This window comes from Pagrus major, chromosome 23 (assembly GCF_040436345.1).
Source record: "Pagrus major chromosome 23, Pma_NU_1.0".
Classification (NCBI taxonomy): Eukaryota; Metazoa; Chordata; class Actinopteri; order Spariformes; family Sparidae; genus Pagrus; species Pagrus major.
The window spans coordinates 1429103-1717460 of NC_133237.1; the positions used below are offsets into that span (position 1 = coordinate 1429103).

The following is a 288358-nucleotide window of genomic DNA, read 5'->3' on the forward strand; positions in this document are numbered from 1 at the left end:
GGCTCACCTCCACGCACAGCACCGGTTCTGGAACCAAACTCCTTGAGTTTGGTTCAGGGTCGATCTAAAATATGCAGAGGGTCCAGGACCCCAAAAAGGTTGAGAACCACTGATCTAGATACACTGCAATGCTAAGTTGCCAAAACAACCCGATTCATTAGCCGTTGAAATATTGCAGGAGCATTCCTCAAACCAAATGGCATTACAGTGTACGAATACAAGCCAGAAGGAGTTATGAAGGCTGAAATTTCCCTTGCCCTTTTGGTGAGCGGGACTTGCCAGTACCCTTTGAGAAGATCAAATTTGCTCACAAATGTGGCTGAACCTACTAGATCAATGCAATCTTCCATACGAGGAAGTGGATACAGTTCAGGTTTAGTGAGACTGGAAACTGGAGACTGTTCACCTTACGATAGTCAGTGCAGGGCCTCAAACTGGCATCTGCCTTTTTGACTAGGAGGCATGGGGAGCTCCAGTTGGATGAACAAGGCTCTTCAATGCCATTATCCAGCATGTACTGTACTTCAGCCTCCAACTGTCTCTTCTCATCTGACACTCGATAAAAGCGCTGCTTGACGGGCTCAGCAACTCCAACATCTATGTTGTGCTCAATTAAGGGTGTTTGGGTTGGGGTATCAGAAAACAGTGATACATAGCTGTTAATTAGTTTAATCAACTCATCACGTTTAGCCACATCTAAGTGCCCGACAAGGATATCCAGATCTTTTAGTGTCTCTGAATTTCGCAACCGGCCCTGCAACAACCCATCACCAGGATGTCCACCCCTTCCCCCTCAACTACCACTGGTTCAGACATGGGGGACATCAAAACAGGGCCAGAGACCAAAATTGACTTGGCTGGGGAGCTCTGCTGCAGTGGAAACACAGACTCGTGAGTGTGATATGGCTTCAGGAGGTTAACATGACACAGCTTTGTAGATTTTCTACAGCCAGGAGTTTCAATCAGATAGTTTAGATCAGAGACTTGACCCACCACAGAGAAAGGACCACTGTAAAGGTTGGAAAGGTGAATCTACAAGAGGCAGAAGAGTAAGCACATAGTCACTTGGGTTAAACTGGCGAGCCTCAGCCCGTTGGTCCGGTTTTTTCATCTTGCCCTGTGACTTCTGCAGCTTTTGCTTAGCCAGCTCACCTGCCCTGTACAGTTTTAATCTGAAGCCGTTGACATAATCTATAAGATTTTGAGGTGGATCCTCTGGCAAACATCCATCTTGCAAAACGAGTGGGCCATGCACTTTATGGCCAAACAACAGCTCATTCGGACTGAATCTAGTACTTTCCTGGACAACTTCGCAAGCTGCTAACAGCAACCAGAGCGACCCATCCTCCCAGTCACCTGACAGTTCTGTACAATAAGCACGCAACAGTGATTTCAACGTTTGGTGGAAACGTTCAAGTGTACCATGACTTTATGCATGGTATGCTGTTGATTTGTTATGCTTTACCTGAGCAAACAGATGGGATGTGAAGTTGGAACCTTGGTCAGACTGTATTACTTTGGGGATGCCAAATACTGAAAGGAACTGGGTCAAAGCTCTAACCACTGCCTTTGCTGTAATACTGCGTAGATAAGCAGCAGGATACCTGGTAACCTGACAGATTACAGTCAGCAAAAATGTGTGCCCAGATTTGGACCGAGGCAGGGGACCCACACAATCAATGATCAAATGCTCGAATGGCTGTCCAATGGCGGGGATTGGCTGTAGAGGAGCAGGTTTAACAACCTGATTCAGCTTGGCAGTGAGCTGACAGGTATGACATGTCTTGATGAAAAGAGCAATGTCTCTCTTTAAGCGTGGCCAGAAGAAATATTGCAATATGCCCCTAACCCTAGGTCAGCCTGAGAACCTGCTAACTGGTCAACCAGCAAAGAATCTGGCAACTCCAAACACTCTGGCTCCAGCACACTCTGCATCACGGCTGGCAGCACGGGTGATGGCACAGGCTGGGAAAATGTTACCCGAGTGCAGTGGTGTCACAGAGGGCGCTACCAGTGGAGAACGTAGGTGGCTTCACTACATTAGGCTCACCATCGGCCCACACTTTCTCACCAGCCAAATCATTACCTAAAATCATACGCACACCCTCAACAAGCAACTGGGGACGAACACCCACTGACACCTCCCCCTGAACAAGACCACAGTTGAGAACCACTCGATGCAATGGGACAAAGAATGGAACTATACCCACCCCGAGTGTGATTACACATACACCAGTGTCAGTTTTGGATGAAAATGGTAACACAGACTCAAGAATGAAGGAATCTAGTGTTCCAGTGTCTCTTAGGATTTTAATGGGAACCTGCACACCACCTCCTACCGAAGAGACCCACCCATCTGATATAAAAGCAGAGTAGTCAGCCTGAGGAGCTACCAGCTCAGTACAGGCCTGCACCTGACCTAGCTCCCTGTTCTCAGATGTTATGACTGGAGCAGACAGAACAGCAGGTTTCACCTGACCTGACCTTTTTCCAGTGCCCCCTAGCCTGACAGTACCTACAGGTGTCAGAATTGACTGATGAACTCCGCCCACCCTGACTAAACCTTTTGCGGAGCTGCCTCATGAGCTGTTTTTACCTTACCTGGCCTTTTTACGTCATGTTCATTAATGTATGTAGCTACACGCTCAGGCACAGAGTTTTTAAGTTGTTCCAGAACCACCAGGTTGCAGAGATCATCAAATGTATCAACTTCAGATGCTGCACACAAGCGGTTAAACTGGGAAATTAAGTCACGGGTAAATTCAGTGTAAGTCTGATTATCCAGCTTCTTCCTAGATCTAAAACGCTGGCGATATGCCTCTGGCACAAGTTCATGCACCTTCAACACTGCTGCCTTCACTGTGTCGTAAACCTTACTGTCAGCTACACTTAAAGCTGAGTAGGCCTTACCAGTCAGAACACACTGTAGCAACATGGTTCTGTCTGAATCTGGCCATTCTCGAGCATCTGCTATCCTCTCAAACAGAGAAAAGAATGAGTCTGGATCAGACTCGCTGAACCTGGGAAGCAAGCATAGATTATTAACCAGGTCAAACTGAGAAGACTTGCCCTCTGAGGCCTCAAAACTATCAGCTCTGCACACATCGGAGTTTTATGCTTTATCGTTTCCAGTTCTACTTCCTTTTCAAATTTCATCCTCTCCAACTCTAACTGCTGCTTTAATTGCAACTGCAGCAACTCCTTCTGTTGGTCAAATGTTAGAGTTCCAGGATTAGGCACCACACTGCTAACTGGCTGCCAGCACAAGACTCCAGCCTCAAACAGACCGTCCTTTAAGTTTATTATGTTTTTATGTTTTAACACTCTCCTTTAACTTCTTATCTGGAATGTCAACTTCATAGTGCTCTGCAATCCAAGGATCCTGGATGAAACTCTCCACAAGGGAAGCCATCTTCAAAACCAATCAACCAAACAAGTTACCAACCTTGACTGGGACACACAGAAAACCCAAACCTGGGGTAACAGGTGAACAGGAGCCTCACCCCTATCGTGATGCTAACTACAACCATTAAAGCTAGCTAACTAACTCATCCCTAGTCTTCGTGCAGTTAATGTTGGGGGATAATTATGCATGCTAAACTAGCGGTGTGAAGAAAGCAACCAGAAGACTGGCAACTCTCTCACAACCATGGAGATGCTCCCGAGATAAAAGCTCTACCCACCTTCGCCGCCGCCTTAAGTAGTCACCACGAGTCCCCTAGAGCATAGTTCACTAACAGGCGGACCGCGGTCCGAGTCCAGACCCAGACGCCGTCCTATACGGACCTGGACTTATAGTCAATAAATTATTTAAGTATTTAAAATTTTGACGGGTCGCTTCTATTTTGACTTTGCGGTACTGGTTTAGCGAATGAGGAAATCCACTGACCAATTGCATGCGAGTTAAGCCATCCCACATGATGCTACTCAGCCAATCAAATCTGTGCATTCCAGGCAATAAACATTGCGACTCTGAATACAGACAGATGGAAGAGGTGAGGAGCGAGTGACAGACGGAAAGACGATTGAGCGATACAGGGAGAGAAGACAGAGAGACGATTGAGCGATACAGGGAGAGAAGACAGAGAGATGAGTGAGCCGGAGACAACAGAGAAAAATAACTACACATGGCGCTCTCTGAGAGAAAATAGAGCTTTCAACCCAGAATGGATAGACTCATTCATTCTCCACAATGAACATTTTTAAAACTATCATTCCAGGCTCACCTCCACATGTGTATGAGAATGGCCCTGACACCATTCCAGCCCAGATTTAAAATCCTGGCAGGACAAGATAGAGCTCAATTCTCTCACTGAACAACAGAAAGTGGGGGAGTGGGATATTAGAGGGAAAGAAACAGAAACTGTTCAATTGTTAAGGTGTGTTGAGATCTATCTGTTGTAAAATTGATTGAGACTGTTAAGATGTGAAACATTAACAAAGAAAAAGGGAAACTCAAGCTACTGCTACACTTTATTTTATTTTTCAAAAATGAAGTACTTTATTTTAAGATGCACAATTTTTAAAAAGTTATTTTATTTATTTTCACTATTTTATTTTTAAATGCAGCCCTTCTTTTCCTTAAAGAGAGAAGAAAATAATACATATCTACAGTATTATATATCTGTATAATTAAATGTTAAGTGACAATAAATATTGTCAAAATGTTTTTGAATTGTTCTTTCTTTATTTGATTTGACAGTCAGTTGTTGATTACATGCAGACGTTGATACAACTAGGCTACTTCAATATATATCACACTAAATCATAATGGAAGTTAGACATTATGATGTTCCGGACCTTTGCTTGAGGAAATTTTCTCTAACTGGACCTATTTGAATTTTAGTTGAATACCCCTGCCCTAGAGGAACCCGCTGCCAAGCCTAACAGGGGAGAAGGAACTCCTGCTCAAACAGACACCAAAATACCCCAGATATGGCCCACCACAAAACCCCAGTCAAGTCCAATCAAGCTCACAACAAACAAACAGAAAGGGACCAAATACCTCTCCAGAATCTCCTACTACCTACAATCCCGGACAAGCCCCCACTTGTCACAAACTGGCTCAATGTATGTGACAAAGAAGGGAGACAAGTCAGGATTTAAGTGCCAATGAAAATGTTTTATTGTAACTTAAACAACATAACTATCTACAAAAAGCATGAGGGGTGGAGAGTAGTGGCATCAGTAGTGAATGTAGTGTGTGGATGAATGAGGTGTGTGTGTGCTGCTGTTGAATGCAAAAGAAAACACCAAAACGAACTCAGAACCTGTAGCAGAGTGGAGCCTAGAAGAGAGAGAGAGAGAGAGAGAGAGGGACAATGAGACCAAGCTGGCATTTATAACCTTGGTAGAGGCCTAGCCAGGTGTCAGCACCTTGCCCTAATGACCCACCCTGACTCCCAGCTCCTGCAGGAAGTGATCAACTGCATCATGGCGAACATAAAGGGAGGGGTCGTAACAGTGGCCAAACTGTGTGATCAAAACATTTCATGACGCACACTGTCGCACAAACCTTAAACTTAAATTGTTAAAGAAGCGGGTGTAAAATGGTGGCTACAGTTTTTTGAGTGTCACAACTCCATCAGTATTCTATCCATTCATTCTGAAAACATTTTGAAAATTTTCAAGTGGCACACAATTCAATCATTTGATCCTCATTCAAATCCAAGAGGAGGACTAAACCAGAAGTTTGCCAGCTCGAAGGGTAGTGGCTTATGCTCTATGGACTGCACAATGCAAAAGATCCAGGAAATTTCATACCCCAGAGTCAAACTTCTATGGCTTCATGTGCCACTGAGCAGCTTTCATTTCCTGAGGATGCTTCATTTTTTACATGTACTCCTTGAATAAAGCAGATTGATATGAATTAGGTTTTTACTTTTCCACCAAATATTGCCCATTGATTCATGAGTGAGATCAATTTCAATCTCAGCTACGGTGTCCTCAAGACGTGACTGAACTGATGAAATCTGTGTTCTTCAATAACAGAGTAGGTATTAGCCATTGATGAATTAAGGAGAAACTTGATACAGCATCGGAGGTCAGGCCCTGTTCATTCCTGTGAAAGTTTTTCAGTGGCCCATGAAGCCAAGTTAGACATCATGGGTCTAAAATTAGGTGCATCTTGGCATAGCTCCTGCAAACTTTCACCTTATAAGCAAATTCAGCTGGTCCCCCCCCCCCCCACAAAAAAAAAAAGCACAGGTCCAAAAAATAGCACAACTACTCCAACGGAATCAACTAGACCATCTTGTAATGGGATCACAACAGCCGCCGTACCCAACAACATATATTCCAACCCAAGACTACTCAGCAGCAATTACTACTTTATTACATAAGACTACTACAATCTTCCAACCTGACCTTAATCGTTACACACCTACCTACCTGTACTGTAAGTTTCATGACTGCATCTTAAGCGGTTGTGATGCTATTGACAAAATCTGTCCACAGACAGACAGACAGATAGACTAAACACCTAGCAAACTACTCAAAACTGCTCCTGTGGCAGTTCCCCAACAACAGGTCGTCTCAAGGAGGAAGAATGTTGACCAGGGCTGTAAAGTGGAAGGGTGACATGCCCCTTCTTCTCTTTATATTTCCATGTATATTTCATTATTGATTATTTTATTTATTTCTCTTATTTATGCCTCTTTCTCTCAGAGAGATGAGAGAGAAAGAAAGTGCAGTACTGGTGTATCGATACTGCAGAAAATGAGTATTAAAACTGTTTCAAATATTCAGAATTGAAAAGTATTGAACTGTTTGTTTTCGATTGTTGAAAAAAACATTTTTCACAACACTATGACATTATATCTTGACATTAATACATCAATATGTTGACAGTACCATATTACTCTTACATATACTTTCCTGACTTTGCTGCTACTTGTCATAACACAATGTCACTTAGCTTGAGGGGATATTGTCCTATTAACCTGTAATCTTATTTTATACACATTCAATTATTTATTTACTTGAAGTTTACCTGTTGTTGTGGTTTTACGCAATATTAATAGGGACTTTAGGTTAAATTTGGCTAGCAATAATAATTAATGATTATGGAGGTAACTAGAATTTTGTGCTCTAAGGAGTTCTACCTCCGTTTCTAGGGTTGTTTTGCTCTGAACAGCAAGGCTGGTTTGCCTGTGGACGATCAGAAGCAAATATCTTATGTTACGCCCCTGGTCTAGGGGAACCAGAGACATGACATGATGTGCTCTCCCCCATTCTTCCCACTCCCAAGAAGGCCAGTGTCACAGGTTATATATATTTTATATATATATATATATGTATATATATATATATATATATATATATATATATATATATATATATATATATGTATATATATATATATATATATATATATATATATATATATATGTATATATATATATATATATATATATGTATATATATATGTATATATATATATATATACCTTATATATATAAGGTAGCATTTATTTTCTCTTCAGAGGGAGACAAAGCCAAAACAATTAACAAAAAGAGTCTAACCCCCCTACCTTCCTAACACAAAACCAAAATAGTAACAAAAAGACAAATTCTTACCTAACTCCTAAATAAGGAAAAACAGGAGAAAAGGGGTTAAATAAAAGGCCTCTCCCTCCTACTGGGCTACCACACACAGTTCTCTATGTACAACATTTTCAACAGTCAGATGATTGACTTATACTGGATCTCACAATAAACTAACAGGCAAGCTAGACACCAGTCCAAGTTGGATGTGGGCGAATAGGTGGAGAGAGGGAAGACTGCAGTCAGCCGGTGCTTCAAAAAGGCTCCTCTCCTGCCTCTGACCAATCCTGGGTCGGCAATCAGCCAGATCTAGCCAATCAACTGGTCCAACCTGCTATCAATCACACACACCCACACACACACACGCTCAGAGGAGACAGCTCACACCTTAGGAGGAGGAGGGACATATCAGTATACACACAGTATAAACAAAATAATGACCCAGGGTCATAACACTTAACAATGGGCCTGTGGATGCGGTCTGTGCATCCCACCTGTCATTAAGTAGGGACTATATCTCTTCATTGCGCTCACTGAAATTTAACCTGCTAATGATTTCAGGGCAGCCAGGCTGTACACTCTGTGCCAGGGAAGAAATAAATCGCTCTACACAAGGGTTCTTTATTGTTGAGCAAGTTGTCAACAACCAATGGGGTTGGCTCAAGGACATTTAATTATATCTGGACACAGCCAGACGGAGCCCGTTCATTCCTATGAAAGCTGCTCAGTGGCTCATGAAGCCAGAAAGGCTCAATAAAAATACTCCACTGTTGTGAGGCACACTAGATACTTCCGCCGAAAGAGCCGGCTAGCTTCCGGTGTAGTGCCCGGCTAACTTAATAATTTAATTGTGCAGCTGTTTTAGACTTTCCAAATTTATTGGACTTAATGGCTCAAATTATTATTGTCATTTAGCGGGGGGACGCTCAAAAAAATGTATCCACCGTTTAACCGACACTTCTTTCTCAATGCAAGCTTAAGGGAAAAAGTCTTTTTGGGCCCTAGTGCATCACGTGACAATGTAATTACATGGTTTGGCCACTACGAAAACTGGCTTCAGGGCCTGGTGTTCATCCTGGGTTGGCTATGGTGTTGCTTTGGCAGACAGTCTGTAGTGTAGCTTAGGGAGTAATCTAAGCTAACCAAACAATGTCCTGGCCTACACTATAGGGGGTAGCTTCCTGTGGAGGATGGGTGGCTAATGCACAATCTAGTGAACTGTACCCAGACTTAGTCATAAGCCCATGAGACCGACATACCATATGACTGCATGAAGGCCAATGTTGTCCATTTTCTCAGACAGTACTGACTTTAAATTTACCCGAAACAGAAATACCACAACTTCAAACTTTCTGCATAATCACTAAAAAAATGAACTGCACATGCATGGAATGAGAGCTGTATAACTCTTCTCCTTCTACCTTAGGCCATGAACTTATCAATCATCCCTTGGATGTCAAGAGCCCCATGGCAGAGCCAAAAGATGTCTTTTGTCGCACAAAGCAGTGTGCCTTCAATATGTCGAAGGGCTTGCAGTTTTCCCCACGATGTGGAATGACTGTAAGTAGTGGGAACTTGAATATATTTTTATTGGTGCAAATCAATGGTAATGTTATTGTTTCTTTGGGAAATGCTTATTATAATCCTCCGTTTTCTTTTCCCAGGTGATGGCTCAAAACTCTGTCCTTGAAAAGAGAGCAAAGCAAAGGGTTTTTGGTGGTTCCAGATTTCATTCCAAGTAAGTTTATCATGTGTTATATCATTAATGCCTTTATAAAGGCTACTTGAACTGACGAGTTCCTCACTGGAAGCAAATAAGGACAAGGAGACACAGGATAAAGCACATCCTTCACGTGGGAAAGTGACATCTAGATGTTTTTATGCCATTGTGATTCTGATATACTGTATAGGTGTATACACTGATGTGATGTGTTTATTTAGCAGTCTACAGTTTAACAAGCTGAAAATCTACCTTGAGAAGCAATCGCAAGAAATTTCATAGAATTGCAAACCCATCTGTATGGCCTCGGCCGTACCATTGAGTCCCCTGTTCGAGATTGTAACAGAACAATCTGGCCACCATGGACTCACCGGCTTCAGACTCCTCCCCCACAGACCCTGGAACCTATCACTCAGATTCAGACTCCTTTCGTCATGCCCTCGCCTCCCAGGGCAATTTGGTGGGCCAGCATGCACAATGTCTCCAGGAACTCATTGGGAATCTGAACACGCTTTCTCGCCATGTGGTCAGGATTGGTGAACAAGTTGACTGTGTCGTCGCCCAGTTAGCAGCTCTTGCCCCAACTTCCCAGTCAGCCACTTCCGGTAGCCCTTCCAGCCACCCCTCCCCGTGAGCCACACGTGCCAGCTCCTGAGCGTTATTCTGGAGATCTAGGTTTGTGCAAAGCTTTTCTTTTGCAGTGTTCACTAGTCTTTGAGCACCGGCCATCTACTTACTCAACTGATAGAGCTAAGATAGCATACATCATGGGGCTTTTGCGGGATAAGGCTTTAGCCTGAGCTGCTGCTATTTGGGAAAATCAGCCCCCTGTGATGTCTTCCTAACCCACGTTCATTTCCAAATTCCAAAAAGTGTTTGATCACCCAGTATGAGGCAGGGATGCAGCTAATCGTCTCCTCCGTTTAACACAGGGCTCCCATAGTGTAGCTGAATATTCGGTGGAGTTCAGGATCATTGCTGCTGAGTCAGGGTGGAATGATAGCTCCCTGCAGGGGGTTTTGCTCAATGGGCTTAATGATAATGAATATTAAGTATGAGTTGGCCACTAGGGACGAGACTGACACTTTAGAAGCCCTTATTTCACTGTCAATTAGGTTAGACAACCGTCTCCGTGAAAGTCACAGGGAAAGAGTTAGCTGACCCTCTCCATCACCATCAGTCTGGATGGCTCCTATTGGTCAATTTTCCCATCCATTCCCCTCGCTCACTCTCCTGCTCCTGGTCACGCCTCGTCCCGACCCACTTCCGCATTTGAAACTACAAGTGGACAAGAGGTTTGTTTTGCCCTGAGCAGTTCAGGTATGGAGGAAAAACAGAGCGACAGTAGCAAGCGGCCTCTCAACGCCAACTCACTGGATGGGAGACTCCTGGCACGCATCACTCAGCAAACCTGTCCTGTGCAGCTGATCATCTTCGGAAATCATCAGGAACAGATCTACTTTCACTTAATTTCCTCACCTCATGGAGAGAGAGGCCATGGAGACTTACATTAATGATTCCCTAGCTGCAGGTATAATTCGACCGTCCTCCTCCCCCATGGGAGCTGGCTTTTTCTTTGTGGCCAAGAAAGATCGCACCCTTCGCCCCTGTATTGATTTCCACGGTCTTAACGACATAACTATTAAGAATAAGTACTCCCTGCCATTAATTACCTCTGCCTTTGAGTCGCTCCATGGCGCCACCATTTTCACAAAACTGGATCTGAGAAATGCTTATCATCTTCTCCACATCAAAGAGGGTGATTGGAAGACAGCCTTCAACACATCCCTTGGACATTTCAAATATTGTGTGATGCCCTTTGGTTTTACTAACGCCCCTGCTTACTTCCAGGCCCTAGTAAATGATCTGCTCCAGGGTTTCCTCAACCAGACTGTGTTTGTTTATCTGGATGATATCTTGATCTTTCCTCGCTCCAAGGAGGAACATGTCCTACATGTCAGGGAGGTGCTACAGAGACTGCTGGACAACAAGCTGTTGGGGAAGGCTGAGAAATGTGAGTTTCATGTCCATTCTGTGTGTTTCCTGGAATACATTATTGAAGGTGGGCAGGTGAAGATGGACCCTGAAAAGATTCAGGCAGTGGCAAATTGGCCAAGACCCACCACCGTCAAGGAGCTGCAGAGGTTTTTGGGGTGCGCTAATTTTTACCGGCATTTCATTCGGGACTACAGCAGAGTGGCAGCCCCCCTTACCTGACTAACCTCCTCTTCTGTCCCCTTCTTCTGGTCCCCTGAGGTGGAGGAGGTGTGTTTGGGGAGCTGAAGAGATGTTTCACCTCAGCTCCTATATTGTCTCGGTGGGCCCTGTTCTTCGGTCAGTTCAGGTTCACCCTCACCTACAGACCCGGTTCACACAACACTAAACCTTTCTCGCCAGTTTGTCTCTGAGGGGGGGAGGGGGGGGGGGGGGTCTTCAGTCCGGATACCATCCTTCCACCCTGGACCAGTAATGGACCAGCACACTGGTTATTTGTACCAAATTCTGTCCGCTCTCAGGTCCTTCAGTGGGGGCATACTTCCTGGTTTGCTTGCCATCCAGGAATTGGTCGCACTCTATCCCTCCTGAAGAGGCACTCTCTGGTGGCCTTCCATTGATGTGGAAGCTTTCATCTTGGCATGCACAGTGTGTGCACGAGGAAAGGCCTCCCACAGGCCAGCTGCTGGGCTGCTATGTCCTCTGCCAGTTCCCACTCATCCCTGGTCCCACATTTCCTTGGATTTCAAGTTCAAGTTACTTTATTAGTACCAAGAGGTAGATTTTGTTTGCAGTAGAGTCCTCATACAAACATATAGGAAAAACATAGAGGCACATATCACACATCATCCAACTTAGGACAGTGTCACTGGACTACCACCATCTAAAGGTAGCACTATCATTTTGTTGCTCTGGCTAAATTACCCACTGCCCACTAAACAGCAGAGTTAATGGCGCAGCATGTGTTTCGCCTCCATGGTATGGACATCGTCGACATCGTCTCAACCGGGGCCCTCAGTTCATCTCACACGTCTGGAAAGCCCTCTGCCTAGCCCTTTTGAGGCTGCCCTTGGACCACAACCGTCGTGTTGCCGACAAACATCGGACCCCCGTTCCAGTCTACGTGCCAGGTCAGAGTGTTTGGTTGTCTTCCAGAAATATCCCCCTGAAAACTGATTCCAAGAAACTGTCACCTCGTTTCTAAGTGGCTGTCATTATTAATCCTACAGTTGTTAAATTAAAGTTACCCCAGACCATGAAGATACATCCCACTTTCCATGTTTCTCAGCTCATGTTCCCCAGTCTCTACTAGTTCTCTGTGCCCTCCAGCCGTTGCCCCGCCACCCACCCAGATCATCAATGACCACCCAGCTTACACAGTGCCGTCGAGGCCAGGGGTTCCAATATCTGGTGGACTGGGAGGGTTATGGTCCTGAGGAACGGACCTGAATCCCTTGCCACCTGATCCTGGACCCCACTCTCATCCGGGACTTCCATCAGGCCCATCCAGGGAGGCCAAGGGGTTCGCCAGGAGGCTCCTGTTGAGGGGGGTACTGTTACCCTTACTGTACCCTTGATTTCTTTTCTCCCCCCTCGTTCTTTCTTCTGTGTGTGTGTGTCTGTGTCTGTGTGGTGGGTGTGGCATCACTCTATTCCTGCTCCCTGAGATCATCTGCACACCTGCTCCAAGCCGCTCACCTGCAACCCATCCAGCAATCAACTCTACTAGTATACTACTCTAGTATATCTACTCCGGTTCTTCACTTCATCCTCACCACATTGTTAATCGCCCTCCGTGGTATTTGTGACTCGGGCTCCTTGTGTTTTTCTAGAGTTTTTTGCTCTGCTTTCTAAACGTTGCTTTTTTGTGCCTAGGATTCATTCTCAGTCTGCCTGCCTGCCTGCCTTTCTGCCCGCCTGCCTTCCTGCCTGCCACACCACCACCTGCCCCTTTAGTTTCCACCCGGACCTCTCCTGCCTTGCCCAGCCTGGACTTCTCTCCCTTCCATTCCCCTCACCCTCTGAAACAGTTTTTGGACAATACAAACTTTCAATCTACCCTTGAGTGTGCGGCTGCTTTTGAGTCCCCTGTTTGAGATTGTGACACCATCACCACCCACACGTCAGTCATAGGGGACATTGATAAATTTTATCCTGTTGTGGTCATGTTCATTTCTTAACATAAAGATGTACATTATCTCAGCATGCCTGAGAAAAAACTGAAAATCTGATTTCCCACAAAGCACAAATTGTTAATACTTGGCCTATATGGACCTTTACCTGACTCTTAAAGCCAAAGTTGTACAGTTCATACAAACTCTTTAAAGTTTGGACCAAGTTCAATTTTAACTGTTATGTTTTCAAGGTTAGGAATAGGCTTGAATTCAAATATACCCATTTTCAACCTAATCTGGTCCTTTTATATATTTGAAATTAAATGACCCTGTGGGCTTTCTTTTGTCAAAATTGCAGAACATTAAATAACCATGATGAAATACAACATAAAATCAAAGTTAGTATGAACATAATAAATATAAAAAAATATAATACATACAATACATAAAATATATAAACCATTTACAACTGGCAGAAATGTAATCTAGATGAGGTCAGGGTACTGGTTTATCTAATTCCTTTGAGTTGCTATGAATAAACAGATAATGAGCTTTTTTTTCTCTCTCATATTTGGCAGCGATGATTTCTTCATTGCTGAAGCAGGATCCTCCTTTAATCCTGCCGATGTCAAGATGTGCATTAAACGCCTAGAAACAATTACATATTTGCACATTTTCTTGAAGTGGTTTCCATTTTTGAACAGAATATGCATTTCCTGCTGACAATGCAGTGTGGATGCTGAAATGCCTATGTCTTACCAAAAAGTAAGTACAAAAGTACTTATAAAAAAGTGATAAAGTGTATGGATATGAGTCCCCCACTCAAACTTCTTGGCCACTGCACCACACAGCAATCTTTACATTTATGTCAGTTTGTGTGTATAAAAGTTAAAGCTATGGTCTACGATTTGAAAGATTGATCATTATTATTAACATTATTTAGATGGTGGTTATGGCCCAATAGTACGACCTACACAATGTGAACCAAATAAATCCATTCTCTCTAGCGCCTGCAAAACTGCAAAGAAATTGACCAATAGGAGCCATCCGGCCCGGATGGCTCCGGATGGCTCCTATTGGATGGCTCCGGTCTGGATGGCTCCTATTGGTCAATTTTCCCATACATTCCCCTCGCTCACTCTCCTGCTCCTGGTCACGCCTCGTCCCGACCCACTTCCGCATTTGAAACTACAAGTGGACAAGAGGTTTGTTTTGCCCTGAGCAGTTCAGGTATGGAGGAAAAACAGAGCGACAGTAGCAAGCGGCCTCTGCTTGCCCCACCGGCAAAGGCTGAAAGAACAGTGGCTAACTTAGCTGTTGATAAATAGTAACTTATTACCTAGCTGTAACGTAGCTGTAACGTAGCTGTAACATGCTAATGACGTTACACTAGCTTGGCTGTGGAGCTTAGCTGTGGACATTGTAATGACTTACAAGATTTACGTTAGTTTCAACGTGCATTGTAGTAACTTTACCTGTGACATCGTTACTAAAGCTGGCGCTGTATTTGGTTTCTGCCGGCTTGTCGCTCTTGTTGCTTGTTGCGGGAGAGGGGGTGTGTCGCGGGAGGCGCCGAGGGGAGGGATTAAGGAGCACAGAGGGGAGGGGTGTGTGTTGGGGGGGGGGTGCTTTTTTCAAATCTTTCTCAGATCGTAGACCAGAGCTGTGGAGTATTTTTTTTTTTTTTATGTTTTGGCTGTTTCATGGCTTTATTGTGATAGGAAACAAGAAAGAGTGAAGGAAATGGCGAGAGATTGAGTGGGGACAACATGTAGCAAAGAGCAATAAGGTGAATTTGAACCCTGGGCCACTGGTAAGGACACAAACTCCAATTGGGCTACTGGGACACTCTAAATGTGGTATATTTTAACATAGGGTTTCTAGCAAAGTGAGTCTGATACAGTTTAATAGTTTTTCCAGTGGTAAGTAAGTACTTGACTAGCAACAATCCTGGCACAATTGAAGGCGTTTAACATTTATAGAGAGGTTCTACATCATTAGTTGGACTAGTTTAGCCGTACTTGTAGCAGCAATAGTAGTAGTAGTTGTACCAGTACCAGTATCAGTAGTTGCAGTAGCAGTAGCAGTGATATGGAATATTTTAACATGTCTGTTAAAAACACAGAGACTTACAGTTTCCTTGAGGAAAACATTTCCAGCCTGATCAATCATCCAATCAACCATGTGTTTGCAAGTGTGAAGTTATTAGCTACAGTAATTTCTCGTAAAAAGAGATGAGGATTCAAACCCCAGAACATTGGGTCATGAGCCACTTGCTTTACCCATTGTCACATAGGCACAGAAGAAAAGACATGTATAAATAACAATACAATCAACCATGTGTATGCATGTGTGAAGTTTGTAACTACTCTGGAAATGTTTCTTAGTGTGGGGAGATGGGGACTTGAAGCCACAATCATGGCTTCATGAGATGTGCATTATCCTCTTTGCCACAGAGGAGCAGGTTTGATCACAGTCTGCTGAGGGTCTGAAATAGGGCTGCTTCACTACTGATAGCAGTTCTGCACAGCTCCACTAAACACGTTTATATTCAGTTCTTGTAAAAGCTGTCGTGGTATTATGGAAGGCTGTAGTGCCTGTAATGCTATGCTACAGGTGCTACAGCTTCTTTGGTTCTCGTTTTCCAGTTGTTTTCTCCCTACCTGCCCCCCCCCCCCCTTCCCTCCCCTTTCCTTGGTGCTTCTCATTTCGCCTAAATTGCGTCCTTTTCTTGCATCTTAGTCCTGCCCATCAAAGATTTGTGGAGAGATGCGAGGAAACCACGGGAGGAGAGAGGACCGAGGAAATCTGTTTTAAGACAAATGAGACGTCCTTTCCTCTGCAGCGTCACGTGAAGCGAGTCCTGAAGCTGATCATAGCTGGATCAGCTGATCATAGCTGGATCAGCTGATCACAGCTGGATCAGCTGTCCACAGCTGGATCAGCTGATCACAGCTGGATCAGCTGTCCACAGCTGGATCAGCTGTCCACTCTAACAGCTGGATCTGCTTTACTGTCTGGTTTTGTGGTTTGTGTGAGTTCAGTTCCTGTTTCACAGTTTTAACTCTCATTAGACATGTCTGGTTGTGATGCTCCTGCTGATATCCTGATCATTTATTTTTGTGCAAATGAAGCTTCTGTTAAACACATTAAACTTATTCTGGATTTGTTTTTTGGGGTTTTTTGTGAACACACAACCTTAATATTCAAACTGTGGCTGTGATTTTCTGTCTGTTACCTGTTTAACAATCAGCTGCACATTAAGAACAAGCTGCAGTCTGTATTTATACTGTGTACTGTGTCTGCTTGGAGGCACAGGAACCGTTTCAACTCGCAGACTGTGTTTATGTATTGATTCATTATCTGCCTCTGTATTCATTCATTTAATAATCCAGAATGTGATTATGGTGTTTTCTGGACACTGAAAGCTATTTTTAGGCTAAATGTTTCAGGGAAAACTGAAATGATGTAACATATGAAAGCCAACGCTCAGGAATGATCAGCCTGACGTGTTTAAAACAGACCATGAAAAGAAAAATGTTTCTAATGAATGAATACAGTTTTCTGTGGTCCTTTTGTTCTCCTCCAGTCAGGCTGATACATTCTAACTCGCTGGTGAATCAGAAAACAAGCAAAATATAAAACTTTATGGTGATACACTTGAGTTGCATCTGTCATCTGTCTTCATTCCAGTATGAAACTCCAGTCATGTTGTGATGTATCAGATCAGTCTGATCCGCTGCAGTGTCCAATTAATAACTAACGAGGAATTTTATTTTAGTAGCTCAGGCAACACCTTGGATGTAGTGGCTGAGATCTGAGAGTATGATAACATCTCTAAAAATCAGCCAAATGAGCCAACAAGCAAGAGCAATCAAACATACAAAAAGTTCAGTCTGTCTCATCATCTGAATTTTTTTTTGCAACATGTTCTCACTCCAAACTCGCCAAATACTGCAGCTTGGTCAGTGGCCTGAAGCTTCAAACTATGACACCCTACCTACCACCCTAGTGTATGAGGGGCAAGGGGCTCCACAGTCAAGTTAGGCTGAAAGAATTAAGAGTCAACAGTAAAGTTAGCAAAAAACAGAATAACAGTCCAGTTAGACATTCAAAATAAGGCTTAAAATAAAAAGTTCACAAATTATGACATATTTTTGCTTTTGGACTGTCATTAACATCAAACTGACACAGATTGGTAAAGATTAATCACCAAAACTTCATACTTCAAAAAAACTTCCATAGATCATACTTTGATTTAAATAACTACATTCAGTCTTGTTACGTAAATTATGTAATGCACACTACGGTAGTAACATAAGTGACGTAACTTTGTCATTTACATGATGCAAGTTACGCCATTTACGTACATTCAATTTCTTAAATTGCATAAATCAAAAACAAATCACTTGAGACTCATCACAAAGGTACCTCATTCTCTGGAGGGAGAGTCGAGGGGATGACCATGAGCATCCACAAGATTGGACTTTTTTCTTGCTCTCTCTACTTCTGCACTAAAGGGGCGGTTCAACAATTAATGCTAGAGAGGTACCTACTGCATCAAAGTCAAAAGCTTAGGACCACATGCCCTTCACGCTTTGGGAGTGAGAATGGGCTTTATGTTGCTGTGTCTCAAGATCAAGATAACTGATCAGACAGTTATCTTGTCATACACAAAAGAACCATTGTCCTGAGCTCAGAAAATAAAAGCCAACAGATTCACAGAGGATGCCATATCAACTATCCTCCAGTCAGTCTTCACAGGAGAATAAGAACAGCTAGCCTACATCAGAATGCTGTTTGTTGATTTCAGCTTAGTACTCAATGCAATCTCACCTATGAAGCGGAAAATGTAACACTCTGGGCTGAACTACCACACTCGCAACTGGATATTGGACTTCCTTACAAACAGACCCCAGACAGTTCAGATTGGCAGTCACACCTCCTCTACTTCAGTACTCAGCAGTGGAGCCCCCCTAACAGGCTGGACACACAGGATGCGTGTGCAGTGCTGCTGCGTGACATTACCGCTCCCTTTTCATTTTGCCTGCCATTTTAACAGGTTAGATCGTTCACACTGCATGCATGAGCAGGGCTTCTCACATGCGTGTCAAGCATCGCTGCATGCGGTTCTCAGCTAAATATGACCTGAAAACGACCTGTAGACAGTCATATGGACATCTTACCATTGTTTCACTACAGTTTTAACGTCTGTATGTGTAGGATATGTCACAGACATGAAGAGAACACACACGACAGGTGAGGGGCAGTTTCTTTCCTTCACTTTCACTATCTCTCCCTCGCTCCCTCTTCTTCCCCATCTGGCTTTCTCGCTCTTTCAGCGGAGTAAAAGAAAATCATGTCACCATATAAATTGATAATTAAGTCAAACTCCATGTAAACAGATAGGGCAGGCAGGAGCCGTGCTGCAGCGGTAGCACAGCCAATGTGAACACAAACATGCGAGTGAGCTTCAGCAGCTCAGCAACGCAGCCGCCATGCAGTACACAGCAGGCATCCATTGTGTCCAGCCTGTAAGGCTGTGTGCTCAGCCCCCTCCTGTTCACACTGTAACCCCATAATTGCACTCCAAGATATCAAGAGAACTCTATTGTGAAGTATGCAGAGACACCACCATCATTAGCAGCATAATAAACAACAACGAGAGATCATATCGAGGAAATGACAATCGAGGGGATCAGCGATTTTGAAAAGTGGCGCAAAGAGAACAATCTACTGGTCAATGTCAGTAAATCCAAGGTGCTGTATCTTGATTTTAAAAGGGAGGCAAAGACACACGCCCCTGTCTACATCTGCGGAGCTGAGGTGGAGTAGGAGAACCGCTTTAGGTTCTCTGTAGCAGATTATGAAAACTGCCCAGAACATCATTGGTACTCATCTCAAGAGCATGTGACATTGGTAAAGTGGGGTGTACGTTGCCATACCACCATATTACAGAGCAGCTTCTTTTCCCCAGACTCCTGAAATCCCCATTCCACATGGGTCGTTTTTGTTTTGTATTGTTTTTCTCCTATGTAGCATTTAGGAGCTTAAACTAACTTTCGTTTGGCAACTATTTTTTGTAAAATGACAAATAAATGAACCTTGTACTTTGCAACTGTAAGCTTGCTTGATTGACACTAAAATGCCTAAATGAAAATAAATCAAAGAAATGCAATAAAATACAAATAACATTGTTATATGTATTTCCTTTTTGTGTATGGATTTGCTGTGTCATGATTAAATGAAAACAGAACGGAACATTTTATTTATCCTTTTTTTTCTTTGTATTTTGCATTTTGCCTCCACTTGATAGTGACAGTAGAGAGATAGGAGAGGCAGGGGAGAGAGAGAAGAGATTACATGCAGTAAAGAACCCAGGCTGTAATTAGCCAATGACTCTGCTGTAAGGACTCTGGGTTGATGTGTGGTATGCATTCTACCAGGTGAGATACTGTGGCACCCAGACAAATATTTATCTTGTTGTACTTAATACCTGAGTGAATTAGTTTTCATTGTGAAATAAATTTTCCATGCCACATTAAAATCAAATCACACAGAAAACAAAGTAAAGAGCTTTTGCAGTGTATTGCATTTTAGTATCGCCAGCAGAGAGCAGTATAGACCTACCAATAATAAATCATTAGTTTTCATAAAGAGGTGCAGCATAGCTTTATCTTTTTTTTAAGATGAAAGCGCATTGTTAATGCTACAATGAAAAACAATCCACCGTCCAATTGCAGCTTGAGGGAGCAGAACCATGTGCAGTGCTTATTATTGCCGAAAACAGTTTACACTTTAACAATAAAACACATTTAGGGAACGCTACTATTAACTGTACATTTAACCTACATTTGTGACTGAAATGTTGTGATTTGATTTTAATGTGGCCTGCGAAATTGGGAAACAATTCATTCAGTTATCAAAGACAAAAAGATAAAAAATTGTCCTTTACAAAAATAATTAGGAAAAAATGTAACGCATACATAAAAAGGAAATACATAATACAATATGTAATATGTAGGTATTTCACACCCTTTCTTTGTTATATTTGTGTAAATGTAGGCATTTTAAATCTACCACAGTGGATTGTCCTCCATGCAAACAGAATAAAGTTATACCAAAACAGTCATAACAAAATTTAATGATGTTCAGTTTCAGGTACAGTATAACTGTGGTAGATTGCCTCAGCAACTAGTAAGTCATTGGATTTGTGCTTTCTAAACATTGCAGGCTAAGGCTGCACCGACAACAGTAGCCTTGAACTGTACAAGCACAGTTGCCCCGGTGCACAGAGCATTTTTTGCCCCAACTGTCCACGATGTCCACATTCCCAACTGCAGCCAAATATCAATGCTGACAATGTGGTTGTACTATGACGTGATGGTTAGATAGAAAAGGTGCTGCACATCAATCAAAGATTAAATCTTTCATAGTCCAGTGTGTAGGATTTGGGGACTGAAATGGAAAATAATGTTCAGAATTATATAAGTGCATAATTACCTGAAAGATGTTGTTAGAATGAGCCTTTTATATCTACAGAAGGAGCGGTCCTCTTCCACTGACATCACAATGTTTAGCCACCATGTTTCTACCTAGCCCAGAACGGACAAACCAAACACTGGCACACACACCATAGGGTGAGTTAAGGGATGTTACGATGGATGCAATCTGCAACCTTACTGCTAAACCCTACACACTGGACCTTTAATACATGTTGTGAGCAGCAGCAAGTATTATTATATCATACTAGTCTTTGCAGTGCCCCACCTCTCTATCGACAGCGACACACAGTTGATGACAAACTTCTACGATCGTCACACCCCTAGTAAAAAAAAAGTTATGTCATAATGACAAAGCACAATGTAAGTACTGTTGTAAATTTACTCTGCAGTGTACTTATTGGTACCCACAAAGACATGTACAAGCTGATCAGAGAGCTGTGGTCCATTTCCATTGGAGATGTGTGGGTTTAATTGGGTATGACTAGAAAATGATAAGATCTGCATTTTGATTCCAAAGGGACTTGTAGTCCATTTCCTGGACATTTGAACAGTATATCCACTTGGTGAAACTGAGACATGGACAGAGTATTTGTAGTCCACACTGAGGTTTTCCAAATGGCCGACATAATCCAAAATGGCTTGAAAAGTCAGGATTTCATCTTTTCTCAGTATGTAAAGGTGAAGAATACTTTTATGATACACGATATACTACCATGCAACAACCACACATGGAAACCCTGGGACATGTGCACTGTTCAAATACACAGAGGAGACATCTAAAAGACAGCAGATACAGGTCGGGATACACGGGTAGCATTTGGTAGCAATGGTGATGGGCAGTAATTAATTTTGTTAGAGTTTTAATAGTTTTCATAGTGAGTGCCTTTGTGATGTCAGTAAAAAGAAATTCTTAAACTGGACTATACTTTAACATAATGTAGTTGAACTTCTTCATGACTAATTTGGGGACCCCACTTGTGTCCCAACTCATAGGGGAAAAAAGTTCCCTGTATATGACAAATAATATTACAATATGCGTTGCATCACTGACATCACCGTTCAACAATGAGAACATTTCAGAAATTCAAATTCTAACTAGTAAATCCTTTGTAGATGAAATTCTAAAATATTTGTTAATGATTATCAGATGAGTTTGGTGAAGCCCCTCCTGCTTATCCCACATGTTCAAAACTGTCAATGTAAGACATTCTTGCCTAACTTGATTGCTTCAAAAAGTTACCCATGTAACAATGCCTGAAAACTTTAGACACCCCCAACTTTCAGCCCACAGTAAAACATTATAACAAAGTTACATTTTTCATTTACAGCAACAATAAACCTCTTTTAATAAGTATCCTCTTGTCATAGTTCTTGATTGCAAAATGGGATTTTTTTCAGCCATTGGAAAGAGCTGATTCCCTTTGTGATTAAAGCCTCCAAATCTCCGTCTTCCTCCATCCATTCCCCCAGTCTTTCATCCTGTGATTTGGTCATTCTCTTGTTTTCTTTGAGTATTTTTGCTTTATTCTCCTGCAAAAAAAAAGGGAAATATTGCCAGTTATGATCATCAACTAAACTGGGTTCAGTATACACAATATGAAATATCGCATTAACAATGAATTATTTAAGCATTCTGAAAAAATATTGTTATTACACAGCTTTATAAGATTGCACACCCAACGTCCTGACATCAAATTTTAAAATTTTTAAATCGCAAAACCAGTCTTAAAGTTGGTGTATCACTTTCTTTTCCAGAGTAAGATGAGAAGATCAATATCATTCATGAATCAGTGCATCAAGTATAGAGCTGGCATCGGAATGTGGTTAGTCAAGCTTAGCATTAAGACTAAAAGTTGCTGCTAGCAACTAAGCAGCTACCTCCAGGGCTGAAACTGAATCCAACCTGGAGCTACCAGAAACAACATTTCCTCAATTGGCCACTCAAAGGTCACTCCAAAAATGAGTAAATCCCCACAACACCCCAGCAGAAATCAACATTTTAACAACCTGGTGCAAAAAATGGTTTTGGTCTGTAATTACAGCTTGGTAGCTTATTTTTTTGCTGCTGTATATACATTATGCATAATTAAGGGCGTGGCCACTCAGCGTCACCTCAGCTGATTCAAGTCACTGATCATCACGTTTGTGGTGTTGGTAACTATCGGACAAATAATATGGCTTGCTGTGCGGAGTACCCCTGTTACCGTTAACTGGCAGACAGCTGCTGAAGCTGGGGAGCTCTGGAGGACACAGCCATAGGTGGAGCCGGGAACTTTGGAGGAATAAACACCCAGAGTGACGAGGGGACAAAGTTTGTTTTTAAACTTTTGGAATTAAAAAGTGGATTATCTTTACTCTCACTTCTCTACAGCAAGAGCTGCAGAGGTACTGAAATCCACTGTAATGTATTGTAATGTAATGATTCTTTATTTGACTGCAGAATGGAGAGAAATGTATGGAGCCCCCCCTAGGGCAACATGGTAGAATAAAAAAATGGATGTGGCCCCACATGGCCCCAGGGGTTTTGTAAATAAATGTTCTCGGATTCACAATCCATGCGCACGGATTTTGCCTTCTTGTCACTGAACAGCTGGAAGCACCATGGATACAAGCAACCCAGCACAACTACTGACAGTTCTATCTTTTCCTTTGATAGTGATCATTAATCAGTAAAGATGACAACAACTCTGTTTGACTGTATATGAGCAAAATGCTCTATTTTAAAGGAGGAGGAGGAGCGCTGTGGTGCGTGTCTGTGTGTGTAATGTGGTGCCTGGATCTCAGTCCTCTGATTGGACTGGACAGGTCATCAGAACTATCATTCTCATTAGTAGGGGATCGGGGGTGGGTGGGTGAAATAATTCATCTTTGATGAGGATCATATTAATAACATAACCTGCAGCGATCCTCCAGCATCAGGGCCCTTCTTTCTGCTGGCTGAAGTGGCGCACAGTGCAACGCAAGGCTCAGTATTCATATAGTAAGATGCACCGTCATAGGCAGGTTCACAATGCATGTACACTGTGCTTAAATGATTAGAGAGGCTGCTTTCAGTCATTTAAAGGTTTCCTTTCCATGCACGTAGTAATGTCACTGTCGCAAACATCATGGCTCATTTAAGCAGCAAAACTAAAATCTGTAGTTATAAACAGGACAGTACAGTAATACTCTCCAGAGGAAACAGCAGTGATGGAGCTCAGGAGTCGGGGGATTTCAATAATCAATGAAGTTGAACTATACTCTGTGTCCTGCGTAAAGCACGCATCGTCTCTCCTAAGGGGGAGACGCACTTAATGTTTCTGTGACTGGAGTCCATTGCAGGTTATGTTATTAATGTTCCTCATCAAAGATGAATAATTTCACCCACCCACACCCCATCAGCTAATGCAGCTAATGTACAGTAAGGTATTCTGGCGGTTTGGGGCAAATTAACCCATGATCAAATTCACACAAGTAATGTGAGGTGAGATTCATTTATTTAAATGCGTGAACATTAAGTTTGTTAACCTCAGCTAGCTTTGTAGTTTTCGGCTAAGTGGGCTTGTTTAACACTCGACGTGCCAGAATTCCATAACTACTAGAATTGCTGTGAGTGGTCATTTTGACAGCTAGATTTCAAACTCCATAATCATGATAAATAACCAATATAGAGTGTAATGCATTTAATGTGTTGGGATATCATTAAAAAGTCTATACAGGTGCATAAACTAATAGTCTCCCCTACTTTATGTTTTCCAAAGTAGCAGCGCAGGGCAGCGGAGTGGAGCCCACCTTCCTCAGCCGTAAACGGAAATGGGTGATTCATCTCTGATGAAAGTGGTAAAGCGGCAAAAACTGAAAGGTCAGTATGACCGCCTGTGGCCAAAATAGGTTAAAATGATTACAATTTTGTTGCCTTTTGTGTAATTTATATAAACTATATAAACATTTTTAAATGAAAATACAAACACCAGCAGCATCGCAATGTTTAATTCAACACAGTTATAGCACATATACATTTGAAAAAGGTCAAAATGACCGTTATGGCCATTCCAGAGTCAAGGCTTACTTCAGCTCCACCCATGCCAACGGTTACCTGACATTTTTATCAGGCATAGGTTTTGTACTAAAGGCAATGCTCTGAATATTCCCAATCATCCAGGTCATGGGAGGTGTTGAGGAGCTCAGTCAAAAGCAACTTGCTGTAGACTTCTTCTAAACATTTCATTTTTCATCCTAAAAGCTTCAGTTCTGACTGTCTGTTGAAGGAGTCCCAGACATTTGACCTCTGTAGAGTGGTTCACACATTGAGTGTGGCAGAGTTGTTAGTGTCACATAAGAGTCATACAGAGGTTAAATGCCTGAGATTTCCCACATTTGTCAGCGCTGACTCAGCCAAATGCCAGATTTTACAGAAGAATTTATACCCTCCCTAAAATCCAATGTCAACTGTAAACGTTTTATGTCTTAATACACACAACAGTAAGCACAAACTACCATCTCAACAACAAAATCTATCTTACCTTCATGACATCAGCTAAAGTTCTAACTCCTAGCTTTGGAGGGATTTAGGAAACTTCTTGGAGCAACTCTGAGCAAGGAAAAGACAAAAACTTTTGTATAATAAAAAATAATAAAATTGCCGTCTTGGTGATAATGGGCAGGAAATGGACAGTAAAATGGATTGGTCTAATCATAGAATTAAATGTGGATGCATTCACACTCTAGTTATTCAAATCTCTTTTATCATTACGAATTGGTACGTTTTTTGGCACCTGTCCACTCCTGCATGCTTTCAGCTACAAAATGCATTTAAATATTTAGTGCGCAGCTCTTTTAGGAATGGTGTGCTTGTATTCAACTTTTTTTTTTACCTACTGTTTTTTTTTAATATTAAGCTTTTTTCAACAACATTTTGCCAAAGAGGATGAATGGGAGGCACATAATCACAAGGTTGCCGGTTTGAATCCTGACTCTGGCTACTTTTAAAACATTTAATATGGCTACTGCTACTACCACTAGTACTATTACCTTTTTACTATTTCTCCTCCTCCTCCTCCTCCTCCTCCTCCTCCTCCTCCTACTACTACTACTACTACTACTGCGACAACTACCGCTACTACTGCTGCTACAGCTACTGCGACAACTACTGCTACTGTAACTACAGCTACTACATCAAGGAGCGAGGAGCAATCTCAGAGGGGCGCTGAGTGAGGACACACAAGAGTAGCTTTCTCTGAAGTTTTTTTAGTGGCCGACATGCCCCCTTAGTGGATATCAATTATTGATTGGACGCTGCAGCAGATCAGACTGATCTGATACCTTACAACATCACTGGAGTTTCATACTAAAGTGAAGACACATTAACAGATTAAACTCAAGTGTATCGCCATCAAGTTTTATATTTATATTTGTTTTCTTTGATTTTCACAATCGAGTTAACTGTAGGTCTGAACAAAAAAATGACCACAAAAGACTTTCTTGATTTATTAGAAACTTTTTTCATGGTCTGTTTCACACATGAGAGACTGATCATTCCTGAGCATTGGGTTTGATACGTTACATAATTTCCTTAAAAATAGTTTTCAGTGTTCAAAAGACACCATAATCACATTCTGGGTTATCAAATGATGATTTCACAATTGGAACATCAATGTGCAGTGCATCCGGAAAGTATTCACAGTGCTTCACTTTTTCCACATTTTGTTATGTTACAGCCTTATTCCAAAATGGATTAAATTCATTTTTTCCTCGAAATTCTACACACAATACCCCATAATGACAACGTGAAAGAAGTTTGTTTGAAATCTTTGCAAATTTATTAAAAGTAAAGAACGAAAATATAACATGTACAGCCTTTGCTCAATACTTTGTTTCACCTTTGGCACCAATTACAGCCTCAAGTCTTTTTGAGTATGATGCTACAAGCTTGGCACACCTATCTTTGGGCAGTTTCTCCCATTCTTCTCTGCAGGACCTCTCAAGCTCCATCAGGTTGGATGGGGAGCGTCGGTGCACAGCCATTTTCAGATCTCTCCAGAGATGTTCAATCGGGTTCAAGTCTGGGCTCTGGCTGGGCCACTCAAGGACACTCACAGAGTTGTCCTGTAGCCACTCCTTTGTTATCTTAGCTGTGTGCTTTGGGTCGTTGTCCTGTTGGAAGATGAACCTTTGCCCCAGTCTGAGGTCCAGAGCGCTCTGGAGCAGGTTTTCATCAAGGATGTCTCTGTACATTGCTGCAGTCATCTTTCCCTCGATCCTGACTAGTCTCCCAGTTCCTGCCGCTGAAAAACATCCCCACAGCATGATGCTGCCACCACCATGCTTCACTGTAGGGATGATATTGCCCAGATGATGAGCGATGTCTGGTTTCCTCCAGACATGACGCTTGGCATTCAGGCCAAAGAGTTCAATCTTTGTTTCATCAGGTCTGAGAGTCCTTCAGGTGCCTTTTGGCAAACTCCAGACGGGCTGTCATGGGCCTTATTGAGGAGTGGCTTCCGTCTGGCCACTCTACTATACAGGTCTGATTGGTGGAGTGCTGCAGAGATGGTTGTCCTTCTGGAAGGCTCTCCTCTTTCTACAGAGAAATGCTGGAGCTCTGTCAGAGTGACCATCGGGTTCTTGGTCACCTCCCTGACTAAAGCCCTTCTCCCCCGATTGCTCAGTTTGGCCGGGCGGCCAGCTCTATGAAGAGCCCTGGTGGTTCCAAACTGTCCATGTCTGTCTTGTATGTTAATCAGCCCTTGTGTGTTTATGTCTGTGTGCTCCCTAATGTCTTTGTCAGTTCGTCCTGTGTTAATCACCTGAGCCTTTTCCGTGTCTTCCAGTGTCACCCTGTGGTATGTTTTCTGGTGTTTGTTCCTGACGTAATGCTTTATTCCTCGTATCTTCCCTGAGTTGTACTTTGCTCTTCTTGGTTGACACTTTGTTTTGGCTTTTGTGTTGCTACTTTGTATTTTTGGCATTTTGCACTTCTTGGTTTTTGGATTATGATTTTGGGATTTTCAGCTTGTTATTAAATCTCATTTTTTGTTCCTTTTCTTGCCTACCTCCTGTGTGTTTCTGCCTTTGGGTCCTCACAATTTTTGCCTCAACGTGACAGAACAAATTGACTAAAAGGGACCCAGCAGACACCAGCTCGCAATTTAAGGATATTTGGGACAATCTGTGTTCATGTTTCAAGAATAATACAGACTTAGTCGAGATGCTAAAGGCCATCGCTATGTTTCATATGAAGCTGGTCTTTAAGCCGTGGTTGCCGGAAGCTCCAGGTCCAGCAGAACTCTTGTCCGGAGTGGCTGTGATAGAAAAGACTTTGTTCGACAAATGACATTCCAATGGCTCCCATACAGGACTTTGTATGGAGCCAGCTAGTCTCCTGTCAGCTCCAGTGTCTGCTAGCCACCAGCTAGCTAGCCTCCTGTCAGCTCCAGTGTCTGCTAGCCACCAGCTAGCTAGCCTACCGTTCACTTAAGTGTTTTCTAGTACCCATGTCATGTGTTGCTTTTCATTTCCTCTTGTGTGATTTCCCGCCCTTCTTCTGTGTCCGCCTGTGTCTTGTTTGTTAATCGGCCGCTGTGTTATTCACCTGAGCCTGTTCCTGTGTCTCCCAGTGTCTTCCTGTGTTACCCTGTGGTATGTTTTTGTTCCTGACGTTATGTTTCTGCTTTATTCCTTGTGTTTTCCCTGAGTTGTACTTTGCTCTTCTTGGTTGGTACTTTGTTTTAGCTTTTGTTTTGCTACTTCGTGTTCTTGGCATTTTGCAATTCTTGGTTTGTGGATTATATGATTTTGGGATTTTCAGCTTGTTATTAAATCTCATTTTTTGTTCCTTTTCTTGCCTACCTCCTGTGTGTTTCTGCATTTGGGTCCTCACAATTTTTGCCTTAACGTGACAGAACAAATTGACTAAAATGGACCCAGCAGACACCAGCTCGAAATTTAAGGATATTTGGGACAATCTGTTTTCATGTTTCAAGTATAATACGGACTTAGTCGAGATGCTAAAGGCCATCGCTATGTTTAATATGAAGCTGGTCTTTAAGCCGTGGGTGCAGGAAGCTCCAGGTCCAGCAGAACTCTTGTCCAGAGTGGCTATGCTAGAAAAGACTTTGTTAGACAAACTACACTCCAATGGCTCCCATACAGGACTTTGTATGGAGCCAGCTAGCCTACCATCAGCTCCAGTGTCTGCTAGCCACCAGCTAGCTAGCCTCCCGTTCACTCCAGTGTTTGCTAGTACCCATGTTGTGTGTTGCTTTTCATTTACTCTTGTGTGATTTCCCACCCTTTTTCTGTGTCCACCTGTGTCTTGTTTGTTAATCAGCCCATGTTCCCTGAGTTATACTTTGCTCTTCTTGGTTGGTGGACTATGGGATTTTTGTTTTTTCAGCTTGTTGTAAAACTTCGTTCTTTCTTCCTTATCCTGCCTGCCTCCTGTGTGTTTCTGCATTTGGTTCCTCTCAATTTTCCTTAAAAAGACATCATCAGTAAATCAAGTTAATCACAGTGTAATTTCCAAGTGTAGGCCTAAACTATATTGCCTATAACTTTAATTATGTAAATGTCTTCACTGTTTTACACTATGAACTGCAAACAAAGATGCACATTTGCTTTTATCACAGTCGTGATGCACACATCACAGGTATATCCATGGACACCATGGATTGGGCGGTCCAGGTAATAAAAATAAACACTCTGATTAATATCAGGTGGGCTGCTGTTGGGTGAAATAATACATCTCATTAATCACGCATGAGACACACCACTTTGACTTTAGTGATTATTTAGATCTCTCGACAATTATTACTTCTGTGTTATTATTATATGGATACATAACATATCTGGATAATGTTTAAATCTCTACATCTCATACATTTATGACAAGGGCTGTGTGCAGACAAATTCAACGAAAAGTCTCTACAGCTGATCTAGCTGTGATCAACTACAGCCGTCATGAGAAACGGACATCGCTTCACGTGATGCTTCAGAGGAAAGGACGTCTCATTTCTCTTAAAATATATTTCACTGTTTCCTCTCTCTTCGCATGGTCGCTCTTCGCTTTGCAATCTTTCCTCCCTTTTACTTTCATACTCCACACCCTCCATGAATTATGACTTTTACTTATGACTTAACTTTTATACACACATACTGACAAACACATAATAAGCAATGCCTGCCTGGCGCAGTGGGAAAGTGGTTTGAGCATAGAACTCATGCTCATGCACTGAACAACAAGATCACTGGTTTGAATTATGACTTTTGGTAAGGAATGTGTGAGGGAATTTCTGCTGTTCCAGCAAGGGGCATTTCAGCATTCACACTGCATTTTCCTGCTGATAATGCTCACTCTAAATGCTCACTCTAGTTATTCAAATTTTTGAATGCTGATTCAGTAGTCACACTAATGTTTTTCTGGAATTTATTATTTTTTGTCTTTTGCACATTTTTCAGCACTTTCCAACTCATTCTGCTGTGCAACAGAAACAATTCAAATATCCAAATGTCCAGCTCCTTAAGGACAAACTGGTTATTACTTTTCACTTTTCTACATTTTCTACTTTTTTTGAAAATATTAAGCTCTTTAACGGAACATTTACAATGGAAGTAAATGGAGAAATCTTAAAATCCTCTTCAAACCCACCCCACTTTGAAGTGCCACTTCAACATGTTTGCGCTCTTTTAAACTTTAGACAGGTCACAAGACTTTAAACTATTAAAGTTGTTTTCAACTTTTATAAATCTTTGAAAGTTTTTGAAATATTACAGTTTTACTTTTAAGCTTTTTCGACTCCTTTTAAGAATTTATAATGGTATTGTGCTCGTTAGGGTGAGTGACAGCTCCTGTAATGCTGCGTACTTAGGCTCTTCAACCTTTCTCTTTTTTCATTTTATTTTTGTATATTCCACAAGTTTCACATTTCATGCACAATTCAAATGTAAAAAGTTGGAATTCTTGCCCTTTTATAGCTAATGTGATTATTTTAGGAATAGGGCTTTTTGACTTTTGGCTGTATAAACTAATGTAACGTGAGGGTTCGGTGTGTGGTGGTTTGAGCACACTTAATGATAAGAAAGAGCAGAATGAAGACGGATAATTTCCTTATGCAGCACTTTACTTTCTGTCCGCACTTCAGCTTTTACAACAACCACAACAACCACACTTCCTTGTTCTCACTCACATGTGACTGAACCAACCAATCTGAAGCTAGAAGGACTTAACTGAGGTAAATGTACGTTAACACAAAAGGTACATTAAACACATTATCGTAGCTGTGCTGTCCGCGCTAGTGAAAAGATTTAAACATGAAAATATGTAAATAATTGTAAAAATAAATAAGTAAATAGTTACCTGTGTAAACATTAACACATTTTTTAATAAATTAACTCAAGGATGAATTAAATATAAATTAACTTAACTTCTAAACTTTACACTAACAAGCATGAGCGATAAGCACTCCAGCCCACTTCCTCTCAAGCGCCAATGTTAATTTTGAGCCGACATTTCTGGAGATAAGCAGACAGCAATAGTTTTCTAAATTGCTATCATTCCCTCATTTTTGACTCTAAAAAATTAAATATACATCACCGTGTTCAGCAACTTTTTCTGTCGCTTATGATGTAAATCTCAAAACTAGCATTTACAGTATTTTCAGTGCAGGCAGGCATTCAGGAGATATTTTTATATTGAATTACTGAGATCAGTGATACAACTAGTGCTATTTATTGTATGATTTGTTGGTTGTCCTACTGGTAGTTTTACTTGTATTTCTACTACCACTACTACCACTGCTAGAGCTTTCATCATGACTATAAAAGTTTTTACTACTACTACTATTATAGCTCATACTACCAATTTCAGCCATATGATGTAGAGTTTGTGCCGGTCTATTTCAGATTTAAACTCTCATTCTCTGTCTCTCTCTCTTTCTCTCTGTTACTTTGTCTTTCTCTCACAGACACACACACAGACACTGTTTGCCTACAATCAACTCCGCCTTGTCTCTCTCCTTCTCTTCCTTCAATTCCGCCTCTCTTCATCGACTTTGTCCTATCCCCTCGTTCTCCTCACCCTTCCCCTTCTGTCCTCCTCTTCTTCCTCATCCTCCTCTTCCCCGTTCTTTCACTTCCTCTTTCTCTTCCTCCTCCTCTTTAGAATTAGACTTATACTTAGACAGACATTATTGTCATTCAGTGAGCAACAAGTGAACACAGAAGGAAATTTCATTTCAGAGGCTCAGCATAGATGAGGTATATCAAAAAAATACCACAATAAGAATAATAAATATCAAAAACAGAAACATATCCAGAATAAACGACAATTGTCACTTAGAGTTCAGCAGTCTGATAACATGGGGGACAAAGCTGTTACAGAGCCTTGTGGTCCTGCACCGAATGCTGCAGAACCTCTTTCCAGAGGCCAGCATGGAAAACAGTCCACATGCAGCACTTGGGAGCAATGTCCTGAATGGAGGGGAGAGAAGTCCCAATGATCTTCTCACATTCCTCCAATCAGAGGCTTTGCAGCTTCCACACCACATGGAGATGCAGCTGGTCAGGATGCTCTCTATGGTGCTCCTGTAGAATGTAGTGAGGATGGGCGCGGGCAGGAGGGCTCTCCTCATCCTTCGCAGGAAGTGCAGACACTGCTGTGCCTTCTTGACCAGTGCTGCAGTGTTCACAGACCAGGTGAGGTTGTCTGTGATGTGCACCCCCAGGAACTTGGTGCTGCTGACCACCTCCACAGCCGTGTTGTTGATGAGAAGTGGAGCGTGGCTGGGCTGCTTCTTCCTGAAGTCAACAATGATCTCTTTGGTTTTCTCCACGTTCAGAATCAAGTTGTTTTTGCTACACCAGCCCACCAGCTGCTCCACCTCCTCCCTGTAAACCAGGTTGTGTCATCCACAAACTTCACATTGTGGTTGGTGGTAGCCCTTGGGACGCAGTCGTGAGTCATCAGAGTGAACAGCAGGGAGCTCAGGACACAGCCTTGAGGGGAGCCTGTGTTGAGGGTGATGACACTGGAGGTATTCTGACCGACCTGCACTGACTGTGGTCTTTCAGTGAGGAAGTCTAGCAGCCAGTTGCACAGGGGGGTGCTGAAGCCCAGGGGGTCCCAGTTTGTCTACCAGATGCTGTGGAATGATGGTATTAAACTCTGAACTGAAGTCCAGGAACAGCATCCGAACGTGAGTGTTTTTCTCCTCCAGGTGTGCAAGGCTCAAGTGAAGAGAGGTGGAGATGGCATCCTCAGTGGAGTGGTTTGGCCGGTAGGCAAACTGGAAGGGGTCAAACGTGGCAGGGAGCCTGGAGGTGATGTGCTCCTTTACCAGCCTTTCAAAGCACTTCATCATAATGGGAGTGAGTGCGAATGGGCCGGTAGTCATTGAGTGATGTGATTTGAGGTTTCTTTGGCAGTTTTGAAACATAATGGGACTTTGGCTTGATCCAGTGAGGTGTTAAAAATGTCTGTTAGGAAACAAGCCAGCTGATCTGCACATTCCCTGAGCACCCGCCTAGGTATGTTGCCAGGGCCCGGAGCCTTCCGTGAGTTGGCACTCCTCAGAGACCTTCGCGCCTCAGCTATGTCAAGGCAGAGTGCCTTTTCATCCTGGTGGGGAACAGTTTTTTATAGCAGGAGTGTTGTTCAGTGCCTCAAACCTCCCAAAGAAGTTATTTAGTTCATTTAGGAAGTCCATGTCATCGTCACACGCAGGAGGGGCAATCCTGTAGTTGGTGATAGTCCGTATGCCTTGCCACATATCCCTGGTGTTAGCGGGATCATGGAAAAAGTCTTGGATTTTTCGACTGTGAGCACGCTTTGCTAGTCTGATGGCACGGTTCAAGTTGGCTCTTGCTGTTCTCAGTGCCATCTTGTCGCCAGACTTGAAGGCTGAGTTCCATGCCTTTAGCATTTTGCGTACTTCATCAGTCATCCAGGGTTTTTGGTTGGCCCGGGTGGTGATGGATTTGCTAGTGCTGACGTCCTCCGTGCATTCGTTGATGTAGGCTGACACAGACATGGCATAGCAGGGTTTCCTCTACATGTAATTGATTGTGGCGCACCACCACGGCAAAATAAAAGCCGCCACACCTTCAGAATAATGTTTTGTTTTTTTTTTTACCTTGTTTTTATGTTGTTTTATGTTTATGTTAATTGTAAATTATTGTATGAAATGTGAATTTTGGCACAAAACATGGTGCTTTTCATGAAATGTGAGGCTAGGCTGCAAATACCCTTATTTTGAAAAACCAACACCGGAATCACCAGCTGCCTGTCTGGCTGCGGCGCGCGAAAGTCCGACGTGGAGGGAGAGAAAAGGGTGAAAGAAAGGTACCTAAGCTAGGTTATATTTGATACAGTTTTGTTCAAACCCGTGAAAATGACCCTAATGTTATAGATGGATTAGGCTACAGAAAAAATCCTGAGTCGGGATAAATGTGTTATTGATTGGTTAATACTAAGGGTGTCACTCGAAATCAATCGAAAAGTCTAGTCTAAAAATGGCATAGCAACCTGTGCTTTAAAAAAAATAAATGTAAAAATCGAGAATCGAATTGAACCGTGACCTTAGAATCAAAAATTGAATCAAATCGAGGATTTGGAGAATCGTGACACCCCTAGTTAAGACAGGATACGCATTATTTCTATCATTATTTCAGAGAGATTCTTATTTTTATTTTATTTTTGTACCATTGACACTTGTTAAAGAGAGATTACTTTAGGCCTAATAAAGCATGTCGAGTCTTTGGTTATACAGTAGAGAGAGATATTATTTTGTTGTAGATTAATTTTTAACTGTAAAACTAATTTTCTATTGATAGAGGAAACCCGTTACGTTTCAGATACATGTTTTGAACAGCACGACATAACGTTAGCTTAGGTAATGCCCAGGTAATTTTGGCCTAGTGATACTGTGAGATCCTATTTTCAATTATTATTTTCAATTCATGTACCGGAAACCCTATAGTAAATAATGTATTTAGAAAAACATTCAGTTTGAAATAGTCATAATTTCACATTTCAAAATTCATGTTGTCGTCGTCACCCCCCCTCTTCCACCCGGGCAGACCTCCCCCACGGTTTAAAAAAATCCTGGAGGAAACCCTGCATACTCATCTATGTTGAAGTGATCGTTGTAAGTGGCAGCTGCTTTGAACATATCCCAGTCAATGCACTCAAAACAGTCCTGTAGTGCCTCCATAGCCCCCTCAGACCACACCCTCACCTGCCTCACTGTAGGTTTTCCTCTGACCAGCGGGGGCTTATATGCTGGAATTAGCATAACAGATAGATGATCTGAAGAGCCAAGATGGGGGCAGGGGGCTGTTCTGAATGCATCTTTCATGGTGGTGTAAGCCATGTCTAATGTATTTACTCCCCTAGTTGCACAATCCACATGCTGGTGGAAATGTGGGAGAACTGACTTCATGTTGGCCTGGTTGAAATCCCCAGCGACAATGAAAAAGCCCTCAGTGTGAGTAGATTGCAACTCACTGATAGTCCGGTAGAGAACTTTCATGGCCTCTTTAGTGTCAGCGCTGGGGGGCACGTACACAGCAGTGATGGAAACTAAGGAAAACTCCCTGGGCAAATAGAATGGTCTGCAGTTTACATTCAGAAGCTCAATGTCTGGTGAGCAATGGCTTGAGACAAACGTAGCATTTATACATCCCTCGGGATTTACCGCTGAGTGCACAGCTCCTGTCAGCACGAAAAGTAGCCAGTCCCTCGAAGCTGACAGCATTGTCCGGGATTGATGAGTTTAGCCATGTCTCTGTCAGAATTATTGTGCAACAATTCCTCATCTCTCGTTTACTTGTTAATTCCAGCTGCAGATGATCTATTTTGTTTTCCAGGGAACAAACGTTTGAGAGGAAGATAGATGGAAGTGGCGTTTTATAGGGGTTAGCTTTTAGCTTAGCTGTTAGTCCTCCCCGACAGCCGCGCTTCCGCTTCTGGTCACACCGCCTCCGCTTGCTCCTCTGTCGGCTTGTGATGCTAGGAGCGTCCATAGCAACTGGGTCTTGTCGGCGTAGCACTCGGTCACACCGCCTCCGCTTGCTCTTCTGTCGGCTTGTGATGCTAGGAGCGTCCATAGCAACTGTCGGCGTAGCACTCTGAGGCTATGTAAACACTCCCGAGTAGTCGTGTCTATGAAGCCGAAGTCACCGGATGATCGTAATTCCAGCAAGAGATGGCGATCATATATTAATTTGTAGAGATTTTTGCTGGTTTTTGGCATCTTAGGCGGCAGATTTTGATATAAATATTCTAAACTATCATGAGCCAGTGTAGCCGCAGCCAGACAGGGCACCGCCATCATCATCATCATCCTCTCTGCACATCCTTAAATCACCTTCAACTTACTCCACTTTCAAATATAAAAAATCGTTCAACATTTAAGAAGTTTAGCTCTTTAAGAACATCTGTGGTTTTCTACTGTTAACAGCCTAATTTTTAAAAAAAGTTTAATCAAGAATAGATAGAAAAGAATAGATCTTTATTGTCATTGTTTAAAAAAAAACAACAAAACATGGATAGCAGCTCTTTGTTTGACAAATAAATATCAAATATAAACAGTATAAAAAAATTGTGCATTTCGCTGCCTGTGGGAAGAAACTGTTCTTCAGTCTGTTTGTTCTAGATCTGATAGATCTATATCTCTTCCCAGAGGGCAGGGGGAAGAACAGGTAATGTCCGGGGCGAGTGGGGTCCTTAACAATACAGCTGGACTTCTTTTGGGGTCGGCCAGTGTAAATGTCTTTGAGAGGGGGTAGTGTCATCCCGATGACACGCTCCGCTGCCCTCACCACCTGCTGCAGGTCCTTCCTGTCCTATGTTGTGCAGCTGGAGAACCACACCGTGCAGCAGTAGGTCAGGAGGTGGTGAGGGAGGTAAGCGTGCTTTAGCTTCCTGAGGAAGTAAAGTCTCTGTTGGGCCTTCCCCACCTGATGAGAGATGTGTGTGGTCCAGGTGAGGTCGGCCGAGATGTGAACCCCAAGGAACTTAAAGCTCTCTACCCTTTCTATCTCCTCCCCGTAAATGTAGAGGGCTGTGTATTTGGATTTCCGGAAACCCACTATCAGTTCCTTGGTTTTCGAGGTATTTAAGTCCAGGTTATTGTCCAAACACCATTATGTCAGATGCTGAATCTCCTCCCTGTAGGCTGACTCGGTGTTATTTGTTATCAGTCCTACTATGGTCGTGTCATCAGCAAATTTGATGATGGTGTTGGTGGGGTGGGTGGGGGAGCAGTCATGGGTGAAGAGGGAGTAGAGGAAGGGGCTGAGGACACACCCCTGTGGTGTGCCAGTGTTCAGGATGAGAGTGGATGTTGTGCGGCCTCCCATCCTGACGTTTTGTGGTCTGTTGCTGAGAAAGTCCAGTATCCATGTGCACAGTGAACTGCCTAAGCCCAGGTTGCTCAGTTTGTGGATTAGTTTGTGGGGGATGACCGTGTTAAATGCTGAGCTGAAGTCCACAAACAGCACTCTTACATACATGATCCAGGTGTGTAAGGGCTGTGTGGAGGACTGTGTTGACAGCATCCTCTGTCGACCTGTTTGCTTGATTGGCAAACTGGTGTTGGTCCAGGTCAGCAGGGATGGCAGATTTGATTTGAGAGAGGATGAGTCTCTGAAAACATTTGGTGATTATGGGGGTGAGCGCAACTAGGCGATAGTCATTAAAACAGTTCACTGTACCTTTCTTTGGGACTGGGATGATGGTTGCCAACTTCAGGCAGGTGGGGACTGCAGACTGTAGTAGCAAGAGGTTGAAGATGGTGGTGAATACCTCTGCTAGCTGGTCTGTGCAGGCCTTGAGAATCCTGCTGGTGACTCTGTCTGGACCAGCTGCTTTCCTCGTGTTGACTCTGCACAGGGTGGATCTGACCTGATGTTGGTCCAGCTGAATGGTGTTGACCTTCCCTGAATGTGTGTCAGCAGCAATCCAGCTGTCGAAGCGAGAAAAGAGGTGGTTGAGGGAGTCTGGCAGTGAGCCCCTTTATCCCCTGCCACATGCTTCTGGAGTTGTTGCTGTTGAAGTGCTCCTCTATGCGCTGCTTGTACCTGCGTTTGGCCTCATTGATGCCTCTCCTCAGGCTTCGCCGTGCTTGTTTGTAGGCCTGCAGGTCCCCAGACTTAAATGCAGAATCCCGTGTCCTGAGCAGGGTCCTCACCTTGCCATTGAACCAGGGTTTCTGGTTGGGGAGCACTTTAACAGTTTTTGTCTCTGAAACAGTCTCAGCACAGAAGTTGATGTATAAAAGGACAGCTGACGTGTTTCCCTCCAGGTCTGTCCCCTCAGCAAAAACATCCCAGTCTGTGTCCTCGAAGCAGTCCTGCAGGGCTGAGGTGGCTTCTTCAGTCCATACTTTGACTGTCTTCATAATTGGTTTTTGTCTACAGCTGAGAGTTTTGTATGCTGGGCTCAGAGACAGAGACAGATGGTCTGAGAGTCCCAGATGTGGCAGAGGGCTGGCTTTGAATGCTTTGGAGATGTTACAGCAGACTTGATCCAGAGTGTTATTTTCTCTTGTCGGGAAATTCACATATTTGTGGAGTTTTGGCAGGACACTTACCTCCCAGCTTTTCTAGCAATGCATGTGAATCTCTTACCTTCTTAAACTAATGCACTATAACTTCCTGGTTTTCAGCAGTGTGGTGCAATGCATTTTAGTTTCATGATATTTCTGGCAATTCATTTCACATTTCGGTGATTCTTTTATAATCACTTCAGCTGTCGCCATTCACACTGTATTTTCACAGGAAATACATTTTCTAGTTATATTTTTTTCTCCCCCTTTTTTGGCATGCTGGCAGCTAAAAATGTGATTCCAAAGCTGAAATGTTAAACATGTTTAGGAGACGTGCTGAAATCTGTAATGCTTTTTTTTATATATATGTATATATCATTTTTTTAATGAACTTTAAAATGAATGGGTTCCTATGGGAGTAGAGACTCAAACTTACTGAGGTGACGTACGTGCAGCTACATAGTCCATTTAAACTTTAAACAGCTCGCAAAATTTTGATCTTGCAATGTTGTACTGTGGATTAGCTAAAAAGGTTTAGTTTAGGAGATTTTTAACCCCAGAGTGAAGGATTTTACAGTTTCTTCAGTGTTTTATCAGTGTCACATGGCCAGCTAGAGTGTAGAGCACTAGCTTTTGGAGACCAGAAAACATTTTCCACACTTCTCTAAGTCAAGCAGATTTTTCCCCATGAGCATCAGATTTAAACCTTAATTGATAGGCAACCCACCGTCAAACACTTAAACACTGCAATAGAAACAGTGGATTGACTTTCTCCCCACCTGATCAGTTCCTCAACTTGCAATATCTTCCTTCAGGTTTGGAGTGTGGAAACATACTATACAATGTAATTCTCGGCTACTCAAGCTCTAACTAAAAATAACAAAATCACAGTTCAAAACCTTTATTCTTAAGGCAAATGCACTTTTTCATCGAGAAATATGAAATATCAATATGTCTTGTGTGATATGTGGCTCAGTGGTTGAGCAGATTAACTATCACTTGCAAGGTTAGTGGTTCAAGCCCTGGTTCTTGCAAGAGCATTGCAGCTTTTGTTGGTCACACTTGCAAATACTCTAGGAATTGCACATTCTAGTTATTATTATCATTATTATTATTATTATTATTATTATTCATAGGGGATACCAAGCTGAATAAAGTCAGTTTCACAGGGAACTGTATTATAAAGTTGTCAACACAGTGTTGTGTGTATGTTTACCTGTTAGAGTGGTTCGGGGTAGGCCTGTCTTGGGGCGTACGTCATGTCGGGGATATAGGTCTCGTGGAGGTCTGGGTCTAGCGGCAGGGTGTCCAGAGGCAGATCAGCGTAGCCATATGCAGGGTAAGAGCCATCCAACTCTGAGACAGAGGACACCGAATATTTTTTTTTACAGATACACTTTGTTTCACCAACAACATACTGATGTCATGTGAATTTTTTATGTTTTATCCAAATTTAATGGGTGAGATATGATATAAAATGTTTGCCAAGCAACAGTGTCTATATCTGTAACTCCCTTTAAACCCACATATTGTTCTTTTTACGTTATTATCTGTGTATGGATTAAACAAATACAAGTTGTTAATTAGTTAGTTAAGCTAACTAGTTAAACAAGTCACCTCTTTCTATAAAAGAAAGCAAGTACATGTATTTTGTAAAATGTTAAACTATTTAATAAATACAAATATCAAACACTCTCCGGATAAACTGGGCTACTTTTTCAACCAGTTTGAGACAACCATGGTACAATGTAGAGATAAAGCATTAATTTGAAACTGACCCTTTATGCGGGTTGAAGTCATATTAACTGTGACAGACTGAGAGGTAAATTCCTCTTGATATTTACACTGGGAGCACCTTGCCCCTCTCAATCAGATCTCTATTATTTATGATGGTACTGACATTCACTACTGAATTATAGTTACCAATCCTTGGATTAGAAAAGGGCACAGAGTGTGATTTTATAATGTGGTCATCGGAGATGGGAAATGTTACTGTCACCACCTGGTTGCTTGTTACTAACATTGTCACAGTGTTGACTTTACTGAAGTAAAGAAAACCATTCAAGTACAACAGAAGCTGTCAATAAATGTTGTTGAATTATGAAGAAGGTACAATCATGTGTTACCTGCTGTACATTTGATAGCCTACACTACGTTCTCTTTTTCAGGAAAAAAAATTGGCCTTTCTCGCCAACATTATTTTTTAGTTGCACAGGGTGAAATGTATCAGGATTACAGTCAGCTTACTTAAAGCTACTACAAGGAACTTACATTTTTTGTTGACTCTGATTTCTGATGGCCCCTGTTGATGGTGTGAAACAAGTACCAGACCATAAAAATTCATTTTACAGGTCCATAAATTTCACAGTCAGTAGTTGAAATAACCAAGTTACATATTTGAAATTCCTTTTAAATTAACCCACAATTACCACAACATTTACCGAAAAAAATTGTGAAAATTGTGTGCTTGATTGACTTTGTTTGTGCTAATCATGAGCTGATTTGAGCTTAGCCACTTGTGGACCTCGGTGTTAGTTTTGCCGCCGCCGTGAGGCACAATAAGCTGCATTTCTATCAGGGAAGAATGACCAGCGGAAGGTGATTCAAGCCTGAGTTCGGCTGCTGAGTGATAGAAAGCGAGTATTCATTCAGTATAGAGTTCAGCTCTGACCAAATCACACTGTGATTAAATGGACGTGTTAAGTTGGCAGTCGCTGTTCCGTCATTTGTTTCGTTCACGTTTCACATGGTCACCTCCACTGATCACCCTAACCCTGCCAGGACGTGTCCATGTCCACCATCTCGGAACACTCTTGTGAAGCCATCTCCCAGGAGATTACGTCTACCATCTTGTCTCTCTCTCTCTCTCTCTCTCTCTCTCTCTGACACACACACACACACCACATGCTTGTATGTTTGTTGCTTGAGTTGTCTTTGTGTTTAGTTTAGTTGCTGTAGTTGAATAAGGGATTATTATTGATTGAAGTATTATTGATGAATTTTGCTAACATGAATAAATTCTATTATATTGTACAGAGCAGTTTTCTGTGATTATTTGAGCATATGTTTTGCGATAACAGCTGGTTATGACGGTCCATGCTCAGATTAATTTCCTTTGCTAATAACCAAACCTGCCCTACCTTTGTACCCAACATTTCTTTAATACATTTCCAGGTGACTGGTTTCTGCTTAACTTCTTTTGATCATGCCATTTTCACTTCCACCTAGTTTCCGTCTAACTTTGAAGGTAATTTGCTAATGCTAGCTAGCCTGAGCTAGAAGCCTTGCTTTGGTGTTTTAAGTCATGACTCCGTCCTGCTTCAGGTTAATCATGCTTTAATCAAGTTTATATACCTCTCACTTCATGTGTTTGTACTTTTATTAAAGTATCAGGTAAAAACAGGGCTACAAATGAGATCTCTGTGAGCGCCCACTGCTACCGCTTAATGAAGAAAATAAAGCCACCACACCAGCTGAGAGTAGGACTAGATTAAATGACACGTTCAAAGTTCTGTTGAACTTGTTCCGTTCAACACAAGTTTTACTCTTTTAATGTTACCACATTTCAGCTTTGATTACCATTGCAAAGGAAACATCTTTGTCCGTGGTTTTCACGATAGCTGAACAGTGGTAGCCTAATGCAGTTACAGCTTAGCTGAGTGGGAATTGCCATGCTTTGTTGTTGGGTCTGTTGTAAACAAATTGGAGTTTGGTTTAAAATGTAAACAATAATGAAATTACTACTTTTGCATGACTTGATGACAGTACAATATTCCATTCAGCTATTCTTCAAACTGCTGATGTTCTACTCAAAACTATCCTGTCATCTTTACTTCATTCTTTATAAACATATGGCCCAACTTCCTTGCTTTTGTACTTGATGTTTCTACTCTTCAAGAGGAATTAGGAGCAAAACCTCCACTCTACTGTTGTTAATGGCTCTAGGCTACAATGTCACACCACTCACCTACTCCCAACTCCTCTGCCAATACTGTGGGAAGGTAGGTAAATGGCACAAGACAATAGGTAAGTGGTGTGAGACAGTATAGCCAAGTGGTGCAAGACAGTAGGAAAGTGACGCAGAAAAGCACAAAAGTGACGCGAGACAGTAGATAAGTTGCTTACACCAGTAAAAAGAGGAGAGAACAGGTTTTGCTCCTACTGCTGCTGCTGTAGACCCTCTTCTTTTCAAACCCATTAAATTATGCTTCTGTGTATTTCAGATGCCATTACGTGATTCACAGCCAGGTGTGCTTGTTAAAAGCTACTGTTCCTGTGTGGCTGGGTGTGGGATATGCACTCATTTGGTTGCATTGCTTTATCAGACTGCCCATTACTCTGAATGTGGCATGTCTGTCATCCCTCCTGTACTTTTGTGCACTGAAACAGAACAGAAGTGGCATAAACCATGAACAATGCTTTGTATCATTTCAATACCAAACAGTTGTATCACATTTTACTAGCATCTCTCCTAATACCATCTCATAAATAAATAGGGAGTGAAGCCAGGACCTGTGGATGCCATGTTTGTTGTGAAGCCCAGACCAGATGCTACTTTGGCAAGCGGAATTAGGTATGCAGAGTCCAATTAAATAGGCAGACTACAATGTGTTGCGAAATAAATGTTATTGATCACCTGATATTGTTATTCAAGATCTACACTTTGCAAGGGCTACAGCGGTGAGCTACCAGACCCATCAACCGGTTGACGGTCAATCAGGTTGATACATCCCAAGTGTGTGAAGTAGAGGTATCGCAGGTCCTTCCTTCCTGCTGCTGTTAGACTGTACAACCAGCACTGCTCCCAGTAGACCTCACATGTGCACTGTGCCATAAAACCTCTACACATATCCACACACTTTCTGGTTTGCACTAATTGGACAATTTTTAATACCCATATTTATTATGTATTGTTTGTAAATAACAATACCAAACTGTTTATACTTACACTGTTCATATTATAAATACTATGTCATATTGTAAATACCAAGTTCATATTGTAAATACTATGTATATACGAGTTAATTCTATTTCTTATCTCTTATCTCTTATTATATTGTTTATTTTTTACTTTTTATTATTGTTTAAGTGTGATACTGTCCTTTGGCTGCTGTGACTAAGGAATGTCCCCATTTGTGGGACAAGTAAAGGATTTCTGATTCTGATTCTGATTCTGAACCCTCAACCCACTACCTGCCTATGCTGACATGGAACCAGACTCTCTTCCCCTTATCTGCAGAATGAACATCACATCTGACAAACCACTCGTGGACATTTTTGGCAAGGTACAAACTGGCAGTATCCTGACATATCAACACCCACCACCTCCACCTGACAGTGTTATCATCCATGAGGATGCACCACTATTCCCAAAAGTGCCACTGGACGGTTACCATTTACAGCCAACAGACTGTACATATGAGCCAACGGATCAAGAAAAGCTGCACCTCAGTTCACTGTGTGCGACTTTGTCACAGTCACACCTTATTGAGGAAGCAACCAGATGCCAAAGTGCAACACCCGAGTGGCATTCACTGAGGAAGGAGAGAGTGACTGCTTCACATTTCCGGGAGGTAAGCCATGTTAAAGGTACAAGCTCAGCAGAAAAACTGGCAGAAAGAATCATCAGAGGGACAAGACAAACCGCACTAATGAAAAGGGGGCTGGAAATGGAAGCAGGTGCACTGAAGGACTATGCAGTTCTAAAAAATCTAAATTTGACAAAGTGTGGGCTAGTCGTTCATCCGGATGCACCTTGGCTGGGTGCATCGCCTGATGGGCTTGTATATGACCCACCTGAGCGACCATCATTTGGTCTGATTGAAATTAAATGCCCAAATGTAGCAAGCTATATGGACTGCAAGTTCCTGAGAAATGACCATGGCCTACACAAATTGAAGGAAATCCATTGTTATTATTGGCAAGTCCAGGGACAGTTACTCATTACAGGCATGGCATGGTGTGATTTTGTTGTCTGTGCCCACAATGACATTTTCGTGCAGCGCATTTACCAAGACAGCACTGTATTAAGCTCCCTGAAAGAGAGATGTGATTTGTTTTTCTTTAACACATACATGTCAAAATAACTCTCTATGAAAAGTAACTGAACAGACACATGAATTATTGCATTAGTGTACAATCATTTTAAAATTTATTTTGTCAACTGTCTTATTTCCAACATAAAAATACATGAATTTCATGATATACTTCATCACAGCCTATTTTTTCATGAGTGTTCATTTTGTGTGAGTGTTTGTGTTGAGCGTTCATGAGTGTTCATTTTAGGGTTGGGAGGAAAACTTTTACACAAATGACATCTGTCTATTTCTGTGCTGCCAACATTAGCCATTGGTTGCCCAGGCTTTAACCAAGGGCCCATTTTGATAATTGACCAAAAGACAGGCGACTGTGTAAAGCTGATTGATGCTGCCTGTCAGTGAAAGAGGGATTACTGTACTGAAGAACTTATGTTCCTTAACCCTGCGAATGAGCCGCTCAACGTGGACTCTTAGTCTGGCAATAGATTGCGTCTTCCTGGCCTCTGGCCCAGACAGTTGTGCTCTCTTACACAGAAAGGTATGTATGTGGACTTTGCAGGGCACACAGTCTTCTACAAGGAAACCCTTGTCAACCATTATGGCCATAGATGGGTTTAAGAGAGCCACAATGCCAGACTGCTTCAGAATCTCTTTATCGCTGATGGCACCTTCATAGAGAGACGACACAAAGGTTACTGCGCCGTGAGGGGCCATCCCAATTAATCCTTTAAACGTACAGTGTGATTTATAGGTCGAGAACACCTCACTCTGGAGGAGAAGAGAACTTGGTGTTTGGCAACGTATTTCGGTACAGTCCAAAATAATTTGTGTGTCAGACTAACCCTGAAAAACCTCTGGCATGTTAGCTTTGACAGTCTCCTCATCCAGCCAAATACCAACAGCCCCTAGTACAGTATACAGGAAGTTAGCCCATGTATTTATGATGCAGCTCACAGTTGACTGGTGGATTTTGAATCTGTGGGCCAGATCCTTCTGCATCAGACCCAATGACATGTAGTTCATAAAGAGAAAAAAATTGTCAATGGGTTGAAGAACCTGAAAAGAGTAAGAATTCCATTATTACCTCATTACACATATAGATTGTGACTGGCTCAACTTAGATGTAAGGATTTGATATGATGATGCAATATATCTTGCTTTGTAAGAACAACTGTAAAATATATTCTCCGTTGCATTGCAATGTGAGGGACCTCATCAGTCTTCGCTACACTCCGTGCTCTTGTCACCCGTATGATCTTGCGTGTGGCTGGCACTATCTGCTTCCAAAAGGCCATCAGGTGGGAGTGACTTGCAAACCTGTGGGACATATGTGTTACATTTCTATATGTTAAGTGTCCATACACAGCATTAAATTGCAAGCATGTTAGCATCCTTATTGTCAGTTATATTATACAACATCCTGGAACATTTAGTCACTAAGGTCAGAAACTGGACCACACACACGTCAGTCCTTTTGCTTACTGCTCTTCTCAGTATTTTAAAATACAATGTGCTAGTAGATAGATCTAGATAGTTTTAGATAGATACTTTATTCATCCCGAGGGAAATTCAAGGCTTCCAGTAGCTTACAACAACACACCTCACACATGCAACATAAACAAATAATAATACTAGTCATTGTTGACAGCTCTAATACGTCTATATTAAACACAGTGGACATTTTAATTTACCTTGTGAAAAACCTTATGTCACCATCAGATCCAGCAAACCGCTCCACGCAGAACTTGCTGCTGATAGTTATCTCCTCAATTTGATTTCAGAGCCTTGCTCTCTCTGCATGAAGTTCTTCATTGTGGTCAAGGGACATATCCACTGCAGCAGGTTCAGTACTGTCACAGTAGTCATGGTCAGGAGGATAGTCCAATTCCACAGACGGATTTTCGTTTCCCAAACTCCGGGTCGTGGGGCTGGAAGACTGAAATTGTTCCATTGAAAAAGCACTGGACAGCTCCCTTCTTCAGACGTCTGCGTCCAGCTGGAGTTGGAGGCTCTATCACATCTTCACTTTGAAAGTGTCGGCTGCAGACTCGTGTGTTCGTTGTAAGAAAGTTGTCTCGTCGGATGTTAATCACCCACTGTTTATGTAATTCATTGTCTTTGGGAAAAGTAAAAAAACTAACAGAAGAATTGCATCTTGCAGACACTGTACATTACGGCTGGAAGAGCTGTCATCCCATCTTTGAAAGGACACTTTCGTACGTTTACACTTCATCGCGTTATTAGTGAAGTCGAAGTATTACAAGTAAAAACATTAACATAAACATTAACATAAACAACACAACAACGCCGAAAATGAAGAGTTTTGGATGTTTTGACGACAAGCATTCATTGGCAGCATAGCACTCTACGGTAACCGGAAGTTTACATCCATCCTGAGATTTAACCGGAAATACGTCATGCTGGCCCGTGCACACCATCTATTTGGTCCTAAATCACACACAAACACACACACACACATCTTCTTTGAGCCTATTTCCTGACTCCAGTCTGCGTTGAAGAGACTACATTTTGGTGAAGTGTTGGTCCAAGAGCAAGGACCCATTGGGCCACTCCCTGGTCCCTTGTGACCCAACAGCAGTAGGTGATTTGCTTGTTTTATACCAGGGGTTATGGCCCTAACCAACCCCTTCTACATGTGTGGTCATGTCTGCCAAATTAGTAATTAGTTACAGAGGTAACTTGGTTACAGATGAAGCCTCTTAAAACTTCCTGTTCATCCTGAGATCCCCCGCAATGACGTAGTGAACGTGGGAATTGTAACGCTCCTAAGCGAGTGTGTGGAAACCAGTTGCAATGGTTTATCTATCCACCAGGAGGCACAGTGATGATGGAATTACTTCAGCGTGAAATCAGCTGTTCTTACTGTATCACAGGCATACTGTATTTGAGAGAGTGATTCCCCCACAGAGCATATTTAATGATTATTAGGCTACCATCATGAGGTCATCAATATGATGCTTCAGCTTTTTGTTTTTCAACAGTACTGCATGGAAGTTATATGGCTGGGAAATTAATGATTTAACAGGAAGAAAAAACTGCGTGTGCAGCACTCATCTGAGTGGCTGACTGTGCTAACAGCGGGTGCAGTGGTAAAGGGACAAACTCTTGTAGTGTAAGAGCCGTTTTCTTGTTTGTTACTGCTAGACCATGCCATCAGGTGCGTGTGGAAATCCGTGAATAAACTTTTTTTTTGCCACAGTGGTGGTGTTATGTTTGAAAGGCTAAACGGCATCAAATATGGTTTGAAGCAGAATATATCGTCAGGTAAAAACATGTTGTGGATTTTGGAAATGATTACATCAATGTTTTTCCAATATATTTGGACTTTGGGACTTTTCAAGTGCTCTGATTATTAGAAATGTTCAGATTACATAGGTCAGAAGCGATCCTACAAAAACAAAACAAAGACAAAAACATTTGCTAATTTTTTCCATATTTCCACAAATGTGGAAGGCACATTAGAACAATTTTTGGTGAAGCGATGATGATACCTAGTTGAATCTGGGCTCGAACACTGGGCCCCTGCATAATATTGGTATGTAGGTCGCATGCTTTACCAACTGAACTACTCGGCTTCATCAGAGAGAGACATTTTAATCAGAACAGAAAGATCTTCATTGACTGATTTAATGTGCTTAAACACACTAAATAAACACACGGTCTTCATTTTCATGACTGAATAAACAAATGGTCCATTTCAGAATAAAATACATATAGTATATTCTCGAATTATAACTACTACTACGACTGGGAAAGGCAGCTGAATGGCAGTCGGGTGGGAGGGGGAGATCGAGGCGGCTGTAACTGTACCTAGCAGCATAATTATTACCTTTTGCTCATAGATGTATTATATACAATTTACAGACAACAGTGTGTCTCTATGATCTTCTTGCTGTTCTACGGCTGCCTTTTGCTACTTGTCCTTTGTCTTAAGAGGATGACACTACTCTATTGAGTATATAGGCTAATTTTATATTTTATCATAGCTTATATACTCACAAGAACAGTACAGCAGTAATGTGTAGTCGCAGATGAGCAAGAGAATCAGAGACACAAATAGGTCAGACTCTCGGCCTGTTGGTGTCAGCAGAGCAGAGCAGCAGCAAGGCAGCTCAGTTGTAGCCCACCCTGTAGCCTTCCAGGCTGTCGGCTCTACCTATAGAGTGGCTTCGGGTGACCACTAGAACAGCAGCAGCAGAATGGGTAAGAGGCCGAAAAGGTTGATGTTTAGCAGGAAGTGGAGCAATGCGAATCTTGCAAGAAAAGCAGTGGGATCCATAATATCAGGGCACACAATGCAAACAGGAAATTACATCGAACTGTACAACTACACAAACAGAACACTGTCCCTCCTCTTTTGTAATCTGAAATGTAGTTGTGTATTCTGTAATGTTGATGTGTTTTGTGAAATGCTGTTGTGTTTTATTAAATGCTGTTGTGTTTTGACCTTCAAGGCCACCGTACAATTCACCTACTGATCATTGAAATCACTTGCACTGTTTCTATTGCTCATACTACTTTTTCTGTTATTATCAATACCATCATCAGTAACATGACTGGAAAGCAATCAATTAATGTATCACTTTATTCATGTATTCCTATTTTATATTTTATAATTCATAACCCCCATGAGGTTGATTGTACACTGATGACAATACTGTCAATGACATCTGACTTTTGCAAAAAGCCATTAAATGCTTAAGTAAAGGAAATATTAAATGAGTTAATTCAACTTTAGTAAGTATTGTTCAATTTTCAGTATGTAGTATGTGTAATATGTGTTTCATGACATCAAGACATCATTTCATTTTCTCTCAATTTCTCTCAGTCCTCCATCCACATCCGTCTTTACTCCACATGATATCACTCACACACATACATACACACACACACACACACACATACGGCGCTACACCTTAACGGCACACGTCTATTTTGTCAACAGCGGGAAACCTACCTGCATGACAGCCTCATGACGTGTGTCTGCGCGTGTGTGTGTGTGTATGAACAGTCTTGTTGTTGAGGAGGTATATGACAGGAATACCATATGATCTCTCTGTATGTGGCTGGGTGATTGTTGCGTATGATGATGTCCAGCTTTATTTTGACACTGTTATTTTGTTTATTGTGTCTTCAGTGTCTCCTGATGCGCCGACAACTAAGTTTCTCCCTGTGACTCGTGTCTAATGAGGCTGTGTGGTTTGTTTGAGGCTCTCTTCACCTTTTGTGAAGTTTTGAAATGTGTGAGGAGAGAGGATTCAGGGGGGGCTTGCGTTTGATGGTGAACACTAAAGGGACCAAAAATTGTGTGAATATGTTTAGCCTAAATAGATGGATGAAAGCAGTTGTGACAGAAACTGCAGCTTTTACCAAATTGTTTTTTTTTCTCCATGTTTATAGCTTGGAGCAACATAACGATTGCTGGCCCTGACTGTGACTGTCACTGGCTCAAATGATCAACAGTACAAGGGGCTGATCAGCTGTCAAAAATTAAAGTTAGTTGCATGAGATAAAACTTTTGTTTGTTTTGTGGTTAATGAGCTGTCTACAAGCAGGGGTATGAACAAAAGATTACTTGTGAGGGAAAAGAAACACTGATTGATCACCTGCCCTGATACAATCCTGTATGTCAGTACAGCAGTTTTCACTGCCCATCCCAAAATTACTGCTGCAATTACCTACAGTTTTTCATCAAAGTCACTAGCCTTCCTGTAATTAAAATTCCATACGGAGCAACACACTCATACTCGTTTTTTCGCATGTTTTTCCTTTTTCTTTCTTTCTTTTTTAATCAGTTGGGCCCGTTTAGACTCGTGTGTGAAATGGAGGAAGTCAAAAATGTTTTTGTTAGTCTTTTTTTTTTTTTGCTAAGCATGCTAACACCAACATATAGGCTTATTTGGGGACCAATAAGATGACAGAAAAGAATACCATCTGGAGCGTGAGGTCCCATCAAAGCCTACTTGTTTACATTTTGGCAAATTGCCACAAGTAAAAGTATTCTGAATTAGCTATTAGCAGTTCCTGTTTGCAATGTGCAAATGGATGTGCAGACAATAGAGACTATATTTATACCAGACTATAATTGGCTATTAAAATACTAAATACTGTAGAAAACTTTAAAATGTGATGATTTTTCCACTAGATTCTCTTTGTCCTGCTGAATGTCCAAGTCTAATACAGACTTTATCCTGTAATTTCCCGAAAAGGCTGTCAGAATAGAGCTGAAGGCCAAAAGTGGACTGTTTGTTTTAGTAGTTCAAGTACGCATTTTGGTTGTACTCGCCTTCAGTTTTATTTCCATACTAAGTTTAAAATGTTTGTTATGTTTCTTTCCCAACTGAATCTGGATATCAGTTTCAGTGATGTTTTGGAGTTCTCAGACCTCAGTAATTGCTTTGATGAGTACCATATTTCGATAATTATTAGAAACTATGAAAATGCACCTAATTATAAGTTGTAATAAATCCAGTCATGTGTCCTAGTTAAGTAAGATCCTAAAACCCTATTTGATTTTCAGGGGAGTACTCCCTAACATTATTTTAATGCAAGTACTCACCATCAGCAAGGTATGAAGGCTCCAAAGGAACTGCAGTATGGGCCTGGAGAGAAACATACACAGATAGAGATGAACAAAATATCATGAACAAAATATGTCATATTTTCACTATAAGCGCAAATACGAGGCTATTACAAATACGAGGTTTATGAAAACGCTCGCGAGAAAAGTTTCGTGAGCACGTTTTCATAAGCATTCAAACCAGCAGTGTTACTTGCGTACTTGCGCTTCCGTATTTGAGCTTACAGTGAAGTGTAATAATTATTCCATAAACACCTTTCAGTTGTAAAAATATCAGCCAACACAAATGTTAAATCAATATTTCCCCATTGATCGCTGTGCCATCATTCCCTGTCCTGGAGCGCAGCGGAGTGGACTGGACTCTTTGGTAACTAACTGTAATCATAATCGATGGTAGAAATCCAAGATTTAATCAAAAAGCATTAAAGAATGAATAGCCTACTGTGCATGTTTCACCAAATACAATTTTTGTTATAATATAGTTTGTGTGTCAAATCGTTGCAGTGGACACGACTGTCAGGTGCACTCGGTGCGCTCTGCCGCACAGAGCACACTGGTGACAGCGCACAGAGCGCACTGGTGACAGCGCACAGAGCGCACTGGTGACAGCGCACAGAGCGCACTGGTGACAGTGCAGTCTCCGCCGCACACTCTGCCTTCTCCAGTCAGCTCATCTGGATCATCCTTACCACCTGTGAATATGGATTGTATTATTTATGAAAGCCTTTAAATAAAGTCAGTGACAGCTCTCACACAATCGTTACACTCCATATCTTCATTGTGAGTCCTGATCATGATGCAGGCTGCGTTCACGTAACTACACTTCAATGAATAAATAGTGTTCACCTGTCAAACTTCCATTTTCAAACGATATCCCAGACTGAGGGATACCACAGATTGTCGCAGATAATTTGGGCACGTGAAGAAAAAAACAGTGTCTTGAAATAGGGTGAATGGTGTCTCTGTCTCTGCCCCTCCACCCCCCTATCACTTCTTTCTGTACTATGTAACTTCAGTGAGAGGATAGGATCACAATGTTACATACAAAATTTCACCCCTCGCCACATCTGAGACTTTCACACAGAGGATCCCAGCATGCAAATGGCAGTGCGAATGGGGCTAGTGTCTACAGCAGATCTGAAAAGAATCTTGCTGAGAGAGAATCTGCTGGGCCTGAAACCATCCTTGGCTGTGTACTAAGAACATGTGCCAATCTGATAGCTGATGTCATTAAGCACATTTTAAACAAACACTGACACAGGACACTGTTCCCACCTGCTTCAAGAGAGCCACCATTGTCTCTGAATGCAGTGTCAAGTCTAAACGACTACCGCCCTGTGGCAGTAACCCCCATTCTTATATGGTGCTTTTGAGAAACTTCTCCAACACATCACAGACAACATCCCAGCCTGCCTGGAGCCTTACCTGCCTAGCCTGACCAACAGATCCACAGACCTGGAGGGGGCAGTGTGCTCAGAGAGAGGACTATTGTGAAGTTCATATGAGGAGGAAATCAACAAACAGGACCAGCACTTTGAAATTGGTTGTAGATTAATGTACCTTTTTGGTGCACTCTTGTATAATTATTTAAACAGGTTATTGTGATCTCTGCTGTCACACTAAGAGGTATTTTGAGTGGGGTTAAAGTTAAACTTTTGTGTCATGACAACAACTCTACATCAACACAGAGGGTTCTTACCATTTCCCAGGCAGCAGGGTCGTGTTTGAAGAGCGAGTGTGTAAGCTCCACTGATACTCTCTTCCTGTAGTCTGAACTCTTGTCCTCCGAAATTCGGAACAGCACTGCTGCAGCGTAGGTGGCTGCAGGTAGACAGCAACAAAACAGTCACTTATAAACAGACTTAAGAGAAAAAGGCAGAAACTCATTTGTCGTCTTTGTTAAACTACATTTCTTTTCACCCCAAATATGATGTGCAATTGTGTCATCAAAAGAATTAAAAGACATGATAAAAGTGGGAGAACGTTGACTGCAGTTTGGTACACAAAACTAAAACAATACAGAACTAAATTTATGAGGAATTTTCATTTTTATATCACTTTTAAAGATATGGAACAGGCCATTTCTGATCAGGTTGTTGAAATTTGGTCTATGGGGTCACATAGTATTTATACTACAATTTTTACCAGCAGCAACGGCATAAGCTGCTGATGTTTGAATCTGTGTGTGTCGTTAATATTATTAAATACAGTCCTGGAGACAGCTTTGTAGTTGGAACTACCACAGAAACAGTTTTGTCTGTCAGATTTTTGTCCGGACTATAGCATCACAACAGTGCAAGATATGGTCAAGAAATCAAAATCAAGGCTGTGTTCGTAGATGGGCCTGGACCAAACAAGGTGGGCGAAATTACTGGTGTGACCCCATCACACTTTATGCCCCTGAGACACATTCATTATGATGCAGTCATGAAACTTCATGTGTATTCAAGTTCAACGACCCATAAGTACTGAGTACTCATGTAATAATGTAGTAATGACTACTGAGTAGTCACGGGTCAGATAGTTATATTGTAGACAGGTGTCATGGCTGGTGTGATCCCATTGCAACATGGTCTCCAGTTATCATTGGCGACAAACCGCATGAGACCAAAATCAATGTTAGTTTGTCTGTTAAAGGCCCGTGTCTACATAGGACTTTTTGTCAGAGCGCCAGCGTCTTTTTTCAATTGTTCCCAATGAGGTGAGAGAAGCTGTGGCAGCAGGTGACCACCCAGCGTTCTGCTTTTTTGTGCGGTTGCTCTGAGTGCTTCAACTTTTCAGAAAGGCGTTGGTGATATTACCATCGCTCGTTTTATTGTTCCTGGCCTTGGCAAAAATATTCACCTTATTTTTGTCTGTATGGATCATATCATGCACATACATCCTCCTTGCTCTGATGTCCCAATGTCAAATAAAAAATAATAGTAAACCACAACGGTGCCCTAAGCATATGTCTGTGAAGACACCTGTTTCTTTTTTTTATAAAAAAGGCTCAGTGTAAGACAGTTACATGCTGTAGCTTTAAGAAATTTTACTCAAACAAAAGGGCATGGTGCATTTAGTGGATCAATCCACATTTGCTGAGGTATGACAACTGGAATGTTACCTCAACAAAATGTTGCTTTTGTAAGGTGCCAGTGCTAAGTGTTAAGTAGGACAGTAACTTTGACTGCTGCAGAGTGATATGCTCACCTGCACCAACACACTGGTGTGTGTAGGGTCACATCAGCAATAATAGCTGAATATGTCTTTATGTGTATAGCACCCTACTCAAGTTTCAATTTCAAATGTAGTGCAAATTTAAACCAATTCCCAGTAATTTTGCAATAAATGCTCGTTTCCACCCACTACTATTATGTTAATCAGGGAGAGACTGGACTAAAAAACAGCTTTAAAAAATTACCTACACTGCCCTCCTCTGTCCCTTTGACTCACTTTGATGGGTCAGTCCGACTATGAGTGGGTACATCAAGATAAAGAGTATGTGGAGCTAATTTTCCTGTTGGGTTACAGAAGAGGACCCAACGATGTTTACTAATAACTGAATTGGAGAACCATGTGGAAAACATGATGGAAATATGGCATTTGTTTGTTTCATGTGTCATTTGTTACCCTACCGTCTCAACATTTCAAATTCAGATCTGTTTTTCTCTACCGCTATTTTTAGTCTCTCTTCTGGAGTTTAGTTTTAAGCTTCAATGCTTAATGCATTTCATGATTTGTTTCCTTTGAACTTTGTCACATTTTGAGTCTATCAAAACAACAAATCTTTTCTTTTCTTTTTTTTATGCATTTCCGATCAGATTTCTTTCAGGCACAAATTGAAAATGTGCATAAAAAGGGTGGATGGAAATGTACTCAGTGAGAGTGTATTTGAGAAAAGGCTAACTCCTTCATTTAAATTACATCAAAAAAAAGAAAAGGCCATATTGTGATGTGCCTCTGGAGCAGAAAAGGATAGAAAGGCGTACCAATTCCCTCATTGTTGGAGTGCAGCAACTCCATGAGGGGTGCCGAGGCTCCCTCTGCATCGATGAGCTCTGCAGACTGTTTGTCCAGTGCCAGCTCACACAGGACGCCCGCCGATACTCGCTTCACGTTCTCCACATATGAGTATAACAGCTGGACACACAAACATAAATATATAATTTTAGAGTTTGAGATGTATTTAGAACAGCACAGATTACTTGCAGATACATCTTTATTGTAAGATGTACCAGGCAGGTGTGTTCTCACTCTGCTTGAAGCAAAGTGAGGTCTGTAGCCCTGTGATAAACTGGGTGACAATCTATCTGGCTGAATACCTGTGTGAATACAACCTCTCACCCAATGTGAGCTGGGGTTAAGTCCAGCTCTTCATTACTATGAAGAGGGCAAGGGGATATAGATAATAGAGGGATGGAACAGGCCTTAGTTAAACCAAAGATAAAATAAGACCTACACCCTTAGTAATGTGTGTGTTTGGATCAGTCCGATCAGTGCTGAATATTAGGGCTCTATCTCTCAAATAACTTTATGTCCACTGCAAACAATTCAGGACACAAAAGAAAAAATGTAGAAACAGGTTCATGTTATATCAGCTGTTTCTGTAGTTTGTGTGCAGTCTGATGATCTTCATGTCATATTCATGTGAGTGTACCTGTACAAACAGTGGTATGGTTTGCATGCTGGCAATCTCTCCTCTGTTTATGGGGTCTCTTGCCAGAATGTGAAGTGCTCCTGTGCAGCCCTCTACTATTTCCTCCATACGAACACCATCCTGATGACAGAAAAAGACAGAGGAATTATTTTGATAGTATTTGTGGAACCTTAGACCGATGAAAGTCAGGATATCTTCCCTCTCGGTTACTAGTTTTCTAAAAATTCTCCTTTACGAATAAAACATGTCAAATGACAATTTTTTTCAATCTTACCCAGGTAAAAACTCAATCTTCAAGAATTTCTACAAACACTGAAGGTACTTCACACTCTATTGATCATATTCTACTAAATTAGCAGACACAGCTCAGTGCCATTAACATCCCCAAACATCCCCAAAACAAGAGGTAATTATTGGTAAAATGAGTCTGTTTGGAACAAAGAATTTCCTTCCACTCACCTTCCACAAAACTATCACACTGATGCTAAACAGAATGGGGAGTTTGCCCATTCCAAGAAAAGACTTACGAAAGACTTGAAGAATTTCATGAAGTCACTGTTCTCTCATGCATTTGTGGTCTTTAAAAGTATTTTAAAGTTGCCAAAACGGAGAAACCCAGAGTCCATCGAGAAGAGGTTTGAGGCCATAACATCCATAGCTGTGGGTATGACCAAGCTTACTCTGTCTCCAGTAATGGCCTTCACAGCTAGAGGTAGACACAAACCATCTTCTGAACTGCTTATGACTGGGTTGATGTCAAAATAACAATAATAATTATAATATTGATTTCATTTTACTTCTAAATTCCATCATCCCATTCAGCATTAGTTATTGGGACATCTATATTAGGCAAATAATCTCTTCCACCATTCCCCATTTTAGTGCACAACTTACTTACTTGATTGTTTGCTTACTATGAACGTTTCTGTTTGATGATCAGTCATTTCATTTCAGTCATTGTGTTAGTATATAATCAATCAATAAATATTTTTATTAAGACCAAATCATCCTGTGAGTTCCTTTGGAGTAGAGAATGGAGATCAAATCAATGAAGAACTTACATCTTTGGATATTTGACTGATAATTTGACAAATTATATATATATAAAGAGTTTCCTTCAAGAAGTCAATAAATCAAGAACTGAGAAATGTGATGTCTTACAACTGTTTTTGAAGCTTCCTGTTAGTTTCAATTTATTTTTAGCGCTATGCCAGCTGTAATGTTTGATGTTTGTTTTCAAATGTCTTTGATGTATGTTTTTAATGTGGACCCCAGAAAGACTAGCTGCACTTCAGGGCACAGGGAATTGGGATCTGATAAATAAACTAAAAAGTAAACCAGCAGAGAGACATCAAAGGAAGAAATAAACCAGCTAACCTAATTACAGCACTGACGCTATGTTCTGTTTAGATAGATAGATAGATAGATAGATAGATAGATAGATAGATAGATAGATAGATAGATAGATAGATAGATAGATAGACTATTTATTATAGACTTTATTAATCCCCAAGGGGAAATTAGGTTATCATAGCAGTGGGTACATTCAAGTACAAATACAATCAAAATACAAGGGCAAATATAGAAACAATAAGAATTAATAAAGTACTATATACAATATGCAAAAAACAATAAAGTACTATATACTGTACAATAAAATGCTTAGTAGTTATAAAATAAAATAAAAATACTAAGGTAAATAACATAAAATGCTGAGGTATTGAGGAGCAAAGGTAAGTGGGACATAAGGTGCAAGAGGATAAGGTGCAGTTTATCTATTTATTTTATTTTTTAGATAGATAATTTTTCTTAGATAAATTTTCTTCTGCTTTGTGATAGCAGTTCACTGAAGCTCTGCAGGTTGTCCTCTTTTTACTTTTTAAAATTTTTAGCCTTATGTAACAATTTGGGGGTGCAGATAATGCAAATGATAAAATCTCACATATGTGCCCTCCTCATGAAGAGATGACATTCATCAACTCCAAACGTGCAATTTCAGACAGAAAAACTTTGTGGCTGGGGTGGGTGTTTGCATTTTTGCCAGTCTGTTCACCCTGCTGCCATCTGGCAAAAGATACAGAAGTATCCACTGCCATGCCAGACTCCTCAATTCATCATCAACACTCAATTTTCCAAAAAAAGATGTAGCAAGACTCAAAAGACTCAAACATTGTTTTGTTTTTTTAAACCCTTGTCATGTAAAAGATAACAATACATTTACCTTGTACCTTGTAAACCTAACAGAGCAACATGTTTTAGGATAATAATAATAATCACTTATGAATTGGCATCACCAGATCAGTATGGCTGCATATCAAAACATATCTTTCACCTTGACAGGCAGGCTGCTTAGTACTATAAGAAATACAATAAATACAGTAAAATAATACTTTTTTGAAGCCATTTTTATGGTTCAAAATGTAATATCAAATTAAGCTTATACCTTTACACAGTTTTAAAAGATAAAAGTGGGTGACAATGTTCTGTTAACAATGTTTCTTTATGTAGTTTGAGACACAGTTGAAACTACAGGTGGCAAAATAAATCACATGGACAAAAAACAATTGATTCAAGTTGAAATGAGGAGTAAATCTAAACAATACTTTCTCCTTTTACTACATAAACCTAAATAAGGTGCCTGCTGGGCGGAGGGAGATTGCCAGGGAACTGAAAGTTTCTGGTAAGAGAACACACCATCTCTACTTGCTGTTGGCCAGATTGTATGTCATTTCCAGTAAATAAACATCTAAATATCACAGTATAAAACATGTTTTCGGTTTAAAAGTACACATGTAGGAAGATATATATTATATATATGTTCAAACTGTATTGCAAACTCACGCATCTTTTACATGAGTGGTTTAGTCCCCAAGTTGTGGTTTGTTTACACAACGTAACAGAAGGCATGTTTGATGGCTTCAGTGAGGATAGCGAGCATCCAACATCGCTCACATCGGACACTCACATGCAGTTAGGACACGGTGTAAGTTCAGCAACTGCACCGCTGAACTCTGTGCTGATTCTGACTGTCTTCAGTTTAGTAGTTCCTACGGTCTGTTCTGATGCAAACTGTCCTGTACAAAATGATATCTATACAAGCACTGTTTATAACAATAATAGCTCATCAGCCACATACCTGAAATAGAGTTATCAAACCATGATTGTTTATGTGTTTTTCTGTTACTTCCTGTTACTAACCACAAAGCTGTGAAACACAGATGAGCTGACGGTTGAATGTTGGTGCTACTGATTAAGACAATGATATAAAATGATTCAGTTGAGCTTGAGGATTTTGTGTTAAGTGTGTGTGTTTTTGTGTGTGTGTCTGTGTGCATTATCCAGACCTGGTATGTCTGCTGTGCAGAGGAGGCGTGTCTCTGTGTGTCCTGGTGAGCCTTCAGCAGCAGGTTGACCAATCGTGGAATTGCACCTGCCTCCCTCAGAGGTGCCTGATTGGCCGGGCACAGTGCCAGGTTCCGGATCAGACCTACCGTAGCCTAAGGAGAGGACAGAGATCAAAGACCTTTCTCCATTTGGGTCAGCTTTAAAGTCAACATTGGTGCCTTCAAATGGTCTTTCCAGTTGCTGTTTGGAGCTTCAGCAAACTGCATGCACTGGACTTATGTTTACCAACCAGTGTGTGATGATTCATATCAAAGGAAACCACAGGGATGAGAGGAAAAAGATCTAACAGCTTTTCATGGATGGAACGCTCGGTCACTGCTGAGGAGACAGCTGAACCAACTCCCAGCATCTGCACATCCGCAAAAGCTCGGTGCTGTCTCACTGCTACACCAAAAAGAAATGAAAACCTCTGATTTTACTTTTAAAGCACTGCATGTATATCCTGTAACCCTACAGACATTTGCAGAGGGAAAGCATGTTGGGAAAGTTCCCAAAAAAGTAAACACATTACAAATACAGCAAAACCAGAAATCATGGGGAGGAAATTACTACATGAAGGTTTTTTGGAAAGGTTTTTGATCCACAACCCTGTCTTTGAGTCCAATCATTCTCTCATTTCAACAATTGTTCCTAACATCTGCATATTAAATTACCATAAATGTTTACATCAACCACTAGCATTGATGTATCATCAACTGTTCATAAGAACTAGCATCATATGTTCAGGCAGACCCAAAATTTATTTTACTTCTAAGTTTAGTGCTAATTAGTGACCTTTTTTTTTTCAACTTTTTAATCATAAATGTTTTTAAGTTCTTGTACATTCTTAGATATAACATTTGATTACTTTTGTTTGTTTAATGAATACAGGAGCTTATGGAAAAACATGATTCAATTCCTAAAAGAAAGATGTGTAAATATGTTCGACTAAGTCTAGTTGTAGGCGGGAGTAAACAAGCCCCAGACTTGCCAATACAGGCTAGAACCAGTGGGCCAGGCCCTTGCCACCCAACCCAAGGTGCCAGGATGTTTTACTACAACTTATAAGCTTTTCCATGTCAGCCATATGCCGATCAGCCACAACATTAAAACCACTGACAGGTGATGTGAATAACATCAATAAAACAATATAATGTTCTGCTGGGGAACCTTGGGTCCTGGCATTCATGTGAATGCCACTTGACACACACCACCTACCCAAACACAGTTGTGTACAAAGTACATGCCATCATGGCAACGGCAACTCATTTTTCTGAACCACTGAGTTTTAAAATACTGACCACTCATATTATGAGGGAAAATACTTGTTTTTCATGTTGAAATGTATGTGCAATGAACTGAAGAGAAGAAAATAAATCAGCAGGGTTTGGAGGATTACTTTAATATTATATTCCCATCAAGTTACTAATTACATATTACAAATGCAGTTAGTGTCACAATATTAAAGTCATATAACTTCATTAGTTTCCAATGGATTACTTCAATAATCAAATCAAAGGACAAGAGAAGAGAAATACCTTGCACTGTAACGTGATATTTTTATATTTTCTGCTTTAGACAAAATAATGGTGAAACTCTCACCCAGTAAAAGCGTTTTTTCACAAGAGGCCATGATAATAAATTGGCAGCTGTGAGATAAGTTATGGTTTCACTTTAGACTACAGTGGTGTTGTGAGAGTTGCAGGGCGTTGTAATGTGTGCATATACATGGCAGTATATTGTTGACATTCGGTATTTAATGAGTAGGTATGCTATGACACTACCCACCATAGGGTCAGAATAATCGTGTCAGGTCCATAATCATGGTCGATGAATAAGTCTAACATTCAACGTCTCCACAACCATAGTAATCCACTGTCACTCCTGCCTGCCTGCAGACAAGAGGTAGAGGAGTAACTAACTCTGGTCTGTCTGTGTGCTGTTAGAGTCCTCTTTTTGTGCCGTTATCAGTTATAAATTTGTTTTGTTTTTTTTGCTGTGAGAAAATGGACGTGTGATTTTGGAGCATGTAAAAAGTGTTAATTGGGTGAGTCTGTCATGTCAGTGCATGAGACATGGCAACCCTCTTTCAAATTGTAATCCTGATAATAATCCCCATTTTCACAAAATGTGAAAGATGTGTAATCTGATTGCATCTTTTCAATGGAATACAGTTACCTTCTTTTGGCATCCTTATTATGTAACTCGGTTCGTATTCTGTTACTCCCCAGGCTATCAGCATTAGATTTTCATAACATGGATGTTTTTTCACTGAGAAAGATGACCAAAAAGTCCACTGGTTTAACATATATCAGCTCAGTGTTACTGTGTGCTCATGTTTATTGCTCTTTAGCTGCCTTTACGGTCAGTGCTGATTGATAAAACATATTTTTTTAGTGAGGTGCTTGGCAGCTGTCATTGTTTCGAACATGGTTGAGTGCAGTTATGTGTTGGAATAAACAATTCAGCATTTCATAAAGCCATAGAGGCCAGTGAGCACCAACCAGGATTTCAATGTTGACTTCTAGTTGAAAACTGGATGATATTTGGTCTGGATGTCTAAAATATCTTTTCCCCTCTTTTCAAACAGTTAAAATACGGTAAGAACATTGTGCACAAAACACAAATGCGTAATCATTTTAATAATTTGTTCATTTGTAGGTTGAAAGAAAGAAAATATTGACTAATGTGAAAGGTATTAGATAGATCCCTCCCCACACCTCCGCCCTGGTCTCCAGACTCACTACACACTACAACCCAAAGACTCTACACCTCCCCCTCCCCTACTTGTCACCTCTACAGTGAGCATCACAGTTGACCATGTTAGGAGACATCTGGTGAGACTCCACTCAGGCAAGGCTGCAGGTGCTGATGCTGTCAGCACCAAGGTGTTCAAAGCCTGTGCCCCCCCAGCTATGTGGAGTACTTCACCATGTCTTCAGCATGAGCATGAGTCTACAGAGGGTCCCTGTGATGTGGAAGACGTCCTGCCTTGTCCCTGTGCAAAAGACGACGCATCTCTGTGGCTTCAAGGATTACAGACCTGTGGCACTGACCTCCCACATCGTGAAGACCCTGGAGAGACTCATCGTGGAGCAGTTCCTGCCCTTGGTCAAACCACTCTTGGACCCCCTACAGTTCGCTTATCAGCCCAAACTTGGAGTTGAGGATGCCATCATCTACCTGCTCAACTGTGTCTACGCCCACCTGGACAAGTCGGCAAGCACTGTGAGAGATGTTTTTTTTACTTCTCCAGTGCATTAAACACCATCCGTCTGGCTCTACTGGGTGAGAAGCTGACATCGATGCAGGTGGATTCCCCCCTTGTGACCTGGATTATTGACTATCTGACTGGCAGACCACAATATGTGCGCTTACAACACTGTGTATCAGATAGAGTGGTCAGCAACACCGGGGCCCCACAGGGGACTGTCCTCTCTCCCTTCCTCTTCACCCTCTACACCACGGACTTCAACTACTGCACAGAGACCTGTCATCTCCACAAGTTCTCGGATGACTCAGCAATAGTTGGATGTATCAGGGAAGGTTGCTGAGGATGAGTACAGGACTACTGTGGACAACTTTGTCACATGGTGTGAGCGCAACCATCTACAGCTCAATGTGACAAAGACCAAGGAACTGGTTGTGGACCTGAGGAGGACCAAGGTGCCGTTGACCCCTGTTTCCATCCAGGGGTTCATTGTGGACATTGTGGAGGATCATAAGTATCTGGGAGTCCACATTGATAATAAACTGGACTGGGTTAAGAACACTAACGCCCTCTACAGGAAGGGACAGAGTCGTCTCTATTTTCTGAGACGACTGACGTCATTCAACATCTGCCAGACTATGCTCAGGATGTTTTATGAGTCTGTGGTGGCCAGTGCTATCCTCTATGCTGTTGTGTGCTAGGGCAGCAGGCTGAGGGTAGCGGACGCCAAAAGACTGAACAGACTGATCCGCAAGGCCAGTGACGTTGTGGGAGTGGAGCTGGACTCTGACGGTGGTGTCAGAGAGGAGTTACATGTCATCTTGGACAATGGCTCCCATCCACTCCATGACGTGGTGGTCAGCCACAGGAGTACATTCAGTACTAGACTAATCCCACCAAGATGCACCACAGAGCACCACAGGAAATCATTCCTGCCAGTGGCCATCAAACTGTTCAGTTTCTCGCTCTGAGTGTCAGACACTCTGAGTCAATAGGAGGACTCTGGACGCTTTGTTTCTCTCTCATGTGCAATAATTAAGACAATGTGCAATAACCCATATTTCAACTGTAGCATTATTATTATTATTATTATTATTATTTATTACACTGTATATATGGATAGTTCTAGTAGAATGTACATTTCTTGTATTTTTGTTCTGTTTCTGTTGTTCTTGCTTAGTTTTTTTATTTTTCTGCATATTTCTGGGACTTTGAATGGGAGCAGCTGTAACACAAGCGATTTCCCCTTGGGGATCAATGAAGTATTTCTGATTCTGATTCTGATTATCCACTGATAGGTGAAATGTGGTCTACATGAAAAGGTAATTTCAATGCAGCTTATGTTTCATATAAAATGAAATTGCAAGAAACTTCCAGGACACTGTAATGGGAACAGTTCTACATATAAATGTAAAATAAGACATTTCCCTTACTTCTGAAAAGTGCATGTGCAAGAACTTAGACATTTTAGCCACTTAAATTGCTTGAGGGTCAATTTAACTCTGACTTGGAAAAACACCCACCCCAGCCATAGTCTGTTCACCCTGCTGTCTTACAAAAGATACAGAAGTATCCACTGCCATACCACCAGGCTACAGAGCAGCTTCATTCCCCAGCCCGTGAGACTCCTCAATTCATCATCAGCCCTCTTTCGAAAAATTTGTAGCAAGACTCAAAGGACTCAAACATTGTTTCATTTAAACCCTTGTGATTAAAAAAAATAACAATAATTTACCCTGTACCTTTTAAACCTCACATAACAAGTTTCAAGATAATAACAATAATCACTTATGAATTGGCATCACCAGATCAGTATGGCTGCATATACTTAAAAGTGCATGTGCAAGTACTTAGGCGTTACAGCTCTGACTACTCTGAACTGGGACTTGTGGAGCAAGCTGCACAAGCTGAACAAATAAATGCCAGCGTTTACGCCATAGGAGTACATGATGTAGCAGCGGCTCACAAGGTATAGAAACGTTTCATCCTTTAAAACGTGCAAACGATAGCCTTTCATCTTTTTGGAGCCTTACCAAGAAACCACATCCAAATTTCTCAGTTGAAAGACAGTATTGCAAATCCCAATGAAATACGGTCTAAACAGGAAATTTTGGCGAGCTTAATTTGTCGTTTCCCTGTGAGTGATATATTGTTTTTACTCCCATTCTTGTATTGACATATTGTATGGCTACTTATGAGTAAAATTCCATAACCTAACTTTGAAGTCATACATTTTTAAATGTGTTTTGAGCTGAAAATATCAGAAATGTGATTAAGCTCCGGCTTGCTGTGTTTTTAAATGGAGTGTCTTTGCTTCAATAGTAAGCCTGATGAAAAATTAAATTAAGTTAGTTAAAAAACAATATTCAGAATCTTGGATCATGATGCAACAGCCCCTAACAAAATGTGGATCCTGGCTGTGAGCCTTATATCCTGATTTTGATCATACTCGAGATATATTTACACGGAACATGAGAAATCCAGCTATTCATCTTCCATTACACATGATTCTAACAGTACCCAAGTCTGATCATCTGTACAGTCTTGTCTTGATTCCTCACCATCTCAGCCATTATGTTCTGTACTCACAAAGAATGTAAAAAAAGCCTGGATAAGGTGTTAACATGTAACAGTTGGTTTCTTTTGGAGTACTCCAGGTAGCATATCCAGGTTTCTAAAACCAGTGTAAGATGTTTACATGCGCAACACACAATTGTGATACTCTGGGATTCTCATGCGCATGTTAACACACTCAATGTTGTTAAGATATTGCTTCCAATGAACACTTCATTGTATGCCTTAAAATAAGCAAAAAAAGAACAATGGGCCATCTGCCAGACATCAGGGGCTAGTCCAGTCAGTTTTCTCTGGTGACGCGTCTGAAAACTGCCATCGCTACAGTGGCATTTTACTGCAATAACACTGTAATGTGTGAAAACAGTTTTACCGTTTAACTGCTACTGCCACAAATCTGTCCTGGAAATCTGTTCAAGCTGTTCCATATTTTCAGTATAGAACAGGTAAAACCTGTTCCATGTTGAAAATACAGTCATTTGAATTTCATTCAAATTGAGGTCATAATACTCAAACAAACTAATTATTTTGAGACTGCATAACATCCTCATTCACAAATGATCCCTTCATCTGCAAGCACTGATCAGCTGAAACATCTCTGCTTCTATTGTCAGTGTCAGTGTATGTGTTCATTTCCACTCTGCTGCCACGGTAATGGTGCTAACACATACAGTCATGGTCAAAAGTTTGCATACACTTGTAAAGAACTTATCATGGCAGTCTTTAGTTCAATGATTTCTACAGCTCTCATTTTTCTGTGATGGAATGAGTGCAGCACATATTACTTTGTCACAAAAAACATTCATGAAGTTTGGTTCAATAATGAATTTATTATAGGTCTTCTGAAAATGTGACCAAATCTGTTGGATCAAAAATATACATGCAGTAATTCTAATATTTGTTTAAATGTCTCGTGGCCATTTTCACCTCAATTAGGTGTTTCAGATAGCCATCCACAAGCTTCTGGCAGGCCTGATTTAGCCAGTCCTTTACTACTTTTGATGTTTGAGATCATTGTCCTGTTGGAACACCCAACTGCACCCAAGACCCAATCTTCTGGCTGATGATTTTAGGTTTTCCTGAAGAATTTGGAGATAATCCTCCTTCTTCACTATTCCATTTACTTTGTTTAGAGCACCAGATTCGCTGGCAGCCAAACAGCCCCACAGCATAATACTACCACCACCATGTCTGACAGTAGGTTTGGTGTTCTTGAGGTTAAATGCCTCACCTTCTCTCCTCCAAACCGATTGCTGCTCATTGTGGCCAAACAACTCAGTTTTTGTCTCATCTGACCACAGAGTTTTCCTCCAGAAGGGTTTTTATTTATCAATGTGATCAGCAGCAAACTTCAGTCGAGCTTTAAGGTGTTTTGTCTGGAGCAAGGGCTTCTTTCCTGCACAGCAGCCTCTTAGCCCATGTTGATGTAAAACACACTTGACTGTGGACACTGACACCTGTCTTCCAGCAGCTTATACTTCATTGTGGACTTGCCTTTTAGTTTTTTTTTGGTTGACTCTTCACCATCCTGACCAGTTTTCTCTCAGCAGCAGGTGACAGTAATACAAATAATTGTTTGCACAGCTGATCTTGGGACCTGTAACGGCTTTGAAATTACTCCAAGTGACTTTTCTGACTTGTTCAAATCAATAATGTGCTCTGTCAGATCAATGCTGAACTCCTTAGACTTTCCCATTGTAGTGTTTGTGGCTGAGTCTAATGGGTGTATCAAACAAGCCCTATTAAAACGGGTCCAGAAAAGTAACCAGCTGTTATCAATCATAATCGCTCAGAAGAAGTTAAGAGGCCATGCTACAAAGAAAATGTGATTCACACAATTTTCTATAATCACCAGTATCGGCCATTCAATTTGTTGTATGTACTGTATATTTTGGACCCAGCTGATTTGGTCACATTTTCAGAAGACCCATAATAAATTCATATTTGAACTGTTGGGACCCACAGAGGAAGTCGTTCATTGTGAATTTCAAAATGGACTCCCCGGAATTCCCCAGTCTTCACACCTAGGTGCACTATTGGTCAGTGTGATAGACCCCCCCTCACTGACCAGATAGTCAAAACTCCAGCTCCTTCCTTTGTTCTCTCTCTTCTCCACATCTTTCCCCATGGGGCTGCCTGCCCCCCCAGTTCTCTTGTCCTGAATTCTTCTGGGCCCAATAGCTGCTGAGAGCTGCCAGCTGCATTTCCAGCAGGCCCTAAGAATTTCTCCTCACATCAGCGACACAAGGTCCTGCTAGTATTCCAGCTCAGTTAGCACTAGCAGCTGTGACGCAAAGCTTACCAGCTAACTCCACAATCCAAGGAACACAAAGCAAGTTAGCACTGAGCTGCTATCCCTGCAAAGGAAAGGAGGGACCAGTTTCCTCCACTCGCTGTTTTTCATCAGACCTTGCACAGCAAGAACAGCATTGTTCAACATTTGAATTACAACCGTCTCCTCCTTGGCTTGTCAGCCAAGGAACCACCAGCACCTATTCTTCAAAGACTGGTAACGTTGAACTGGGCCTCGATAGCACACTGCATAGCATAGCACAGCTAAGCACAGGACTTTTTAACTATGGTTGATGTAATGCACATGTGTTCAATCTACAGTCATGGAAAAAATTATTAGACCACCCTTGTTTTCTTCAATTTCTTGTTCATTTTAATGCCTGGTTCAACTAAAGGTACATGTGTTTGGACAAATATAATGATAACAACAAAAATAGCTCGTAAGAGTTTAATTTAAGAGCTGATATCTAGCCATTTTCCATGGTTTTCTTGATAGTAACCAAAATCACTTAAGTTCTTACATCAATAGCTATGGCACTGTACTGCCAAAAACACTGCTTTTAAGCATTCCATGTTTTCTTTTCTGTTTGCTTTAAACACATGATACACACAGGAGTTAGTACTTGATTGCGTAACCATTGTTTTTGATGACTGAAGCCATGCGTCTTGGCATGCTCTCCACCAGCTTCTGACATTGTTCTGCTGTCACAGCAGCCCATTCCTGTTGCACAAATTCAAACAAATTTGCTTTGTTTTTGGGCTTGTGGTTCTCCATTTTGAGTTTGATGATTTTCCATAGGTTTTCAACTGGATTCAGATCTGGTGATTGAGCAGGCCAAGGCATGGTGCGAATGTTGTGGTTCTCCATCCAGGCTTTAACTGACCTTGCTGTGTGGCAAGGGGCATTGTCTTGTTGGAAAATCCAGTCATTCGAGGCAGGAAAGAGTTTTCCAGCTGATGGAAGAAGACTGTTTTCAAGAGTAGCCCTGTACATGACCTGGTTCATTCGCCCTTCACACAATTGCATTTGCCCTGTTCCACTCATACTGAAACAACCCCAGATCATCACTGATCCACCCCCATGTTTTACTGTAGGGGCAAGACAGTCTGGTTTGTAGGTTTCTCCAGGCCTCCTCCTAACCAGTAAGTTAGCTGGAGTGGGCATCAACTCAAAATTGGATTCATCACTGAAGAGAACCTTAGCCCATTCATCAACAGTCCAATCCTTGTGATCCCTAGCAAAGAGTAACCGGGCCTTCCTGTGCCTTTCGTTGATGAAGGGCTTCTTCCGTGCTCTGTGTGACTTCAGCCCAGCTTCAACAAGTCGGTTTCGAACTGTCCTTGCCGAACAAGTCACATTTCTCGACAGTGCCCACTCATTTTTAAGGTCCCTGGAGGTCTGACGACGATTCCTGACACAGGAACGGACGAGTGCACGGTCATCTCGTGGGGTAGAGAGACGTTTCCTGCCGCGGCCAGGTAGCAATTTGGTAGTGCCGTGTTCGGCTTGTTTTTTCTTGTTGTAATGAACAGCTGTCTTGGAGATCTTTAGTTTTTTTGCTACCTGTCTCTCACTCATGCCAATTTCCAGCAGTGCCAAGATGGCTGCCTTTGTGGCTTCACATAATTCTTTTGTTTTAGGCATTATGTGAGAGCTGACAACTTCTGAGTTGTGCTATGGCTTGAATGTAAGCAGGAAACCACTCTAAGCCTTTGCATGTGCAGTGCTGCTTATGACATGAAATGGCCTCTTATATACCCTGGGAATACAATTAAGCTTAAGAATGTCAAATAGGACATAAAGTATTATGTGATCAGCTGCATTTTTTGTCGTGTTCATTGTATTATACCTTTCGTGGTACCAGGTATTAAAATGAACAAGAAATTGAAGAAAACAAGGGTGGTCTAATAATTTTTTCCATGACTGTATGTGTTTGTTCACTGTTTGGGTGTTAGTGTGATCTCTGTGTAGTCAGTTTTTGGTAGTTTGCTTTGCGGCTAAGTTGACATTAGTTGAATTGTGCTTCACACAGACTCAGGGTCTTTGCATGCAACTAACTATCTTCTCTAATGTGGCATCACGTCACACGCACACACACACACACACTCCTTCAGCCTGGACCATATTACACCTATGTGTGATATCAGTGAGCTAATGGTGTGAGCACAACCATTGTTTCTTTGTTCTCTCCTATCATTGAAACAACTGGTGAGCCACCATCTTGGACCTGAGTCCAACCCTTGGAACAGCCATCTTGTAGTCTCCTTTGATCAGCCATTTTGTTTGTAGTCTTTCTTTGTCCATGTTCTTCCAGACAGACAGACAGACAGACACACACACACACACACACACACACACACACACACACACACACCGTGTATATAGTACATGTTAGTTAGATTGTGTGTTTTCATGTTGTGTTAAATAAAAGACTTTCAAACCTACATGCTGTCTATTTAATATTGTACAAGTATTTATTTAATTTACTCACTCTACATTTTGTCTCATTTATTTCATTTACTCACTTATTAAATATAATATAATATGTAATATAATAAAATATGCCCTCTTTCACTTCATACAGTTTCATACCCTACAAATCTTCTCCTTGTTTATCTTTTTGCTGTTTTGTATTTCTCCCCCCTTTGTTCCTTCTGCAATTATTGCTGCTGTTAGTCTTTCTTTTTTCTCGTATTATTATTGTTTCTTTGTTATTAGTTCCTCTGTCTCGTCTTGTGCCATGTTATATATATGTATGTTCCCATTCGTCACTTGTACTGCACCTAAACAAAGGAAAATAATAATAATAATAATAATAATAATAATAATAATAATATTGTACAAGAGTGAATGTTGCCAACCTCTGCTCTGTCAAGGACTCCAAGCTGTTATGGTAATTTTGGTTGTAGTTATTAAGTTAATTATTAATCAGAGTTACAAACTGACAGTTTAGTACCTTTTTATGAGATTGATTTGGTGAATTGGCTATCTTTTCCCTTCTTCGAGGGTGGTGCCCCCGAGGTGATCTAATGTAAATAGGATCTTATTATTTATCATAATCAATACTTATCCCTGATAATCTTTAATTATTATTGTTAGCCAAATTTAACCCAAATTCCCTATTAACGTTGCATAAGGTACGACAGAACCAAACTTCATGAATGTTTTTGTGACAAAGTAGTATGTGTTCCACTCATTCCATCACAGAAAAATGAGAGTTGTAGAAATCATTGGAACTGAAGACTGCCATAAACATGTTCTTTACAAGTGTATGTAAACTTTTGTAACACGTCTGTGGCATATTGGTCAGTTTAAAAAAAAGTATAGGTACTGCATCAACACTATAATTGAAAAATGATAAAAGTTATCTGGTCCTGGAATTCAACAAGTCTAGTTTAGATTCAAACTGAAGATACATAGACAGCCAGAGGACAGAAAACATAATGGTATAGTATCATCATATCATATCTGGGAACATTAAGAAGAACCCCCCACCCCTGACCCCTCTCTATAACTCACCTACTCCAGCTCTGTAAAAGGTTCCTTATAAAGTCACATTGTCCATTTTTCCATTCCACATCATTACACTCCAATACCTCAGATTATTAATATACTCTGCCTGAGTTGGCAGTGCAGTACTGGGAGGGAGAAGAGCAAGTCTGTGTGTGTGGGGGGGGGGGTGTGTGTGTGTGTGTGTGTGTGTGTGTGTGTGTGTGTGTGTGTGTGTGTGTGTGCGTGTGTGTGTGCGTGTGTGTGTGTGTGTGTGTGTGTGTGCGTGTGCGCGTGTAAGTGAGAGAGGGACAAAAGGTAAAGAGCCCATTACACTGTCCTTGGTAACGCAGAGTGAAAAAGAGAGGGAGAGTGGATGTGATTATTTTGAACCAGTGTTTATGCATAGATCTTTTTTATATTAGTCTACATTTTTCTTGCATTCAATGAACCTCATTAAAAGAACTACACCAACAAAAAAAGTATCCTACAAACAAACACTTTATGTGTATCCAAAGCCTGATATACCTTAGTCCTGGTCCCAGTCTCTGTGCTCCATTGTTGTCCAAAAACACATCAGTGAGCCACACTGTTGCACTGGGTAACAAGTGCCTTCATTATCATGAACTAACCACTATAAATGTAAGCAAAGTACGTTTCTGCCAAACCACAGATAAGCCAAAACGTATGTTTCTTTATGTTGCATCTTTATAATTCATTCTATTCAGTTTTCTATTTATAAAGTTACTTTCTGGTCAAATAGGGTGTCAATCAAACGCTGGCCCTTCAGGATCTCCAGTATTCACAGCAATGTTGTTTTGCAGCTAAGTGTGTGTTCTTGCACAGAAAAAGCATGTAAAAGTATCCACGATCACAGTTTGTTGCTATTTCATTGCCATGCCATTACTTTGAAAACTGTACATATTTTACTGAAATGGATTGACTGGATATCAGGGAATAAGAGAACTTTTGTTGGATTTTGATCCACTTCTGAAACACCCAGACGAATCACAAAAATCCAAGCTTTCTCATGATATATGGCATGAGCACCTCGATTACTTAGCCTCTAGCCTCGGTTGTATTGTCATGTGAATGAACTGGATGGCATGTGGACGGGCTGTCGGAAAACTAAACAAGTTACCCTGTGCTGTCCTTAAGGTAGGATGTGCACAGGGAGAGTGCAGAGACTGATACCCCGGTTCTTGGATGGTGGAAAGGAGGATCTGGGGGTGCAACAAAGGAGAGGTAGGCTGCTCTAGCAATGTGGAGTTCTTCTGTGAAGACAAGGAGGGCAGTCTTATTTGAGTAGCCCCCAGACAAGTGGGGGTCAAGAAGATCGTTCTGGTAGAGATATGTACAAAGTCGAGTGAAGAAAACACGCTCTAGTGTTCAAACAACGTTCTTGTCAGCCACAAACAGCATCTAAAACCACCTCATCCCACGCTGACATGGACTGGTGATTTTGCAACCTGCCAAAACACACATTCACCCAGACTTTCTTCGGCAATCAGGCAGGTGTGTGGATGTGTAAAAGAGGGTTTTTCACTGTCTTTTACCCTACCACAACAGTTGTCTATTCTACTGTAACAGCTATAAACACGTCAACCTTTTTGCAATGCTAACCTTACCCTTTAAAAAAATATACCAAACTGCTCAATGTATCACTGCACTAATAGATACAGTATATAGCACTTCCTGCCAGCCTGCCTGTTATTTAGTTTACCTTCCCAGCAGGGCCAGGAGTGCACAGAGTAGGTGAAGTGTGAAAGCTGACATTTTAACTAAAACACAAGGTTTAATGAATGCCAAAATCTGAGTAATGCTAGACCAGGAGTAAAGACGCTTTCAGTGTCTTCTGGATCAGCAGATCTGAAACTGACAGACAGATACACACACACACACAGAGAGAGAGAGAGAGAGAGAGAGAGAGAGAGAGAGAGAGAGAGAGAGATCTGCAGGCGATCTGATTTGCTCTCATTGCCTAAATTCATTCTAGTTGCATTAGAATATTGCACTTTTTAAGTGTGTGTGTGTGTGTGTGTGTGTGTGTGTGTGTGTGTCCAGAGACTGGGTGCATGAGTTATCTAAGGGAAAACGACTAGTGCCTACATTTTCAGATTCAAACTCAACATACTGTAGTAAGAGTATCTGCCAGAATTTGAGGGTAGCTCCAAAAACATAGGGGCCAGCGTATCAACAGAGTGGGAGTCAGGGGGGAGTCACCACCAGTGACAAGGCCCAGCTCAACTGGATTTGGCTGCCTGATGTGAGAGTGAACACAGCTGGAAAACTGGGCCTGAACACTGCCTCCAAGACCGACAGCAGTTTGACAACAATGGATGCAGTACGGAGGTGATGTCAGGACTATGACTTCATAGATGAAAAGACACGGCAGGGACAGGAGAGGCACGTAGCGGGAGAGAGGTGACAGAGAGAGCCTGAATATTTTCACATCTTACTCTGTGAATTATTTATCAATATTTATCAAGACCAAACCAGAAGTGATTATGGAAAGACAAACAAAGATGGTGTGAGTTTTAATTAGTTTATTTCAAGTTGTATATGTTAAATGATGAGTTAATGAGGCAATTAAGCTTGTCTTAGTTCGGCAAAGAGAGAAACTTCAATTCAGACTGTGTATGGTTGTATTTTTCTGTTTGGTAAGACGAATAAAAGTAAGCGTATTTAATTTCTTACATTTTATACGTTTATTATGTTCATTTATTCTGCTAAAAGCTGGCATATATCTCTCAGCTGAAACTATGGGGGCTATCATACTATATCATCTTGCCGGTACAAAGTGGTATTATGAGACAGGCCAACCCTTGGCTAGTTTGCATGCTAACTTTAAGAGACACCTCTGCAACACAGTAGATATAGACATCGTTGACAAAAAATGAAGGTCGAATCACGGCACAAAAAGCAACACAAAAAAATAACTGTTGCCGATACAGAAAAACTGCTGAATCAAGGCACAGACAAAGGCAGTGTTGTGGCCAAACATGCTTTAAGTGCTTTTGACTGTAAGATATTTTGGATAACAGCATGTCACCAAATAGCGAATAGCTATTAGCTCTGCATGTAAACCCCAGTACCCTCTTGTTGTTCAGACCACAGGACACCACAATTCTGTAGTATTTATTTCTGGTGCAATATGGCATCTTTACAAGAATTGAATGGAATTGAAATAGCAAATTTGAACGTTTTCTTCCTGAAAATAGTAAGAAGCAGTGTTAATCTGCCGACCATGGTTTTCTAAAAATGTCTACATACTGTTCCTGCTGTTTTATTAGTCTCTGTTTTGGTTGTGAAGCTATTAGTTGGTGCATTAAAAGTAGCCATGAGCATTTCTTTGTTTTCGTCTTCCACTAGTGTGAAATATGACCGACATTAGCAGATATCAAAAAGCAATTTGCCTCCTTCACACAGTTGCCACTTTTGATTTACATTCTGCAAAGGCCTGCACAGCAGAGCGAAATCATGTCAAGGACACCAAAACAAATAATGTAAAATGTCTACCAAATGTCTAACAACTGCAGTCAAACCATCAGTAAGGTGCAAAATCTCAGTCCATGATGTTAATGACCATCTGTAACCTGAAAGTTGGCTGCTGATTTATCTCAGGAGGGCAATTGCTAACAGTAAGACACTATTAGACATTTTATTTATTGTAATTTTCAGAGTAAGTAGGCTACCAGCACCAGGTCAAAGTTTTACTTGACTTTACATACGTCAACTCCTTGACATGGATTGGCACAAAATGTTCACAGTTCCTCGACGATATATCCCAATGGCTCTGGTAATCCTCTGACTTCCTCTTGCACCATCATTGGGTGTCAAATACTTTCTTTATTAGCACATTCCATAATCAGTCTCAGCTGTACTTTGCATTTCACTTTTTTTTACTAATTAGCTATTTTCATTCAAGACAATGAACGTGGTTAACTTAATGCCTGCTACAAATCAGCACGTCAGTATTGCTATTGTGAGCATTTAGCTCAAATTCAGCCCAGTTGCCAGGATACAAATGTTGGTAGTTAACGTTTCTGCAAACCATAGATGTTTTAACCTGTCATACGCTACATACCATATTTCCACAAAACGCATCATATCACATTCACATTACATGTTTATGACCTGACTTCATGTTGGGAGGTGGAGGCAATGGACAGTGGTGGAGTTATAGGGGAGGAAGCAGCCAAGTCTTTGATTGCAGTTTGACACTATGTTTCAGCATTTGAAAGTGTGACTACACTGGATGTTTTCAAGGTGGTGTTTGTGGCGACAAAGAACTGATATTTTTGACTGAAGGTTGGTCCATCTGCAGCTGTAGTTGTGGCAAATAAAACAGGTAAGAACAGGTAAAATTCCTAATATTCCAAATTCATTGTAGATTCTCATTTTTTTTAAAATGTACTGCTTCTTCATTGACTCCTGTGGTAGTAAACCAAATAACCATGAGGTTTTGTACTGTACTGTTCTGTATGATGACAGAAGCATTAATTAAATCTCATAACGCAAATGTAATTATAATTGTTTTTGTTAAATGTATTAACTGATTATAATTAAGAACTGTAAAAGTCTGTAATTATTCTGTTGGCACACTCCAGGCTCCATAGTAAGACCCCAGAAATAGCTATACTGTCAGTATGTTGTTCATTTCCTCCAGCTTTTGTGCTGTACATTACTGAATCTCTACAGACTGCTTGCAGGGCTTCAGACTTAAAGTTTTGTTCATTTTACTTGGATTAAACCCAGCTACTCTCTCTCTCTCTTGCCTTCTCTGAATGTCTCTCTCCTCACTGAGAAACAAAACAACCAGCATCGTCTCTGGAGCTCTGAGTGTCTCTCTTTCCTTATCTATACGTCTGTCTGTCTCTCCAGGGACACAGCAAGCCAGCAGGTGTTGTCACAGCTGAAGTGTTTAGGGAGTGAGGCATGATTGGAGATGTGTGTGCATTTATTTGTCTATACGTGCTGATCTGGATGTTCTTTGTGTGAAACACTGTCTTCAGTATCACTGTCTTCCTTCAGACTAATTGACATAGAAAAACAATCACTGCTTTTAACATCCTTTCCTTTGCTTCCATTACCATTTTTATTGTATGATAATAGTAACCCAATACCAACCACTGTCTCCCCTCACCTTAACTACAGGCCAGTAGTGTGGCTGCCCGAGCAGCTTGACAACAGCTGGGATACCATAGTGCAGCCGCACAGCATTCTGGGCCAGTTCGGCATCCTGGTGGCGGGAAGTGAGGTGACGCAGGGCGCAGACCGCCGGCTCGGCAACGTCCTCCTTCTCCCCGGCACGGAGCACTGCATGGATCAACGCCTCCACACCACCATACTGAGTCACCAGAGTCTGAGTGATAACAGGTTGAGAGATAAAGGAGATTCTGAAATACAGGACCCCTATTCACAAACATTCTGAGAATCCTCTCAGAGAGCTCCTCATTTCACCTAAAAACTTCTAGCAAGGAGTCCAAGCTTAAGAGTGACTCAGGAAACTTCTTAGAGCAACTCTGAGAAAGGAAAGGACTGAAACCTTTATCTTAGTGAGGAGGCGGGGTTGACCCTGTTGCTTGGTCTAACACATTCTTTTAAAAGCTGTGATCGGTTGATCCAAAAAAAAACATAAAAATGCACACTTGGTGAATAACTTGTAAGACATACTCTAAAGAAGCCTAAAAAATGTTTGAAAACACGGGCCTACTTGTGTAGTAGCTTGTTGACATGGTGACAGTTGTTTGCTTACATGTATTAGCCATGCAGGTAATTTAAATAAGCCTACTGAGTCTATGTGATAACAAGTGTAAAACCATATTATAAAGGGGGTGCACCAGTGAGGAGGGTTATATAACAAGGGAGACTTTATCACTTTATTGATGGAAATGTATGTCAGATAACACTGGTGCAATTTTAGATTTTTTTAATATACAGTTATTTTTAATTTTTTTTGTAGTTGCCAAGTATCTCAGTGTTGTGATCACTTTCATTTCTTGCGTTATATCGATCTAAACGTTAGTGTTTCATTAACTCACTGTCATTCAGTGTTTTGAGAATATTTCTCCTCCCTCTTTGTCCTTCAACCATTTTCTCCTCTGCTTGAGTAACTCTTAAGGCTCTTAAAAGTCCTCCTTCCAAGACCAACAGATTTTCTACTTAGGAGCTCTCTTAAGGGCCAAGATGCTTTGTGAATAACTCTTTTCTTTAAAAAGGATTTAGTCTAAATTTTAATGAAAAATTCTTTGAAAATGTCAGAATTTTAAGCAATTACTTAGGATTTCACCACTTAGTACTAGAAAGCTTTATGAATATGGCCCCAGGTGAGTAGTGAAGCTTCATGTCTGAAAGCCACAAAGTATAACACAGAAATTCAGATTTAAACACAGAGTGGAGAGAAAACAATGATAGATAAATAAATGCCATGTATACACTGTGTGTGTGTGTGTGTGTGTGTGAGTGTGTGTGTGTGTGTATGTGTGTGTCCATGGATGAAAGCAAAGAGGAAACAATCAATATCAATATGACATACTATTTTTGTTTGAGATGAAGAGTATACAGAAAAACTGTTTACTGTAGCACAAACACACAGACATACAAACACAAAGAGGTGTATAGACTTTCTTTTCTTTGTTGTTGCCTTTTAAACAACTCAAAGGAGAATAATCAAGACACACAGAAAGACATCAAATTATGATCAGCTATTAAAAGCTCTCCATGACACTCAGAACCTCTTATCCTACAGGAGTTTCAATGAATGTTCATTAACGTGTGCTTTTTATGCATATAAACACACAATCAGTTAAAGGTTTGGTTTGGGTCAGACCAAGGCTGTGGTTACACATATGCAAATGCAGGCAAAGGAAAATCGCCTGCTGGTGCTGAATGTGAAACATGTCAGGCACACAGAACTCAGTTTGCTGGTTTGTAGTCCGGATGTGGGGTCAAGTGGATTGTGGCTGCGAGTTGGCTGGTCAAAGTTCACCAAAGTTTAACTCCACGTGAAGCCAAAGTGCAGATTTGCCTTGCTACTGAATGAAAATGTTTATTTTGCCCCTTTGCATGAATCAAATGGTAGTGAATTGAAGGTGATTGTTGACTTTGTCAGAAAATAAAATCTTGTGATCCATTTTCTACGTCTGATCTAAATTGGTAGTCTCCTACGTTTATAACTTAAATAAATGCGGAAATAACTTGAAAGAATGGTTTTGCCATCATCACTTTGCTGAGTTTTTTTATTATTATTATTTTCAAATTAAATTCACCTGGAAGAAAACATAAATGTGTAGTCCTATTGAGAGCATGGTGTATTAGTGAACTTCCGCCTATTGTAGCTGAAATGAACATTAATCAAACACTTGAACTTTGCAACTGTCAAAATCGTTTTTTTCAAAACAAACAAAAAAAAAATGTACTTTGAAAAATTATCCTGGCAAAACTTCTTTTTCACCCACAAACACCTTATTCACCCACATGTCACAAATGAATGAATAAACAAACAAATAAATAAATAAATAAGGAACTTAACTTGAGAAAGAACGACTAGTGCCTATATTCACAAAAAAAGGTTTGTTTTTTCGCCTGTTCTATATCTAATTCTCAGCCCTCAAAGGAAGTGCAGGGCTTTATAGCTGCAGATTAATATCCATGGTTTGGGAATCACATGTTCAACTATCAAATAAAGCTAATGTTTACACACAATTGGCCACCTCATCAACATTACCTTGTTGCGCGAGTTATTGCAGGTGAGGTTCGACAGGATGCCAGTTGCGCAGGTCAACATGTTGACGTCATCTGAGCCCAGTTGGGTGACCAGTATCTGCAGCAGACCGTCCAACCCCTCCTGAAGAGAGAGACCAATGGAGACAGACCAAGAGAGAGAGAAATGGAGATAGATCGAGCAAACCACAGCATTTAGGATATATACCATTATACACGTAATACCAGGCTAAATGTCATATTTATGTGTTTTTGATAGGCAAGTGCTGTTGTGGGACATAAAATAATGCCGTCTGTGTGGCTAAATTTAAATATTTGTACTGTGTTGACTTTAATACACACTATACACAATTACAAACTATCTGAACTAAAAGAGAAATCAACTTCTCCATAGGCTGTCTTGTGATAGTTGGCTTCCTCTTCTAGGTTTTTGCTATTGAGCAGCTCCATGATCTCACTATCACATCAAAATGCTTAATAATGAAATGAATTACAAATGTACTTATTTACGAATGTAATAATTCTGATTTTAATTGTAATTCATTTTACAGTAATCCACCCAAACCTGTTTCATGTGGGATTATTCCAGTGGTGCTAGTTGATTATGTCAGAAATTAGTTCAGAGAAGTTTGACGTTGTGAAATAATATATGTGCATTGAACTAAGGAATTAAGATTAATATTATGCCCTGGCATATGGAACAGGATGACACCATCTACTATGCAATAAACCAAACCATTACAAACTGTAACTTGGAGATTTCCAGAACCCAATGAAAAACAGGCCAAATAGGTAACTTTTGACCACGACTGTACAAACACACGCACATACACACATACACGTACGCACACAAACATATATATATATATATATATATATATATATATATATATATATATATATATATATATATATATATATATATACATATATGTGTGTGTGTGTGTGTATGTTCAAAAGTTCACATACACTTTTAAGGAAAATGTATATCATGACAGTCTTCACTTACAATAATTTCTACAGCTCTCATTTTTCTGTCAGGGAATGAGTGGAACACATACTACTTTGTTACAAAAAAATTAATTAAGTTTGGTTCAATAATGAATTTATAATGGGTCTACTGAAAATATGACCAAATCTGCTGGTCCAAAAATATGCATACAGCAACTTGAACATTGTGGTGATTTTAGAAAGCTGTGTGAAATTTGCTTTGAAGCATGGCCTCTTAACTTCTTCTGAGTGATTATGATTGATAATGGCCTATGACTTTTCTGGGCCCATTTTAATAGGGCTTGTTTGATACACCCATTAGACTCAGCCACAAACACTACAATGGGAAAGTCTAAGGAGCTCAGCATTGATCTGAAAGAGCACATTTCAAAGCAGTTACAGGTCCCGAGATCAGCTGTGTAAACAATTATTTGTAAGTATAATGTGCATGGCACAGTCGTGTCACTGCCACCATCAGGAAGAAAACACAAACCATCACCTGCTGCTGAGAGAAAACTGGTCAGGATGGTCAAGAGTGAACCAAAACCACTAAAAAGCAAGTCTGCAATGGATTAGAAGCTGCTGGAAGACAAGTGTCAGTGTCCACAGTCAAGTGTGTTTTACATCAACATGGGCTGAGAGGCTGCCGTGCAAGAAAGAAGCCCTTGCTCCAGACACAACACCTTAAAGCTCGACTGAAGTTTGCTGCTGATCACATTGACAAATAAAAACCCTTATGGAGGAAAGCTCTGTGGTTAGATGAAACAAAAATGTAGTTGTTTGGCCACAGTGAGCAGCAATATGTTTTGAGGAGAGAAGGTGAGGCCTTTAGCCCCAAGAACACCAAACCTACTATCAAGCATGGTGCTGATAGTATTATGCTGTGGGGCTGTTTTGCTGCCAGTGGATCTGCTGCTCTAAAGAAAGTAAATGGAATAATGAAGAGATGAAGCAGACGATTGGGTCTTGGGTGCAGTTGGGTGTTCCAACAGGACAATGATCCCAAACACACACCAAAAGTGGTAAAGGAATGGCTGAATCAGGCTAGAATGGAGGTTTTGGAATGGCCTTCCCAAAGTCCTGACTTGAACCTCATCGAGAACATGTGGACTGTGCTGAAGAAACAAGTCTGTGCTACGAAGCAAACAAATGTAGTTGAACTTCACTGATTCTGTCAAGAAGAGTGGTTAAAAATTCAACCAGAGGACTACCAGAAGCTTGTGGATGGCTATCAGACGCACCTAATTGAGATGAAAATGGCCAAGAGACATTTAACCAAATATAACAATTACTGTATGTATATTTTTGATCCAGCAGATTTGCTCACATTTTCAGAAGACCCATAATAAATTCATGCACTCAAATGTATTACAGATATAGGATTTTGCAAGGTCCTGTGAATTTAATAGAAGTTTCAACATGCATTCCTTCAAGAAAATCCATGACATGAATTGGGAGACCCTAGGTGAGTTGGTATGGAATGACCCCTGTGCAACCTGAACAACAGGGAAATGTAATACAAACTAGTAGTGTATCTCCCATCACTGTGTACCTCCTGGCAAATGTAGATGCAGGCTAAACCCAGAGGAGAACAATGGAAACAAACCAGACAGATGGCAATGGGAACACCTAAACTTATGGGTTGTGTTGTCAAAAAAGGCCTGGAGAGAATGTTACAAAATACTGCTTTTCAGGTGTTGTGCATGTGCTGCCAGCTACAGTGTCTTGAGAATAAAAAATGTCCAATAAAAAATGATAAGGGGGAACCTCACTTTCTGCCACTCCATGCCACTTTATGAGATTCTGAACACGTAATCAAGCAGGCTCCTACATCAACAGTTACTGTATGTCTGTTCCCAGGCAGAATGAGAAATCTAAGGTTGTATCCTACTACCCCAGCACTGGAATCAGTACTTGTGGTACTAGTAGTAGTGGTAGTAGCTATGACAGTAGCAGCAATAGTAGTAATAATAGTAATGGTAGCTATTGTGTGTGAATGAATACATACCTGTTTGGTCGCAGCATCTGACAAATTGCGGAGCGTCCACAAACAGTTCTGGATCAGACGCTGACTGGAACCTGTAAGATGTTGGCCCAAAGCCTGCATACCACCTGTATACAGATGTCAAGATACAGTTACATACAATACAAACATCTACACTCAATGTTCTATATTCATGTTCAGTGATGTGGACATACCAGCCTCTACTATCGCTGGCTTGTTGCTGGGACAGACAGAGAGCACTTTGAGAACCCGGCTGGTGGTCCACAGAAGCTTCTCATAGTTGTAGTTCCTCATGATGAACACCAGACCCTCTGGGCCCCCATTGGCTAGGATGATCAGCTGACAAAATAGGGGGAAGTAGGAAGTATAATTCTGTATTAAATAAGTGGATTAACAAGGATATCCTTCTGAATATCAAGGTCCTTGCCTCACCTTGCTCTCCTGATTGCCATAGGACAAGAGCTGCAGACAGTCAGTGGTGATGGCCAGGAACTTTGGGTTACTCTTTTTCAATAAAGGAACCATCCTCTGCAGGCCATCAGCAAGACGCACTGCCATCTTAGCCCCTTCTTGGTGCAGCAGCAGGTTGTGCAGGGTGGTAATAGCGTAAAATAAGACTGATTCCACTGGGGAACTGCACGGTTAAAATATACAGAGGAAGAGAGAAAGAAAAAGATATAGATACTTCATAAAATGAATCATTTCAAGGCGCATTAAGCAACATATGACCTCTCTGACCCCTCTGGCCACCAATGTCATTCTATACAAGTTTGTTGGACATGAAGTTAACAAGCTTTTGCAGTTTGTGTTGCTTTGTGTGCGTGCTTTGTGTGGATGTGTAATCGAGTGTTCTCTATTCAGAAACTTGGACATGTCAGGTCTGTCAATGGTCAATCAATCACTAAGACATTAGTATGGGTCAGCAATCTTTTGAACTTACAACCTAACTGCCAAACTCCTTAGCAACAGCAACCGTTTTTTGAATATACATCCCAATTATATAATCCAAAGAAAATTTGGTCTCTTAACCCTTGGCTCCTTTTGCTTTTGGCATTGTCTCTACATCAAGGCATGTCATATACCATATGATTCTGAGAAGAATACACAATTTTTTCTGAACCATTTGTGAGAGGGCAGGTATGATAGATCATAGCGGATCATATCATAACCATCTACAAAGCATCAGCGATAACAGTAAAGTGAGATGCCTGCACGGAGCCCAAAGGATACTAAAAGGCAACACCGACCCCAGCCACAGTCTGTTCACCCTGCTGCCATCTGGAACAACATACTGGAAAAAGAAGTATCCACTACAATACTAGAAGACTACACAGCAGCTTCTTTCCTCTGGCTTTGAGACTCCTGAACTCATCCTCATTACCCCACCATAAAAATAGTTGGGTTTTTTCTGTGGCAATTAGGGACTACAAGTTGCATTTTATTGGGCATCCCTGTGTTGTAGAATGATGAATAAATAAACCTTGAACCTTGCTTGTGTTCTGTTTTGTTTGTTTTGTTTTTGCTGTTTAAATGTAGACTATATGAGGCTATTTAAAACAAACTTAAATGGGAAAATTGCTCACGAGTTGGAAGGTGATGGTATGGGAGCTGTTTTCTTTCTAGGTTAGACGATTTTATGTTTAGAGCACATGATTACATTTGGACTTGGACAAAAAGAACATACTAAACTCAGTATACTTCAGTGTGCTGCTGGCTCATATCTGTGTACCCTACAAATATATAAATGAGATAGAAAAGACAAAATTTAAAAAGACAAAGCATCAGACATGTAGAAATAGATGTAAAGACAGATAAAGGAATGGCGGAGGAAGAGAGAGATAAAATAGCCTGTCATGAATTGTGCCCTCATGTGTCCTGTGTTGCTTTTCTGTTCCTCCCACTGTGTGATTTCACTCCTTCCAGTGTTTTTTCGTTCACTTTCCCTCACCTGTCCTTTCCCCGCCTCACTCCACCTGCACCTCATCCCCTAGTGTGTGTGTGTATATAGTATTTGTGCTCCCTCTTGTCTTTGTCAGTTCGTTCCGTTTTCTCCTGTGTTTCCCTCCTGTGTTCCCCAGTGTTTCAGCCCAGCATCCTCCAGTGCTATCTAGCGTTTCTCTGTTTGACCTCATGGTATGTACTAGTTGTTAGTTCCTTGTTATTTCATTGATTTGTACTTTGCTTTTGTTTGCACTTTGTTTAAGCTGTTTTTGTCCTTTTGACTCATTTTTGGTTTTCCTGGGTATCATTCAGCTTTTGTTTAATAAAGCTTGCCTTTAGTTCCTGTCTGCCTCCCGAGTGTTTCTGCATTTGGGTCCTTCCCTTCTCTCATATTGTAACACAGCCATCACGTACAGATACATAAATATATCATGACAGTAAAGTTTATCTGAATTGATATTCAGCTTATATATATGGATCATATATGAACTTTCATACCACAACCACATGCATAATGAATCAGGAGGGTGAGGAACAAAAACAAACCTCCAGAAGAAATAAAAGGAGAGCAAGGATGGGAGAGTGTGTATTAGGCAGAGGGGAAAAGCTGCATGTTGATAGTGTAAATGGAAGTCACACACATGCCAAACAAGCTGCTACCGTGAAGCTCTTTTAGCTTTTAATTTTTTATTCAATTTTCTTTCCTTTTCTGTGTGAATAAGGCTCCCAAATCAATTATGAGTGTGAATTATCCTCCTCTGTTAAGCCTCAGTGTAAGGGATTAACTCCACAGCCCTGCCTGGGGGTTGGAAAGGCCCCAAATTTAGTCCTAAAATTGAAGACTAGCTTGCTCGCGTCATCTGTTACAATTTGCAAGTGGCCTCTGGTTACCATTTGGATGTAGAAAACTTTCAATAGTTCATCAATTGGCAATCTGAAAAATGAATAATTTAGCTTACTTTGAGCCCTGCTTAGCTTCGTCTACTCTACTGTTTTTTCACAGTTTATGTTGATTGTGTCTTTTATTCAAATCATTATCAAATCTACATCACAACAAACTGTGGCTAATATATATTTGCAAAGTGTCCAAAGTCTATGCATTAATTTTCTCCTTTCTTGTCCTACAATATCCTTGGCTAAAGCAATCAATACTTACACTACACTAACAATGCATCAAATGATAATGTAAAAACAATTTGACAATATGAAGAGGTCACAGATAGCGATGAACCTATGATATATTAAACTGAATTTGCAGCTTTTCTTGGCTTGACAGAGCCAAGTCCAGCCCACAAGTTTACTGTTTACATTCTTGTAGCTTTAAACGTAATACAATGAATGTTCATGACTTAAATCTAAGAACTCCTCTGTAGTTTTGAGTTGGCATAAATCCAGTTTCAGACAGCTACAATTGAATTTAAGCTAGTCATATCCTAGTTTGACATATCCAATAAGATAATCTAGATGTCTTTAAAAGTGCTGAATTAAAGAAATATTTCTAGTCAGAACCACATTGAAGGTATCTTGAATATGAGTCCTGACTAATAATTTAAATAAGATATCTGAGATTTAGCAACTTGAATTGTCGATACAATATCTGTAATTAGATTCTCCATGCAACTCTACGGTTCAGAATATAGGTAGTGAGATCTCAAATTTAAAATTTGTCTCGCCAAAATGCAATTAAATCTATCTAAATCAAAGTTTTGACTGAGGGTATCTTTGATTTGAATGCTTTTAAATGCTATTCCTTCATGCATTGAAACAAACTGTTGCCATGTCAGCTCATGTGCACATAGGAGTTTACTTTTGTATTTTGGGGTTTGCAGTAGTTTTAGGATACAACAATGATTTGCTTATTGCTTATGATTTAATATTGATTAGTCTGACACCCTTTTTGGGATTAAACAAGAAATATGTATGGACTGTCTTCCATTACCTACTGTCGATGTAAGTGACAGTGCATGCAGGTAAGTCATGAAATTGCATTATAATAATAATTAAGTTGTATCCTAACCAGGATGTCCTGGTCATTGGTAAACATGATATGCAAAACAGTGTTGTCTATGGGAAATGGAGGTGGCTTTTAAAAGAAAATAGAACTGGGGACTTCCGCCGCCGCCAACATGGCAGCAAAATAGAAAAAGAGCTCCCTGACCATGAGATATTAAAAGCCCTGCATTATCAAGTTGAAGAAATTGGGGACACTGTAATTTATTTTTCAAAAGGGCGTTAATTATGACGAGAGTAAAACCGAGAAAGAGGGCTAAAAATATTACACAACGAAAAAGACAGCGAGCAAACTCAGCTACCGACAGAGCTAGCTGAGACAGCTGAAGTGCGAACTGATGCAATGGGACAACCAGATAAGCTAAAGAGAAAGCCAGCCAAGTCTGAAGACCAGCCTGAGTAGCTGAAACGGAGAGGAAATACTATAGACTAACATTACCCAAACCATGGCAGACTTAGAAATAATCTTACAAGAGATAGGGGATTCTTCATCGCAAAAAGTCTGAAATTAAGGATGATATCAGTAAGAATAGATGATGCTGAAAAAGGTATTATGGAATCGGAGGAACACATTCAGAACATAGAGGAGCCACGTTTGAGCTCCTAGAGCTACAAATGCAGTTTGAAACCAGACGATGGACCAATAGAGACAATCCAGGAGGGAACATGTAAGGCTACACGGGGTGAAGGAAGGAGCGGAGAAGAACGCAGAGTTGATGATTGTCTTTGTTGAGACCCTCATCAGGGAGAATCTGGAGCTACCCTTATCATTTGAACTCAAGATTGAAAGCTCATTGTGCTCTGGTTTCACAAACTCCAAAAGTTTCCCCACCAAACATCCACTGTGGTGTGACTTTTGAGTTTCAGAAATAAAGAAGAACTTGTCAAGATAGCATGTCAGAAAAAGGCTTCATGTATGAGGGAAGGACAGTGTTTCTGGACCACAATTACTCACAAGAGATATTGTGCACATACAACACAGCGGAAGAGGCGACTAAGGACATGGCAGTGAGAGGATTTCAGGTCTCTGTCATCAAACCAGCTGAAAATTGGGTGGAGAGGATTAAATGCCCAACCTAGCAAACAAGCCAAGTACAAAATGATGGACGGGGCCAAGATCGGTATTCAAACAGAATCTGCAAGCCTTCAGGAGAACCCAAGACAGGGTGTAACTGTGAAGGGGCATAAAACTTTAAGGTGAAGATCTGATTGTTTTCATGTTACTACCATTCAAAAAGGATTAAGGTGAGATCCAGGCAGGTATTGAGGTTGACAGTTGACAGTTGAGTTCAGTGGAGCTAATAAGTATATATGGACCAAGCTAATATGAGCAGTGAGGGTCCCCTGCCAATAGGGTTTAGAAAATATTCCTCAGAGCTGACTGGTCAACAAGGCTCAGTGAAGGTTGAAAAGCAGACCTCAGAAGATGAGGTTCATTGAAAATGTTTTTAAAGAATGTTTATTCCCAACTTTTGTTAGCTTTAGGGGTATCTATGGAAAGAGGGGTTGGAGAAACAAAGGTGATAGAGGATATGGAAAAAATTATGACACAAAATTACTTTATTAATGTCGTGTTAAGACCAAACATGAAGCCAAGTTTTCGCGCGACTAGATAACATATAACGTCAATGATAAGACGGGTGGCACAAAAGATGCGGCGCGATCGAAGCGATGGTGCAAAAAATCGCATCAAGCGACAATTGTGTGAGTTGAAAATATTGAACTCAACCGAAATTTTGGCGCTGTGTAAGCCATTACCGTTCACACTGACGTCATGATGTTCGCGTTGCTTATGTCCGGACATTCATGAACAACAATGGAGGAGAGGATAATAATTAGTAGAAAATTCACAGTACTGATGCCTGAGCTGGATATTACTGATGTACGGAGGGATATGAACCCCACGAGTAAACACTACACACACTTCTCACCCTCTGCATTCAATATACTCATGGATAGATTATTTTCTTATTTACAAGGACAGATATAGAGTACAGAAATGTGACATAGGAATAATTGACGTTTCAGACCATAGTCCAATATATAATTCTGTGTCTGACAAATGAAAAGAATGCTCTGGAGACTTAATTCAAATGTATTGAAAGGATATACAGTCGTGGTAAAAGCTTTACATAAACTTGTAAAGAACACGTACTATATCAAGGCAGTCTTGAGTTCCAATCATTTCAACAACTCTCATGTTTCTGTGATGAATGAGTGGAACACCATTAATAAATGCCACAAAAAACATTTATTAAGTTTGATTCAATTATTATTACATTTATTTTAGGTCTTCTGAAAATAGCAACTTGAACGACCAATTTTGGTGATTAGAGAAAGTTGTGTGAATCAAATTTTCTTCATAGCATGGCCTCTTCTTCTGAGGGATTATGATTGCTAACAGCTAGTGACTTTTCTGGACCCGTTTTAATAGGGCTTGTTTGATACACCCATTAGACTCAGCCACAAACACTACAATGGGAAAGTCTAAGGAGCTCAGCATTGATCTGAAAGAGCACATTATTGATTTGACCAAGTCAGGAAAGTCACTTGGAGTAATTTCAAAGCAGTTACAGGTCCCAAGATCAGCTGTGCAAACAACTGTGTGTAAGTATAATGTGCATGGCACAGTTGTGTCACTGCCACGATCAGAAAACACAAACTATCACCTGCTGCTGAGAGAAAACTGGTCAGGATGGTCAAGAGTCAACCAAAAAACATGTCTGCAATTAATTTGACACTGCTGGAAGACAGGTGTCAGTGTCCACAGTCAAGTGTGTTTTACATCAACATGGGCTGAGAGGCTGCCGTGCAAGAAGGAAGCCCTTGCTTCAGACACAACACCTTAAGCTCGACTGAAGTTTGCTGCTGATCACATGGACAAATAAAAATCCTTCTGGAGGAAAACTCTGTGGTCAGATGAAACAAAAAAATTGTTGTTTGGCCACAATGAGCAGCAATATGTTTGGAGGAGAGAAGGGGAGGCCTTTAACCCCAAGAACACCAAACCTACTGTCAGACATGGTGGTGGTAGTATTATGCTGCGGCTGTTTTGCTGCCAGTGGATCTGCTGCTCTAAAGAAAGTAAACGGAATAGTGAAGAAGGAGGATTATCTCCAAATTCTTCAGGAAAACCTCAAATCATCAGCAGAAGATTGGGTCTTGGGTGCAGTTGGGTGTTCCAACAGGACAATGATCCCAAACATACATCAAAAGTGGTAAAGGAATGGCTAGAATTGAGATTTTGGAATGGCCTTCAGATCATGGACTGTGCTGACGAAACAAGTCTGTGCCAGGAAGCCAACAAATTTAGTTGAACTTCACTGTTTCCGTAAAGGAGGTGAAAATGGCCAAGGGACATATTAGAATTACTGTATATTTTTGAGCCAGTAGATTTGGTCACATTTTCAGAAGACCTATAATAAATTAATTACTAAACCAAACTTCATGAAAGTTTTTCGTGACAAAGTAGTATATGTTCCACTAATTCCATTTCTGAAAAATGAGAGTTGTAGAAATCATTGGAACTCAAGACTGACATTATATACATGTTCTTTACAAGTCTATGTAAAGTTTTGACCACAACTGTCTGAAGGAGGAAGTTATAAAATAAATCCAGACATACATAGAGGAAAATGATCACTGTGAGGTGTCCCCATCCATGCTGTGTGATGCATGCAAAACTGTGGTGCAGAATGCAGATGAAAATTGATATTTGCCTAAAATAAATAGCAGCAGCTGCATGTTAACTCTATTTGGCCTGTAGCATTGGTGCTACGGATGTTAAAAGTTTTGTAGCACAGGCCACAAAACTGTGACACGACTATAAATATCTTAAGTAAGTCTATTGTTTAGAAGTGTCATTTTCCAAAGTACTGAAAAAATGCAGACATTGTTTTAAATCTTTACTATTTCTGCACATAGCATGTACACAAAGAGAAAGAGACTTTGTATTTGTTATATACACTAAACAAAAATATAAACGCAACACTTTTGTTTTTGCTCCCATTTTTCATGAGCTGAACTCAAAAGATCTAAAACATTTTCTATATACACAAAAGACAATTTCTCTCAAATATTGTTCACAAATCTGTCTAAATCTGTGTTAGTGAGCACTTCTCCTTTGCCGAGATAATCCATCCCACCTCACAGGTGTGGCAAATCAAGATGCTGATTAGACAGCATGAATATTGCACAGGTGTGCCTTAGGCTGGCCACAATAAAAGGCCACTCTGAAATGTGCAGTTTTGCTTTATTGGGGGGGTCTGGAGGGGTCAGAAAACCAGTCAGTATCTGGTGTGACCACCATTTGCCTCACGCAGTGCAACACATCTCCTTCGCATAGAGTTGATCAGGTTGTTGATTGTGGCCTGTGGAATGTTGGTCCACTCCTCTTCAATGGCTGTGCGAAGTTGCTGGATATTGGCAGGATATCGGCACACCTGTGCAATATTCATGCTGTCTAATCAGCAACTTGATATGCCACACCTGTGAGGGGGGATGGATTATCTCGGCAAAGGAGAAGTGCTCACTAACACAGATTTAGACAGATTTATGAACAATATTTGAGTGAAATGGTCTTTTGTGTATATAGAAAATGTTTCAGATCTTTGAGTTCAGCTCATGAAAAATGGGAGCAAAAACAAAAGTGTTGCGTTTATATTTTTGTGAAACATCTCGCCTGCAACACAATATATAACTACCAAGAAGAAGTGGAGTTACCTCACACACAAACAAGCACACACAGGCTATGCAGCGTGTCTCACAGTGCAAAGCCATATCACACAGGTGTTACTCCAGTAATTTCATTCATGGACAGATTTTTGTGTAGCATGTGCAAAATACAGGCCTCTGTAAATCTGTACAACTCTGAATAGACTGATTAACAAACTGATTCAAATAGAGTACTGGCATTGTGGCAAACTCAATATTGCAGGAGAACTTGTGAGTGAGTGAGGCCAGGTTGCGTGGAGAGTGTGAGAGAGGGAAGAGGCAAACTGACATGGCTTTATGGATAAAATGTGTTATTCAATGGAACATCAAACTATATTGTTATAAAAGGCATTGTCTCAAACTATATGACATTTGAAAATATATCATATACCTTAAGGAACTGCTTTACCTTAAATGAAACTAGAACTAAAAAAACATTTACATGTAGTTTTTTTAGAAGCTGCTAATGCACAAATCATTTTATTTTGACAATAAAAGCTACAGAATATTTTTTTTTTGTTGATTAGCATTATTAGTTGGATTTATTATCAGTTATTCCCATACACAAAAGGCATTAGCTGTTGTGTATTGCTGACAGCACTACCCCCATAATACCACTAATGCAAAGTAAGCCCCCTTTCAAAAAACAGTGTCACTAACACTGCGTGTACTGCTACCTATACTATACTATGACTTATTTCACATGGTCACCCATTATAAAGTCTCATTCTGTCCATGCCTGCCTCATGGTATATGCAGAGCCATTTATAGTCTGATCCTGTGCACACATGCCCTTTCATCATGGAACCGGCAATGTCCTGCAGTTTGGACTTGCCACTGCTTTTCTAAATATCATCATACCAGGGGACTTTTTCAGAGTAAAGTTATTGTAATCTAATCAATGTATTGTATTGTATAGTATTGAAGTGTGCTACCTTAGCATGCGGACCAGTGCTGGTATCCCCCCAGACTTGAATATGGCTAGCAGTCCCTCCCTCTGGTGAGACAGGCTGTGGAGCACACTAGCTGCGCAACGGGCTGTCTCCATGTCAACTGCTGTCGTCATGGCGCGCACCACGGCGCCCACCACGGCTGGAGACTGCACCAACACCCTGCGACTGGCCTCCTTACGGGTCAGCTGGTTGACTATCATAGCCGCCTTGTTCACCACAATCTAAAACGTAGAGGAAATAACGGTGTAAAGTAGAACATGTGAGTATGAAAGCTCAGTCAAAAAATTCTCAGCTATTTAGTGTAACAGTGACATACTGGATCTTCGTCAGCCAGCAGCTTTGTGAGTTCTGGCACCGCCCTGGTGGCCAGCTCAGCGTCATCCTGGTAGTTTATCAGATGGACGATAGCTGTCTTTAGCAGTTGGGAGGGTTCAGCCAGTCGTTGCACATTGCTCTGCTGTGTAGGATCTGATTGGACAGGCATGGCTGCCTCCCCTTCCACCAGGGTCTCTGGGAACATGGCAGCCCTGACGCGCTGAGCCCGGGTTAGTGAATACTGGGCGTCGAAATCTGTCATAGGAGATGGAGATACAGAGAGAGATGGAGAATGTTAGATGGCTCGTGTGGTTGTGTGTGCGTATGTGTGTGGTGTTCACACTGACAAAGACCTATTTAAGGATATTTGAATATGAAAACAAAAAAAAGATAAATAAAACCAAGGTCATGCAACATGTAAGGGTACAATTGTGTGTGTGTGTATCTGTCTGTCTGTCCGTCTGTCTATCTGTCCGTCTGTCTTAAAGCAAAACAGATCAAGGAAAGAAAACTCCACATCACAATTGAATGAACTGTTTATATAATGCTTAAATATGTTATTAAAGTTGGGAGATGAACTTTGATTGTGTGACTCAGTATTCAACATTCAGCTAACATGTTAATGAGTGTTATCTGAATGTATTATTGTGTTTTAACGTCTGCATTAGCTCCCCGAAGGAGAAACATTGAGTTGGAATGGGCCTCATTAAATGTGATCTAATTGGACTTAATATGGGTAAATTTGGTTTAATGTCTGCCTCTGAACCAGTGGCACAGTGACACACTGGTTTACAATTCAGTGCAATATTGTAATTTAAGTTTGCATACATCACATACTCACATACATAGTGTACATTGTGATTCCTTTCATAGAGTGGACATTTATTCTTGACCCTTGAAGTATTCTTCTGACCTGTGACCTTTGAACTCCTCCCAGTAGATACTGTGAGAGATTTTGGTGTTCACAGACAGCAAATGGATGTGCAGGATGCGTCACTTCAAGCAAGATCTCTAGACTGTGCTTTAAGGACACTCCAACTTACACTCCACAGCTATGCTGGCAAGTTTTTTCATTGTCCTACACACAATAATTAAAGTGAAGCATTCATCCATCCATCCATCATCTGCAACCTGACGTTAGGCAAACGGCGGGGTACACCCTGGACAAGTTGGCAGTTTATCACAGGGCTAACTTATAGAGACAAACAACCATTCACACTCACATTCACACCTACGGGCAATTTCGAGTGACCAGTTAACCTTACTTGCATGTCTTTGAACTGTGGGAGGAAGCCGGAGTACCTGAAGAGAGCCTACGCAGGCACGGGGAGAACATGCAAACATCGCACAGAAAGGGCCTGTCCTAGCTGGGTCTCAAACCCTAACTGCTACACCATCATGCTGCCTTTAAAGTAAGGGCAGTCATTTGCAAAAATCTAAATTTTGTAATTGATTTTAGTCTCTCTGTAACAGTGCTGTTGTCTGGGCTGTGTAACCATGCCATACACATGTAATCTGGATGTTAACTGTTTATATAATCGGTCTCAGTGCTTCCTTTGATAACGTGGACCATGACATCCTTTGGATATGTCTCAAACAGTGGGTTTGTATTAAGGGTACAGCAAAATCCCAGTGGATATAAGTCTGTTTTCCTCCTCCTCCTTTCACCTATAGTGTCCCTCAGGGATCCATTCTAGGGCCAGTTTTATTTTACCTATACATGCGCTCTCGGAAACATTATTAGCAAGTATCTACTTCTACCATCACACTGATGATTATCAGCTGTACCATTAAAATTTTCCCAAAAACCTCTTTGAACTGTTTCGAGGATGGTAAATATGTTGATGAATGTTCTCAGTCATCCAGACCATGGTAATCCTAAGTGCTATATCATAGGCAACTGGACATCAAGACTCTGCTGTTCACTTACATCTGAAGGAGAAAAATTATTCCTTTGAGGACAACAATGTAAACATCTTGGCCAGAGAAGACAGATGGTTAAAAGAATCCATCTATGTCAAACTGGAACGACCATCTTTGAGCAGAGGAGGTGGACTACGGCATTACTTATCACCCACCTACAATGCAGTACTGAGTTCCCTTCCCAGACAGCTAAACAACCATTCACACCTGGGCTTTAGCCCTAGCAACCCACATGAAGGCCGGTTGGGTCAACAACGAAGATGAAACATCTACAAGAAACTGAAACACATCCAGTTGCCTATGATACAGCACTTAGGATGGTAAATAATTTCCTTCAACTAAACAGTAATAAAACTGAAATAATTACTAAAAAAATAATCTAAATCCAGAAGCTGACATGGAAAAAGTTACTTAAAAAATCTATTTTCAGAATATTTTCATATCTCACTGTGAATTGAGGACCTTTGGACCAAACCAAAGGTGATTGTAAAAAGACAGTGAGTTTTATTCAGTTTCTGTCATGTTTAATTAAGTGTGTTTTTTATGATGAGTTAATCGAGGCAATTAAGCTTTTCTTATTTCAGTAAGAGATAAACTTGAATTCAGAGGCTGTGCAGTTGTTTTTTATACAGTTTGTTCATTTAAGTTCATTCATACACTAAACACTAAGAGACCTTGTAAAACCTAGCAGAACTTGTCACACACTCACAGCTTGCATATACGTATCTGCCAGCTGAATTATATGGGGGTTTATCGCTTCTTGTGGTACAAAGTGGTATTACAAGACAGGATGGGCTGGGGCTAGTTGGTAACATCCTAACTTCAGTAAACATCTCTGACCTCATGTCAACACTGTTGTTTCCTCCTACTCTGTTGATAATGTTAGTTAATTTTTTGAAGATTGTAAATTAAAATTCTGGCCATATCTAATAAATTGCTCCTTTAAAGTAATTACTGCTTCTATGTCATGCTGTCTGAAAACAACATACTGGGGACTTTGATTTCCCTTTGTTCAATGCCTTTGAAATGTACAGTTGATGGTTTTGCCACCTGTAGAAACAAAATGTGTTAAGACATGATCATGAAGATGACATTCACTTATAAAGTGACAACATGAAGGTGCTAAACTTGCAGAGCAGATAGTTCGACAAGCTGTGGGTATTTCTGACAGCATGCTCAAGAAACATGTTTGGCTTCAAACTAAAAAGTCCACAATGACACTGTGGGACCAGATGCCTGTGTCAGTTGAATTCAGCACTGGAGAAATTGATGTCATGGATTAAGCCTTTCCTCAGGGGAATGATGATTAGAAGTGTGTTAGCAGTGTCTGGGAAGAGAGGCAAATAGTTCTCTCTGTCTTGACAAGCGATACAACAAGCTCAACCATGTCCGTAAGGTTTAAAATAACCTGTTCGTTGCAGGCTCAACCACATGTATTTTCGATTCAACAACAGTGAATAAGAGGCACAGCAAAGCCTAGTTATCATGGACAATCCCACAAGTACATGTGAACAATTGAGAGCAACCATTTCGTTTTATCTTCAAACATGTATGTGAATTTGGACAGATCTCAAGGGAAATATTCCCCTTCCTTACAGCACCATTTCTAATGGTATATCACAAAAGAATGTGTAGCACATCAGGTGGTTGGCCAGATGAAGCATCCAAATATTTGTTAGGTCAGAACCTGCTTCCTTGTTGCACCTGTTTGCACCTGCACCCCTTTAGAGGAGTGGAGTAAGCCTCTAAATTGGCCTATACAGAAACCTGACCTCAACACTCACCTTTGGGATGAAGAGTACTGACTCCAGTGACAGGATAATTATTTGGAAAAATACTTTTATTTTTTATTTTTGAAACACTAAAGCATGGTTTGATAAAAGATTTGAAATATGTAAAATCACTGGTGTGGATCTTTACAGAGAATGTCAGTACAACTTAAAGGTCCAGTGTGTAATATGTGGTGGCATCTAGCAGAACAGACTTGGCAGAAATAGAATATAATATTCATAAGTATGTTTTACTCAGTGTAGAATCACCCGAAAATAAGAGTTATTATGTTTTCATTACCTTAGAATGAGCTGTTTGTATCTACAAAGGGAGCGGGTCTACCTCCACAGAAGTCGCCATGTTGCACCACCATGTTTCTACATTAGCCCAGAACGGACAAACCTGGCACTAGTGAGCGCCTTTCGCCTTTTTAAATTTAGTGGCCGGCCACCAGAAATGTACCGATTGGAAGACAAAGAAGAAGAGTGAGTGGCTGCTGTTTCCTGACAAACGATTTGTATTGAGAGAAGTCTGAAACCACAATCTGATAAAGCATGGCAGATCATATTTATTTTGTAGAAGAAAAATCACGAAGGAACAGAAACTCCAAAAGCTAAACGAGGTCGGGACAAGCAACGGCATATAACAAGAATAGACATTGGAGCTGCCTTTCCCAGATAGAAATCTGTGATTAAAGAGAAATAATTGCAGACTGACGTCAAAGTGTCCTGCTTTCTGCTGGACAGGTCAGAGTAACATTAAAGATTACAACCAACCCGTAATATATATTTACCCCCGCTGCTAATGGTATGAAACCTAGATAATGTACAATGTTTATTAGCAGTACATTAGATTCATTGGAAAGAAATGCTACCATGTATAACGATATATATTAGCACACTTTAGTCTCAGTTTTCGCCTCTCAGAAAGCTGGTGGTAACACTGTACTAACTGAATAATGCACCTAATATTAATAGCAGGAAACACACTGCAGTTTTGTCTTTAGAGCAACTTTTTGTTGGTTACTTTCTGCTGCCTCAAGATGGCAATGTGCCATCAATGAACCTGACCACACCTCATTATTAAACCAACATGCTCAGGGAAGCACAGTTGGCCACAAGTACATTTGCTATTTACACACCATGGGCGCTGGGTGTGAAAATGAACAACTGCGTCGGTCTGAAATTAGAAATGACATTTTGGGCCACTTTATGCCAAACATAAGATCCCAAGGTCTTCCCAGGTATCGAGGAGCTGTAGAGTGTATGAATGACAAAACAACACTGGCCATTCCAAGACCCAACATGATTTATATCATCGTTTTCAAGAAAGCAAATTTGCTCCTTGTTTTTCTTGAGCTAGCCAAAGTCATGTTGTCACCTCTATTCTAGCCTGTTTTCCACTAGCCTTGGTAACTCAGTGCAATTTCTGATTTAGCATTTCTTTCATTAATGTTTCTGATGAAGTGTGAAATATGATCCTGGAGCATCCTATCCATATTCTACATACAAGTATCTACTACAGCACTCTCAGAATTTGAATGAATTATTTTGACAATGATACAGGAATCATTTACTGACATATACAAAACTGAAAGTTCCATGCAGTTTGGCTAATGCAACACTAAGTATGTGTAACACATCCTTGTATGTATGGGCATGTATGGCCCAGATATACATTATAGTTTGCAAGGTCACAAGATTGTAGTTGTAATGTCGGATGCCCATATTTATACTGTTCAGTGCTACCTGTTGTGCTGGTTCTAAATATCAGATTTCAACATTAATATAGCAGCAAACAACTATTTGCTCTATAAAGATACAATTAAGTAATGGCGTCCTGACCAGAGAATACACAAGTGCAAGTTATACTTTTATTGTTAACGTATGTGTTAACATCTGAACCATCCAATCAGGTTTCAAAACACCCTGTTTTGGAGTTTTGGAATCCTTGTGATGGAGCAAGTATCTCTGTGCAAGAGACATTTCAGATTCAGGACTTTCAGTTTGCATCATCAGAATGTTTCAGAAGAGATTTTTACATCAACTAGTGGCACCATGCGCCACAGTCGTGTACATTTTTATTCTTGATCACACTCACAGTCACTTTGACATGTACTAATGTTGACAGTTTCACTGCGTGTTTGACAGATGGCTCTATTCAGCCTTTGGACAAGACTTCTTGATCCCTAGATACGATCATTATGTGATTAGCAGGAAAATGTGACTCACCGGGTACAGCAGCGGCCTACTGATTAATTTCCAATGCTTGAAGAAAGAGGTAACCGTCATTGGCTTTATAGAGATCCTTCAAGGAATCCTTGACAAGTTAGCTAAATGCACCTCTCAGTGTGGTCAAGGGATCCTTGCCATAAACATTTAATTGAACATGCTTTTTTCAAGTAAATATTTGCAGTCACTTTTTCATAGGATTAGTCTTTCAGCTGTGGTTCCTGTCTAGGTTAGGTCCTGTATCATTCATAACAATGGTAATTTTTTCCCTTTTCAAAGAAAACCCCCCAACTTCTGTACTTTACACAAAGCCGAATTACAAACTACAGCATTTTCTTTTTGCATTTTGTTTGAAATATGGCACAATCCTACATTCAGATCAGTTTGATGGACGTGTTTTGACTTTGCAGGAGTCAGATCATTGGCCCTCTGAGAGACTTACTGAGGAAAGGAAATCAGTGAGACTTTTTTTCTATACTTGATACCCAAATTAAATGAGTCAGAAAGGTGCAAGTTAAAGCATCTATTAATGTAAGTACTGGGGGTAGAATATTTTTCAGAATGTGCATGTGTATAATAATAGACCTCCTGAGAACAAAGAGGAGCCCAACCTGAGGTTGCTTATCCGCAATTGTGCATTTACTTGTATCACTCATCTACTACATACATCAAATGTTAGTACCAGCACAGTACATACTGTCAAAAGTTTGGGCTGCACACATTTATTAACACAGTGCCTGCAAACCCACACAGGCAAGGGAAAATGATGACGTGATACAGCATGTATGTTAACCAGCCCCTTAGGGCTACAAGGATGCAAATATCATTTGAGCTCAAGCAGTAGTTTTTATCAAACGTCACTCAAACAGGACTAAAAAGTGCATGGGTTGGAGACGATTTTGAGAAGCGGATCAAAATCGACTCCACATTTGGAGCAGCACTGAGTATTTCTTGCAGGAGTACAGTGAATGCGAGATCGAGTCAAAATAAATAAACAAAAAGCTATAATAAACTATAGTGTGTTTAATTAGTTTAGTCTTTAATAGCTTTTAGACAATAGTGGAGCTCAATGGAACAGATTAGGAAAATGCATACATCTTGATACACACAATACTTAGTTGGAATTTTATTTTTTTTAATTTTTTTATTTATTTATTTTTCTTTTCAATAATATTTACAGACATATGCTTTATTTTCTTTGTATGTAGAAAGGACTGTGGTAGGTAGAGAAGAAAAGTACCACCTAATCTGTGGTCTTTATGTTTGTATAGCCAGTCTTTCATTTTGTTCATTTTTAACAGAGGGGGTGGGCCAATTGGAGCAACCCCCGGTTCCCACATCAACAAGCAAGACACACACATGTAATGTACAAACAATACTGATCAATTACAGAATAGTACACCATTATCTGTATTTGTATCTGTTCAACTAACTGAATTATCTGCACCCGATTAACTTTTGGTGTGGATCCAGGAATTTTTTTCTCACTTTCTTTAAAACTGCGATATAGAGTGTTTTTCAACATTTTCATTAATTTCTCAGGGACCAATGCATGGATGTTGATGAAAAAAAAAAAAATCAGGCCTATCTAGGTGGCTGGTATCCGTTCTAGTGTCTTTCTAGTCTAAGCATGAAATTGAAAAGTGGCCGGTCAGAAGTATTAAAAACTAAACTCAGCCTCAGAATTGATCTTGATCTTCAGATCTTAGGTCAATGTTTTTGATTTAAGAGTGAGACAACTATTTATAGAGCAAGTCTTTTTATAAACGTGAATGAATAAACTTCTACCCAATGAAGATTTTCCTTCATCACGAATACAGATACTAACACATTTTACTCAGATGATACTTGTACTCAAAAAGTAGATTATCTCATGTCAGCCAACTAGGCTACTCACTCTGCCCTAACAGAAACAGTAGGAATATTATAGGAATACTACAGAGACAGCAGTGTGTCTCTATGGTTCTCTCACTCTTTCATGACTACACATAAGTTCTTGTCACTTTGATCATCAAGTGATATAATATACAGTACAGATGTCTCGGATACGGACAGAGTGGCACTGTCCGTACTTTGGGTGGTTGACTCCACAGAAGCGGATGTATGTAGTCTAACGCTGTTTCGGCTGATAACTAACTTTAACAGCTCTTCTGTGAACTAAGTTAAATAAACTAAAGATGTGTAATGTTAAGTTACTGTTTGTACTTGCATAAGCCTATAAGGGAAACATACAGTCTGAGGTATATGTTTACGCCCAGCTCAAAGGCAATGTGGAGATCGCTGTACACCCAGATTAACATGTGATATAACTTTAACCAGTGCTGCAGATATACGGCATATAACTACATTTTTTTCAGTCGGCATTGTTTATACCCACTTCTAAAGCCCCTCTGATGCACATCTTCGTTACATTATTTGAGGGAACTATAGGTAACTGCAAACTGTGGACGCAACTGTCACTAATGCTAATTTAGCTCCTCAGGGATTTAAGCTGTTATTTTTCTTCTTTTGACAATCTAACCCATGACAACACATTAGTTAAGGTTTTAAGGACTATGGCTGTTGGTAGCTGTTGTTGATTTTGTTCAAATACGCCAAATTGTAATTTTATGGGAAACTTTCCCCTGGATCCGTCCCAGTTTGTCACACACCAAGCCCGTGTTTATTTCAAACTGAACTCTAAATGCCATTGCTACAGCGTGTTGTCATTTCATATTTTTCTTGTTTCATCAGGTATAAAATAAAAAAAACATGTTTTTTTCTTTGTTTTCTGTTTTTTTGTGTTTTGCAAAAACAGCAAATTCATTGCATACAGAAGGCTATAGGCAGACAGCAAATTCAAATTCAATGATAAATTGTCTACTTTACTGTCTATATTTAGTTGATATTTTGCAGATCATTAGAATAATTTTTTTGAAAGTTAATTTGTTTTGCAATTACAAGAATCATGGTGTCAAATTGTGCTTCCAATGATCGGCTGTGTCAGCTATGTGTGAGAGTAAAGGGGGGGACTTTGATTTCTTCCCATGGGTGTCAGGTGGTTGATAGGAAGCAGAACGTAACAGAGTAAAATGAGAATTAAATGCAAACTTTCTTTATGTCAGATGTGATGGATTATTTACACTGTGGAAGTTGATTTTGTAGAGAAGACGTATGAATGATAGAAAACTGGTTTCTTCTGAAGGAGAAACACAAGTCCTTACTTGCATTTACTCACAACGAAGCAAACCATGAATTGACACAGGATCAAATGAATGAAGCTCAGCGTTAGTTCAATTGGGAAGACAATAGTAATGTTCATTCATTCACAACTCTCTCCATCTTACTCTCTTCCCACAAATTTATCAGCTGTTGATGGGCGTTTACTCTTTCAGTTAAAACAACCTAGATTTCCATTTCTTTAGCCATTCTCTCCATCCCATCACCACCACCAGCGTCTAAGCTCCATTAGGGGGGCCTCCTATACTACTCACAGCTGCACCCTCTCTCTTAAAATACAATGGACATCACGATGGGGCCTAATTGCCAAAGACTTCTATTTCTATGTATATGCACATTGCAATAAATATTAATTAATCCAACATATATGTGTTTCATAAAAATTCATTCAGTGGTCTGGAATAATCATGTGTGTTAGACTGATCAATGGGCAAACAAACAAAGAAGTAAAGTTATGTATAAGCAAATGTGTATATCACACCATTGTTTTTAATTCAGCAACAAGCAGAACTATAAATACAGAAGAAAAAAGCAACACAGATGCACGACAATAACGACCAGATATGTGATAATGAACACAGAGAGGGCAAGAATGAGATGATGAAAGTCAGGGTTAGCAATAGAAACAAAGATCAATGGAGCAAAAAGAGAATAAATGATAGAAATAAACCAAAGAAACCAAAACACATGAACCACTGAAACCTAATGGTTTATGAGCTCTCTCAGTTAAAGTGCTGTATAAAGTCTCACCCGTGGGGCTCTCTACTCCTCCAGCTGCTGTATCTTCTCCTCCCCCAGCAGTGGCTGTAGCAGGAGCACTGGTTGTAGCACTGCCAGTGTACTTCTTACGTCCACTGTACTCAGTGCTGCTCTCATCGTCCCGGACTGTGGTGGCTCCTGATTGAATGCCAGAGTCTGAGGCGTAGTAGGTCTGCTGCCACTCTGCCACCTTCACCACACTGTCTGCCTCATTCACTGCAAGAAACAACACATGGCTGACAGCAGATACTTGTAAAACTACTCCTACTACTACTTCTGCTACTACCACTACTACTGCTGTTAGTTAATTATTTTTTATCTCAAGTAAAGAACTATTGTATGCAATCCATTACAGAGTAAGAACAAAAGTCACTAGCCGAATCAAGAAGCTGCTGATGTGCCTACAGAACTCCATGTCGAGCTGACAGTCAAGACAGTCACTTAGCAGTCGCGAACTGGCCAAGAATAGTAGTTTGTGAACAGAAGGTTTAAGTTTCCTGGCTGCTAATTCAAAACTGACCAAAGGCAGCTGGACCCCCTTTTACTGTGCACAAGAAAGTAGAGGTTGACCGATGTGGATTTTTAAAGGCTGATATAAAAAAAGCTGATAGCCGATCAGCCGATATGTAAGGGATAATGTATAGTTCGGAGGTTGTTATGGAGAAATAAGCCCCGACAGGTTGTATGGTTCCATACAACCTGAAGGGGTTTATTTCTCCATAACAACTAACTATACATTATCCCGCTTATTACACGGCTTACGAGTGAAATAAATAATAAATAATCACCCACAATGATTCAGCAGCGACAAGGATTGGTCGATAAAGTTTTTATTTAGTATTTATATTGAATTGGACGTTGCCGTTGATGGTAAAGTTTGATAGTGTGAATGGGACATCTCTTGGGATGTTAAACGTGCAGCTCTCATTTGGCTGTGGCTCCGAGGCTGACACACCTGTAAAAAAAAAAATCATTTGACAGCGAGTCGTAAGCCAGCGCTTTACCAGAGTGATGTGTTAAACCTACTATTGCTTTTATTGGAAGACAGGATCTTGCTCCATTTCTCCCGATCCGTGGTGGACGGCTGAGGCTGCTCTCACACCTGTGTCCAGTCACAGACATGATCTGACGACTTTCAAGGCTGGCCTGAGAGAGGAGCTGGACAGCGGTGCTTCTTATGCTGTGGTTGGTGTAACGCGTTGAAAGTCCAGCTGTCTTGCTCATCATTTGTCCTAGGAAATTGTGCCCCATCAGTTCCCGGGAAAACCACACTGCTTGCCTGTTCAGTAGCTGCTGGTCTTTTTTTGACGGGTGAAGATATAACGCTTTTGTGTCAGGAGGGCAAAGAGACAGATATTTTTTAAAACTTGCGACGGGGCAGTTTGGGTTGTCAGGCTCAGCGAAACCTCTGTAATTTTCTTTACATGGATCATTTGGATCTTTATGGTTTTTTGTCTCGGCGTTGTGGGCGAGAGAAATATATTCATGGCCCTTATCATCCTGCCTCAAAACAAAAGAGTCTCTTTTCAAGTCTCGATTGCCCTCTCTCCCTCGCCTTGCCAAATGCAACTGTACATCAAACCACACTTTTTGGACCAGCCCGACAGCTGTATGCGGAGACAGCACTGCTGAGGAGTTTTTTAATAACTGATTTAAATACCCCATTACTGGAGTTGAAGGTAGCGCTGTTCATTATGTCAAACTTTGAGAAGTGTCGACATATACCAGCCCTGATTGCCATGTAACTGGCAATGGAGTACGTTTCTGCGTGGAGTTTTGGACTGACGGATAAAATGACCGCAGCACCTGGTTGAGGTTTTCTGCCCCGTACTTATCCAAATCTGTTGTCATCTTCTTCTCAGTTAGCCAGTCCTTAAATAGTGTCAAGGCCCATGATGTGCTCCGTTTTGTGTTTATTTCATGCCTTTGCTCTTCTATGTCATCTATTTCCTTGTGATTCAGGATCTTGTGTCTCATAAAGTCCTTTCCTTTCCGTGTTTTCCTTTTCTTCTCCAGCCTTCTTCTCCATCATATCGTCAGCCAATAACCATGACTCCAAGGTTTCATTTTCACCAAATATATTGAAAGTAATATTACAGAAATAATCCATTTTTAAAAGGCTAATATGTTGCCAGGGCGGATCAGAGTGCCGTCCCTAGCAACTGTCTGTTATACTTGACAACTGTCATTATACGGAAATAACGGACCGTAGAACGCAGCGATGGACCAATCAGAGAGCAGCATTCAATAGAGCTGTGTAATAATATAGGGTAATGTTAGTAGAGTAACTTTAGAGATGTGCAGGACACAGTCTTTAATTTGAGTTGAAAAGCTAGCAGTAGATGTCTGGTTGATATCAAGACACAAGATCTGGAAACGTGTTTTAGTGGATTACATCATTGGAATCTGTTCTATTTACAATGGACGATGAGCTGTTCTGTGGCTGAACTGGCCAGGATTACTTCTGTTGTGTGTCCCGTTACATTGTTAAATGCCACTCTTACAAACCATTAATGTTTGTGCATATTCCCGGGTTAAGGAGGAGTATAAAGTGTGGTATTTCATTTCATGAATGGATGGATAGCTACGTGGCTGGATTATTTGGAAGAGAGAACACCACATTGGTAAATACAGTATGAAGTAACGTAACGTTAACGGAATGGTTTCTTTGCCTGCCTGCCTGCCTGCCTCTTCAGTGCCCTGTCCCCATCGTGGACAAGGTGATGGTGTCGCGTTATATATTCAAGACTAGATAAACTAAACACAGGTCAGATGAGAGAGGTCTGGCTATGAGAGACTGAATATGACTTGAATGCCACACTTGTCAGCCTCCGGTAAAATCGGCTGTTCCAAAGTTTAACGTTACCCCGGGACCACAAAGATTTAACGTTAGCCCGTATTTCCTAACCCTATGGCCAGAGTAGTGCATGGAAGGTATTTCATGGAGTGGAGAATTACTTTATGAAAAAAATATCTCTGATGTAACGTTAGTCTCTTAGTCTACATTGAAACACTTGACATTAATTACAGTAATTAATTACAAGAGAGAGGGAGATTAAGAGGATTAAGATATTTTCAACAGAAGTGGCCCTGAAATGATGATGATTGACTCAGCGTATCCTCCATGCAGCAACCATCGGCAACTATCGGAGCCAAGTTCAGCCAATAACAATAGTTTTTGTAAAAGGTCCTATCGGCACCGATGAATCGGCCAAACCAATTAATCTGTCAACCTCTACAAGAGGGCATCAAGGGGGATCACACATGCTGCGATGCCAGATCAGTATGTATAGTTCAATGGAACACATGAGGGAATTCACTGTGGTGAAAAAGGTCAACTGTACCATAAAGTTGACCATGAGAGGATGGGTATATTGAATAAGTCTAGGCGTGATGTGACCCCATCCCTGCAAAATGGTCTCTAGTTTTGCATAAAGAAAATGGATGGGAATGCTAGTATACCATGAAAGCCAATTAAAAATTAAAACTGCAAGCAGTGATGAACGGGCCCTCGCCCCACGTACGTCGGGCTGTGGCGCCGTCGGAGGGCGTGCGGCCAGATGTGTGCTCGCCCGTTGTCTGTGGAAAGGTTCCTACCTAAATGGTATCCGTGTCACTGAAAACACAACAGTGACATATTCAGTGACTTCCTGTGTCCAGTGGGTGGCGCTATAGATATGACACAGTATTGATGCAGAGACGTATTCAGGGCGAGCCCCTGTACATGTGTGAGCAATTTGATGCAGATGGGAAATTGTATGTTGAAGTTATAAGGACTTCCTGCTTATGGCGAAGCATCAAAATGGAGCGCACCATCACGCCACCAGGTATAACGGAGTCGAAAGCTTCTGACAACATATCATCATCAAGGTCTGAGGATGATACTTAGTGACTGTGAAGTCTGTGGTGTTAAATCTGTAGGAGCAGTTAGTTAATGTACGAGGCATAGAAATGGGTTTTAAATGGGTGCAAAATGGCGGTGAAATCTCAAATTTGAACCAAAATAGCAGACTTCCCGTTGGCCTGAGGGTATGGGTCCAAGAGGAGTTTTTGTGCGTCTGGTCATGATACATATGCATGCCGACTTTCGTTAATGTGTGTGCATGTAGGAGGCGGGGCTTAAAGTTTGAAATATTCCAGGGGGCGCTATGGAGCCATTTTTCAACTTAAAAGGCCAGGACCTCTATCAGATATCAATGGGCATGACTGGTGATGTGTGTGCAAAATTTGGTCTGCGTAGGTGTTTGTCTGTACGTACAAAATGGGAAAAGCCATTAGGGGGCGCTACTGAGCTGTAGTGTCGCACCTGAGGGCAGTTGTGGTATCGAATTTACGTACTCATGGGTTAGAAGCTACGTGCCAAATCTGGTGAGTCTGCAACCATCCTAAAGTCCTCTAAATAGTATCGGAAAAATGAAAATCGCCGCATGCCATTCAAGATCTGGTCTCATGACCTGTTTTAGATCCTGGTCTCATCTATCAAAAACTTTACCTTTGAAGACTCAGAATTAGTCTAAATGATACTGAACCAAATTTATGAACACAGTAATGTGTAATGTAATGTTCCAAAAAAGGAACTCACAAGGACAGAGCAGTAAAATACCAGATATGCCTGTCAATAGAAATATCTACATAACTAACTACAAACTATTTCACATAAGCTATCAGAAGACTTCCTGTGCAAATATGTGTAAAAGAATGAAAAATGGTTTACACTGATAGAATCATGGGGATTTCTGCTTCCAAACTTTGTATTATTTGCTAACATTGTGTGACGGTCAAACTGGTTCTGTCCCATAGGCAGAACCAAACACTTACTTACCAATCAGCCTTTAGATGGGTCGCTTCATGTTAACAATTTCAAGCAATCATGATCACCTCCAATAAAAGCAGTAAGCACTTAAGAACCTCAGAAGTTACACAGTAGTGGCTGTGCAAAAGTGCTTTCAATGTATAGAGCAGATATAACAGATGGCTGGCTTCTGTGGTGACAGAACACTTACTTTGCATGGACATCATCTCTCCACTGGAACCACTGCCTTCACTGATCTCTGACCTACAGAGAAAGAGAGGAAAACATTAGGTCTGCAAAAAGGACTGCCAAAAACATTCAAGCAAATCTTTTACCTGAGGATTATGGCTTTTATAACCATATTCTGCAAAGCATGTTAAGGAATGAGTTATTTCGTATTCCTCCAAGAAATTCATATACTGTAGAAGTGTACATAATTCTTAAGAGGTACATTTGTTTTTGCAAGATCACACTTGTCCACCACTTCACCAATGAGTCCAAGTTTATGTTGTGTATGAATCAACATGAATTGTTTAAATATTCTTGTTGAAATTCATTGAATGTTTTCTAAAAAATACTAGTGCCATGGCAAGTGTAGGTGTAACCAGGGTTAATATAGCCTTAAACCAATAAATAGGTTACATAATTATTAAATACAATGAGCAAATTAGTAATTAAGTTCATTTACTATTTACATCAATCAAAAAGTAGTTTATAGTTCATTTCTGCTATTTTACTTTGTGTACTACTCCTTTAACGCATGCAGCGGTAACAGCCAATCAGGTACTGGAGAGAGAGGAAAAATAGAAAGAGAAAGCCGCAGATCAATACAAGCAAGCCACCAGAGGAGAGACAGAAAAAATAAGTATAAAGAGTTTTTGAGGAATGTGAAGCTTGGTTTTTCCAATTTTGGAGAATTTTGTGTTCACCTTCCGTGTACATTGCTGGATGCTGTGTTTTATTTCTTTCAAACAAGGATTTGGTGAGTTAAAAATAAACCAAAACGAACTTTTCTGTGTTAATTAGCGTATTATCTCTTGTGTTTTCAAGCTAAATGTGCAATGGGAAATGCCAATAGCTAAGCTAAGGTAAGTGTGAACGACTTAATGTTTTGTATTTTATGGGTTTTTATTTGTATAGTGGGAGTTAAGAAGCTACATGCAGACACATGGTCAAGTTTAGCCTCTCTAGTAAAGTGAGGAGGATGGCCGCTGCCATGTTGTTACGCGGTCCGGACTGAATTGATAATTAAGATTTATTTACGTGCTTGTTCAGCTCAAGTGTACCTTTTTGTTAAGAAATATGCAAGACTAAACATGTTTATGTATGTTGCCCAGTTGTATGGCTGTACAACAGGCCAGGTTTTTGTCTAGTTGAGATGATCGCTTGGTGTTTGCCCACCAGCAGCGTGGAAAAGAAGATGGCGAGCTACCCAATGGAGGTCTGTCTGTGAGCCAACCTACACTGGAGGGATAAAGACACTGAGTCAAAGACCTGAATCTCGGTAGGACTAAACCCTCAGTAGAGTGCTGCAACAGGCATTTGGACTTTTCTTTCTTTTAAAGGACCTATCAAAGGACTGATTATACACACTGAGTTGTGGAAATTTGAGTTTATTGATTGATATCGATCTGTGAAAATTCTGTTTTGATCTTGTGTTAAGTTTTATTTTATGTTTTCATCTATTTTGTGCCCAATAAGAAATGCAAACTGTTGTGTTGCTATGGTAGAAAGACTAAAATGGGTCTAACTGAGATAAAATGAGAACCTAGAACTGAGTCAACTCAAAGAAACGAGAAACTAGAACTAAGATAACAACTTAAAGGATCCCAGTTGAAACATGATCTATTAACTCAAATAGGGTTAAAATAATCTCAAAGAGACAAAATAGGGAGAAATAATATTTTCCCGAGATTTGGGTTTTATTTTGTTGTTTAAGGGATTTGAGTACAAGATTCCTCCGTCCATATATGTTGTCTGGTACCATTCTATGTATGTATTGTCTACTACCATTTTTGCAAATTATATAAATACGCCAGCAGTTCAAGCTTACCTCATGGTCTGTGGTTTGTTATTCTTGAGTACTAGTCTTAAAACTGCTCTTCCGAACCAAGAGTCTAGTCCTAGCTATCTGTTAATATCTACAGTGCTACATAGGACTCATTCAAGCCATGTGGATGAGTCCCATTATGGCATAGCTAGTGTGATGTATTGTTTGCATTATCACATTCACCCTTGCGCTATCAGTCTCATTTATGGGTGTTGCAAATTTGTGGTTTTTTGCAGAATCACACACAGTGTTTTTTATTCATTCTGAAACATTTTTTTGTACCTGCATGTGTGATATTTGTATGCCTATATTTCTATAACCTTGTCTCCATTGACTATAAAACCTTTTACTAACATTCAAAACTTATTGTTTATTATCATCTGTCTTATGTTTTGCGTTTAGAAATCATCTGGAAAAAGACGGCTCTCACTGCAAAATCTGCACTCTGTCTGATGGGTCTTTGAGGCGGGACTTTGCCCCATAACTGTCACGGTGCTGTGTCAGTTTTGTTGTCTCTTATTTTCATTTCCCTGTTGTGTTTACCCTTCCTGTTTCCCCCCTCCTTTTCCCTCACCTGCTCCTTCCCAGTGTGTGTGTTCGTGGGCGTGGCTTGCTGGTTCCTGCTGCGGCAGAGAGATGCACTTGACCAGGGGTGTCAAACATACGGCACGTGGGCCAGAACCGGCCCGTCGGAGGGTCCAATCCAGCCCGTGTGATTACTTTGCAAAGTTTAAAAATTTACAGAGAAGACATTAACTGCAATTTTTCAATAAAAGTAACTGCTATTTCAAATTCTTCCACTGGGGGTCGCACAAAACACTGTCAAGCAAGCAAAGTGTTCATCCTGGAGCTGGGGGTTTTCTAAAGTACGGAGCCCTGGAGGTGACAAAGATGTATTTTTTTTTTTAAATGCGCCCGATGCACTCTGCGCTCTGGCTCGAAGGATTGAAGGAAGTGAACGTGTTCCGTGCCACTGAAAGCCAAGAGAATGTGGTCTGTGTGAGAATCTCACCTCCTCTTTTCATACATTGCATGCAAGTCCATGTCCCAGACACTTTCCATACATCCACCTGTAACCATGATGTCTCCCAGGGCCTCTCAATTTGCACTTTAGTACTGAGCCCGGGAGGTGACATGGATATGTTTTTTTTTTCTAAAACGTGCGATTTAGTGTAACTCGTGCGCCTGAGATAATAATTTGCGCGCCCAAGATATTAATTTGCGCGTTTTAGAAAAAAAACATATCAATGTCACCTCCCGGGCTCTGCACTAAAGGGCAAATTTGCCATGTCGTCATTATAATCTATTCTACTACCCCCATTACCCAAAATGTCTTTGTCAAAAAGGAGAAAAGTGGACACAGAGTATAGAGTATGCCAAGAAAAATGGGCCGCTTCCTATTTATTCACAGAGATGGGGAAACCCGTGTGCTAGGTGTGTTCACAGCAGGTTTCAGTGCTCAAAGAATATAATAATCGGCACCACTATGAGACTCATCAAGGCGAAAAATACAACAGCTTGCAAGGACAACTGAGAAGAGAGAAGATAAATGAATTGTTGGCGGGTCTGAAGAAACAGCAATCTGTTTTTAACCCTAACCGAGATATCAGTGATGCAGCAGTGAAAGCTAGCTACCTTATTGCTAGCGAAATAGCATTAGCATCAAAGCCATACAGTAAGGGGGAGTTTGTGAAAACATGCATGCTAAAGGCTGCAGAAGTTGTGTGCCCTGAGAAGTGAAAGGCTTTTGCCAACATTAGCCTGACGAGAAACACCGTAGCAGATAGGATATCAGAACTTTTGGCAGATTTGGACAGCCAAATGAAGCACAAAGTTGAGTCATTTGTTGCATTTTTGGTCGCAATTGATGAGAGCACGGACATTACAGATGTTGCGCAGCTGGCCATATTCATTCGTGGTGTTGACGAGACTTTGACCGTCACTGAGGGGTTCCTTGAGTTGGTGCCTATGACGGACACCACAACAGCAAATAACATTTTCAACTCTTGTTGGAGCGCTGGACAGGGTCGGAGTGGACTGGGCCTGTGCTGCCAGCCTGGTTACAGATGACGCGCCATCAATGATCGGGAAAAAAGCAGGTGTTGTGACAAAATTCAGAGAGAAAATACAGACTGCAAATGGAGGACATGGTTTTTGGACATTTAATTGTATTTTGCACCAGGAGGCATTGTGTTACAAGACGTTAACAATGGATCACATGGAAGTGGTTGTCCCAACTGTTAAATTCATCCAAGCCAGAGATCTGAATCACCGTTCAGATCTCTGGTGAACCTGAGACAGTCTTCACAACATTTTCAGAATGTACTTGTACTTTTTTGCACTAAAACAAAGGGAAAAACTTGAAGTTGTCGTTATTTGTAGGTTATTATTATGATTTTACTGGTCTGGCCCACTTGAGATCAAATTGGGCTATATGTGGCCCCTGAACTAAAATGAGTTTGACACCCCTGCACTTGACAGTCATCCTCTCAACCCTCCTGCCATATAACCCTGGTCGCTCCACCACTCCAGTGCCAGATTATTCCGTCTCATATGGTGACTCTCTAGCGTACTCTCAAGTATCATATCTTGTGCTTTTGATCTCTTGCGTGATTTTTCAAGTCTTTGTTTGACACTATTTCTCTGCTTTGCTCATGTGTGGATAACTCCAGCGTCTTTCTGCTTAGCAATCAGCTCCATTGCCTTCACCTGTGTATCCCGCACCTTTCTGGAATCCCAGTGAGACCATTCTACCCTGGCTTTCGTCTCTACCAGCTCACCTGCCTGTCCTTGTCTTTATCAAATTCCCTCATTGTGAAAATAAACCTTTATACTCAACACATAACTTTCTGTCTCTACTTTTGACACAACATGTCAAATCAATTTTATTTATATTTTATCACTTTACAAACTGTACAGTAAACGACATCCTCTGTCCTTAGACCCTCAATTCGAGTGAGGAAAACTTTACATATTGAGAAAAAAAAAAACATTTAACGTGGGAAAAAAGATGGAAGAAACCTCAGGAAGAGCCACAGAGGAGGGATCTCTCTCCCAGAACAGACAGACATGCAATAGATGTCGCATGTACAGAACAAACAGAACAACAAAATCGCAATTTACAAATTGCATTGACAGAATATCTGATACAAATTATAAAACACTGAAATAGCTTAGCTCCCATGCAACCCAACTACCCATCCATAAAGCGTTGGAAACAGAAAATTATTTGCTATAATCGTGGGTGATATTTGTTGATAGCCAATAACAGCTCATCTCCTATGGCAGCAAAGATACATGAAAGAGCCAACTGGCCCTCCAAACCGAGAGTGCTTGCTGTACTCCAGGGGTAACACTAAACAGAAGAAGGTGGGGACACTATCACATTGTAGGCAGCAACATGACAAAAAACAACACTGTGCAGAAAGATTACAAAATATGTCTCTTGTTTAAATAAGTTCTGTTTTTGTTTGACGAATGAAGTTGGCAGACAGTGAGCAATGGACTTCACAGGACAATATTCAAAACTTGGATTTGATGAAAAACCTTTTTTGATCAATTTTAATCTGGGGACCCTTACCGACTAAATGACTCACTTTTTTCTGTCTCTTTTGTTTAACATGCTGGCAAATCTCAATGAATTATTGTTCAGTTCTCATGGTTTCTGTTACATGAACTGAACAACTGAATTGTGGAGAGTCTAACCAATCAATCTGTGTATGGCATGATCATGTTGACAAAAGCTTAAACGTTTATATCGTCATTAACCACTATGAGTGAGCACATCAATAAACACTTAATTTTGGGTGGTAACATGTTACTGGACATAGTAACTGTAATAATATCACAGCAAATCCTATTAGGAACATGTTAAATTACTCCATTAATGCTTAAAGTAATATATTACTGTAATGTGGAACTGTTGTATTTACCCCCAATATTGAGTGGTAGCCAGTGTTGTACTAAAATGGCCTGCTTATATTACAATTGTATGACTTCATAGCCTAAACCTTTTTTCATAAACCAATAGCCTTGGAGTCAAGGCTGATCAATAATGAATACTAGAAAACTTTTTAAACAATCTCGCTTGTCTTCTTTCGCTGATCTTTCATCTATTTCACAGTGCACGTTTTTGTCACTAAATACTACTACTTTGGTGCTAATGACCTTGATAATCTTTTTTTTACTGTGTGTTGTAAATAACGCACCCTCAGTGCTTATTACTGTTGTGATAAGAAGCTATTTCTTTCCATAAAGCCAAAAATTGCCTGAAGAGCAGTGGCGAGTTAAACAAATGTCAGTGTTGTGAAGCATATAAAACTCCACAGAGCACACTTATCTAACTCCCAGAAGCAATGGCTGGTGAAAGGTCCCAGCCTCTCATCTTCTCTGCCAAGTGCCCCTCACAAACCCCCACTGCCTGGCAGGAATTCACACACAGAGGTAGATGAGGTGTGTGTGTGTGTGTGTGTGTGTGTGTGTGTGTGTGTGTGTGTGTGCGTGTGTGTGTGTGTGTGTGTGTGTGTGAGTGCATTACTACTCTAGTGAGCACAACCAGCTTATGTCAAATATACTCAACAGTTCCTGCAAAAAATATTGCACATTAAAAGCACCTTAAAAGTACTTCATCAGTGTAACAGAGTGGAGAGGGGAAAAGAAGAGAGGGATATGGAGTCTCTGGTGAGTGCTGAGTTCAGTTAGAACACAAAGACACACACACACCCTCCATTCGTGCCATTGCTTGCTAATGTACAGAAAAATAATCTGACTGTATTAGGCAAATAAACACGCTTTGCCTCGCTGGTTGTGAATCTGCCTTACGTGACTCAGGTGCAAATCTTAATGGATCTGGAAGTCTTATTCATGTTATTTATTTAATGTATTTATTCTCATTCACCGACTTCCTTTCCTCACTCTCTGACTGTCCCCTTAAGTTATAGCAAAATGTGACCAAATGAAACGCACTGTTACCTTGAGTTAAACTGTGGATTTCTCTGGTTTGAACGTTGTTTGAAACATTTGGGATAATGTAAGTACACAAAAAATGTATAACAAAGGTATAATCATCTTTAGACATTATAATGCAAAATTATTGCATATTATATTTTTAACAATTTAATATTCTCTAAAGAAATGTACTGATGTGTGTGTTTAAGTACCTTATCATGTCAAGATTTAGTATAAAAATAAAATATATATTGGTTAGTGCAGATTTGAAGTTTTATGCTTTTGCAATGAAATGATATTGTGAAAGGCCAGTGATAAAGCTTAGCATTAAGATTGTGGTAGGATTATGATTGTGTGTGTGTGTGTGTGTGTGTGTGTGTGTGTGTGTGTGTGTGTGTGTGTGTGTGTCTGTTTGCTTAGTAGGTTTAAATGTTGCCTCAGTTCTGTAGTGGACATACCTTATGTAATCATTGCACCACATGAAATCAATTGGCTTTCACTTCAAACAAATTTTCCGCCTGCGGGAGACAGCTGCAGCCACCTTGTACAGAACAAAATATGGTAGAACATTTACGGTAAGATTTTTCCATTGTGTGCCTCCTTGTTTATTAAATTAGCATTGACCACCTCTCTTGTCTGATGGTTGTGCTGTTTAATCAATAGAGGCAGGCTGCAGGAAGCCAGCTAATCATAAGTAATGATGATGACTGCAGCTCCTTTGATGACTAATGATATAATATCCACTTACATCAAGCAAAAAGGTTAAGTGCAAATTCATTTGGAACACTATCATTATACCTAGTTTTTTTTCAAGAATTTCAAGAACCAGTTTTCTCCAGATTTGAGGATACATACAGTCCTGCTCACCATTATTGGCACCCATGAAGTTTAAGTACATAATGTGGAATATCTTCTGAAAAAAATGAATCAAGTGAAACATTTTTTTTCTATAGAGAACTCGTGTTTGATACAAAAGAGCAAATGATAAACAACAATATAAAACAATTAACAATGGGAGGAAAAAATAGAAAAACTTAAAGCTTGCTGTGTCACTGGTATTGGCACCCTTTGCTGTAAATCAGTATGGAAACACATTGTGACTCACCTGTGGTAAATCACAAATGAGAATCACCTGTGATAAATTGTCTGTGCCCATGTGACATGAATTAGCCAATGAATGATGACTTCTGTGTTTTAAAAAGCCATCTGTTATCCCCTGTTCCTTTGTCACAATGGTGAAGACAAAGGAGCTGTCTGAGGACATCAGAAGTGCGATAATTGGCAAACACAAGACCTCCAAAGGGTATAAGGCCATCTCCAAAGACCTTGGTGTCCCTGTTTCAACAGTGCGTAATGTTATTAAGAAGTTTGCCAAGCATGGAACTGTCAAGAACCTCCCTGGGCGTGGGGGGAAGAGAAAAATTGATGAGAGAAGTCTTCGAAAGTTGGTGCGAATGGTGGAAAAAACACCACGTCAAACATCCAAAGACCTGAAGGCCAACCTGGAACAGTCTGGAGTCATGGTTTCAACAAGTACCATACGCCGCACACTAAACCAAACAGGGCTTCATGGGCGAAGGCCAAGGAAGACATCACTGCTGAGGAAAAGACATAAAAAGGAACAACTAATCTTTGCCAAAGAGTACCTGGACAAACCACAATCCTTCTGGGAAAATGTTCTGTGGACAGATGAAACAAAAATAGAGCTTTTTGGCAATGCACACCAACAGTTTTTTTATAGACGACGCAATGAAGCCTACAAGGAAAAGAACACCCTACCAACAGTTAAGCATGGTGGAGGATCCATAATGCTGTGGGGCTGCTTTGCTGCATCTGGTACTGGAGGCCTTGACCCTATCACAGGAATCATGAAATCAGAGAATTATCAAGAGATTTTAGAGCGAAATGTCCTACCCAGTGTAAGAAAACTTGGTTTGAGTCGAAGATCATGGGTCCTCCAGCAAGACAAAGACCCAAAGCACACATCCAAAAGCACGCAGGAATGGTTGAAAAGGAAAAAATGGACTGTTTTAAAAATGGCCAGCCATGAGTCCTGATCTCAATCCGATCGAAAATCTTTGGTATGAGCTGAAATCTGTCATTGGGGAAAAGAAACCTGCAAACGTTCAAGAGCTTGAACAATTTGCAAAGACAGAGTGGGAGAAAATACCAGCTGAGAAGTGCAAGAAGCTTATAGAAGCGTATAAGAAACATTTGGAGGCTGTCATCACTGCCAAAGGGTGTGCAACCAGATATTAAAGAGGGGTGCCATTATTGCTGCACATGCTGTTTTTTCTGATTCTTCTTTGAAATTACAATATGTAAGTTGAAAAAACAATTTTCTTTGTTAAATTACTTTGGACCTCCAATTAAAAGATCCTGATGATATAAATTTGGTACATTTCCATTTATTTCTGACGATACTGTAGAGGTTATGCAAAAAATGAAGGGGTGCCAATAATGGTGAGCAGGACTGTAAGTCCCTCTGGACAGGTATGTTGGTCTGAGGAAAAGACATTTTTAGAAGTATGCATGAAGTATTGGGAAAGATAGAGAGGTGTTACATGCAACAACCTCCCCAAATTGATCTTTAATTGTTACATGGTAAACATCATAACCACTAGGCCACCAGACATGTACATGTGATTCTTAAGAAGAAAAAAACCCACCCAACAAGTTGAAAGGTCACCTAATACTTCCTGCTATCTCCCTGCTCTCTTATCAAAATGGAGGGATTAAGCTAGAGGGTGCCGTATGCTGTACAGTCTGTAAAGCCCCTTGTGGCAAATTTGTGCTTTGTGATAACTGGCTATACATATAAATTGAATTTACTTTTTCTCTTTCAAAAAGCTGCAGATGAGCGCCTCCTCTGCAAAAGAAAAAAATAGTAACCACAGCTGCCCTCTGGAAGGCGCCACAGGTCTATTAAGACCTGCACCTCCAGACTTTAGAACAGTCTTTACTGCCATCAAAGAACTGAACTCCTGTGCAATATTTTCTATTTTTTATTTGTATTATATATCCGGTGCAATATATTTGGTTAAGTGCAATAATATGCTGCTGAGTTTTTTTCTTAATCGAGTGCAATACATATTTATTACTGTTCTTACACTTGTTTTTAGACTTGATACTTTTACCTGATACTTGATATAACACTTGTGTGTTTGAGTCGTCTGTCAATTTGCTGTGTACTGGTGTTTTTATTTGTATGACCACTGAGGAGTTGCACTGAAATTTTGTTGTACACTGTGCATTGACAATAAAGGCATTCTGTTCTGTTCTGTTCTATTCTATTCTACTCTATTCTATACAAGTATCAATCACGACAGAAACATTTCCTCAAAAAGAAATTCAAAACTTGCCCTCAAAAACACATTGTTGTTTTGGTGTCAACAGTTAGATAGAAAGTTTCGGATAGAACAGCTCCCTCTGAGGAAACTTTATTGGGTTGCCACAGAAGCCAACAGCTCAACATCCACAACAATGTCAAATATAAAGAGCTTGCTGTGGATACTTTGGCTAGTTCGAGTGCCAACCTCAAAAAACTGATGTATATCGTAAGTTCTGCCAAATACCTGTCCTTATGAAGATGGGAAATACCACAAACTAAAGCTGTTTCAAACACCAGCAATTACAAACACATCCAGAGAAACAGAAGAAAAAAAACAAATAAAAACAAAAATGAGAGATTTTAACAGATGAGCACACTGTGCACGCTCCTTAAACAACCAGAAGGAGTCACCAGTGTAGCAACAAGGACAAGAAGCGTTGCCGGCGACTGTGGACAAACACTGACATAACATGTGAGCAGCAACCAAAGCGCTTAAAACCCCTAGTTTGAGCCAGAAGAAAATGAACTGATGTCCTTTAACATAATGCAGTTAAACTCAGTCTGTATATGTCTGGTAGCCACCAGAGGTTTAAGAAACGTCATTATCTCTCTCTGTATCTGTATTCAGATAGACGACCAGAAGTGAATGTGGTATATTCCAAGATGTTCTCACTCCCAGCTCATCAAGTACAGCAACTTGGTCAGTGGCCCTTAGCTTCAAACTTTGACTCTCTACCCATCCCTCTAGAGTCAGTTTTGCAAGTGAATGGCTCAGTGGTCAAGATAGCAATAATACATAGAGTCTGGTTAGACTTTTAGAATAAAGCTTGCTGACAAACAGTTCCAAGATTATGACTTTTGGACTGTTAGTAACATTGTCAAACGGTTGCGGTATGGATAGATTAATGCACAAAAATTACTTGGTTAGGTTTAGGAATAGATCATATTTAGGGTTAGGGTTAGGGTTAGTAAGTGACATAGCTTATGTCACGTTATGTAAGTGGCATGAGTATACCCATCACTCAATGTAAGTTACATAATCTAAATACATATACTTACGCAACATAACTTAAAAATCAAATCACTCTTGGTTATTGGTGTTACAACCCAGCTCGCTACGGGAAATGGGAAGCAACATATGAACCAGGCGGTCTTGGTTCAAGTAAAGTTATTTATTAAGCAGAGTTTAGAAAATGATCACAAATAGGGAAGGTGAGGCAAAACTACAACAGAAAGGGCCACACAGTGCTGCCAAATCAAAGAAACAAATATAACCAAAAGAGGACTCTTGATACAACAAGAGCTGACTATCTAAAAATAAACCAAACATGAAAATAAGGGCCTCACTAGCTACTCTGGTTAATGTAGAAACAAAAAACACTAAAGACAGCACACCTAAACCAAGTGAACCTAAACAAAAAGTTTACAGAACGTGATGATGCAGAGTTGTTTATACGTTTTTTAAAATCTATACCTGGCCCAGTTCCAAGTAGTCAGAAGTCAAATTGCCTTCCCAAACTAGTTTACATTTAACAACAATATTAACTAACGACGCAGTAGCACGTACTGAAATCACTCTAATAGGCATTATGTGCACAATTGAAGGCATGCTGGCGAGAAGTGTGTTAGCTGCCTCAGTTGTCGAGCTATCTGGCTTCTTGTAGCTTCATTCCCCTGATTGCTTCACAGTGATTGGAGAGTCAGACTCTACTAGTGGTTGCAGATCAAACCGAAACATTGGATTGGGCAACCCAGATTTGAACAAAACAAACATGTTGGCCAAACCTCCCTCCTCCTTTTGCACCCCATGCACCCCGCCCACTCTACCTCCGTCATTCTCAGCAGCACAGAGGAAGGAATAAAGTTGCCCTTTTGTGGACCATGTCAAGTGACGATGTAAGTACATTAGGCAAGCAAGAGGAAGTAAATCCATCCATCCATTTTATTCTGCTTATCCAGGGTCAAATTGCAGAGGACGCAGGCTTAGGAGGATATTCCAGACATTCTTCTCCCCAGCAAATGCTTTCCAGCTCCTTCTGAGGCATTCCCAGGCCAGATGAGATATATAATCCCTCCAGTGGGTTCTGGGTCTGCCCCGGGTTCTCCTCCCAGTTGGTCGTGCCTCGTAAAACTCCAAGTGGAGTGACCCAGGAGGCATCCTAACCAGATGCCCATACCACCTCAACTGACTCCTTTCGACGCAAAGGAGCAGAGGCTCTACTCCGTGCCTCCTGTGGATGTCTGAACTCCTCACCTTATATCTGAGGCTGACCCCAGCCACCCTAACGAGGAAAGTCATTTTGGCAGCTTGTATCCACTGTATCTGCTTGCAATCTCATGCTTTCAGTCACTACCCACAGCTCGGTGAGGTGAGGGTCCGAACATAGATGGACTGGTAAATCTAGAGCTTGCCTTCCGACTCAGCTCCTTCTTCACCACAACGATCCTAGCGCAGCACCCGCAGTACTGCTGACGCCGCACCACACCGCATGTCCATCTCACGCTCCATTTTCCCATCATCTGTGAACGAGACCCTGAGATACCTGAACTCCTTTGCTTGGGGCAGGAACTCACCCCCCAACTAAAGGGGGCAATCAATAGGATGTAAAGATTTGCTATTATTTGCTTTAGTCACTAGCAGCTGTGGGAACAAGAGGCGGACGCCAGCAGGCCGAGAGTACAGGCACGTCGAATGTGTATGTGTGCTTGCTGTGTCTATAAACAGGGTGGTCCAACAGTTTAGAAGCGATGGGCCTCACATACATGCATGGCCAGACGGGCGCCAAAACATACAACAGAGAAGGATGAATGCTGTATGTTGGATCTTTAAAGAAATTGATCGAGGATATAAAATTGCATTAAATGTCAGTCCAACAACACCAGTGTAACAACATCACACAACTGAACCCCAATGTGCAAACAGACCATAAATTCTATTTCTATAGACAGATTTTACAGCCTATGCATACCACTGATAATTATAAATACATGGCCTCCCTCTGTATGGCCTCACTACAATTTACCAGAAGAGAGCCAAAACTCTAGTCAAGTCAGGTCAATTTTGTTTATATAGCCCAAAATCACAATCACATTGCCTCAGTGGGCTTTACAGTCTGTACAACAACCTTTGTCCTTAGACCCTTGCTTCAAGTAAGGAGAAACTCCCCAGAAAAAAAACCTTGTCAAAGGGGAAAAAATAAACTACTGCAACAATTGTTAAACCAAAGTGAGCACACTTTTCACACACCCCATAGCATGCAAAACGCTAAATGTAGTTGCTGTACTCAGAGCATAAATTGAATTACATACATCGTTTCCCCTATTTCCATATCAGAGTGCAGCAGAATGCTTTTCTTAAATGTTAAAATTGTAAAATAGTTGTTTCAGTAAAGCTTGGACCCAGAATCTCATCTCACTTCCCTTCAAAAACCTTGTTTATCTTCCAGGCCCCTTCCACAATGTGTCTCCTCATTTTGAACAGCCGACACTTTATAGCAGCATTCTGTGTGGCCTCCTGAGCAGTCTGACAGTGTGGTGCAAATTGCTCTGCGCCTCCATATGTTTGTTTGAGTCCCTGCCTAATTAAAATTGAGCAGACTCTGTAGGTTACTTGTGGAGTTAAAATGTCATGGAAAGTTTTTGTCGCTGGATGTTGTTCGGAGCACTGCCCCATTGGTGTTTAAGTGCTGCAAAGTGTAATGAGAGCAGCAGAAATGGAGAATATAAAAAGAGAGAGAGAGACGGCAGAATAGAAAAGTAAGAGTAACAGAGGGCAAAAAAGCTAATAAAAATACCTGGGGTTGTGTGTGTGTGTGTGTGTGTGTGTCTCATTACCGCATTGATAAAAAATATTGATAATAAATTAATTATTTTAAGTAATTTTAAAATCCTTAAAAAGTGAAAACAAATTCATTTGAAGTTCTGATTCCGATTAAGCTTTCTGTGGCTGATGGATTGCCACATGTATGCCCTCTATTAGTCTGCAAACACTATTACTAATACGACAGCTATGTTAAAAAGGGCTGCTATTTCCATTGTCAGACTGCAATTATTTAGACTGTAGCAGAGCGCCACTTAAAAGACATTTACAGTTAAGCCAACTTATGGTCACCTAAAGTAGGTCTTTCCAGCTGATACTTTCATCAAAGGCAGTTCAGAAAATTATGAGCAAATTTGCTGTCATGACTGCAGTCAACATGTTGATGAAGGTTCTCAGTCATCCAGGTCGTGGTAATTCTAGGTGCTGTATCGTAGGCAACCGGACATGTTTCAGTTTGATGAAGACGTTTCACCTCTCATCCAAGAGGCTTCTTTAGTTCTAACTAACTGGAGGGGAGTTGCAGGCTTTTAAACTCTGTGCGAGAGTTTCCTTACAGAGTCGTTAAGGACACTTCGACCCAACTGGCCTTCATGTGGGTCGCTAGGGCTAGCTGAGCCCAGGTGTGAATGGTTGTTAAGCTTTCTGGGGAGGGAACTCAGCACTGCATTGTAGGTGGGTGATAAGTAATGTCGTAGTCCACCTCCTCTGTTCAAAGACTGCCGTTCCAGCTTGACATATAGATGGATTCCTTTACTCCTCTTTCAAACCATCTGTCTTCTCTGGCCAAAATGTTTACATTGTTGTCCTCAAAGGAATGATATTTCTCCTTCAGATGTAAGTGGACAGCAGAGTCTTGACCTGAGGAGTTGGCCCTCCTGTGTTGTGCCATTCGTTTATGGAGAGGTCGTTTTGTCTCCCCAATGTACAAATATATGCATTCCTGGCTGCATTGAACAGCATGAACTACATTGCTCTGTTTATGCCTGGGTGTTTTGTCCTCAGGATCGACAAGTTTCTGCCTCAGTGTGTTGGTAGGTTTGAAGTGAACTGGGATATGATGTTTATTGAAGATGTTCCACAGGGAATAACGATGTTGTTACGTTTTTCCGTCTCCTCATATCTGTCTATATCTGGAGCTGGTGTGGTTAGTGGCCAACCCAATAGTGGCCAACTATTGAAGAAGAATTTGAAGGCAGAGCCTTGATTACCTTCACAGGAATTGCTCCTAGCCACTGGTTCACAAACGACCATCTTTGAACAGAGGAGGTGGACTACGACATTACTTATCACCCACCTACAATGCAGTACTGAGTTCCCTCCCCGGACAGCTTAACAGCCATTCACAACTGGGCTCACCTAGCCCTAGCGACCCACATGAAGGCCAGTTAAGTCAATGACCCACAAGTGGCCCTAACAACTCTGAAACTCAGAGCTCACACGTGTCCTTAACGACTCTGTAAGGACACTCCCACACAGAGTCTAAAAGCCTGCAACTCCCCCCCAGTTAGTTAGAACTGAAGAAGCCTCTTGGATGAGAAGTGAAACGTCTTCAAGAAACTGAAACACGTCCAGTGCCTATGATACAGCACTTAGGACTACAGTCAAGTGAGCTGTCATTTGCAAACACCACTGGTTGGATTTTGACACCCATCTACTCAAGGGTTGCTAAGCCTAACCCTTGCTGAAAATGTTACTACTAAACTGTTCAGAATGAGTAGAAGCATTATAAAATGTGACTCTCTTATGCTCTCATATTCCACCTGTAATAGATAATAACCCTTAAGCAATTTGGAATAATTTTACTGTACAGTTTTTGAAGAATATTAAATGGAAAGTCAGTTAAAAACATATAATATGTATTATATATTATTAATAATATTAAAATGTTCACCTGTAATAAAAATCAATTGTTAAGAGTGTTAATTTTTCAATCAATTACTATTCAGAAGAACTCTGACTATAAGTATGATATTGGACTGTATGAACAAATTTGGAATTTAATATACAGTTTCGGAGAAATTAAACAGAATGTCAGATCAAATTGCATTACAGTCTTAATAATTAACCAACCAGGGCCCTCCAAAAAATTTAACATGCACACACATGCGTGCCCAACTTCTCCCCTTTCTCAGTCCAAGGTCCTCTGAAAACTTTGCAGCCCTGTGCATAACGTCATGTTATGTCATGTTATATAAGTAACTTTACTTAGGAAATGTAGGTAGGCTTGTAATGGAAGTTACGGAAGTAATGTAGTGATTTCAACCCAAATCACAATGTTTACCTAAATCCAGGAAAGGAAAGTAATTTTCTTGTGTAAACCTAAACAAACAAAGACTGTTTGACAAAGACCCAGTACATGTGATGCTGTTGCACTGCAACGATCAAGGTCATTTTGGGAATGTTGATATTTGTCATTTTGGGAGATGCTCACAAAGATAAACAAGATGGCAGCTGATACAACACGTAGTGCTGCAGGTACATTCTCTCATACCAAACCAGAGATATTCAGAACTAATAACAGCAAAGTGATAGTAGAAGATGAACTACTAAACTTATTGTGGTCAAGATGAGAACACATTACAGTTATGGTAACACACATTTTCAGCTCTGAGTCCTCAAAGAAGATTCTTTTTGAGGTCTGTCCAACACCAGCCAGCGCCATGTCTCCCACAAAGGATATTAGCAATGTGAAAAAGATGACTGAAAGTGCTGAATGAGTGTGGTGAGGATACACCAACATTTGTCTCGCATTATCTGGATGAGCTTCCTTCCGTGTCATTTAATCACATCAATGTGTCGGTGCTCCTAAGTAGAATGAAGCAAACACTTTGCCATATGAAAATAATGCTTGAAACCCAAACAAATGCCTGCGAGACATTGCGGGAGGTGACTGCTGCCTTTGATGACTGCTATGGAAAGGCCGCGTGGCCCACCTGTGTAGGTCTCTGATGGAGCTACTATTGTTGTATGTCGATAAAAGCAATATGACGCAGACTTCAGCTACAGCCGCAGCTATGACTTCGGGAAAAACGCAGTCTCCCGCGTGGAGCATTGTGGTGAGGGAAGGATATCACCTTAATTCGGTGCCAGAAGGCTTTCCCACTCAACTTAAACCCCGCTTGGCACAAGCTACAGCAAAATGTGAGTGCACAACTACTGGCATAATTAGAACTAGCACCATCGGTAACATATAAGCCGTCAAAACAAAAATGGTGAGTGTATTTGAAACCAGGTTTCATGGGAGCCTGCATGCCAATACTCAGACTATTTGAAAGTGAAACTGGGTTGGGAGGTCAAGCGTCGGAGGATCGAGTTGGCACACAACAGATTCAGCTGGTTTCATGTTACTGCTGAATGTAACTAAGTCGCAACAACATATGATCATTATCCAGCACTCCTTCGAGATATGCCATAGAAGAGCTACAGCTTTCTTTGATCCAGAGGTAAACTACTGCTCTAAGAAGACCCCTGTGCCTAGTGATGATGCGACGGGGAATGAGTGATCAGTAGGTCACCTCTTCGGAACAGAGACAAACAGTAAGATTTGAGTTGTGTAATGTTGCACAGAGCCTGCGTACGGGGCACAGAGCCACTGATAAAGCAAGACGATTGGTGGTTGACACACTTTTGGAAGAATGTGACATCCTGTTTCTTCAATAGACTTGGCTCACCAAACAAGACCTGGACAAACTGAACACATAACATAATGAATTTCATGCTGCTGGGGAGTCCACCACTGACCTCAGCACAAAACTAGTTAAAGGTAGGATCCCAGCTAGCAGGGAATGTTCCCACAACATTGGCTAACATTCCCTACAAGTTCTGAACATTTTAAGGATGTTTATCATTTCAAATAATGTTCCTATAATGTTAAATGTTAACAAAGGAAGAATGTTTTAGGTGCAACATTCTGAGGATGTTTTGGTGATGTTGTTGAGGTAACCGATTATAGAATGTTCTTCTATAAAACATTCCCACAATGTTACATGATCACAAAGGAAGAACATTCTCAAAGCAACATGCGAAAAATGTTTTCAGGATGTTATTGATACCTCAGATCACAAAACATTTTTTCTAAAACGTTCCTGTAATGTGATATGTTAACAAAGGATGGACGTTTTAAGTGTAACATTCTTGGGATGTTTTGGGGATGTTATTAAGGCCTCAGATTACAGAACTTTTTTATAAAACGTTTCTGTATTGTGATATGTTCACAAAGGAATAACATTCTCACTGCAACATTCTGAGGATGTTTGGAGGACATTGTTGAGGTAACAGATTATAGAATGTTGTTTTATAAAACATTCCCTCCATATTCCATGATCACAAAGGAAGAACATTCTCACTGCAACATTTGGAAAATGTTTTCAGGATGTTATCAAGGCCTCAGATTACAGAATGTTTTTTATAAAATTTTCCCACAATGTTACACAATAACAAAGGAAAAGCATTGTCAAAGCAACATGCGGAAAATGTTTTCAGGATTTTATTAAGGCCTTAGATGACAGATGACAGAACTTTTTTTTATAAAAGGTCCCAACCCATAAGAGCTCCAGAGAAGCAGGCTAAGTTACCTCCCCAAAGCCAATGCAAGCCAAGACACGACCAAACACACCACAATGACGTCCGCTAATCCACCCAGACTCCCAGCCATCCCGGGGCTGATAAATTCGCTCGCGTGCTAGCGTGAGCAACAGTTTGCTGTCTGCAGTTGCCCTAATGGCCATCGGTGTCATTCTGATTCTTATACATAGGCCTAGTAGGCCTACCTTGAAATTGGTGAGTACATCTTGGTGTAGCAATACATCTTTTGAAAATGATATAGGGATAGGGATTAATTGACATTAGTGGCCCCTTCCTTGATGTCCATTTGTCCTGGTCTCTACTTCTCCAGGACAAATCGAGAATATCAAAAGAAAGGTGACCTGGTGGCCATCAAGATGAAAATTATTTTATCCTGCTTGAAATAACCAATAGATATAGGCTACAGTGTGGACAGACTATAATTGATGTGTGCATACATATGAGGTGTTATTTTCTGCCACTCCATTAAAAATTATGCAATTTATTGAAAACAATGTAATTGATATTAAGAAAAACCTGCACATAAACTGAGCCAGAATATCTAAATGAATGCTGTGAAAGTAATTCATAAACTACCAAAACATAGGCCTAATACAAATGAGCATGTCATTTCTTATCTAATATGCAACGCATAGACAGCATATTGAAATAGGTTTTCGTTTGAAAAGCTGCACATTTTCCTAAAATTCAAGTTACAGACTTGCAACAATAGCTAACCGAGGAGGCTGATGATGTAGTCTGATCCTGCCGCTGCCTGCAAATCCAGTAGGACAGATCAGAGGCTGCTGTTAACGACTCTGTTTCGACTTCGCGCCCGATTCTTCACTCCGCCAGAGAGGCATGGATCGTGGTTTAAATGGTAAGGTTACAATAACTGCTTTGAATTTATTAATGTTAATGTTACTCTGTATGGCTAAACTTACTTTCTTGACCACAAACTAATTTAGTCCCGTTTGATGCTTTGCCAACGCAAGTAATGTCGAGCATGTGTGTTGTCAGAAATTGCTAGGAAGCTGGGTGCAAAATAAACTTTTTTTATCCACCGTCAAAATGGATAAATTAATGAACATTTAGATTTTACCAGCCATTCAATAGATTAACGTCATTGTTGTTGGTTTTTTTGGCTGGTGAGTGAGGCAAATCTAGGATATAGGATGAGGGTTAAAATTATTTGATGATAAATCTACTAAAGAAAAGTGCTAACATAAAAATAATAATGTGTGTGTGTGTGTACTGTACGCACCTCAAGAGTGTGTACATTAACAGGACATAGACTATAAAATCACAGCAATAATTCTGCCTACTGAGCAGCAGAGTTGCTCATGACTTGCCATTTATGAAAAATTAATTTGAGTCAGACAGCTATTTTTGTTTATTTGTGATTTATTTTGAGTACAGATACCGTTTTTACAACAAAATTAGCACATTGACGCAGGTTTTTAAAACAGATACACCCGCTTAAAACAGGCGATTGACCCTTTTCCCACTGCCAGTAGACCCGTTTGCCTTTCTGTTTTTTTCTGATGTGCGCTGGAAAACCGTGACTGAACTCATGTCCGTGCAGAAGAGCTGAGAGGGAGACATTTCGTAAAGTCTCTGTGTTCAGCTCTTTGTACGTTTGTAGCTTCCAAATGAATCTTTGTGGTTTGAAGTGTAGTTTCTCTGTGTCGCTGTTTGTACCGTCAGGTATCGGCCTTATTTTACTGTTTATGTTTACTTTCAGCTGCAGAGAAGTCATGTTAAGGTACTGCAGATCAAAACCCGACATTTCCTGATTTTGCTGCTTCATAATAAAAGCTTTTAGATGGCATAATGACGACATAATATAATAAAAATGTATAGGAAGTAAAACATTTATACATCGTTCACCTGCTTGACTAAATATGAGCGCTTCATCAGTAAATACACCTTCAAGTGGCTGCAGCACCAAGTCAAACTGAGTAAAGCAGCACATGTGGATGAAAAAGGAGCAAAAGAGGAGACAAGCCTTCGTTGCCTCTGCTGAAAAGGGATGAAAATAGCGTGTTCACCCGGGTGTTGTGTTTATATCACTGCCGATCAGAGCCGGAGACAATAAATACCCGTGTCTACTGCAGAGTCATTTGACCCGGGACTGAATGCCGATTAAACCCTTTCCCACTTTAGAAAAAAGCTGGATGTTCGTGGGTTTAAGTGGATTTTTTTGCTAGTGTAAAAGGGGCTTACATAGATCATACTCTGCATCTTCTTGTGATAGCTATAAAATGCACATTTTCAGGGATGTGTTGTGTTACGGCCCGAGAGCCGTCAGTAGTTGTGTGTGTGTGGGTGTGGCTGCTCTCTTCTGTGCTTCTGTGTCCTCCAGGTGCTGCCCTCCCCCACTGGAGCAGGTGAGTGTGCATGGCTGTCTCCAGTTAGTAATCAGGGCAAGATATAAGCTGGGGCCGGAGTTGCGGCTGGAACCAGTGGGTCATCCAGCTGTGTCCATGATGCGTGGTTCATGGAGACGAGAGCAGTGTCAATGCTGGAGCCAGTAGGTCATCCAGCAGTGTCCATGCTGCGTGTGTGTTTCAAGAGTGGGAGCAGACTGAACCTTCTAGTGTTTTTCTGCTAGTGGAAACTTGTTTGTGGAGTGCCACCGGCACGGGGTTAGTTTTCTGTTTGCATTTTCACTTTGTGTGTTTAAAGAGTAAATCTTTGTTTTTTGGGTAACATAATAGAACCTGAAAACTGATTTGGGAGTTAAACTTTCTTTTGTAATGTGTTACTCCCCACAGCCCCTAGACCTCCCTGGGGACGTAACATGTTGTCATATAGTTTTGCCCATTATTGTGGTCAACTGTTTGGGTAACTGTACTGATATTTCACTTAACATAAATGTTATACTCATACTGGCATTTTTTGTATTCTCTCTTTACAGTGTAAACTGAAGGATATCATATCAGCATTGGTAGGCCTTTTTTAAAAACATTTTTCGGTGTGTTAGGAGCTGGGATTGAATTAACCAGTTATCCTCTTATCCTTCCCTTTTTAAAGAGTGTGCACTGTACTGATGCAGTACTTTTTTTGTGAGGGTGTGTGTGAGAGAGCGAGCAAGCCTCCGTCTGCGTCCGATGATAATGCCTAAGACTTGATGGTTCCAGTGGAGGCTGGCCATAACAAAGCCCTACTGGATTTACATTGACTATGATGATTCTTGTAGACAAATGCTGAGGCATTTACTGGAACAAAGACTGAGTTACCTCTACAGCTGCCCAGAAACACTTTGTACTTTTACTACTGCTCATTCTACTGCTATCTTAGTACTACTACTACATGTGTACTTTTTCTGAAATTTGTTTGATTTTAGGACATTAAGAAATAAATGGGTTGATCTTCAAATTATATGGGTTAATTACTTTACCTACTGCTTGAAATACTCAAATTACTGACTCAGGTACTTCAAGTACTGTTCTATCATCGGCTACAGATAAAGCCATCTTGAATTGCCTGCTTTTCCCTGACTGGTCCTTGACAGATCCTTGGCATGTTAAACAAAGATAACAAATAAACTAAAGGGTCGAATATACTACTCCTACTACGTAATACGTAATCCGACTCCGTAACCATGGAGACCCCTCGAGCCTTCGCAGTTCTCCGTCGTGGTGCCGGATACGCAATGCAATTTCCCGCCCAATCAGTAGGGGTCGCTACGCAAGACTGGCCTAATCCCATGACGCCAATGGTCGGTAACCTCATTGGTTGTTGTGCTTCCGGCTACAGTGAACAATGGCGTCCGAGAAAGAAAGACTGTTGCTGTTGTTGCAGCTGAATAACATTGAAACACAGATGCTTTTGATACACAAATGGAGACGTGAAAGACAGAGGAGACGTGTCCGGAGGTGGTATGTACGTCCACTAAATTGGACCTTATTGGACCTATGAGGGACATTGACGAAGAAACCCACTTCAAGTATTTTCGAATGTCGGCTGGCAAATTTGACGACCTTCTTCGTCGTGTGCAACCTCATATTAATCATCAGGGCACCCACAGCATGCCAGTTGATGCCACCCAGAGACTGGCTGTAACGTTAAGGGTTTTGGCTTCTGGTGCAAACCAACAGACTGTAGCGGTGAGCTTCAGACTGGCGTCCAGCACGGTGTCCAGGATTGTATCAGAGGTCTGCAAGGCGTTGTGGATGGCTCTACAGCCAGATTTCCTGCCATGTCCTTCAACCAGCCAGTGGGAAGCCATAGCAGCTGATTTTTGGCGACTTTGGAACTTTCCAAACTGCGTTGGAAGCCTCGATGGAAAACACGTAAACATCAAGGCACCGCCTCACGCCGGGAGTGACTACTTAAACTACAAAGGAGCTCACTCCGTTGTACTTATGGCTACGTGTGATGCCAGGTATTGGTTTACGACAGTGGACATCGGGGCGTATGGACGGGAGAGCAACGGTGGCATTTTCAAAGAAAGCATATTTGGATCGATGCTGCTTGACCAGAAGCTAAACCTGCCCCCCTCGACTGTTCTTCCCGGCACCAGGACTCATGTACCCCACCTGATTGTTGCTGATGCTGCCTTCCCTCTACACATCAGTCTCATGTGTCCATTCCCTGGTATGTACCAAACCATGATCATTGCATTGCATTGAGTACATTCTCCTTTGACAAAATGTAATATCTAATTCATGTGATTGTTGTGCAAACATGTTCTATTCAGTAATACTCTGCATTTTTTTAGGGGCAAATTTGAGCAGGGAGAGGCAGACCTTCAATTACCGTCTGTCAAGAGCCAGACGGGTGATTGAAAATGCATTTGGCATCATGGCAGCACGGTGGAGAATTCTTGAGAGGACAATGGAATTCCTGCCAGACAAGTGTGTGGATGTGGTGAAGGCTTGTGTTGTTCTCCACAACTACCTGGCCTATACTGACGAGGCAAACGCACCGGAGAGCCGCTACATGCCGCCAAATTTTCCAGATTCAGACTCTGCTGGATCGGTGCAGCCTGGTGAGTGGCGCAGAGATGTGGCGAACGACTTAAAGGGATAGTTCGGATTTTTTGACATGAAGTTTTATGACATCCTCACCATCAGTGTCGTGCATCAGCAGTGACTTCCCCCCCACTGCGTCCTGTGAGCCGAGATCTGTCCCGCTGTTGTTGCTGAAATAAGTAGTTCCTGCTAGTTTGCGGGGTCACGAAGATAAAGCGTTTTGCTTCAAAAAACAATATCCGTTCAAAAGAGTAAAACATTTGCATCACAAAATCGTTTACGAACAAAAAGTCAGACCTCACGATCACCCGGCACTACTTTCCCTCCCTTCGTATCACTGCGCGCTTCCGCCTGTTGACAAACCGCGCCGCTCCGTCAGCTGTTTCACGGTGTTTACATGCTCGGATGTGCGAGAGAGCTAACGTGAGAGCTAACGTGAGTACTAGCGACATTATAGACAAGAGGATATATAAAAATGGTGCGGATTTGCGATTATCCGGGTTGCAACAACAAAGATTACACCAGGTCGCCGTATATATTTCACCGCTTTCCTGTCACGGACGTCGCTATTAGGCAACTTTGGCTTCTTGCCATCGGCTTGAATATCGAAGCGAGACTGCCAAGGGTGAAAAAGCTTCGTGTGTGTAGTGCACACTTCAGCAAGGACGATTATGTTCCTACACGCCCAGGACAGAGGAAGAAACATGTTTTGAAGAGCGCTGCTGTGCCACGACCCCAGGTAAGAACAACTACCTACAAGCTAAAGACGGTGCCTTTTTATATGATGGCTGTTATTATTATTGTCAGCAACTATGTACTGTCTGTACAGAAACATATTTGTAACTGTCACTGTCACTGTTGGTAGTAAGTAAAATGTAAGATATATTATTACTATTACTGTGTGTTGTGTGTGTATAAATGTTTGTATAATACATTTGAGATTCTCTCTTGTAATCTACAACACAATATTTGATTTTATGTTTTCAAAGGCATGCACTCCTGTTGCAATGACTGCAACAGCGCAATCTGAGTCCAGTATTTATTCAAACCCTGAAGAAGTGGAACAGGTGTTTTCTGGACTCCCTCAGTCAACCCCTCAGAAGTCCAGATTTGAAAGTGGACACTTGACAGTGGTTCTCACCAGCCCTGGAGAAACTATTCCAAGAACAAAGCCATCAACATCTGGTACATACTTAGCTCTACCTCCCACCTGGACACAGTCACAGGTAAGAATGCATTTCCATCTTCTTTTTGCATACATTTTGTCAGAATGAACAGCTGATGCTAACAATTTCACATGGTAAAAAAGGATGAGGCCCAGTGCATGCAACTATCAACCATGTTTTTGTTCCACATAAACTATTAAAAAAAACAACAGTCAGCCACTTTCATTTTTATTTGACTTTACTATCTTTTTTTTCAGTCAGAGAACCCAAACTCAGCACTTGCATCTGAGGCACTGGATACAAGTGTGTCTTCTATAGAAGTACCTTGTGAAAGAGATGACAGCACATTTCTTCCATTGAGTAGTGAATGTACCTCCACAAGAACATCATCCTCAGACGTGAGCAGTGCTGCAGCAGAGCAGAGAGGCGAGTGTTCCGAGAGGAAGTAGATTGTAAATGAGTCAGCCCTTATGGAACTTTTTGCAACTTGTCAGACATGTGGTGTGGCCATTGATGAGAGGAACATAACCAGTAATGGATCCATGATCAAAATAGAATGGATATGCCTCAACCAACATCGGGGAGTGTGGCGATCTTGTCCTGAGGTCCGTGGAATGCCTGAGAATAACCTGGTATCCTCTGCAGCCATTCTATTTACTGGAACAACACAGACTGAAATTGCAGAGTGGGCTGATCTTCTAAACTTACAGCTGCCAAAGAAGACATCATATTATTCACTACAATCAACCTATTTGATACCAGTTGTTCACAAAGCCTACACTGACATGCAAGAGAAAATGTTATCAGAACTCCGGGAAACAGCACATGCAGGTGGACACACAGACATTGGTGGTGATGCAAGGTAGATATTTCTGTTATGGATAATATATGCACTAGGTTGTACTCTTATATTATAACTCAATTCAATCATGATTGCTAGCACCAGACAAGTGACTTCTTCGTTTTTCATCTACAGATCTGATTCCCCAGGCTACAGTGCTAAGTACACTTGTTACAGCTTTATAGATGACTCAACAAAGAAGATAATCATGTCTGATCTAATTCAGGTAAAATATAAATAACATAATGTAGTGGAATAAGTCATTTAGTGTCTTTGATCATTATGTTATGCTTTCGTGGGTCTCTAAGCATGTGTTTTTTCTTTCCTGCCACAATACACAATACAGGTATCAGAGGCCACAAGTTCACCGGCAATGGAATCTGTTGGTTTCCGGAGGGGGTTGGATCGTCTTCTGGACTCTGGAGTTAGTGTTGATGTTATTACTACTGACCGGGCTCCATCAATACGGAAGATCGTGAGGGAGTCCTACCCTGACCTCAGACATCAATTTGACCCATGGCACGTTGCAAAAGGTAGTATTACTTTTTACACTTTAAAAAGTGTTTTATTGTTTGTAGTCTTCAAGGTTGTGGAAAAGTATAACGTTTGCATAAAATTAAATCAATGAAGCAGTTGTAGACTTCAGGCTTTACTGTGATTTTACTTGACCTTTGGTGAGGCTTTTCTACAGGGTTTACTCTTTCCTTTTTATCTTCATACATTATTTAGGTATAAAGAAGAAGGCAACTGCAGCAGCGAGGAAGAAAGAAAACCAGGACCTGCAGCCATGGATCAAGTCCCTGGGCAATCACTTCTGGTGGTCGTGCAGCTCTTGTGGTGGAGATGAGAAGGTGATAATTACTTTACTGCTAATTACCTCCTGTCTCTCCTCTGTCTCTCCTCCTGTCGTCTTATTTTTCCTCCCACATCTTTATTGACACCAGATAATAAATACAAAGACAGATCTTTTGTAGATGTCCAATTCCAACTGCTTCATTCCTTTTAAAAATTTTACAACTTGCAACCGTCTTGGTAGGTGATGGTAATCGTATTGCTGGTGTTTGTCATCAGATGAAAGCATGGCCAAATGAGGATACTTTGATATGGCTAACAATTACTTTGTGAAATTTGATAAACAGTGTCAAAATTTCCTCAAACAATAGGAATTGAGACGCCGGTGGACCTCTATCCTGTACCATGTATGTGGTATCCACCGCTGGGAAGAGGATGGGCAGGAGTACAAATGTTACCACGACGACCTCAGTGAGGAGCAACAAAGAAGAAAGAAATGGCTGGCGAAGGGGTCTGCTGCCTACAACTCTCTCAAGGCTGTTGTACTCAATAAAAACCTATTGAGAGACCTAAGTCAAATGACTTTGTTCAAACACACAGGTAACTTTGGATAAGCTCATGAGTATTTGGTTGACCACATCTATCCCTAAATTTCACACTCGTATATTGAGGCTCAGTGGATGATATCAGTGAATCACAACACCACTCAGAGAAACATGTGTAATGCGATGCTTCATCTGTTCTTTGAGAAAACAAAAGTGATTCGGCAAATGTACAACTCAAACAAATATGTATGTAATACAAAATATAAAATATGTAAACAAATATCTCCCTCAAAGCATTAGAAATGAAATATAGTTGTTACAGATACTGTATATAAAGTTGAAAATATCCAAATGAAATTCTTTCTTTTTTTAGGGGACCTTGAAGTGTTCCACAGCTCTTTACTGAAGTATGCAGAGAAGAGGCGGCACTTCACATATGTCACCATGCAGGCAAGAATACAACTGAGTGTGATTGACCACAACCACAATGTTGGCCGTCAGCATGACCGTACTCAGTCTGGTAAGTATGAAAGATACAGCATGTGTAGTGTAATTTTCAATAAGACATGTGATGTGCTAAGGAAGATAGGGCGCCGTGCCAGATGTGAAAAAATAAGATGCAAAATTAGGATATAGTACAATGCTGGATGATGTTGGAATATGTTATTCCAACATGTAAGGTCCCACTTACATGCTGAGAATGACTGGAATATATCACAGTTTATTCATTTTCATACCAAATGAATGCACATGTAGCATGCTCATCATCATTCTCATATCCCCTAACTCTCCTCATTCCCAGGACAAGAAAAATACAATGTGGTTCACTCCAAGCAATCAAACCAGTGGATTGTAAGGAAAATCTATGAGCCAACAACTCAGGATTTCAGAAAGGACTTGGTGCAGCACGTCATTCAACGGCGGCTTGAAAAAAATGTCAGGCTTGCAGATCCACAGTCCCGCATCCATCCTCCAGTCAATATACCGGCAAACATTGCTCCCACTCCAAAGCCAAACAAAGACGACTTAGTGGCACAGCATACATCACGGTTTCCAAAAGCACATGCAGGTGGTGAAGGTGCTAGTGTCTGTGACTGACAAAGTCATATTTTTTGTTCTGTTGTTTACAAAACATAAATGCAGCACTGTCAGAAATGTGCTATTTAGTTACTGCCTTTAAACTTTTCCAACCAATGCAAGTTATTTATGTTCTCTTCTCATACGTTTTTGAAAACAATTTTATAATCTCTTTCCTGATTTATTTTTAGCCAAATTATTTATTTTTTTGCTGCTGTTTGTTATATTATGTTATGAGTAATAATACAATCACATCTGGTGTCTTTGCAAACATCGTTTTATTTTTTTCCGTAATAAACAGGACTGAAACAAATATAATCTAGATATGTGGTGCATCTCTGTGTTTTTTTTATACAAAATACTGTTAACAAACTTTGTTATAAAATGTTTCTGTTCAAAACAGCTAAAACAAATGAAGTGCTTCCTCAGATTCCTTGAACCCAGCATATTGTCCATTTGGTGATGGATATGTCTTTCTAATGACGTCCACCACACATGACGGAAGAACTCTCCTGTTGCCTGGACCGAGCTTCTCTCCTTTTAGGGCCCATTCTGTCACTATGCGATAGGCAACCAGCCTGTATTGTCTGAAATAGCAAACAACACAACATAAGTCAGTGCATATGAAGCTGAAAACAATGACACATCTTAGAGTCATAGAAAATAACATCACCACACATGTATATACATTTTAAGATAAATTTGATATTGACTGAATGGATGCCTGATGATATGCAGTCTATTTGGTGTAGTATTATCTGTGACCATATTCTACTAATGAATACAGTATGAAATGTCCTAGAAACACAATGTATAATTGGTCATCACAATGTACCAGGTAGTAAAATTCAGCTACCAAAAAAGATGTATAAACATATAAGAGATAGTCAACACTTACTCTAAGGACAGCTGACCATCAGGTCCAGCTGGCCTGGGTCGCCTCTTCCAATTTATTTTGGGAATGTGGAAAAAGGTCTGCAAGACACCAGCATTCAGGATTGCGGGAAAGTCTTGATGATTTGTGATGCAGACAGAAGCTGGTACGCTGGCCTCCTCATCAATTGAGAGATCTTGCTTCTGTGGCATGACAAGTTCCCATTCGTGGCAGCAGTAGCTCTCCACCTCCGTCGGCATTATTTCACACTTTGAACAAGTGCACCACCATTTCTCGTTCACTCGGTCTCTCATCCCTACAGCTGCAGGTCCAACTTCAGCTTGGACCGCTTCTCTGTCTCTCTCCTCTCTCTCTGCCCGTTCTAACTCCATTTGACGAAGCTCGGTGTCCGTGTATTCGGGTTCATAAAGATATCCCTTTGGCTCTGTGGTAAAAGGAATGTCTTCATCACTCGTTTCGTAGTCAGACATATTTACGTTTACCATCCGAGCATGTAAACACCGTGAAACAGCTGACGGAGCGGCGCGGTTTGTCAACAGGCGGAAGCGCGCAGTGATACGAAGGGAGGGAAAGTAGTGCCGGGTGATCGTGAGGTCTGACTTTTTGTTCGTAAACGATTTTGTGATGCAAATGTTTTACTCTTTTGAACGGATATTGTTTTTTGAAGCAAAACGCTTTATCTTCGTGACCCCGCAAACTAGCAGGAACTACTTATTTCAGCAACAACAGCGGGACAGATCTCGGCTCACAGGACGCAGTGGGGGGGAAGTCACTGCTGATGCACGACACTGATGGTGAGGATGTCATAAAACTTCATGTCAAAAAATCCGAACTATCCCTTTAAACCTGCGACCTATTCGACCAGCAGAGATGATGTCCAAGAGACGTTGTACTTCAGTAGCTATGTGTATCAGAGATCAACTGTCGAAATTATTTCTGGAGCCAGCGGGAGCGGTACCATGGCAGGATGACATTGTGTCGCGTGGCACACTTGGCAACCGCTGAAGCAGAACCAATTGATCTTATATGCTGACTACTAACCACGTAAAAAGTGTTGTAAATAAATTCCCAAACCTTTTCAAATCTTATTTGGTGTTTTATTTGTCCTTAATGTGCAAAGTAAATAAGGTACAAATTACACAAGATGCAAAATAAACAAGGTGCAAAGTAAACAAGGTGAAAAATAAACAAGATGCAAAGTAAACAAGATGCAAAGTAAACAAGATTTCACATTAAAGTACAAAAGTTAACAGGTTGACGTTCACAGTTGCTTGTTGCGTGCATAAAGCAGACTGTAAATCGTGTGTATAAATACAAAAAGACTGGATAGTTAAAAAGGGATAAATTATAATTAAAAATGAAATGCTTTAAATGTAAACAACTACTAATTGCTAAAAACAAACTATTTACAAAGTAGTGCAATTTGCCACCGTCTCTTTAAGTTAGGTTTAAGTAAGTCAGGTTGGCGGTCTGTCGCTTCATGCGTCCATACAGCAGATTGTAAATCTCGTGCATTGTGTCATCCTGGTCCTCTTCAGGCACTTTCCTCAACATGTCACCCATTGTTTGTGTGAATCATGTGATGGCATCCTCTGGCCTCTCCAGCTGCTTTTGTATCACCAGCCTGTTCTCTTTCAACTCTTCTAATGCCTGCATAAAGTTGTCAGCCTCCTCCTGCACCCTTTGCCTTTTCCGTCCCGTGCGGGACAGAGGAGATGGCGCTGTCTTGGAGACTGGAGATGGGAAGATTGGATGCTGAGGTGACATAGAGACTGAAGGAGTGAATGCAGGTGGGAGAGTGGTAATCTCAGTGGATATAGCTGAATTTGGTGTGGGGGATGACTGGCGGTCATCAATGGGTCCATCAACAGGTGATTCACTGCCTCCATTGTCTCTCCCCTGTGAGCTCTGTTTCTATGGTAAAGAAAAACAATATTTGTCTGTTAACAAACATAAACCCCATACAGTTACATTGGCCAAAGTAACACAACTAAATAAACTACATCAACAATGTAGACATCTATGGCACCTATGACTGGATATCTTTGTTATGGCACACACTGGCGATATCAAAACAGCCTGCAGCTACACTGTCAGAAGAAACAGGCAATTGTATGTGTTACATCTAAAACACAGGCACATATATCGCCAATCACCTTTATTTGTGTGCAAACAGAGTAGCATACATCAATACTGTATTTGACTATGTGCATTCCGAGTTTTTCCTCCCTGGTTGTAGCCTACTGCTAGCATGCTAGTTTGCCTACACAAAGGAAACTTAACAATCATTACCTTCACATCATAGTTGGACGACGTCTCCCGATGCTTTATGTGTGGTAAGAGCCAGGAGAGAAACATGTAGAGCTTCGGGACCTTTTTTTCACCGCCTGCATCCCCACTGCTGCTCGACATCTTTCGTCGTAGACGAACGAATTTGTCCCTGAGCGACCATCTCATCTCGTCTTGGTCAAACTCTTTCGAAAATGGCGCTGGTGGTGTTTATGTTGTCGTGAGAGTAGTCAAACCGGAAAAGTAATTCCGGAAATGATGTTTTTAGAGGACCAATCACAGCCCTTGCCGTCTCCGTTTCCCCTCAACGGAGTGACGGACATTTAAAAAATATTTCATGCGCCCGGAGAGTACGGAGAGGGTCTCCCACAGGCTCTCCGGCGACGGCGAGGGCTCTCCGTGTCCGTGTACAGCACTTTACGCAGTAGTAAAAATTGGGCTTTAATATACTTAACTCAACTTATCATAACGTTAACCAATTCAACTTCTTAATAAACAATATAGATGTCCTTAGTTTTTCAAAAGCAGTGACCCTTATGGTGTAACAAAGTTCAGTTCAGCCGGCTGGCAGCTGGATAGTTTTCGGCTGGGAGAGGCAATTGAGTTACCAGTTTTAACTGTAAGGTTAATTTATCTTTTCTTGTAAATAAATGATTTGTATAGTGGCACAAATTGTTATTGCACCCTTCACATTTGAGACCGATAGAACCGATGGAAGTGACTTGAACTAGCTGCTGGTCGCAGCTTTAAAAAAAAAAAGACCCTTGAAACCCTTTAAATTACAGTAAAAGTACAATAGATGTATTATCTAGTAATAGCATTACAATGACTGGTAATTACTATATATTTAAGTAATCAAGACAGAGTAAAATAACGACATGGCCTCCCCGTGCAGGCTTTAGCTATGGATATAGCAAGTTACTAGGTGTGTAGTATGTGTACGAAGTGAGCCTGCACGGGGACGCCACGCCGTTATTTGACTGTCTTGTTTACCTGAACATTATATAGTAATTACAAAGTCATTGTAATGTTATTACTAGATATTACATCTATTTTACTTGGATATTACTTGGTTATTTCCTGTAATTACTGCGTAATTAACGGCCTATAATTTAAAGGGTTACCAAAAAGACTAAATAATAATAATAAATAATTTCTGTACAGATTGGCATTTTTTCAGTCTTTCATTGAGGACAATGTTTTAACGTTCTTTTCTCATTGGAGATTTTAATGCTAATCTGTCAGATAGCAATTCTTTATTTACAAAGCACTTGTTGCAGTTCTGTAGTGACAGTAATCTTATTATATCCAGCAAAATGATCTGCCTGATAATAGTTTTACTTCTATTAGTGATGCTTGGAACACAACTTCTTGGCTCGATCATTGTATATGTACAGCAGATGCTCATGCCTCTCTGCATAATATACAGATAAACTATGGGATGGCCACCTCTGAACATATACAAATGCTATTTTGTTAAATGTTGAGAATAAACCTGTGTCAGAAATTCTTGGTAATGATGCTAATACAGGGAATCTTGACTGGACAAATTTAACTATGGACGAGTTTAACAGATATTTCACAAGAACTGACAACTTCTTAAATAATATTGAACTGCCTAGGAATGCTCTGATGCTCTGTTTTAATATTAATTTTAATAACCTGCATCAAGGATTTGAGCTATGTGCCATGTATGATAATATTGTGATTCAATGCTTCTAGTAAAGCCTTTTGTAAATATAAGAACAAGGTGCATAATATTTAACCAGGATGGAATGAGCTACAGGAAGTAGCTACAGGAAAGGTGGTGAAACAGGCTGGCCGAACAGGATGCTTGCATGGCGGCTGTGTTGCTGTTTGTGATTGTGTTCACACAGGTAGCATTACTGCCGCAGCGCGACTCGTTCCTGCCCTATCTGTTTACATGGAGTTTGACTTTGATAATTATCAATAAATATGATGACGTTATTTTCCTTTACCCAGTTGAAAGAGAAGGAAAACAGGAGGAGGAAAGCGAGGGAGGGAGGCAAAGAAAAAAAAGGGAGTGCACGTGAAAAACACTTCCCTTCAACTGTTGTGTGTATTCTTTCCATGTCTGTGACATATTCTGCCGATACAGAGATTAAAACTGTGGCATAACGCTGGTATGACGTCCATATGACTGTCTACAGGACGTTTTCAGGTAGAAAACTATGCGCGTGTCGTGGAAAAATAGGTGAGACTCTGAATCTCTAGATGAAGCGACGCAGCAGCCTTGCTTGACACGCGTGTGAGAAGTGCAACTCATGCATGCAAGTGTGGCTGGTCTAACCTGTTAACATGGAAACCAAAATAGAGGTAACGTCACACAGCAGTGCTGCACACAGATCCAGTGTGTCCAGCCAGTAAGGAGGGTGACAGTGGCTTACAATGATGCAATAAGGTTGCTACTTCAGGTTCCCAGATGGCACAAACTGTTTGTGTCCACTGGTGTTCCTACATGTGAGGCTATTTTAAGACATCTGATGTAGCATCATAGAGGCTTTAACCAGACCTAGGAAGAGCAGCTCTCAGTACATATCAAGGCTTAGAAAACACTGGTGAGAAAGCCTACTTATGAACTGTATGAACCTCTGCAAGTCTGAAATAAAGATCGAATTTAATGAAAGTGAATTGATCTATTCAGTCATTTAGGTAAAAGGATGTGTTGTACAAAGGGGTATTACTATTTTTCTTCTATTTGTCTCGCATTCTAAAATGTTTCAGTTGAAGAAAATGAAAGATAAAATCTCCTCTCCAACCTGTCGAGTCACTTATTAACTCCTTGAACTGGAAGTTTCCATGGCAAAGTATGTAATGAATGATTTGCATGTGATGTAGGACTTTTTTAAAGCTTTTAATGCCTTAATTGAACAACTTAATCGCCTTTCATTTACATTAAAAGCCAGATGTTAAATGTGTGGTGTATGGATGGGAAAGTTGGGGACACAAGGCTCTTATGGACTGGCTGAAATAATGGACTGGCCACTGTGACTGACATATTGACAGCATAAATGGCACCTTGTTCTGCTTCAATAACACCCATAGTGTTTGTGGGTGTGTGAAAGAGTCTGCATGTATTCTCTGCATGTGGCTGTGTGCCTATACATGATTTCTGATCTGCCTACAGTATGTGTAAGCTTGTGTGATTCTGTCTCATGTTGTGTGTGTTAGAACAAGATGTGAGCTTGTTGAAAAATGTTGAAAAGCTTTCAGAGACAATGTCCATTTGATGTCCTATTAAAATGATAGAACAGTTGGACGAAAATGGATGTCATAAAGTATGCTGCTGCTAGCGAGAAACCACTGTTAGAGACAACGTGTCAACATTTGTATGCATGGAGCCACTGGATATTTTTTATTCAGCTTGACATTTTCCATCTGTTCTTGGCAACAAAATCAGGTAAGCCAAAACATGATACTTTCTGTTGCAAAGAGTTTTGCACAGCTCTCTGTTTTCTCTGTTTTACAGGTACACTGATAACCCTGTCCATGGAGGTTGTCCAGGTGAAAAGTTAAATACGATCCATTGAGCACTCATCCATGATCTGCTCCAGTGGCAGCCAGAGCTGTATACCCGGCTTACTTGTCTCAAGACTGCAAATAGCCAATGGCCCTTGTCCTCTGATGCAGCGGCTACTCCTGCTGATATCCTTGGCCTGATTTCAACCTGTCCCCCCGTCTGGGCATATGTCATCAAGGATCCTAACAGGTTGTGTCTTTCCCTCTATGACCCATCGGGTGTCAGTGGTCATAAGGCCAACCCTTTCCCTAAATAAACCCCCAGATCCTGCCCTCTATGCTATTCCACTTCCTGCACACAGGGGTGACTGTGTGTGCAGTCTGTGACAGAAAGCACTCCTCACCCGCCAGCTTCTCCACATCTACAGCCTAGCCATCCCCCATGCTGGGGCCTCCAAGTGCAAAATTAATGACTAATTCCTTAATTCCTGTTAGAATCAGAGAGGAAATCCACTCAGAAGCAATCTCATCACAGTTAAAAGTACTTCCTCCACCCCCTGTTTAATTGATGTAAGAACTGTCTTTTGTCTGTCAGGATTTGACCAGCTAGTTTATTATTGTGTATCTTCAGGGAATCTAACTAAGCCTTTAAAACACAGAAGCGACACAATAACACAAACAAACTAACCATTTTGTGAAATGTTGTGTTTTGACATTGTTAAACAACTGACAAAATTAAACCATTTTCCAGTCATCTCAATAATTAAGAGGACTCAAATTAAATTTTATTAACATGGGTGACCAGGATTTAAAAGTGGTGATAGGTAGGAAATCAATCAATCAATCAATCAAAATTTATTTATAAAGCACATTTAAAAACAACAACAGCTGACCAAAGTGCTGTACAATAAAACTGCAATGGCTAACATAGTAAAAAACACAAAGACCAGTTAGGACAGACACAAGGAAAGACAGGGGCCACTCTCATACTGAATTAAAAGCCAAAGAATAAAAATGAGTTTTGAGGCAAGATTTAAAAACAGGCAGTGTGGGGGCCAGCCTAACATCTAGAGGCAGCTTGTTCCAGAGTTTGGGGGCCACAAATGCAAAAGCACGATTTCCCCTGTGCTTCAGCTTTGACCTTGGGACAACCAAGATCAGCTTGTCAGCGGATCTGAGTGACCTTGATGGGACATAAGGTTTTAAAAGGTCAGTAAGGTAGGCTGGAGCTAGCCCGTTTAGTGCTTTGTAGGCAAACAATAAAATCTTAAAATCAGTCCTAAAACATACAGGTAGCCAGTGAAGGGAGGCCAGTATGGGTGAGAAGTGCTTTCGCTTGCGTGTCCCAGTTAAAAGACGAGCTGCAGCATTCTGCACCAACTGCAAGCAGGAGAAGGAAGCCTGGCTAACACCAACATAAAGGGCATTACAATAGTCAAGACGGGAAGAGATAAAAGCATGTATAACCAAGTCTTTCCAAGTCTTGAAAAGATATAAATGGCTTGACCTTAGATAAAAGCCTCAGCTGGAAAAAGCTAGATTTTACCACTGAGTTAATCTGTTTGTCCAACTTAAAATCACTGTCCATTATCACACCCAGATTTTTCACAGCAGGTCTAACATATGGTTCCAGGGAACACAGGTGCATATGAGGGGCATCACGGGCACCACTAGGTCCTAAAATCAGGACTTCAGTTTTACTTTCATTGAAGTTTAGACAATTTAAAGCTATCCAAACTTTGATGTCTGTGAGACAATCAAACAATAATTTGAAAGAGTTTTCATCCTTCCGTTTCAAAGGCAGGTAGATTTGAGTGTCATTCACATAACAGTGAAACGAGATGCCATATTTTCTGAAAATGGACCCTAGGGGAAGAAGGTAGAGGGAAAACATAATAGGTCTGAGAATAGACCCCTGAGGGACTCCACAAGGAAGAGGTGCTGAGGAAGAGACAGAGTCATCAAAGTTGACAGAAAAGCTTCTGTCAGACCTGAACCTGAACCATTCCAGAGCAGTGCCTTTAATGCCAACACATTGCTCTAGGCAAGAGATGAGGATCCTATGGTCAACTGTATCGAATGCAGCCGTAAGATCTAAAAGTATAAGAATGGCGGAATCGAGTCGGCGGTTAATAAAAGATTGTTAAAAACCTTTAAAAGTACAGACTCAGTGCTGTGCAGGGGTTTAAAACCAGACTGGAACACTTCAAGGATGCCATGTATGTCTAAATAAGACTGCAATTGCATGAGTACAACTTTTTCTAAAATTTTTGAAAGAAACAGGAGTTTGGAAATTGGTCGGAAATTGGAGAGGACTGAGGTGTCCAGATTGGGTTTTTTGATAAGAGGTTGTACTATTGCATGCTTAAAGGTTGCTGGCACAACACCTGCGGATAGACTGCTATTTATAATCATTAGGATGTTTGGTCCTATAGTCTCACAAGTATCTTTTACAAAACGAGAGGGGACAACATCTGCGGGTTTCATATGACCAATGGTTTCCTTTAAAAGAGACAGAGACACATGCTCAAACTGGTTAAAAACAGCAGAGCAGGTGATAGTGATGGATGGGTCATAAGAAGGTAGAGATGTGTGCTCTAATAGTCGCAATCTTTTCAACAAAAAAGTGGAGGAATTTTTCGCAGGTTTCAGAGGAAACATCAAGACAAGCAGATTGGGGAGTATTAAGAATACTGTTAATAGTACTAAAAAGAACATGAGGTTTGTGACAGTTCCTAGAAATAATAATAGAATTTTTTTTTTTTTTTCAGCTTTGACAGTTCTCTGATATCTGCACCAGCTTTTTTTTAAGATGTCAAAAGATACCTGTAGCTCGTCTTTTCTCTACTTGTGTTCAGCTCTCCTGCACTCTCATCTAACAGCATGAGTAGTGTCATTCAGCCATGGTTCAGCTTTGGGTTTGGAGCGCATGACTTTAAATGGAGTGACAGTATCCAGGATGTTTTGGCAGGTGGAATAAAATAGTGAGGTTAACTCCTCAGTATTAAAACAAAGGGTGGCTGAGTGAGTCTCAACATGCTCAAAAGCAGAAGAGAACTGTTCAGATGTGGAAGGGTTAAACATATGTTGCCGCCGAGCAGGAGCAAACAGTTTAGCGATAAAACAGGGGAGAGAGATCTCAAATAAAACAGGCATGTGATCAGAGAAAACTGCATCGCAAACCTCAATGTTAAAAACAGGTAGATAACATGCTAACACAAGATCTAGTGTGTGTCCATGCTCTTGTGTCGGACCTATCACACACTGTACAAGATTGAAAGAGTCAATAAGATTTAGAAATTCTTTAACCAGCAGCTTGGTCGGACAGCAGACATGAATGTTAAAATCTCCGACGATGAGAACACTGTCATATTTTGGCATCATTCCAGCCAAAAAGTCAGAAAGTTTGTTGATAAAGTCCTTGTTATATTTGGGTGGTCGGTATATGACAGCACAGAGTACTGATCGATCCAACTCGAACATATTTAACTAGCAATTGGCGTAAAAGTCTGACAACAGTTGTCTGCAGTTAAAACTTTCCTTAAAAACAGTCGCTACTCCTCCGCCTCGACCAGTAGTTCTCGGGGGCTATAATATGTACAATCCGGAGGTAAAACTTCAGAGAAAGAGCTTGACTCACCGACACTCAGCCAGGTTTCAGTCACACACAGAAAATCCACGGGACGTGAAGAAATCCTTCAGAATGAATGTCTTGTTTGCTATCGATCTAGCATTTACCAGGGCTAACCTGGTTGGAGCCGGGCCTTTTGCCATCCGGGGTGCTTGACCCAGCGGCGGAAGGCTTCAGGGGTTCACCCCAGCTCTGCGGAGGCAAGATGAGCGAGGGCGAGAGGTCTGGATCACCTCAACCGGGCCAACAACAAGTACCAGCCAGGTGTACACAGGATCAAGAGAGTGCCAGAAACGACGATGATCCAAATCCGATCCATATATCGCCAAGACGCCACGGACATTAGTCCTGGGAGACAGTGCCAGGCAGGATTTCATTTTCACCGACAGACCACCGCGTTTTCCCCCGGCGCCTATGACGCCTCCTCCGGAGCGGTGGCACCTGACTGTGGTGGAGACCAGCAGGTATTCCTGATGAGAAATGTTTGCCCACCCAGGTCATATTTCACCAGCTTTTCAGCCATAAGTCGGATGTTAAACAGTGCTTGGCGATCATAAACCAGTGCAGAGTTGGCACGATTTGTGTGACAGAAACAACATAAACACAAACAAAGCTGACAGCAGCAGATGGCAGCCACACACAACGGCGCCATCTTGCATCACCAAAAAGAAAAAACATCTGACAGAGATTGGTCAACTGTTTCATATTCATGGTGCAGCAATGGAAAATGTTTCAATATTGTGCATCTGGGTCATAGTTGTAACAAAGCTCCTCACCTGTGCAGATCCTGACAGAGCTGTCAGCCAAAGAATCAATCACACGGGACAGCAGTAGCTGGTAGTTTAGCCTTTTTTACTAAAATTCAGCAGTGGAACTGATAGCATCGGAGCAGCAACAGCAATGAGTCACACTGCTCTTTGTCACACTGTCCCTCGCACATTCACACTTTACAAGAACTGGTTCAAGATTCAGTTTGCAGGGATTAAACTATTTCACATTCATAATTTTGAATTTTTGAACGAAAATTCACTGCCTAAAAACTGAACTAGTTCATATTCATTATCTTCAGTTTTTTCTTTGTTTTCAATGACCTGCTCTGAACTATTCTCTTCAGTAGAACCTCTTACCCATCCATCCCCAGCCCACGATAGTGTTTGGGGTAAAGTAACACATTACAGTAATGTATCACTTTTAGGATTTCATTGAAATTTTTACATTTACTATGTTAAGAAACACGCTGCCACCTGACCTTGTTGTTGTTGATGTCATACAAGACATCAAAATATGTCATACACAACATTCTAAATATCTCTGTAACAATGCATGTTGGTGACCTACTTCTTTTGCCCATACCATTGTGCTAATGAGGCCTCCGATAAGATCGTATCCCTTTCAGCAGCTTTGTTATCCAGCCATGAACTGAAGTGTCTTTTTGGAGACTTAGTAAAACAAATGCATAACGATAAATCCAACGCTGAAAGTCTTCTGTTATTTATTTATTTTCCGTGTTGAAAACTGTTATTGTTGTTGTTAGCATGATGGTTCACTAACAACTGGCAATCCAATGATGCCTCGGGCTGCGTCTGTCGACCAATCAGTGGCTGTGCTTTTGACTGAGAGCCTTCTTTAGGCTATACAATATTGCCCACCACTGGATTTGAAATGAACTGCAATAAACTTGAGCTTCAGTAATTAGAATACTCAATACGAAACATTACCCTCCTTCATTTTATAATGCCTAGATGAGCTTATGAACTTACCTACTTACTCTTTTGAGAGTTAACAATGCTCACGTTCAGGCTCATTAGTTGCAAACAGTTACGTTCAGTTCACCAAAATTATGAACGTGTTTTAATCAATGCACTCTTTTAGTGCGTTCATGCACAACACTGGTCCATTGTAGTTAGGTGATTTGCAAACAATTGTACATTTGCAAAAGTTTATAGCCAGCTATTGTTATGTTATCTTGTGTTGCTCTGTAAACAAAAGTGTACCTTCAAAAAGTGCAGTGAATGACCAAAAGAGGTGATGTTAAGGAGGCAGCTCTATAATGCAGTTGCCAGATAAAGTCAGACTTTGGTTAGGTACAATTGTACCAAACTTGGCAACCTCACTTTGATGACTGGACTCCCTGAAATGATAATTACATTGAGATACAATTTATTAGTAAGTTAAGTAGGTGTTGGTATTTTTAAACTTTAGACAGAGGCAGTCTAGCTGTTTCCCACTGGTATCAGTCCTTATGCTAAGCTATCTACTCCTTTACCAAGGGAACACAGAATAAAAACTTGGAGAGTGCATTTCGCTCTCTAAAACCTCCTTTTACATCACACCCTTATTACATCCCGCTCTCTCTGTCATCCTCCCTCTCCTTTGTCAAAGCACTTTCTTTCTCTCCCTCTGTGTCTCTGAGGGAAATTGCTTTTATAATTGCAACATTTACGATGTCAAATAACCAGTCAGGTTGCATTCTATTTATGACACACATGAAAATTCACAAACACATAGACACACACCCACACACAAAGCCAGATGGCAGTGTTCAGACTACTGGATCAATCAGTTCATTAGAATATAAAGAGCAGGGAGTGAGGAAGTGTGAAAGAGAGCAAGATATTTCTATCTTACTGTTGCTCTTGACAATTTGTCTTTTGTGTCTGTATCCTTTTCATTTCCAGAATCCTCAGTCACAGATTATTATATTGGAATTTGATATCAACATAAATACTGACAGTTAGAAACTGTAAAAAATATAATATGATTCAATTGATCCATCATAATATTACCCCCAAATTCTCATCAATTGTTTCTGGGCTTATCTTTGTCAATCTGTTAACCAAATTCACTGTCAGTTATTTCATTAAAAGAGATCCTGTTAGAGAGTTAGTGCTAGAGAACCTGTTATCATAATGGCAGTTGAAAAATCAGGGTAGCAATTAAGATTTCGGCCCAATCCCAATACACCCCTTGCCCCTACCATGTAGTCCTACCCCTCCATTTTGTGAATTTATGTCAAGGGCGGGGGTGTCCCAATTCTTGTTGGGAGAGAGGGGTAGGGTGAAGTGTTAGGGCTACATGACCCTCCTAATGGAGGTTTTTCAGAGGCACACTTCGACTCAAGGGTTATGAGAACTTACTACACCACAGTCACTTCTAGTTGATGTTACATTCTTATAGCTGATTTGTGCAAACCAGTCCAGCACTTTGACATATTTCAATGTTGCATTATCCCCTTTTAATGGCATATGACGTCTTATTTAACTGAAGTCCTGCAACGAAATTGCTGCATTTGGTACTGCTCATCTATTATCAGTGTAGACAGGGCTGGGTATGACTTATGATGGTCTTGAAGGGATGTACCATTTCATGGTGGGGATTTCAACCACTACCCCTTGTAAGGGGTAAAAAACAAAAAAGGGGATTGGGCCTAACTCCTTCTCCATTGCTATATTCTCCAGCATCTCCTGGAGTTTCAAGAGTTTCCAAAGAACATGCCCAAAATACCTCAGGAGGAAGGCCTCCCAATCAGAACTCAAAAGCACCTCAACAAACATTTATTTTTTTTTAAACAGAGGCAGACAGTAAATGGGAGAGAAACGGGGCAATGAGATGCACCAAAGGTTGCCACATACTCAGAAAACCTCCAGAGAGAGGTGTCAAGGAGGCGTACTGATCACAACAGCAAAGCACCTCAACTGGCTCCTTTTGAAGGCAAAGGAGCAGCAGTTCTACCCCAAGCTCTTTCCAGACATCTGAATTACTCACAATGTCCTTAAAGGTGAGCCAGATATCCTATGATGGAAGTCCATATTCACAATCTCATTTTTATTGTCACACACAGAGATAATGTGCACAAGTAGTAAGAAGGTAGGTTGACCGCAGTTGTGCTTTCAGCCTCGACTCCCAATTTACCATGGTCTGACCTGCAGCTATCATCTTGTCAGTCCTATACTATCTCTTGCTCTGACTTGTTGGCAAGACAAGATACTTGAAGTCCTTCATTTCAATAGCATATGATATGATTTTAGGTGTGAAATCAAGTAAAGCCAAGGAGAGAATCAACAATACCAATACTTGATAGATAGGCTTACGACATGGGTCTAGGAGAGCAATGTCTGTTGATCATGTTTAATTGAGTTCTTTCAATACTTTGTTGTGTGCATTGGTATCATTTCTGATATAAATTGAATGCTTGTGATCATACAATATATGGATTCCATCTTGGAATTTGTGATTTTGTGTGATTTCTCCTCAGGGAAACTATGACTCCTCCTCAGGGAAACTATGACTCACATAGATGCCTGAGATCCTGAAGTTCGAACAGGCAACATCACTGCTTGGATCCTTTAACAAACATTTTCTTCCTTTTGTTGGACTAGCCGGCACTTTGTAGATTTGTTTCCAGTCAGACGAGAACAATTTAATTCAGCCAGAGATTGACAAACCTTATTTCCTCTCTTTGTTTTCTCCAAGGTCAAAAAACCTATCTGTTCTTTTTTGCTTCACACTAGACCCACAGGAGCCCCCCCCCCCCCACACACACACACAGTCACACACACACTCAGCAGTGTCTAATTTTATCAGACAGGAGGGGATCCAACAGAGAGAAGAGGAGGCGAGAAAAGCAGACAGTCAGAGATTTGACGTGTCACTTGTCACTGACCCTGTCAGCTCCATTGTGACAACCCACTACACCTATTGTTTGTTTGTGTCTCTGTTTGTGAGTCATCTGCACACACTTGACAGTCCAATGACAGTTTGCCTCTAAAATGCAAACACACAGAAACAGCTATATTACAGTATTTCAGTTGGCTGTATACTGTACATTCCCTCAGAGTGTGTGCACTTGTAAAGATGTTTGTTTGTGTGTCCATGATAAAACTGTGTTCATGCATGAATCTGTGTGACTGAGAGTTATCAACCTACTGCAGTGATTCTGATGACATTGTAACTCCCACTGCAACCATCCAATTACACACCTGGTAGGGAAAACACACATACACACTTGTCTGTGCTGCCAGCAGGTGAGTAGTAGTTAGTTTTCTCTTTTCAGACTAGTGTTCTGGCCATTTTTGTTTCATGGGGAAGCTATGTGGTAAAAAAAAAAAAAAAAAATTAAATTAAAATGAGGTACCAAGACAAATTATGAATGTGTGTAAGTGTAACTGTGTATCTGTGTTATTGTCACATAAATGTTCTCTGACAACTTCACAACTTTGTGGCCTCACAAATATTTGATCTTGTCAGGATTATGGTCCAACCAGACCAAATAAACTTTTACATTTCAACAAATATAAATTTGAATGTACAATATGTGCTTTCTGTTGCAATGGGTCTCTCAATCAAAACAAAAAATGTTTGCTAAATGTTGTGTTTGGGTCAGGTGTTTATGTACTGTTACTTTGACTGCCAGCTGCAGCTGGAGGGGAAATGTACTTTATTTCATGAATGTAACGTTACAGAGAGGAGAGGGGATTAAGAAGAGAGTCTAGTGGGTGTTCATAGAACATAAGCAGGACACTCAGGAAGATAATATAACATGAGGCATTAAATTCAAGCCTAACTAGTCAGGCTATATATATGCATATATACAAAAGGTGAAGACCCGGCCCCCCAAATCTCCCAGATCCCAATCCAAGCAACGATCTGATCAAGCGGGGGATTCCAAACCAAACAGCAGCTAAGTTGTTAGGGTCATTGGGTCTCAGCAGAAGGTATATCTGAGTGTCATGTGCATAGCAGAAAAGAAACATTGTGACATTGGACGATATGGCTAAGTGGGAGCATATAGATTGAAAATAAAATCGGACCTAAAGTCGAACCTTGCGGTACATCACAGGTAATATGAGTTGTAGATGCTGTGGAATTACCTTTAGTGACCACATAGATTATTTATTATTAGGTAGGAACAAAACCAACCAAGTGCAGTGCCCTTGATGCCCACCCAAGATGTTCATTTAAAATGGCATGGTCTACCTTGTCAAAAGCAGCACTTAAGTCTAAAAAAAAAAATTAAAATTACACTCTCTCCTGTCAGCTGCTAAAAAGAGGTAATTTGTTGCCTTGAGGAGGGCGCTTTCTGTGCTGTGTAAGGGACTAAAATGTGATTGGAACGTCTCCAAGACATTATTGTGACATAAATGCTAAAAGCTGGGTAGAAACCACTTTCTCTAAAACTTTGGATAAAAATGGGAGTTTAGAAATTGGCCTTAAATTGTTAAGAGCAGTGGGATGAAGGTTTGGTTTCTTTAAAAGGCGTTGCACCACAGCATGTTTAAAAATGAAAAACGGCCCTGTAAAAGTGAGCTACTGATATTCAATAAAATACTGGGCCCAACTGTGTCAAAAACCTCTTTGAGAAACTTGGCAGAGATAGTGTCAAACCTGCATGTGGTTGATTTTATCTGAGACAGGACTTCTGTTAAAAACGACAGTGAGACTGGTTTAAAGTAACTAAAATTAAGTTAGACCGGTGAACTGTGATAGACTGGTAAAAGTGATAAAACGACACTGAATAAAACTAGTTGATGGTCAGACACACAGATATCCTTAGTTTCAAAGTTAAAACCGCTGAGATCGTTATATAAAACCAGATTAAGCGTCTGGCCTTTTGGCGGAGTCCATCTAGTTAAAATTGTTTGATTAAGATTAAGATTGTTGGAATAGGACCTGACATGAAAACAATGTATCCACACACATTTAAAAAGCTGGAAAGGTCAATAAAATCCTTCTTGGTCAGTTCAGAGGTTATCAGAGAAGTGTCATTTGATCCAACATGTACAGTATAACCACTCGATTTATGGAGAGTGGGTGCAACAGCCCCAGGAGGTTATCTGGGATCACCAGGACTGTGGCTCCAGGAAACATGTTGAAAAAACAGTGGTGCCTGATTATGGAGTCCTCCACTATTAATGTGGTTGGAGTGAAAAGGGGACGAGGAGATGGTGGTCATGGGTTATGATAACTGATGACAGCTGGGGCTGTGGCTAGGCTGTGGCATGGGTGGATGATTCCCTGTCAGCTCTGGACAAGGAAGACCTCTAGAGCGACTGAGCAAGGCCTCTTTCAGGATCTTGCGTTGTGAAGAGAAGGTTGTTGCCCGGGATGGGGGAAACACATTCAGTCTTCCAGTGGGGCAGCTGGCTGCTCCGATGCTGTCAGCCAGAAGGCCACGTAGCAGTTGGAAAGGCTCAGGTGAGGAGGGGAGGTGGCCCACCTGAGACTATTTTCTGACCATGGACCACCACCTTGGTGGTGGTTCGTTGTCGAACAGGAGGAAGGCCATGGACCTGTGACAGGGTCCCACGGAGCGGTGTCCTGGAGGGCTGCAATCCGTTTTAGCTGCCAAGAGGCCAGCACCATGAAGCTGGACAGAAGTGAGTGCTTCTTCCACCATTCATAAGAAAGTCATCTGATGTCTTCCTTCAGGTCAGCGATCTTTTTATTGGCTTTTATGAATAGTGCATCTTCCTCACATGGCACACTTGGCATAATGGTATTGGAGGTTAGCTTAGCCTCCAGGCCAATTGAGACTTTCTAAGCTGGGGCCACAGCAGTAGACAAGGAGTAAAAAACAGACGGGCATGTGAGAATAACTCATAAAACCAGCAAAGCTATGATAAAATGATTAAAAGTCAGGTCAAAGATCAGTTTCAATCATATCTTCGTTAGTATCTTGTTCGTGTGAAAATGTCCTTGATAGTACAACATAGATAGTTCAATGTCAGAGTAACTTCAAGGTTGTACCACAAGATGCAACTTGTAATTCCTTTAAACTATACAAGACAAGAAATTTGTGGAGTGTGGAGGATGAGTTCAGGAGTCTCACAGCCTGAGGAAAAAAGCTGCTCCGTAGTCTGGTGGTTTGGCAGTGGATACTTCTGTATCTGTTGTCAGATGGAAGCAGGGTGAACAGACTGTGGCTGGGTGGGTGTTGTCTTTTAGTATCCTTCCATGCAGAATCATCGCTGTAGAGCTTTCCTGTCCTGAGCCATGCACAAAGTCAAGCCAAATTTATTTATATAGCGCCAATTCACAATAAAAGTTATCTACACCATCCAATTGGAGCAGGTCTGGACCACTCTCTTTAATTAATTAAAACAATGCCAGTTTGTGATGTTTCCAGTCAGGATGGGATTTGGGATTGTAGCTAGGGTCAGCCGCCATCTGAAAGCGTCAGTATATGACAAGGTGGAAAACCCAAAGTCTTGCTGGATGTAAAGACAGCTATCACTGTGGACACTTACTCTTCCTCATAGATAGTGATAATGTCCATGGAAAAGCACACTGAATGATATCAATGTGTTTCATGTCTGTGTGTTCAGATTTGAGTTATGACTCAGAGAAGGAGTGTGATTTTTTTTTTACTCAAATAACCTCATACAGTGTCTTAGCCCCACCCTCAACTCTACTTTGCACCCGTGTGGACGCTTTTATCTTTCTCTTTTGGCTTTGTCTCGCAAATGTCCATATCTATTAAAGACCATATCCTGTAATTTCTTCATGGTTAAAATGCCATCCAAAACAATGGCTTAGATTACTGAGGAGCACAGTGAATATTTTATTCATCACCTTCCTGTGCAATGTTAATCCTGTCCGAATCGGGCTAAACACACATTTTTCTCACCATGTGCAAAGTTTTATTCTATTTTACTATATCTTTAATGTTAAACTCTAGTTAATCCAAGTTAAATCAGTGTTAATACACGGATTCTGCTGGTTAATATATGACTTTTGGTCTAGATGCTCTGCAGCCTTTTTCCATAAGGTCAGAGTTAAAACAATCCATTTCATGGTACTTTCTGATTAACTAAAATGCTAAAAAAGGCAAAGGGTTATGCTTGGGAAAGCTTGACACTGGCCAGCAAATTTTTTTATAACTTTGCAACCCATATGTTGCTCTTATTTATGGATTTTGATTGATATTAATAAAGCAATAAGTTACAGCTTGTAAACCTTTTGAAACTGGTACTTTTTTCTTGAGAATGCAAATGCCATGTTTCAGCCATGAAGGAAGAACTCAATAGCTTGCTGTGGTCAAAATGTCATGGCAACTTGCAGGAAGTTTGGAAGTAAAGACTGTGATAATAAGGAGAAACGATAGCCTGTTCTGTTTTTTAATCAAAAACACTGTGACAAGATGAAGCATCTCACAAAGATCAAACCTGTGACAGTTTGAGGTCACTGGTGGACAGCTTCTTTAATTTTCCATCAGCAGAGAAAGCTTTAGGCTGAGAGATTTTCAACGTTTGACTGACTGATGAAAACAGCCTGTGATCATTTCCTCATCATAACTACACTGAACAAAAATATAAACGCAACACTTTTGTTTTTGCTCCTATTTTTCATGAGCTGAACTAAAAAGATCTAAAACATTTTCTATATACACAAAAGAACCATTTCTCTCAAATATTGTTCACAAATCTGTCTAAATCTGTGTAAGTGAGCACTTCTCCATTGCCGAGATAATCCATCCCACCTCTCAGGTGCGGCATATCAAGATGCTGATTAGACAGCATGAATATTGCACAGGTGTGCCTTAGGCTGGCCACAATAAAAGGCCACTCTGAAATGGGCAGTTTTGCTTTATTGGGGGGGTCTGGGGGGGTCAGAAAACCAGTCAGTATCTGGTGTGACCACCATTTGCCCACCAGAGCTGTTGCCCTTGAATTTAATGTTAATTTCTCTACCATAAGCTGTCTCCAAAGGCATTTCAGACAATTTGACAGTACATCCAACCGGCCTCACAACCGCAGACCACGTGTAACCACACCAGCCCAGGACCTCCACATCCAGCATGTTCACCTCCAAGATCGTCTGAGGCCAGCCACCCGGACAGCTGCTGCAACAATCGGTTTGCATAACCAAAGAATTTCTGCATAAACTGTCAGAAACCGTCTCAGGGAAGCTCATCTGCGTGCTCGTCGTCCTCATCGGGGTCTTGACCTGACTGCAGTTCATCGTCGTAACCGACTTGAGTGGGCAAATGCTCACATTCGATGGCGTCTGGCACGTTGGAGAGGTGTTCTCTTCACGGATGAATTTCACTGTTCAGGGCAGATGGCAGACAGTGTGTGTCAACGTTGTGGATCGAGTGGCCCATGGTGGCGGTGGGGTTATGGTATTGGCAGGCGTATGTTATGGACAACGTACACAGGTGCATTTTATTGATGGCATTGTGAATGCACAGAGATACCGTGACGAGATCCTGAGGCCCATTTTTGTGCCATTCATCCACGACCATCACCTCATGTTGCAGCATGATAATGCACGGTCCCATGTTGCAAGGATCTGTACACAATTCCTGGAAGCTGAAAACATCCCAGTTCTTGCATGGCCAGCATACTCACCGGACATGTCACCCATTGAGCATATTTGGGATGCTCTGGATCGGCGTATATGACACCGTGTTCCAGTTCCTGCCAATATCCAGCAACTTCGCACAGCCATTGAAGAGGAGTGGACCAACATTCCACAGGCCACAATCAACAACCTGATCAACTCTATGCGGCAAATGGTGGTCACACCAGATACCGACTGGTTTTCTGACCCCTCCAGACCCCCCCAATAAAGCAAAACTGCCCATTTCAGAGCGGCCTTTTATTGTGGCCAGCCTAAGGCACACCTGTGCAATAATCATGCTGTCTAATCAGCATCTTGATATGCCACACCTGTAAGGTGGGATGGATTATCTCGGCAAAGGAGAAGTGCTCACTAACACAGATTTAGACAGATTTGTGAACAATATTTGAGAGAAATGGTTCCTTTGTGTATATAGAAAATGTTTTAGATCTTACATTGTACATTAAAATATATAAAAAATTGATTGAAGTGATTCAATAACAGTGAGACATAATAATAATAATAATAATAATAATGATGATAACAAAAAATAATAATAGATTTGTATTCACCAAAAAAATGCAGCCCAAAGTGCTTTATATTTATACATTAAAAAGATATAATACTAATAATAATAAGAAGTACACATATTAGAGGTTAAACATTAGAAGTTTAGAGACATAAAAGGAATAAAAACAGAGACATAGATTTAGGTAAAAGAAAGCATGTAAAGTAAAATGTAAAATTATACATTTAGAGGCATATAAGGTTAATTTAAAAACAGCTTATGGAATACTATTGTCAAACATGAGACATAACTGAGATGTAACCCTATGATGTAAACAGAGATACAGCACATACGATGGGATCTGTAGAGAAAGCCTCTGTACAAGGTCCAGAATTGTGTGCAAAGTCAACGGGGACAGATAAATTTAAGAATTTCAAAAACCAAACAATCCAGGCCCTCAAAATGAGAGACAGTATCAAAAAAGAGGAAGGAAGATTTAAAAATCCTTTATTATAGTGGTTAAATCATTAAAAGGCTAGTCATTAAAGAGACAACAACATGTTTCAACCATCAGGTCTTCCTAAGGGCTCCAAATAAACTCAAGAATTTGACAAAAAATCATGCCAGAGAAGGCAAGCGGAAACACAGATCTAAGAGAAAGGAGAAAAAGTGTTGTTTTTTGTTTTGTTTTTTTAATGGAAGGGAGCCTGATTATCATCCTTCCTAAGTTTTCCTGCAGAACTTCTCTCCTCGGTTCATTACAACAGCTCCCTGTTACAGCTCACATCCAGTTCTAGACTGCTGCTCTGCAAATGAAGGAAACTGTTTCTTGCTACCTCCAAGGCATGATCAAATCCTAGAGGGACTTGGTCAAAGATCCTCTTTGTACAGGGCCCTCAGTTAAATAATTTTAAATTAGCCTAATGACACTGGATGGATTGTAAAATGCTTAAATCTCTCAAAGAACATTTAGCCTACCCCATCACACTAACTATCAGCCAGTCAGTACAACAGGGTATTTTCCCAACTACCTGGAAGACCGCAATTGTAACTCCAATATTTAAGTCAGATGACCCACTGAACATTTGTAACTACCACCCCATTAGTATCCTACCTGTGATCTCCAAGGTTGCTGAGAAGTGTGTATCAGAGCAGCTTGTCTCCTTCCTAAATAATGGTCCATTTACTCTCCATCCTATGCAGTTCGGCTTCAGGGCCCATCACTCTGCTGAAACAGCTAGCTGCTTCTTCTAAGGGAAGGTCTGAGCTATGGTTGACAAGGGGGGTGTGGTTTCGTTGTGTTTTTAGACCTTCGTAAGGCTTTTGACACAATCAATCATCACATCCTAATCGCCAAACTGTCTGCTTTTAACTTCGCCCCACTGACACTCAAATGGAGAGTCATACTTAACTGGTAGAAGTCAACATGTTTCTGTGAACAATCATCGTTCACCAACTCTCAACCTATCCACTGGTGTACCACAAGGATCAATACTTGGCCCGCTTCTGTTTAGTTTATATATTAATGATCTGCCATCGATTTGCCCGGAAATGAATACACTAATATATGCGGACCACACAGTAGTATATGTTCATGCCAGTGCAAAACATCTGGCTGCTGCCAAACTCACCACAGCGATGGATCAAATCACCAACTGATTAAACTGCTCCTGCCTCCAACTTAATCTCAATAAAACTGTAGGAATGTTCTTCACAAAAAGTCAATGTAACATCATCTCGAATATCACAATCTCCGGTAAAATCATTAGTATTGTGCCACAATTCAAATATCTGTGCATTACCATCAACTCCAATCTCTCTTTTAAAGCACACATTAAAAAAGTGTGCAATAGGGTCAAATTTAACTTGGCCAATTTTAAATATACCAGAAATGCACTAACTTTTAATGCTGCAAAATTGTTTATGGATGCCATGATCACGTCACATCTCACATACTGTTTGACAAGCTGGGGACAAACTAACAGCTTGTCATTACAACCATTAGCAACCCTCTACAAAAAAAAAAACATCAAAGTATTGGATCAAAAGCCTAACAGTTCACATCACTGCATCATTTTAAAAAAACATAAACTGCTGAGCTGGGAAGATATAATCAAATGTAAAAACATCTGCCTGGTCTTCAAAATCCTGCATAACATCGCTCCTCCCCCTCTCAACTCATTTATGATCCAATGTAACAGCAGTCACACCACTAGAAGCACCACACAAGGTGACCTTATAACCCCATTCAGGAAAAGAACATTCGGTCAATTATCATTCTCAGTTAGAGCAATACAAAACTGGAATTCGCTGCCAGCCATTATCAAAGACATAAATACATACTCCACCTTCACTAAACACCTCAAAACATGGCTATCGGATAACTAAAACTGCAAACATTAACCCCCGTCAGACGTGATATGTGACGTAGTCATTATTTGTTGCCGCTCCATGCCTTATATGTACCTTTTTTTTATCCTTCGCATTTTGTTCTTTTTATCCCTTGCATTCTCCTTGTAATGTAAGCTACTCACATTTCCTTTATGTAATGTGTCCTTGATTGCCTTTTCTGACAACCAACCGGGGACTACAGTCAGAAATTAGCCGTAAAGGCTAAAGCTGCTCCTTTGACTGTAAAGTTTTTTAAAAGGGGACTGTCCACATCAAATAAGCAAATAAACAAACACTTGAGGCTGTGGTTGTCATATTTCTTGCAATGTCCGGTTGGACTTTCAAAATGAAGGCATCAAAGCTACTTGGTTAGGTTGAGGAAAACATTATGGTGCGTTAAGATGACTACTTCCTTAATACAGTTGTCACAGATTATTCACATGAGAAGTCCTTTGTTTGAACCACCCATCCACCATAATCTGCTCCCAGCAAGAACTTTCTCTCCCTTACTCCCTCTTTATAAATTGTTGTCATTTGCACCCATCACTTTTCACGCCTAGACAACCAAACTGTGACACTCATGCTATATCTACTGGATCGGCACATCTATTACATGCTTTGCCATGAGATTGGGCTGCACTGTCAGGAAGTAATGATGATATACTGTATACAATATGTACATATATACATATATATATATATATATATATATATATATATATATATATATATATATATATATATATATACACATACATATACATATATATATGTATATGTGTATATATATATATATATATATATATATATATATATATATATATATATGTATATATATACATACATATATATATATATATATATATATATATGTATGTGTGTGTGTGTGTGTGTGTGTGTGTTGTTACGACCCCAGAGGTCGTATAAATGTTTCTATTGTCTCTCTGCTTAAATAATCCCCTCTGTTACCTGAGTGTGTGTATGTGATTGGTTGCAGGTGTGTTTGAGTGATTGTAGGTTGTCCAGGGAGCTGATTGGTTCCTGCCTCGAAGCCAGGAGTTTAAAGCCTGGCTCTTCCGGTTCCTGGGGGCTCTCCTCTCTCAGCCAGACTAGCAGCACGTCTGTTTGTGTGCTAAATGTGTTTTTAAATAAAACCTTTACAAATGCTTTGCTGCTGGTGGTGCTTGAGGGATGGGAAGAGGGGAGTCTCATTTTCATGTTGCGCCAGGGTTTCCCCTAGGCCCTGGTCGTAACAGTGTGTAAACGGGTTCTTGGGGATCCATGGGTAAAATATCACACAAACCTAAAAAAAAAAAAAAAAGCAAAATTGCACTTGAAAGGTTTGACTGTTACAGCAGCAACACTGCTTCGAAACACCTACACCCTGGGGGGGGAGGTTTCCTGGAAATGTATGCTGGATTTATAAAAGAACTATTTATAATAAAAAATAACTCTGACAGGAGCTCTTGAAGTTTGCTTTCTTGTTATATTGCACTGGCAACACTGAATGGAATACAGCTTCACATCAGCTTCCTATAGTTAAAACTCAGAAGACAGTCTGGTTGTAAGTGAAGTACCTGAACACTTTATACCTAAACATAGCCATAGGCAGTGAGCAATTTGAGAAGCTTATTAGATCACTAATAAGCGGAGGTCAGTGTGGTGTTTAAAAGAAACCACAGAGACCACACAGGGCTCCTGAGGGGGAGTTAACAAGAAGCTGAGAGTGCTGATGGCGGTGTTCTTCCCAGCAGTCGGGCAATAAAGAAGCTAACGTTCGCTAGCCTGGATTCTCTGTCGCTTTTCACCCGAGGTAGCTTTTCCACACAGTCTGTCGACACAACAGTCAGGGTCCTGATTCAGATGCTATCCTATCCTATCCAGACCAGGACCTATAACTGATAAATGATTGAAAATTAGTACGTTTTGACAGAGCATTTCAATTTTCACCAGTACAGCTTTTACAACCTTTACACCACTAGCAGTCCATGAAACTCACAGACCAGTTGCAGGCATTGTTAATCACTCATGTGACGTTGCTCAGACAATTAAATCTGTGTATTATGTAAATATATGCAAATATACATATATATATATATATATATATATACACACACACACACACATATACATATATATATATATATATATATATATATATATATATATATACATACATATATATGTGTGTGTGTGTGTATGTACAGTACTGTGCAAAAGTTTTAGGCAGGTGTGAAAAAAATGCTGTGAACTTAGAATGCTTTCAAAAATATAAATAATAATTGTTTATTTTGATCAATTTACAAAATGCAAAGTGATCGAAGAAAAGAAAAAAATCAAGTCAAAATCAATATTTTGATGTTACTACCCTTTGCCTTCAAACCAGCATCAATTCTTATTGGTACACTTGCACAAAGTCAGGGATTTTGTAGAATTATAGTCAGGTGTATGATCAACCAATTATACCAAGGTGCTAATGATCATCAATGTCACATGTAGGTTGAAACACAGTCATTAACTGAAACAGAAACAGCTGTGTAGGAGGCTTACAACTGGTTGAGGAACAGCCAGACTCTGCTACCAAGGTGAGGTTGTGGAAGACAGTTTCATGTCACTGGTCATACACCATGGCAAGACTGAGCACAGCAACAAGACACAAGGTAGTTAAACTGCATTGGCAAGGTCTCTCCCAGACAAAGATTTCAAAGCAAACTGGGGTTTCAAGATGTGCTGCTCAAGCTCTTTTGAAGAAACACAAATAAATGGGCAACATTGAGGATCGTAGACACAGTGGTCAGCCAAGGAAACTTGAAAAAACACATCAAGCGTATTTCCCTTCGAAATCGATGATGTCCAGCAGTGCCATCATCAAACCAGTGGGACCCAGGTACACCAATCTACTGTCCGGAGAAGTCTGGCCAGAAGTGGTCTTCATGGAGGAGTTGATGATGATTCAAAATTTGAAATATTTGGCTGTAGCAGAAGGCAGTTTGTTTGCCAGAGGGCTGGTGAGCAGTACAATAATGAATGTCTGCAGGCAACAAAGCATGGGGGAAGTTCCTTGCAAGTTTGGGGCTGCATTTCTGCAAATGGAGTTGGAGATTTGGTCAGGATTAATGGTGTCCTCAATGCTGAGAAATACAGGCAGATACCTATCCATCATGCAATACCATCAGGGAGGCTTATGATTGGCCCAAAATTTATTCTGCAGCAGGACAACGACCCCAAGGACTTCTTGTTCTTCTTTATGCTGAAGGTAGTTCTTAATGACATTGGCTGTATGTCAATGTCATTAAGAACTATCTTCAGCGTAAAGGAGAACAAGAAGTCCTGGAAGTGATGGTATGGCCCCCACAGAGCCATCAACATCATCAAGTCTGTCTGGGATTACATGAAGAGACAGAAGGATTTGAGGAAGCCTACATCCACAGAAGATCTGTAGTTAGTTCTCCAAGATGTTTGGAACAACCTACCAGCCAAGTCCCTTCAAAAACTGTGTGCAAGTGTACATAGAAGAATTGATGCTGTTTTGAAGGCAAAGGGTGGTCACACCAAGTATTGATTTGATTTAGATTTCTCTTCGGTTCATTCACTGCATTTTGAAAATAAACTATTAACACTTCCATTCTAAGCATTCTTAGTTTAAAGCATTTTTTCACACCTTTCACAAACTTTTGCACAGTACTGTATGCATATATATATATACACTATATATATATATATATATATATATATATATAGTGTGTGTGTGTGTATGTATGTATATATGTATTTATAAATTTTTTTTCTTCATTTGTCTTAACATTTTTCATCATTAGCAATCAGCAATGCACTGAAAGGGTGAATTCCTTGTAGAATACGTTGCATCTCACAATTGTGACTGACAATAAAATGATTCTCAGAGGGATAACTTCCCAGAGTTCTTAATGTCTTGTTCCATAGTATTATGCAAAAGGTTTGGTATGATAAAACCCATGGAACTGTTACCCAAACTGAACTTCCAAGATTGTATTTTATCTTCTCATCTATATCTGTAGTAAATACCAACACAGCCTTTTGCACTTTTTCCAGGTATGCTAAGCTAAGCCTCAACATAGGTAATTACACATCATCTACATCTCATATTACTGGTGTTGTACCGCAAGGTTTGATTTCCCATCCTATTTTATTTTCTATTTATGTGATCCCTTTTGGCCATGTAATCCAGCCTCAACGTTCTGCTGAGACCTGGTGACCCAAAAACCCTAGCTGCTGTTTTTAACTGTCTCAACGACATCAAATGTTGGATTGCAGGATATTTTTTACAACTGAACAACTCCAAATCAGAAAATCATACTTTTCAACCACCCACACCAAAACATCAGTGTCATCAAAAGTACCCTTGGTCCCTTATCCACGAACATACAGCCTACTGCCAGAAATCTAGGTGTCATAATTGATTCAGATCTTTCATTCAAACCATATATCAAAAAAGTTGTCCAGTCCTGCTTTATGCATTTAAGCACCACCAAAATCAAATCAATATTGTTACACTCCGACCTGGAAAAACTCACTCACGCACTCATCATTTCTTACTGTAACTCCCTCCTGTCCTGCATCAACCAAAAGTCTCTCTCCCACCTCCAACTTGTCCAGAATGCAGCAATTAGCCTCCTTCTTACTGGTTTTAACAAACGACATCACATCACTTCTATCTTAGCTGCTCTTCACTGGCTCCCTGTCCATTTTTACTGATTAGCTTGTCTGAGCCTTGGCCCAAGTTACATAATAGAAATGCTGACCCCATATGAGTCTACTCCCAGCCTTACCCCTCGATTCCACCAGATACGTGAGCTGATAGGTTTCACTCTAGACTATGTGTTAACTTCCACCAGGTAAGCTGCGCTGCGTGTCTGCTGCGTCCCAGCTCCGGCAGGCTGCAGCCCTCCGGAGCAGATACGCAGGACTTCTATTTCTGGCGGATGCCGGAGCACGACGCAGCAATTCAGCCGAATTCAGCACAGAGCAGACAGAAAGTCAGACACGAAACAACAACATGACATCCGGTTAATTTTCAAAATAAAACACTCCGTGTTGACACCAGCACAAAAACCTCAAAAAAGAGACCACTACAAGCTCTTCTTCTAATCCTTCGGTCGGGAACACTTTGTGTGTTTATAACACATATCACACGTATCACTGCGGTCGCGCGTGATTATGTAATTATCGCAGGAATTCCTCGGTCCAGCTGTTCGGCGGTGCTGCGCCGTCGCAGACTCAAAACGCAGCTGGTGGGGGTTGCCAGACGACGGATGACGGAGAAAAACCGTACTGGAGGTAGAACGCAGCGGACATGCATACAGTGGAATCTTTGGGTTAGATCCTCGGGAGACCCTTCTCGTCATTCCAAAGTCAAGACTCAAAATTAAGGGTGACTGCGCTTTTGCCGTCAGGGCCTCTCAACTTTGGAAAGACCTACTTGAGGAGATAAGGCTCGCTAAATCGGTTACTTCTTTTATATCACTTCTTAAAACACACTTTTAAAGGCTGCCTTTTTTAACTGAATTTGTTTTTAATTTCTCCCTTGTGATGTCTTTTTTCTTTTTTCTTACCATCCTTTACAGCTTTTATTTGTTATCTTTAATCTCTTTATTGTCCTATATTCCTTTTACTGCTCATAATCTTTTTATCTGTTTTTAATTCCTTCGATGTGATGTCGTCTTCTAATCGTTCTTTATTGTTTTTATCTTTTATTTATTTCTATTTTTGCATTTTAAAAAAGTGCCTGTTTTATCACTTATTCCTTTTACTTGAAGTGACTCACATTGACTTTTTATGTTTTTACACCTTAGACTAGACTTCCTTGTGTTTGGTTTGACTGTTGAGTGATTATTCTGTAATACTGTCTTCCTGCTTTTGCTTGATTGTCAAAGCATATTGTAAACTCTGTTTTTAAAGGTTTTATATTAATTAAGTTTATTATGATATTTATTATTTTGGACTCTGGTCATGTGTGTGAGACCACACAGATATTTATAGTAAGGCCATAACCAAGAATAAACTACAAACGCATGACTTGAGAAATGTTGAGGACATTTGTCTACACTGAGATACCATTCCTCACTAGAGAGGAATAAAGATGAGAGACAAGTGAAACATGAAGTGTCACAAGACTCATTTAATCCAAATAACGGTGCTGCCATTTTAATGAAGCTGGATCACTGAGAGGAGAAACAAAGGATGGAAGGTAGAAAATATTAAGTATGAATATGAAGTATGAATATGAAGAATAGGAAGTATGAGGTAATGAAGAACTAGAAGGAAAGATAGAAAGGACAAAGGACGTAAGCATCAGGATGGACTGAGGAGAAGGATACAAGAAAGAATGAAGGATGGAACCATTCCATAAGGATACATGTAAGAGAGGAAAATCAATGAACAAATAAAGAGGGGAAAACACAAACACACACACACACACACACACACACACAGTAGGAGTGTAATATTCAGAGATCAGTGAGATAATTACAAGTCTATTAAAACTCTCCATAAACACTGCAATACTGTCCCACCGACAGTCCAACTGAATTTACCAGAGGGTGTATCCTGTTTACTGTGTGTCTGTGTGTGCGTGTGTGTGTGTGTGTGTGTGTGTGTGTGTGTGTGTGTGTGTGTGTGTATGTGTGTGTGTGAGAGAGAGAGAGAGAGAGAGAGAGAGAGAGAGAGAGAGAGAAATGTAATTGGTTAAGCATATCACTTAGATAAAACATCCTTCTACTGTTTAGAGTGTGTCTAAAGATACAGTCCAGCTGGCTGTGTGTGTGCGTGTGTGGGTATTTTTGTTTGTGTATATACGCATGTATGAGGAAGTAACAGCCCAGCAGACTACAGAGCCTGTGCAGTCAGAAAAAATCATCACCAACATCAATAAGAATGTCAACATCAAAACACTCCTCCTGCAGCTGAAACCTCAGGTTTCTCACTAATTAATACCACTCAGCTGTTTTCAGGGAAAAGCAGTGCACATCGTAATACAGCAAAGAAAACAGATTATGGATTAACTCATTAGCAGCCAGGAGAATGAGATTGGCTGCTCTGTAGCTGCAGCCTCACAGGTTTTAATTCCATAAATGTATATGAATATCTTGCTGTGCAGCTGGACGAGTGTTGTGCTTAAAAGTAAACGTTTGTCCTTTTTTGACACTAGGAAAAGACACTGATTGAAGGTTACTTGAATCACAACAGTTTATCCCCGCATGAATATGGACAAGTCCTTTTAGCAAATGGGGTTTTTCCGTTCACATGTGCTGCCTCAGCTTGAATAAGTTTGACTCAGTACATCAGTGTGTCTAACTAATGTCACACTTGTGTAATGGTTAAAGAAGCAGCTCTATACTCTTCCTCCCAAAAGTATAACAGTTTGAAGAACAGAATAGCCGCTAACAATTCTTCACAATAAAAGTCCCTGTTATTTAGTTAGTTAAAAAGCGTTTACTCTTGGGGCACAGATTAGCTCAGTTGGTTGAGCGGGCATAGAGAGGCTTTGTCCTCACTGTAGCTATTGTACTACACTAAGCTGCTGGTTAAAGCCACATATTAAGCTTGAATGTGAAGTTTAAAGGTGGAGGCATTATGAAGTGAACTATTATAGGTAATTCTATAGGTAAATATCAGCTGCTATAAACTGATGAGCAGTGTTGCCACAGTTACCTTGAAAAAGTAATCTGATTACTAATTACTGATTACTCCATTAAAAAGTAACTAAGTTAGATTACAAGTTACTTTCGAGTCAACCGCGTTTAAGGGCAGCATTTCCTCTGCAACATACCGCCCGACCAACTTCTTCAACTCTCCCCCACTTACTTGTTTTGCACCGAAGTCCAGCTTCTGTTGTTTGGGAGGTGGGGGACCTCCTGCAGAAGTCCAGCTTCTGTTGTGTGGGAGGTGGGGGACCTCCTGCAGAAGTCCAGCTTCTGTTGTTTGGGAGGTGGGGGACCTCCTGCAGAAGTCCAGCTTCTGTTGTTTGGGAGGTGGGGGACCTCCTGCAGAAGTCCAGCTTCTGTTGTGTGGGAGGTGGGGGACCTCCTGCAGAAGTCCAGCTTCTGTTGTTTGGGAGGTGGGGGACCTCCTGCAGAAGTCCAGCTTCTGTTGTTTGGGAGGTGGGGGACCTCCTGCAGAAGTCGAGGCTATGGCTTTGCTCGCAGCTCTCTGCTTAACACCACCTGGTGGGACTTGCTCTGTAAACTTAACTGTGCTGTGCTGCGACTCCAAATGTTTCTTCAAATTTGACGTTGTGTTTTTGAAGCTTGATAGTACTTTGTCGCCAGCACAGAGGGTACAACGAACCTTAATATTCTCATCTTTAGCTGACACGAACTCAAAATAATGACTGTATTTCCAGCTCGAAAACGCGCATCTCTCACCTCCCTCCATTGTTGATGTGTTTGTGTTGCTGCGTGGTGTTACACGTGAGTTGTCCTCATGCTGAAAACGTGACTTGTCGCATGCGTGACATCACTTCCCAAGACGCAAGAAGAAAGCAAAAATATATATTTTTACTAAGGAAAATGACAAAAATGATAGTAAGGCACGGTGACTTGAATAAGTGACTTCAATCTGATTACTGGTTTGGAAATATTAACGCGTTAGATTACTCGTTACTGAAAAAAGTGGTCAGATTAGAGTAACGCGTTACCAGCATCACTGCTGATGAGTCACTACAACACCACTAGTAAGGATTCAAAAGAAAGTTGATGTTCCTATTGACAGGGAAGAGAAAGAAGTTCTGGAGTGTAAGAAGAACTCAGCTGACAAACAAGCATCCACAAATCATTAAAGTTTTACTGGCTGCTGAGCTCTTAATGAACGTCCTCTGACTTGTTCAAAAGCTCCCAGGTATGAACATTTGCAACTATATGAATCTCATGCTGGGAAGGACTGAAAGCCAGTGTCTATATGCAACTTAAAAAATATTTTAGACATTTTGACATGATTTTAACACGACAAGATTTCTGTGGCATGAAAACTTATATTTGAGTAAAGAAAACTAACTAACTTACAAACTAACTGACTAAAAAATCAGTGATTCTCTGCAGACAATCTGTGTCGACCTGAACTCTTTGTTATAATGTGAAACTGACTAGCTTCCACAGCAGAGTTTCTATAAAGCAGACTGCAAAAGGTAATCTTCAGCTTTGGAAAGAAGGCTGGAAAGAGAATAATGGTGGGCTTCTTGAGGATTTTACAAGTGTATCACACATATTTATCGCCCATGCCTTCAAATCCCCTGGAACCAGATGAGCCGGACTGTAACTGTATGAATATGAAGTGAAGATGAGCTGAAGACTGGCTAACACGCTTAGTCACCTGACCCAGCAAATCACTGTGTAATGAATGACTGTTGACACTGAAGACATGTTAAGCTTGTTCACGGAGACATCAATGACAGGTAGTCTGATAGCTGTGCTGGTTGATCAATAGAGTTTGCCACTAAGGAGAAGTTAACTCATCATTAGTAATGATGATGTTTGAAATGGCTCTTATGATAATTAATGAGATATGTTAACCTTTACTTTATATCGAAGTCTAATAGGTCATTTCATACCAACTCACCCAGGCCCTCCCAATTCATGCCATGGATTCTCTTTTTCAATCAAATCATAATTTTAAAATCATGTAAAAATGTCTATTAAATTCATTTGACCTGGCAAAATCCTTAAGCTGTACTCCAAATGCTCTTGTAGTTATGAATATTTGAAGTTTGATATTAGTTCAGGGAAGTTTGAAATGTATTACGCTAATGAACTAAGAATCATATTTGTCAAGACACAGGGAACAGGCTCAATAGGAATCATACAAACATAGAAAACCTTAAAGTCAACACAGTAAAAATATCTACCTATGACATAAAACCACTGAAAGTAACATAGCCAGTGAAAAGCATGAAAAATCTGCTATTTTCACAAAGTCAAAGTGGTGTTGTCAAACATTTGATGTGAAAATGCCGACCATATTATCATCACCATCAATTTACCACAGTTTACACTTACACCGCCACAAATTCAAAATTTATATTTGTATATAAAAAACTGTATATTTGTTATGTAATTTATGTAGCAGGAAGGAGTTTATGACACCCTGTGTTGTGTAATGAAAAAAATAAATTACCTTCTACCTTGCACCTTGTAAAAACAATTCTATTACATGCCTGCAATGAAAATTTACACCTTCAAAAAAAAAAATGTCAAGGAAATTATATATAATCCTTCTTGGGAAAATCTACAGTCATCTTTGTTATCTTGAAAAGTGGGGTTTTCAGCTCTGAAGCTATATTTAGCAAGATCTGTGGCTATCCAGTTATTGTGCAGGACCAAATAACTTCCGGATGTGATAGAACTATATTAATACTACATAGAAACAATATCTGGTATCAACAAAATGAAAATGATTTTTTTTAAAGTGATTTATTGTTATTAATTTGATTACTGTAAAAAGAATTTCAACAAATATTTAAATAGAAACATGATACGCAAAATATCACTAGATCTGTTGAAAAATTTCAACCCAATCCAGTGAAAAATAAGCAATTGGTGAGGCTTAGAATACACATACAAAGAATCACAAAAAAGATTTAGCTATGAGGGACAAACTTTGAAATTCATCACTAAAACAGTGTTAGGAGTACAGCTATATGGTTTTGCAAGGTCCCATGAAATTCAATAAAAGTCTGTAGATGCCTCCATGATATGCACTGTGAAAAGTTATGAATTCTGAGTGAGTTGTCATGGATTGGTCCTACAGTTAAAGGAAAAAATGGGAAACCTATCTTGTTATTAAAACTTAGTTGGAATTATGAGATACATATTTCATAATAAAATAAATCACACTGAAGATATCATTATAACAATCTTGCTATTGTGATATCTGTAGCCTATATAATCAAGCCATAGAAACTGATGTAGGTTGTTGTGGTAGTCGCATATCTCATAATTACAAGATTGGATCGGATAACTTATAGATGAGAAATAAAGATATCATTATTACTAGATCAGCAATCTACAACCCCAGTTCCTATGGCTTATGAAAACCTATAACAATGTACATCATTTCCTATTGACAAGTCCTTTGAGTTAAATGACTTGTTCATGCGCTTTCGAGTGCTTTTTGATCTGATTCCCCTATCGGCAAGACATCATCATTTATCATTCTTTTACCATTACAATGCCCTCCCTGGTGTGGCATAGCAAGATAGCCAGATATTTCTGGTCTAACAATGCGTGTAAGATTTTTATGCAGAATACAACTCGTCTATCAGCACCCACCATGAAGAAGAAGAAGAAGAGCCAGACAGAATATAACATAAACGGATCATACACAGACCTGACTTCAATAACTTTGTGCATCTGTGTTACTTGCAGTGTGTTTGTGTGACTGGCTGGGCTTTCTGTTTTTGCAGCGCGTTTCTGTAATTGCAGCATGTTTTCTAAATGCTGCACATGTGATGACAGATTTTTGAAGAGGTTTTCTTAATTTGCATGTGTCTTCTTGAGCTGCAGTGCGTGGAGGTCTCAGCGCCACATTAGCTTTGTGATTTCAATATAAACAGATGTGGCTTTGGAGCATTTGCTGAAATGACTGATGCTGTCATTGTTCTTGGGAAGAATGCCTATTGTTGTTCTGGTTCCCACAGCCATGGATGTCATAATTTTATGAGACACATATCTCATAATGAATAGATAAAGAGCTCTTAAGATAAGATTTCATTATTATGAGATACATTACTTCCTAACTTAGATACTGTCCGGTGTTTGTTATTAAAAAATGTTTTGTTGCATAGTCACATAGAGAGCACAACACTATTGATATTGTACCTAATCACTAGAACTGAGGAAATACTCAAGTACAGAAGAAACAACTTGAAAATGTTCTTTGTTAAAGGGCCAACTTTCAGCGGAAATAGACCTTGAATTAAAAGCTAATGGTTGTTCAGGTAAATCAGTGGAAGCAACCGGAGGACAGGAAGTGAGCTAATCGTTAGCCAATGATGAGGAGTTGAACGGAGACTGTTATGATGACTGATGAAGCTATTAGGAGGATGGATTAACAGGCAGAGTGGGGGGAGAGTAAAACTAAAGAAGAAAAAGTCTTTCTGTTGATGAAGAGGAATGGAATGGCCTCAAGGGTAAAGCTGTTTTTAGAAAGCACAACAACATGACATTACAATTATGCACTGAATCTGAGGTTACCAATAAAAAACACAATCAATTCTCTCCAACAGCATTTAACAAAGAGTAAGGGACATGTTCCCTTAAATATGTTTATATCTGCATATTCGATGGGACATTCCATCAACACTTGTCAAGAGTCAAGATGAGAAGTCCCATACTCTGAACCTTCTGAAATCTCTGAACTTCCTGTAGTCCTGTTATACCGAGAGGTTGTCAAGCAATTTGTGGGGACTCCAACAAGTGTTTGCACCCAGCCGAGACATACTCCCACACATAACTCCACAAAAATCTACGTTCCTTTTTGACAGTTTTTTGTACAGATTAAACAAATGAAATAGGCCTACTACGATGGTGCTCAGTTGAATGCATACCTCTGCCTAGTCCCAACAGTCCACTTTTGTACTCACTCATAGATACCAGCATACTAAATATGCCTTATTTCTTTTCATCATGACCCATTCATTATTCCCTGAGAAATGAGCAAAAATGTGGAAAAATGCTCTGGCAATGTTGAAGAACGTGAGGAAAAATTCTTGGATCTGCACCAAAAAAAAATGTGGTCTACTCTGGGCCCCCACCCATCCTCCATCCAAGTTTCATGGAAATCCGTTTTGCAGTTTTTGTGTAACCTGCTGACAAACCAACCAACCAACCAACAAAAAACCAGTCAAACAACAAATGAAAACAAGTGAAAACATAACCTCCTTGGCAGAGGTAATAACTTGATAATGAGTGAGCTATAGAGGTGCCGGTAGATGGATTGTGTTACCATTTGACGGAGCCAGTCTTTATGGTAAACTGAGCTAATAGACTGTCATATATTTACTGTACAGATGTGAGAGTGGTAGCAAATAGCAAATAAGTATATTCCCCACAAATTTGAACTATTCCATAAGTAACTATTTTATTATTATATGTCAGGAACACAACACTACCACATATTGAAAAACTGTTCCAAAGTACATAATGATGAGTTTATTCATTATTATAAGTTACATGCTTGGAAGTTTTAATGAACATTATGTATTTCAGAGCCAGTACTGCCAAAACCATACATTACAGGTGGTGAGCTTTAATATATTGTATGTCAAACAGCCAGGGGAACCATCCAGTCCTGTTGCCCACATAGCTCTTGCAAGATATTTTGTATCGTAATAAACACACACACACATATTAAGTAACAAACAGCATCACATGCCTCTAAAACCGAAGGCTGGGCTAAAGTTGCCTGAGCAACAGCCCATTTGCCCTCTTTGGTAATTGCCCCTCTGGAGGGAAAAATGAAGATTGTCTTAGTTTTGCTGTTGTGACTGCATAAATATTAGAGTCAAACTGAATTAAATGGCCACATCAAACTTTTTTACGTTTTGATAGGCATGCCTCCATGCCACAGATGGGGCAGCCAAGAGTGGTTAAAAAAGAAACAAAAAATAAAAAAGTGACACAAAGCGATGACCTATGCTCCCTGTCATGTGACACTCTAGCATCCAGACTTGATATTGTTGTGGTTGTGTGAACACTCTGACCATGTCTTACATTACTGCTTTATATTATGCTATCACATAAATGAGTGGTTCTCAACCTTTTTTGGGCCTTGCATTACCCAGGTCCCTTACCGCCCCTGATCAAATAAAATGTCGGCTTCTGAATGTTGATGATTAATCTGATTAATCTAGATGCAAGTTTCAATTCCTCTTGTCATGAATTTCTGGTGCTAACTAACGTGCCCCAAGAACACTTCAACACTCCCTTTCAAAAGTATTGTTTTCAGCACCCCCAACATTCTCCTAATGCCTCCATTGAGAAACACTGATATAAACCAATCTTAGCTAGCTAGCTAGCTGCATGCGAGATAACTCCTCAGTGATGACTATTACATTAAGTGTGAATGGGGGATCTGATGGTTTTGACGGCTGAATCATACTAGATATTGACGGACAGACGGACAGATCCACTCTCCTCTTCAACATTACAGTAACGTGACATAAACACCGACAACGGAGGGCTCCTCAGCAGATTGCTCCTGCAGTCAGGCTGATAAACAGGAGCAAAGATATATCCACTTTTTAATCCCCAAAGTTAAAAAGCAGTCTCTGAGCTCTCCTCCTGTCAGTAGGCTCCAGATCAGAGCAGAATCTGGTGTGACTGTTTATTCCAAAGGTCTGGCTTAGCCACTGACACTTGTGCCGGCTCTGTGCCACTGAGCAACGGCTCCTTCCACAAAACACACACAAAAAAAACAATGCATGGACTCATACAAAAGTAATCCCTTTCAGTCATGACTTGTGACCTACCCAGAGTTCATGGCAGTGTATGAATCTACTAATCTATTGTTGTTGTGTATATTCTTTTTATCTCTATGTGTATTTAAATATGCCATACCCACCTATACGTGCGCACACACACACACACACACACACACACACACACACACACACACACACACACACACTGTATTGTTGGTTTAAGCTGGCTGCAAGAGTAGAAAAGTTCTCTGTGTTTATTGAAAGATTTAATGGACTTCTAATTGGTAGTTACACACTGGCCCTGTGGGCTGTTACTAACGACACACTCACTGACAGCTACACTGACACTTACTGTGCATGTAGGTGTGTACGTGTGTGTGTTTTCCGCCACTTCACATTGCTATCAGACTGAGCTGGAGGCTATGATTCAACTTAAATTATGTGAATAGCACTACAATGTAGTGTGTGTCAGTTTGTGTGTACATAATTTAAACATGTATGTACATACAAGGGTTCATGTTTACATGCAGACTTTCTGCATGTAGGGTGGAGTACCGTTCACATTTGGACTGATACAGTAATTTTACCGGGAATTTGGCCAGTACCTAATGGTGCATTTTTTCTGTACTTCACTCCTCTGGAATAACATAGATGTAATTTCGGTCCCAAAAAAATAAGTGCCCAAATACGACTGGCATTGCTTCAAAGGAGGAAGCTGTTCAAAGACTTGGAAGCAGCTGGAGAAACTGTTTTTACTCTGCGCACTTTACTCAACCTGGAAACCTGGACTAAAATGTAGAAACTGATGGATTATCAACACAGTATTAGACTATATAAAAACATAAATAACTGTCAAAAGGAGCAATAATAACAAACAGTAGACAACAGCCACATGCTTTTGCAGTGTGTATAGTCTGCCTGGTCCAAAGAAGAAGAAACATCAGCATTATCTGTTATGTTGTTTTCATTACAGCAGTGCTGCGTACTGTAATATTTGCCTGTAACTATTATGCAATTCCATGTACTAATGGTTTCATACCAAGGTTTCAGACATACAAAAGAATCTCATACTATTTTCGCCTACTAAACAGCATGTTGGTAATGCCAAATTCACACTAAAGGATTTCAGCCCTGGTCTTTGGAGCTCACCGACAAAAAGCCCCAGATCAGGGGGAGGATCGGCACAAGCTCCCATCAAGGACAGTCAGTATGTTTTAACTGTTCGAAGACCTGATCCAAGATCTTGGGGACAGCTTGCCGGTGTGTCGCCAACGTCTGTCTGATATCTAGCAGGCTAAATATCTGGCTGAGTCGCAGACGGATCAGGGAGCCAGAAACAAACTGTAGCCAATGAGAGCAGACCCTCTTCTCCTTTCTCCTCTGCTGTCATCTGCAGAGGAGAGCTGAACCCAGGCATTTATGTGTACACAGCGGGCACAATCATAGCCTATAGTTAATATTAGAATATGTGCTATAAGTGTTCCAGTATGTGTAACCGTAAATCCTGGCTGAACCACGATACCAGCAGGTAGTTTCATGGGTTTTTTTAGTGCAAATATAATCCTTGCTGTCCGGACATCATAATCCATCCTCTCATATGTATTGTTTTCTTTTTCTTTCATTTTTTTTACTGCAAATCAGCACACAAACAACTTTGACTGTTGGACTGTTCCATTCCTGTGTCACGTCGTGCGTGTGTGATCTTGTAGTGTGTGCAATCTTGCTGCTGATTAGTCACATAGTAAGACTGTAAGACTCCGGACTGCAGAGCAAAAAGTTGTGTAGTGTGAACAGGACAGCGATCTGTCGACTTTAAAAGTCATGTAGTGTCTTCAAGCCATAAGGAATTACAGATGCAGCAAGTGGCTGAGTTTTGGTTAACACTAATAAGAACGGTAAGATGAGTAGTTTTATTAGTATGTTTGCATGTATGGGTGTATGTACAGCTGTAAATGTTGTTTTTTTCTGTCTGTGTTTGTATTCTGTTTGTGTCTAGCTGATCACTGAGTAAAGAGGGGACTCCTACTCACACTTATCTGTAGAAACACATGGCAGGTCAAGCACAGCCTCAGCCTGTCTAAATATAGACAGAAGCTCCAATAAGAGACAGAGAAAGAGAGACATCAAGGTGGACAGGGAAATTGGCAGGAGAGAGACAGAGGTGTGAATAAAGGGAAAATAAGAGAGAGAGATAAGAGCCAGGCAGAGAAGCAAACTTCAAAGGCCCGTATACACTGATGATAACAGTGATCATCAGTGATGGGAGTAACGGCGTTACTAGTAACGGCGTTACTAACGCCGTTACTTTTTTCACTAACGAGTAATGTAACTAATTACTTTGACTGTCACTGTAACGCCGTTGCCATATCCGACACCCCGTTACCGTGCGTTACTAGTCGCATAATGAGTTTTTTTTCCCTTAACTTCATGATTGAACTCGTGTGTGCCTGTCTTAATAATAATAATAATAATAATAATAATAATAATAATAATAATAATAATAATAATAATACATGAGTTTTATATAGCGCTTTGCGTGATACTCAAAGTCGCTTGAGAGAGAGGAGGATGAGAGAGCCGTCTCAGCAATTATTGGCTGATGTGTAGTGAGATTACGTCTTCAGCCAATCAGAGAATTGGGTATGTGTTTCCGCATGCATAGTGCCGGGTACAGAGATTTGAAAGAACTTTGGCGGGTGCTTTTAGCTCTTCTACGACAAAGGGATCGAGAGATGGAGAGTGAGGAGGAAAGCAGCAAAACCTTTTCCAGATGGAAATACCGGCACTACTTCAAATTCACCGAATTCGTAGGTAAAAATGTGCATGTCAAGTGCACATTATGTCCCGGAATGAAACCTTTGTCCACGTCTTATGTTAGCAACTCAAATTTAATGAAGCACCTGTCGATCGCTCACGCTTCAACCAAATTGGTGGCCCGCGACGATGCTAGCTCTTGTGCCGCTAATTTATATGGAGTTACAATAAATGCAAAACTCAGGTACTTGTCTTTGTTGTTGTGCACTCTATTCATCTGGCTTATGAAACACACGCTGAGAAGGTGGGGGCCGGGTGGTGAGGGTTACGGGGGCGAGAAACGCAAAAGTAACGGAATAGTTACTTTTACTAGTAACTAGTTACTTTTATTGTGGAGTAACTCAGTTAGTAACTCAGTTACTTTTTAGGAGAAGTAACTAGTAACTGTAACTAATTACTTTTTGAAAGTAACTTGCCCAACACTGGTGATCATTGAATGTTACACTGTGTGAGATGCCCTAATGACTAAGATAAACCTGAGTGTGTGTGTGTGTGTGTGTGTGTGTGTGTGTGTGTGTGTATGTGTGAAGCACGAACCCAGAGAGAACAACAGCTTTGTGTTTAGGACTAGGTTAGTTACTTAGTTCGTAACAGGTAATGTGTAACGACCCCAAAAGTGGTGGTACAATTACTTTTCAATTGAAAATGTCATGGATATTAAATGCATGCTCAGCCTGTTCTCACTCACCACCGTATTTGACGAGTTGGTAGTGAGAATTTGTTGGCACACTGGTATGGGGACTTTATTTTGAGCCCACGCACACTCGTACTTGGATTGCTGTGTCAGGCATAAACAAAGCTTACTGTATCTTAAAGTGTATCTGTCCCACTACCAACCAGATGTTGACTCTGATGCACAGTTTTGCAGTTTCACAAAAAAAATAGGAAAAACAAGAATAGCTTGTTGAAAATTATCCAAAAAAGCTAAAGAGGATTTTCAAAATTGGCTGGCCTAGTGTGTAAGTAAACAGAGAAAAGAGGGACAAGGAAGGAGAGACAGGGGTCCTATTTACTCTAAATTTGTTTGATAAGGGAAAGTCTGGGTTTTTCATTCCCTAAAGAGAGGTAACTTAAATTCTGGGTTAGCCACAAAATCTAACCTGGCAGGTTTTCTTCAACAAACTTTGAGTTTCTCTCTGACTCCTCACCTCCTGTTGAGCCTGAAGCAGCTGTCTGACATGTTGTGTCATCTCCTCATTCATACAGTCAGTATTGAAGCACATATCATAATGCATTATTTTGCAGAAATGTATGCCTTTAGATACATCAAAATAGATATTAGTTAATTACCAAAGAATTATCTTTAACACGAATGCTGTTATAATCACTCTGTCATCAATCTCTGGACATCATGGATTCATCCCATCCATCCTTAATGTACAGTATCATCCTCATCTATTGTCCTTCTTATAACACTGCCAACATTAAGGGAACTGTGCATTGAACACATTTACTGTACATTACTGTAGTAATCACTTTATAAAATAAAATAAAATAAAATCTTGATCTGGGTGAATACTCGATTCCGATTGGCTAAAGGGTGTCAGTTATCTTTTGATAAACGGACACCTCTGGAACTCCTCGAGCAGTTCCAGTGAAACAGTCTGTTCACCATTCTGTACTAATGAGCTTTATCCTGTATTTAAAATGACTGACCTCGGCTGCAGACACCTCAAGGTTTGAAATTAATTAAATCAAGTTAATTACAACAAAAAATGTAGTCCTTCAGTGTATAATCCTCTCAACACCAGGGTGACGCTTGTAACACACAAGCTGCTAAAAATAGCCTACACTCAGAGCTGTAGAAAATCAAGAAGTGGGTAACCTAAGTGTCCGCTGGCTGAACTGTCCATAATAAGTAATGGATAAGTCATAAATAGGTGAGTAACCCTATTTGATTTTAAAAAGCTGGGTAAACTGACCGTATGTGCATTTACTCCCCACTACAGCTGCTACACTGTCCCTCTGAACACACCATATCAAGCCATCCTCCCACATTTAATTCATTACTTCAGGCTGCAGCCGGCCAGTCATTTGTTCCTGAATTTTTTTATTGATTTGAGGACAGTGACATTGCTGGTGAGCTAGCAAGTCTTGTTGTTTAACATGCTGGGAAATTACTGTGACTGCTGACTGCTGAGTTTATCTCCCATTGCTAAGTCATATCTAAGGTCCATCCTATTTACGGGTGTAGTGAATAATGTTTCCATTACAGAGGAACCTTATGGGATTGTAATGATTGTTCCAGTGATTAGTCAAACTCTCAGGTTTTGCCAGGGAAACGGAGTTACTTCTTGTGAAAAACTTTATATTTTCATTGCATAACATCTAAAATTAAAGCTGCAAGCAGCGATGAACGGGCCCTCGCAGGCCACGCGGGTCGGGGCGTGCTCCTTACCCGGACCCATTGCCCCGTTATTGTGCGCGCATGTCTTAACTGATAGCCAAAAACGGTATTGTGTTGATAATAGCGCCACCTGCTGGTGATTTTTGGTGTGTGAGTTACAGATGCCAGTCTATACCACCCCAATCAGTTTCATATCCATAAGTGTTATGGTGTGGGCACAGTGCCAATTATAAAATGAAATTGCCACCAGAGCGCCACCTATTGTCAGATCGGTAACACCTTCGTCAGCTGTCCTCAGGAGGCCATTGGCAATCAGTGTACCAAGTTTTGTGTTAATCCGACCAACCAATGTCGAGATATAAAATACTTCAATTTAAATAGCGCCACCTAGTGGTCATGGGCCAAGATTTTGCACAGAGTCTTAGGGGCTCATGGGGAAGTACTGTCCTGAGTTTCACGTCATTTGGACACACCAATGTGGATATATGCAACACTTCCTCTTTTGACTGTAATCTACAGGAAGTTGTTATTTAATAACTTGAGTATTCTTTGGAATATCAAAATTCTTTTAATAACTTTTTGTCAGGAGGGTCCACAGGTGCTGTGTGCAAAGTTTGGTGCAAATCAGAGAAATTGTCTGGGAGGAGTTCGAAAATGTAGGTTTGTGACATTTTGCGCATTTGCGAATGGAAATTTAGCGCAAACGTGAGCGTGGCCTACATCATATAATTCAGCTGAATTCAGGGAACACGTAGATATAAGGTTTAACAATGTCTGACAAATTATGTGGGAGTTATTGGTCAAAAACTGCTTTGTGTTGATAATAGCGCCACCTGTTGGTCATCTTTGGTGTGTGAGTTACAGGGGCCAGTCTTTACCACCCCTATGAATTTCATATCCATAAGTGTTATGGTGTGGGCACAGTACCAAATCTAAAAATAAACTGCCACCAGAGCGCCACCTAGTGTCAGATCAATAACACCTTCGTCAGCTGTCCTCAGAAGGGCAGTGGCAAGAATTGTACCAAGTTTTGTGTTAATCCGACCCACCAATGTCGAGATATAAAATACTTCAATTTAAAGAGCGCCACCTAGTGGTCGTCCACCACAATTTCGCACAGAGCCTTATGGGCTCATGGGAAAGTGGTATCCTCAGTTTCATGTCATTTCGACAAAGCAATGTGAAGATATGCAACACTTCCTGTTTTGACCCGATTTTATAGGAAGTTGTTATTTAATAACTTGAGTATTGTTTGGAATTCCAAAATTCTTTTAATAACTTTTTGTCATGAGGGTCCCCTGATGCTGTGTGCAAAGTTTCGTGCAAATCGGTGAAATTGCCTGGGAGGAGTTCGAAAAAGTAGGTTTGCTACATTTTGCGAGCTAGCATAAAAAACCGTAGGCGGAAATGGGCGTGGCCTATATCAAGAGATTCAGCCCGATTCACTGAACGCGTGGATATAAGGTTTTTGAATGTGCGACAAAGTATGTGGGAGTTATTAGCCAAAACGCACTTTCCTTGATTGTAGCGCCACCAAGTGGTGAAAAATCACAACGACAACAGATTATAAAATTTTTCGCCAAGCCTAATGTGTTTGCCAAATAAAATTGACTTTTCATTCACATTCAGGCAGTGAAAAATGCGATCATTTTGGACAAAGAAAAAAAACTAAAAATAAAAATAATAATAATAATCATTGCAATTACAATAGGGACCTCGCAGGTTCCCTGCTCGGGCCCTAAAAATAAACTGCCACCAGAGCGCCACCTAGTGTCAGATCAATAACACCTTCGTCAGCTGTCCTCAGAAGGGCAGTGGCAAGAATTGTACCAAGTTTTGTGTTAATCCGACCCACCAATGTCGAGATATAAAATACTTCAATTTAAAGAGCGCCACCTAGTGGTCGTCCACCACAATTTCGCACAGAGCCTTATGGGCTCATGGGAAAGTGGTATCCTCAGTTTCATGTCATTTCGACAAAGCAATGTGAAGATATGCAACACTTCCTGTTTTGACCCGATTTTATAGGAAGTTGTTATTTAATAACTTGAGTATTGTTTGGAATTCCAAAATTCTTTTAATAACTTTTTGTCATGAGGGTCCCCTGATGCTGTGTGCAAAGTTTCGTGCAAATCGGTGAAATTGCCTGGGAGGAGTTCGAAAAAGTAGGTTTGCTACATTTTGCGAGCTAGCATAAAAAACCGTAGGCGGAAATGGGCGTGGCCTATATCAAGAGATTCAGCCCGATTCACTGAACGCGTGGATATAAGGTTTTTGAATGTGCGACAAAGTATGTGGGAGTTATTAGCCAAAACGCACTTTCCTTGATTGTAGCGCCACCAAGTGGTGAAAAATCACAACGACAACAGATTATAAAATTTTTCGCCAAGCCTAATGTGTTTGCCAAATAAAATTGACTTTTCATTCACATTCAGGCAGTGAAAAATGCGATCATTTTGGACAAAGAAAAAAAACTAAAAATAAAAATAATAATAATAATCATTGCAATTACAATAGGGACCTCGCAGGTTCCCTGCTCGGGCCCTAATCATTGCAATTACAATAGGGACCTCGCAGGTTCCCTGCTCGGGCCCTAAATATATATTAATGGTCTTAATGTTTTTTTCTGTGGCAAGTGATCGGGGTATAAGCAGGATAATGACAGATGAGGTGTCCATTATCACATTGGATGGTTGCCTTTGCGGAGGCCTCCATGTTGTCCATTAATTCCTGATAATGGACACCTTATTGGGCATTATCCCTTACTTTGTCTGACAGCGATCATCGAACAGTTGTTTCATGTCATATTACACATGTTGAAATATACAGGCATTCAATGCTGTTAAGCAAGATTTTTATAAATATAAGATAGACTACTGATTTAAACTGATTCTAAATCAGTTTGAGCCTCACCTTTTTAGCCGCAAATCACTAAATCATTAGGCTATTACTGGGTCAGACTATGACTTTTCCAATCATAAGTCCATAGGATAACTGTTTCTTATCTGTTTGATCAATATTTTCCTCTTCAGTTGCTGCCAACTGCATTTGGCCCACATTGCAACAGGGCCAGGAAGACAAATAATTAAAAATATTTATAAAAACAAAAAAACACCAAGAGTGATTGGAGAGAGACATGGGAGGGAAACAGGAAGATGAAGAGAGATAGAGACTAGCCAGACAGCAAGGCGGAGAGAGACAGAAGGAGAAAGAATGAGCAGATAATTACTCACTTTATCTGGCTGACTATTTTCATCTATGACAATGTACCACAATAACCATTCCTGACAAACACACACACACACACACACACACACACACGCACTTGCGCACACACACGCACACATGCATATGCGCACACACACACACACAGTGGAAGCTCAGAGGGAAATGAAACCCTTTTCATCTTCACTATGGATAATCCCGCACTATTAGCACTGCTGGGAAAGATGTAGAGGAAGAGAGAGGGAGAGGGATGACTGATGGACCGAAAAAAAACTCACTTATTTTCTCATCAACTTCTGCCTCAGTTTTCATCAAATTTCGTCGCTGTCATGATTTCTTCACAGAGCTGTCACAAAATACATTTGTATCACAGCTGTCCAATCAAACAAGTCTGAATCCAACCACACCCCACTGTCTCCATGACAACAAAATATAAACAATAATATAATATACAAGAGTGCATCTAAGAGACATTCCTGCAGGCATATACTGATAAACAACGAACCACATAATAGTATATTCTGTATAATACACACATGAACAAAATGCAAGCAAGATTCCCTCCAACCAAGGATTGATTAGGAACCCAGACCGACACACAGTGGCAAACCTCATCATGTGACTCAACTCATTTGGTCCAAGTCTAAAATAAGTCCTGAGTCATTTAATCTTGGGCAAGTGGGGTACCAAGACAAATCACTCCCCCCCAAGATACTGCACCTGCAATATCCAAAGTTTATAAAGAACGAAGACAAGGTATAAATTAACAAATAGGAAAGATATGATCTAGATTTAACATAAAATAATACAAGATGTTGAAGTGTTTGCTATAAAGGTCTGCATTTGCAACTGCAACCCACAAAAACACTTCCAGCACACAATTCACTATCCAAACAGTTCTACTCTTACTGAATAGGTGTATAATGTCTCCGCAATTGGACACAAACACTTTTATGAATTGGAGAAAACTAAATCCACTGCTTTTTCAAGAACTACAGATACCCGAATAAGTCCAAACTGATAGTTGCAAGCTTCCCAAAATTAGAAGAGCCTATAGGCTCCAGGCCTGCCACATCTCGCCTGGTGCCCGTTAGGTTAGCTGCCATTGACGTTGTGAAATAAATGCCTGGGGATGTTGCCACGATGGCTGCCAATTTGAAATATATTCACATTTTCAAAAGTACATTTGCAAATATACTAAAAAACAACTGAAATAGATATGTAAAAAATATACCATCATCATACTGTGAACCAAGTTTCACAATAACATCCAATCCAATCCAATCCAACTTTATTTGTTAAGCACTTTAACACAACCAAAGTTGACCAAAGTGCTGTACAGAAAAATACAATATAAATACAAAAATAAATTAAAAGACAACAAAAAACATGAGTAAAAAATAATAAAAGCCACGCAATACAAAGCAATAAAAACAAGGAGATAAAATCGACGTCTTACTGGGTGTCAAAGGCCAAGGAGAAGAGATGGGTTTTAAGAAGAGATTTAAAAACAGACAGGGAAGAGGCCTGTTTAACGTAGTGAGGCAGATCGTTCCATAGTTTGGGAGCCGACACAGCAAAGGCACGGTCCCCTCTGAGCTTCCACTTGGTGTTAGGCACCCTCAGGAGCAGCTGATCAGCTGACCTGAGAGAGCGGGCGGGGGTATAAGGGTGTAGAAGCTCAGAGAGGTAGGGCGGGGCAAGACCATTTAAAGATTTAAAAGCAAATAAAAGAATTTTAAAATGGATCCTAAATTGAATGGGCAGCCAGTGGAGTGAGGCTAAAATGGGGGAAATGTGCTCGTGTTTACGTGTGCCAGTTAAAAGACGTGCAGCTGCATTTTGTACCAACTGGAGACGGGCAATGGAGGACCCACCAACCCCCACATACAGTGCATTGCAGTAATCCAGCCGAGTGGTAACAAAGGCATGGATTACTGTCTCAAAATGCTGCCTTGTCAGAATTGGCTTTATTTTGGCCAGCTGCCTCAAATGGAAAAAGCTAGTTTTTACAACAGCCTTAATCTGACTGTTGAGTTTAAGCTCAGGGTCCACTTTAACCCCTAGGTTTTTGATGCTAGGCTTAATGTACTGGGCCAAGGAACCCAGGTCTACAGGGGGGGGGGTCCCAGTGGTGCCACCAAAAACCATCACTTCAGTCTTTTTATCGTTGAATTTTAAAAAGTTATTTGCCATCCAGGCCTTTATGTCGTCGAGACACTTTAGTAAGACCCTGGCATCGAAATCATCTTTCTTTTTAAGAGGCACATAAATCTGACTGTCATCCGCATAACAATGAAATGAAATGCCGTGCTTCCTAAGTATGGAACCAAGCGGGAGCAAATAGAGAGAGAAGAGGAGAGGGCCAAGAACTGAGCCCTGTGGGACTCCACATAAGAGAGGAGCAGAGGAGGATACAGAGTCACCAAGGCTGACACAGAAAGTTCGATCAGTCAAGTACGACCTGAACCACTCCAGTGCTATGCCCCTGATGCCCACCCACTGCTCCAATCGTGAGATCAATATGTCATGGTCCACTGTGTCAAATGCAGCAGTTAAATCTAAAAGCACAAGGATAACACAGTCACCAGAGTCAGTAGCTAAAAAGATATCATTAAAAACTCTTAAAAGAGCTGATTCAGTGCTGTGCAGGGTTTTAAAACCAGATTGGAAAACCTCTAGAATATTATGCTCTTCTAGGAAGGCCAGTAATTGACAGTGCACAATCTTCTCCAGGGTTTTTGAAAGAAAAGGCAGTTTGGAGATAGGCCTGAAATTAGCAAGAACGGCAGAATCTAGACCAGGTTTTTTAATCAGAGGTTGTACTACTGCATGTTTAAAGTTTTCAGGGACCACACCTGAGGACAGACTGCTATTAATGACTGACATAACAGATGGCCCAACAGTGGGAAAAACCTCTTTAAATAGTCGAGGAGGGACAGCATCATTTGGGGAACCTGAGGGCTTCAAGTGACCAACAATCTCCTGTAAAAAGGACAGAGTCACAGGCTCAAACTGGTCGAAGACAGCAGAGCAGGGGACAGAGATTGAGGGGTCATAAGCCGTAGGTGAGACAATGGCTCTAATATCAATAAAAAAGTTAAGGAAATTTTCACACACAGCAGGGGAGGCCTCTATACAGACAGTCTGCGGGGCATTAAGAACAGAATCAATAGTGTTAAACAAAACACGAGGCTTGTGACAGTTTGACAGGATAATATCAGAAAAATGTTTTCTTTTGGCGTCTTTCACAGTTTCCTGATAATGACGCCAGCAGTCCCGTAATATTTGAAAAGACACCTGTAGTTTGTCCTTCTTCCACTTGCGCTCATCTCTACGGCACTCACGTCTGACAGCATGAGTCGTGTCATTTAGCCAGGGCTCAGATTTAGTTTTAGGCTGCCTGTTTTTTAATGGAGCCACAGTGTCTAAAACAGTTTGGCAGGTGGAGTGAAACCAAGAGCTAAGCTCCTCCGTGTTGCACACAGACTCAGGAATGATGGAGTTCTGATTGAAAGCAGCCGAGAACTGAACAGCAGTGGAAGGGTTAATAATGCGACAGCTCCGAGCAGCAGCGCGAGGTTTAAATGTCTCACAGGCAAGCACAGCCTCAAATAATACAGGCATATGGTCAGAAAACACTGCGTCACATATCTCTAGGTTAAGAATGGGTAAACCATATGATAAGACAAGATCAAGTGTGTGTCCCCGTTCTTGTGTGGGACCAGACACAGATTGGACAAGATTAAAAGAATCAATGAGGTTTAAAAAGTCCTTTGCCATTGGCTTATCAGGACAACACACATGAACATTAAAATCCCCAACAATAAGAACACGGTCATATTTGGGCATGATTTCAGCCAGGAAATCAGAAAAGTCATTTAAAAAGTCCTTATTGTACTTGGGAGGCCGATAAACCACAGCACACAACACTGTGTGAGAGCGACCCAGCTCAAATAAGCTCAGTTCAAAGCTGGTGAAAGAGGACGATAGCAGTAGCTGCTTATATTTATAATGACTCTTATAAACAGTCGCTATTCCTCCTCCTCGGCCCGACGTCCGCGGGGAGTTGAAATAGCAGCAATCATGAGGTAGAAGTTCGGTGAAAGCGCTGGACTCACCAACGTTCAGCCATGTCTCAGTCACACAGAGGAAATCCAATCCTTGTGAAGTGAAGAAATCCTTCAAGACAAAAGTTTTGTTCGCTAGCGATCTAGCATTTACCAGGCCAATCCTGGCAGGAACCGGCGGGTCCGCGGCGTTGGCTGTCCGGGGGGCCCGACACAGAGACCGCAAGTTGCGGTGATTCATCCCGCGACAGCGGGGACGGGGAAAGCAGGGTCCGCGGGGCTGGAACACCTCCTCAGGGCCGATGACAGGTACCAGCCAGGCGTCGACAGGTTCCAGCGAGCGTCGGGGAATAACGAGGCCAGGCACGGCTCCAACCTCAGACCAAAAAGGCGTAGAAAAGTACGCGAGACGGGCCTTCAGCTTCACCAGCCGGCCGCTGCGTTTTCCCCGGCGGCGGGGGCGCTTACGCCGAGGAGGTGGAGCCGGGACGCGGAAAAGGTGAGCCGGGACCCTCGTCAGGAGCGGAGGCAAGCTTTCACGTCCACCATCATCCAATTTTACTAGATCTTCGGCAGAAAGTCGAAGATCCAGCAGTGTTAGGCGATCATACACCAGTAGAGAGTCGACATCCAGAGCAAGAAGTAAAACGAACAGTATAAACACACACAGCATTGGCAGTGACAGACGGCAGGCCACACACACTGGCGCCATCTTTCTCTCAGCTCACATACTCACATACTCAACATAAATAAAAACTAATACTAAAGTATACTTGCAAATACTTTCGATAAATATGATTATTTTCATGTCTCTTTGTACTTCAGTGTACTAAAAAGTATATTTGATTGCATTTGATTGTAGGTAAATTAGTTTACTTTTGAGACGTATGATTATTTTCCAGGTCCTCTGTAATACAGGCTATGAGGTCATATTGATAACATTTTATGTAGACAAATAATTTTGTAAAGAAATGTTACAAAAAATGTACCTTGTACAAAGTTGCAGAATAAAAGTATCTCTTTCCTTAAAACATTATAATGATTGTGAATTAATAATTTTACAAAGTGTGTCTGACTATTTAAAACTGTGTAAGAATTCTGACAGTTTTGTTTCAGCGTCTAACAAAGTTTGTAGGCCCACAGTATAACGCCACATTTTTGTGGCATATAAAAGTAGTAAATAAAAAAAAAAAAAAAAACGTTTTTAAGTAAACTGCTAGATTGAGCTGTTGGCTCATCAAGCTATTGTCAAGAAAAAGAATGCATAAAATAGAAACATATAAATATAGATATATATTCTGTATAAAAGCTGTCCTCTGTTGGGTTACAATGTCTCCACCTAGTGGTGGCTGCATTCCCAAACCAATTATGAATTTTGAGTTTGAGCTTTGAACCTTTGATGCTGCTGTAGCTGCTCAATGTTGCGGAATGTTGAAGCAGTAGACAGAGCAGCTGAGTAGCAGTTTGAGTTAACAATATGAAGTCAGTAGCTATTAGTTCACTTCCACAGATCAGATGAATTGCTGTATAGACTGCAGCAATGAGCACACATTTTATGTTAAGGTTGTGATTTAAAATTGATCATTTGTTCAGATAATATTATCGTGGTGACGATGCTAATTTTCGTTACCACATTAATGGTAATTCCCATTATGTATTAGTATCGAGCTTGCTAGCTGGCTACATCTGCTGTACATTTGTACCATTTGTCCTGGTATTTGCTATGCATACTCATATTCCAGTTAACCTCTGTTAGCTGTCATGCCTCCACTGCACTTTATCTTTTAAAACTTTGTATTCATTGCTCATGGGTCCTGTTGTATTTTACCCAACAGAACCCAGACACAGAGGCCAGCAGTGGAGCAGTGTGTGATGTAGTGTGTATCCTGAGGAGGGATGATGCAGAGGCCAAGCCTGACCCAGAAGACATCTGTGTCCTGACTGGAAGAAAAGGAGGTCTTCAGTGGAATAGGGGGCATTGCTTTAATTGGATTCTTGATTTGTTTGGAGTGATACTAATCAGATGATATTCCTCAAAACCATGATTGTCACATAATCAGTAAAATAATGCCACTGTAGTTTGCCATAGTTTGTGTTTGATACTCACAATGTTTGATCAACTGTCCTTTCTTTTTCAAGTGGTTCTGATACAAATTGTACTGGAACCATGTGAAGTTTAAAACAATTTAAAATGTTCTGTCTGCTCATTGGTGAAGTATATTTTCCTATAATATTTCTCTGTACTATAGTTAAATTACTTTAAATGTGTTAAAAGTTGTATTGTTAAATTTGGGAAAATTGTGATGTTAGTAAACTTTTGATGTACTAACAGATAGTATACGTCTTTGTTAGTATATTTGCAATGTCCATCTATCATCTGTGGCCGCTTATTCTTTGCAGGGTTGCTGGAACCCATCCCAGCTGACATTGGGTGAGCAGCGGGGTACACCCTGGACAAGTCACCAGTTCATCACAGGGCTGACATAAAGGGACAAACAACCATTCACACTCAGTATTTACCTACGGGCAATTTTGAGTGAAAAATTGAGCTCACTTGCATGTCTTTGGACTGTTGGGTGAAGCTGGAGAGAGCCCACACAAGAGTCTTGAACAGCACTAATTGCTGCCCCACCATGCTACCAGTATTTTTAATACTATTGAAAATTTGAATACATGGAATTAAAATATATATATATTTTTTTCACCTGGGAAGGGCATCAGTATTGGGAAATAGTCCCATAAGTAATTCAGACTTTATTATACTGGTAATACATTTGCAACACTGTTGTGTGTAAGGGTGTATAATGTACCAAGCAGTACAGCAAAGTAATAATAAAATATATTGATAATTAACTTCCTTTTTTGGAAGTCCTTTTTTAGTGATTGAAATAAAGTATAACTGAGCATACTATATAAACATATTAATGGTATATTGCTTGTCTATTTTGCAGGAGACTCGCAATACATTTTTAATACCTATAACACAAATAAGGTAAACTAATCAAGCATGTGTATTAATACATACACAGCAATATACTTTAAAGTGTATGAAATATACTTGAAAATGTTTCACTTTAGCACATAAAAATACACTAAATACACTTCAAATTGTGCATTTCTACAAGTTAATTACAACTAAAATATAGTTAGTACGCAATCAGTTGTTCCAAAACAGCAAGTAAACTAAACATCAACTTACTTAAAGTGTACTGATTAGTCTGGCTACAAGTATACTTAAGTATGCTAAGATTTAATATACTACATAATACATCTTTTTTTCACGAGGTATACTTTGCATCCACCCTTAATGTTTTTGACCAAGCCTTTGCCTGTAATTTGAGACTCTTCTGTGATTTGAAACCGTTTTTTTAGTCTGAGAATTTATAATACTGCAATAATCCTTTGATACCCAAGAACCTTTACCTTTTTCAAGCATGACTTAAAAAGGGCAGCCTTTTATCCATATTACTGTGCATAAAGAAGTGATGGTAAACTGTAAACCCCACAAATAGTAATGCAGAGAGGATAATATGCTTAGAAATAGTAATTTGCAGTAGGATCATGTGTAGGTGTTAGCATTAAGCTTCAAACAGCAGGTTCACTGCAGGGCCAGCACACAACTGCTGCGTGCCCCTCCACCTCTCTGCTGTCTCTTCTGTTCTGTCTGGCTGCCGTTCCTAGTGTCATGTCTCATCTTCCCTTTATCCTCCATCACACCCTCCCTCCCTCAGCCTCATTCTTTCCCATCTGTCTCTGTCTCTGCCCATCATTTCCTTGCTCTTTTTGCATCTCATTGACTTTTTCCTCTTTTCCTCACTCATGATGCCTGCTGCTCTCTTGCCATCGTTCTTTCTTTCTCTTTTTTACATCCTTGCTCTCTCTCTAGAAATAATTATACACCATGTGAGGTTTGATTTGTCTGCCAACACCCACACAGGGTAAATGCAATCTCTCTCTCTCTCTCTCACACACACACACACACACACACACAAAAGCACACACAGAGGCACACACAAACACACATATTATAAAGTGAGTTGGATGGCCGACTATGAGATCACCTACAACCCCTGGCAAAAATTATGGAATGTCCACTCTTGGAGGATGCTCATTCAATTGTTTAATTTTGTAGAAAAACAGCAAATCACAGAGATGCAACAAAACTATTTTTATTTAAAATGCCAACATTCTGGCTTTAAGAAACATTAAAAAAAAGAAAGAAAGAAAATTGTTGTAGTCAGTCACAACTGCTTTTTTTAGATCAAGCAGAGGAAACAAATATGGAATCACTCAATTCTGAGGAAAATATTATGGAATCACCCTGTAATTTGCAGTTCTAAAACAAACACCTGCATCAAATTAAATCTGCTAATTAGTCTACAGTTAAAAAAGAGACACACCTTGGAGAGCTATTGCACCAAGCGGATTGACATGAATCGTGGCTCCAACACAAGAGATGTCAGTTGAAACAATGGAGAGGATTACAAAACTTCTTCAAGAAGATAAATCATCACGGAATGTTGCAAAAGATGTTGGTTGTTCCCAGTCAGCTGTGTCTAAATTCTGGACCAAGTACAGAAAAAATGGGAAGGTTGTAAAAGGGAAGCATACTGGTAGACCAAGGAAGACATCAAAGCGTCAAGATAGAAAACTGAAAGCAGTATGTCTTGAAAACAGAAAATGCACAACAAAACAAATGAGGAACAAATTGGCAGAAACTGGAGCCAATGTCTGTGACCGAACTGTAAGAAATCACCTAAAGGAAATGGGATTTACATACAGAAAAGCCAAACGAAAGCCATTATTAACACCTCAACATAAAAAAACAAGGTTACAGTGGGCTAAAGAAAAGCAATCTTGGATTGTGGATGACTGGATGAAAGTGATATTCAGTGATCTTGCCATAGGGCAAAAGACGTGAAAACTTTCCTTCAAGAAAGACATATAATGTCAATGGCATGGCCTGCAAATAGTCCGGATCTCAATCCAATTGAAAATCTATGGTTGAAATTGAAGAAAATGGTCAATGACAAGGCTCCAACCTGCAAAGCTGATCTGGTAACACCAATAAGAGAAAGTTGGAGCTGGATTGATGAAGAATACTGTTTGTCAATAGTTAAGTCCATGCCTCAGAGAATTCAAGCTGTTATAAAAGCCAGAGGTGGTGCAACAAAGTACTAATAGTGTGTAAATATAGACTCACTCAATTCCTCAGAATTGAGTGAGTCTATATTTTTTTCCTCTGCTTGATCTAAAAAAAGCAATTGTGACTGACTACAACAATTTTCTTTCTTTTTTAAAAATGTTTCTTAAAGCCAGAAGGTTGGCATTTTGAATAAATATAGTTTTGTGGCATGTCTATGATTTGCTTTTTTCTACAATATGAAACAATTGAATGAGCATCCTCCAAGAGTTGTGATTCCATAATTTTTGCCAGGGGTTGTACAATAGGGAAAACCTTGCTAATGTCCAACAGGAACACCAGCGAATAGTTTGGAATTGGGATTCAGCCTGTCCTCATCAGAAAAACAACAATAGATCGACTGTAAAAGGAGCTTATTACGACCCATAATTACTTCTCTTGTTAGGCAGTGACTTCTAGTAGTCATAGTAATTATTATTGCAGTGAAGCAGGAAGTCAGATGAAGTAGTAGTCTAAAGAGCAAGAAAGTCCAGGGAGGAGGTTGGGAATGTATGGTTGGGTCAAACAAACACAGGACTTTCCCCCAGGAGACCGTTGTTCATGTCCAGTGTGAAACCAAAAGTAAACCGTGAATTACTTCATGTCACTAACATAGTGAAGTTACATCACTTACATAATGTAACTGCAGTTACAAAGTTACATAAGTAACATAGTTATTTTAACCCAAACTAGGGTAAAACTAGGTAAGGTTTTCCTAAACCTAACCAAACTGCAAGCGTACAACAAAAGTCAGTTTCACCTGACAATGGTAGGAATGCAACAGGCATGATGTTTTGGGAACAGTGATATATGTCGATTTGGGAATGACTGGCAATCAACTTATTCAGTCTATTAGGTATGAGGATGTGTTGTCGAGACTGTTGGTGGTACTCTCCCACCAACATTTAAAAAAAAACCCAGATAAAAACACAATGAGACCCAAACGATATGGTGCACTGATATTAGCTGTGTAAATGTCAGTGCACAGGTAAATGTCCAGGATTTAGCTTTATCCTAGCAGGAGGCAGAAAGTCCAGATGATCAACCAACAGGTTACCAATGTGCAAAGCTTATAACAGTTTATCTTTATTGTTTGCCTTCTCGGCCTTGAATCATTGAATGCATGCAACCCTGTTAGGAGTAGCTTGAATAATCATGGTTTGTTTAAAGGGTTTGTGTTTATAGGTCTTGGGGAGTACTACTGCATACTGTATTTGAAAACAGTCGCATAACACCTTTTGTGGCTCCAGAGGAAGTCACAATAAATTGCCTCCAGTGATTTTACTCAGTGGAGTGTATTGCTGGGTAATGTAGACACCTGATTTTGGAAAGGATGAAGGATGAACCCTGGTGCCTACATTACCCACAGTGCAACTTAGCCACTGAGTTACATCACTGGAGGCCATTTATCAGGTTACATGCAGCTTCCTCTGGAGCCACAAAAAGCTTCATACTGCTATTCTCACATATGCAGTAGAACTCAAGACCAAAATCATTACTTATGTACACTTTAATGTGTTCAATCGGGTGGAATTATTCTTTAAATAAGTCATGTCAAAGTCACCAGGTTATGCCCAGGACACACCGCCTGTGTAAGCCACATGTCTTCCTTTGCGTCTGACAGACAAACGTTATAAGTGACCCCTGTCATGATCCCATATCCTGTGGTAGATTTTTGTGTTTTGGTGTTTGTTTTCTGTTATGCTTGCAGAGGTACAGTGAGAGGCTGGGTGGAGTTTCCCGTCACTAGAGCTGCTGACACACACGCACCAGCAGCAGGTTGGCAATCAGCGCATGCTGATAAGCCCGGCTCTCCACGCTACCTGCTGCCAGATGATTATGTCAACCAGACGTGGTATACGGCTCAGCCCGAATAGCCTTCTAGTGATCTACTAGTGTTTTTGTGTGTTTGAAGATTTAATACTGCTTTGTTCTGCCTCCAGTGTCCACCTGTGGTCCAGCTCTGCCTGTGACTCTGCTTCCCAGCAACCCAGCTCTCCCCACCTCTGCAGCAGACAGCCTGCCCTGCTTGCACCTGAGTAACCACACGCCACACAACAACCAGCGCCACCGTGAGCTACCTCATCTCCTCCTTCCATCTCTTGGACAGAGACTCAAGCCTGTGCAGCCTTACACCTCCACCAGCAGTCTCCTGGTTCTGTAAATAAATAACCTTACACCTCTCATCCTGCCTCGTGTCCACTTTTGGGTCCTACAAAATACTATTGAGCATAACAGAATCATCTGGCCACGAGATGGACCCAGCGGATCTGGCATCTATCGCCCAGGCTCTGAACGCACAAGGTGCCCTCGTGGGGAGACATGATCAGATGCTTCAGCAGGTCATGGAAGCACTCCAAACTCTCACATCCAACGTCACTCAGATGGGTCAACAAGTAAACCTGCTTCACCTCCCTCAACCTCTCCTGCCACTGTGAGTAACCCATCTACTTCAAGCTCTGCCCAACCCACTTCTCCCCTGGCCAAGGAACCTTTTGTTCCCCCACCTGAGGATTATTTTGGCAACATAGGTTCCTGTGGTAGATTCCTGTTGTAGTGTTCCCATGTCCCAAATACCCTCTACCCCTAATTGACCCATCCATCCAACCCTTTTTGTCACGCCTGTATCTTCACTAAACTGGATCTGCGGAACGCTTACCACCTAGTCTGCATCCGGGAGGGAGACGAGTGGAAGATGGCATTCAACACCCCCCTTGGCCACTTTGAGTACCAGGTAATGCCGTTTGGCTTCTCTAATGCTCCAGCTACATTCCAGGCCCTCATTAATGACATACTCAGAGACATGCTTAACCACTTTGTGTTCGTTTATTTAGACGATATATTAATATTCTCCAAGACCCTGGATGAACACATTAAACAGATTAAGTTGGTGCTCCATAGACTGTTAGAGAGCAAACTCTAGTCAAGCCCAAAAAGTGTGAGTTTTATTCAACTGAGGTCACTTCCTGGGTTACACCATCACGCAAGGGGAACTCCAGCCAGACTCAGCCAAGATCAAAGCAGTGGAGGAGTGGCCTATACCATCAACCAGAAAGCATCTACAATGGTTCCTGGGATTTACAAATTTCTACAGGAGGTTCATTCGGGACTACAGCCATGTTGCTTTCCCCCTCACTCAACTAACTTCCACCAACTCACCTTTTACCTGGACTCTGGCAGCTGTCGCTGCTTTCAAGACGCTGAAGGGATTATTTACACATGACCCCGTCCTTCAGCATCCCGACCCGGCTCGTTTGTTTGTGGTGGAAGACGCTTCTGACTCAGGCGTGGGGGCCATCCTCTCCCAGCACAGCGCTGTAACTCACAAACTTCATCCCCTGTGCCCCTTTTTTTTTGCCAACGTCTCTCCCCGAAAAACTATGATGTGGGGAATCGTGAGCTGCTGGCAGTGGTTTTGGCTCTACAGGAGTGGAGACACTGGCTGGAGGGATCCCTGGAGCCTTTTCTCATTTGGACTGACTGAATCTCGCCTACCTGCGCTCAACCAGAAGGCTTAACTCCCGACAGGCCCACTGGTCCCTCTTCCTGAGCTGTTTTGATTACACCCTCTCCTATCGCTAAAACGGTAAGCCTGACGCCCTCTCTTGCCTCTCTTCCTGTGATTCGCCTCCTGTTGCCCCCAAGCCTATCATGCCTTCTCCCTGGATCATTGGAGCCCTGACCTGGGAGATTGAGACTATAGTGTGGGAGGCCCAATGCAACCACCCAGATCCTGAAACCGGACCACCTAACTGCCTGTTCATGCCGGAGGAGGTCCGATCCCAGGTGTTACAGTGGGGTCATTCATCCAAATTCACCTGCCCCCGACCCCTTTGTGGTGTGTTCATGAAGCAAGGCGTCCCATCGACCCCCCGCAGGTCTCCTCAGACCCCTGCCTGTCCCCAGTCATCCTTGGTCCCACATCGCAGTAGATTTCGTCACTGGACTTCCACTCTCTAGTGGTCACACCGTCATCCTCACTATTGTGGACCATTTTTCCAAGATGGTCCACTACGTTCTCCTGGTCAAGCTCCCATCTGCCTCTGAAACCACCGACCTGCTCACCCTCCACGTTTTCTGGCTCCATGGTCTTCCCGCTGACATCGTCTCGGACCGAGATCCATAGTTTACATCCCAGGTCTGGCAGGCCTTTTGCAAGGCTTTTCAGCACCACATCCAGTCTCACGTCCGGTTATCATCTCCAGTCTAACGGGCAAACAGAGAGAGTGAATCAGGACCTGGAGATCGCCCTTCGCTGCGTCACAGCCTGCAATCCCACCTGCTGGTCCTCCTTTCTTCCTTGGGTCGAGTATGCGCACAATTTGCTGTCCAGCTCAGCTACAGGAATGACCCTGTTTATGACCGCCTACGGCTATCAACCACCTCTCCTCTCTGCTCAGGAGAGCGACATCGCTGTCCCCTCCGTACAGGTTCACATCACCCATTGTACAGTAGTTTGGAGGGCTGCTCGGGATGCTATTACACATACCACCCGGCCAAGTCAACGGTTGGCAGACCATCACCGCACCCCCGCTCCCCGCTCCCCAATACCAACCAGGACAAAAAGTGTGGCTGTCCTCCCATGATCTCCCTCTTCAGGTGGAGTCCCGCAAACTGGATCCACGCTTTGTGGGTCCATTTGAAGTGGAAAAAATAATTAATCCCTTCGCCGTCCGTCTTAAGTGGCCTGCACCCCTACCTGTTCACCCTACGTTTCATGTCTCGCAGCTTAAGCCTGTGGCCTCCAGTGACCTCAACTTCCACTCTGTCACTTCATGAATGCTGAACGGATCAGATAGCTATTTGGCATGAAATAAATGCTAAATATAAATGCATCCAAAAAGGATTCATGAATGGTAAAACAATTACTAAAACCACTTCAGGAGATTGTTTCAAATGCATTCCAGCCAGACGTTAAAATGGTGTAAATGCATCCATCTGTCCAAGATGCATAGTGATCTATCGAAGTAGACTCAGTAGCAGTGTTTTTCAACCTTTTTTGGGACACAGCACATTTTTTACATTAAAAAAATCCTGCGGCACAGCACCAACCAAAAATGTTACAAAATGACACACTGTAGCCTAATACAGTATATTGACAATTTAGTCTCTCATTTGTTTATATTCACTCAGTGAGAAACCTGGGCCTGTTTAGATGAACACAAAGCTGATATCCTGGCAGCAACTGAAGAAAGGCACACACGAAGCTGTTCCTCAACAGCTCTCAGTCTCTCTCTGTTTTTAGTTTTTACAGCAGTCAGCTCACATAGATATGTTGTGGAAAATGGGAGCAATGTCGAAATAGCTCTGTTTGCCAGAATGGGGAACTCCTTGGCAGCAGTCAACCAAAAACTGTCCAAAGGTAGATCAGCAAAGCTTAGCTTTAAACCACGGTCTTGTCTCAGTTCAGTTAGTTCCTCCTGCTCCTGCAAAGTCATATCCTTTCCAAAAACTGCTGTTGAGCTATCTGGGTCCCTAACCAAGTCAAGGCATTCAGTGAAGGTTGAGGGGAAATAAAATGAGTGTGGGGGAACATGTCACAGTTGGCACTTTCCAGTTGTTTTTGCCAGAGGTGCACCTTTGACTGGAATCCATTTATTCTGTCTGTGCTTGTGAGCAGGTTTTCATTTCGGCCTTGCATCTGTGTGTTCAGTTCATTCAGATGCTGAAATATATCTGTCAAGTATGCCAGCCTTGCACACCACTCATCACTTGCAAGCAGCTCTGCGTTATCGCACCTCTCATCAGTCAAAAACACTTCTAGTTCCTCCCGCAGCTCATACTTATGTGCCTGCACTTTGCAGCGCGACAACCATCGGAATTCCATATGGAGCAATCAGGGGTTATGCTCCACGCCCATTTCCTCATATAAAGATGCAAATATGCGGCTTTTCAGTGGTCTTGTCTTTACGAAATTTACCACGCCCACGACATCATCCACCACAGGAGCTAGGTCTGCTGGTAAAGTCTAAGCAACGAGCACATTGTGGAAAAAAAAACAGTGCACAATGACATCTGGGTGTCTCTCTTTCACTCTGCTAACGAAGCCTTTGGCGCACCCGACCATGGCTGCTGCTCCATCAGTACATATACTCGTTTGTTCAAGATATTCTGACGTGACCTGAAAAATGTCCTCTCCTGTTGTTTTTACTGGCAATGCCTTGCAAAATAGGAAGTTTTTTCTGATGGCATCTCCATCCACAAAACACACATTGGTCAGGAGTTGAGCATGTCCACTAATGTCCGTAGACTCATCAAGTTGCAATGCAAATTTCTCACCGATGCATAACTTTTGCAAAACAACGCTTTCAATGTCTGCAGACATGTCATCAATACGTCTGGCAATTGTGTTATCTGAGAGATAATTGGACAATTTCCCACGGCACACCTGATGATCTCAGACCTACTCAACTGGCGTTCCATTGGCCAAATGCTGCCATTTAACAACCTCTCTCTGGCTCTTTGATAATTTTATTAGTAGGCCAATTGGCCCATTCATTAGTTATGTCTGTTGCTAAGTACAGAAATACATTTATATCATTACATTTTTTTTACCCAGGCTGTTTAAGCAGAGGTAATCCACAAGAAGATTAAAAGGTGCAGTGTTTTTTTTCCTGCACTTTTCTTTACATGTTTTTAATTCTAAAAACTAATATATAAATACATAAAAATAAAAAGTGCATTGATTAAACAAATTTATATTCTTCGCTTTACAGGTCAGAAATAGGGAATGTAAATGGTCTGCCCCTTGGCACTTTTTCTTTTCTTTTCTTTTCAAATCTGACCCTTCTAAGAAAGTAGTTGGATAGGCCTGATCTATAGCATCTGTCTATGCTAAAGCATATAATCTGACTGTCTAATTCTATATAGTGGAGGGAGTGGCGTGGTTGAGAAGCTATGCCTGAGTCACTGTCAAAAAATGTGATTTGTCTATGTGTTTGTGTTGTTAGCTAGCTATAGCTATTAGTGTTAACTGTTGTGGTAAAACTGCTAGTGTGCATGTGGCATGTCAGGCATTAAGCAAACAGCTTCAGCTGCATCACCTGCAAATATGACCTACGGAAAAATCAAGACAGATTACACTCCGATCTCTCATCAACAGAGATGCTTCCATGTGACTAGGTCTGGATATGAGGACACTTGAAATATCATATAATTTGGGCTATTGACACTGCTACTAATTAAGGAATTTGACAGTTAAAAGGAAACAGAAGCTATTTTAAGACATTTGAATACACAATCAGTGCTCTCACGAGTGTCAAGTCTGATTAAAAAATAAAAAATAACACTCAGTTACGTCTTCAGACAGCTGGGTTAAGTGTTAGTCAAACAGCAAAAGAATAGTGCATTTGTTGGGGACCGTTTTTCAGCAGTGGATTTATACATATTTGGTGGACTAGCAATTATAGTGCCAGCCTGATAAGATCCTGTCCTTCTTCAGACACAGTTGAATACACAATATTGTTGGACTGGTTGGAAAATGGGCTGGGTTCTTAGGCACTGTTCTGTCCTGTTCAAGTCTTATTTCCAAGGCTGGAATGTTTTATTTACATTGGCAATCTTTCTTACAAGCAAGTCAGTATGACCAGAGGAGTACCACACAGATCAGTGCTTGCCCCCCATTAGTTCTATTCATGTTGCTTCCGAGACTTTCAAAGAAAATAAAATTAATGACCATACTTATCCAGATGATACTCAAATGTACCCTTTCACTGGATGACTATGGTCTCATTGACATGCTTAAATACAATTAAATGACCATACTTATCCAGACGATACTCAGATGTACCCTTCACTGGATGACTGGTTGACACGCTTTGACAAGGCATTGAACACATTTATGACTGGATGTGCAAAGCTGATCTCTAAATAAAGACAAAACTGACGTGATTGTGTTTGGTGCCAATCATGAGACAGATAAATCAATGCACATCTTGAACAGTAGCTTATCACCAGGCTATAAGGCAGTTTGAATGCCCTCCTTGGTTGAAAGTTTTGAAGGCTGCTCTACGACTGACCACATCCAGCATCTGTCACACTTGTAGATAGTTTTCTCATACTGACACTAATCCCTGTGCTATTTTCCAGATCCAACAGAGGTCCCTACCTGTCTCCCTGGCTGAGAGCTGAGTCTTTGCAGCTGCTTACAATCAGCACTTAAGCAGGCCAGCTCAATCAGCTCATCAGCCCTTTGGAGTATATCAGACTGTTCTCTCGTTCAGTCTGTGCTTAGATATAATAAATTTGCCACAGAGATCCTGCCAGTTTTTGTGTCAGCTCAGATTCAGTGTAGTGAGTGTTTTGCTGTATTTCTGTTTCCTGCCTACTACTGACCAAAGTAAAAGCCTCTGAAGAGATACTGCGGGTCCTCATTTCCTGCCATTGATACAGCCTCACTGATGGGTGTGGCTGGGTGGGGTCAGAAGTGTGCTTTGTTGCACTTGTAAACACACCTTACAGTGATCTATAGTAGATCTGGATCTGGATAACACCTGTGCATAACTACAGCAAGATGAGAAATTAACCAATGGAGGTAAACAGAAGCACAAATTTCTCTTTATCAGCTATTTATCAGTAAAAACTATGAGCAAGTCAGAAATCTGGGAGTTGTCTTTAACCCAAAGCTAAATTTTAGCAGTTAACTTACACTTACAGCATAAGTGAGGGTAATAATAATAATAACAATAATAATATGGGGCGGCTGTAGCTCAGTGGGTAGAGCAGGTGACCAGTGACCAGAAGGTCGCTGGTTCAAACCCCGGCTCTCCTGGGCGGAACCGAGCTACATGCCAAAGTATCCTTGAGCAAGATACTGAACCCCGAAACTGCTCCTGACGCGCAGTTGGCACCTTGTGTGGCAGCCTCTGCGGGCCCTGCGATGAGCTGGTGACTCATCCAGGGATATACCCTGGCCTCCGCCCTATGAAAACTGGATTTGGCCCCAGTAACCCCCGCAACCGCGACCCTCACGGAAAAGCGGTCAAGATAATGAACTGAACTGAAGAATAAGAATAATAATAATAATAATAATAATAATAACTTTTTTAAACAGCACTTTTCAAAACAAGTTACAAAGCACTATATATATACACTATGCAATAGTTAATCAGATGTTATGATAAAATGCAATGGATTATAAAAGAAACTGTAAAATCCCTTAAAAGAAAATCAAATTAGGGAGCTTTTAAAAGTGAATTAATAAAGAAGAACAGGCCCTATCATACACTTGATGCAAAACAGTGTACAGCTGTTGTTTTGTATGCTAAAATAGTATGTGAAGTTTTCAGTATGTCCAATACCTTAATGTGAAACTGATAGCATGTGAATTGCATACTATTTAGAGTGATATATCACAACAAGCATTGCTGTAATGACAACACAGTATGACAATGCCTGTGTTTCTTCTTCTTTGGAGCAGGCAGACTAAATGCTGAAACACCCTTTGCTGCCTTCTACTGGTTGATATTAATATCCATTTTGAGACCCTAGTGAAAAAAAATATATACTTTAATCTATTTAAAATATATTTACATTTGTAATAAAATGCTGTACATTGCAAATATGTTTAAAGGTACTGTACTATCTGTAAATATTTATGAGAAAAATATATCATCTTCACACTCTGAACCAATTTCACAATAACACTTTTAACACACATTAAAATAGTGGTACTACAGTAAACAGTGTAAAAGAGATATAAGGTGGATGTCACTAATATATATAAACTATAGTTTGAGGTGACATTAATTTAACATGTTTATTCCTGATGCATTCAATAGGGCAATGATCACTAATCCCTAACTCGGAAACACCATTTACAGCAATTTTGTTACTCTGATTAGTAAAAAGCAAATCAATTAGAGTGGATCTTGAATACGTTTCAGGTTAGGCTTGGTAGGATCAGTGATTAATTGAGATAGGTCAAGGCTGGAGGAAACCTCCTTTAAACAGTCAGAAACAGAGGACAGGCAGTTCAAGTTAAAATCTTCCAAAACAATCATGTCATAATTAATATATTGAGAGAGTAATTCTGCCAAGCAGTCAATTGATATAGTTTCAGCTGAAGGTCTATAAACAGCGTGTAAAATAGAAACATAAACATAAATAGCCACACCACTACCCCTTCAGATTCTGTCAGTTCTAAAACTCATCTATGCCCACCTCAAAATCCATAATGCAATTTTTAAGCCATGTTTATGATAGAACTGAAATATCAGGTACTGCTTGAGCAACTCTGATACCTACTTAAGTAGAATTAAAAGGTAATCAGTTATAGTTTGTGTTTGATACTCACAATGTTTGATTTCTTTTTCAGGTAGTTCTGAAACAAATTATACTGGAACCATGTGAAATGTATTAAAATGTTCTGTCTCTTTATTAGTTAAGTACATTTTCCTATATTATTTCTCTATACTATAGTACAGTTACTTAAAATGTGTTAAAAGTTTTATTGTTAAAAATGATAGAAGCATGATGTTAGTAAACGTTTTATGTATTAACAGAAAGTATATGTCTTTGTTAGTATATTTGCATTACTTAATTATAATAAAGTGTATTTTGGTTTGTTTGTTTGTTTTTCACCTGGGACGGGCACTCAGCATTGGGAAATAGTCCCATAAGTAATTCAGACTTATACAGTTAATACATTTGCAACACTGTTGTGTGTAAGGGTGTAATGTACACAGTAGAACAGCAACGTAATAATAAAGTATATTGATTATTGACTTCTCAGTGTCTTTTTTGTATTAATTGAAATAAAGTAGATGAAGAATAACTGAGCATACTATTACGACAATAAGAACATATTAACGGTATATTGCAGTATAATTGCAAGAGACTCACCATACATTTTTAATGTACTTGTAACACAAATAAGGTCACCTTTCAAGTTAACTAATTTAAGCATGTATATTAGTACATACACAGCAATACACTTAAAAAACACTAAAAACTTTAGCACATAAAAATATACTGAATATACTTCAAATTGTGCATTTTCTACAACTTAATTAAAACTACAAAATTGCTTGTTCCAAAATAGCAAACTTAAAGTTAACTAATCATGAACATACTTGAAGTGTACAGATGATTAGTCTGGCTACAAGTATACATATTTAATATACAGAGTATATTTTTTTCACAGTTATTTATTTTTTTATATAGTTCAATACTGTGCTGATAATCCATCAGTTTCTTTATTTTAGTCAAGATTTAGTTAAGGTTGAGTAAAGTATTTGTGTTACCTCCCCTGATCTCCTCTGGAAGGTCATTCCACAACTGAGGGGCCCAAACAGAAAATACCCAGTCACCTCTAGCTTAAGGTTTAACCGAGGGATGACCAGGAATGGTCTACCAGATGATCTCAGCTTGCATTACTTATGTCCAAACATGTAAGTCCAAGAATAACTTCAGAAACAGTCTACAAATCACTTACTGGACAAGCAAGTGATTTGTAGACATGCGTTGAACCCTGTAGGACTGTTCCTGGAGGAAACAGAATGCATAAAGCACAACGAAGCTGCGTGTCACTGTGCCACACACACTTGGAACAAGAACACATCATTTTTATCATCTCTCTCTCTCTCTCTCTCTCTCTCTCTCTCTCAGTTTAATGCTTGGTTTGCTTTACTGAGCACAATGACTCTAATCCTCTCTCCCCATTCGTCTCAGCTCCTCTCTCTCACTCTCCCTCCTCTCCTCTCCTCCTTTTGATCTCTTCACTCCTCCCACTTAATCTGCTCTTGTCTTTTTTTTCCAATCTCTACTCCTTCATCTCTCTCCAGCTCCTTCTTCCACACTGACACTAGAATTTTTGAATTTTTCTTTTTAGATTTAAGTTTTTTTTATACATATATTTTTCCTTTCCATTTTTATCTCTCTGTATAGGAAACATACAGTGCATTCAGAAAGTATTCAGACCCCTTCACCTTTTTCACATTTTGTTATGTTGCAGCCTTATGCTAAAATCGTTTAAATGATTTTTCCCCTCATCAATCTGCACTCAACACACCATAATGACAAAGCAGAAACAGAATTTTAGATTTTTTTTTGCAAATTTATTAAAAAAGGAAAAACTGAAATATCACATTGAAATAAATATTCAGACCCTTTGCTATGACACTTGAAATTTAATTCAGGTGCCTCCCATTTCTCTTGAACATCCTTGAGATGTCTCTCTACCTTGACTGGAGTCCACCTGTGTAAATTCAATTGATTGGAAATGATTTGGAAAAATGCACACACCATATAAGGCCTCACAACTGACAATGCATATCAGACCACGAGGTCGAAGGAACTTCCTGCAGAGCTCAGAGACAGGATTGTGTCGAGGCACAGATCTGGGGAAGGCTAGAAAAAAATTTCTGCTGCATTGAGGGCCCCCAAGAGCACAGTGGCCTCCATAATTCTTAAGTGGAAGAAGTTTGGAACAACCAGGGCTGAGATGGCTATCCGGCCAAACTGAGCAGTCGGGGGAGAAGGGCCTTTGTAAGAGAGGTGACCAAGAACCCGATGGTCACTCTGGCTGAGCTCCAGAGATCCTGTGTGTAGATGGGAAAAAAATCCTGAAGGACAACCATCACTGCAACTCTCTACCATCTGGGCTTTATGGCAGAGTGGCCAGACGGAAGCCTCTCCTCAGAGAAAGTTTGCAAAAAAGCAGCTAAAGTCAGACTGTAAGAAACAAGATTCCCTGGTCTGATGAAACCAAGATTGAACTGTTTAGCCTCAATTCTAAGTGTCATGTCTGGAGGAAACCAGGCACCGCTCATCATCTGCCCAATACCATCCCAACTGTGAAGCATGGTGGTGGCAGCATCATGCTTTGGGAGTGTTTTTCAGTGGCAGGGATTGGGCGGCTGGTCAGGGTTGAGGGAAAACTGAACGGAGCAAAGTACAGATATATCCTCAATGAAAACCTGGTCCATACCTGGTTAATAAATTTGCAAACATTTCTAAAATTCTGTTTCTGCTTTGTCATTATGGTGTGTTGAGTGCAGATTGATGAGGGGATAAAATAATTTAAACGATTTTAGCAAAAGGCTGCAACATAACAAAATGTGAAAAAAGTGAAGGGGTCTAAATACTTTCTGACTGTACTGTATAATGTATAATATATTGTTTTACATATTTTTACACATTTAACAATTGTATTTATTTATTTATTTTAAAACCAGAAAGGTTAAAATGTGAACAGAACAGAAAGAAAGGTGTGTATTTATGAAAGTAGCAGACTAAAGCAAGTGAAAAAAGAGAAAACAAGGGAGGTAAAGGATGGAGGAAGGGAGGGAGAGCTGGATGAAAAGAAGAGAAGAGATGGAGGAGGTTTGGAGACAGAAATAAATGCATGAGCCTCTGGTGCTTATGTGAAACAGCAGAGTGGAACGGTAATGTTCATGTACACTAACACACACACCCATGCAAACGCAGTGTAAACAGGACTAACTCGTGGCAGAGGAGAATAATCTATAGAGAGAGTTTGTCATCGAACAATTCAATCTTCACATGTTCGTTGAATTTTAGTAATTGAAGATAAATTCAAGATCAAGAACTGAAATCTTTTGTAGACATGCATTCAAAGTCTTATGGTCAATTTAGTGCAAAAATTGGTGGGAGTAAAATGCTAGTTAAAGGCTTATCGTATTTGGGGTTTAGAGTCATACAGTTTGTGATCTTAGTTAGAAAGCAAACAATTACACACTTATCCTGACTTTAAAAATGGTACTTTCAAACTCAGTGATCTCATGGGGAAGCAGACGTAAATAAAATGTTAACTAGCGTGGTGCTAACAACTTGCTGTAGTAATGTGTTGCAGTGAGAAAAGAACAAAAGCAGAAGGTTAAACTGAAGATGAGATTTTACGTTTCTGTCATCAGTAATATGCTAGCTAATGATAGCCTTGAGGGCTAGACTGGAAGATTATAAGTGAGACTTATAGGGAACTAATCTATAGGCGAATGGTGTAATTTTTCTGCAGCCATTACACTGCTCAATCAGTATTTACTTAAAGGTGCAGTCGGTAACTTTGAGGAGAGAGAGGACGCGACATTAGACATTACTGTTGTGAATAGTCAACACTGCTGGCCAACAAACGGGCAGAAACAAATCATGTCAACATGAAAAGTAATCTACAGCAATATGTATTCAGTAAAAACCCAGCACACACTGATTTCAGTAAGTTACTTCGATGTTTTTTTTATAACCGAAACTGTCGTGAAGATGGTTGTTGCTGCACTTTTACTTTCTCTAAGCTCCTGAAGCCGCTCTCAGAGATATGAGCTTGACCGAGCGCTAGCATGAGCTGAGGAGGAAGGGGAGGGGGCTGTCCGCAGTGTGTGCGTGAGCAGTGATTGACAGCTGTCAGACACTCCATCAGACACCATCCTGGCTCTGATTGGTTCTTTTTGTTCAGTCGCGGTGGATTCTGGCAAATTGCAGTAGGAGCAGTAGGTGGGGCTAAATGAGCCTGTTTTTTTTTTTTACAGATTACTAGTTATATGTAATGCTGTCTTTACATAGTGACAGTTTTAGCAAATATGACAAAAAGTTACTTTTATAAGACTTACCAACTGCACCTTTAAGGTAAGGTAAAAAAGTTGTCTATTGCCAGTTTAAGTTACGTTGTGTACATTACGTAACTGAAGTTATGTCAGTAATGTCAGTATGCTCGTAACTGAATTTACAGATGTAACATAGTTATTTTACCCAAAACCACAATGTTTTCCGAAACCTAACCAAGTAGTTGTCTTGCTTAAACCTTACAAAACTGTGATACGATGAAGGTCCAATACAGCTGTTGCTTGTATACTGCAACAGTCATGTCATTTTGGGAATAATGATGAATGTTGCTTTGGGAGTCACTGGTGATTGACCTTTTCAGTTGTTTAGACTATTTCATTTCTTTTGTATGTGCTGATTGTGTCCAGTTTATGAGGACATATTTCTATTTATGATGATATTGCATTTGTTCACGCCTGTGTTTTTTAGCAGTGTGGTTATGATCTGATTAGTTGAGGTGAATTTTAATGCTGGGAAGATTAAAAAAAGTGGGGGAAACCGTGCACTGTTACCTTGGTAACCGGTCAACCACTAATCACCGGCCTGGTTGCTCTTGTCACCCTGACACACAGAAGACAGGAAAGAAATCGAGGGGGAGAAAAATGTCAGGGTAGGTAATGGAGGACATAAGATGAGTATGAAAGATGACAAGAAAAAGAGGAGAAGAGGAAAGAGCCTAGTTAAGACAACAAGAGCAGAGTGAAGTGAGGAAGAGCATGAGAATCAGAAGAACTAACTGAGGAGAAGGAGATAACAAAGAGGGAGAAGAGTGTGTGACGGTAAAATGCGGAGACGGGCTTTTCAGTCCTCCTACATGCCCATCTCACACACACACACGCACACACACACACACACACACACACACACACACACACACACACACAGAAGCTTAGCATTTTTTCTGAGGCCCATTAAGTGAGATCTGCTCTCACATAACAGCACATCTCTCTCTCTCTCTCTCTCTCTCTCTCTCTCTCTCTCTCTCCCTCTCTCTCTCTCTCTCTCCCTCTCTCTCTCTCCCTTCCCTCCGATATCTATCTACAAACATCTAATCATGTGGACTGCTCCTTCATTCCCCTCATCTCTCCCCTTCTCTCTCTCTCTCAAAAAAAAATCCTCATTCCCTCGTGCTCTGTTCTCCTCAGGCTCTGTCTGTCTAGACCTCTCTCTTTCTTTCTCGCTTCCTCTTTTTCTCGCTTGTGTTACCTCATAGTTTGTTGTTCATTTCCACAGTGAAGCCCGTTTGAACCTCTCTGTGAGTGCTCAGTACTGACAAATCAGGGCAGTTTATGTACTTATTATGCACTGCTACCTCCTGGTCAACACAGGCATGAAAGTCTACTGTTTAGATTGTCATTAACCCAACGTCAAGGTCTCCAATGTTGGAATAGACCTTTTCACGGCAGACATTTCGAGCTGTCATATAGGAAAAGCCTTTTCATAATATTCGTGATGGCTGCATGTCCTGGTATTGTGCATGCCGGCTCACTGGACTAGCTTACAAGGACAGACATAGTTATCATTAACATTTGTAATTCACATTTGTTTTTCCTGGTATAACAAATCAAAATGTATGCTGTGAAAAAGGTCCATGGGGACATTTTTTACAACTTTCAGGGAAAGCGAATCTGCAAATCACACACTCGTGTATTCATAGGTATAGAAGAAAGCAGTGCTGAACTTTAAACACTGCAAGCACTATGAATTGTAATGAGAAGTGATGTTCTAAAAGTGCAAGCATTCACATATCCCTAAATTTATGATTAATTCTTGTCTCATCCCTCTCTGTAACAGCAGATTCTGCTCTGACACTTCGTCGAACTGACTCAAATGTTGAAACTAGTTTGTACACACAGCATATCAGAATAGCTTACATGTAACTAATAGTCAGACTTCAGATGCACTTCCAAATGTATTGAATGCACAGCTGTCTAGCTAGTTAAGAAGGACTAATTTGCCATACATTCTGGGTAAATTAAGTTGTTTTTTCTAACCAAAAAACACAGCTGACTGACCAACCACGTCAAGCTGCTAAAGTCTGCTCACTCCACCAAAATATTGTTGTCTTCAGGAAGAATTCAACATTTAGAGGAATTTAGCTGAGAGAGTTGAGCAAACATTGTATCAATACAAAAATCTTCCTCTAGCATAACATCTCAACAAAGGGCAGGGCTCAGTACTTAACTTGTAATCCGGCTCAAGATAGTTTCTTTGCAAACGGTAACAACAAGTGAGGATTGATGACTGTGGTATATTGATCTCATTTAATTGTCATATGGTTGTTATGTTTACATATGCTTTTTGGACCTCTGTGGATACTGTCAGTTTGGAGCTGTAAGTCACGCATGTGCACTTTGACCTGTACTGTTGTGATGGCGCAGTAAAGTTCAGTGAATGTTATCACCGTGTTGGCCTCATCAATACACTACAGAAACTGGCGACGAGGACAAATTGGGGGGGAAGAGAGACACTCTGTGTCGGTACTAGTGAGTACAATGGCCCTGATTGGGCCGAATTCAAGCCAGAAAATGAGCAATGGACGGCGTACATCGAGCGGCTGGAGCAATTCTTGTTAGCTAATGACATAGCCCAAGAAAAGTATGTAGCCACGTTACTAAGTGTAATGGGTGCAACTACATAAGGACTTTTGAGAAACTTAGCACAGCCCAGTAAGCCAAAAGAAAAGACATTTGATGAAACAGTGGCCATTCTCAAGGGACATTATGAGCCAAAGCCCTTATTAGTGGCAGAAAAGTTCCGCTTTAAACGGTGCAACCAAAAACAAAATCAGACTGTTGGACATTATGTAGCCGAGTTGAAGCAGCGCGCGGCTAACTGTGAGTTTGGCGCAAACTTGGACTCATCACTACGAGATCGGTTCGTCAGTGGAATAACAAATGAAAAATGCCAGAGGAGACTACTCTCTGAAAATGGTCTCTCTTTTGCCAAAGCTTGTGAGATCGCGCTTAACATGGAGACGGCTGACAGAGACACTCGGCAACTGAGAGGTATGGACAGTGAACATGTCAGGACTGCCAGTGTTCATAAAGTGAGGCCACAGAAAACAAAAAACTGCTACAGATGCAACGGAAAAAATCACAGTGCAAACAAATGCCATTTCAAAGAGACTAAATGTCATAACTGTGGTAAAACTGGACACATTAAAAAGGTATTTTATTCGAAGACAGACTGAGAGTGCAAAGACTACACCAGGCAGAGGACAACATAGACACATAAAGTACGTGGAAGCTGAAGAGGACACGGAGTTAGAGGTGTTTGCCATTTTGACTGTCACAAGTGAGGATGAAGATCTGTATAAAGCAACATTTGCTGTAGCTGATGTTAATTTGGAAATAGAAATAGACACTGGGGCGGCAAGAAGTGTTATATCTCAGGCAACATAGAAAAGGAAGTTCTCACACCTGCCCCTGCAAAGAGCTGAGGTTAAGCTTAAGGCTTATAATAGTGGCCGCATCCCTGTTTTGGGACAGATCACAGCCAAGGTGGTCTATGAGGGACAAGCTGCAGACTTGCCACTTTTAGTCGTTAAGGGACAGGGGTCATCACTGTGTGGCAGAAATTGGCTTAAAATGTTCAGGCTAAAGATTAAGTATCTGAATGAGACTAAATGCAGTTCACTCAAGGAAGTGTTAGATAAATACGCAGAAGTGTTCAGAGAGGAACTGGGGACTCTTAGAGACTTTAAAGCCTCCATCATTGTCAAACCTGAGGACTGAACACAGACCCCTCCCATTTGCTATGAAGGAGAGAGTAGAGAGAGAGCTCAAGAGGCTGGAAGAAGCAAACATAATATCACCTGTTGAGCACAGTGAATGGGCAGCACCAATAGTGCCAGTAGAGAAAAGAGACAAGTCACTTCGCCTATGTAGGGATTATAGTTTCAGTTTCAGTAAACCAGGCACTTGAAACAGACACCTACCCCTTGCCACGGTTTGAAAAGATTTTTCCCCACTGAGGGTTGCTAAAAGCTCTAAGATAGATTTGGCAGCAGCGTACCAGCAAGTGTTACTGGATGACAACTCCAAAAAATATACTACCATCAATAGCCACAGAGGGTTGTTTGTGTATAACAGACTTCCTTTTGGAGTTAGCTCTGCACCCTCTATCTTTCAGCGCATTATGGAAAAACTCATGAAAGACCTGCCAGTGGTAGTTTTCCTGGATGACCTGCTCATCATGGGGCGCTCACAGAAGGAGCACCTCGACAACCTGCAGAAGGTCCTGCAACGCCTTCAGGAAAATGGCCTATGAGTAAAACGCTCAAAGTGTGAGTTCAGCAAAACTCAAGTAGAGTACTTAGGCCACATTCTGGATGAGCAGGGTATTCACCCTTCAAAAGATAAGGTGAGAGCAATACAGGAAGCTCCTGCTCCCACTTATGTGAAAGAGCTCCAGGCTTTTTTGGGACTTGTTAATTATTATGGAAGATTTGTGCCACAGCAAAGCACGGTTTTAGCCCACTGTACAAACTACTTAGGGAACATGTAACTTGGAAATGGACTGAGGTTGAGCAGGCTGCTTTTCTTAAATGCAAAGAACTGCTGACTAGTGACCAAGCCTTAGCACATTATGACCCCAGCCTGCCACTCACCTTAGCATGTGATGCCTCTGCATATGGCATCGGGGCAGTTATTCAACACACGATGCCAGATAGGGAGGAACGACCAATTGCCTATGCTTCTCGAACACTATCCCCAGCTGAAAAGAAATACTCACAGATAGAGAAGGAAGCTCTGGGACTGACTTACGGAGTAAAGAAATTCCACCAGTACTTGTGGAGAGGAGTTCCAGACCTTCGTCATGCAGAATGGCATTCTGCACACCACAAGTGCATCAGGTCACCCAGCAACAAATGGCCTGGCTGAGAGATATTTTCAGACATTTAAAGCTGGTATGAAAAAGCTGGCTAACAAACCTCTCAACATCGAGGACAAGATTTCACTGTTCCTGTTGCAATATCGCACTACACCCAACTGCACAACCGGTCAGTCTCCAGCAGACCTGTTTTTTTGACACATTAGGACAAGGCTGGATTTTCTTAAGCCTTGCACAAGAGAAACTGTGCGCAAGAAACAGTATCAACAAAAACATCACTATGACTGCACAGCTGCTGACCATTCCTTCAGTGTGGATGATGATGTGTACCTGCGTAACACAGGGGGAGGAATACACAAGTGGATTCCTGGACTGGTGGTGAGACAGACGGGCCCAGTGTCCTATGAAGTCAGGGAGCAAGACTCTGACACAGTACACCGACGCCATGGAGATCAGCTTCGAGCTCGAGTCATTGCTGAACCTGATTCAGGTGGTACTGAATCACAGACAGAACTGGCTGATGGTGAAAATGGCACTAAGCCCCAAGGGACTGTTGACTCTACCATGCAGACATTGGTGCGTGTAGAGCCTGAACCGGTGGCTCTGAGGTGCTCTACTCGAGTGGTTAAACCACCAAAGCGATACCAGGAATAAGACTGTCTATAACAGTAGTAAACTGTGTTTCTATACGTTACACACAGTAACCACTGACACTTTAATCACCTGAGTTGAACTGTTAGAAATGTTATGAGAAAAAAAGAGTTCTTAAAGTGTGACAGAGGTTACCTTTTATTTTGTTAAAGGAAATTGGGGCAGGATTTGTGAAAAATTAACATGCATTTTAAGTTTTTTAATGCTAATGGGTGATGAAGCGTTCAAAACCAAAAAGAATGAGCCCACCCACGTATCTCTCCATTGCCTTGACCACCGCTGTGTAACACTGAATAGTTACAGACTGCGCATTTTCCACGGTCCTTTAGTCTGAAACCGAATAGTTAGAAATATGTCCCTTTATATATGGGACCGAAAGCCCAACCTGTTATCCAGGAGGTGACGTTAGCAGCTGGCTGTAGCCACAGGCTAACGGTTTCTTTGTGTCTGTGTAGCAACATTAGCCGCTAACACACAGCAATCCCGTATCAGAGACGATATTTCTGTCCCTCACTATGCCGTCTTTGCTTTCACCTGTGCCTGTCAGACTGCATCAACCGTAACGGTAAATCACCGCGCTTGTGTGTCGCTACACACAGCGAGCCGGCTTCCCGGCTGCTGCGTGTGTGTAGGGGATAAGGCATCAGCTGCACTGCTGTGAAGAGTTCATGCACGCTTCCTCACCGGCTTGTCTGATGGCTGCAGTTACCCTAACGGCCGCAACGGCCATCGTGTCACTATTGAGTCTTATTTCTTGATACTGCCCCAAGTTCCTTTAAATATTGACCAGACAAGTAATGGTAAGGAAAAATAATGGAAACATGTTTATTAACATTGCTATTTGTTGTTGGGATGTCATTCTCCGCTAAGAGGGGAGGTGATGTGGTATATTGATCTCATTTAATTGTCATATGGTTGTTATGTTTACATATGCTTTTTGGACCTCTGTGGATACTGTCAGTTTGGAGCTGTTAGTCACTCATGCGCACTTTGACCTGTACTGTTGTGATGGTGCAGTAAAGTTCAGTGAAAGTTATCACCCCGTTGGCCTCATCAAAACACTACAATGACATTGAACGAGGACACAATCTCCTCACTGCTGTATAGCCAGGTTACACTGCTCTCTCTAAAATGATCACTCACTCCACCACTAATCATCACTAACAATTATGAGCCATGGGTTCTCATTTGTTGCCACTGGTCCCCGATGTCACTGACTGTTACCGCGTTAACACTGGCAAGCAGGGGTCACTGGCTGTGACCACTTACAAAGAAAAAGGGTCCAATCTCTCAGGTTGAGGAGAAAAAAGGACTTCTGGACCTGGCTTCCTTATTGTATCAGACAGACTGTCTGATAGGTGACAGTGTAAAGGTCCAGTGTATAGTTGTATACTGTAAACCCACAATAGGCATGAGAGTGAGGACCTGGGGTCTTATTTGTAAAACCATGCATAGGATCCATACTAAAAGTGAACATGTGTCCAAAAGCTGAAAATGGCATGCACCAAAAAATAATTAGACCCTAACCTTAACCATGTGCATGCACAGTTGAAGACAATGTTCCCTGTATAGCACACAGTCAATGTGGATTAGCCTCATATACCACCCTCTACACGCCCACATTTCACCACCAATAGTTTGTGGCTTAGGAAGTGCTGTGCTACAGGAGGCAGCGAAGAAGAAGACTGTTAGCCACCAATGCACGATTTAAAATGTTTTGAAAATTGTTTCTCTACAATGACAGAAAAACATTCAGCTCAGTTGTTACACAGAGTGATTTGGTGAGAAAGACTGAATGTAAACATAACTTTGGTTTGTTTGCAAGAAAAATCCACAGGGCTCCTTCATGTGAGTTGCTCTAGAGGAGAACTTTGCTGAATTTTCACCAGCTTTGTATCACTGCACCCAGAGCTCCCTACTCTTTTCCCCCAGAAGAAGCACAACACGTCATCTGGCAGATTCTGGCTGTGTCGTATCAACTACAGACTGTTCTGCATTTTTTCATGCGTGCATCCACAGACACAAGTACAGTCACATCTGATAAAAGAAAGCAACCCCTTTCTCTCCGTCTTGAATCGAGTGAGGAGCGCCTCACAAACTGATAAAAGTGTCTAAACTAGGCAGTGCTGATAAATTATAAACACAATTATGTTACTACACTGCCTATCTCTGTCTAAAATGCTTTCAGAAACATATTTTAGTGGACTGTTCAGCTGCAATAGCAAAAAGATCGTGAACCAGAAGTGGCTGCCATATTGTTTCTGTATTGTGAAAATGGAGGCTGAAAAACTGTAAAACAAGGCAGTGCTGATATGATTCACGATCCTGTTCGTTGTCCATTTCTCTACTAGGTATTTTCAGAAAACAAAATTTGGTGTTTAGCTGTAATACCACATTGTTTGTTACCAGCTCGCAGCCATACTGTTTCCTGTTTAAAAACAGACTCAAAGTCAAAACCAAACACCGCCCACTCACAGTACATCACCCATCAGTGAGAGTGTTTATTGGCACGGTGTAGGGCAGTACATTTTGGTTATTGTAGGTTTTCTACCCTTAGAGCAAAAGGGAATTCCATAACTTTTTTCTCTCTTTTTTTCTGGTCATTTTGCACCAGTTAAAAAACATATGTCATTCTATCGTAAAGACAGCTCATCTGATGCAAGGGCCATCTTTCTATCAGTAGAAGTCAACCTCTGAAAGTCAACTTACAATCTGTACCACAGCTTTGATATCATCCGACGTTTATGTTCCTGATCCTGCCTACAAAACTCTGATTGGCTCAGTTGCTTTTCCAAACTGGAAACAGCTCTCAATAAGAACAACCCTTTAAACATCAGATATGTGGGCAGTGATTCAGATTCCTCAAACCAGTAAATATTGGAGCTAGCAGAGAAATCATCTCATCTTTACATTATGGTTTATTAATAAAGGCAACAATGAAATGTCAATCTGCAAACAGAACCAAATAATCAAGGTATTATGTTAGGGTTTTTCTAAATGACAAGCAGACGCATTAGTCACCAAAATAAACGTTTATCAACTACAGATGCAGCAGTATACCGTTTTCAAGGCATAACTTGGAATGATAATTGATTATCATACATACTGTTTACATTTGCTCTTTGAACTCTAGCTAAATCTAAATAATTTGTGTTGTCAAAAAATAAAAGTGTATTTTAAGCTACATGTCTGTCATGACCTATTTTGTGAAATTATGACTTAATGAAAGTGTTCAACCAAAAAAACATTCTGTTTTCATTCCTTTAAGAGGCAATGTAACTGTTTAATATCTTATACTGTGATACCATGAAACCATGATATTTTCTGAGATTGCTATAGTACCATGAAAATTTCACACCATTGCAACCCTATTATCAATATTAGAGCTGTGTGCTGGTTCTGGCCACTACTGAGCTGCATTTTAAGGCTTTGTCAAGATTATTTCTTTACACTTGGCTTCACTTCCAAACACTCCCACCACACACACACACACACACACACACACACACACACACACACACACACACACACAACAATTCTCTATCCTGCCCCGCTGGCTACCTCTCTGCTCTCCTCCCTCCTTTCTTTCTGTTTCTCCATCTTTATTCCCCCCTCACTCCTCTTCAATCCCATTTCCTTTCCTCCTCCTTGTTTCTCTCCTACTCCTCTGTCACTATGTCTGCTTGTACAAACCTCGATAAGCTGGACACACACACACACACACACACACACACACGGCACATGCACGTATACAGAGAAATACAAGTATGAATACCATAAGTAAAGGCAGATATAATGACTGTATGAAAGAGAGGGAAGTCTGACTGTGCTTGGCCAGTGGGTTGGCACGGATACAGATGCAGAGTAGGCCATTCTGACAGGAGAGCATGTGCACACACACACACACACACACACACAGTGAGCAGGGTGTGCATCCAAGAGGAATGTCATGTGTATACAAATGTATGCATGTGTGTGTATGTGTGTGCCTATAGTGTGGATTGATGTTTCTGTGTTAGCAGAGCACTGTATGTATGTGTGTTTTCTGAATATGATTTGTGTGCGTGTGTGTGTGCCACGCATGACTGAAGAGAAGAAAGGGCTAAGCTCTGAGACAGAAATGATAAGAGCAAAGCTGATATAAAAAAGAGAGAGTAAGAGAGGAGAAATGGGGGGAGGAAATGAGCGATGAAGAAGAAATGCATGAGAAAGGAAAGGAAGCTTTGTGACTCTCTCTGTGTGTGTGTGTGTGTGTGTGTGTGTTTGTGTGCGTGTGTAGGTAAGGTAAAGCCTGCTACCTAACAGCTCATTATCATGCAGAATGTCGACTGTTGTAAAGCTCTGCTGCCCTCAGTGTTTCTCTCTCACACACAAACACACAAAGGGAAGTGAACGTGCAAGCAGAGCCTCAGACACACACGTGAGTTGAGGCTAGCAGAGGGGTAAACATTGTGAGGATATGATTCTGGCTTAAAACCTGCCTAATTCAAATACGCTGTCTCTATTTCTCTCTCTTACCTGCTCACACACACAGATGTAAACACACATACATACACTGACACACACACCTGCAGCTCAGACCTGCTGAGGTTCACCATGGCAACGAGCAGAGGTACCACTCTCTGCTGTTCTGGGATAATTCTCTTAGAGGAAAGATTACAGGAACATTTTGTGAACCTTTTCTGTCTGTCAGCTGAGTCACAGGTTTGATTCCCTGTGAACCTTCTGTCGAAGAGCCTTTGAGCAAGACAATGTAGTACCAGACTGTGTTTACAGTGTGTTTGTCCCTTTAATGCCTCATTTATATCAGGCAAAGTTCAAACATGACTTTGAGATGTGTGTATGTGGCTGGATTATTGTTGCTTACTCTGATGATCCTGAAGAGCTTTCAAGGTGAGACAACACAACCAGTACAGGATGCTGGAGGAGATTAGAAGACTAGCTGACTGTTACGACCAGGGCACACTGACAAGGTTTCAGTAGGTCACAACAAGGTAATAAGGTTACAAGCTGATTTGTTTGTCATTATACAAACAACACAGGGTTGCATAACAAAATGAGACTTCGTAGTTCCATCATGCTACACAAACATGGAACATATATATATATATATATATATATATATATACATACATACAATAACACATTTTTTAAATTTCTGTCAGGGTAAATGCAAACAAACCTAAACCTAAGCATTATCATCAGCACCACTTCGCAACAGCCATTAATGGCAGGTTTCACAGGTGTTTGTGAGGCTTGTGAGATTTTGTCAACATTTATGATGAAAATGAACCTGTTAAAAATATAACAAAACATTCAAAGAGAGGTTATAATCTAAATGGGACTGTCTGGACAAGAGGTAAGCAGCTGTAAAGCTGCCAGCTAACAGTTGTGATATTTGTGGTATTTCTTCTGATTACAATACAAGACGTCATGGATTGAATGTTTGCTGATTCATAATCATACACTGGTAAGTAATATTGAGTTTACACAGAATTATAGTCTGTGAACACCTTCACTAATATATAATTTAATTCGGTTGAAACCACACCAATTACTTTGTAGAATGGCTTTCAATGTTTCCCATTAATTAACTAGACTCTGGTGGCCCCCCAAAGTGTAATTTGCTGCGCCATAGTCTCATATTGATCCAAAAATATTTTTAAGTTCTCATAATAGCACTGAAGATCTCATTCTGTTGACTCAACAAAGCATCACACACACACAGGAAAAAAACACCAACAGCTACAGTATCACAGGTAGTTTCAAATAGTTTCAAATAACAGGAAGGTGAAGATGATGTGTTAGCTTGCAGTCTAGCTATCTCTAGTCTGTCTGTCTGTCTGTGTTGTTAACCTCACAAATGTTATCCATTAATTGTAGTCCCTGGTCTGTTGTTTTAATTACCAGCCTCCTCCAGTTCTGTGACTTTGTGCCTGACAAATGTGAGACTGAAATACAACTTATGTTAATTATTATGTTTGATAAATACTTACAGGTAACGGTGTTAATGAACTGCAGCCGGAAAAAATAACCATGTCGCATGTAAACACACGTGCACATGCACAGAATGAAACTCAGCACACAGCAACCTCAACCAGTCAGATCAGACAATTGGCAAGACAGCTCTCCTCATAGGCGCACATCATTTTAAAACAAGACAATGAGCCAAGGTTTAGTTACAACAAAGTTTAGTTACAGTGGACTGATAATGACATTTACCTATAGGCTTGTGTTAATAGCGTATAGCCAAAGCTGCATTGTATAAAGAATTGTGATAATTACGTAACTAATTACCCAGCAGCAGAGTCAAAGCTCGGGGTTATAGTTTAGCCTTTTTTTAAACTTCAATTTATGTTCATGTTGTTTGTAATATAGCCTCTTCATTTTTGTGCACCAGATTGATGTATTTAACTTTAAAATCAGTTGTCTTCTGTTGTCAGAGGATGCCAGTGGTGCACCCACCATAGTCTCAAGCCCACAGAATAATAATACAAATATGTCTGTCTGACTGAGAAGTGGATGCTGAACATCAGTAACGTACTTCTGCTTTGGTTATATATGGAGAAAAGGAAACTCGAGCTGTCCACTTTGTATTCTGAGAATGTGTTCTACAGACATGTTACTTGATTGGCATGTTCCAAACAGGCTCCGCCCAGCTGTAAGTATTCAGACCTACAGCTATCCAGCAGGGATGGTGAGAGTCCAGCAGAGCAGTGGACCGGCAATCATTGATGACATTATATAAAATGATACATATGCCCAGAGCAGGGAGAACTGGACACAACCAGGAGGATGTATCTTACTTTGCAGTTAAATTAAAATGGTTGGGAGAGAACAGAGAGAGAGAGAGAGAGAGAGTGTGTGTGTGTGTGTGTGTGTGTGTGTACGATGTCTTAGTTTCTTGGTGTGTGTATGCGATTTGCATACCTCTGATGTCGCCCTGTTTCAACTGGCCTCAAATCTCTGCTGGGCCCTTAGGAGCAATCACTCATGCACACACACACAGACACACACACACACTCATACATACACACACATTTAAAGTGGCAGAGACATGTACAAATATTGGCATAGGACTACATGTGCCTGCACACACACACACACACACACACAAACACACATATACACACACAGAAGCCTAGACACTCAGCACTGATGTGGCCTGTCAGCTCATTAGAGAACATGTATGTGATTCATTCTCAGCCAATCAGAGTGCTCTGAGCCAAGATGAGCTTCTCAGGTTTAACCCCAGATTCACTGGGCCATTGTAAAGCAGCAGGCTCAATAAAATATTATCCCTCCAATAACAACATAATGCTGTGATATTTCCATTCAATTTTAGACTCTTCCATAATGCTGTTAACCATGTTGACTGAAGAGGAGCATTAAATGGGTTTGAAGTCCTGGATTGCCAACATTTACAGGAGAGCCAAGAGAAAGGTCTCTCTTTAATTCCGTGACATGAGAAGGATGATGATAGTGGAGAAGTTTGGGGGAAAAACCTGGGTACAGAGATTTTGCTTGTCCCAAGGCTCATTATATCCCACACTGCAAAGCTGGAACTACTAACCTGTATTTTGATCTGAAATCATGTAGGGAAAGTATTACTGAAACCAGTCCAAACTGTTATTCTATCACTTATACTTGTCAGCATTAAGAACTTCTGATTAGAGCTGCACAATTAATCAAAAAATGATCCAAACTGCAATACCCAAGAGCAATATCCAAATCACAGAAGAGGCAATTAGATGATAAAACCCTGGAATGTGCCGTCTACAACCAACTGTCCTCCTATCTTTCACAAAAAGACCTCCTTGACCCCAATCAGTCAGGCTTCCGGACTGCTCACTCCACTGAGATGGCCCTCCTTACAGTGACTGAGTCCCTCTGTGCTACCAGAGCCTTGTCCCACTCTTCTGTCCTCATTCTCCTTGACCTATCTGCTGCGTTTGACAGAGTCAACATCCAAATCCTCCTCTCCACTCTGGCTGAACTTGGCATCGCTGACTCTGCTCTAACCTGGTTCACATCATACCTGACAAATCGCACCTTTAAGGTCATACTGAATGGCTCCTTGTCCAAACCCTGCTTTCTGGAAACTGGTGTCCCTCAAGGCTCAGTACTAGGACCACTTCTGTTTTCACTATACACTAGATCACTAGGCTCTGCAATCACATCACATGGATTCTCTTACCACTGTTATGTTGACAACACCCAACTGTTCCTCTCTTTTTCCCCATCCTCCAATACCCACGTTATGGCAGACATCTCCGCTTGGACAACTGCGCATCACTTCAAGCTCAACCTTCATGAAACTGAACTCTTCTTCATCCTGGGGAAAGACTGCCCTCGCATGGACCAGTCACTGTCGAGGATGTCACAGTATCGCCTTCATTGACAGCGAGGAACCTGGGCGTAATCCTCGATGATCCTGGTCATCTCCCGCCTGGCAACTCATTCTTGTCTGGACTCCCAACCTCTGCGACTAAACCATTGCAGCGTATCCAGAATGCTGCAGTGTGCCTTGTTTTCAGTCTACCCAAATTCTCCCACGTGACCCCTCTCCTCCGTGACCTCCACTGGCTTCGTGTTGCAGCCCACATCCGATTCAACACATGGTACTGGCCTTCAAGGCCGTCCACAGAACTTGCACCCATCTACCTCCAAACACTGGTCAAACTACACCACACGCCCCAGCGGGAGCACTGCGCTCTACTACATCAGCTGGCCGGCTGGTACTGCCATCACTAAGAGCAAACGAAGGTCGCTCAGCGAAGTCACGACTCTTCTCTGTTCTGGCACCTCAGTGGTGGAACGAACTCCCGACCAATGTCAGGACAGCAGTCACTCGCCATCTTCCGCAAAAGACTCAAGACTCACTTGTTCAGACTTCACCTCGACCCCGCATAGCATGACTCCCTCCCCATTCATTCATTCTTACTTTTTCAACGGTGATATGTTGTGGTTTCTTTCTTGTGACAAATGTACTTATTGTAAGTCGCTTTGGACAAAAGCATCTGCTAAATGCCCTAAATGTAAATGTAAAAGTAAAGTGTGTGACAAACAGTATTACAATGAAGTATTGTGCTGCAGAGATGTCCTACCTGCAAATCTTATTGTCCAGGTGTTAGAAAACATGTTTGTTTGGTACAGACTCCAACAAATGTCACATCATCATGATTTTAATAGTTTTTTTTATGTATGAGCACAGTGCACAAACTCCAGACAAACTCAGACAAACTCCATTATGTCTCTACAGCTGTCAACTGACAGCCAATCAAGCTGTGATGTAAGCTGTGATGCTTCACAGGAAAGGATGACTCTTTCTCTTAAAATATATTTCCTCATTTATTCTCTCCTAGCACGGTGTCCTTGCATCTCTCCATGCATCCTCTTTGGGAGGGACTAAGATGTGAGGAAAAGAAGCAAGTGAGGGAAGCGTGGATGTAATTTAAGAGAATTGGGATGTACCCGTAGACTACCACTGCCTTCCTCTGACTCAGGATGATTGGTTGCCCAGTCACTGTGTGTGGTAGCTCATCTCAGTCAAGATTGTTTTCTCTTCTGACCCACAATGGTAGAATGAGCTTTCATTTCTACCGAATTCAGGAGAGCAGAGCCACTGCATCTTTAACTGCAAGAAAGGTTTGAGACTACACCTCAGCACCCCACTAACCCACTTTTCATTTAGTTGTTTTGGAGGGTACACTTTCAATTTTTTGATGAAATCTAGCTCTACTTCCTGCTGAATTAAAATACTCTCAGTGTAGTTGCCTTAGAAATTTTTCAAATTAATGGTATATATTTTTACTTATATTTTATTTGTATTGTTTGTTTTTATTGCAAGTATCTAGGACTGAATGTAGGGGGACAATTGGTATTAGAAGAAATTGCTGTTTCTAGTAACACCTTTCTCTTTCTGGGCCACATTAAACAGTCTGTACACACACACTCACATTTTGTAAGCTGCAGAAAAACAATGCCTCTATTCCAGTCAATATAGTTATAATTTATTGCCCACGCATGCTCTGACAGCAGCATTTATACATAACTTTGATCCAAAGCGTTCTACAGTTTAGACCTCATTCCTTCTTGTTAGATTAGAAATTGTTAGATTTAAATAAGTCAAAATTATGAGATAAAATGTCAACATTAAACTCATATACTTTTTACCTCATGATTGATGTTTATGTATACACCGATCAGTCACAACATTAAAACCACTGACAGGTGACGTGAATAACATTGATCATCTCATCACAATGCAATGTTCTGCTGGGAAACCTTGTGTGCTGGCATTCATGTGAACGCCACTTGACACACACCACCCATCCAAACACTGTTGTGGACCAAGTTCACCCCCTCATCACAACAACACTACCCGATGGCAGTGGCCCCCCAGCAGGGCAATGTGCCCTGACACACTGCAAACACTGCTCAGGAACAGCTCAAGGAACACAATAAAGGCCCCAAGATGTTGACCGGGCCTCCAAATTCCCCAGATCCCAATCTGATCGAGCATCCGTAAGACGTGCTGGAGCAGGTCTGATCCATGGAGGCCCCACCCCCCAACATACAGGACCCAGAGGGTCCACTATAAAACGCCCTGGTGCCAGACACCACAGGACACCCTCAGAGGTCTTAAGTCCATGTCTTGACAGGTCAGAGCTGTTTTGGCTGCACAAGGGGAACCTTTACAATATTAGGCAGGTGATCACAATGTTATGCCTGATCGGTGTATAGAGCCCTACAACCCTGGATATACGTATATTTGCTGCCCTCTCCTGGCTCGCAAAATCTCCACTAGTGGTGGCTGTATTTTTAAACTGATTGGAAGTTTAGAGTTTGAGTTTTGACCAGTTGAGCCTGCTGTAGTGACTCAGCGTTAAAGCTGCAGAGTAGCAGATTGAGTTAATAACGTGAAGTCAGCAGTTCTAAGTTTATTTCCAGAGCATATTAAATACTAGGGATGCTCCGATCAGGGTTTTTTGCCCCCGATACGAGTCCGAGTCCTTTGATTTTTGAGTATCTGCCGATACCGAGTCCCGATCCGATACTCTTATAATACATTTAAAAAATTAAAAAGATCGAAGAAAACTATCCAAGGTGTCCCTTATTTTTTATTATATTTTACCACCCCTCGATATCCCAAATTTACATATCTGACAGTTTGCAACTGCATCGTTCTCGTCACTCACTTTAAAATACTTCCACACAGCAGACATGGTGCGCCACAACTCGCCACTCCGCTTCAAAACAAACTGGCGTGCTGGTCTTCTGCGCATGCGCATGTCGTAAACGGTGGTAGTAAATACTCATTTTATTTTTTTTATTTTGAATCACCAATAGCCCATATATCAACAATCTAATACAAATAATGACTAAATAAATATATATAAAACCGATCTCTGATCGGGTCGTAACGTCCGAGTCCCGATCGAGTCTTCAGTGGCGTGATCGGCCCCGATTTCCGAGTCACGTGATCGGATCGGTACAACCCTATTAAATACTGTATATGCCTGTAAATATAAGCACACGTGTCATTTATGTTAAAGGGATAGTTCGGATTTTTTGACATGAAGTTGTATGACATCCTCACCATCAGTGTCGTGCATCAGCAGTGACTTTTCCCCCACTGCGTCCTGTGAGCCGAGGTCTGTCCCACTGTTGTTGCTGAAGAAAGTAGTTACGGCTAGTTTGCGGGGCCACGAAGATAAAGCGTTTTGCTTAAAAAACAATATCCGTCAGCTGTTTCACGGTGTTTACATGCTCGGATGGTAAACGTAAATATGTCTGACTACGAAACGAGTGATGAAGACATTCCTTTTACCACAGAGCCAAAGGGATATCTTTATGAACCCGAATACACAGACACCGAGCTTCGTCAAATGGAGTTAGAACGGGCAGAGAGAGAGGAGAGAGACAGAGAAGCGGTCCAAGCTGAAGTTGGACCTGTACAGACAGTACATAGTTGCTGACAATAATAATAACAGCCATCATATAAAAAGGCACCGTCTTTAGCTTGTAGATAGTTGTTCTTACCTGGGGTCGTGGCACAGCAGCGCTCTTCAAAACATGTTTCTTCCTCTTTCCTGGGCGTGTAGGAACATAATCGTCCTTGCTGAAGTGTGCACTACACACACGAAACTTTTTCACCCTTGGCAGTCTCGCTTCAATGTTCAAGCCTATGGCAAGAAGCCAAAGTTGCCTAATAGCAATGTTCGTGACAGGAAAGCGGTGAAATATATACGGCGACTTGGTGTGATCTTTGTTGTTGCAACCCGGATAATCGCAAATCCGCACCATTTTTATATATCCTCTTGTCTAATAATCTCGCTAGTACTCACGTTAGCTCTCACATTAGCTCTCATGTTAGCTCTCTCGCACATCCGAGCATGTAAACACCGTGAAACAGCTGACGGAGCGGTGCCGTGTGTCAACAGGCGGAAGCGCGCAGTGATACGAAGGGAGGGGAAATAGTACCAGGTGATCGTGAGGTCTGACTTTTTTGTTGTAAACGATTTTGTGATGCAAATGTTTTACTCTTTTGAACGGATATTGTTTTTTGAAGCAAAACGCTTTATCTTCGTGGCCCCGCAAACTAGCCGTAATTACTTTCTTCAGCAACAACAGCGGGACAGACCTCGGCTCACAGGACGCAGTGGGGGAAAAGTCACTGCTGATGCACGACACTGATGGTGAGGATGTCATACAACTTCATGTCAAAAAATCCGAACTATCCCTTTAAGTATGTGAATTAAAACGTATCATTTGTAAATGTACTTTTATCGAGGTCATGATGCTATCCTCCACTCGCACGTTAATGTGAATACCCATTATGTGTTAGCATTGAGCAAGCAGGCTAAGTGTTTGTTTTATAAAATCAAATCATGAATCAAAGAATGCATACTGTAATATTTCCTCGTAAACAGTATGCAGTTTACATACTATTGGATTCATACAGAGGTTTCAGACATACCAAAGACATACTTTTTCGGTAAACTAAACAGCATGTTGATGAGGAATTTCAGACGCAGCCAGGGGCTACAGTTTGGGGTGATGTCTCTGTCTTTCTCTCTGTACTTTACATTACTGTAAAGATGTGCTTTCAGGTACTTGGCACCAAATGATTTAATGTTAACTGGGACTCCTTAGTACCGATGTCGTTTGGTCAGTACCATTAAAAGTAGAGAGTTAGGTACCCAACCAAGTGGACGTGACAAGTGACAAGTGGACGACCCTCTACCTGCTCAGCCATATCCACAGCCCTTGGTAGTACTTTCATCATTCTCTGTATTGTAGAATACACAACACACACAAAGACTGGTAACAGTCAGACAGTGCCCATGTGTGAGTATAGTGTTTCCCTAAGAGTCACAAGCTACCACAGAAACACACACATTATGTGCAATAAACACATGTTTAATCGGCCAGTAAGCCCTGCCTATATTTCATTCAGAATAATAGTTTCACTTGAGACATAACAAGTTTACTCCACACACACACACGCAAGCACGCATGCACGCATGCACACACACACACACACACACACACACACTGTTATCAGGTCTGAGGCAGCCTGTATATCAGTGTGTGTCCTCACACGCTTGGCAGAACTGCCCCCAGTATCTGGCTATGTGGTTTTCTGTTGTCTTGCCAAGCTGGAAACTGGTTTATACCACTAAACACACACATTCATTCTAATGTTTTACTTTGTGATAATCGCTGGTACTCAGTTATCTCCAACGCAAACTCACACATTCTAAGCTGCTAATGTATCTGACATAGACCTCTGTCTTCAAAGAGGTCATAAGAAAACTCGATCATGAGATCTTGTAAATCGTTAGGCAGCTGTTCATCTTGTGCGGGTGCTTACAATTTCTCCATATAGAGTATGTAATTTGTTTGAGGTTGAGTAATGGTCGCTGCCTCATCCTGATTGTTACTCTCTCGCATACTGGCCTACAAAAACCAAATGCACAGTTGTAGCTGTCACACAGACATGGCTCATGCCTCCTGAAATCTGATACATTGCTGCGCACAGTTGCATTGAAATGTGGTGAAGTAAAAAATAAAGTAATACTGAAAATAATTATTCAAGTTAATTACAGGTACTTTAAAAGTGTTCCAAGTATACTACTTGAGTAAATGTAAATACGGATACTTTCCGCCACTTCCCATGTATTTCAAGAACAAAATAATGTAAAATACAATTATACACAATCTATAAAGTGTCAAAAGTGTTACTTTATATCTCCTTAACTTAAACTGACGTCAGATGAAAAGAATGTAATCTCAAAGTTCCACTTATTAAAAAACATTTTATATAATGACCACGTGCTAATGATTCAGAGATTTGTTACCACATCTCTGGAACTAACCGTTTAATTAAAATATATTGACCATTAATCAATCATCCACTTTTGTCACCAGTGAAAGGCTGATTCAGTGTGTTACCTTTCTAAATCTGCTGCATTGAAGCGTGATAAGGAGACCTCTGGTTTTAGGCTATTTTAATTTACTTTAGCCTGGCTCATTGCTGTAACTAGCTTATCCCAGTCTAGACCAACTCTGCTGTGAACAATGTAGGAGGACACCGTAATGACATTGCATGAACAGGGACTATCTGTTTCTCTTTTGTCACAGCAAACACAATACACAGCCTTTCTGTAACTAACTATTATAATGTAACCAACCACAGCCAAGAATATAAATAAGCCTGCATAAGCCAGGTTGCCCCCAAGTCTTTTACTTTGGGGTGTGTGTTTTTTTGTGTTGTTTTGTTTTTTTTGTTTTCATCCTACAGTAGAGAAATAAAATAGGTAAACTAAAGGAACATAGACAACCATAAACAAAGCAAAGTCAGTGTGAAGAAGAGAAAGTGAGAAGATGAGAGTTTTAGACAAAAAAGACAAACAAACAGTCACACATACTCACAGGTCCCCGGAGAGTGTAGACTTAGGAGTGGCATCTCTACAACCACTGCATTGATTTTCATGTCAGCCAGTAAAATATCCTGCAGTCGTCTACTCATTCTACCTGTCCTCTGTGAGAATTAAGGTGCTCTGTCACAGCCACTGGTGTCATGCAGGGTTTACACGTCTGACATCTAACACCTTTCAAATGGAAAAAATACAGATTATTTTTGATTTGAAAATTAAAATATTTGGTCATGATGGCTTAGACAATGTAGCAGAGATCCCACCCTCTCCCTCTATGTCTGCCCTTCACAGAGCTGGATTCAGCTCACATTATTCCACTGTTGGAGCCCTGAAGCACAATTTGTTTTGCCCAAGCAAGAATGAACTGAAAGCTTTCCAAGTGGAGTGACTGTAAACAAATACAGTTTTGCTTACATTTGATATTTCTTATATTTCTTCTTAAAATGTGTGTTTCCCAACGGTACATGTTGAAGACATTAGTACCTTATTAAAGAGTTGCAAAAGCTTATTGAATCTTATATCACTCTTCAAAGTCTTGTGTTTGTCCCCCTCACTTTCAATTTTTATATAATTACTGTGCGCTCAAAGCAATAAGTATGACAAGCAGAAGTGAGAGCTGGAAAGGATAAGCGCCTTGTCGCCTTGACCCCCATGCTAAATACAAGTTTCCCTCACTTATTGCTTATGTGTACTCTTACATCAGTTAGTTATAATATAATATAATAATACACTTTATTTATATAGCACTTTTTAAAAACAAAGTTTACAAAGTCCTTTGACAAAACAAAGCAAAATTGCAGAGGACAAACGAAATAAATGGCATTTATAGTTAAACAATTTGAAACAAATAACTGAAGAACAGAAGAAATGATAAAAATGAATAAAATAAGCAAAATAAAGAAATGGAAATAAATCAAATAGGTAAAATAAACAAAACAAACTAGAAAATTGTGTGGAAACCAGTTGCCTTTACCATTTCTTGTTTTTACACAAACTGAAACTAATCATGTCTGGTATGAACTTTTTTGAAAAAAGGGTTCTTGCACAACTCCTCTCTTTTTTTAAAGGCAGCTCTCTTTGTCTCTTTCTTTTCTTCAAGCATTTTTCCTGGCCTGTTTGGTAGAAGTATATCACCGGGAATGCTAGAATTGGTAGCTTTCTCTCATCTGCCATTGCAGGTGTAGGTACCAGAACAGGAGGATCCTGCTCTCTGTGTGTTGATCGAGCAGACAGGACCACCTCTTTATGGAATTCTCTGTCCCAATTGGATAAAGTGAGCAGGGATGCCAGAGAATGTGTTTTCTCTTTAACTGCATGAGCGGGGGGAGGAGAGGCATGGTCACTGACCAAACACTCTGACAGTGATTACTTTTGGAATATAGAGCTATCTAATAGATATTTTAATAAGAAAATAATGCTTACAGCAGCTTTAACCATTTAGTCCAGCAATAAGGCATGATGGGAAATGTGGGCCATTATGGGATAAAGTCAAGATTTAGGTCATCACAACTCCTCCTTTACCAAACTGGTGTGACATGTTAATGGTGATTACTGTGGTAGACGGAGTACCTTGGCGTGCTGATAGACTCAGATCTGACCTTCAACAGCCATATCAAATCAGTCACCAAATCAGCCTTTTATCAACTTAAGAACATATCCAGAATTAAGGGTTTTATGTCCCAAACTGATCAGGAGAAGCTGATTCATGCTTTTATCTCCAGTAGACTAGACTACTGTAACGGTCTTCTGACTGGTCTCCCCCAAAAAAGCATCAAACAGCTGCAGCTCATTCAGAACGCTGCAGCTCGAGTTTTAACCAGAACAAAGAGATCAGATCACATCACCCCGGTTCTTAAGACCTTACACTGGCTCCCAGTCAGCTACAGAATAGATTTTAAAGTTCTGCTACTGGTTTACAAATCACTGAATGGTTTAGGTCCAGAATACATGAATGACATGTTAGTAGAGTACAAACCCAGTAGAGCTCTGAGATCTACTGACTCAGGTCAGATAGTGGAGCTCAGAGTTCAGACCAGACATGGTGAAGCAGCATTTAGCTGCTATGCTGCACACAAGTGGAACAAACTACCAGCAGAACTGAGATCAGCCCCAACTGTAAGCACTTTTAAATCCAGGTTAAAAACATTTCTCTTTTCACGTGCTTATAGCTGAGAACTTAAAACTTTATCTATTTTCTTTTATTTTACTTTTATTTGCTCTTGCTTTTAACTCTGTTTTCAGTGTTTTGTTTGTTTTTATTCTGTCTTATGCTTCCTTTTTTATGTAAAGCACATTGAGTTGCCTTGGTATGAAATGCGCTATATAAATAAAGATGCCTTGCCTTGCCTTGCCTTACCTACCCCTGACACACACCTGTTCACACATTGTGTGATCACCTGGAGCCAGTATTTCAAAACTTGCCATCTGGATCAGAATGATCTTGATAATGAAATCTCCCTTTCTCCCTCAGTCAAAGATCAAAATGATTTCAGTGACAATGTCTTAGTATTTAAAAAAATTATTAGATTGGATCACAGTGATCCCGATCTTACTGGATTGGGATTTCCATATCTTGTCTCTCCCCCCTGGATCTGAACAGGAAATAAAGCCATGGCAGACCATTTGAGGGAAGGAGCAAGCAGTAGCACGGCTTTCACGTTCAAATACTGTTGTCTAACACATAGCATTTGTAATACTGAATGAATGGCAACCAAGATGTCATGCGAGCCAGCTCCTTGAATTGTCACATACTTCAAATGAGGGTGTAGCGATTGCTAATTAATCTTATGTCACGCTAACACAAGCTAACTCAGCTCCATTGACTTCTGTGTTGAGCAGCTATCGGGCTGGCGAGCTAGCTGACTTTGTTGATTTATGTGGAGGTCTACTGTTCAACTTTTAAAAGGAATTTCATTGGAATTACTTGTTTGAATTGCTCTTGCAACAAACACTAACACACTGACGGTGTTGGAACCTATGATTTTGCTGCACTGAAGCTAACATCAGCTAGCTAGCAACTACCTAATGCTATTATGTGCCAGCTGACACAGTAGGCCTCTCAGTAGGCTGCATGTGTGCAGACAGCAGCAACACTTTGGAAATATGATGTTATTGCCTATATTATTAATGCAGTTCCTTCAGAAGTGTAGTAGATTGACTGAGTTACAGAAGGCTACAGTGTTGTGGTTATCATGATTTTGCATACATAAAGCAATTTTATTTCTATGGCTACTGTGGGTTACTTAGATTACCTAACCTCATCCCTTCTCACTGTCTACTTCCAGAATACACTCACTCCCACAGTCCCCACTCAGCAATGCCACAGAACACAAACCATCACCGGTAAACAGGACCCCTACAGCAAGGTGAAATCATATTGAATTGAGCATTGAAATGATTCACACATTTTTAGAATGTTTATAATGCACGTCCCATTATAAGTCAGTATGGCCATCTTATACTCAAAAACAGAGTATTCTTTATTTATAGGGGCAGCTAGCTTAACCCTAATTTGTATGTCTTCCAAAACACCTCTAGATAGACTCCTCTGATTGTGGGACCTTTTACCAGCACATGCGTCCACACAGGCCAGTCGGCAGAGACACAGCTGACAATACAGCTGATGGCGCTTGCTTCAGATTCGGGCCTGTGAGCTAAGTTCTGTTCATGTCTGTTGAAATATTTACTTCTGTCAGTGGCCAAATAGTTTAAATTGTCATTGTTTTGTTGTTGGCCAACTATGTATTTCTTTGTTGGTGTTGTCTAATTAAACAATAAAAAGTACAATTACAACCTTGTTTTAACCTTTTGATTCCTGTTCCTGTCTCCGCTAGCCTACAGTGTGACCACAAATAAAAACATATATTGGATGTTGTGGTACCAACAAGTTACCATGTTTAAGTGACACTAGACTTTTAGACACACTTTGTATTTGTCACACTTTACACCAGTTTTTCTAGGTGTTTTCAGGAAGATGTGTGACCTAACCATAAACCTAACCACAAAATAAATGAAAGTCTGACTCATTTTCCTCTTCACAATTTCTACATCAACCACATTTTTGAATGCTCCATTTATTAAGCATTTGTCGAGTAAGTAAGTATCTATGAAATCAGATATCTTTGGATCTGCTTTGAAATACCCAATTTTCAGATCAGATCAAAGTTTAACCCAATCCAACCAATGTGATCCAGCATCAAAATGTCTAACTTGCATTATTATTCAGTGCCATATACAGTATATTGAATTAGCCTAGCAGTTGTATCAACGTCTGTATGTAGTCAAAGTCTCAACCACCTTTATAATAAACTTTCTTTCCCTCTTATGTCCCACTCACCCACTTTCTCTTGTTCAGTGAGAGAGTGCCAGGACCTGGATAAATCTGGGCTGGAATGGTGTCAGGGAATGGAATGACATTTTGCTTTAATAATGTTCATAGTGGAGAAAGTTACCTTTATTTTCTGTGCCTTAAGATCGGATTTGATTGGGTGTGTTTGCTCAAAAGACTCGAGTTGGCTCATAGTGGCGCTTTACATTGCCACCTTTAACAATCGTCAAAGTCTCCAAACATATGAGACATACTGGTTTCGAAATGCCTTCTGATTCTGATTCTTTATTATGTGGCCATATGGAATACATCTTGTCTAACTCACATAGCACAAAGGACAGCACGTGGTGCTCTAAGTGCAATGATTGATGAACCATTCAGCTCTGCTGCCAATGGACAACAACCTGTCAGGCCAGGTGCACTGTCTCAGTATCTTGTCTTTCTTGTTACACACCACAGTCCCCCCCCCAACACACACATACACACACACACGCACACACACACACACACACACACACACACACACACACACACACACACACATACACATACACACACACACACACACACACACATGCACATGCATACACACACACACACACTCCTGAACTAATCCTGAACTAAACAGAGAAGTACAGGGTTTATTTACCAAGTTATTATTCAATATGATGTTTAGTAGTTGCTGGCAACTGGTGAGTAAGTAAGGCTGTGTTCAAACTGGCAACATAATGTGGCATCACAGTTCCTATCTGCACAATACTATTGGATTACTTTGTAACACAAAGAGCACCAACACAGAAGGGATGAGAGGTCAGGTCCCCAAGTCTGAGGTAACTGTACTGCACTGGAGAGAAGTGGACATCAGTCTCAAACTGGGAGCGAGACACTATCAAAAGTGAAGGAGTTAAAGTATCTCTGGGTCTTTTCCACAAGTGAGGGTATGATGGAAGGCAGTGGACTGAGGTGTTGTTGCAGATGATGGGGAGGTTGAGGGGGGACGTGGCAGACACAGAACATGGTGAAGGGAATACCATTTGACCTGAGATCTTCTTGTGATCAACTAAGCTGAGCTGGAGGACGTGGCTGAGGGGAAGAACATCTAGACTACCTTGTTCTACCTGCTGCCACCACATCCCAAACCAGATGGTTGGATGAGAGAATAGCATAAGGTCTCCATGGTAACATTCCAGAGTGTTTCTGGCTTCTGATAGACCTTAAGGAATAGTTTAACATTAAGGGATAAACACCTATTTGCTTTGTGGCAGGATAAAATTCATACCATGCGTGGATGGATGGAAGCGATTAGTGTAGCCCAGCATAGAGACACTGCACCTGGCCACTGTTCAGGAGGAATCACACCCAGCATGTACTGTAATGCCCCATACTATTGCAAGTTGCTGTTCTGTCATGCTTTTTATGCATTGATTCAATTCCTTTTATCAATGAGCTCTAGAGGCGCAGGCAGGAGGGTTTTTGAACTGAGGACAGAGCAAGGCTAGCTGGTTCCCCCTGCATCCAGTCATTATGCTAAGCTAATTACCCACTGGCTCAAGGTTCAAACTTAACCTACAGACATGAGAGTGGCATGGATCTTTTCATCTGTTGTCAAGAAGACAAATTAGCCGAGAACCGGCTAGAGAATATTACAGATCCAACTAGCGGAAAACTAGCGGGATTCAGAGAGAAACAATTATACTGAAACAGGTCCAGTAACAGAACATTTACGCAAGCAATGGTCCAGAACATCATAACTTCCAACTCTTGTTAGGAGTCTGGGCCATATAAAGTATTTTATTTCCTGCGCCCTCACATTTCAGATTTGACTGGGTATGTTTGCTTGTGTTAACTAGTAATGGAGCTTCATGTTGCCACTTTTAATAACAGCCCCGGTCTCAGATATAATCACATACTGATTTTGAACTGCTTGTGTGAAAAATGATCGTGTAAGAGTACATTCTTGATTCAAAGCTCTGTTTGTACTTTCTTCTTTCTCTCTGGGCAGGAGAAGGTGGGGGGTGGGGGGTTGACAAGGTGGATGCACTTTGGTCATTGGCTAACGAGGGGGATGGCATCACCCCTCAAATCACTTGCTGGATGTGTTACTCAAACTGACCATCCCAGATTGGATTTAATCTTCTGACCTCCACTTGGTCACAAGAGGAACTGAACAAGAGGAAGGATCTGCAGGGAGAACATGAGCAGACATCCTGAAAGCCGGAACAAATCTAAGGAATATTTAAGCTTTGAAGTGTGATTTCTAACGAGAACTGAATTGGCAATCTCTACAAGCACATTCATCTTAACTGATAATCTAGTAACCTAGTCAAATACCTTAATGTAAATGTGAGCATAGCGCCTATGGGGATCAGCTCCAGTATGTCTTACACTAATAATGCAGAGGTGGCTAATGAGCTAGCCCTCCTAATCTTTATTTAAGTGCTCCTTCACTCAGCTGGCAATTGGAAGGTAATGTGTAATGTCGGACTCATTTATCAGCTGCATGGAGTGTTGGTGGTGGAATAAAGTTTAGAGAAGCAGGTTTCAGATAGGGAGGTTGGTGCATCATTCACTACATTAAAGATTCAAGGTTGATGATTTCTGCTTCTACAGTAGTTCTTTTTGTTTCTTCTACTGTGAAATTTACTGCTTATGCTTTGTCCTGTAAAGAAGTTTTGATCAACTGAGATTATCATATTATTATCAGCACTATACTAACACTGTCAAACTGTTATATGCCCATGTGTCAGTTAAATGTGACAGCTAACAGATGAGTCTGTTAAGTTGAATGTGTTTTAACTACTGCTGATTGGGATGTATAGTATAAAAGATTAATATCAATAATTGTTATAACTATTTCCATGAACAGTGGATCAATCTATGTTACTTATCAGCTGACTTATTTGCAGTAAGATAAAGCAAGCTTATAGTATCAGCCTGGCAGATGGATCAGTCTGGCTCTATTTAGCAAGACTATTACCAAGTAGAGCATTCAGTAGCGCCCCAACCATTAAGATAACCAGATCTGCAACAGCCAACCGCTAGGACAACAAAACAATGGAGATGGAATCATAATCTCCATTGTGCTGTGGAAGAATAGGTTGATAAAAAGATAAAGAAAGTAAAAGTCCATCCAAAAAGGAAAATGCTTTTTTTCACCATTTTAAATCACATCCACAGTCACATTGTGGACCAATTTGACGATATATGCCAAAATAGTACAAAACATTTCAATAAAAAAAAAATCAATTTCTTTGTATTTCTATATCAAAATCCAGTCATGTCTTTTTCTTGTAAGACAAAATGTCACTCGTGCTCGCATAAGCTTAAACCAACAAATTTCAACCAATGATATCATGCCATCCACCTATCAACCGATCTTCAACTTAAAGTGTTGAGTGAGTGGCAGAGAGCTACGATTTCCTGTCAGAAAGACGCCGCTGTGGGGGAGTGTTTCTGGGGTCAGGCCTCACAGATTACTGTACACACATTTATAACTTTTATTCACTGATTTAGGTGAAATTGGATATTTTATTATGGAAATGTTTTTTTCCAAAATGTTCTCCGGCTGCTCTGCCTGAACCCTCTGTCATTTACGGAGTTTCCCAAAGAACAGATGGCTTTGTTGCTAAAGCAACTGGTAACAGTGGCTAACTGCATCAGGCTCCAAATGAACATGAGCGGTAAACACAAACTCAGAGACCAACTGCGGATGAGAACCCTCCATCCTCCATCCAAGTTTTGTGGAAATCCATTCAGTAGTTTTTGTATAAGCCTGCTGACACGGATGAAAACATAGCCTCATTGGCGTAGGTAATAACTAGAGATCCATCCACAGACAGGCAGACAGTAAATACACAACGTTTGAATGGTGATCGGCTCCAAAGTTCATCATCGGAGAACCCTCAGTTGGAATTATCAGTAGAATACTCGATTACTCCATATCTATCACAGTGGTCAGAAAGTCTAGCTTTAATAAAAATGTATGATAATGCACCAGGAAAATTGTAGTTCTCTTGATATTTTCACTAAACAAGAGAACATAATTTATGCAACCAAATACAAACCTGTTTTGTAACCTCTGATGTGTCTGAAAGGTTTGCTGCATACAGCCCCATAGCTGCAGCATCACCAGTGCGGAAAATGTACTGTTCTTCACCTGTCAAATCATTCTGGGCTTGTGTGTGTGTGTGTGTGTGGAACCTCTCCCTGTCCCCCGACAACTGCTTCCCACAGCAGTTGCTGCAGACAGGGAATAAATAAATATATAAATCCGAAAGTGTTCTTGGACAGCTTGTCTAGATGCATTCTAGTTATGTTCGACAACTTAATAAAGGAATATGGTTTTGGTTGAGTATTCTGTGTTGCTGCAAAGAGACCATCAGTGCACTTCCATCATGAAAGGAGAGCTATAGTTTATGCCTCTCAATGAACACCTCTGGACTGGGGTCGTATGCAGCCTCTGAGAACAATGGGGTCCAGATACAGCACGAAGGTGATTTATGGAGTTTCCTGATGGACACAGTAGCTCTGTTGCTTAAGTAACTGGTAACTGTTGCTAATGTATCTGTCATTGGGTAGTTAAGTTTGCAGCTGTGTAGTTGAGGTCTTTTTGCTGTCCCAGAGTGCCGGGAGCCAAACCTGGCAAGAAAACCACCTTGGTAGCTACCCTATTCTTCTCAGAAGCTGTGTTGTTCTGTCCCAGTCCGGCCTCTTTCTCTTGGGGCTGCCAGATTCGGAAGAGCTGGCAGACCGCTAGCTCCATGAAGGGTGGGTGTAACGCACATTCAGCACTATTTGCAATCAATATGTGACCCTCAAGTCCCTCCCTAGCATGTAACTATGCCGAAGCAAATAGCACTCCACTAGCTGTTTAAGTGAAAATATGAAAGAGAAGCTGATTCCAGCACTCCAGTGCTTACCAAGGCTCTGCAATGTTGCTTTGGTGGACTGAAAGGAGTAAATGCGCCCTTAAGTTTGAATGTCATTTAGAGAAAGCTTCAATCCATGGGCAGAGTCAGCCACCAAGTGTAGCATCAGCACTGCAAGTTTCGTCATATGTTGGTCACATAGCATTCCAAAAAACACCAACTATGAACTACACTGAGTTTGCACCCTCAGCAGTGGCTGTCTGAGGCTGTACTGTTCAGACATGGCCAACACCTGAGGTCATTAAAAGTTGTCTTCCTCACTTCCTGTTCCAATGTCCAATGCTATTTTATACTCTTCTTATACACGTTTAGCAGCTTACAAAATATTGTTCACAGAATGAATCGCATTATAGCCTAAAGTATGTCATGTTTGTGTAAAATTGGTCTGAAGTGTATGTAATACAAGGAGAACGAGAAAGCTATTGACGATCTTAATCTTAAAAGCACTTTTGTCTATTTTTATCACTGTTGGGATGCTCCCTAACTTCAGCTCATCAGTTTGAGATGTCAAAGGATTAAATATGAGATCATGAAATCATATTAAAATATATAAAACTAACACCTCAACATGAGTCATGCTTTATCCTGCATCAGAGACAATGGAAAGACACAAATTCAATCCAGGCAGCACAAATTAATTCAGGTCAAAGACACATCTGCTTGGGCTAAGAAAAGCTAATTAAGAGAGAATGTTTACATCGTACAATAACATCAATGGTGATGATGATGATACACTGCCATTAATTCAGAGGCAAGTTAACTGAGACTATGTTTGACTGGAGTGCGACCATTTGTCTTTTATAACTACAGTTACGCTTACAAAGTGCTCCTGAGCCCATGTAGTAATCTGCTTTATGGAGAAAATGGGAGATTAAGTTAATCATCCCAGGACTTATTATTAATTTGTTTTTTGAACCACAGTTACAGTGAGGCAGATCAGTTGAAAACACAGATATAATGGTTAGAAGGCTCACCAGTGACATCTGTTTATTAAGTCCACACCGGGTCCCAAACAAAAGATACTTGCCATCAGGCCTAGCAACTTTTCTGGGGGAAACCCTGAATGCAAAGGCCCTCTCTACAGTCAGCGTTTGGATCGTCCTTTCTGGGCTACTGCAGAAACATGGCGGTGCAACATGGCAGACTCTGTGGAAGCGGACCTGCTCCTTCTGTAGATATAAAAGGCTCATTCTAAGGCAACGAAAGCATGATTATTAGTCTCAGATGATTATACACTAATGAAAACATAATTGAAATGAATATTGTTTTACATTCCTCCACCTAAACCTTTAAATATATTGTTACTGTACTGTTTTTAATTGAGTACATATGTCACAAAGGATTAGCATATGATCTTACTCCACATTATCATTGCATCCCAACTTTTTGGGATTTAGGGTTGTATTAGAATCTCTCCAGTATTATTCTGTCAGTCGCCCTTAAGATGAATTGGATCTGTGTTGTGCCACCGTTAAATTCACATCAGCAATGAATCTTTATCACTTCAGCATTTCCAAACAGAGCCTGAAGGCTGGAGTTCCCTCAGAGGGAAAACAGGCTTCAGCTGATGAAATGGTTAGAAAGGTGATAAATCTACTCTCTCTCTCTCTCTCTCTCTCTCTCTCTCTCTCTCTCTTTCTCTCTCACACACACAAACACACACACGCGCGCACGCTGACAGAGCACGACCAGAACCTGCGGGAGAATCGGAGCAAGTGGAGGCTGTCGGACGAACAGGTGACAAGTGCTGAGACTGTTTCTGAATTATTTAACAGCAATGAAAATAGATACATATTAATGGGGTCCGTTACAGGAGCGGTGGTCAAGCCCCCCATCGGTCACTGTTGTTTATACACACACAGTGAGGGGGGGGCGGACTGTACACACATATATGTTTAAGCGCACATACAGACAAAGTCAAATATTGAGCATAGAGTGCACCAACCCAATCACATGCACCAACGCTCACCCTGACACACACACACATTCTTGGCTAGCTCTCTGGCTGCTACACCCGCTTGTCACAGCCAAAGAATGTGGAGTCAACAGCCGAAACAAGGAGATTGTGTGAAGATGTATGTGTGTGTGTGTGTGTGTGTGTGTGTGTGTGTGTGTGTGTGTGTGTGTGTGTGTGTGTGAGTGTGTGTGTGAGTGAGTGAGTGAGTGAGTGAGAGAGAGTGAGAGAGAGACAGAGACAGACAGACAGACAGACAGTTAAATACCATTGGTGACAATTCCATCTGTCCTAAATGGCTCTCTCTCTCTCACTACAGATGCATTTCACAGCCTCACCCTCAACATCTGTTGGGAATAAGACGCTTCTGCCGCCCACACAAACACACACACGTGCACACGCACACACATGCAAAAAGTGACAGAGGGGATTTTGAGCAGCATTGTTTTTATATTTTACAGGGAAGATTTTTTTTATACATAGTAAAGCTCTCTGAACTGACCTGTGAGGGAGTGTGTATGTGTGTGTGTGCGCGCGCGCGCGCGTGTGTGTGTGAGAGAGAGAGAGAGAATGAATGTCATGCAGGGGCAGAATGCACCGAGACACAAGGCAACATAGAAAGCCACACCAGAGGGACTTGAACCCAAAAAACCGCACTGATTCCACACTTGTTCCAATTACACACACACACACACACACACACATATATATATATATATATATATATATATATATATATATATACATATACATACATACATATATATGCTAAAAGATGTCATGATCCATATTAATCTTCACAATACAGACATCATCACACCTATGGCAACACACATCTCCAGCGCCCCTAAAAATATCTCCCCTTGGATGCAGTTAAAGATGAAAGCCGCATGAATCTAGCTCAGCGCTGACAGAACTGTGTTTCTGTAGGATCTGAAGATGTCAATGAACAGCTGAAGCCCTGTAGAGACAGATCATCAGACTGATTGAAGTTTCAGGAGGAGAGAGGGGATGCGTTCACTGATTCTAATGATGGTCGTGATGCAGCATGATGACCACCGACTGGAGGTCACTCTTCACCCTCCTTTTTATTTACCGCCACATCATCTCCAGTGACCGAGCTCGTCATCTGGTTACCATGCGTAAAAAGACAGGTCAGCTGGGTTTGGTTACCTTGTGAACTGGACAGCAGTCTGGAGCGGCTCCCTGTCGCAGCAGTGACGGCTTCAACTTTCCCTTCTATCCTCTCCTTAAATCCACAGTCCTTGCGGTTCAGGTGCAGTTCCGTTCTTGTGGATGTTCGCCTCTGTACCCTCTCTGTCTCGCCGTGTCTCCCGGTAAACGCGGTGTGCAGCACGCAGCCAGCCGGGCGGAGTGAGGGGAGCGAACCGGCAGCGGCTCGGCTGCTACAGCGTCACCGGAGAGGAGGGGAAAGTGAAGAGGTCTCACTCTGACGGCGAGAGGCGTCGTTTTCAGCTTCCCAGTCATGTATGGTCATTGTTGTGGTACAAGTGATGTGGTGCAGCACCTGGTCAGCGCTGTCTTTTTCATAGACATCATTTTATACACATCATTATCACTGCCTCTCAAAAATCACAAAAATGAGATGATGGAAAAATATTTCAAGATTTGATGAGTTATTGAATTTGCATGTTCTTAACAGTTCTTAACTCTTAAACTTCTAAGTAAAACATATATGTCGCATTCTACAGTACAGTTCTGTGGTATTAATATATACTTATTTCATATCAGTATTTTTATCCATGGTATTCTATTCAGTATCATTAACATTATACTGCTTTACAATAGTATGCTCGATTTGTGTGTATTTCATAATTCTATTGTTATTGCTTGTATACATTTTATTGTTGTTCAATTCTAGCATCTCTTTGAGATTACATCTTTATCGGACCATTCTGCATCTCTGGATTTATGTCCAGTGCTAACATTCAGTGCTAGTCCAGGAAAGAAGTGTGTCCTTTATTTGCACAGTGGAACTGGGACTCTACATACAACATCTGCACATGACAACTATGGTATGGTTTAAGTTAGGCACAGACAGCAGCCCATTTGCCAGGATGAAATGTTAGCAGTTAACGTTTCTGCAAACCACAGATATGTTTAACTTGTACGTGTCATAGGCTACATATCATTCAACATGTGTCATATCACGCTTACATGTTTATGACCTGATTTCATGTGTGGAGGTTGTAGATGGTGGTAGAGTTGCAGGTGACATGACTGCCAAGCCAATGACCGCAGTTGGCTTTTCAGCAATTTCACTCACCAGTAAAATTCAGCAATCTCACATAGAAGTGAGAAACCACTGGATATATTTGACAAGGGACCATGGTCGTTTCAACGTGACATGACGTGAACAGACCATCTGCAGCCTAACTATTTGCATAAATGTGGTTTTGATATTTATGGCCTTCAGTTTGCTTTTAAATAACATTTTTTGTGTTTCTGCCATCATAATCCGACCATTCCTAACCCACTATCCCACTTCCCTCACTATCTTGAAAATAAAGAGATCCCAATATTTAAATATAAAAAGAAGTTAGCCTATTCCACCCATTAAATAACATGCTTTGAAATTATTATTTTAATAACAGTAAATGATCATTATTATTCATCATTTAAATACAGAATAAAGAAATTCAATAGCTGACTGGCAAATTTGATTGTATTGTTTTTTTGTTTTGCTTTTGTTTGTTTGGGTTTTTTTATTTGTTTGTTTTTATTTTATTTTAACACAATATCTAAGATTTTTCTGGTGGAACAATGTCAGACTATATGATGACAGGCTTTTAAATACTGTATGAACAGTAGTTTGAACTTCATGTTGTCAAATAAAAATCATATTTCTTATAGAGTGTGTATTCCATTTAAGCCTACAGCCTCCCCTGCCTCACTGAGTGAGCCTTCTTCACAAACATAGAGCATCTCTGGAGGCGTTTGCGTGCAGTCTCCACCCCGCGGTTAGAGAGCAGAGAAGAGCCAAGCAGAAACACAGCCACAAATTATTGCCAAGTGATTGAGAAGGATGTGCAAAGTCTCCAGGACTGTCTGCTATTAATTTAATGTTCTCACAGTGGAACAGAGGCGAGCCTGCGACATCACATTTTCAGTTGTGCAATCAGAGAAATGTGAACCCACGAGCTGTTACAAAAGCAAACAGTATGCAGGCAGGACTGACTTCAGCAGAGAAGAAATATTCACTAAGTGGGCCTATATTCAACAACAGATTGAAATAAAAAAATATATAGCTATATCAATAGTCTATTATTGTGCAGAATAGGAGGTGAGAAAACATTTAGAATAAGTTGAGTATGGTGGTATGACAGAGTGCACCTGACCTGTGGAACAGTTCATTGATTTATTCCAGTGCAGCAGCAACTCATCAATGTTTTCAGTCTGTTGATTGTGTTTATGATTAATCAATTACAAGTTTACTATATAAAAGGGGCTGAAGAAAAACAATGCACAAGGTTCCCAGAGCCAATGTCGTTCACTCTATACATTGTAAGGCCCACTGAGGCAATGTGATTGTGACTTTGGTCTATATAAATACAATTGATTTGAAATTGATTCAGTCTGAGTTCGGACGGCTTAAAAAACACAGATATATTCAGTTTGAAATGATAGAAAACAAATAAAAGAAGGGAAACCTCACATTGGAGCATTTTCTCTTGAAACGGTTAAAATAATTATTTCCAACTGGGCTTTATGTTTCCGTCACAGTTGATCGGAGGTGGAGTCAGTAAACACCTGTAAGTACTGCAGTCATTTGGCCTGGAAAATAATACTGTTACCCACTGAAGACAAAAGCCAGATGTTCGTGGGTGATTTGTCCTTTGTGAAAAGGATAGTACTGTACTCTATGAAAATGTTTCATACAATGCAAATTGTATTGAGACAAGTTGAAAAGATTCATCGTAAGTGAAACACTGTGCATGTGTAGCAGGCTCTGTTGTGTGGGAAGGACCGGGTGGAGGGAGGGGCAGAGCTGCTGCTTGGCTGCTGGGAATCTGGGAGCTCTGTAAGAGAGAGTTTGGGGCAGAGTTGAATCTTCTGGAGGAATAAACACCTACAGTAACACCAGATGATTCTGCTCTGATCCAGAGCTGTTTACCTGCAGGAGGAGAGCAGAGTTTATTTCTTAAAACTTTTGGGATTTAAAGCTATGGTCTACGATTTGAAAGATTGATCATTATTATTAACATTATTTAGATGGTGGTTATGGCCCAATAGTACAACCTACACAATGTGAAGAGCAAAAGGAACCAAATAAATCCATTCTCTCTAGCACCTGCAAAACTGAAAAGAAATTGACCAATAGGAGCCATCCGGTCCGGATGGCTCCTATTGGTCAATTTTCCCATCCAATTCCCTCGCTCACTCTCCTGCTCCTGGTCACGTCTGGTCCCGACCCACTTCCGCATTTGAAACTACAAGTGGACAAGAGGTTTGTTTTGCCCTGAGCAGTTCAGCAGCCTCTGCTTGCCCCACCGACAAAGAGTCAAAGAAAGAAAGTCTGTCACTGAAAAGACACAAAGCGGAGATGTGAAACAAAGAGGTCTCAAACCCGAGTAAACATCGGGTCATCATTTGAACGGTAGCGAAAGCTCCGTGAAGATATGGACCCGATGCTGATACAGTGGAGTTTCTGTTGAACAGGTAATCTTTCGTCTTCATTGTGGATGTTGTGACACAGATAACTTTCATGCTGATGCTGGCTTATGACTGTGAAAGCTGCAGTTAGTTTTTTCTGTGTTATTAGACGGCCTCGAGACAATTTCTGTCTCTGCAGTATTGTCAACACTTGTTTACTTGTTCGACGGAGACGTTAGCCTCTATGTTAGCATTGTAAGCTAACAACAAGCTAACATTACTATCATGTTTACACCAAATCAGCCTATTTATTTGCTCGTGGCAGCTAAATGAAGCAGCAATGCAAGTAAGATGAATGAAACCCTCCGCTTCACGTTGGGGTTTCATTCATCCTGTCCAGATTTATTTCTCCATAACAACCTCTTGCCCGGTCACTACTCAGCTGTTTTGCTAACCCTCCTCCCGGTCTTGTCCATTTGTTTTCAACGAAGCCTTTGCTAAATCAATATGATGGATTATCATATAGGCGTTACGGTGTGTGTATTTGTGTGTCTTATCTGTCATAAACAAGAGATTACAGTTTACGGGGCACGTTTGTGTCGCGGTCTGGTGCTACTCAGACAACAGCTGGGACACAGCTGGTCCGAGGCTCATGTAGGTTTATTTTTCAGCCACAATGTGGAAGCGATCGTTATAATTTAAGCTGACGGCAGCATCTGTTAGTCTCTTGGCCCTCAATAACTTTTAGAAGTGGCTAACTTAGCTGTTGATAAATAGTAACTTATTACCTAGCTGTAACGTAACGTAGCTGTAACTTGCTACTGACGTTACGCTAGCTTGGCTGTGGAGCTTAGCTGTGGACATTGTAATGACTTACAAGATTTACGTTAGTTTCAACGTGCATTGTAGTAACTTTACCTGTGAATCCAACATCGTTACTAAAGCTGGCGCTGTATTTGGTTTCTGCCGGCCGGCTTGTTGCTCTTGTTGCTTGTTGCAGGAGGGGGTGTGTCGTGGGAGGCTCCGAGGGGAGGGCGATACGAGCTCTGAGGGGAGGGATAAAGGAGCACAGAGGGGAGGGGTGTGTGTGGGGGGGGGATGCTTTTTTCAAATCTTTCTCAGATCTAGACCATAGCTTTAAAAGTGAAGTTATCTTCACTTTTGTTTCTCAACCTGTCTGCAGCAGTGAGCTGCAGAAGTACTGACCTTCGCTGTTGGGTGTAATGTGCTATAATTTGCTTCTGCTAACTGAAGGGGAAACTTACTTTATTTCACATACGTACAGAGAGGAGAGGGGACAAAGAATAGAGCGATCTGGTTGGTAATGAGTTCAGTAAGAAACAAAATGAATACAAACACAGACACACACAACCTCATTGCGTGTCTTAGCTGTAGAATAAACAAATGATCCTGTGGTTAAACTCTGAGTAATGTGCGTCAAAAAATCGCTTTGCTTTTTTTGTGAATGCACAATTTAAATTGTATTCTGGAGAAATATAGTTAAAAGTTGAATATCATTCCCAGGTTGTCAAATGCCAACACTCAGAGAACCAACACACCAACACAGACTCAATTAACACAGTATTGAGTGGAATTTCTCCATTTGTGTGACAAGGAAATCTTCCAGGAATCATGGACTGGAAACCCTGATCTAAGGAGGTGGACCGACTGACAATGCTACATACAGTATATTCCTAGAGCCACATATCGTGGCCAAAGAGTCCACTTGGCTGACAGCCCTCTCAGTGAATGTCTTGTCTTGTCTTGCTATACAGTAACTATACCAAAGAGTCAATGAATTATTTATTGTTCTGAGGGTTAGTCATTGCCTCAGGTGTTGGATGAAGACAGTTTTTGCAGCTGGATGAGAGATTCAGTTTCTACTGTGGACACTCATGCCTGAACTATCTGTGCTATACAGGTTTTTAAGATAAAAGCATCCACAAAGAGCTGCTATTTTATGTTAAAAGGTTGATAAGTGACTGCTTTGGAAAGCACCAGCTTTCTCTACTGCTGTCTAACAATATGCAACCTACATTTACATTAGCAGTGCAGGCATTTCTGTAGCATGCTTTTATTGAGAGTGACTTATAATAAGTTCCTTGTTCTTAAAATCGCTGGTCCAGAAATCCAGAGATACTGAAAAGACAAAAAAACTGCTTGTCATACATTATAGATTTTCTTATTGATTTCATTATTTATAAGCTGTAGAATATTGCTGTGTATTGTATACACTAAAGATCTTTGGGTGAACTATTACCAGGGCTAAGCTGACTCCTTGGCCACAAAAAGCATCAGGTTCAGTGAGTTGGTTGATTTTTTTTTTTTAGGTTTGTGCAACTGTTTACTCTCTTTCACTAACTCTTTTAGGGAATTTTCACAACAATGTGCAATACTAAAGTTAGTCTTTCATTATTACTTGTGGACCTCTCTTTGCAGTGGCAAGGTGCTACTGGAATGTCCCTATCGAATGACCTTGTCATTTAAAGATAGTTGGCTAATACTGTATAGGGGTGTCACTATCTCAATTGTAAGTCGGATATCGATCGAAATTACGTCACAATCTCGACCATTGCAATCAAAGGGGGAATCAAGGATTTAGACAGAAAAAAAGCACACACAGCATGTCGTAGCGCAGAGAGTGGATTCACATTGTGGCGTTTTCATGCTTAACCTACTGTGGCAGAGACATGATAGGTACCCTCTTCTTTTGTTTACAGTGAGTTTCCAATTGACTGGCAAAACAAGATATTGTTACATTTATATTGTTAATAAATTATTTAAATTTGACAATAAGGCCTTAGTGTGGTACATTGCAAAGGAATAATGGAAATTATATTACTCATGACACCATGTAGACCATCTTTTGAAATAAGAATTAAAAAACTGAGTTATCGACTGTATTGAGGCAGAGAATAAACCTGCAATCATGCTTGGACAAGCTGTGAGGCGATTCACAACATCTGCTGTACATTATGCTGAAGGACCAGGGAAGAACTTGCCATTTTCCATGGACAACAAGTGGCGTCTGCTTGGCATGATGGTGGTGTTCTTCGGCAGTGGCTTTATGTTCCCCTTCATCGTCGTCAGACATCAGATCCTGAAGAAGTAAAATGGTCCTGTGCTGTTTTTCAGCCTTCTAGGTCGTCACCTGGATGCTATTTATCCATCAGAGCTCTGTCCAGGCAGAAGAATGGGAATCTCATAATTTTGTTCATAAATAAAGTTTTCTCAAATATGAAAAAAAACAAAAAAAAACAAACAAACTGAGTTATCATGGCATAAAACCAATTATCCTAGACTAGACTAGTCTAAAAATGACATAGCCATCTGTGCTAAAAGAAAGAAAGAAAAAAGATCAAGAATCAAATCAAATCGAACTGTGACCTTAAAATCGAATGTCAAATCAAATCAAGTATTTGGACAATCGTGACACCCCTAATACTGTATGATGAAGAATGACACAGCAAGATGTGGGAGACATCTTGAGCATCTGGCAACCAGGTAGTCGGCTAGCTGCAGTTCTGTCACCAGTAGTAAATTTACCAGAGCAGCAAAATGTCTTTGCTAGATAACTAACATCAATCAACTGATATTTTATTTTAATTTCAAGCATTAGGTGTTGGCTCATTTGTGCTCAGTCATTTAATCAAACAACTTTATTACTGTTAAGTTTCTTTTAAGTTTCTTTAAAGAATTCTGCATTAAAATGTCGAAAAACAATTAGACCTTTGTTACATATTTTGTTGAGTTGTGTTCTTAAATTATCTCAAATGTTTCCAACAATGTTCAAACCAGAGAAATCCACAAGTTTACTCAAGGTAATGGTGCATTTTATTTGGTCATCGCTTCCGGAATAGAGAATCTGCGAATGAGACTAAACCTTTAAACATTAGCTCCTCTGGAACATATGTCCCTGAGACACATCAGCGTAGCAATCATTTGTGTTTATTGGGGTTACTCATGCATTGGGTTACACTCACCAGAGACTCCGGTTCTGTCACGTCTTTTCCCCTCTCTTTTCTGTAATGTAATGTTCATGAAGTACAGTACCTTTCCCCTCCAGCTCAATCAGGCAGTTAACATTACAGTACAATGGAGGTCACCTCCTGCTACAGTCAGGTTGATAAACAGGAGTGACGATAAATCCACGTTTTAATCCCAAACATTATAAAGTAATCTAAGAGCTCTCCTACCGTCAGTAAGTAGCTCCAGATCAGAGCAGAATCTGATGTGACTCTGGGTGTTATTCTCCAGAGGGTCAGGCTCTGCACTCCACTCTCTAGCCGGCTCTGAGAAGCTGAACACCTACGTCCCCCTGCTCCGGCCCGCCCTCCCCACAACCCTCAGCAAATGTCTTTCATTTCACTTTGTTCAACCCTACAATGGTATCTGTGGACTGAGTACTGCCAAGGCGCCCTTGAGCAAGTCACCAAACCCCTACCTCCTCACAGTGCCCCATACCCCCCTCCCTCTCTCTCTCTCCCATCTTGAATCTTGAATCTTTATTTATTTGTATAGCTCCAAATCATAACAAAAGTTATCTCATGACCCTTTCCAATTTGAGGAGGTCTACACCATACTCACATTAGTTCACATTAGTGAAGCAATGTTGGATTTAAGCACATGGAGAGAGTGGTAAGCAAAATAGAGCCAAAAAAAAGATTTTTGTCAATCAAAGTAAATTCACCATGTCTTTAAAGTTATGAGTCTTGTATCTTAATCAAAACAGATATGTTCTGGACATTGCTACATGTTGATTTATGTCAGTGTAAGCTACAAAACTGTGTCATAAACTTAGCATAATTGATGATCTGAGCTACTGTGTGAAAAAGTTTTGACAAAATGGAGGTTGTGGGGTAAAATGAGCCACTGGGGTGGGGGCAAGTTGAGTCAGTAACCCTAAATCTGAGCCACACCAAAAGTGGTCAGAAATCGTTCAATGCATACAGACACTACACTTACACTTTAATACATATGGACTGACACCCATGCATGCACACACACGAAAAACACACATTTTCTGCCTGTCATTGTAACAAGTTAATGTTGATGTTTAATCACTGTTACAAGTGTTACCGTGTTGTTGTTACAAATGCCAAATTGCTGACTAATGTTCAAGTTAAGTCACACACAAACATGTTATGCATATGTAACCCCTATGAAAGTACAGCTTTGGGTTTACTGACTATTATTTGTTTGTTTGGCCTCATAGTAAATCATTTTCATTTTAATATCTGAATTTATGAGGAGAACTGTCTTTCAAGATGACTGCAGTTGCTTATAATAGCTGTTATTTCCACATGCTCTAAACTGGCAGCAGTGCTCCCCGTCCCCAACAACTTTATTCCAGTCGCATAATGCTCATCTGCTTACATTAGTCTGGCTAGTCACTAGTCTACAATCATTCACTCAGAGAACCAAGACCATGCATGAAATTAATTAACTTTTGTCATAAAATAGAAAACATCACTATCAAAATAATTCTAATTTTAATGTAATACTATTTTTTTTTTCATTACAAATGATTATATCAGCTTCAGAGTTTACGTCGCTTCTTTTCTTTGCTGCTGATGTTTTAATGGTGTTACAAGAAGGGACGACCCATCCCTGGCTGCTTAGCAGTGGGTATCTCTGCAATGCAAAACATAGGCCTCTTGGACCGAACACCAGAACTGTTACTTCTTCATTCTCTGTTGATAGTGTTAGTTCATTTTTTAAATGTTTTAAACTAAAATTATGTCCAGATCTTTCAAATTGCTTCTTTTAACTGCAGTAGCAAAGTTGCCACTCGATGCATTTTCTTTTGTTTCTGACCCTGCTGCTGTGGCACCAAACAATATTTGCTTTCTTACCTCCATTTGTCTGTCAGAAAAACATCCTTTTTCCTTTCTATTCCTTTTCATGATTCATCATAAAAAATATGCTGATCAGCACACAAATTTATATGCATCAACATTCATGAGGCACTTTGCATTGACCATTAGAGCTGTAAGTGGGTGTGTAGACGGGGGATATGAGGCTGATCCATGTGCGCTCATTTCCATGTGGACAATCATTTATAAAGGGGACACTGACTGCAGGTGTGCATACACGCAGTTTTATAAATGTGATTATTTTTGATGCATGCCATTTTCAGCCTTTGTGTGCATGTGCCCTTTAGTATGGATCCTACGCACTGTTTTAGAAATGAGACCCATGGTCATGTGGTCCAGCTATAAGCACATAGTGTACTTTGCGGAGCTCACAGGAAGCCTTCCAAAGAAAAAAAAATACATGTTGCAGTGGATAGAAGACTACAGCTGTACAAGAAGATCACATTTATTGAGCCTGGGTCGAAGTTTTCACTAACTTCAGATCTAACCTCATCACTTTAATCACCAGGCGAAAAAGACACAGAGATTTGGCTTGGGTCTCGAGGAGTTGTACCATTTATTTACTAGCAAACAGCATGAGCTGTACACACAGTGCACTGCTACGTCCACAGCTATTATGTTGAACAAATGCTAACTACAGTGCATACTCATGGCTCTCTTACTTTCTAAGGTTATGCACTAAACCCATGCACTGATCCATGCCTTAAATGAGTTTTCTAATTAACATAACACATTTAAGTTTAAAACAAATTAAATTCCCCACTGCTTAAGGCTAGCAGGAAGTTAAGTTAGGCCTGGTGGGCCGACAAGCTTCCAGTACACCTGTGGAAACCGTCTGTTATTGGTAATCCAGTGGATGATGACTTGGGTCCAGGAGACTTCGTATGGATCTAACATCTTAGGTATTGTTTAGACTTCTGTCCAGATTGTATCCAGTTTAATTTCAGTCTGGACAGCATAAAAGAAAGACAGAAAGAAAGAAAGAAAGAAAGAAAGAAAGAAAGAAAGAAAGAAAGAAAGAAAGAAAGAAAAGCATGACATGCATTTTTGCAAATTGTATACAAGCCACGTTTGGAGGTGGTGTGACGCCAATCAGTGACATAGTGACAACATATCTGATTTGCCTGCATTCTGAACCCAGCCTTAAATGTTTAGCTAGATATAGGACCTAATGGCAGGATGTTTTACAAACACACAGAACTCTACAAACTAAAACAAGAAAAGACGACATAGACACTTATATTACAGACTAACTTCGCAGCACAGAATGAGCCTAAAGTTTAAAAAACAAAAGCAACCACTGCTCTGAACTGTGAGTCCTCCCATCTGGGTTTAGAAATGTCATATTTGCAGTAGTGTCTCGCTACTTCAACCTTTGCTTCACAGAGACCAAATTTATTTCACATGACCACAAGAGGTTGCTTGTCAGAAAATGAGGCCAGGTATTTTAAAGTTTGACCTCAGACCACTGTTGTCGTTTTCTGGTGAGGACAGTCTCAAGCAGATGCTTATCAGAAATGTGTTCTTAATTTAGTAGAACTAATAATATCACAGGTATCACCTTCATACAGTAGTGCAATGATTTTGACAGCTACATTATGATATCTAAAGATGGTTACAGAGCTGGGAGCTCAGTGATTAGAGTTAAAAATAATTCTGCTGGAGTAAACACAGTCACACTTCAAAATGCAACAGCAGAGAGAAGACATTAACTGGAGAGACAGAGAGACACACAGCAAACATCAGCCATAAGACACACCTCAGGCAACTTGCTGACACAGCTATGTGAAATGAGAATGTAACTACAGAAAACTTCAAATATTCAAATCAATTAAATTTACCTAAATTTACCTACAACTAACAAAATAGATGTTTTCAAGAAAGCTCCTCCTGCTGTTGTAACATGACAAAAATCCTAGTAACAACTTAAGGATCAGAGAGCTGTAGAGCAACTTGAGCTTTATATTCATAGCTCTGGCCATCATCATGTTAGTTCTCATTTATCAACACTGCGTACGCACAAAATGGGGCCTGAAAGAGGTGTACGCCACTTCCCACAAAAGTTGTGATCTATATAAACAAACTTGATAGGAGAATGCGCACACCTCTAAGTAAACTCTGACCCATGCATACGAACATTTTAAAGACAGGGAAAATTGGTGATGCAGATGGTGAGAAGGTGAATTGTAGCCAGAGTTTCTGATCTCTCTCACACATTTAATTTCATTTAATTTGAATTTGAATTTATTAAAGGATAGCACCTTGAGATGTAGCATCTCATTTTCAAGGGGGTCCCTAGACAGACATATACATAGAACACATGACAACAATACACTACATTACATTATAGACATACATAACATATGACAAATACAGACATACAGACATCTTGCTCACCCACTCCCACACACCACCCCTACCCACATAAGTCTAACATACAGAGTAGAGATATTGAATAACAAGGATCAATGATGTGAACATAAAAACATAGTAGAAATAATGAAAATGGAGAAAGAAAGAATAAAAATAAATAAATGAATTAATTAATTAGAAACATGAGCTATTTGTTTTAAGATAGGAGTATAGTGACATCCTGAAACAATGAAAAGAGGTAATAGAATGCAATAAAAGAGGGAGATCATTCCAATCCGATGGGGCTTTATATTGGAATGACCTTTTACCAACCTCTTTCGAGAATCTAGGAACAAAGAAAAAAGGGAAGTTCATATGTCTAAGTGAGTATGGCGAATTGTATGGAATCATAAGTTCTTTTAAATATGGAGGACAATGGAGATAAACACATTTGAAAAGAAAATGAAGCCAATGAGATTGCCTTCTTGATTTGGGTTGTAACCAGTTCAATGAATCAAACATAAGACAATGATGTGTTCTAAAAGGACATCTCAAAACAAATCTACATAAGGAAATAAATAATACAGTCAAAGATTTAAGATGAGTGTCTGAAGTGTTTTGATAAACAATATCAGCATAGTCAACAAGTGGTAGTATCAGTTGTGAGATTAACCTTTTTCTGACATGAAATGTGAAACAGTTGATTGAACGGTAAAGTGAAGCGAGACAACCATATGCTTTTTTAACAATGTAGTCAATGTGAGGTTTAAAGGTGAGTTCGGGGTCAATCCAAAGTCCAAGATATTTAAATGTGTCAACTTTGTCAACAGGAGATCCATCAGAAAAATAAATATGAAAATCAACTGACTGGGATCGGAGGTGATGTCTACTGAAAATCATACTGCATGACTTCTTTTTGTTCTGTTTGTTCTTACAGAACCAGTCTTGAACCATATCGAAATCAAATTGTAAAGAGTTCTGGATTTGTGCTATATCAGAATTAGAGGTGTATATAACAGTGTCATCAGCATATAAGTGGGTATGACAGTTCGAGCAAATACTAGGCAGATCATTAATAAAAACAGAAAAAAGAAGCGGACCCAATGTGAAGCCTTGCGGAACACCCTTGTCAATAATTAAAAAGTCAGACTGATGACCTTGAAAGACAACACATTGACGGTGATTATGGAGATAAGCATTAAACCAGAGAAGAGCATTTTGATCGAGACCAATAGCAAAAAGTTTATCAAGAAGCAAATAGTGGTCAACCAGATCAAAGGCTTTAGACAGATCAATGAAGATTGCACCAGTAAATTGACCCTTATCAAAGGAAGTGAACACATCATTTGTGAATTTCAACAAGGCTGTGGTAGTGGAAAATCCTGAATTGAAAAGGCGATAGAATATTGAATGAATTTAAGTACTGAGACAGCTGGTTAAAAATACGCTTTTCAAAAGTTTTTGTGATCGTGCAAATAATAGAAATAGGACGATAGTTATTTACATCAGAGGGATCAGCTCCTTTGAAAAGGGGAGTAACCTTAGCACATTTCCAGATCGAGGGGATTGAACAGGTGGACAGAGACAAATTAAACAGGTCAGCAAGGGGATACATCAGGACATGAGCGGCAAGTTTGATAAATTTAACTTCAAGGCCATCAGGACCAGCACTAGTGTTATCTCTCAGTTGATGTAAAGCAAGAAAAACATCATTGGGCAAGATTTTTTTAAAGGAAAATGAATGGTCAGAGAAGGTACTATATGAGGGGCTGGCAGTCCAATAAGAGTCAAAGTGATAGGAGCTACAGATGGAAGAGAAATAATGATTAAAAGCATGAGAAATAAGTGATGGATCAGAGATAGGCTCATTGAACTGAATCTGGGTTAAAACATTTTTGTTATTTCTATTAAGAATGAGATTCAGTCACTTCCAGAACTGTCTTGGATTGTGAAAATTTTGGGACAGGCTTTCTTTGAAGTAATCAGACTTTGCGTTCCTGGTTTTGACTGTACATTCATTCCTAAGTGATCTGTAAGTGTCCCAGTCAGTAGAATCCCTAGATGCACAATATGTAGCCCATGCTTTATCCCTCTGCTTAAAAAGACTAAGGAGTTCTGAACTAATCCAAGGCAGGTGTCTTCCTTTGACTCTAACAGTCTTCATCGGAGCATGTTTTTCAATAACGTTGTTTATTTCAGAATAGAAGAAGTTCCATGCTTCCTCAACGTAAGGAATTAACTGAAATCTGTCCCAATTAATAGAAATCAAATCATAAATGAAATTGTCTTTATTAATATGTTTACATACATTTCATACATTTCATGTCACACGTTCTTATAGATCCACTTAATCATAAATATTCAGACCAGCAGTGTTATGTGTGCTTGTGATAACTACTCAATAAGGCAGCTTTCAACTGTAAAAGATAAAAGGCAACTTAGATTCCACTCAATATTTCATCAGCACTGTCAGAGTGTTGGTGAAGAGAGAGAGAGATCTTTACTCTTCTTTTTATTCTTTTTAAATGAACTGATGGTGTGCTTTATGCAAAAACACACTGTAGCTGTGTCCAAATTCAGGGGCTGCATCCTTCAAAGGACCCGGCCTTTGCGGCATCCGAAGGCGAGTCCTTCAGAGAGACCTTCGACGGCCGCATCAACCGTTGTTAAATTGGACGGTCTAGCCTTCGGAGTATTTCCTGGTTGTGTCACAAGATGTTCCCGCCCCTTACCCTTACATCACAATTTCTGCCGCCCAGGACAGCGAAAGAGAGTTGACTGAATGGATTTTATGGTTTTCTGAACGTCTAACATTTTGAAAGTGAAGGCTTTTAAGGCTTTACTTCCAACGGCATAATGCTAATTTATGCCGTATGCTAATGCATTACCAGTGTCACGTATTTTAACTGAAAGTTACAATTTGGAGGTTTTCCAAGTCACCTGAAGTTTAACATATCTGGCGTTGGATGTTCAAATGAGTAAAAACCGAGTATAAACCCATACTTACATTTAAATGTCAAGTCTGCGCCACTTGATGGCGCCATTTTTCTTGCTTTCCCTCTTCTTTTTCGGGACTGAGCAGCGGCACGCAAAGAATCTTGGGATATGGGAGGCCGCGAAGGATAGTAGCGGTGCGTCCTCCGAAAAGAGGGAAAAGAAGGCTGCATTTGTGGGCTACATTTGAAGGGACCTTCAAATTGGGACAGCCTTCGCGCAGCGTTGTGACGTAATTGGCCTTCAAATGCGCCCTTCGAAGGATGCAGCCCCTGAATTTGGACACAGCTTAATACTTTCACCATTGTGACTGCATTCTTTAAAAATCCCTTGGCTGAGTAATATTATCAACCAACCCAACACAATGGTAAGTCACATTAACCAACTTTAAACTATGATGAATGTGATACCATTTTTTCATTACAAATAATGACATCATCTGAGTGAAAAGTTGAGTCTTTGAAAAATTACCATGAATTTCATTTTACCTAAATGTCAGCATACACTTGAGCTGGCATGGATTCTAGAAGTTTGTGCAAAACCTGCTGAGTCATGTTATCACAGCATGATTTGACAGTGTTCCACAAAGCTTCTTGTGATGTTACACAATGCTTGGCTGTCTCAGTAATCAAGTGCCCCAAGTTTTCAGTGGGATTGAGGATAGGTGACTGCGGAGGAAGGTCCCTGACAGTCAGGAATCCTTGGTCTTCTTTGGTCTTCAAGTAGTTCTGTCAAAGCTTTGGGTTGTGTCTGGGGCAACAATGCAATACAACAACATACAGTTAGAGCCACCTTGATCTTCCCCTCCCATCCGACTGCCTTTCGGCTGGCAGTCAGACAGGAGTCCCCCTCCTCCCAGGGGTGTGTCTTTTTGACCCAGCAGATTTGGTCACATTTTCACAGACCCATAATAAATTAATTGTTGAACCAAACTTCATGAATGTTTTTTGTGACAAAGTAGTATGTGTCCCACTCATTCCATCACAAAAAAATGACAGTTGTAGAAATCATTGGAACTGAAGACTGACATGATGTACAGTACATTTTCTTTACAAGTGTGTGTAAACTTTTGACATGAACATGGAGATAAACATAAAAACACTGGAGTTACCAGAGTGATAGCTGGGATCAGGGGACACAGGCCCATTGAAGAAACAGACAGGCTTCAGCAATTGAGCTAAAAGTTTATCCAGCTTGCAGAAACTACATAACACAAACTTCATTTGGACAATGAGTTCAGTGGGTCAAAACTGAAGCAGAAGTGGACCTTTAAACTGTGATTGATATTCACAGCAGTTTTGATAATATTGTTAAATGTTTTTTTGCCACCTGCCTGACTGCCTGACAGTATGCATGCCTTCACAAATCTGAGCAACTGACTGAATTAAATATTGTAAATAAAGACATTGTATAAAGAAATATTGTATAAAGCCAAAACTTCAGAAACTTGACTCAGTTTGTAATCAACCACAGCTATTTCATAAGAGCCATGTCTTCATAGCAACTAACTGGTTCCACTCCCTAAAGGTAACATAGTTTGTTCGTCTAGAAGCACAGTCTCAGACACACATGTACAACAAAGAGGAAGGAACCTCTCTGTTGTACATGTATTGTTTTTTTTTTCTCCAGCAAAAGCAATATGTCTGCTATAATTGGCATTCCTGAAACAAAGTCCCAGCTAATGAGTCCATGTTATCAATGGAGCTTGTGCTGGTGGGTGGCAAACAGAGAACAAGACACCAGACTGCTGTCAATCTGCTGCACAGGGAGAGATTGAAAGCAGAGAGGAACAGTGGGAGAGGCAACAGCTGAGGAGGTGGTTTGTTTTCTCTGCCACATAGCTGCTATCAGGAAGAACATACACACACATATTATTTGAAACAATAATTAAGAATAAGAGTATGTACACTGTATGTTTACGTGATACTATATTTTAATTCATGGTAGAAATTCATTAACAATTGAACAATTCCTAAAAAATCCTATCATAAAAGTCTTACAGAACAGTCATATTATATCCAGAAAACAAAGGTGCAATTTAAATTAGCAGTGGTTGTATTTAACTTAAAGGTGCTATTTGTAGGAAAAGTTGAATTTTTAGTCCCATTCCCAACTCATCAAAAACTGACACTGACTGACCCGACTATTTGGGAATGAGACTCAAAAAACAACTTTCGCACCTTTAAGTGTGCCTGTTACAGTGACTACACCTTGTGAACGCTGGCTTATTGGCATGGCTTCCTTGAGACACTTAATAGAATAAAGCAATCATTAAAGGTGCACTATGTGGTTTTAGGGAAGACATTTTAATCAGAAGTGAAATATCTTCATTAACTGATTTTTTTCTGCCTAAACAAACTAAAGAAATACACTCTCTTTGTTTTTATGACTGAATAAACAAATTGACCTTAAAGGACAACACAATTTATACTGTTTTACTTTGTTTATATGTGGTGGACCCTGCCACCTTTCTAGCTTCAAACTGGGACCTTATTTTCCTCTGAGAACAGCTTGTTCATTTACTTATGTGAGTATTATTAACTCATTAATATTGTACATAGTAAAATTTCTACGAAACTACACAGTGGCAATGTTACAGGTCTCAGACTGAGGACCCATAAACAGATGAGATTCCTGTAAAACAGGAGAAAGAATGAGACAGGCGACAGGTGCTTCTGTTTAGTGCAGCTTCGCTCAGCAGAATGAGGACGCAACAGAGTCCGCTTGCAAAGAGAGTCCATGAGAGAGAAGCAAAGCGCCACACTGCCTCCTGCTGGCCACACTGAAATGCTGTATTATAAAGAAGCCTTGTACTCTTACCAGGAAGCAATAATTCACCATTATGGCTCATATTAGAATGTTTCTCTCAAAGAAATAACATTCCCAAAATAAAAACATAAACAAAAATACATAAAATGTGACCATACATTTCATGTGCGTCACACCACATTAAAGCTCTGGTCTACGTTCTGAGAAAGATTTGAAAAAAGCATCCCCCCCCACACACACACCCCTCCTCTCTGTGCTCCTTAATCCCTCCCTTCGGAGCCTCCCACGACACACCCCCTCCCGCAACAAGCAACAAGAGCAACAAGCCGGCCGGCAGAAACCAAATACGGCGCCAGCTTTGAATGCAGAGTAACGATGTCGGATTCACAGGTAAAGTTATTACAATGCACGTTGAAACTAACGTAAGTCTTGTAAGTCATTACAATGTCCGCAGCTAAGCTCCACAGCCAAGCTAGCGTAACGTCATTAGCATGTTACAGCTACGTTACATGTTACAGCTACGTAATAGGTAATAACCCAAACAATACAGTCATTACTTGCTGACAATAAATATAACGTTTCTGTAACGTTACACACCAAAATCATTCACATATCTTAGCCACTTCTAAAAGTTATTGAGGGCCAAGAGACTAACAGATGCTGCCGTTAGCGTTAATCATAACGATTGCTTCCACATTGTGGCTGAAAAATAAACCTACATGAGCCTCGGACCAGCTGTGTCCCAGCTGTTGTCTGAGTAGCACCAGACCGCGACACAAACGTGCCGTAAACCATAATCTCTTGTTTATGACAGATAAGACACACAAATACACACATCGTAACGTGTATATGATAATCCATCATATTGATTTAGCAAAGGCTTTGCTGAAAACAAATGGACAAGACCGGGAGGAGGGTTAGCAAAACAGTTGAGTACTGACAGGGCAAGAGGTTGTTATGGAGAAATAAATCCGGACAGGATGAATGAAACCCCTCCTCCGTTTCATTCATCCATTCATTCATCTTACTTGCATTACTTGCTGCTTCATTTAGCTGCCACGAGCAAATAAATAGGCTGATTCGGTGTAAACATGATAGCAATGTTAGCTTACAATGCTAACATAGAGGCTAACGTCTCCATCAAACAAATAAACAAGTGTTGACAATACTGCAGAGACAGAAATTGTCTCGAGGCCGTCTAATAACACAGAAAAAAACTAACGGCAGCTTTCACAGTCATAAGCCAGCATCAGCATAAAAGTTATCTGTGTCACAACATCCACAACATCCAACAACCACCTGTTCAACAAAAACTCTGCTGTATCAGCATCGCTTTTCAGGTCCATATCTTCACGGAGCTTTCGCCACCGTTCAAACGATGACCCAACGTTTACTCAGGTTTGAGACCTCTTTATGTCGCATCTCCGCTTTGAGTCTGTCTTTTCAGTGACAGACTTGCGCTTTCTTTCAGCCTTTGCCGGTGGGGCAAGCAGAGGCCGCTTGCTATTGTCGCTCTGTTTTTCCTCCATACCTTAACTGCTCAGGGCCAAACAAACCTCTTGCCCGCTTGTAGTTTCAAATGCGGAAGTGGGTTGGGATGAGGCGTGACCAGGAGCAGGAGAGTGAGCGAGGGGATTGGATGGAGGCTCTGAGAGAGAGAGTGCAAATTTGAGCAAGGGGAAACTCCCATCCAGACCGGATGGCTGCTATTTGCAGGCGCTAGAGAGAATGGATTTATTTGGTTCCTTTTGCTCTTCACATTGTGTAGGTCGTACTATTGGGCCATAGCCACCATCTAAATAATGTTAATAATAATGATCAATCTTTCACATTGTAGACCATAGCTTTAATGTTTTAATACATAATAATTCTTGTCTGCCATCCATCCATCCATGTTCTTCCACCTCCATCTCAGGGTTGTGTCGCAATGGGTAGAAGAGTATTCCAAACATTGCTCTCCCCAGAAACGTTTTTCACCTCTTCCTGGGGGTTTCCGAGGCATTCCCAAGCCAGGTGAGATATAAAGTCCCTCCAGCAAGTTCTGGGTTTACCTCGAAATATGTTTGCATAGACTGTATGAACATGTATACTGAATCAAGTCAGTCTCTCCTGTGTCATTATGATGATCAATATTTTCTTTTGCTCTCTGTGCTACTCCTTTATTTGTCAGAATCTCTGCAAACAGGAAATGAGGCACATATAGAGAGTTGTGTGTCCAGTAGTTATTACCAAAATGTTACAGTGACCTCTGTTATAACTAACCATTCCATTGATCAATAATGAGAAATTCCTCTTCTTTATATTGTGTTGCAAATGGGAATTACATTTACACTATCTTCTTATTTTAAAGGGTATATTATGGATAGGTATATACTAATTTATTAATAAACATAATAACATATTTGGGCCTTTTCATTTTTTCAACAATTGTATACATCATGGAATCTGGAACAATTTTTCAAAGAAATAAGTTTAAATCAAACTGTAAGTCAAATAGAATTCCAGTTCCTCTTTCTTCCCTGTAAAGCTAATAAATGTATTTCCTGTTTCCTCACCCCCTGTCTGGCTACCCCACAACCAGGCTTGAAACTAAACAAAACAAAAAAACAATATGCCAACGGCCTGTAGACTCCAGTAAATCAGGTAAGCAATGTTCCTGGCTCCAAAAAGAACAACCACTGCAGTTTTGCTCCTCTGCTCAGTTTGTTTGACAATGAAGGTGAATTCAATGCAATAAGAAACTAAACTGAAAAAGAGTGATGTTAAAATTGTCCATATTTCACTGATCTTCTGTTGAGTTCTAGTTCAATTTTGCACCATGTGTTGGCACTGACATTTTTTAACTGTCAAAATGCATTAAAATGCATAGATTTACACTATAGCCTTCAAAAAAATTTGCCCCCGCACCATCTTAGCAGGGCAAGGACGCATGACCTCATTATTTCTATCCTGGCTCATGTCTATGCTTACTGGTATGCATCTCTCAACTCAAACAGAAAAATTCAACCGTGATGAAATTCAGCAGCAAAATCATTAGCACTCCCCAGATAAAGTCTATCTGAACTGTACAGCAAACATTTGATAATGAAAGCAGAATCCATTATATCTACCACCCCCCTGTACTTAGAAGTGTCTGCCCTCTGATTCCCACCTCAGACAACCATCAGCCAGATCTAACAGATATAAATTCTCTTTCATACCCGCTGCCATTTCACTGTTCAGCCCTTTAAAGTACAGGCAGCACCAGCACCTGTTTCTCCCTTCTTTTTCCCTCACATTTGTACCTAATGTGTTTACCTTTTACTCTTGTATTTATATGTGTTTTTTTATTATTTGTGATTATGTATGTATGTGAATGCTTTAAACGAAAAATTCTGAAGCATGGCAACTCCAAGGGACTATGTAAAGGAATACATTAGCATCATGACGAAAGCATACATAAAGCTACAAATAGGCAACAATTAAACAGTGACATTTTCAGTTTTTTTATTAGGTATTAGTGGGTTCTCAAAAAGGTTGTTAAGAGAAATATTGAATGGAATTACATTTTTGAACTTTGGGAAACTTTGGGTCAGGGTGAAGGATGGAGTTAAATTAACACTGGAAATAGATGAGAGTCAATTCAAGGGATAGAATTATGTTACTTTCTTTGTCTGTATAATCGAACAAATACCTGTGTGAGTGTATGTATGCAGAAAACAATATATACAATATGTGTGTATTTATGCATGCATATATACAGTATGCATATGTATGTGTTTAAGGGTGTGTTTGTATGTATATTATCTGAGCCCCTTCACTCTGTCCCTAAGGGTGGTCTCATTTCTTGGCCACTACATAGAGCTGGATATTAATCAACACAAATATAAACACTTTTTGATTAGTTCCCTCTTTTCCAACACAGTTTGGTACAACTTGTAATAATCATCATGTTGCCAAAAATTCTGCAACATAAGGGTGGGGATAGGGGGACAATACATAAACTATAATGGACACCTGTACTGTAAAGGCAAATGGTAAATTCTGCATAATGTACATTTCTACAGCATGAATTTCATCAGCACAACAACAGAGTCATATCATACCACTGTTTTCAACTGAAGAACTGGACCAGTGGTTGATACCATTAAGCTACTGGCAAGGAAAAGTAACAAAGCCTACCAGGTAAAGGAGAGATTATTATTTTAGCAGCTGAAAGTTTGTTGGACAAGGCACAAAAAAAGGACAGGGGTAAAGGAAGGGAGGAGGAAGAAGACATGGGTGAGGAGAAAAGTAGAAGGATGGAATGAGAGGAGTGTGAAGGAGTGACAGAGGGGACTGACAGCAGGAGGGTTTCTATCAGGAACAGAACTAGAGACCATCCTGTGATGGGATCAAAATGTTCACCTTCACACCGATGTCTACTCAGAAGTGATTAATATATTACTACATGAGTACTCAGTACTCATTGGTCAACGCAACTACACACCTGTCAATTTTCATGACGGCATCTTGCTCTCACGCTGAGAAAAAACTGTCCGAAACACCTGTAAAAAAAATGCTTCTGTTTTAGTTCTCGCACGCACACGCACACACAAACACACACACACAGGCTCACAAGGTTAAAAAAAAAAACATTACCTCACTGTCACAGCTGGTCAACATTAACATAGTCTTATCATTCTGTACAACACCCACACACACACTGTCAAAACAAGACCACCTCACACACCTTCTTAACCATTACTGTTATCATAGTTGTGTAGGAACAGAAACACACAACTTGCTAATAGGAGAGCACACACACTCTCAGACACATTATTAGCACACCCACAGAGACATTATTATTAACTCATACACACTGTGCCCTTTATTATTAGCATTGTGCACACACATACACACAAAGAGCACTGTTGTTTATTTCATGATAATTGGTGGATAGTCACTATGCAGACTATCTTCTCTCACTCTCCTCCTCCCCAGTCTTCATTTCCTTCCTCCACCCCTTCACATTTCTCCTTCGATAATTAATATTAGGCACCAAAGATGATCATAATATTTATCAGATTGGTGCGGATAGGTAAGTGGAGTGTGAGAAAAAATTATTATTACTTATTATTTTTGTTACGAAAACAAAAGAAAACCATTTGGCTCTTACATAATGTACATATCAAACAAACATGCTGCCTCGCCTTGGGTATTCCAGTATATAGATTACATCTGCAGCATCTTTCTTATTTGACCCTAATACTGAAGTAATTTGGAGCAAACAGGTCTGTTATTCAGAGCACTCAGCTAAAGGTGTCCTGGACCGTAAACATACGATTATATTCAGTGTTTTTTCACCAAAATGTATTGTATATATTCCGGCTTTCACATTGTAATTGAAACTATTGACCGGATTGTTTAAGATTAATGGAAAGAAACGGGTACCCAGTGATAAAAGCACACAGGACGACTTGTGGTCAAAAATCCCAGAGTGTATTTAAATTTCCTCACCCCCCTCTATGTCCAAAGACTGGAGAGTTGCACAAACAGCTGCCAAGGCTCACATAGTGACACTGAAGCCAATAACGGCGTTTACTTATGTAATATCTTTAATTTCATTCGCTCTTTCAAACACAGTGCCAACCGAACATTGTTCAAGTGCTGCTTGATGGATGGATGGATGGATGGAAGGTCAAAAGTTTATATACACTTCTCCCCATCCTTCTATCCTTCCTCACTCTATATCTCTGTCTCTTTCATCCTCTCCCTTCCTTCGTTACTCTACCTGCTGCTTAGTCTCGTCCTCTTATCTATTCCTCTTTCCTTTTCTCATATGTACTTTACTTCTCTATACGCTCTCTCTATCTTTGCACTCCTCTGTCATTCCCCCTTCGATTTACCTCCCTCTCTGTTTGTGTGTGCTTGTTTCTTGTAAACCCCCAGCCCTTCAGTATGAAGGATTACCCATGGGACTGAGCTCAGTAGCTTCCAAAGCTTTCATTTTGAATTTATTTACCCAGGAAAATGTTTGCTCACAGCCTCCAGAGAAGCAAACCATTTTCTTTTGTGAATTTTAACCTTTACTTTCCACGGAAAGACTAACTGAGCACATCTGTGCTTTTTCTTTAGCAGAGCATTCACTCAGCACATAAAGGTGTGAGCTGCCCAGTACAGCTGCAGTCTTTTCCTGTGTGAGGTGGTGGTACCTTTAGTAGTGGTGAAGACCTATGAAATAAAGGTATTACATAAACTCTGGTTGACTTGTAAGCTTAATCACCAGTACACAAATACAGCAAGATTTTTTTCATAAAAGATTTATCAGCAGGAATGTAATCCACCAGTATATCTGACTGTACATTGATCAGTCACAACATTAAGCAGACCCAGAGGTCCTGTGTCCATGGGTCAGCAGTACAGAGCCAAGCCCGACCCATGTTGGGGCCTCCACGAACCGGACATGTTCCAAGTAATTTTATGTTGACGCCTGATGTTTTGTTGACCTATGAAACTTGACCTGCTCACTTTGTGGGCTTTGTGATTCGAGAACAAAATCGTACTATTTGCTCATTTGTATCAGACAGACCGTAGGGCCACTAAAGGGGTTTATCAGTTGGGCATGAACAGATATCTTTTCTTGAGAGGAAAGTCTCAATTTGTGGTTATATGAAGTTTAAGATGTGACAAGAGGCTAGCCTGCTGAGTACCTTGAAAAGAACATCTCCACCGGATGACAATTAAGAGGTGTCAGCACTGAAGTGATGTGCTCTCTCTTTATTCAGACCAGTATCCCAAGGACTTATGTCCAGGGTTGGTAGGTGAGAAACAGAGGAATAAACATTTTGCAAGAATTTGAAAATTGCAAGGTCATCTAATACCAATGTATGGGTAAATGCCAAATCAGTAACCAAAATGTAATCACTGTGAATTAGAAAGTGTTTTGCATCAGAAAGCACATATGAGGGCTTTACATTTTGTTCATATTTAAATTTGATTCACTTCTCCGTTCTCCCTCCATCATCCTTCCTTCTCCATAACTCATGTGTTGTAATTTGGAGCCTCTTTGTGTCCATGCTTTTGAAAATAATTCCTTAAAGTAATTTGCCTCACAAACTGAAAACTCCAATTGGCAGAAAGCTGTGTGTGTTTCAGTTTGCCTATCTTATGTTGCAAGACAGCTCAGGTTTTAGTAGCAAAACAGAGCCCAGAGCTTTGGACAACAATTTCCTCTGGATTCAATTTGGGACATGTTTTAATTTTTGCTAATCGCTTTCGGAAAGCCTGACTTTATTCTTTATCCCACCCCCCAGCCCTTCTCTACTTCTCCTCCCTTTCTCATTCACTTTCTTCCCTCTGTCTCTTCCCTCTTGTCTACATCCCTCCCCCTTCCCGCTGTCTTATTTCTCTCTCCCTCTCAAACGAGCTTCCTCATCTCTTTACTAAAAGAATGTTGTGGGCAGTTTTTAACGGTGTCACTTTTTGTGAGAAAAGTATTTCCAATAAAATCTGTTGACAGTAAGTTTTGTGGATTATCTCTTCTAAAATTGTTTCTGAAAAGGTATGTTGTGGTTGATTTTCTCCAATGTCACTTTTAGATGCTTGGAGAAGAAGTAACAAAAAGATTCCACCATTGTCTAGTGCTCAAACAGATGTTTCAATAAGTCACCAGATGAAAGTAAAACTATCTGTACCACTAGGGTAAGTAAATGTTTTTAATATGGTTTGGGTGAAATGTGAAAGGTGAAAATTAATTCCAAAATGTGTCCAACGTTTACTGAAATCAGGCTGATGGAATTAATTTTTCCCCCTTAACATCATCGTTAGTAGGTCCTGGTACTCATTGCAGAGTTTTGTTTTTTTCTGTTCCAACAACAAAGCATATTTAGGGATGAAAAAATACATTTTAGTAATTTTTTAAGATTCAGAATCATAGATACCCTGTCATCATTACAATAATTGATGGATACAAACTAATGTAAATTGAAATGAGATCTGACAGGATGTGAGTGCTTCTGTGACTTCCTGTCACAAGACTAAAGGCTGCTGGAAAACTGTCTGGCTTGATCACACGTTTTTGTTTCCGGTCACTGCTGCTGCTTGCTCTCTTCTGCTTTCCAGATGAGGCAGTTTACCTCAAGTGAACGCATTATTTCTTTCCCTATGATGGCGAAGGAATCACCCACCCTGCTCTGCCTCTGATTGGCTTACTCTAATATTCTTACCTAACCATAACCAATCATCAAGGAGCCCTAGGGTGGGTCATTCCTTTGTCATCCTTGGGGGGAAAAGGATGTCCTGGATGTAACCCTTTGCATTTAGCTACTTGCCTCTCATACAGTACATATTTACTTTCAGTCGCAGTGTGGTGCAGTGTTTTAGGTAACTTTTGTTGCTCTTGATCTATGGAGCCAGCTCAAGGCCAAAAGGCTTGTTAATTTGAAGAAAATTAAATTTGAAACTGAAAGTTCAAGTTTTGCTCTTCAATTATAAAAAAAAAGTCAAGCACTTCTAAATGTGCTCACACAGAATCTCAATACATTTAAACCAGTGCAATAATTAAAAGTATTCTAAGGACCGAAACATTCAAGAATATCAGAAACACAACTGCCCCTATACCTGATGAAATCTTTATTCGTACCTTACCTATAGACACAATCAGTTGTTATGTTTGGTCTCCTGTGCATGTCTTTTCTAACTGGCCTCCTTTACAATCATCACCAGTTTTTTCTTTTTTTTTTCTTTTTTATGATGGCAAGATTAAGCGTTTTCAAAAAAGTCCCTTCTGAGTCAGTTTTCCTCTGTGAAACAGATTCATCAGTGTGACCAACCTGGAACATGATGATACTGTCCTGTATGGCACAACATTTTAGCTATGTAATCCAGTTTCAATCCTACATCTGTCTCTTTCCTTTTCTTGTCCTCTTTCCTTGTCTCTCTTGTCAACTATCCTTATTCCTGTCTGTTCCCACCAGCTCTCTTCCATCCCATTTGTCTCTTCTCTCTATTCGTCCCTACCTCTCTTGATTTTTTCATCCCACTGTTATTTTCTCTGTCTCCCCTCCCCATCTCATTACCGTCTCTGCATCTTCTTCTTTTATATTTTCCAACTTCCACTAATACATCCTTTCCTTCTTTCCTTCCTTCTTTCCTTCCTTTCTTCCTTCCTTCTTTCCTTCCTTCCTTCCTTCCTTCCTTCCTTCCTTCCTTCCTTCCTTCCTTCCTTTGTCTGTCACTCACTCATGTCCTCATGTCCAGTACAGGGACATTTGGGTTGTGGTTAATACAGAAGCTATTGCAATAGTTTCAGAACACACACACACACATACACACATACACAAACACGCACACACACACACACACACACACACACACACACACACACACAAACAGAATGGACACATGTGACACCCAAGTTACAGCAGCCCTACTTACCCAACTCGCACACACAAAGTAGCAAGCAAGGATGGTGGCGGGTGTGTGTGTGTGTGTGTGTGTGTGTGTATGTGTCTGTGTGTCTGTGTGTGTCTGTGCTTGGCCTAAGGGGAGTTGTGTTTTTGCTAAATTTATCAGCTCCAGTTCATCTCCAGAGAGCTGAGGACCCAGGCTAGTGCCTTTGTCAGCCCAACCATGACTATATTGTGTGTGTGTGTGTGTGTGTGTGTGTGTGTGTGTGTGTGTGTGTGTGTGTACGTGTATAAGAGAAAAAGTGTGTTTGCATTTCCACTGCCTTAATTTCCGCCTCTTTTCTCGCTCATCCATCTTTTCCATCTCCTACTTTTTTTATCTTCTCTCCTTCCTCTTCCACTCTGTTCCACCCTGTCTCTTCTCTGTTTTTCTCTCTTTGAGAATAAAGCTCCAGCAGCAGCACTACTAATGTGTAACACAGTCTCCAGAAACACACCAATGGCTACAATTACAACTTTTAGTAAAAATGATTCACATTCAGGGTCACTGCGCCATTTGAGCTGCATTTTCAAACAACAGCCCGGCACTATAAAGACAGATCTGACTCGATGAAGGCTGTTTTTGTCCACAGCTACTTGACATGTAATATTTGTGTTTGCTTTATGTCTGCTTGGAGGACACATTCCACACATGTGAGATGTATTTCATGGCTTGTTTTAGCATAGTGGCCACACAGACAAGTCCCATGTGTTCACAACAAATTGGCAGTACACAGATGTCTGCACAAAGCCCAAGCTTACACCCTCTGATGACAAGATTTACATCACAGGACCCTAGAAAGTATCAATCCAGCTTTAAACACATACAGTAGAACCACAACTATTCTCATGATTCAAAATTAGAATAGTCAATTAAAAACCCAGCAGCAGTGTGTCTTCGAACTTCACTCAGCCAGCAAGTGGATTTGAATTCAGGACATTTTTTCCGCTGCTCTACCAATCCGCTCCATGACTCCATGACTCCATGACTCCATGGCTCATGTTTTGTATGTTATTTGGCTGTGAGGTAAATCTCCTGGCAACACTTTATAATAACCATCAACAAATATGTTACATTTATAGTTAATTAAACTTAAGTTAATAGTAATTTCACTGTTAATAGTCAATGAAATGCTTTATTAACCATTTATTAAACAATTGTTTGCCACAACAATTGCTTCTTCAGAGCCTATCACTAAGTTTATGGTGTTATCTCAGACAGCAACTGTAATGGGAATTCTCATTAGTAAGCTTGGCTCTTTTGATCATATTGTGTTAAGCAGCACCGTCTTTAGGATCACATTGTACTGTGTATTGTGACATACCACACATCAGCAAAACAGGCAGACTGTGGAAGCCATGCACTGTAAACAATCCAATAGATTACAGAAGCCTGACTTCACCTGATAAGGAGGGCCAAACCATTATGTGTTGATCTTAAGTTCCTGTCTCTGTTCCTACATGAGGGACAAAGAGTAACCAGGTCAACATAAATATACTGTGTTTAAACTGTCATCTCCTCTACTCTGTACGCATTTGCGCATCTCATGCCTGAGAGTGCTGTGGGTCCGTTTGCAGATGCCTGAATTAAACTTACAGAAGGACAACAGTCAATTTGTGCTTCATTGAATAGAAATTGCCAGAACACAACCTCAATAAATTTGACCAGACTGAACTGGAGTTCTCAGGGTTCCTGATTTTATACCCTTGGAGATCTAGAAGAGAAATCTAAAATGTTCTATTTTCTTAAATCATTCCAACTGAGATGTTTTTCTATTAGTATATTTTCTAGCCTGGGATTTTAGGGGCTTTCTTAATGGTGTCATGTGTACATACATTTAACATGATTTTCTTCACACAGGAAATATAATTCATCAAAACCTTATTACGCTAGGTAAAACTAAGTTTTCCACAACATCGACTAGTGGCAATGTCAGTAATTATTGGTGATCAGGACATTTTACACAACTCATGGTGGAACTAGTAAAACACCATGCTCACCTACATCATATCAAATCAAGTTACTAAACTCCACTTTGAATGTAGCTGAACAGAATTAGTATTATGGCATTACTCATCATGTCATCTACTAAATGCAAACCTAAACAAAAAATCCCACAAAAAGTGAGTTCATGCAAGCAGCTGCGTTGCCACACACCATCAAAAGAACTGACTGTTCACTGTGTTGGATTACATATCTCAGGCAGGACTCACTGTGTAATGATGTGGCTGCTAAACCCTTGTGTGTCTGCTGAGTTAAAGCTTTGACATGACATCTATGCAGTAATGTATGCACTGTGTCATGGGCAACAATACTTGTCTGGCACTTAACCACCCTGCTGATAGGGTGGCTGGTGAGTCCCAGATGGACACTGTCCACACTAGTTTCCCTGTCATTGGGGCTCTGGTGGCTGTTTAGTTTTACCTCAGGACCGTGGGAATTAATTTGGGACACTAGAAATAACAGGCTTACAGCAATTTGGTCCTGAGCCAAACATCTTACCATCTACTGGCTAGAATACCATGGAAATTGGCGTAGATATTCCTGGTCTCCAGAAAGTAAATTTTAGCCACTTTTTCCACTCCCTGGCCTTTACTCTAGCAACAATGTTAGTCCAAATTTCCTACATAAAATATTAAAATCTAATGAGCAGATTGTCATTAAATTTACCGAGCACATGCCCGCTCCCTAGAGGAGGAATCTTTTCACTTTTGAGTACAGAAGGCAGAATGTTATGAAACTTGCTGAAAAAAGCCTTTCATCATCTACTGACTGGTTTGGGATGACTCCAAACACTTAAAACCCTTGGTTTGCTTCACTTATTATCTGACTGAATTGTGACTCTGAGAAATGGTGTTTTTATGCAAATGGCATCAATTGGCTTTCATTTGGCTAAAATGGCTCCTCACTTTCCTCACTCAAATCTCTTCCTCTCATTTTGGCTTCTGTCAGTGGGGATATGAGAGAGAGATGCAAAGAGAGCAGGGCGAAGTGGTATATTGACTTTTACGTAAAAGTAAACTGACAAACTTTCTGCTCTAGCTCTTCTTACCTTTTTATTATATTGTTTATTTTTTACTATTATTATTGTTTATTGTTATATTGAACTGTCCTTTGGCTGCTGTGACGCACACATTTTCCCGTTTGCGGGACTAATAAAGGAATTCTGATTCTGATATATTGTCATACAAGTAGTTTGAGACAACACCATTTCTAACAATATAGATGTTGTAGCCCTGCTATTTATTTCAGGTCTATCATTTTTCATTTGCATTTTTTGCAAAGGCTTGTGGCTTTGTTTCACAACTGAACACTAAGCCCACTTTGTAGAAAATACCATGATATAGGTTCATCATATCATAACAGACCAAATGTGGTACAAAGATTATGTTTGTGTGGGACATGTAACTGATGCTGAGCTGTCTAAAATGTTGATATAATGTCTAGTTAACTTTAAAAAGTAACATTTCGATTCTGTCTCTTGCTGGATGCATGCTTAGACCTCTCTTGATTCTATAGCATGCTGCTTATGTACGACCACATTTTTCTTTTTCTACAGTCTACTGACGTGTACGATTGGGAATGCTGAACAGTGTGGTAAATGCTAGTTATGTGAGCTGTGTAAGTGAAATTCTCCTTGTTGAAGTTTGAGAGTTGCTAATTCTCTGAAGAATTACAGACTCGGTGTGATGAATCAGAATACATATGTCAGAGAAGACCCATAGTGTTCTCTCCAGACTTACAGATTGTCTTGACTTATATAATGTCAGGAAGATAGTGGTTACATACCATAAGACTCAGATGCTGAGTCAATCAGTCACACATTGCAGTATACTTAATTTAAATTTTCAATTCCAACAGCTTCTGTTACCAGTCTCTCTCTTGCTGCCTTTCCTTTTCTTTGTGGTAGTTTCCACCCTAATCCTTTTGGGCACAGCATAGGCAGCGAGGATGTTGACAGGTTTGCCTGCACTTTACTGACATGTATGCAGTTTGATTGACATCAAATACATCTCCTTGATGATAGCCCTCCCCTTTATTCACAGCCATTGGACAAAACCCAGGTTTTAGGAAAACATCTGTCCTGTGGTGGTTTGACCTTTGAAAACTAAAGCAAATTAACATGCTGGACATTGTCTCAATATGTGGGACATGTGAACAGTGATACAAATGCTCTGCAGTCCCTTATAAAGCCCCTGACCATCCATCATGTGTGTTGATATTAATACCTGACTTCTGATGACTACTGCTCTAATACTGACTATAGATATCACAGCATCAAGTAACTGGGAAAAATAATCCAAATTGACAATTAAAATATGTTTATTATGGAAATAGCAGACATGTTGGAAGAGTAGGAATAATAATATTAGCTATAATAATTTGTTTGTGAAGGGCTGCAGCTACAGTCTGTAGAGATTTATGAGTGTAAAATGAAAGAAGAATGAAAGAAGCTGTCTAATTTACAACTTTGTGGAGTGCTGCTGTACAGTAAGTCTACTAGCTGTGCCAGCTCCAACAGTTTATGTTAAAACTCTTGCCTGTGTCAACATAGCGTTTTTTGGGTTTTTTTGCGCAGAAAAACACTGCTGGTTCGCTCAGGAGTGCTGAGACGAAGCATTTGTGCACTGAGAATGAGAAAAAATGCTGCATGTGCATCTTGTCTCTATGACAACAATATCTTAACAAGTGCTGCTGTTTGATCGACACTGTCCCTTTGTTTTTTATTTGACATCGGGACATCAAAGCAAGAAGGATGTGAGTGCATGACAGAATGGTGAATATTATTGCCAAGGCTAAGAAAAAGAAAAAGAGTGATGTGATGTCACTAGCACCTTTCTGAAAGTTTGAAACTCCAGTGGCCGCACAAAACTCTTTCCAGCTGACTGCAGCATCACAGTGGTAGGTGTCCACCTCTTCATTCTATTGGTGCACCTGCTTCTCTGAGAAACCAATCAGGAGACAGTTAACATTCTGAGGTGAGACTGTTTTCAATTCAGACATTCATGCTCTCATCCACTGTGACTGATGACACCAGTGAGGATACAAGAGGTCGGAGGTCACTGCACCGGCATCACAAATGAGCCTCACAGGAAGTTTCTTCGAATTAGAGAAGATATTTTAACGGACTTGAATTTAAGAGTGGAGCCTTTTTCAGATATGTGTACCTCACCCCGCACTGCAGAGTCTCACCGCCTTTCCTCAGTGACTCTGACAGCTTTGAGCAAATGTTGGCATTTGGATGAGTGCAGCATGATGAAAGTGCTGTCAAATGAGGCAGAGAAAGGAGATCCTCCTGGTGGAGTCAGCTGAGCATGAGATCCGTGGGCAGAAAAGTTTGAGAAATGTTCCTGATATTTCCACAACTTGACACACCTAACACACTCACTCACACACACACACAACCGTATAGAAAAATGTCCCATCTTTTTTGGATTGATTAATCATATTTAAACATTTCTGTCTGCAATGCAAATAAACATATACACTTAACTTTGTTTCAAACCCCAGCCATCTTGTGAGAATCCTAAGGCTGTGCTAGCAGAACCAGAGATGTATGTTCACAGGGCCAAGATGTTCTTTACTTTTCATACTTTTGAAACTTTTCAAGTCTGCAGCTTTGGCTGTGACATCGCCTTGTTCAAACCCTCGTCACTCTATCAACTCCCATGTCCAGCAGTTGAGAGAGCTGAGTGGAGTGTTGAAGACGACTTCAGGAGTCTCACAGCCTGGGGAATTAAGCTGCTCTGTAGTGTGGTGGTAGGGCAGGGTAAACAGTCTGTGACTGGGGTGGGTGTTACCCCTTAGTATCCTTTGGGCTCTGTGCAGACATCTCATTTCACTGATGCTTTGTAGATGGGTACCAGTGACATTATGGACGGTTTTAATCACCCATTGCAGAGCCATTCTGTCTTTGGCCAGTGCTGGTAATGTGCTAAATGGTTCTATGGCAATGGTTTTACAACTACTGGCCTGGGTGCTAGATCTAGTCTACAAGACTTCCTAAAGGTACCCCAGGTTTAAAATTAATTAAATTCATTTTTAATGTTTTGGTCCATTTCTATGACTCTGTGGTGGCATCAGCCATTTTCTATGGAGTAGTCTTCTGGAGCAGCAGCATCTTGGCAGCAGGTAGGAAGAGACTTGATAAACTTATCAAGAAGGCCAGCTCCATCCTGGGATGCCCTCTTGACCCAGTGCAGGTGGTGGGACAGAGCAGGATGATGGACAAGCTGTCATCACTGCTGGTGAAGGAGTCCCACCCCCTGCAGGTCACTATCACAGCACTGGGCAGCTCCTTCAGCGATAGACTGATACACCCCAAGTGTTTGAAGGAGAGGTATCGCAGGTCCTTCCTTCCTGCTGCTGTCAGACTCTACAATCAGCACTGCTCCCAGTAGACCTCACTGTGCACTGTGCCATAAAAACTGTATACATAACTCATTTCTCATTTTGGTTTGCACTAACTGGGCAATTTTCATACTCATATTTATTATTTATTAATAACAATACACTGCCCACACTGTTTATAATTACACTGTTTATATTTGTAGATATTATGTATATATAATTCTATTTCTATTTCTGCTCTAGCTCTTCTTACCTTTTCATTATATGGTTTATTTTTTACTATTATTATTGTTTATTGTTATATTGAACTGTCCTTTGGCTGCTGTGACGCACAAATTTCCCCGTTTGCGGGACCAATAAAGGAATTTCTGATTCTGATTTCAATTTAGTCCCATTTTTTTTTTTTTTTTATCATAGAACAATAACTTTTTTCTTTGTACTGCAAATCAGACCATGAAAACTGGCTTTGTATTTAATATTAACAAGCCAAGCAGCATCTGACTGCACAAGTTGACATAAACACTTGAGCAAAGACTTGTTTCTAAAACTAACTGAAAGACATACCAAGAAAGGTTTAAAAATGATAAAGTCATGGACATACAGTATTATTTTGTATTATTTCAATTTGAACCTCTGTGGAAATTTCTGCCATGGCAGCATCTCCTTTACTTCCCTATTGGGTTTGAAGTGAAGGCCCTCTTTTGTGTTGTATCGTCCCTGAACGTTTTGCTCAAAAGAACTAATTATTTGGGTGAACGAACCGAACTGAACCACTTCCTGAAATGATCCATTCATTAGTCAGTTCATTTGAGCTCTTAGTCAGTTACAAGCTGTCTTTTTTCAAAGGCTCATCTCTGGATAAACCAATTTTGCAGTTTGGTGAGTTTGGTTCCTATGGTAATTCTTAAAATATTCCTCATCACTCATTGGACATATTAGTCATGTTATGATGCACCTACTTGTATCCTGGTTATTAATTTTGATGCAAACGAAGCTTCTGCTGTATACATAAAATTCCTCTAGTTTTTTAATTTTATTCATTTTAAATGTCAAACTGCCTATGGTTACAGCGCTACCTCCTGAGAAATGTAACTCATTAGAGTACTTTTGTGTTACCAAAAATTAAAACCGTTTGCTGCTTACATTGTCCAGAGGATGCCTGTCTACCTTTAAATGTATTGACTTTACCTACATTGACTTTTTCTGCAACCCATATGTTATTGCCGAACCTGTGTTTTACAACTCAAAATGTCAGTCGGCCAGAGTTTTACTGGATAATGAGATAATGAGATCTGGTTTCTGGGGAAGTGAGCTTAATTGTTCATACAACGTTTTGTAATGATCATTTGTCGTAAGTAGATCCTCCAAAGATAAAAGAGTGAGAAGAAAATGATCATACATTATGACAATTTCCTCCGGCAGTGATACCCAAGAGGGTTTTATTTACTGTGATTATGTTGGTGATCATTATGGGCATAGAGTTGGCATCACTTGATGTTGTTGCTAAGCAATCCAGATGTTCAGATTCCTTTAGGCCTAAAAATGCTTGCCTCTTCTGGTGACTTTAAGCTGGTCATGGTGGATTCTGATCAGCTGTGTGACTTTAACAGTGTTGCTTTTGTACATTTATTTTGTCTCAAACTTCAATCTTGGTCTTAAAGCTACTTTTCAGACCATTCTATTTTCAACTTTAGAGGGCGTATCTATTTAAATACAGGTAAAAATCGAGTTGCAAGCAGTCATAGTCAAAGTCAAAACTTTACTTATCAGATGGCAGCTCAATAAAGCAAGTCTTTCAATCATTAAAAATACTCACAAGTTCGACGAGTTCAACTTTTGCACTAGCTGACAAAATCAGGACAAAAACTCCTGCACACTGTTCACCTCACTTGTAATAATTGCAAGTGAGGTGAACAGTGTGCAGGAGTGATTAACTTAAATTCCCTTTTATATATTTCCAATGATGCAAAGTACACTAATAACAGTGGTATAGTGATTAAGGTACTGATGTGAGAGGTTAATCCTTAATCACATGTAATATTTAAATACCATTATCAGATTATCAGATATATATATATATATATATATATATATATATATATATATATATATATATATATATGTATATATATATATATATATATATATATATATATATATATATTATACAGTGATTCTTGCATTCTCCTAAAGTAAAAATGCGTAGCCTACACACAGAATTGTATCTGTTCTATCAAGTTGTGATTAGTTGAATGGTCCTGAGTTAACACATTGTGTTTAATGCTCAAGCTCGAGGGTTGATTGCTGTATGTGGCCGAGGATAAAAAAGAAGGATTAACTCACACTGAAATGGACTAAAATAAATTTAAACTGTCCTTTTTTTTACTTTTACTGCCTGCCACTATGTGTTTTATTTATTATCAAAAGAGGCTACTTTTTATTTTGTACATTTTCACTAACACAGGGAGGACTTAAGTAGGTCTGCATATATAGTTCTGTATTGCTACTCTATTTCTATTTACTGTAGGTTAGTTCTTTTGTTTCATAAATGCACCAAAACATGGCATCATTGAAATGGAAATGCAAAGTTATACTGTAAGCATAAGTAGCCCACTGCAGAGTTGCCACATCATGTGGAATTATAAATGAATGCTCATTGAGGCTGATTAATAATCTTGATAGGCTAATTTAAACTTTCTAGGCCGTGTTACCTTCATTATAAGACACAAATATGTTTAGTGGCTCCAGACATATTTTTTTGGCGAGGGACGGGGGCAAAAATGGCTCTTTTGATCGTAAAGGTTGCTGACCCCTGGTCCAAGCACATAGCCTCCTTCAACCATTTATCAGCACTATGTGGACTAAGTAAACTTCTGGTGCTTCATGTAGCACATTTGCCTAGCCATGCCTCTGTGGGAAAACATCTTTGTACTGTTTGTGCTCTACTACATTAAAATTACTGTGTCAAGGCCCTGTTAATACTGCAACATAGCAAACAAAGCGCCAAAATGGCTTCTTGAGAGAAAGATCTGGCTTAAGGCTTCTAAAACTGAATTAAATAATGGAAACTTATGAAGATGGAAAGAAAATACAGTAAATTGTATGTCCTTAAAGAACTGCTAAACTGATGATGGCCACTATCACTTATTTACAGATGTTGTGTTGTTACTTTGGCCAGGTCATCATCAAGAGGAAGGACATTCATGATTTTGTCCATTTTGAGATCAGTAGCTTCCTCAATTTTCATTGAAAACGTGGCTTTTTTTTATCTTTTCAGAGAAATGTTATCTAAACTCTGGGGCAAAGCCATATGTGCTTAAATAGCTGGCATGTCGGTTTGAAACAGACAGCTTTGTCAAGGTAGTTTGTCTTCAGATAGCTTTATACAAAGATCGACCAGTGGCTGAGCCATTGTGAATGACAAATCATGTTACATTGACATTTGGTGGGAGGGAGTCATGCTATGCGGGGTCGAGGTGAAGTCTGAACAAGTGAGTCTTGAATCTTTTGCAGAAGATGACAAGTGACTCTGCTGTCCTGACATTGGTCGGGAGTTGGTCTGTTTGGAGGTAGATGGGTGCAGTTCTGTTGACAGCCTTGACGGCCAGTACCATCGTCTTGAATCGGATCCGGGGTGCAACGGGAAGCCAGTGGAGGTCACGGAGGAGGGGGGTCACATGGGAGAATTTGGGTAGATTAAAAACAAGGCGTTTGAGCGACCGAGCGACACACAAACAGGAGGGATCTGCCTGCACTAGTGATTTGAAACTTTGACACTCACAGCAGGATGTAAATACCGGTGTGTATCTATCGCGAGTCTCGTTCATCTTGTCCGGCGCGGCTTCCGTGGTGCAATCGGCTGTGAGGGAGACTCACGTGAATGCGGAGCTGCCTCCAGGCAGATATAGCATAGTGACTGTTTAGGCTAGAAAAATGTACTAAATGACGTTGTATCGAGTAAACTCTGGATGTCGCCACTTCAGGACACTTGGATTGCAGTGGACGAGCAGTATGGAGGAATATCACAAAGTTTTTGTGTAGTTTTATGGACCTTTTCCTCTCGGGCACAATTGACGCTCGTTATATGGATTATTCCTGCCGGAGGGTACCCCCGCAGGTCTCCAGCTGCACTTTGAGGAATAAGAAACTACACCGGACTTCTCATCAGCATGAGGGTGAGTCGATAATGACTGAATTTCGTTCTAGAGTGAACTATTCCTTTAAGGGTCAAATTAGGTTCAATTGATGACAATTGAATCCATGGATGCAAAACACCAGAGATTGAAGGACATTCTTTTGAAAATTATATGTTATAATTGAATGTCTTTTGTATCCCCCCTTAAAATTCTCTCATCTTCGCCTGATAAGAAAACACACACCGGCATGGTGATTTACGACCTGACTCCCCTTTTACATTCCTGAGGTAGAGTCTTCTACTCTCTTCCAGATTTTAACAAAGTTAGAATAACTATTAAGCCAGAACCTAATTTTCTGGAAAATAACGTATTATTATTCAGGACATAAAGTTCATAAAATTGATCTTAAATTAATTTCTCTGTGACAAAAAATGACTGAGATAAGTTAAATGTGTGAAAATGTCTTGTATTGTATGGAGCCACAGCGCTCTCCAGTGAGGACCCCTGGTAACAAGTTTGAACAAGACTTTTTCTAACTCATTTATGCATGTTACCAGTCCATGTTTAAATTTTTCCCTGTTATAATAAGTATTCAGCTAGAACTAAAAGAAATTTGGATAAGTAATTATTTCTACTGTATAATTAAGTGTGTTTAATTGTTTAACCAAGTATTATTATTTTTGAATGATAATAATTTAATGATTCATGTGATTTGTGTTTAAGACAGTCCACATTAAGCCATGGTGACATTCTGGGAAAGGTGAAACACAATTTGAAACATTAAAATGTTAGTTTAGTTTTAGTTTTCAGACTCTACTCTGAGACGAAAACTGGCAGCCCTGTCCCCAGGCACGCCCGTCATCAGGGTGGACAAAACAGAGAGACATCTCTCTCTGACTCCATTTCTTTTTACCTCTTTACTTCAGACTTCAGAGAAGTTGCTCGCACGTTAATTTTTGTAACTTTTATATTTTTCACCTTCAACTTTTGTTCAAGTTTCTTCCAGAAAGAAGTTCTGTTTTAATTTGTTTTATCAAGTTAGGTATCGTGACCTGACTTACAGAAAGTGAACTTTAATTTTAAATTCTCTCATACGAAGTTAACCAAGGATAACTCGATCGGCTGATAAAAGCATCCTTCAGTTATTTTAGCAAAGAAATTGAATTAGTTTATCAGTCAGAGCCTTAGAACCACCACTCAAAGCAGCAGATCAAGATCATCTTCGTCTTCATCATCATCATCATCATTAACAAAACTTTACAACGATTGGCTGTTTAAGAAACCATGTGAGTGGTTTCCAACAAAAGAAAGACTCTTTTGCCAGGCCGAACCGGCTCTGCTTTTACCCCCAATGAACCCGAGCGGTACCACTCGCTAGGTATTGGATCGAGACTGCCACCCTGCAGTTAAAGGACAGCCATTGTGAATGACCACCTGCCGCTTGCTGAACCTACAACCAACAGACAAGTATCCATTCCTTCATCCTACTAGATTCCCGCTTATGAAATATGAGTTGGTGTCCCTTTGGGTCTGAATTAATATCTTTGAGCTCAGGAGAAATTTGGTTAGGGCTCCGTTTGCATCAAATTATTCTCTTAATATTTAAATGCTTTCACCCCACCCACAATTTCACCATCCACACATATTTCATTCATTTACATACTTACATTATGTTACATTAGTCATTACAGACTCAGCATCTTTCAGTTACCTGTTAATCTTATCATTTGTTTTCTTTGCCTTTTCATTTATTTACTCTGAACTATTTAGCCAAATAAATATATTTAACAGTATGTCGTTGTCTGTGGAGGTTTGCTTTAATGTGGAGAACCAATGGTAACTGTGTGTAGAAGTCACTACTTCAGTTATGAGATTGAATAGATTGATTATAATTAATTGATTGATTGATATTTAATTATAAATATTGATTTAAGTTAACCTTGTCTAGTCGAATTTTATTAATTTTCTCCGGATTAGTAAAAGAGATAAAAGAACGGAGATGGTGCCCCTTCTCACGAGTGCTTTATTAATCTCAAGTGATTAATAAATAAAATTTATAAGTAGTGTATCTCCTACACTTGTGAACAAAACTGACATAAAGGAGATGGAACTAACTAAGTTTACAGTATGTCTAGTTATCAACATTAAATAAGTTCTATGCACCAAACTTAAGTGAATGGTTTGATGATTGGGATTTTTTTAGGCTTGTTTAATATTCCTCCAGATTGCATCACAGCTGCTGGGGCTAACTGATCTGGAATACTAGCAGGACCTCGCATTGCTGCTGTGAGCTGGCAACTCTCAGCAGCTATTGGTCCCAGAAGAATCCAGGACAAGAGAACTTAAGGGGCAGGCAGCCCCGTAGGGAATGAGGTGGAGAAGAGAGAGAACAAAGGAAGCAGCTGGAGTTTTGACTGTCTGGTCAGTGGGGGGTCTGTCAAACTGACCAATAGTAGCTCAAAGTTGAATTTGTACCTAGGTGTGAAGACTGGGGAATTCAGGGAAACTGAGTTCAGTTAAGAGTCCATTTTGAAATCCACAATGAATGACTTCATCTGTGGGTCCCAACAGTGTAGTTTTATTGACAGTAGTTTCTAGAGTTGGACTCCTAAGTATTTATATTGATTGACAATTGGATTATTAAAATGATTCAAATCCTCCACCAAGGCTACTTAAAGGTAGGAGAGCAGATTTTTGCCAATTTATTTTGTATCCTGATATAATACTAAAGTCTGCAAATAACTTAAGGATATAAGTAAGCAATTGTGAGAGTTTACTAATAAAAAGAAGTACATCATCAGCATAAAAAGATATCTGGTGAATGGTGGAGTTTATTTTAAAAGGGATGATGTTAGTGGATTGACGTACCTTTTGAGCAAGAGGCTCAAGGGATTATACAAAAAGTAGGGGAGACAGCGGGCAACTATGACGAGAGCCTCTAGAAATTTGGAAATATGATGAGCAGGTATTGCCTGATAACACTATTGCACCTGGGTTAGCATAGAGAACTTTGATATACTTGATAAATTGTTCACCGAGAACCATGTGATCTAATAAGGCCCAGAGGTAGTCCCATTCCAGTCGATCAAATGCCTTTTAGGCATCGAGAGATAAAATTTAGCTCAAGGTCAAAAAGTCTGGAGTCAAATTTAATCGTACTATCTTTAATCCCACAAGGGGAAATTCTTTTTATCACTCACATTACACACAGGAGATGAGTGAAGGGGCTGCCACATGCATGGTGCCCAACTAGCAGTGTTGGGGGTTGGTGCCTTGCTCAAGGGCACCTCGGTAATGCCCAGGATGTGAACTAGCATTCTCCATTACTAGTCCACATCATACTTTTTTTGGTCCGAGTGGGACTTGAACCAGCCACCTTTGAGTCCTCAAGCCAAGTCCCTACGGACTGAGCTATTGCCGCCCCAAATGTAAAACATGTAATAATGTTCTTAAATTATCTGAGCTAATGCAGCCTTTCACAAAGTCTGTTTGATCACAGTGAATACATTTCTGAAGCTATTGTTGAGAGAGCATTCTAATACTTTAGCAAATATCTTCATTTCTACATGAATTAATGATATAGGCCGATGTCTGCTTTTTGAATTTGAATTTCAGTTCCAGTGGTTACTGTGTCGCCGCCTGGAGATTGTATTCCTGAGATGCAAGCCCATCGCTCATTAGAGCAAAGGCTGAGGGCTAACTGATATGAGGGCCTGCTACCATCAGAATAATGATTTTCTTTGGATTTTTGAATTAAAAACTCAGCTTTTGCTCTAAATAAAACATTCAGCAAATTTTTCACCTTACTGACCCTCTGTAGTCCAGGGTGTAATTGGCCGTTTTTGACTACTTTTGATTTTACCTTTATATTTCACCTTAAAAACTGTTTACCTTGCCTTGTTTGGTGTCATTTTTTTCAGCACAACCTCACATGTGTGACTTTACAGTTATTTTTTCATTTTAACATACTGTATTAACACACTGGACCTAAAATCACACAAAAAACATAAAATTAGAGTAGGAAAAAGTTAGATTTTTTACTGTGAAAACCACAAACATGTTTAACAAACCATTTTTAGATCTTATAGTGCAAATATAAATTGTTGTTTGCTAAATTTGTACATACGTTTTTGAATAGACAAAGTTATATACAACTATTTACATTAAAATGCAGGCAATGCCTCAGGTGATTTTTGTAGAACTATTTACAACCATTTAAAAAACAAGTGTCATAATAAGTTGCCACACAAATTATTTGTGCCACTCCAAAAAACAGTTCCTGTCCACCACAAGACAGAGAGGCACATCACATGCCTGACACTTCCATGGTGTCACCAAAACAAAAGATGGATCACCCACTTCATCGTCAGAGTCCTCACTCTCAGACTGGCTCCGCGTCTCCCTCAGCTCCTTCCAGGTCAAAGAAGAGCTGCACTGCCCGCTCCACTTTCAGTAGTCGCCTCATTGTTTTGACACACAAACCAAAAAAACGACTCGTCTACACTACACACTAAGCACACTACACTACACACTACACTACACACTAACTATACACTCCAAACGGGCTAAATGTCACAAATCTCTCAAATCTCAAAACTCGCTATCGCTAGCTGCTCGCTATCGCTGTGTCACTCTGACAACTTTCCCCTGTTCCTCAGCAACCAAATGCCATTTTTTGATTGGTCAATGTGGTGCATTTTTCCACCAATAGGGAAAATAGGGGTAGCCGTGTTTTTTTGCTTGCAAGCACTTTTGCTTGCAAGCACTTTCCTGAGAATAGCCCGTTTTCCCGTTTCTTCCTGCACCAAACGCGCACCAAACGTGACGACAATATTCAGGAAAAAGACGTGGCGTGAATTATTTATCATAAGTCTTTGAAGTACTTTTGTCACAAGTTGGAACGGAGACTCAGCGAGGCTGCGTCTTGCTGCTACGTCATCTTAAATCGGTCATGTGATTTGGACGTGCTGGTGCGTCCGTCGACTCCAGAGAGTTAAGCTCAACCATTAATGAAGAGCAAAAGGAGTTTTGTTGTGCTTTCTTCAAAGATGCCAGCTGTCTCTCCAGTTCGAGCGCCCTCTGCTGACCAGAGTGGTTTAAAAAAGAACCATATGATGTAACATTATCTTTTATGAAACCCTTTGTCACTTCCCAGATGTACCTAAAATGTTCTACTGATTCCACATTGAGAGAGATAAACTAATGTAATTTAGATTTAAATTGAGAAAAAAAAATCACTATTTGATATAAAGGTAGTGTTAAAACTCCAGCGAGGTGCTTTTTGTTTGGCAACTGTTCAGGGCAGGCCCGAGGCATAAGCGAACTAAGCGGCTGCTTGGGGCCCCAGTTGAGAAAAAAAAAAAAAATTATTAATTTTTTTTTACATTTATTTTTTACTTTTGGCCGTCCCTGTACTGCTTGAGGTCAATCGTAAATCAGAACATAAATGAAAAAGTATTTACGCCATGCATGCAATACAGCTGTGTTGCTTTTATTTTGAAAATGGTGCTTTTGTTTTTTTATTTACGTGCGGATGCGCATGTACGCACAAGCGTGGACAGCTATAGATGATGCTGATGCTAGCAACTAGCCCTCAAAGTGTCAGCTCACGCCAAAACAAGAAAGATTGATACCGAATGTCGTATTTTTAACAAGACATGGACTGCTAAATATTTATTTACATAAGTCAAAGGTAAAGCCGTGTGCTTAGTTTGTGGCGCAGAGGTCGCAAAGAGTGGGCAAGGGAGTCAGATGCTCTCCTTTTAACCAAACTTCACACATCCAGAGATGCAGCTGTCAAGACAAGTAATGTCATATCCCACAGAATCGCTAGAAACAGTAAACCGATTATTAAAGAGTGTTTGTTGGACTCTGTAGCACTAATATGCCCGGAGAAAAAGGAGGCTTTTGAGAACGTGCCCCTCTCCCGACGCACTGTAACGAGGAGGATCGAGGACATTGCGGGAAACCTGGAGCTTCAGCTGCAGAAAAGCGCAGTCAACTTTGACCTTTTTTCCTTGGCTTTGGACGAGAGCTGCGATGTACGTGACACAACAGCTACTCATCTTCGTACGTAGGATAACTACGGACTTTAAGATCACGGAGGAGCTGGCAGCCATGCAGTCAATGAAAGGGACAACAACTGGGAGTGATATATTCACGGAGGTAAATGCATGTTTGAACAAGTTGGGACTGAAATGGGACAAACTGGCGGGTGTGATGACGGATGATTGTCCAAATCTGACAGGGAAAAATGTTGGACTTTCGAAGAGAATGCAGGATAAAGTGACAGAAATTAACCCTGAACAGAAATTGGTATTTTTGTATTGTATCATACATCAGGAGGTGTTGTGTCAGTGTTAAAAATGAACAATGTAGTTGATGTTGTAACTAAAATGGTTAACTTCATCAGGGCAAGAGCATTAAATCACAGACAGTTTGTTGCACTTTTGGAGGAAAATGAGACTGAACATGGTGCCATAGGCTACCACACAGCTGTCAGGTGGCTCAGCCTGGGCAAAGTACTTAAAAGAGTATGGGATCTGAGAGAAGCGATTCAAGAGTTCTGTGTGAGCGAAGGGAATGACATCCCACAGCTTTCAGATTTTTAAAATGAGAGAAAATGAATATTGAGCAGAATTAAGAATTAAATTATTGTTGGTTCGGCCTTCCAACACAGCTCAGGTTTGTCATGTGGCCCCTTGGAAAAATTAATTTTAAAAAAGGTTAATTAAAAAATTAATTAAAAAAAGGTTAAAAGGTGACTGGTTTGGTGTAAATAACAACTATATTAATACAGGGGTCTACCAAGCCCAAGGGGCCAGAGGTCTAGAGGGGCCAGGAGCCCCAAAACACTTGTGGCATGTGAGCAAGGATGGATTACTGAATGAGCCTACCGGGCCCAAGAGGTCAAGGGGCCCTGAAGCCCAAGTCGTTGCGTGAAGTCACTACCTCAATAAGTTAAAAAGCAAAAGGCTATGAATCTGAACAAATGTAGGTATTGCCCTTCTCCAGCTGGCCATCCCAAAAATGCACCAGAATACATGAAATCACATCTACCAAATTCAAAATTTTCTGGGGGAGGACCCCCATGCCCCCCTTTACCCATTTGCACCCACTTTCGTACAAATAAGGTAGGGGGGGTCGTTATGCATCTGTGCCCAGGAGGACAGTAGTTCATAATCCATCACGGTATTAATAAAAATGTATAATGTAACATTATAGTGTGACATTTGTGTCAATAATTGTCAAGCACAGGTGACTCCACGGTGGTGGGAGGGGGGCCCCATATCAAATTCTGCTTAGCGCCCCCAAAAGGCTTGGGGGCGACTGTTTGCTTTTTTTTGCAAAAGTTTGCTTTAATTGCATGGTGGTCGGACAATGAAGCCAAAATAATGTCAGCTGTTTTTACGACTGTCGAAAGTGTCTTAGAGACAAAAATATTGTCTATTCTTTGATTTGATTTGTCTCATATTGGATTTATTATTGTGTTCATTTTAACCCTCTGCACCAATGATAAGATATTAATAAATAATAAAATTATAAATTTATTAACATATTAGATAATGTTGAAAATATTTTTTTATCATAATCTGCTGGCGCATAAGCACTGACTTAAACAACTCTTGTATTAGATAATACTGTTTTTATAAAGGTAATCCTACCTTTAGTATCATTACCAGAATCAGTAATGTTTATATCTAGTGAACATCGGATTATAATTAAAACACCTCTTGTTTTGTCAGACGCTGAGGTTGAAGCTACAACCTCATATTTAGAGTTACTGAAGCTGTTCACAGAATCTTTAGTGAATTGTGAATTGTGCAGCTTTCTAAGTATATAGATGCAAAAAAAACCATCAGTGTACTTGCCAGCCCAACCCCCCGTTGTAGATCACTCATCTGCCTCCCCATCACTTCCCTCCCATTTCCCTTCTTACAGCCGCCAAAATATATACAAACATACAAAGACGATGCTTAATATAATTTTTCCTTTCTTAATTGATTGATAAGTGAAATAAGTAATAGTAATGACTGTCTTTGGCCTGCCACACCATTTTCCTTGCAGCCTACTTAAAGAAGAAAGAAAAAAACTGAAAAAGAATAATAGTGATAACAAAAAACCCACAACAACAGAATAATGACAGTTACATATAGTTACATTTTTATCCATTTTCATTTTGTCATAATTAAGAGTCTATTCAAATATAGTACCAAAGGGGAGAATAAAAAGGTAAAGAAAAAAATAGCATAGTGAAAAAAATATTATATACCGTCCTGGGAAGGAGAGCGGGCCATTACTGGCGCGTCTGCTCCAACTTTCGGCCCGGCAGAAGGTCCAGGTTGGGGCTGCTCGCAAGTTTGTGATTCCTCTTTTGTTCAGTTTGCTGCAGACTTCATTGAAGGCCTTCTTCCTCTGAGCTGTGTGTTTGCTGGAATCAGCAAAGAAGCGCAGCCGTTTCCCAGCATAGATGATCGGCTTCACCTGTCGGGCCTCTCTCAGTATTGCTACACTGGTGCTGTATCGCAAGCATTTGACCCGCTGTGGTTTTCGCTGTATAATCTGTGGCCACGTTCCAGCTCCACTGGAATATCCTTGAGAGCAGGTATCCATAGAGTTGGATTGAAAGACACTGAAGTACGTTGCTTCCTTCTGTCCCTTCCTTTATCTTGCTAATTCGGATATTATTTTGCTGTGCCTGGTCCTCCTGGTCTGCCAACTTCAAGGTGAGTTTTTCAATTTGAGGAAGGCACATGGTAATGGATAAATTGGACCTTTTTTTGTTCTTTTTTTGAAGCATGTTGGTTGAAGAAATGCACTGCTCAATTTTAACTATGTTTTCTTCTGTATGTTCTTTCACTGCATTCAGACTGGTTTTGAGATGAGTAAGTTCAGCTCTTAATGTGGAGACACCTTCTGAAATGTCAGACTTAGGTTCTGTCTGCAAGGCTCTGAAAGAAGCCAATGTTTCGCTGACAGCATTCTGAATAATCTCAGCAATGTCTTCAGGTTTCATCACAGCGCAGCTTGAGCGCAACATTGTTTCACAGTCCAAACAATAAACACGCGGGCGCAGTGTTTGGTGATCAGTCTCAATCCTAAAAATAAACGGTAGCATCCAGTCCCAACGACTACTATAGCAGGTTTATATTCCATGTCCTTGTTTCTTTTTAGAGCATAGTGTTTATATGAAGGGTTATTGGCTGTTTGTTAGAGTTTTGAGGCACTCAGAAGTGTGCCATATTGTCACCCTACAATCAACCATAAGTGGATGGTCTTAGACCCTTTTCTCATGGGTGGCTCTGCTAGTACTTTCTAACAATCCATTATTTCTGGTCTCCATCATTGCAAGAGGACCGTTTGGGTAACCAAAGCCTTGTTGGTCACCTACAAACTCACTACTAACCAAGCAACGTGCCTTGATTATCATGGTTTTCATTGTTCATGGTGGGCAACCAACCACCAAATGTAAAAGTAGTATCTATAGCCTTATGGGACTTTGCTCTGTGGCACGGAGACATATTCAGACACATCTTAGCTGTATTGCATATTATTATAGGTTTCCAATGAATGAGCAGGTTGGTATTTGGCTCCCATTGAATGTGTGTTGGGCAGTTTGGCTGTTTTCAAAAAGTCAAATTTTCCTGGTAATGGTTTGTTCTGCTCCACCAGGGCTGGAAGAGATCAAATCAGAGCCTAACTGCAGTTGCATGCAGAGCAGAAAAGATCAGAGATCAGACGAAAATGAAAGGATTTCTCCATAATACTCTTTTAGTGTGTTCGTGAGCGATTTGTCAATCTGGCACTGTTGAGGAGGAACAAGAAATTATCTGCTTTCATTATAGTTCAGCTGGTGTTCTCAGAGGTGAGTGATGATGGTCTCTGTGTTTAGCCTGTCCTGGTATCAGTACCATGTGTATCCTTTGACCCTATCCTCTCTGATCTGATATCTGTGCTCTCTGCTATCTTTCGTTGCTCTTTCTGTTCCTGTCTCAAGACAAAGCTGCACAGGCAATCAAATAACTGCATGTTCAGAGGTTTAATCCTGACAGAATTCAATAAATTCGCCCCAGTGAACTCCAGCCTAGTCCATGGTGGCCCCTGACCTCTGAGTCTGATATTGTCACACCGCGGTGAGGTTTGTCTCGTCTTGGGTTTTTTGTCTCGTTACTTCCTGTTTTATTTTGAAATCTAACTCTCCTCTCGTTTCAGGTCACTTGCCCTTCCTCATGTGTCACCGGTCTGATTGTCTCACCTGATCCCTGATCGTTTCCACCTGTTCCCCATTTCCCTCATGTGTATTTAGTCGGCGTCTTCCCTTTGTCTTGTGCCGAAGTGTTTCGTTTGTCCGTGCACCTAAGCCTTGGTTCCTCGTCATAGTCCGCAATTATCATAGAAAGAATTATCTTGCCACGTAAGTTGTTGCCATTTTCCTCTTTAAAGAGCGATTTTTTGTTATTAATAATTTCTAAGTTTAGTGCTTCATTTTTGTTTTCTGTTGTTACCGTTTTTTCTACCGCTTGTGGAGTGATTTTTGTTTAGAGAGTTTTAGATATTGTAGAGCCCCTGTTGAGGTGAGCCTTTTTTCTTTTGACCCTTTTGATTAGATTTGGTTTTCCTCCTTTGGGAGCGTTTTCTGTTATTTACCTAGTTCTTGTTTTCCTCCTTGTGGGAGTGTTTATTTCTTAGTCTAGTATTCTGTTTTGTTTGTTTCTATTTAGTGTTCCCCTTCCTTGATGTGTTTTTCCCTCTTTGGGATATTCATTTTGACTTCTGTCATTATAGTCAGGATACTTACAGATAGACAGAGTTTCATAGCCTGTTTATTTAATCTCTCTTTGAAAGAAGAATTTGACTTCAATAAAGTGTGCTTGATAACTTTATCCTCTGCTTCTGAGTCCTCATTTGGTCCTGGCCTGACATTACACTTCGGCCAGTATGGACTCAGCAGGGATAGATCAACTCACTGCTGCCCTGCGAGCCCAAGAAGCCCGGCTCTCTCGTCAGGAGGAGTTCCAGACCGCCATGGCCTCCCAGATGGGGCTTCTATCCTCTCAACTCCAGGGCCTGCACGATCATCTAGTGCAGACGAGTGCAGCACCCGAGCCTCCGGCAGTAGCAGCCACCCCACCAGTAAATCCCGTTCCTACTACGACCGTCATGGGAGCAACATGTAAGTTAGCTCCACCTACACGATTCTCTGGTGAACTGGGCTTATGTAAAGCCTTCCTCATAGACTGCTCCATACACTATGAGCTAAATCCCCAAGCTTTTCCCACTGACCGATCAAAGATTGCCTTCATGATTTCCCACCTTGCCGGCAGAGCCAAAGCCTGGGCCTCGGCAGAGTGGGCCCAAGATTCACCTGTTTGCAGATCCCTCACCGGGTTTGAGACGGCGCTGCAAAAAATCTTTGACCCGGTAACTACCAACCGGGAGAAGGCTCGGGAGCTGAGCGGACTGAAACAGGGCAACAACTCTGTGTGTGACTACGCCATCCAATTTCGCACATTATCGGCAGAAATTGGCTGGAATACAACGGCTCTATACGACGTGTTCTTAAAGGGATTGGCGGCTCCTATTCAGGACCTTCTGGTTCCTTTGGATCTTCCCCCGGACCTTGACTCACTCATCGCCCTCGCGATCCGGACGGATAACCGAACTCGTCAACTCAGGCAGCAGCGCACCTTGAGACCCCCACACATGCAAACACCTGGCTGGCCGACCACCCGGCGATCTCCACCAGAACAGTCTCATTATCCTCTCCTGGAAGGAGAGGGAGAGCCCATGCAGCTGGGGAGAGCCAGACTATCACCGGAGGAAAGACAGAGGCGTCTGCAGGAGGGTCGCTGTTTTTACTGCGGTGAACCCGGGCATCTCGTCTCCACCTGCCCGGCCAAAAGGACCACGGTGGTGAGTGAATTCAAGACTGCAGACACTCCCTCACGTATTCTCACGACAGTACAGGTAACGCACCACACCACCACTGAACTCAAGGCACTCATAGACTCGGGGGCTGATGAAAGTTTGATGGACTGGGAATTAGCTAAACGACTGGATCTTAACACGGAACTTTTAGCTAGGCCCATCAGAGCTAAAGCTCTTAACGGACATGAACTTTTTACTATCACCCACATCACAACCCCTCTCAAATTGTGCATTAACGATCACCAGGAGAACATTCGTTTTTATGTATTCACTTCACCATCACAGACCCTCATTTTGGGACAGCCATGGCTATCACGTCACAATCCCCATATAGATTGGAGAACGGGAGAGATTTTGGGATGGGGAGGGGACTGTGCGTGCGACTGTATGATCCTTTCAGTTCGGGAGGAGGAAATCGCAGACATTAATATGGTCTCTGTTAATCCCGCCACAGATCCCGACTACCCGGACCTGAGCTCTGTGCCTTCCTGCTACCACCACCTCAAAGAGGTTTTTAACAAAGCCAAAGCCCTATCCCTTCCTCCTCACCGCTCCTATGACTGTGCCATAGAGTTAATTCCAGGCTCCACCATCCCCAAAGGCCGCCTGTACGCGGTCTCTGGGCCCGAGAGGAAAGCTATGCGGGAATACATTGAGACCTCCCTAAAAGCCGGGCTGATCCGCCACTTATCATCCCCAGCCGGAGCCGGGTTTTTTTTCGTGGGCAAAAAAGATGGCTCACTACGACCCTGCATTGACTACAGCCCACTCAACGACATAACAATTAAAAACCGCTACCCGCTTCCTCTCATGTCATCCGTGTTTGACCAGCTTCAACAGGCCAAGGTCTTCACCAAGTTGGATCTTCGCAACGCCTATCATTTGGTGCGGATCAGAGAAGGGGATGAGTGGAAGACCGGTTTTAACACCCCCAGTGGTCACTATGAGTACCAAGTCATGCCATTTGGTCTCACAAACGCTCCTGCCGTATTCCAGGCCATGATTAATGACTTACTGAGAGACTTTCTTGACCACTTCGTGTATGTTTATTTAGACGACATACTTATCTACTCCCCGAACCTGACTAAACACCAAGAACACGTAACTCAGGTGTTAAAGAGACTATTAGACAACCAACTCTATGTCAAGGCTGAAAAGAGTGAATTTCATGCCGATACTGTCTCCTTCCTGGGCTTCATTGCAGCCCCTGGAAGAGTACAGATGGACCCGGCTAAAATTAGCGCTGTGGTCGAGTGGCCCACACCTGATAGCCGCAAGAAGGTTCAGCAATTTCTTGGGTTTGCTAACTTTTACAGGTGGTTTATCAGAGGCTTCAGCGCAATAGCTGCTCCTCTCCATGCTCTTACCTCCACACAGGTGCAGTTCCACTGGTCTCCAGACGCGGATGCGGCGTTCCGGATCCTCAAGCAACGCTTTACCTCGGCTCCCATTCTCACCCTGCCAGATCCTCAACGGCAGTTCGTGGTCGAGGTGGACGCCTCCAACGAAGGGGTCGGGGCAATTCTCTCACAGCGATCAGAGCAGGACGGTAAGATGCATCCTTGTGCCTTTCTGTCACGGCGGCTATCCAAGGCGGAGCGAAACTACGATGTTGGCAACAGGGAGTTGCTGGCGGTCAAACTCGCCTTGGAGGAGTGGAGACACTGGCTCGAGGGGGCTGACCATCCATTCATCGTATGGACGGATCATAAGAATTTGGAATACATCAAGAAAGCCAAGAGACTCAACTCTCGCCAGGCCAGGTGGGCGCTATTCTTTAACCGATTCTCTTTTTCTCTTTCATACAGGCCGGGGTCCTGAAACGTCAAACCAGACGCACTGTCCCGTCTCTTCGACCCCGAGCCTGCTGCCAAGGACCCAGAAACGATCCTCCCACTTTCATGTGTGGTTGGAGCACTGACCTGGCAGATAGAAAATGAGGTTAAGCAGGCTAATGGTGAGGCTCCGTCACCTAGTGGGTGCCCAGAGAATCGTTTGTTTGTCCCGGTTGAATTGCGCCCA

The 288358-nt window shown here is 40.8% G+C and overlaps 1 protein-coding gene and 1 pseudogene across 1 annotated transcript; one reads left to right on the forward strand and one right to left on the reverse strand.

The window, feature by feature from the left end:
- Positions 1 to 22047: 22047 nt before the first annotated feature.
- LOC141019543 (junction plakoglobin-like) lies at positions 22048 to 237214 on the reverse strand. The gene is made up of 17 exons (XM_073494492.1): positions 237082 to 237214; positions 106187 to 106239; positions 101175 to 101399; positions 91283 to 91536; positions 90949 to 91187; positions 81782 to 81983; positions 81544 to 81688; positions 81353 to 81456; positions 78359 to 78478; positions 75776 to 75994; positions 59023 to 59175; positions 55679 to 55798; positions 55011 to 55161; positions 52739 to 52860; positions 51019 to 51061; positions 39617 to 39756; positions 22048 to 22408 (listed from the first exon to the last, which is right to left on the reverse strand). The coding sequence occupies exons 2-16, from the start codon at positions 106200 to 106202 to the stop codon at positions 39620 to 39622; spliced, it is 2250 nt and encodes a 749-aa protein (XP_073350593.1). The 5' UTR covers positions 106203 to 106239; positions 237082 to 237214; the 3' UTR covers positions 22048 to 22408; positions 39617 to 39619.
- Positions 237215 to 243451: 6237 nt separating this feature from the next.
- On the forward strand, positions 243452 to 243764 carry LOC141020164 (cytochrome c oxidase subunit 7C, mitochondrial pseudogene; annotated as a pseudogene).
- The last annotated feature ends 44594 nt before the right edge of the window (positions 243765 to 288358 follow it).

Coding starts and splice junctions, on each gene's coding strand:
- LOC141019543 (XM_073494492.1), bottom strand. Junction 91,537..101,174: donor AGGAGTAGAGAGCCCCACGG/GTGAGACTTTAT, acceptor CTCCTATGACAG/ATTTCGACGCCCAGTATTCA. Junction 39,757..51,018: donor GCCTTCATACCTTGCTGATG/GTGAGTACTTGC, acceptor CCTCTGTCTCAG/AGTTGGATGGCTCTTACCCT.